The 266,124-nt window shown below is 49.2% G+C and overlaps 3 protein-coding genes, 1 long non-coding RNA gene, 1 other non-coding gene and 1 pseudogene across 13 annotated transcripts; 4 read left to right on the top strand and 2 right to left on the bottom strand.

Annotated features, from left to right (window-relative positions):
* The first annotated feature begins 24,866 nt into the window (after positions 1 to 24,866).
* On the top strand, positions 24,867 to 52,288 carry MKI67 (marker of proliferation Ki-67). 5 transcript variants are annotated; one of them, XM_032608671.1, is made up of 16 exons: positions 24,906 to 25,001; positions 25,395 to 25,584; positions 28,571 to 28,649; positions 28,741 to 28,856; positions 31,953 to 32,019; positions 33,918 to 33,963; positions 34,407 to 35,477; positions 36,762 to 36,937; positions 39,702 to 39,822; positions 39,969 to 40,178; positions 40,268 to 40,389; positions 40,497 to 40,668; positions 42,517 to 42,672; positions 43,679 to 48,264; positions 49,151 to 49,594; positions 50,863 to 52,287. In XM_032608671.1, the coding sequence occupies exons 2-16, from the start codon at positions 25,493 to 25,495 to the stop codon at positions 50,926 to 50,928; spliced, it is 7,524 nt and encodes a 2,507-aa protein (XP_032464562.1). In that variant the 5' UTR covers positions 24,906 to 25,001; positions 25,395 to 25,492; the 3' UTR covers positions 50,929 to 52,287. The 5 variants fall into 5 exon arrangements, with proteins under 5 accessions (XP_032464564.1, XP_032464562.1, XP_032464566.1 ...); XM_032608672.1 differs by lacking the exon at positions 24,906 to 25,001 and adding an exon at positions 25,177 to 25,255 and having other exon boundaries at positions 50,863 to 52,288; XM_032608673.1 differs by lacking the exon at positions 39,702 to 39,822 and having other exon boundaries at positions 24,867 to 25,001; positions 39,857 to 40,178; positions 50,863 to 52,288.
* An 875-nt stretch (positions 52,289 to 53,163) lies between these two features.
* On the bottom strand, positions 53,164 to 53,270 carry LOC116742083. The gene has a single exon (XR_004346354.1). It is a non-coding gene; the product is annotated as a U6 spliceosomal RNA (small nuclear RNA).
* A 3,055-nt stretch (positions 53,271 to 56,325) lies between these two features.
* On the bottom strand, positions 56,326 to 222,134 carry PTPRE (protein tyrosine phosphatase receptor type E). 5 transcript variants are annotated; one of them, XM_032607776.1, is made up of 20 exons: positions 221,946 to 222,134; positions 154,447 to 154,469; positions 100,399 to 100,517; positions 94,936 to 95,041; positions 94,559 to 94,632; positions 92,789 to 92,925; positions 87,423 to 87,513; positions 82,933 to 83,009; positions 82,200 to 82,236; positions 80,291 to 80,388; positions 75,907 to 76,026; positions 74,477 to 74,640; positions 70,745 to 70,880; positions 70,319 to 70,468; positions 69,901 to 69,994; positions 68,831 to 68,907; positions 67,522 to 67,656; positions 64,296 to 64,421; positions 63,255 to 63,421; positions 56,326 to 61,845 (listed from the first exon to the last, which is right to left on the bottom strand). In XM_032607776.1, the coding sequence occupies exons 3-20, from the start codon at positions 100,508 to 100,510 to the stop codon at positions 61,425 to 61,427; spliced, it is 2,322 nt and encodes a 773-aa protein (XP_032463667.1). In that variant the 5' UTR covers positions 100,511 to 100,517; positions 154,447 to 154,469; positions 221,946 to 222,134; the 3' UTR covers positions 56,326 to 61,424. The 5 variants fall into 5 exon arrangements, with proteins under 5 accessions (XP_032463667.1, XP_032463666.1, XP_032463669.1 ...); XM_032607777.1 differs by lacking the exons at positions 154,447 to 154,469; positions 221,946 to 222,134 and having other exon boundaries at positions 59,558 to 59,865; positions 61,710 to 61,845; XM_032607775.1 differs by lacking the exons at positions 154,447 to 154,469; positions 221,946 to 222,134 and having other exon boundaries at positions 74,477 to 74,637.
* On the top strand, positions 209,666 to 210,604 carry LOC116741392 (annotated as a pseudogene).
* A 12,173-nt stretch (positions 222,135 to 234,307) lies between the features above and the next one.
* Positions 234,308 to 247,670, top strand: CLRN3 (clarin 3). The gene is made up of 3 exons (XM_032607304.1): positions 234,308 to 234,660; positions 241,039 to 241,218; positions 247,046 to 247,670. The coding sequence occupies exons 1-3, from the start codon at positions 234,432 to 234,434 to the stop codon at positions 247,324 to 247,326; spliced, it is 690 nt and encodes a 229-aa protein (XP_032463195.1). The 5' UTR covers positions 234,308 to 234,431; the 3' UTR covers positions 247,327 to 247,670.
* A 409-nt stretch (positions 247,671 to 248,079) lies between these two features.
* LOC116741185 lies at positions 248,080 to 249,074 on the top strand. Its single transcript, XR_004346070.1, has 2 exons — positions 248,080 to 248,383; positions 248,423 to 249,074. It is a non-coding gene; the product is annotated as an uncharacterized LOC116741185 (long non-coding RNA).
* The last annotated feature ends 17,050 nt before the right edge of the window (positions 249,075 to 266,124 follow it).

The following is a 266,124-nucleotide window of genomic DNA, read 5'->3' as shown; positions in this document are numbered from 1 at the left end:
TCCCCTCACAGAAAACCCAGATCCTGCCTTAACTGTTGGCAGCCAGAAGTTCCCTGAGTCATGGAGCTCCCTACAGCCCAAGCTGCACAGGGAGATCCTCATTAGCTTTAATTCCTGCTTTTCCCTTGGACTTTCTTGCTCTACCTTCTCTCTCCCTGAGGCCGGCCCTCCGCATCCAGGCTCAGAGCCTGGGAATTTGTGGGTCCCAGAGAACAGTACAGGGGGGATTCCAGGCAGAGACCCAGAGGGAGCTTTGCTTTAAGTGGCAGAAAGTGAAACCATCGTGGACTGTAAGGTCCACCTAAGTTGACTAATTTCACTCTCACAGCTTCCCTGAGAAGCAGGCTTTATTTACTCTTTCACAGGTGAGGAAAACGAGGTTCAGAGAGCTTCAGCAGTTCACAAGAGGCCACACAGCTCACGGCAGAGCCAGAACTGCAAACTGGTCAGGCTCATTCCAAAGCCCGTTCCTTTCCAATGAGCAGGTGTATATACCCACATCCCTTACATCATATTCTAATCTATATAGGGCAGACCAAGAATCACTGAGATATACTTTGAGATTTTTAATGAATTATGATTAAATACCTGTCAGCTCATTTAATCACCACAATTCTGCCATTATTCTAAGGGATTTTCTTTCTTTCTTTCTATCTTTCCTTCCTTCCTTCCTTCTTCCTTCCTTTCTTTCTTTCCTTCCTTCCTTCTCCCTCCCTCCCTCCCTCCCTCCCTCTCTCTCTCTCTCTCTTTCTTTCTTCCTTCCTTCCTTCCTTCTCTCTACCTCTGGTAGAAGGAGTGAGTGGCGGGGTGGGACGTCTCTGTCCTCCAGCAGGGGGGTGGGGCTGGGAGAGCCGGCCAGAGACAAGGGAGGAGCGGAAATTCCATCTCGTCTCCTTTCCGTTTTTACACGTGTATCTTTCTTTCTTCCTCTGTTTCCTTTCTCCTCACGGTTTGCAAGGGAACCCGCAAGCCAGCCCGGCGCAGGTGAGGGTGGCGGCCGAGCACCCTAAGAGACAAAACTGGGAAGATCGCTGGTAACCAGAGTTGGCTCAGCCCGAGATGCCGTGCAGAGAAGAGAGGCTTTATCTCCCGGTTACCCGGGGCGCAGTGCGGCATTTAGACTTTCTGTGGAGGAAAGTGACGGGCAAAAGTTGCGCTTTAAAAGGCTTAGCCTGGCAGTTCTGTTCATGCCTATGCAGTGGAAGAAAGACAAGGGGTTGGAAGGAGAGAAAACAGAGGGGTTGGAAAGAGGCCTGCGGCACCGTCCAGACCCTCAGCTGTGAGGGCGGGTGACAGCTGGCGGGGTGACAGCGGGATGAGAGGGAGAGACTGGAAATGCAGAGAGGCCCCTCCCAAGGGCCCCTCTGTGAATCACAGAAGGCTGGGCCTGGAGAGACGGCACCCGGGTGAGTGCGGCCCCTCAAATGAACACAGGGAGTCCGAGGAAGCAGCTGGCCTGAGGCTGAACTCGTGAGCCAGGTTGTGGACGGAAAGCCATAGGAGGCCAGTGAGTGCAGACCCGCCAAGGATCTTAGGAGCCACCTAGACCAGCGGCTTGTGCACGTGCTCCCAGGACCCCCGGGGGTCTCCGCGGTGGAACAGGGCTCCAGGGCTGGGCTCTGCTTCCTGTCCCCTCACTCACCTCACCCCCCTCAAAACACACCCCTGTTTTGATTGGTTTGAATAAAGGGCTTTATAGATAAAGCAAAAAAAATTTTAACCACATCAAGGTTTGAAGATGGGAAACTGGGGTCCAGAGAGAACAAAAACCGCCGTCCCCTCGAAGACAGCTGGTGTGGAAGAGTTCTAGAACACCCCGCAGGAGAGGCCAAGGTCGTCCAGAGATTCGGACATCCATGTCCTTGCTCATTTCTTTAACCATCATGGTTTGTGGACCTACCAGGTACCCATCTGTGCTCAGGGCTAACAGGAAAGCGGTACGCTGTGCAAACCCCGAAAGGGCAAATCACCAGTACAAACCAAGGACTGCAGAAGGTGAGGAAGACCACGAAGGAGCAAAGAAACCTGTGAATTAGGAGTAGGTTCTGCAAGAGGATAAAGGAGAAAGCGGGGGGGGGGGGGGGAATGGGGGGAATGAGAATGGTTTTAACTAACTTGTTCTAGCCTCATTTCCCTTTTCTATGTTTCTTCTGTTTTCTATTTTTCTATCTGTGAATTTGCAGGACGTGAAGGGGGAATAGTGTCCATAAGCCTGATGGCTCCAATCGAAGAAGCCCACTCAGTGGTCCTCCTACTTTACCTGGAGATGCAACAGGTGCACACACGGCAGGAGGGTGCTCACCCGGCAGGCCCACCCCAGTGGTCCCCACTGTAAGGTCAGCTGTGTTTCTCCTGGACCCAGGAGACAGAGACCTTCCTTCAGGGAGCCAGCAAGGGTTTCACACTGATTTACTGCTTGGCGTTGAAACTAATAACTTTTGTTTTTAATAATGACGTTTGCCGAGCTCTGAAAAACCCCGGCTGTGATTTAGCTGCTGTAAAAATGCAGAAGGTAAAGAGCCCCCAAACGCTCAGTTGCCTGAGAGCAAATTATAAAATCACTGTCTTAGGACTTCCCTGGTGGCACAGTGGTTAAGAACCCACCTGCCGATGCAGGGGACACGGGCTCAAGCCCTGGTCCAGGAAGATCCCACATGCCGTGGAGCAACTAAGCCCGTGCGCCACAACTACTGAGCCTGCGCTCTAGAGCCCGCGAGCCACAACTACTGAGCCCACGTGCCACAACTACTGAAGCCCGAGTGCCTAGAGCCCGTGCTCCGCAACAAGAGAAGCCACTGCAATGAGAAGCCCGCGCACCGCAACGAAGAGTAGCCCCCACTCGCCACAACTAGAGAAAGCCTGGGCACAGCTACGAAGACCCAACGCAGCCAAAAATAAAATTAATTATTTTAAAATGTCACTGTCTGTGTTTACAGAGGAGATGGCCTCTGTAGAAGTGGCATAATGATGAAGAGATAACTGCTGAAGTCATTCAACCTCAGCTGCACCTCACCTGAGGTTTCCTGTGGCAAAACAAAGGGGTTTCTACTCTGGTAGGGGAGACACTGCTCCCTTGGTCACACAGCCCTCACCCAGACAGGCAACCATTCAGGTAATGGCCTTGTCCTTCGTCATCTCCCGCTTTGGTATTACACCCATCACCCAAGCAACGAGGAGCAAGTCGGAGCCAATCACAGAAATGTAAACTTTTATGAACAAGGAGGAGGCCGCAGGGCTTCTGAAATGGAAGGTCATTTCCATAACAAATGATGATTCTGCCTGCCTCTGGACCCAGGGGTGATTTGTAGGATGAACTTCTGACCTGTGAAATCCAGAGTCAGGCCAAAGTGGGACCTTGAATGGGCCAGAATCTGGGACAGGGACAAGGAAGTGGGCCTGGCAGAGAGATAGCTGACAGCAGCACCCCAGGGTTATTTGCCCTCATCTGGTTTTGAAGAAAAGGGAAAGGCCATGATGGGATAGCAAGACAAGAGACAGACTTGTGGGGAATAAAGAAAACGACACAAAGTCTGGCTCTGGAGGAAGTTCAAAGTCAAGCTTTTGCACATTTTAAGGCTCAAAAACAAAACCAAAATTCTAGGTGTTAAAATAAGATCCTTGGGCTTCCCTGGTGGCACAGTGGTTGAGAGTCCACCTGCCGATGCAGGGGACACGGGTTCGTGCCCCGGTCCGGGATGATCCCACATGCCAGGGAGCAAATAAGCCTGTGTGCCACAACTACTGAGCCGGCACTCTAGAGCCTGTGAGCCACAACTACTGAGCACACGTGCCACAGCTACTGAGGTCAGTCCACCTAGAGCCCGTGCTCCGCAACAAGAGAAGCCACAGCAATGAGAAGCCCACGCACCGCAATGAAGAGTAGCCCCCGCTCGCAGCAACTAGAGAAAGCCCGCGCGCATCAACGAAGATCCAACGCAGCCAAAAAATAAATAAATAAAATAAAAATCTTAAAAAAAAAAAAAAAACAGTGAGATGCCATATATACCTAATGGATGGCTGAAATCCCAAACACTGACAACTGCAAGTACTGACAAGAATATGAAACTACAGGAGCAAACTCTCATTCATTGCTGGTGGGAATGCAAAGCCGTTGAGCTACTTTTAGAAGACAATTTAGCAGCTTCTTAAAAACTAAACATACTCTTATCATCTGATCCAGCAACCACGCTCCTTGGTATTTCCTCAAATGAGTTGAAAACTTACGTCCACACAAAAACCTGCACATGAAAGTTTATAGCAGCTTTGTTTATAATTGCCAGTACGTGGAAGCAATCAAGATGTCCTTCCATAGGTGAATGGATAAACAAACTGTGACATCCATGCAATGGAATATTGGTGACAAAAAGACACAAGCCATCAAGCCATGAAAAGACATGGAGGAAACTTCAAATGCATGTTGCTAAGAGAAAAGAATCTGTATGAATCCAACTACATGACATTCTGGAAAAGGAAAAACTAGGAAGACAGTAAAAAGACAATGGTTTCCAGTGATTCAGGAGTTTGAGGGAAGGATGAATGGATGGAGCACACGGGAATTTTAGGGCAGTGAAATTATCCTATATGATACTGATGGCTACACCTTGTCAAAACACATAACATGTACAACACGAAGAGTGAACCTTAAGGTAAACTGTAAACTTCAGTTAATAATAATGTATCAAGATTTGCTATCAGTTGTATCAAAGGTATTGCATAAATGCAAGACATTTATAATAGGGGATACTGGGCTGGGGGGAGGGGTGTTGAGGGGGAATATGGGAAACTATACTTTCCACTCAGTTTTTACTGTAGACCCCAAAATATTCATAAAATATAAAATCTATTTTTTTTTTTTTTTTGCAGTACGCGGGCCTCTCACTGCTGTGGCCTCTCCCGTGGCGGAGCACAGGCTCCGAACGCGCAGGCTCAGCGGCCACGGCTCACGGGCCCAGCCGCTCCGCGGCATGTGGGATCTTCCCGGACCGGGGCACGAACCCATGTCCCCTGCATCGGCGGGCGGACTCTCAACCACTGCGCCACCAGGGAAGCCCTATTAATATTTTAAAGAGGCTAGATGTGAGAACAAAATTGGAATTCAAAGTATGGAGATGTGAACTTGAATTTTTTTTTCACTCTAAGCTTGTCATAATGGAAGGGGCAAGTGGTACTAAGGAAAGTCAAAATCCACCAGGAGGCACCGGTGTTAAAAATTCAGAGGGGTCTACAGGGACACAAAATTAGAAAAGTTTACTGGGTTTGTTAACAAGGAAGGAGAGCCATCTCTGAGAATGGGTTTCTGTTAGTGAAAGGCTGACATGGGGGCTGAAGGGTTCAAAAAGGAATGACTGGGCAGTGAGTGAAGTGTGTGCGCAGACCTTCAAAAAACTTTCCAACTAACTCAACACTATTGAGAAGACTAATGAAAAATGAAGGGAGATTCCAAGATTCTGGACTGAAGACTGAAAACTGCTAAGATGTCAGTCTTCTCAAAATTATTATAAACTCAATATATGCAGAATAACCAAGACAGCCTTGAAGAAGAATAAACCTGGAGGACATACATTACCAGAAATAAAGAGATCCAAAACAAAAGCAAAACAAGCAAATATCTATATATATAGGGCAAAGTGATGCGTCAATGCAGAGGAGAAAGGACAGTGCTAGGTCAATTGGATGTCCACTGGGGAAAAATGGGAAAATATATTTATTAATATATATTATTTATATATATTATTTATATTATATATTTATATTAATACATATTATATTCTATAATATTTATGTTATATCTTTATATAAATATTATATATATATATAGTACACACACATACTCCTATCTCAAACCGTTCACAAAAACCAATGCTAGATGGATTGCAGACAAAGGTAAAGTAAAACTTTTAGGGGAAAACTTAGGAGAACATTTTTGCCAACTTACAGGAGGCAAGGATTTCTTAAACAAGACCCCCAAAATACTACCAAGAAAAATCATTAAACAGGACTGTGTTACAATTAGAATTAAAATGAGAAACGCCATTAAGAGAATGAAAAGCCAACCCACAGAGTGGACGATTACACGTGTGTATATACATATATGTGTATACATGTATGTCTGTCTTTATCTATATCACAAGTACTGACATTCTGAATATATTTTTAAACACAAATTCATCAGAAAAAGACAATCCAACGGAAAATTGGGCTAAAAACTTGAACAGGGACTTCACAAACGAGAACAGCCAAAGGCCTTCAAAACTATGACAGTGTGCTGAATGTCGTCATTCGACAGGGAAATATGTTGAAAACACAGTGAGGTCATGGTGACACCCGTCAGAAGGGCTCAAATAGGGTATGGGGTCATCCAGGTGCTGCTGGTGGCTGTGAAAACTGGACGAACGCTTTGGAAAATGTTGTGTCAGCCAGCGTCTGCTGAAGGAAGCATAGATTTTTATGCCTGCTAGAAACTGCCCTCTTAAATACATACCCAACAGAAACAAGGACATGTGCCCCAAAAGGTATGCACAAGAATGTTCGCAGCCTGCGACAAGCTCGCCGTAGCCACCATCAGAAATGACCCACTGTCATCAACAAGGGGATTAACAAAGACAATGTGAGCTCATCACACAAAGGAACATCACTCTGCAACGAGAATTAAAGATCTACAGCTGCAGATGGAGAGAGAGGGGGTTCGTCTTACACGAAGGCAAAAGTTAAAAGATAAAAGCCTCTCACACAAGTGTAAAGAAAAGGAAAGACGACTGCAAGAACATTCGGGAAAAGCTGGAGGCAGGTGGACAGGTGGTAACTGACTGAGCAGGCCCTGAAAGATGAACTTGGGCCGAGAAGGCCAAAAGCTACCCTGGTTTACCCAGAGAACCCAAGAGGTTGGGGCACTGGTGGCACAAGGGCCTCTGGGAGCAGAGGGAGGGGTTTCAAGGGTGGGAGTGGTACTGAACGCAGGTCACAAGGCAGCGAGAGTCCCTGTCCCACTCTGCTTACCAGGACACTGTACCTCCCCCTCCAGGGAAGGCCAGAGGTCCATAACAGAGGTCCCTGGGCCAGTGGTCACTGGACCCAGGTGAGGACAGGAGTTCCTGTAGGAACAGAGGGGTTAAGTGCACATAGCCCACGGATGCCGAGATGCCAGCCTTTCTCCCACTGGGCAGCAAGGCCTGTCCCCTCCAGGCAGGGGACACAGGGAATATCCTCTGGGGAATCCGAATGTAACCGAAAGTGGCGTCCAGCTCCTCGCCGCTCAAAAACCAATAAAGAGGCCAGGTTGGTGGAAAGGAAAGTTTGCTTTATTTTGGAGGCCAGCAACCACGGGGGAGGGCTGAGTCGACGCCACTGACAATCCGGGCAAGAGCTCTTATAGCCTGAGGAAGGGGGGCTCCATGCAGAAACAGCACAGGCAGCTCAGAAATTGGCCATCAGTTTCATCCTGATCAGTGTCATCTTTATTGTTTTAAGTATCAATGTAATTAATCTTCAGTTCCAGGGTCAGTTTGTTCCCATTCCCTTGAGGCCAGTTCTCGGAACTGTGGCAGCTTATGTCGTGGCTACAGCCTGGTCATCATGTAGTTCACTTCTCCACCTGGTGGAGGCTTCAGTATCTATAAGACAGCTCACACGATGTGGCTCAGAATATGATCTACAGCCCCTGAGGAGGAAGTAAAGGTCCTCGACTTTGCTTAATGACTAAACTATTATTATTCTGTCCTGTCTGACTGATTTTCCTTGCTTCTGCATTTTCTCACTTCTCTGATTAAACTTTTTCTTCGGCTGAAGTTTCTCCACGGACAAAAGGCAGGCGGAGGACATGGGGGGCAAGGACCACAGGGTCCTGCTCTGTTTCACGACCACCCGTGAGGAAAGACCTACAGACCTTGACATGGGGTGGGAGCTACAACCCACCACCCGGGTGACCCAGCCCACTGCCCAGCTCCCAGCCCACAGCCCCAGGAACTCAGAGATGCCATGGGCATTATGTCATTTGTGTATAAAGGTGAGCAGACAGGAACCAGTAGAGGAAAGCAGACCACCCAGTAAAGAGTGACCAAAGCAAATGCACAGAAAGAAGCCTGTTGAGGGAGACTGAGACTGTGTGTGAAGAAGGGAAAAGCTTTCCTTAATACGCCCGGAGAGAGGAGACCAGAGCTCACAACCGTATAACATAGACAGAGATCTTGAAAAGGAACGTTTGGAGAGCAGAAGAGAGTTATTGGCAACTCAGAATATTATAAGAAAGATGGAAAAAAGTCAACGAAAAGATTGGGGCGCAAAATCAAAGAAATCTCACAGAGCAAAAAATAATTGGTTAACAGGAGAGAAAGAAAAAGAAAATTAAAGAATCATCCCAGGAGGGCAAATATCCAAATAATGGGAGTTTCCAGACAGAAAGAACTGTGAAGGCTTAGGGGAAGAAATTAGCTAACATATCATTCTAGAAAATGTCCCAGATCACAAACTTCTGGATGAAAGGGGCTTACGAGAAGCCCAATACAACTGATGAAGCTGGACCCATAGGAACATACATTATGGTGAAAATTCAGAGCTCTGAGGACAAACAAAGGATCCTTCGAACTTCCAGAGAGGAAGAGGCAAAAGGAAAAAGAGGCCCGTCTAAGGATCCAGAACCTTAGCAACAAACCAGGCAACAAACCAGGAGCCAAAGACGGTGGACAGAAGCCACCAAAGTTCTCAAGGGAAATTATGTCCATATTTTTCAGACCCAGGCTTCCCATGAGCCTTTCTTAGGAGATGACCAGCAGGTGTGCTTGAGAGTCAGAAAGAGAAAAAAAGCGTTTCTGGAACACAGGTGTCAGGAGCAAACAGTGCAGACTGGATGGCCCAGGACAGGAGCTCTGGGAGAGGTTTTCCTCAAGAAGGAAACCTGAGAGTAGGGAAGGCACCCAGAGGTCTTGAGGGTTAACACAAATGACCTCGTGATGAATGCACCACACTGAGCGATTGGGAGAGAAAATTAAAGAAAATTGACTCCTGGAAAAACAAAACAAAAAAATGTGCAATCAACAGTGACCATAATTTACTACGTGGCTGAGCTGCGAACAGCATTTATGTAGTTGTGATGGCGGACACGGCTCTAATCGGGATTGCAGGGTAAGTATAGGAAGTGGACGGGTGGACATAAGGGTATGAGTGTGTAGGGTAGGCGTAGAGGTAGGGACAGGGGTACATTCTCATCTTCACAGAGAAAAGACCATGCTTAAAACTGAGACGCCCAGGAGGAGTCGTGCCAGCACGGAATACATCGGTACAATGCAAAAGGGATGACCTCGGGGGGAGGTGTCATGGGAGGGAGGTGACATAGACAGGGGAGCTCTGAGTTGGGGATGTGTGCCTTTCAACAAACCTTGTAAAACTATTTTGTTTTTTTAAATCAGGTGCGTGTACAACATTGTTTTTTGTTTAATTTAAATTGTTGTTTCATGAGCTGTGTAACCACTGCAATGTAGTATACTTATGATTATGACCCTCTACAAAAGAACCTTCCTCATGGAGTTTTTGTAAAGATAAAATGAGATGATCCCAGTAAAGACCTTAGCAGATGCCTGACCCAGATTTCGCACTCAATAAATGCCAATCTTTTCTTTCTTTCTTTTTTCTTAACTTCCAGGAGGACAGGGTGCTAGCCAGGCCAGCTCCAGGGCTAGTCCAAGGACTGCTGGGGAAAGGGTGAAGGAGCCTCAGCACATGAAAAACACCCCCTGGCCCCCTTAAGTTGAGCCAAGGCCACCAATCATAGGTTCTCCAGTGTTTCAGCAACCAAAGACCCAGAGACTTCTCCCTATGCGGCCACAGCTATACGGGCAGTGAGTGCTAGCAGGAATATGAATTGCCTCTAAAGTAAAAGAATGAAAAGCTGGAGAGTATGAGGTAGTTACCGGTTTTCCCTAATTTAAAAAAAAAATGTGTAGATTAATTAAAACATATACAACGTAATTAGCATCAAACAACACACGTCTGTGAGCACAGTTTTCTGACAGTGATATCTGAACAGATCTACGGTCCATTTAGAAGGGAAACTACAGTCAAGCCTTGCTGAATTCCAAGTCAACTTAGACAATGTTGGAGCAGGAGAGTTGTGAAGCTGTGCCTGTAGGGTTTCCCCACCATAAACAGGAAGACATCATCGGGTCATGGTGATCCAAAATTCAACTAGGAAACAAACTCCTCAAACAAACAATGGGTTACCCTGCTTTATGTAAATCAGATCATCTTGGTTTGTGAACCTTGTGATATTTTATGAAATAAATGTATGTGATGGCTCCATAACACCTGGAGCCAATGATACGTTCTTGCATCTATAAGAAACACATATTGCCCAAGTTATAAATAAGGTCATGAATAGGTATTGAGAAAATACCTGCAAACCAGGGTTAAAAAGCTATTTGGAAAATTCTCCATCAAGTTTCAAGTTTCATCAACTGAAGCGAATCTTCGGATTCCTTAGATGACTGCAATCATTATTTCACAAGTGGCTCTCAGTCGCACATGTGATTGCCAAGTGTCCAGTTACTCACCACAGGCTTGCCCCTGCAACAAGGAGTCGCAGACCCACAAGAAAGGCCTCTGCTCTCCTGTCGGTGGGCTCCTGGGGACCACAGACGTAGCCCCCTCCCTGATGAATCCCATGTCCCCTCCCCAAGCCAGTTCACAGTGTTTCCCAAAGTCATCTGACCACGGGACCCTTTTTCAAACGCAGTCTTTTGGGACTCTGTGCCACAGAACACACTTTGAGAAACAGCATCCGGATTCACTCATGCTGTAAACCTGGAGTGTGTTAGACATTGCCAAAGCCAAAATGAGCATGGCACATTCCTGACCCCAAGAAAGTGAATTAAAAAAATCAGGTGCCTCCCCATGAAAAGACGTTCAACATCGCGAATTATTAGAGAAATGCAAATCAAACCTACAACAAGGTACCACATCACACGGGTCAGAATGGCCATCATTAAAAAGTCTACAAATAACAAATGCTGGAGAGGATGTAGAGAAAAGGGAACCCACCTACACTGTTGGTGGGAATGTAAATTGGTGCAGCCACTATGGAGAGCAGTATGGAGGTTCCTCAGAAAACTAAAAATAGAACTACCATATGATCCAGCAATCCCACTCCTGGGCATATGTCCAGACAATACTATAATTCAAAAAGATACATGCACCCCTATGCTCATAGCAGCACTATTCACAATAACCAAGACATGGAAACAACCTAAATGTCTATTGACAGATGAATGGATAAAGAAGATGTGATACACACACACACACACACACACACACACACACACACACACACACACACACTGGAATATTATTCAGCCATAAAAAAGAATGAAATAACGCCATCTGCAGCAACACGGATCCAACTACCGATTATCATACGAAGTGAAGTAAGTCAGAAAGAGAAACAGAATCACGAACATAGAGAACTGACTGGTGGTTGCCAAGGATTGGGTGGGGATTGGCGGAGGGATGGAGTGGGAAGTTGGGATTAGCAGATGTAAGCTTTTATATAGAGAATGGATAAACAGCAAGGTCCTACTGTATAGCGCAGAGAACTATATTCAATATCTTATGATAAACCATAAAGGAAAAGAATATTTTTTAAAAAGAATGTATATATATGTATAACTGAATCACTTTGCTGTAAGCAGAAATTAACACAACATTGTAAATCAACTATACTTCAATTAAAATATATTGACAAAAAAAAAACTATTGCTATTAAGGTGACCGTTATTAAAAAGTAATAATAATAATCAGGTGCCTCCCAAAAGAAAACAATAAAGAGGAAAAAGAAATCAGGACTTACTGGGGGCCTAATATACGCTAGGCCTGGGAGAGCGGGTGTGGGAGTCCGCTGGGCCTGCCATCATGAAGTACCGCAGATTGCGCAAACAACCGAAATGGATTTTCTTACGGTTCTGGAGGCTGGAAGGCCAAGAGCCAGGTGTTGTCAGGGCCGGCTTCCTCTGAAGTCTCTCTCCTCGGCTCGTTGATGGCATCTTCTCCCTGTGTCCTCACTTGGTCCTCCCTCTGTGTGTGTCTGTGTCCTAATCTCTTCCTATAAGGACACCAGTCATATTGGATTAGGACCCACCCTAGTAACCTCACTTTAACATAAATTATCTCTTTAAACACCTGATCTTCAAATACAATCACATTCTGTGGTACTGGGAGTTAGAACTCCATCAACGTATGAATCTTGGGGGACACAATTCAGCCCATAACAGCCATTTCACTCATCTTATCTCACGTCATTCTCAAAATAAACCCCCAAAGTCAGTATTATTATTGCTATCCCGTGAAAGTTGGCACCACGGTGATGAGGGGTGAGGAAAGATGGTAAACCCAGGTCCACATCTCTCCAAAGCAGCTGCTGCTCCTTGAAGATGCATTTTCATGCCAAAAGAAGACTTAACGGATATTATGCAGAATGTGAGAAAAAAACTGAATGTGTATCACTTTTGTAACATTTTAGAAGTGAACCTGGTCATTATTTCTCATTGGAATAAATATCCAATTACAAGCAGACATTGCTAATGAAAAAATAATATTTCCAAAATGTTAAGAATGAGGTTTTTTTTTTTTTTTTTTTTTTTTTTGCAGTACGCAGGGCTCTCACTGCTGTGGCCTCTCTCGTTGCGGAGCACAGGCTCTGGACGCGCAGGCCCAGCGGCCACGGCCCACGGGCCCAGCCGCTCCGCGGCATGCGGGATCCTCCCGGACCGGGGCACGAACCCGCGTCCCCTGCATCGGCAGGCGGACTCCCAACCACTGCGCCAGCAGGGAAGCCCAGTGAGGTTATTTTTAAAACAAGTACCAAGTGAGCTGTTCTGAGTTTCTAGGTGCCCACATCCTGTCAATGAAAGAGCAGGTTTCCCTGAGTCTGCTCGGAGGCAGGTGGACCCCAGGACAGAGAGCACAGCCCTGGTGCCAGAGGCTCTGCTTCTCCTTGGTCCTAATCTCACTCGCCGGCAGCATGGTTATCTCAGCACTCCCTTTGGGTCTTTCCACACCGTTCACCACTGAGTCCACACTCTTTGAATAGGCCTTAATGAAGCATCATCCACACCACAAAAAGAGATGAGGCAGCGGCCCCCTCCTTCACGTAGCAGTGTGTGAAGAGAGAGTCCTTTACACACAGAGAGGCTGCAGAGAGGGTGTCTGGAGCAGTGGAATCACACAAAGACCTGAGTGTCACCTGCTCTGACACAGACCACCTGTGTGCCATGGACCGAGTCACTTCACCCTCTGAGCCTCAGGTCCCCATCTGTCAAATAGGGGTGATTCTTTTCTTAAGTTCTTTTCCACTGTGGTTTATCACAGGATATTGAATATAGGCTGCTGTGCTACACGGTAGGACCTTGTTGTTTATCCATTCTCTATATAATAGTTATCACCTGCTAATCCCATGCTCCCAATCCATCTCACCCCCGACAACCAAAAGTCCGTTCTCTATGTCTGTGAGTCTATTTCCATTTCGTAGATAAGTTCATTTGTGTCATTTTATATTCCACATATAAGTGATATCCTATGGTATTTGTCTTTCTCTGCCTGACTTATTTCACTCAGTACAATAATCTCTGGGTCCATCCATGTTGCTGCAAATGGCATTATTTCATTCTTTTTTCTGGCTGACTAATATTCCATTGTATACATGTACCACATCTTCTTTATCCCAAACGAGGACGATTCTTCTCCCACGAGATTGTCACGAAGCCTAACGAGATAGCACAGGAAACGGGGGACTGTCCTGGCCAGCTCACAACAGATGGGAGACACTGCTATGACCTCTGACATGATCAGCATCAGTGTTTGTATTAAGTGACAATGCAAAATAGAGCTGCCGTCTGTGACAAGTGCCAAGAGGCACGTGTGGCCTCGGTGGGGTGGTGAGAGAAGAGTGAGGGCCGGTTCCCCACAGGACGGGCTTGCTGTACACAACCAGGCCCATCCATGGCAGCTGCAGAAGGCTTTGTAACCACGCAGGACCCTGTGAGGCCTTTCCAGAACAAACCCCCACTCCTGTCCTCCGCCTGCCTTTTGTCTGTAAAAAAAACCTTTAGTTAAAGAATAAATGTAATCAGAGAAGTGAGAAAATGCAGAAAGAAAGGAAAACAGTCAAGCAAGAAAAAATAATAGTACTTTAGCCATTAAACCAAGTCAAGGACCTGTAGTTCTTCCTCAAGGACTATAGATATTATTCTGAGCCACGTCCCTTGAGCTGTTTTGCAGATACTGAAGCCCCCTCCAGGCGGAAGAAGTTAACTGGATGCTGCCCACATGCACGCAGACCTCAGACTGGTTGGAACCAGAAGGTGGATGATGGTGACTCTCGATGACCTCACCACCAGCCAATCAGAAGAATGTGCCCGAGCTGATCACGCCCTGCTCCTTGAACACTATAAGACTCCTCACTGCCCCCCCTCCAGCGTGGGACACACAGTCTTAAAGGCATTAGCCCGCCGTGGCCCCCTTTGCCCGGCAAAGCAATAAAGCTACTTCCTTCTACTTCACCCAAAACTCTGTGTCTTGAGATTTAATCCGGCACTGGTGTACAGAGGCCAAATTTCAGCAACATCTTCACCTGCCAGGTTGTACGCTCAGCCTTAATGCGGCCATTTGCCTATGGCACCTAAGTCCCAATCCACCGTTCCCATCCAAGCAGGGACTCACAGCTCAGGCCCCCGAGGCTCCCCGCTGAGGTGAACCCCAGAGCCCTTCTCCACCGCTTTGTAACCAAGTAAAGCTGCTAACAGTGGAGATATCTTTTTAAAAAATGGCCAGGGATTCCTAGAGCCACAGGAAGAAACTACATAACCTAGGTGTTAAGTGTAAGGACGCCAGAGTCACACAAAGCCATAGGATTCATGTTCCACCTCAGAAACTTCCAAGCTGTGTGATCGTAGAAGAATTATCAACCTCTGTTTCCTCATTCAGAAAATGGGAACCAGGGCCAGATGAGAGAGGTACACATGTGGCTGCAGGGGGCCAGGGGGGGCACTGAATTCAAGGAGAGGCTCTCAGGGTCATGCAAGTGGAGGGTCAGCCTCTGAGAGCAAGTGCCGTGGGGACGAACGACTCTGACTCCATGTTGGATCTGTTCCTTTTACTTTAAACTTTGTGCTCTGTTGCCTGTGTTTAGCCATGCTGGCTCTGCACCTTTTGTACAAGAATGCTGTCTATTGCCTGAAATATACAGGATAACCTATTCTCAGGGCTCTGACCTTTAAGAGTCCATTCATACAGAGATAAAAAGTTGCAGAACAGAGGATAGCATTTGCCTTGTTGCAGGTTTACAGGAACATCGTGACCTGACCTCCCTGAACAGCTGTTAAGAACAAAGGATTCGGACACCAAGAAATCTGCAACAACCAACCACACCCCCTCCCTCCCTCACCTTGCCTTTAAAAGTGCTTTGCTGAAACCCTTCAAGGATCTTGGGGCTTTGGGGGCACGAGCCACCTGTGTCCTTGCATTGCCCTGCAATAAACCTTTCTCTGCTCCAAACCCCGATGTTTCGGTTTGTTTGGCCTCACTGGGCATCGGGCACAGGAACTTGCGTTGGGTAACACAAGCACTTCCTTAAATTTTGCACCCCAGGACCTCATACGGTCCTGCCGCTGGAGGGAAGAACCAGAGTATCTAGGGCAGAGGAGAAACCTGCAGTGCTTAGCAGAGCACCTGACATAGGGCGGACCCTCGATAAAAATTATAATCATGTTAACTAACTCAACAGTCCACTAAGTAAGCTCAGGAAGATAGATTCTAACCTCCCGCACACCTCTCTCACTTCAGTCTCTCTCCAAAGTTTACCTGAAGAACATTCCCAACAGCACAGAAGTGGAACTTAACCAGCATGGGGTTCATTCCTATCCATACCCCAAGGTGACATCTTTGGGGTGGTTACTGCTAAGTCTGACTACTGAGATCTTCCTCTAGATGGCGCAGTATTCTAACCCTATAAATAATACTCAGGATCCGCTAGAGCAAGTGTCACGCCCATCACACCCTATCAGCAGGTCTCTCGGGTATTTTTCCCCTGCAGGCTGGGTGCCTATTGACAACATGGAATGTCATATTCATCCTTTTAACACACTGCCTGACATTCAGTGGACACAATAAATGCCTAAGATATATAATGGCTAGTTGGGCCAATATGTCTGAAGTTTCCAAGTTAGTAAATTTATACAAAAAGGTTAAAGTTTTCAGACAGTAAGTTATTATTACAGCAGTAGTAAATGATTCGAAAGAATTAGCTCCATGTTGCAATAATGATCCAAAGGCTTCATGAGACAGTTAGAGCCGTTTCTCCCATCGTATTTTGGAACAAACTTGCACTTAACTGAATTCAGAGCTTTTCAGTTGATAACGGTTTATATCCCCATCAGTCCTATTCCGGCAGCACTCAGTTTGGGTTTGTTTTGAGAAGGATCCGTGATTCCAGGAAACCGAGCAGACTGAACCCTCTGGGTCTCCGGGGCCCACCCTGCCGGGCAATACAGCGCAACGCACGCGTTGCCACAGGCTGCGGGGTCTACATCCCCCTGGGTCAGCACAACTCTGAGAAGTGCATTTACCTCAGCACAAACCCTAGACGGAAGCATGGAACTGTCTTCCCTCCAAAGCCTCGTAACAGCGGCCTTACCGGTGGTTAGCGCCAGTCACAGCGTCGCCGTTCTGCACCTGCGCTGACCTCGCCGCGCTCCCGCACCGGAGCCTGCGTTTCTACCCGAAGGGCGCAGTGGGCCCGCTGCGTCGCCAGATGGCGCTGCGGCCCCAGCCTTCGCGCTCCGGGGGCCGCGTGGGCTCGGGCCGGCGGGTCCCCTCCGCTTCCGGGTGGGACAAACAGAAGCGCCTCGGACCAGTGGCGCTCCGGCCACTCGGCTCCAGCAGATGGCGGAAGGCGACTGGGCCTGATGCGGGTGGACTGCTTTTGTTTGTTTTTTTTTTTTTGCTTTCAAGAAAAGCCCAAAAGCTGGATTTTTGTTTGAAATGCTAGCAATTACTGTACTTTAAACATTTTAACAGAAACTTCTTTAAGGGATGGGCGCGGGGTGGGGCTACGCGGGAGGCCCGCTGGGGACGCAGCAGGACTGAGGCTGCGAGGCCCCAGGAGGCAAGTCCAGGCCCCGGCCTCACATACGGAGAGGCAGTAAGAGTAACTTAAGGAACACCCTGTACCTATCACCCAGCTTCAACAATTGTTGTATGTGGCCATCTGGTGTCATCCATATACCCCCAGGACATTTCCACCTCCCACCTCCACTGATTGATTTTGAAGTAAATCCCAGATATCCTATTTCTTCCTCCATAAATAGGTCAGGACTCTTCTAACTTAACAATACCTCTGTCACAGTAATAATACTATCATCACACCAAAAATATCTCCTTAATATCATCAAATACTCGTTCAAAGCCCCAGTTTCTCCACTGCCTCATGGATGTGTCCTTAACAGTGGATTTTTCCAAATCAATTCCAAAAAGGCCCATAAATTGCTTTCCTTTGATTTTAAAATGCTTTTTGAATTCCGGTGAAATTTTTCACATACCAAAAAACCGTACAGATCTCAAGTGTATAGTTCTCAGAGTTTGGTCAAATATAAACACTTGCGTGATCAACATATCAATCCAAATGTAAAAGCTTTCCATCACCCCTGAAAGTCCCCTCCTGCCCCCTCGCAATCCAACCTGCTACCACGCAGCCCACCAGAAACCACTGATTGTACTTCTGTTATCATAGAGGAGTTTTGCCGTTCTAGAAAATCACATAAGTGGGCAGGCAACATGTACCCATCTGTGTCTAACTTCTTTCACCCAATGTAATATGATCTTCGAGGTTCAGTCACAATGTCCTATGTACCAAGACTTAATTCTTTTTATTCCTTTGCCATGTTTCACCGTGTAAATATAACACAGCTTATACTGTAACATAGCCTCTTAGGACATACCCTGTTGATGTATTTGGATTGTTCCCAGGTTTGGGATATAGCTGCTCACACAAGTCCTTTTGTGGCAATATGCTTTCATTTCTCCTTGGCAAATGCCTTGGAGTGGAATTGCTGGATCCTGGGAAAGATGTATATTTGACTTTATAAGTATCTGTCTGAGACTTTCCAACCTGGTCACACCACTTACATACCCACAGCAATGTCTGAGAACCCCACGTGCTCGGCAGCCTCCCCTGCATTTGCTGTTTTCTGTCTTTTTAATTTTAACCCTTCTGGTGGGTGTGTAACGGTATCTCCGTGTAGTTTTAAATCGCACTTCCTGGTGTTTTGGGAATGAGTTCTAGTTCTCTAGGTTCCTACTTATCTGAAAATGTCTTTATTTCACCCTTTTTTAAAACAGGGTATTTTCCTTGGATATAGAAATCTAGGTGGACAGATTTTTTTTTCCATTGACTGCCAGGCCTTGCAGAGTCTTGCCCTGGACTTGGGAAGTCCAGCCCCTGGCTAAGGACCCTCAGCCGAGGTGTTTGCGTGCCTGCCCTTCTGCACACAGTCCCTCCTCTTGCAGTATCACGCCTGCCAAACCCGTCTTTCTCAGCGGCCCAATCTCCAGTCTCTGCTCCCATGGCAAGGGGAGATGCCTCCTCTCCACTCGGTCTCACCTCCCTGCACCCGCACAGAAATCGGGGCCAGGAGGCACATGGCTCAAATTGCGTGGTTTCTTCTCTCACGGATGCCAGCCTGAGCTGGCTGTGGCCCAGTTCCCACAGAGAGTGCCTTACCTATTTCGTTGCATTTTACGATTGTTTGAAGTGGGAGGGTGAGTCTAAAACCAGTTTACTCCATCATGGTTGAAGTCCAAGACCTTCTCATCTGTTCCTTGAAATAGGTTCCTTTGCCCCCTTTTTGTTGTTGTTGTTTTGTTTTGTTTCTGTTGTTCCTTGCAGTATACTGAAGAAAGCAGTTCCTTGTCCTGCAGACTTGCCCACATCTGGATTCTACCTCCGCCTCTTACTTGCCCCTCTCCCTCGTGTTTCCCGGACACTGGTATTTCCATCTGGTGGCCAAATCCCATTCCAGCTGATTTCTTTGCAGACCACTCGGAGGTCCAGGTGTATACTGCTCTCTGCTTGCACTCAATGCTCGGTCTCTTTCTGTGATGTGAGTAGCCTTTGATGATCATTGCCTGGATTTATCTTTTCATGAAGGATTTGAAGAATGGTGACACTCTTTTTTCCCTTCTCCCGTCACTTACTGAATGCATCTATAAAGAGAAACTCTCCCTAATCAGCTGCGTGGTTGCACTGAGGCACAGTTCCTGGAAGAAAGGCAGATGAAAGCTTGACCTTCTCCCTTGCTTTGCCAGAGTGGACTGGTTTCCTTATACCTTTTGAAGGTGTCCAGTGAGTTTCTTTTTTTTCTTTTTATTCTGAAGGAATCATTGTGAACTTGAGGAATTTAAATATATTTTGTGCATTTCAAGTCCCTGTAGTTATTCAATATTTTTTTTAGCTGGAGATCAAAGTTTCCCCACTTGGGACATGGGAGGCCTCTTCACAGCGGCTCCTGGCTCCTTTAGGCCTCACCCCAGTAGTCTCTGAGAGGCATCCTTGCTTTTTACTTATTGATTTTATTTATTTATTTTGGGCTGTGTTGGGTCTTCATTGCTGCGCACGGGCTTTCTCTAGTTGCGGCGAGCGCGGGCTGCCCTTTGCCCTGGTGCGCGGGCTTCTCACTGCGGTGGCTTCTCTTGTTGTGGAGCACGGGCTCTAGGCACGCGGGCTTCAGTAGTTGTGGCTCGCGGGCTCTAGAGCGCAGGCTCAGTAGTTGTGGCGCACGGGCTTAGTTGCTGTGGGCACGTGGGATCCTCCCGGACCAGGGCTCGAACCCGTGTCCCCTGCATTGGCGGGCGGATTCTTAACCACTGCGCCACCAGGGAAGCCCCATCTCCTTCCTTGCTTTTTAGTGTGACAAGTCATTCCAGGCTTATCCTGCTCATTTCTTGCACCTGATACAGGATTTACCATTTCTATCGGGAAACTTGGTTTTCTTTTAGTGGGAAACTTAGTTTTCTTTTAGTAGGAAACAGTATTGAGAGACCACAATCTAGGAAGTAAGGACACTCATGACTATTGGGTAAGTTCCAGGTCTTTCTGGGAATATATCAGGAAATATGTCTTCTCGTTCACATTTTAAAAGAAATATATACCATGAATTCATACTGCCATTCCCAATTCAAAATCTACTTACTTACAAGGAATCCAACTCTGCTTTTTGACATTTGACTGCTGACAGCTTTTAAGCCTCATCCCTTGCCTTCCTTCCCTCCCCCGCCTCCCCTGCCTGACCCCACGTCTGAGTGAGCTGATAAGAAGGGCCAGATGCTCCCTGCTTCTAACCAGCAAGCCCTGCCACCAGCTTACCCTCATGCCGTCCCCGCCTCCTGACCACAGCAAAACCCCAGCCAGGTTCTTTTACTCACACTCGCAAGCCATTTCAGACCTGGTGAGAGGCCTGCCCTGCTCCCCCGGAGACCTCAGTTATCTGAGTCATGAGACTTTCATACCCTCTGGAGGACGGAGGCGGCACCATCAGGCCCTACACACAAATCAAACTTGAGGGGAGGGTCCCTTCTTTGCAGGGTATCCACAGAACACTTCACTGTTTGATTTCATATTTATAGCCTTTTTTCTTAGGCTGAAAAACTCTCTAGTGACACTCACGTAATTACCTATTTGCTTTCTCCCATTATAATAAGTTCAGAATAATGATATCAATATTACCACCAATGCAATTATTGAAAACTGCTTGATATTATTTTTCAGTTCATTTATATCCTTGGGGAATGGCTATCAAGGGATGCACCATTCAATTATTGTGTTTTAAATGACTTCAAAGTATTGCTCTTTGTGTGGCTCTGTTGCTGCCTGAATGTTAGTTTCACTTTAATTTCTACTTTAGGGTTTTCTATATCTTTGATTCAATTGGTTTTATATTTATATAAATATTAATATGATTCAAGAGTCAAATCTATCAAAGAAGGAAAGTTCAGGGAAATCTAGCTTTTCTCCCTGTGCTCCCTCCTCCATTTTTACATTATATGTATTTCACATTATATGTATATTATGTATATCCTAATATATATATTATATATGTATATATACATATGTAAACTATATGTATATTGTTTCATTTTAATAAGAGCAAATATGCATAGATATTCATAAGCCCATTTTTTAGATAAACGTAGCATGCTATATGCAACTTTTCCCACTTTATCTTTTGCACTTGATAATATTTGGAGGCAATTACTCCATAGCAGTTTACAGAAATATTAAAATCTTTTTGTTTGAATAGGCCACTTAAAGCTATTGAATCAATTGATGTATTTGATACCAATCTTGTTATATTTTAAAATATATGTTGATATAGCTATGTAGTCTTTCACTATGTTATCTGTATTCTCTGTCTCTCTTTTCTGTATGCTTAGATATTTCAGAGTATTTGTAGTTATGGTCTAATGGCTGCACTTACGCTGACAACTTTACATAATATCTTTGTCCCTTCTTTTTGAGCCCACTGGTGTCTTAATATGAGCCTTCTTGATAATTAGCTAAAATCCTTCTCTGACACAATATTTAATTTGAAGTAATATTCTTTTACTCCCAGTTCATACCTAGAAGGCAATCAGAGAGCTTATTTTCTTTCCCATATACCCTCACCTCTACCCCACCCCATTCGCTATTAGTTGTGTTACGTCTACATTGTCGGAGCTTATACCCTCTACAAAAGATATTCTTTTGCTTAAAACCATCACGTAGCCTTAGTTCTGGCCTTACGTTTATATTTAATATTCAACACTGAAACTTACTAAAGGTATCTTCAGTTTGGGGTTATCTGAAGCTTGATCACCCCAAGTAAGGAGGTTTAAGACAAGTTTTCTGTAGCCTCTATACTTGAAGGCCTCTTTGTAAACCTGTATCTTCCTGTCATGCTTCCCTTGTTCTCTAGGGAAATTATTCTCCTCACTGTTCTGTCTTTTGTTACGATAAATGTCTAGGACATTCCATTGCAATTCATTTCTTTATTACTTAGGTGACAGGGTTTTCCTACAGTATTAATATAGGAGGTTAGGACTCATAACTTTTTAGCTTCAAATTTCTAGGGGTCCCTATTCTATTCTTAGCAATAAGTGTTCCAAGTTGGCCTGTACTTTCTTCAGGTTGCTTGATGCACTGGTTTGTATATGGCTCCTCTCTCACCTTTGGACCTAGGGTCCCTGTCTTCCTCAATTTGGAGTCTATCACCCAGCGGGAACGGTTGAGTCTGGAAACTTGGCTGCTTGCCAGTGTACTGTATTTGTAAAGTAAATATTTCAGCCTTGCCAATCACGAACTCCTCAATACATTGCACAGCAAAACTTCCTTTATGAGTGGACATATGTAAAGGACACTTTTTTAAAACTGGCAAAAGAGAAAGAGAGTCGATCTCAAGGAAAATTACCTTTCCCTACCCAGAAATTTCCAATGTTTCAAAGGCAAAATTTTAGTTAAGGCTGTAATGAGGGCTTTCCCAATGATAGATATACACCTAGAATTCTATAATCTTCTAATAACTACATATAAATAATCATTGATCATCTCTAAAGATTTTATTACAGTAAAAAATAACACAATTACTATAGGATAGAAACTTGTCTGAGCTAATTATTAAAGTATTGAAATTCTGTTCTCAAGCAACTCAAATATCTAAACCTAAACTCATAGATCTTTTCCTTTCATTTTGCAAGAACCACATACTGAAAAGTGGTTCCAGGAGTTTCAATAATGACACACCCCCTCACCTCCAGGAAAGAGAGTCTGTGAGATTCTCTCCAGGGGCACCGTCTGGCCCTTGGAGTCCAAGCATTATGAAGACCACAGAATTGAAAGGTTCAAATTGTTAGTTACTCAAATCTTTGACAATGGAAGGAATAATCTTTTATAAGAGATTATCAATTACCTATCTAGTTCAACTACTCACATATCATACACCTAGAGGTCATAACCTTCTCCAATAAAATTGTTTCCTTCTATGTCAGTTCCCCTTTGAAGTAGTGACTTCACTCAGCATCTTTTGGGGATCTAGATATGCTGGCAGAGCCCTGCGCTGTCATCTGCCTGTGGATATGCCAGTGCTCCAACTTGAAGTGAAACCACTCCCGGACAGAGATCATGGAATCCAATGTCTTTTCAAGGAACCCAGGGATCAAGGACCCCACGTCCTTTCTAATCTTATTTTAGTTTTATTTTCCTATAGTGTAAAAGTGAGGAAATGAAACTAATCCCCCAGAAGGTTAATAGTATCCAGGCATCTACACTACCCAACTCACATCAGCTTTGTCACAGAGGATTAGGAGTTGGGAATTCTACACATTCACGTTGTTTTTCTAGGTGCTTTCCCACATTGCTGTAGGCAATCTATCTCTGCGTTGTATCTCAGGAATAGAAAGGCTCCAACTTTTTGGTCTCAGGGTCCCTTTGCGCTCTTAAAAATCACTGAGGACCACTAAGAGTTTTTGTTTATGTAGGTTATTAACTGAATATTTTTTAAAATTTCATTTATCAATTAATTTTAAAGCAATGACGAACCCATTTCATGTTTCACATAGAAACATCTTTTTTTAATGAAAAATACCTCTACTATCCAAAACAAATTAGTGAAACGAGCAGCATTATTTTATATTTTATATAAAATATATATTTTACTAAATCAAGTGTCACAGCAAATCTCTGTGACACCTGATTTAATAAAAGACAGCTGGATTCTCACAGCTGCTCTGCACAGGGGAAATGTCACCCTCCACACACGAGAAATGAGTGAAAAGGGCAAGGACTGTCTGTTATTACAAAGGTGGTTTTGACCTCATGGATCTCCTGCAAGGATCAAAGAGTCCCTCGGGTCCCCAGAACAGCAGCTCCCGATCAAGGAAAGCCAAGCTCCAAAGGTGTGGAGTGAGCTGGAGGGCGGCGGACATCCCCAGTTCACTTCGTACCAGGAGGACCTGCAGAAGCTCTCCCCTCCCCCTGTCCCATCACTCACGTGGAGGAATGCTGTGGCTAATTATTTTACATTTCATCCATTTTGTAGTGCAGCAGGTTTATTAATTAAAGAATTTTTTCTAAGAGGAAACCATTGCAAACCTATATGTATGGCAATAGCAGAGATTAAATAAATTATGGTTTCTAAAGCCGAATACTTTGCCGTCATCAAAAAGAAAGGAGTTTGTGAAGCAGAGAATACAAAGTACAGAACCATGTGTATATTATGATGGTCTTCGTGCGTTTTTATAAGAGAATAATGCATGTGTAACTGGGAAAAGACACAAGAAACTGCTTACAACAACTGGTTATTTTTAGGGAGATATAGGAATTTTTAAAAATTGTAAACCTTCCAGCAATGAGTAACATATTATGTACCACTGTTAACTGTACAATTGTGTTTGGTCCTTAGAGAGAAGAAGGCAAGAAGGGTTTCGCGGCGGAGGGACCCTGTTGCATTTCATACCCGTAGGTGCCGTGGAAGCTGAGGACCCTCAGGTGGCCGTCTTCCGCGGATGCACCGGAGCCAGCCCGGCCGAGCCCGTCCGCCCCGCCCCGCCCCGCAGAGCCCGTCCCAGCTTGCTCCGCCCTCTCCTTTCCCATTGGTCTGCCTCCTCTCCCCTGCGCCCAATCGCAGCGCTTAGCGCCAAATTTGAATCGGTGTTATCGTTTGAATCTGGAGGGCGCGGCGGCGGCTTTCCGCGCCAGAGCCGCTAACGCCGGGCACCTCCGGGACGCCTCTGGGCAGGGTCAGCGGGCCACCGGCGAGGGCGAGGGCGGGAGGAGCGGGGACTGGGGCCACGGCGGAGGTGGGGGCGGGCCAGAGGACTGAGGCCCGGTCCCTGCAGCGGAGGTGGGCGCGTCGCCGGCCCCTCCCGGTGCGGACTCGGGTTGCTCGCCGACGAGCGGCGGAACCACTGGTGTCGCCCCGGGAGACTCGTCCTGGGTGAGCCGCGGCCGGGGAGCTTCGGGGGCGGGGGCAGCCGGCGGGGCGGAGGCCGCGTGGACCACTCGGGGCTATGCGGACACCAGCGCCGGAGCGCGGCCTTGGCCTGGCTCGTCCTGGGCTCTGGCGTGGGGTCTCGGTGGGAACTCCCGGGAGCCAGGAGCCTGGCGGGCGGCGTCCTGGACGCAGGTCTCTGGAGGGCGCTGGGTGGTGGAGGCAGCCCCGGGCCTGGCTGGGGCTTCCACCGGGGTCAGGTAAGGCGTGGGTCGGGGCGGCAGGGGCAGCGGTGAATAGTACACGCGACCCCAGTTGGTCACTTACAAGTAACTTCTTAGCTCTTTGCTTTAGAATAACCCTCACCCCCTGTGTGTTTTATTTTTGTTGTTTTGTCAGTGGCGTGTAGTCAAAGGATTGCTTGTAAGTCTGCTTCAGCAAACCTTTGGATGCCTGACCTTCCGGTACGGATTATAGTCAAAATTCCTCTTTAGAGAATGGGTCCTACAAGACGCCTTGTTACCATTAAGAGGAGCGGGGTCGACGGCCCCCACTTTCCACTGAGCCTTCATACCTGCTTGTTTGGAAGGTGAGCCCTGCCCACCCGCGGACAATTTAGACAATTTAGCTTAAAAAAACCCCTCGATATTACTAACCAGAGATGAACAGACGAGATACACAGCTCTAGGAGTAGTCAGCCCTCGAGTCTGCTCAGGACTTCCTATGTATTGTCAGTGCTACCGGTTGTTTATTGTGAAATAGAATTCGAAGACAACGTTTACATAGTTGTGTTTTTTCAGTCAAAGAAAATTTTTTTAACTGATTTGATAAAAATATAACTGGAGAAAAATGTGAAGGATTCTCAAATCCTGCTTCACCGCAGACTGTCTTTAGAAAGCCGTCGTGTTCGTCGAAATCTCTCCAAACTGGGCATTCCTTGGCTGCTGGGCGATATTACTGAACAAGTGAAGGAAGGAATCTGTGCATGGCTTGTCGGTCTTTTTGGAAAAATGGAAACAGGAAGGAAAGTCCTTCTGGTTGCGTTTTGAGATCTTCTCTTTTGTTGCCTTGGTGTTGGTGGTGGCCGTAACTCTGGTCCCTGTGTAACAGGCACCATTAATCCCACCGCCTCTCCTTTTCTAACATGTGATGGATAAGTTACCCCCCCGCCGTGGAACCCTGTGTGGTGGAACCCTGACCCCCTTCTCCCCATACCCCATCCTCCTACCAGCCCCACTCCGGCCACGTTCCACCACACTTCAAGCTCTTTCTCCCCTTGGTGCTTTTAGCCAGTTCGAACTTTCACCTCTGGAATTTCTCTACCCTCCTACGTGACTGATGGCTTTACAACTTTCAGAGACAGGGTCCATGTTACCTGAGAAGAAGCCTGTACTGAGCCCTGCTCTTGTCTTTCCTAACCCCACACATGGTGATGAGGCTGTGGCTTGCCTGTTTCACGACGAAGCTCCCCAAGGACAGGGACTGGCTAGTTAATAATTCTGTACTCAGTGTCTGGTGTGGGGCCTGGCATATGAGAGGTGATCACTATTTAGCACCCTGGCAATTGTCCAGTCATCACATCAGCTGGGAAATTGAGTTTGGAATCAGTGTGCGGCAGTGGTTATCAACTGAGAGCCGTACTGCCCCCCCCCGGAGCTATTTGGCAAAGTCTGGAGACATTTTTTTCACGTCACAATGTGGGAGGCACACACCACTGGCGTCAGGGAGCAGAGGTCAGGGTTGCTGCCAAACACCCTACAATGCACAGGACAGCTCCCACTATAGAGAGCTAGCTGGCCCCAGATGTCAGCAGCACCAGGGTTAAGAACCATTGGTCTGTAGTGATTCCTGATGGCCGTCTCCTGCCAAACAGATTCTCAGTTCTAATGAGATCGTCTTTTTCTGTCTCTTGCTGGGATGTTCTGATACCTAAAAATCAAATTCTCTTCTTTGGCTTAAAGTAGCTGTTCACTTTCCATAGCTTCCACTCTCTTCAAAAGGGAAAAACCAAAAACATTTTGGTACCAAATAGCAGTAATTCTGTTATTATACTGTAGTGATTAAGTGTATTTTTATGCGAGATTTTATAATCCAGAAACCCACTCGTAAGTGTTTGGTCATGGTACAGGTAGGAAGGGATATTCTTAGACTCCAGAGGTTCGTATTGAGTACAGAGAGGAGGCATACGGTCTGTTCAAACGTGTAAAAGCACAGGATGGTAACAGGAACACCAGAGACCCAAAGAGCCTTGCTAAGGGCGTCTTTGAATAGTTTCTGTGTAGGTTTGAGAATTCTCCCTTCAGCTGCTTCCTGCTGATGTTAGTTTTCTGTAAAAAGACAGGTTGCGTCTAGATGATTTGTTGTTGCTTGTAGATTAGTGTCTGTAATGATAGGAGGCTTGTGACTCTGTCAGTTAATAGTGTCGTTTATTTATTTATTTTTGGCTGCATTGGGTCTTTGTTGCTGCGCACGGGCTTCCTCTAGTTGCAGCGAGCGGGGGCTACTCTTTGTTGCGGTGCGCAGGCTTCTCATTGCGGTGGCTTCTCTTGTTGCACAGCATGGGCTCTAGGCATGCGGGCTTCAGTAGTTGTGGCTCGCGGGCTCTAGAGCGCAGGCTCAGTAGTTGTGGCACATGGGCTTAGCTGCTCCGTGGCATGTGGGATCTTCCCGGACCAGGGCTCAAACCCATGTCCCCTGCATTGGCAGGCGGATTCTTAACCACTGCGCCACCAGGGAAGTCCCAGTAATATAGTTTTAAAACAATAAAAAGCTCACAAGTTATGAGCATTTACTGTGTGCCAAGCGAATGACAGACATGAGTAACATTTAATTTTCTGAAGAACACCATGATATGTTTGCCAATGGAGTCCTCTTTGTATATGAAGAAACTGAGACACGGAGAGGTCCTAGCATGAAATAACAGCACTTCAGGTGATGATTAAACCTTGAAACATACATAGCATTACCAATAAACATACATAAACCTTTTTTATAGGAAAAAAAAAAAGCACAGAGTACAAACAAGTATTCTCCAAACTGATGTAAAGTACTCCTTTAGTTGGATCTTATAAGCATAGATATTTTAGTGAAAGGCAATTCAATTTTGTATTCTAATATTTTCCATTATAATTATTTTTCAGTACTCTTAAGTTTTAATGATTTAAAATAGTTGCTTATACAATACTTATAAAAATTGGGGGCAAAATGAAAAGATCATTTACATTGCCCAGTTTGTTTTTCCTTTATGTCATTACATTTACAGATCAAACATAGTGTTAGGGGCTTCCCCGGTGGCGCAGTGATTCAGAGTCCATCTGCCGATGCAGGGGACACAGGTTCGTGCCCTGCTCTGGGAAGATCCCACATGCCGCGGAGTGGCTAGGCCCGTGGGCCATGGCTGCTGAGCCTGCGCGTCCGGAGACTGCTCCGCAACGGGAGAGGCCACAACAGTGATAGGCCCGCGTACCGCAAAAAAAACAAAAAAACATAGTGTCAGATGCTGTTTTATTTTGAATCACTGATGTAAGTTTTTTAAATTGCAGCAATCTAAAAAATCTTTATTCTTTTGAATTAAGGGGTATCGAGTGTGACATTCGTATTCAGCTTCCCGTAGTGTCCAAACAACACTGCAAAATTGAAATCAATGGACAGGAGGTGAGCGGGTTTTTGGAAGTCTGTTTTTTAAAACTTTTCGCTTTTTATCCATTTATTAGTTTACATGTTTTCCTCTCTTTTCTACTTGTAGGCAATATTGTTTAATTTCAGTTCCACAAATCCAACACAAGTAAATGGATCTACTTTTGATAAACCTGTACAGCTAAAACATGGAGATGTGATAACTGTTGTTGATCGGTCTTTCAGGTAGGTAAGAAATGGGCTAAAAAGAAATAGACCTTCTGATCCACCAAAAACCAGCCTCACAGTCCATCAGTGATCCTTCTGTGATGCGGGTGAATGTCAGCATGTTTGAGGTTGCCATTCTCAACACAGTCTTTATCCAAATTCATACGGATCTAGAAGGAATGGCAGGTGAGGTTTATTGTGTGCTCCAGCTCAAAGATTAGAGAGGCACGTAACTATGCCAAGGTGGCCAGGTCCTAAAGGAGGTTCGTTTGGTTACAAGTGTTGTGAAACTGCATTCATTTTACTTTTTTTATTTTAAAGTAAAATACACTCATAGAGAAAGTTACAAAACGAGATGTATGACCCAGCTTACCATGAAGTGACCAGCCTTGTGATAATCACCCGTCACGGACCGAACTGTGCTCTCCCTAAATTCCCAAGTTGAAGTCCTGACCCCCCAGCTCCCCAGAATGTGGCTATCTTTGGAAATAGGACCTTGAAAGAGATGATTAAGTTAAAATGAGGCCATTAGGCTGGGTCCTAAGTCAATCCGAGTGGTGTCCTTACAAGAAGAGGAGATTAGGACACAGAAGCCAGGGAAGGAGGTGTTCAGAGTGATGACCGTGCCAAGCGGCAGCAGAGGGCGGCCAGAGCCCAGGAGAGAGGCCCCAGGGAAGCCAACCCTGCCGACACCTTGATCCTGGACTTCCAGCCTCTGGAACTGTGAGAAAATAAATTTCTCTTGTTTAAGCCACCCAGGGTGTGACATTTTGTTATAGAACTAATACACCACCCAAGTCATAAACAGAGCATTTCCGGAAGTTTCTTTCATGCATCTTCTAATCATTACTTCTTCCCTGCACCAAGTAAACCACTAATGTGGCTTTTCTGAGAGCATGAAAGTCTTTAGAGTTCTACTACCTAAGCGTGCATCTCTAACTGCTATGGTTTTGTCTGCCTTTATTAAACTCCATAAAGTAGTAACTGAGTTCTGCTTTTACGGTTGTGGGATTCATAGCATGGATTGGGATGGATGGAATCATCCCAGTTTGTTCCTTCTCGCTGCTTAAGGATTTCACTGAAATAAGATCCACAGTTACATACACAATTATACACAATTTATTCATTCTGGATGGACATTTGAGTAATTTCCAGTTTCTGAAACGAGTCAGAGCTTGCTTTTTATGATCAGATATGGTTACATTTTTACTAATCTGTCCTGGGTGTTTGGAAAAAATGTGTGTTCCACAGCTGCTGCTTGGAGTGCTCTATCTGTGTAGGTCCATCAGATTCAAATTCCTGACTCTAGGATCCTAGTAAATTTTTCCCCTGATTCTTAGTTACCTGGACAGGTAAGCTGAAATCACGCATTGAAGATATTTTTTTCTTTTTGTTTTTTAACTTTGTCAGTTTTTTGCGTCCGATATTTTGAGGCCATACTGTGGGTTTAAATTAAGAAGTATCTCCTCTTGGTGTGGATGAAGCTGTATCATGTATCATTCTGAAATGTCCTGTACCTTTAGTAATGCTTTTTTTTTTTTGCGGTGCGCGGGCCTCTCACTTTTGTGGCCTCTCCCGTTGCGGAGCACAGGCTCCGGACGCGCAGGCTCAGCGGCCATGGCTCACGGGCCCAGCCGCTCCGTGGCATGTGGGGTCTTCCCGGACCGGGGCACGAACCCGCATCCCCTGCATCGGCAGGCGGACTCTCAACCACGGCGCCACCAGGGAAGCCCTTAGTAATGATTTTGATGAAAGATTTCATACTATAGTTTTTTTTTTTTTTTTTTAATCACATTGCTTTCAACTTTCATAATCCTTAAGGTTTAGATGATCTTTTGGAACCAGCTGTTAGGTGCACTTTTGTCTATAACTGGTTGATCTTGATGGATTGACCTTTTTATCATTATAAAATGTGCAGTGTCTCTGTGAATAATTTTTATCTTACATTCTATTTTGTTTGGTATTGGTACAGCCTCTCCACCTCTCTTCTGGTTACTGTTTGCATGGTATATCTTTTCCCATCATTATCCTTTCATCCTATTTGTGTCTTTGACTCTAAATTGTGTCTCTCGTAGGCAGATGTAGTTGGATCATTTTTGTCATCCATTCTGCCAAATGGAACTCCATCTTCATTACTGCCTTCATTTGTATTAAATAGATATTTTCTAATTTGAATATCCTGGTCGTTTCTTTTTCTGTGCTTTTTGTGAATTTGCCTTCATTTTTAAAGGGTATTTTTTTATTAGATAGAGAAATAAATATTATTTCTAGGCAGGAAATATTTGATGAGGAATGGAGAGCAGAAGTATGTCCCCCAAATGAGATGCTGCTCAAATTAAGATTAGTTGAGGTGACAAAATACCTCCAACAAAGACTAGGACATGGGTCATAGGAAGAAGGGCTTGATTCAGAACTCTGGTACCATGAGAAACAGTTCCAGACGATTGGCTGCTTCAGAGCTTACGTAGATGGTATCTAAATTCGAATCAGGCTGTCTCACCGAGGTACCCGAGTTCAGTATGTGTTATAAAAGTTTCTGTGAATGGATACCTGAGGTCTGTTAGAACAGCCACGTCTCTTGCTAAATATCTTTGCGTCTTCCTAAAATGTGCCTGTCTTTGTTCAGATACAGATGGAGTAAGTGGGAAGCTGAAAAGATCATAGTGATCTTAAAGTAGAGCTCTGTGATTACCCTGTGGTGAATGACGTCACAGAGTGATAAAGGTGTCAGATGCCACCCAGCTTCTTGGTTGACCTTCCAAGCCATCAGATGATTTCCACGAACAAAAACTAGCAGACACCGGGTTTTGCTCTCTTGTGCAGTTGGTTCCAACACAGGAGGTGCTCAGGGAAGTTGTTGAATCTTACAGACTAGTCAGGGTTCAGAAATTTAATCTGGTCCCAACCTCTGACCGTGGTGTTCCAGAAGAAACCAATTTACCTAAGTTTTTAGCATAAAAACACTTTCCTGATTTCTTTCCATGAATAAGGTAATATCTTGAGTAAAACCTGATCTTTGTTCCTTGCTCCTTAAACATTAGTCAGATGTGGAAGTTTTATCATTGGTTACAAATCTTTAATCTGAATATGTGCCTGTCATTCTGTGCACTTCAGGTATGAAAATGAAAGTCATCAGAATGGAAGCAAGTCACCTGAATTTCCAGGACAAAGATGGGCACAGGTGATGGGGGGATATTATGGAACTTTGGGCTCTGATTCTTTTGCATGATGATATGAAATCATTTATATGCACTTTGACACTGATTTCTCACAAGGGAGAACGACTTACCAGTTATAGTAGGAAAATGTCTCTAAGGTAGTAAAACAAGTTGAACTTAGATATATTAAGATAATTTAAACTATCCTTCCTCTTTTATTCAAAATGAGAGTACTAGGTGTTACACTTTGGGCCCAAAGTCTCCTGAAGTATCCCACAATATGATTTTGCAAACCTTTGGTTAGGGCAACCCTGACGCAGAACTCAGATTCCAGAACCACGTGATCTGGCGGCTCATTTTTTGTCCCATTCTACTCATTGGTCTTTATTCATCCAGAATAATCACATCAGAGTTGTAGGTACCAATGATGCTTCCCAGTTTTGACAGACAAATGACCCACGACACTGGAGGAGAGTTACTGCCCTGTGTCTATCAGTGGAGAAAACGTACTCCAAATGGCCCACCTTATTAAAATGCAGTCTGGGCCCATCCTGGGAGATTTAGTAGGACTTAGAAGGTTCTGGGTTAATCCTGAGACTTCCTATCCTTCTTACTTTTTATGAAGCTACTCAAGCTATTCTCTTCTGACCAGGTTGGAATTCCCTGGCTTAAGAGTCTTAGCACAGATACTCCTGAAATCAGCGGTGGGCTCTGCATTTGAAGTTCCCTGCTCCTGCCATGTGCCCTTGCTTCCCCAGAGGACTAACTTTAATGTCAACCCTGCTCATCAGCTTTGGGGGAAAGCTAGCTTTTGAGGTACCCCACCCACCAGCCAACGCCGCTTCCAACTTGTTAGTAGGTATAAGGCAACCAACCAAAAAGCTGGACTATGGGTTAGATAAGAGGTCCCCGTGGTCTATGACCTGTTCATTATCTGGACTGTGATAATGCAAATACTGAAGTTGAATACTTAGAACATGTTATTTGACGGTAATTTTTATGGCTATTGGATATTATAGTACAAAAAATATGGGCTTGTATTTTGCACACAGTTTTAAATTTTAATTCATTTTTATTGTTTAGTCATATGATTCCTTTTGTCAACCTCAGATTGGAAGTTAGAAACCGAGCCCTCACATGGGAAGTTTGAGAAGCAGCATATTCAATACCAAGATATCGGAAATTGATTAAAGAAAGAAGTTAAAGTATTTGCCTTTGGATATATTTTGTGATTTCCACCCCTAATAATTCAATATTATTGAATTATTGGACTTTTATATTATATTGGACTTTTATATCTTACACCTGTGTTATTCTGTAGTTGTTCCTTACCCTCTAAAAAACTGCCTGGGAAGGAATGTGAAGGTGGCCCAGCAGGAGGGCTGCATCCCAGCCCCGTGCTCTGAGGGTACAGGGCCTCTGGGTGCATTGCTTTTGCTTTTGCCTTAACTTCTGGGCTTTCAGATAAACCCTTAGTACCTGCCAGCAATGAGCATACACGCTAAGTGGAGCCCCACTACACCCACGGGTCCTTTAGCCAACTTCTGATAAAACAGTGTAAAGTCAATAATTCTGTGCCCTTGGTTCCCAGATACTGAGTGTGGATGATGTTTACTTTTAGCTTTGATTCTTCTTTCATAGAAGTTCAAGGAAGTTATAAAAAGTCACTGCCGTTCAATTTAAGCAATTTTAATCTTCAAGTTTGTTTCTTATTCTATTACTATATTTTTAAAAAATCAACTGAGAAATGCTTGTGTTATGAGTACCAGCCCAATGTCTTGGGCTCGTTTCTCAAAGTCACCGAAAGTTCTCTAAGAACAGTTGGGTAGAGAAGGTCATCAAAGGAAGAACATTTTAGTAAATGTGACTGTCGGTATTTGAAAAGGCATCTAAATTGCTGTTCTTATCTGCCAATTCACAGGAGCCTTCGCGTCGGGTCTCAAGATCTAGCTTCCCTTCCAACCTTGGTTAGTAGATTTTTGGTTTTGTCTGGGATCCTGTAAGATCTGTTCTCTGTGTAGCTTTGTGGCAAGGAAGGGACAGACATAGGCAGACACCTGAGTTAACTTTTCTCACAAGTGATGTATGGGTGCCATATGCTTGTTGGAGGGTCCATGTAGAGATGAATTGTCATGCTCAGTTGTTCCCCCTAATTCTGAGCAGATTGATAAGCATTGAATGTCTCCTGTTGGTTATAGAAGGTATAGGAGGCTAAAGTGATTTATTTTCATCATGGAACTAGTACCAGAACACCATTAGAATACATTTTGGACATTAAGAAATTTGTAGGCTAAGTGGAAAGCTAGGTTTTTAAGACAATTTGAAATAATTTTAAAATGTGAATATTGCCCATGTTAATCATTGAGAAAATCTCGAATTTCTGCTTCCTATTTCATAACTCATTGTCAAGATGGAAAAGTTCAAGATTCCAGTGCCCGTTCAAAATTCACGGAAGACGCTGCTTCCGGAAGGCCTGTGGTGCATGGGAAGAATGTCACGGGAGCTGGTATTGTCTCAGGTGACTCAGAAGATCCTGTTGCTGGGAAGACACCTAACAGCGTTCATTCCTCGGAATGTCCTGGAGATAACGGCAGAAATGCAACAGCTCCCACTGCTGGGGATTCTCAGGAAGCTTCCAGTGTAACGTTCGGGATCGGTAATGGAGAACTGAAGGCTTTTTCCTCTAGAAAGTGTCTTAAGGAGAGTGACCAAAATGAGTCTCCCTTTAGGAAGCTTTATGAGTCAATGAAGGTGGAGTTAGATGTGAAATCAGGAAAAGTCAATGTTCTTCAGAATCGCAGAAAATCAGGATCACAGAGTCATTGCACACCAGAAAAAGAAAGCACTGGTGGTTTACAGAGCGAGACTCTGGTCTCACTTAAATCCAGACCCAAATCGGGCCAAAGCCCCCAAATTAAGGCAGACCCTGCTTCAGGAGAACAAGGAAGTAGCCAGACTGAGGGCAAGAGGAGTGATGAGCCATTTCAGACGCCCAAGGAGACCAGGAGTCCCAGCAGCCTCTGCACAGAGATAGAGACGCTGCAAACCACGACCCCTGAAAGATATTCACAACAAAGTCCCTCACGGAGTGGGCGGAGTGAAGACCCGAGTGTTGTCAGTGGTGGTGCATCCCTGAACCTAGATCAAAGTGAAGACTCCAGGGCAGATATTAAAACGTTTCCTCCTCGGAAGTTCTTACCTAGTATTCAAACGCCCGTTAAAGTTGAGAGTTTTGGAAATACACCAGAAAAACTTTGCCCCAGAAAGAGGAAGAGGAATCCTACAAATGTTGACGATCTGACAACAGAAACAGAGATTCTGCATCAGACAATTTCAGCTCCATTGGTCCCTCAAGTTGAAAGGAAGATTCAAAGCGATTTTCTCAACAAGCCTGAGAAGCTGGGCATGGCAGCTGATCCGGTGTGCCCTGGGTTACCCGGTCTTAGGTCGGCTGATGGCAGCAGCTTCGGCGATTCCACGAGTAAGTTTATTTAACTGTAAATTTATTCCCCCCTCCCCCAAGTTTACTCCTACCTTATGTCTAGGTATGAATTAGTGGGACCTTCCTTCCTTCACGAATGATTAGCTGTGAGGCACATAAAGGCACATATTCATCCTCTACTCATAGATTTGCGTGAAGACCCAGATAACCAACCAACCAGAAGAAGTGCTGGTTATTCGGGAAGAATTAGCAGGGGGCCTAAGGAGATAAGGTGGTCCAAAAGCATATTTGATTCTTCCGTCTACCACAAAACAAAGGAGAATAGCATAAGCATAATTGCTTTTCACAGGAGTTTAATTCTGAACTAAAAGCTTTTTTATCCTATGAGTTTGATCCTCTAGAATAAGTCAGTGGAAATCCCTTGGAAATCTTTTCATGTGGGGTGGCTCTTAGAACACACCTGCCCCATCCCCATGGGTTTACGTGCCAGGTGTTCTTTTACGTGCCTTTCAGACACTCATTTCCCATCCTCTGTTCTGGCAGCAGGAGGACCCATGGGACAGGAGTTTTGTTATCTTCCTTTTGCAAATGGGGAAACCAGTAACCTAATGGCACCCCATGGGTGGCAGAGATGTGACCCGTGGAGCAGGCGTGGTAGCTCCAGGGCCTCCCACGCTCCTCGGGGGGCCCCCAGGTGTTCTGATGCTGTGCCCTGCTGTCAGCTCTGCTTCTGCAGGGAGCCCCCAGGGCAGGGGTGTGCGGCTCTGAAAGCAGACCCACGCACTTCAGTCACGGAGTCCCCACAAGTCTTACGAATGGGGCGCCTCACTCAGGCAAGGGTTTATGTTGACAAGTGGTTCACAAAGATGGATAGTGGGGCTTGGGACTCGTGAATTGCCCATCTGTCAATACCACCAGGAGAGGTTTCCAGCTCGAATTCTACTCACTGGCTAGGTCTGAGTGAGACCCAAGGGTGAGTCTCTTGGAAAAGCTTTCTCAGGCCACTGCTGAAGCCTCATCCCCTTCATGCCACTGCTCCAGGCCACTCCCTTTATTAAGCTGTGTCCGCACAGGACTTGTCAATGTTTAAAGAAAGTCCTTGTCCTGTCAGGTTGGGACTTGGCATTTAGTGGTTTGTCCTGGATCTTTCCTGAGCTCTTGAAGCAGCATCACCTTCGTCAACATCACGAGAGAGTAAAGGTGTGTGAGGTGCCAGGTTTCAGTGAATTTACAGTAAGTTTGTCTTCAATGGTAAATGGAAACAAGTCACACCTATGGTACTGTTCTCCTTTGCCTTCTCCACGTCTGTACCCATTCCTCTAGATAAGATGGATGAGGTGTCCCTGAAGAGGAGGCGGGTCTCCTTTGGTGGTCGCCTGAGACCTGAATTATTCGATGAAAACTTACCTCCCAATACACCTCTCAAAAGAGGAGAGACACCAAAGCAAAGACGGTCTCTGGTCACCCACACGCCAACCGTCCTGAAGAAAATCATCAAGGTGAGTTTACCCACTGGTCCCCCCTTCGGGTCTGATGATAGCATACATCCTCGGTCCATATTCTTCCCAACCCCTCACACTAGTAGAATGACAATGAACACCTTTTTCCTTCTAATAACAAAGTAAAAATATAAAAGTCTCTGTGAGAGCTCATTCATGTGGGCATTGGGAAATGAGCACCTGGGTTCCTAACCACGGCCCGAGGGTGACTGAGCACATGTGGGTCCTCAGGACTTTCCTTCTCTGCAGAGGCCTCCTGCTGACCACACTTGCAGGGCCAGGTGGTCATGCTAGGGTTATAGTAAGTACATTTGGAAAGAATCTGGAGGATCACGACACAGAACTGTAAGGTTTTGGTGTTTTTCCCTTTTAGAATTACAAGGTGAAAAGAAAAATCTTGGGTGGCAGCACACCCATGATTTTCATCATCAGCTCTTTACAATTTTTCATCACCTACCCTAGGCTGTGACCTTAGATCTCTAGAAAGGTGGTGGCCCACAGCTCGCCTTCATCAGAGGGCCTGGGAAGTCTTTATTTTCCTTTCACACTAACGGGCGTGTGAGGTATGTCTCCTTTCCTTCCCTTTTATATGGGCTCCCGGAAGTGAGTGGCTGTCTTTCCATGCAGATCAAAGGTGGTTAAATTCCCACGGATGGTGTTTCCTTAGACTTAGATAAGAGCCTCACTCATGAGGAAGTTCCTTTCATCTTTCCACCTGAAATACCCCAATTAAGATTTAAGATTTGTTCGGTGCTTTCTTTCCCCCCCGCCACTTTTTTTTTTTTTTTTTAAGTGAGAGACGTAGACTCCCATCTCTACCATATACTTGACAGACACTGGTTGAAACGTTTGGTGCTTCCAGATTTAAACAGTTTGGGATTGACATGTACACATGGCTATATTTAAAATAGATAACCAACAAGGACCTGCTGTATAGCACAGGGAACTCTGCTCAATATTCTGTCATAACCTAAATGGGAAAAGAATTTGAAAAAGAATAGATACATGTATATGTATAACTGCATCACTTTGCTGTACACCTGACACTAATACAACATTGTTAATCACCTATACTCCAATATAAAATAAATAGAAAGCCTGGTGGTGCTGGATTCTCTTAGCTTTTGCTTGTCTTTAAAGCTTTTGATTTCTCTGTCGAATCCGGATGAGCTCCTTGCCAAGTAGAGTGATCTTGGTTGTAGGTTCTTCCCTTTCATCACTTTAAGTATATCAAGCCACTCCCTTCTGGCTTGTAGAGTTTCTGCTGAGAAATCAGCTGTTAACCTTAAGGGAGTTCCCTTGTATGTTATTTGTCATTTTTCCCTTGTTGCTTTCAGTAATTTTTCTTTGTCTTTAATTTTTGCCAGTTTGATTACTATGTGTCTCTGCGTGTTTCTCCTTGGGTTTATCCTGTACGGGACTCTCTGTGCTTCCTGGACTTGGGTGGCTATTTCCTTTCCCATGTTAGGGAAGTTTTCGACTATAATCTCTTCAAATATTTTCTCTGGTCCTTTCTCTCTCTCTTCTCCTTCTGGGACCCCTATAGTGCGAATGTTGTAGCGTTTAATGTTGTCCCAGAGGTCTCTTAGGCTGTCTTCATTTGTTTTCATTCTTTTTTCTTTATTCTGTTCCGTGGCAGTGAATTACACCATTCTGTCTTCCAGGTCACTTATCCGTTCTTCTGCCTCAGTTATTCTGCTATTGCTTCCTTCAAGTGTAGTTTTCACTCCTGTTATTGTATTGTTCATCTCTGTTTGTTCTTTCATTCTTCTAGGTCTTTGTTAAACATTTCTTGCATCTTCTCAATCTTTGCCTCCATTCTTTTTCCGAGGTCCTGGATCATCTTCACTGTCATTATTCTGAATTCCTTTTCTGGAAGGTTGCCTATCTCTGCTTAATTTAGTTGTTTTTCTGGGGTTCTACCTTGTTCCTTCATCTGGTACGTAGCCCTCTGCCTTTTCATCTTGTCTCTCTTTCTGTGAATGTGGTTTTAGTTCCACAGGCTGCAGGATGGTAGTTCTTCTTGCTTCTGCTGTCTGCCCTCTGGTGGATGAGGCTATCCAAGAGGCTTGTGCAAGCTTCCTGATGGAAGGGACTGGTGGTGGGTAGATCTGACTGTTGCTCTGGTGGGCAGAGCTCAGTAAAACTTTAATCCGATTGTCTGCTGATGGGTGGGGCTGGGTTCCCTCCCTGCTGGTTGTTTGGCCTGAGGCGACCCAACACTGGAGCCTACCCAGGCTCTTTGGTGCGGCTAATAGGGGACTCTGGGAGGGCTCACACCAAGGAGTACTTCGCAGAACTTCTGCTCCCAGTGTCCTTGTCCCTTGGTGAACCACAGCCACCCCCCCACCCTCCTCTGCAGGAGACCCTCCAACACCAGCAGGTAGGTCTGGTTCAGTCTCCTATGGGGTCACTGCTCCTTCCCCGGGTCCCGATGCACACAGTACTTTGTGTGTGCCCTCTAAGAGTGGAGTCTCTGTTTCCCCCAGTCCTGTCGAAGTCCTGCAATCAACTCCTGCTAGCCTTCAAAGTCTGACTCTCTAGAAATTCCTCCTCCTGTTGCCAGACCCCCAGGTTGGGAAGCCTGACGTGGGGCTCAGAACCTTCACTCCAGTGGGTGGACTTCTGTGGTATAAGTGTTCTCCAGTCTGTGAGTCACCCACCCAGCGGTTATGGGATTTGATGTTATTGTGATTGCGTCCCTCCTACCGTCTCACTGTGGCTTCCCCTTTGTCTTTTGATGTGGGGCATCTTTTTTGGTCAGTTCCAGGGTCTTCCTGTCGATGACTGTTCAGCAGTTAGTTGTGATTCCGGTGCTCGCGCAAGAGGGATTGAGCACATGTCCTACTCCGTCATCTTGAACCTACAGAGAAGTTATGTTTGTGGTAAGGTTTCTTACGCACATTTAAATCTTGTCAGGAGCAGCCTCAGCCATCAGGGGAAGAAGGTTCTCCAGAAGCCTGTCTGGAGGCGACTGTGCAGGATGCGTTTGTGAGGCCTCCAGCTCCTAATGCTGCTGCCGCTTCTCCAGATGCGCCCGACCGCTGCCGTAGCTTATCCAAGGCGTCTTCCATCTCCAGCGACAGCAAATCTCCACATCAGACAGATATTCCCAAGAGAGGACGGAGAAAAAGTAGCCACCAGCCCTCCAAGAGAGCTTCCGTGGATCGAAGCCAGCATGGCATCTTACAGATGATTTATTCCAAGAGAAGGAGTGGCGCTTCTGAGGCCAATTTAGTTGGTTAGTGTTGTATCAGCAGATAGGTTTCAAGGTTGATTTTCTCGTTAGTGCCGGTTTTGAAAAGTCTCAACATCTTTTCCCTGTGACAGTGGCAAAATCGTGGGCAGACGTGGTAAAACTTGGTACCAAGCAGACCCAGACCAAAGCTGTTAAACGTGGACCTCCAAGACCCCTGAGCAAAAGGCAAAGAAGAACCAATAATACTCCGAAGGTAGGTGTTCCAATGTGAATTGCTCTTTGATACATAATATGATTAAGGGATACATTGAGTGTGGATTGAGGCTTTGACGCTTTATTGACTTCCTGATTGTCTTCCAGAAGCTGACTGGGATCGTTCACAATCAATTCAGCACAGGCCACGCCAACTCTCCCTGCACCATAATAATAGGGAAAGCTCACATCGAGAAGGTGAGCGGGCCAGCTCGGCCTCACAGGATGCTGAACAACTTCGTGGTCAACAAACCAATGGACTTTAGTGAAGATCTTTCAGGTAAAAGCATAGCCATGGCTCTTAGGAACCAGAACGCTTTCATCCTCCTGTGTGGGTCCACATGGGTGGGTATCACGTTTGTTTATCTGCTGTGCGTGGGACAGGAGGATAAACCATCTAGTCAACTCGGGGGGTCATGGTATTCAAGGAACAGGGTGCTGGACTGGAGAACAAGGCCAGGTCCCTGACGATTTGGAGTCACGTGGCCTGTAGGAAGCAGGTATGGCAGGAAATGCACATCTTTACCTGGGAGAGCAGCGCGGGTATACGACGTTGGCAGCGGCTTTATGGTGAAAAAGCAGCCTTGCTCTTATAATTGCCAGAGTCGGAGCAATTGGTTTGAGTGATGTTTTGCTTCAAGATTTCTTTTCCTTCCGTGTAGCTTAGCCGGTTCATGAAACAAAGGCTTCTCTGAGCCATTCATAGTTGAGCCAGTATTGCTATTTTCAGTAAAAGTGTGATGTGAACTGCTGACACTTGTACTGGATTAGAACCACGGCAGGACCCTGGGTTTGGGATTTTCTGCTACGTCGTTTGACCAGTGGTTTCCATTCTGAGCACCTATGGAGGGAGGTGACACTTGAATCCATTAAGGTGGAACCTAGTTTTTATTTCCTGGCGGATTTTATTTCCTGGCGGATTTTAAGATGAATTGTTGCACCACTTATAAAACCTATGCAAAATACCCTCCAATCAGAATCCCATTTGGATCAACATATTTATTAGCTTTTTAAAAGCAAACTATAAAAATGTAGAACAGTGATAGCCAGAGTTCTGATAGCACGCTCCATGAGTAAAAAACCATTTGAGCTTATACACAGATACACAGATATCTGTGTGTGCTTGTAAATTATGCACACGTGTGAGTGTACACTGTATATGTCACGAAGCATTGAAGACAAACCCTCAAAGATATTTATAAGATAAGTAGAAGTTTAAATAGTACCTGGGATGGTCAATTTTTTCAGCCTTCCTTCAAAACATTTTTCTAGACACTCAACAAAGGCCACCCCTCGGTGTGAGTACTTTTATGACAAAACATTAATATGTGATGAAATATTAAATCTTGGATATTTTAAGTAAGGCCTGAACAGTGGCAGAGGAATGAGCTTTTTAAGTGAGTTGCCTGGCTTGGGTGCCTTCAGAACAGGCTTCCCAAACACAGTTTGCAGACGGCTGCCAGACCGAGAGAGTCGGCTGCTGGTCTGTTTTGGTCCATTGATGTCAGAATGAGAAAAGTAAGGAGAACAGGAGGAGAATGAGAGTTTGAGAAACTTAAATCTTCCCTTTAGAGAACTGGATGGGTTTGCTTGTTTGTTTTCTGAGATTATGTTAGTACTACCTTTTGGCGTTAAAATGAAAAGATGGTGATATTAGTACTTGACAATACTAAAAATGGGCAGTCCTATCTCACTTTTAACATTTGGACATTTTATTTGTACATAAACTCTTGTAGTGCATAACCTAGGACTTATCGAAGGAGCCTGAGGGTCCTGGATTTGGGGATGCATGGAGAGGGACCCTGCAGGGCAGCCTCTGTCCTCTGGCCAATACTCACAGCAGGAGTTCACTCTAGAAGAAGGTGGACATCAACTTCCTTCATTACATTCTTTCCAAGAGGAAGGCCAGAGAAGAGGCCATATATGAGTCTAACTCGCCACTGCCCTCTTCAAAATATGGGTTCACAGCTGATGCATCAACCTCTCCTGTGAGACCCTGTCTCCCAGAAGTTCTAGGGAGTGATCTGTTGTTTGCCTTCCGACATTTCCTCTGTTGTACGTGAGGACAGGCATGCTGATTTGCAGGTATGAGCAGTCTGTTAACTGTTCCACTATTTTCATGTAACAGGGCTGCCTGAAATGTTCAAGACTCCAGTGAAAGAGAAACCACAAAGGATGAGCCTGTGTCCCTCCATTTTTTCAAATTCAGAGGATTTGCTTGGAGAAGAGCTTCCAGTACCTCATTCAGGAGGAAAACCTCTGCTGTGTGCTTCAGAAAATTCTGGTGGGTTTCCTTTTTTTCCCCTGGCACTTTGATCTTTTCAGTGGAAACTGTAGATGGTCTTCTTTTTTCACAACAGCTACTGTATTATTTCGCTACGACAGATATTCCTGATAAAGTACCATGTCCAGCTTCCCTGTCCCATTGTTCTTAGGGGAGGTTTCTATCAGCAGCTGAAGTAGCACTGGCTTTCAGAGACTTGCATGGAAAGGCATATGCCTGTTTACTAACCGTAAACTACGGGTGTACACGTGGCCTTCATCTAGCATAAGTAAAGCATATGCCTGTTTACTAACCGTAAACTACGGGTGTATACGTGGCCTTCATCTAGCATAAGTAAAGAGGCTGACAAGCAGGAAAGTGTAATGATCTCTCATCATACTTATATGTAAATTACTCAGATGTGAGAGTGCTGTCAATTACCAAAGAGAAAGGCAGCAGGTGTGCACCACGCAGGTACTCCCGTTAATCTCTGGTTGGGCACCTGCCACAGGGTGAGAGTGAGATGTGAGTCTGTTTCTCTCTCATTTACACTGGTCACCGAGTTTCTGTCATAGAGAGGACAGTGTGCTACACTCAAGATGCTTCCTGTTGCTAAAGAATTGATGTTTCCTGTGTAACATGGACCCTTAGCGCACTAAGTATAATCCATATTATTGCATTGGTGGTCCAGCAGATGAAACAGCTGTTTCTCACGTTTGATGAAAAAAATGCGTGTGTTCAGCTCACTGAGACCTGGCTGGCAGCCTAAGGAATGTTTTTCTTTTATCCGATCCCCATAGACCCTTACCACTGCCTATGCATGACCCCACTCTGTGTCACCCAAAAACATTGTTCTTAATTGTGTGTGGTTCATGTCAGGCAGATTTATGGCCATGTAGGCAGCCTCCTATCCTGAGATGGATGGGAGGCTGGTTTATTGGCTCTTAAATACCTCGTGAGGCTAAAACACCACGTTGGCACACGGTGCACAGAATATACTCATCGTGCATGTCTTAATTTCTTATAGGACAGAATGTGTCCGCCGGGACTCAAGATGCACCAAAAGAGCTGTCTGATCAAAGTTCTGCAAGCCCTGCCTTAAGACGCCAGAGTATGAAAATTAAAATAAATGAAAGTATTACGAAAACTCCCAGGAACGTGTATAAAACAGCAGGTGCTGAGATGGAAACTCCGGTGTCTGAGGCAATGACACCAAAGACAACATCAAGTGCAAAGAAGTTGAGAAGGTCCATGGAGCTCAGAAGCTCACAGGCACCAGGTGTAGAGTGTAAAAACGAAGGCCCAAAACCTGATGCTCTTGAGAACGTCTTGGGAAGATGTCTGAGGAAAGCACCACAGCCAGAGCATAAGCTGGAGGGAGACGCGAAGGAGAGCGAAGCGCGGACAGAGCACATGGGGTCAAAAGGGAATTCCAAACACACGATAGCCGTGAGGGGACCAAGGAGAGCCTCAGAGCTGAGGTGTGAGCTAGCAGCAGACCTGACCGCCCTCGAGAGCTTGCAGGAGACACAGCCTGAGGAAGACCAGCTGGACATCCCAAGTCCCCTACAGACCCCAGCTCATGCCAAGGAAGCAGTGGATGCAGAGAACAAAGCCACAAAAATGCTCTGTAAATCTCCCAGATCAGGAACAGTCGGCACGCCCACCAGGACAAACACACAGCTCAAGACACCTTCCTGGAAGACGGATGTAGAAGATGCCTCAGCCCTCGGAAAACTCACACAGACACCTGGGAAAACTATGCCCATGCACAGAGAATCAGGTGGTGATAAAAGCATCAAATTGTTTAAGGAAACCCCAAAGCAGACACTGGACCCTGCAGAAAATGTAGCTGGAAGTAAGAGGCGGCCAAGGACACCCAAGGGAAAGGCCCCACCCCTGGAAGACCTGGCTGGCTTCAAAGAGCTCTTCCAAACCCCACATCATGCCAAAGAACCCATGATTGATGACAAAACCCCCAAAATGCTCTGCCAATCTCCACAACTAGAACCAGTCAACACACCAAGTAGAAAGGGACGTCTCAAGACACCTTCCCAGAAAGTGGATGTACAGGGAGATGTCTCAGCTCTCAGGAAGCCTCAACAAAAGCCAGGGGAAACCACACACTCACACAGAGAACCAGAGGGTGCTGCCAGAGGCATTGCAGTGTCTCGGGAAGCTCCAGAAGAAAAACTGGACCCTGCAGAAAATGTAGCTGGAAGCAAGAGGCAGCCAAGGACACCCAAGGAAAAGGCCCCACCCCTGGAAGACCTGGCTGGCCTCAAAGAGCTCTTCCAAACCCCACATCATGCCAAGGAACCAATGACTGAGGACAGAACCCCCAAAATGCTCTGCCGATCTCCACCACCAGAACCAGTTGTTACATCAACCAGCATGACCAGACGTCTCAAGACACCTTCCCAGAAAGTGGCTGTGCAGGAAGACCTCTCAGCACTCAGGAAGTCCACACACTCACACAGAGAACCAGACGGTGGTGACAGAGGCATTGCAGTGTCTCAGGAAGCTCCAGGAGAAAAGCTGGACCCTGCAGAAAATGTAACTGGAAGCAAGGGGAGGCCAAGGACACCCAAGGAAAAGGCCCCACCCCTGGAAGACCTGGCTGGCTTCCAAGAGCTCTTCCAAACCCCAGATCATGCAGAGGAACAAATGACTAATGAGAAAACCACCACAATACCCTGTAAATCTCCAGCAGTAGAACCAGTCACCAGGCGAACAGGTAGAAAGAGACGGTTTGAGTCACCACCAGGGAAAGTGGATGCAGAAGAGCCCTCAGCGCCCAGGAAGCCCACACAGACACCAGGGGGAGCCAGGCATTCAGACAGAGAACGAGCAGATCGTGATAAAAGCATCAAATTATCTAAGGAAACTCCAAAGCAGAAACTAGACTCAGCAGAAAATATAAATGGAAGCAAGAGGCCGCCAAGGACACCCAAGGAAAAGGTCCAACGTCTAGAAGACCTGGCAGGTTTCAAAGAGCTCTTCCAAACCCCAGATCGTGCCAAGGAACTAAGGGCTGTTGTCAAAACTCCCAAAACGCTCCACATGTCCTCCCAACCACAGCTAATTGTCACACCAACCAATAGGAAGAGATGGCTCAAGACACCTCTGGGGAAAGCAGATGTAGAGACAGAGCTCTCAGCATGCAGAATGACACAGACACCAGGGGAAACTAGGCACTCAGTGGGAGAACCAGTAGGTGATGATAAAAGCATCAAATTGTTTCAGGAAACTCCACATCAGAAACTGGACTCATCAGAAAATGTAGCTGGAAGTAAGAGGCGGCCAAGGACACCCAAGAAAAAGGCCCCACCCCTGGAAGACCTGGCTGGCCTCAAAGAGCTCTTCCAAACCCCAGATCGTGCCAAGGAACCAACGACTGATGACAGACCCACCAACATACCTCGTCAATCTCCACAACCAGAACCAGCCAACACACCAAGTAGAAAGGGACGTCTCAAGACACCTTCCCAGAAAGTGGCTGTGCAGGAAGATGTCTCAGCCCTCAGGAAGCCTCAACAAAAGCCAGGGGAAACCACACACTCACACAGAGAACCAGAGGGTGCTGCCAGAGGCATTGCAGTGTCTCGGGAAGCTCCAGAAGAAAAACTGGACCCTGCAGAAAATGTAGCTGGAAGCAAGAGGCAGCCAAGGACACCCAAGGAAAAGGCCCCACCCCTGGAAGACCTGGCTGGCCTCAAAGAGCTCTTCCAAACCCCACATCATGCCAAGGAACCAATGACTGAGGACAGAACCCCCAAAATGCTCTGCCGATCTCCACCACCAGAACCAGTTGTTACATCAACCAGCATGACCAGACGTCTCAAGACACCTTCCCAGAAAGTGGCTGTGCAGGAAGACCTCTCAGCACTCAGGAAGTCCACACACTCACACAGAGAACCAGACGGTGGTGACAGAGGCATTGCAGTGTCTCAGGAAGCTCCAGGAGAAAAGCTGGACCCTGCAGAAAATGTAACTGGAAGCAAGGGGAGGCCAAGGACACCCAAGGAAAAGGCCCCACCCCTGGAAGACCTGGCTGGCTTCCAAGAGCTCTTCCAAACCCCAGATCATGCAGAGGAACAAATGACTAATGAGAAAACCACCACAATACCCTGTAAATCTCCAGCAGTAGAACCAGTCACCAGGCGAACAGGTAGAAAGAGACGGTTTGAGTCACCACCAGGGAAAGTGGATGCAGAAGAGCCCTCAGCGCCCAGGAAGCCCACACAGACACCAGGGGATAGGCAGAGAGAGCCTGTATGTGATGGAAAAGACAGCAAAGCGATTAAGGAAAATTCAAGGCAGAAATTGGTCCTGGCAGAAAATGTAATTGGCATCAAGACTCGGCTAAGAACATTGAAGGAAAAGGCTCAACCTGTGGAAGCCTCGTGCAGTTTCAACGAGCCCTTCCAAAAGGCAGGTCAGGCCAAAGAACCGGTGAGCGATGGTAAAATCGCTCCAGCGCCCTGCCGATCTCCGCCAGCCGGACCAGTCACCAGGCCAGCAAGTAGAAAGAGGCGAGTCAAGTCACCGCCAGAGAAAGTGGGTGTAGAAGAGCCCTCAGCTCCCAAGAAGCCCACACAGATAACAGGGGATACGCAGAGAGAGCCTGTATGTGATGAAAAAGACAGCAAAGTGATTAAGGAAACTTCAAGGCTGAGACTCAACCCTGCAGAAAATGTAATTGGCATCAAGAGTCGGCTAAGAACATTTAAGGAAAAGACCCAACCCGTGGAAGACTCATGCAGTTTCAAAGAGCTCTTCCAAAAGCCAGGTCAGGCCAAAGAACCGGTGAGTGATGTTAAAATCACTGCAGTGCCCTGCCAGTCTCCACCAGCCGGACCAGTCACCAGGCCAGCAAGTAGAAGGAGGCGGCTCAAGTCACCACTGGGAAAGGTAGACCTAGAAGAGCTCTCAGTACTCAGAGAGCCCATCCAAACAGCAGGGGAAACCATGCACAGAGAACCAGTAGGTGATGAGAACAATATCAAAGTGTTTAAGGAAACTTCAAGGCAGAACCTGGACTCAGCAGAAGATGTAATTTGTGTCAAGAGTCGGCGAAGAACATTTAAGGAAAAATCCCAACCCCTGGAAGATCCGGCCGGTTTCAAAGAGCTCTTCCAAAAGCCAGGTCAGGCCAGTGAACTGGGAAACGATGCTTCTGGAGTTAAGAGAGCCCCAAAGCAAACAGCAGACAGAAGAAGACCTGTAGAAATATCCCGAAGAGTCCTCAGGGCCCCTAAAGTAAGGTTCATGGGAGACCTTGTGGGCAGCAGAGACCCTGTAAAATCACCAGGTGAAAGCTGCATCTCCCCATCCCCCAAGAGGAAACTGGGAGAAGATGCAAGGGTTGTGGGCAGGAAGAGGCTATGCCCCACGTTGGCTGCACAGGACCCTGAGGAAGAGAAGCCCCTCCAGAAGAAGCAGAGGACAGCCCCCAGGGAGAGACGGGAGCCCCCCAAACCCTCGGGAGTGAAGAAGAGAAGTCTAAGGATTTTGGCACAAAGGACTAAACCTGTGGGAAACCTGCCCAACAACGACATGAAAACTAAACCTACGGATCCACAAGGAGAAGACGCGCACGCTCCAAATAAGGTGATGGGTGGTGTGATGTAATCGTGTGACGTAATCGTACCATGTCATCTTGGGTGGATGCTCTCCATTCTGGTATAACGTTTGCTGTAAGTTGTACATAACCCGAATGTATGTGTGGGTACCCTTTCCCCGTGGGGTCTGCGTTCAACACAGTGAGTAACTGCAGACCTTTGTAAAGCATCCTTTGGGGATTTCTAGAGAGAATAGGCTAATTTGGGAAAATAACTGGTCAAAATTATTATTACACATTTTGCCAAGAACTTCTCGGGAAGTGACTGAGTTGTGTTCATCTTCAAAGGTGTGGAACTTTGTGCCGAGAAAAAGTGGGCAATTCAGTCCTGCCTTGTTTCAGACGCCGAGACCTGGAGCGCTGGGTAGAAGTAGTATCTGCATCAGTATTGAAACAATTAGAACAATTTTCACGGGGCGTGTGTCTTGGGAGACCTTAACTGTCAGGGTTGTCAGATAGGGAAGCTCGTAAATTCGATTCCAGAAATTGAGATTTTCCTGTCCTGCTCTATCAATGATTGTTAAAGGATTAGGAATCCATTTACTACCTGAATAATGGGGCATTCTCCTGGAATACCCTTTTAACGCTTGTTGTAATCAGACTGACGTATATGACATTCAGACGTTGTGATTGGAATTTATACTGAATTCCTTACTTATGGTTTATCAGTAGAAATGGTGATTCCTCCATTGGAACAAAGTGACAGGCACTCCCTTGACTCGATTAGATTACTGGCATCTTAGAAAATGAACCAATGGAAAATTTTCCAATTAATCCCCCTTTGAGTTCACTTTCGAATGATTTTCTCCATGTGGAGTTTTAAAATTTGTGTTCCTCATTCTTGACGTTTTGTGGATGTCTTTTGAATTTTTTTAGGGAATGTCCCTGCGTACCAGGCGCCCCACTAAAACGAATATAGAGGAGCAAAGACCTGGGTCTCTTATATCAGCAGGAAAGATAAAAATAAAGAGAAGTGAAAAGAAGTCCACGGAGACCTCCCAAGAGATGAAGCTACAAAGCCCAGAAGAAGCAGCTGAGAATCCTACCGCTGGGGGCAAAGTTCAAGACAGAAGGAGGCCCTTGAGATCTGGGAAGCAGAATCAGAAGCCTTTGCCTGATGCAACAGAGGAGACAGCAAGGCGGGAAAGAGTGGAAATCCCCTTGAAGAAGCAGGAAGAGAAAGAAGCAACGGAATATTCAGACTTCAAGGGTTTGAGATCCAGGAAGATTTCTCTCCACCCTCGAGGAAACCCTTCGGAGAGTGAATCCGAGCAGAGAGTAACCCGGGGTGCCAGGAGATGTGCCAACAGCCTCCAAAAGGCAAGTAATTTCCTGTTTCTCTTTTTTTAAGTGCATAGAATGTTTCAATATGATTTTTGCCCCATGTTGCTAGAGCAGACACAACACATGATATGTAATAACATGCCACCAGCTCGCGGTTAGACTAATGTAAGAGGCATGAATCTAAGCCACATCTTGTGTCTCTATATTCAAGTGTATCTGGCTTGGGAATTCCACTTTGAATAGTAAATTCACATTATAAAGTCATCATTCAGGAAAAACAAGGGATGGGACTTCCCTGGCGGTCCAGGGGTTAAGACTCCGAGCTTCCACTGCTGGGGGCTTGGGTTCAATCGCTGGTCAGGGAACTAAGATCCTGCTTGCCGTGGCCAAAAATTTTTAAAAAAAGGAAGGAAAAGGGATTTATCCAGTTAGTATTTTCTGACTGCTCATTGCATACCCTGTAGTAAGATTCCAGGCAGCTGTCTTCAGTCCCTGGTTAGAGATTGAATGAAACTTCCAGAGGGGTAACGCCTGATTTCGAAGGCGTCTCTTTGGAAAGCTGGGATGAAGAGCAGGTGGAGGTGTGTTTAGGTGGGTAGCACTGTTCAGAGCTCCCACCCGGGAGGCAGTCTGGTGTCCTTTGTCCCGTCCCAAATGTGCTCTCCGCTGACACTCACGTAGCATTGAGGGGTGGTCCCCTTCAAACACCTCAGTTGTTTAGAAGACCCAAAAGATTTTGGTCTGAGAAAAAAACCAGGCCGAAACCTTTTGGGTCTTCTGGTTTTTAATCTGTTTCACATCTGGTCAAGTTGAGATTTTTAAGAACCTCATTTTTTATTTGTAATAAAAGTTTACAGCTTGATTTTTTTCAAAACAGTCAACCAACTGCAAGCACCTGTTAATAAAGGTCTTAAATAATTGTCTTTGTGTATAAAAGAAAAAAAATATTTCAGCCTGATTATACCTTTGAATTCACTTTTTCTGAATGGTATTTATGAAAATTAGTGAAAATGTATGTATTTGTGTGGAAATTTTCTTTCTCCTTTTATGATGTATGAACTTAAAAATAGCTTACAAACCTTTCTATCAAAGGACACAGTATTTAACTTTAAAAAATTAAATAGTAAAAACAGTTTAAGGCAACTTTCACAGGCTCTATCTTAAAGTTTATTTCCAACCTCAAGATTAATTTTCTAGAACTAAAGGCCTGCATCACACCTAGAAAGGATCGGGGTTTTTGCAGAGTCGGTTACAAAAATTGTTCTTTTAAATTACTTAAGAGTTATACTTTTGTTCCCAAACAGGAAAATGACAATGTGGGTGTCAAGAAAATAAGAACCAGAAGTCATCGAGACAGTGAAGATAAGTAGCCAAGAAGCTTAAAAGGGAAAAACATGTAATGAATTTAGTTTAGCGATAAGTTGTAGTACAATATTTGCCGTACATTTTATAGTGAATTCTGTAAATAGTGCTATCTGGAGGGGAGGGCAGGCTTAAGGGAAGAAAGCTTGGAATTTTCTGACTCTGAATAGTTTATTCAAAACCTCCATGTGGAGGTTATGAAGGAGACTGCTGGGTCTCCTAAACTGAAAAAAATTTAAAGCTTGGGTGGGTGGGGGGCAGGGGCGGGGGAGGGTTTGCCAAGGTGTGGCCTTCAACTTGGCGAGATGAAGCCCTGGAGTTTGTGACTTCCACGGTCAGCCCCCATTGGCCGTGGGCTCAGGCACTTGCCATGCTGTGTTGTAAATGTTTCCGTGTGTGTCTGTGTCCTTCATGTACATACCTCCTCCATCCAAATGTGAACGGCGGGGCTTCTGTCCTGCACCCCCAACACCAGGCAGGCATTCTGGAAATATGAATGAGTGGGTACAGGAAGAGAAAAATGAAAGTTACAAGGTGTACCTTTACACTGGGGAGACCTCGGGTCCAGGCACTAGGGCTGTGGGTCATCTGCACAGGACTGTCCTCTCCTTGGTGTCCTGACCACTTAAGGGAGTAAATGTGTGACGTGGAGGACAGTTTGCGATGCCATTTTCAGGGTAACGAGACTTTGAGGAATGACGGGTAGCTTGTCTTTTCCACGTTGAGCATCTTTGTCTAAACTAGGACTGCTTTCATCTGAGAAGTCATCGCCCCACTCAATCTTAGGGCCATCGGCCAGGGTGCCCCTCAATTCCAAACTGTAGCACCCCTCTGAGCTTTCATGTCATCTGCATATTCTGAGCTTTCTGCAAATCTGCTCTCACCTGTTTTCTCTGACCACACCTGTTGGCCTTAGTCCCCAGCAGGTCACCTTGGACGGAGCAACACAAACCCGAAAGTTTCCCCCAAGAGAGCGGCCATTTGACAGCCACAGAGCATGAGGCTCTTCCCCCACCATTTCTGAGTCACTTAACGTGGGAGCCCATGGCTCCTACAACTCGTTTCAAGCCTGGACTTCCGTCTTTCTTCAGTTTCAGAGCCTCCGTCACACTGCTGCTCTGCTTTGTCCTCCTGTCCCTTTGTGTTCCCTAAATCAGAAATGAGCACACCTTCCCTCCAGTCACCCGTATGGAGTCCTCCCCATTCACCTACCTTGCCAGGTGGAGGTAAGGATGGAAGATAAGAAAAGGTCGCTGTCCCCTAGAGTGTGAACTGGAACACTGGTGCCCCTGTCTGTCTACTCTTGTAACCCCCGTGTCTGGCGTGGAGCCAGGTCCACATAACAATAAATGTTTGCTGAACGAATACATGAATGCAGGCGTGTCTGCTGAGTCAGCGGTATTTGCTTTTGCTATTTTGGCTGCTATAATACAGTTTTAGACAGTGTTGTCTGAAATCTTATGGGAGGGTGAGTGACAGATGGAGGTAGGAGGGTTGAGGATGAAGCAGGGAGGGGACATTCAGAGAGCTGGGCCAGGAAGAGGGGTGGGATTCTGGCGAGCAGAAGGGAGAGTATTTTAGGAAGCGCAGCCTTCATTAGAAGAGGCACTCTGTTTGAAGGTGTGAGTCACACGTGTCATTTAGGTAGGCAAGATTCAAGAAATTGTAAAACAGGAATTTTCTACGATTAAGTTGTTCTGCCAGTACTTCACATTTAGTAATAATTATGAACCTTACATATAGAAAAATTTCAATTAGCTGTATGCCTGGGGAATGGGATAAAAATTAATTAGAAAGCTCTTAGGGTTCAATTCTAACCAAAAATCTCACTGAAATATATCAGCATATTTTCTCGCCTTCGTAAGTACAGTATTTCAAGAGCATAAGAGTGGTTTTATTTTATAGGGTTGTAGGTGCTGGATTAGAAAAGGTCATTCAAACAAGTGTTTAAAAAAGCACACGTCCACAGGACACATCCTTTATCTCGCATTCTTGAGGGTGAAGGGTCAGAAATATTAACCACTAATATTTACCCAGGCTAATTGTGTGTTTGAGAATGGGGTGCAAGAGATAAATACCTACTCGCTGTGTGGTTTGGTACCTTCTCTGAGCCTCAGATTCCAAGTGAGTAACATCCCTCTGATGGAAAGTTCTCAGTAAATGGAAGCTATTCTTTTTTTTTTTTAACATCTTTATTGGAGTATAAATTGCTTTACAATGTTGTTAGTTTCTGCCGTATAACAAAAAATATGGAACGCTTCACGAATTTGCGTGTCATCCTTGCGCAGGGGCCGTGCTCATCTTCTCTGTATTGTTCCAGTTTTTGTATATGTGCTGCCGAAGCGAGCACAATGGAAGCTATTTTTACTTTTTCATCTCCAAGCTTTTCCGTGATATGGCTGCCACAATCTCTCCTTGACTTTTTTGCTCCAGTTCTGTACCAGCCAACTATTGTCTTTCTTAGTTAAACCCCTCCACCCCCCCTCACACATACATAGACCTGCACACATATACACACGCATATAAATAAACATACATGGGTCCACACCCATTCCTACACACATACACATGCCTATACATAAACATATACATAGGTCCACACCCCTTCCTACACGTGTATACACATGCATACACATTCATGCGTTTATACGCACAGACACACACACACACACGCCCTGCTCTCTCCTCTGCCTCGGACTTTCCCCACCTCCTGCTTCACAAGATGGTCCCCTTCAGCCCCGAGCTTGGCTCCAGTGAGACTCCCTCAGAGAAGCCTCGTTCAACCCCATCCCCATTTCCCAGGCTGGGTTAGTCTCCCGTTTTGTATCCTGGGGTCTTTGGTGTGCATCCTCGTGGGACATAGTGCAGTGAAAACTAGACGCCCCCCTCTAGGACAAAGCTTTGTCCATCCAGGAGGGCAGACCATGGATGGACAAGTCTCGATACCCTGGTGACCCTGTGCAGGAGGTGTCTGGGATGAAATGATCTTAAAACCCATGGTATTTTTTTATTAAGGGGAGGGAAGGGAAAGAAAACCAAACCAAAGCAAGACAGTGAGTGGCAGACGGGGTGGGTTGGCGTGGGCTCTTTGGCCTGTCTGCATTTCCCCAGCTCTGACGTGGCCGGACAGTTGCTTCCCCTCCTGGCCAGCAGGCCCACTTCGGCCCTTGTGTTCGGGGAAGGGGACTCCCACAACCCTGGCTCTGTCCTATTCGTCTGGACAGAAGTGGGGAGTCCAAGGACAGGGATTTGGTCAGGGCCGCAGGGTCAGCAAACGAAGATGAGTGTTGCCCCCAGGTTGGCCGTCCTAACGTGAGTAGATCCTGGGAGTGAACTTGCGGGCAAGTCAGGGGGTGGGAGCCCGTGGTGGGTCGGTTTGTTCCCAGGAAGAAGTCTTGTCAGGGGCAGAGAAAGGCTTTTGGGTGTCCAGGCGTCAAGTTCATTACTACCTGGAGGGGCTGAGGCAGGAAGGAAGGGCCATCCTGAGTCCTAAACACAGTCAAGATGGAGGAATTCAGGCCTCGGCAGATGGGCGCGCTGCGTGGAGGTGTCCGGGTTGTCGTGGAAAGTACATTGTAAACGTCAACTCCATAGTCACGTCCAGCTACTGAACTGAAAACGACGTTAAGACACTGTGGCTGGGATCTGCCCATCTGCTGGGCTTTCTAGACGATTCCTCTAGAAGAGCTGGTGGGATCATCTTTCCAGACACAGATGCGATGCTCCAGCCACAGCCCGAGGGACCCTGATTCCGGTGCCGTGCAGACCCCCAGGCCTCGGGCCGTCTCCTGGACATGGCTGCAGTCTCCCCTCTCCTGGTACAGAGCGCCGTGCTGACACATGGATGTCATCAACATTGCTCTTCACAGAGGAACAAAAAGTGCCCAGGACTTGTTCACATGAAGCCCCTCCTGGCGTCTACACGATGATTGCACAGGCATGAATGTTTGGTTTGATGCGTTTATTGGGTGCCGCCATGCAAGGGCCACAGAGGGCCCGGCTGCCAGGCGGAATCACCCACACACCCAGCAACCCTGTCGACAGGCTGGTAAGTCCCAAAGTTTCCTGGACAAGGGACGTTAGATAGCCATCAAGGACGGTCTTTTATAAAGCATCGAAGGGAAATACTTATAACATGAATAAGAAAGGGTTAGTCTCCACGTTTTACGTCCATCAGAGTAGCTCTAGGCCAGGAATGCCAAGCAGCCTTTAGACAGGATGAGGAAGCTGTGTATATGCTGACAGGGCCCGATCCTAAGGCGGGACAAGGGGCAATTTACACAACCGGCCGCAGGTAGTGCATTTTGTCGTTTCTAAGAGACAAGGTTTTTACATACTAACCTCTCGAACATCCAGGATGCATCTCAAAACTGACGGTGTCTTGCAAGAAATATTTAGCAGTGTGTTTGCTTTCTCAGCAAAACAAAGTGGGTTTGGCAATTCTCTCATCCTGGATTTGATGATATACCGGGAGTTCGGCTCTGTTGTTTTTATAAACAAACAATCAAGCAAGAGTCCGTGTGTTTACGTAACTGTACAGGTTTAAATCTGCAGATAGCTGTCTGGAAGGATGTACCCCCAAGTTACCAATGGACTGAGGTGGAGAAGAGGAACCGAGTGAACACTCTTTCTGTTTGCTTTGAACTTGTACAGCAAACGCATCTCCCTGTGTCGCCAGGGTGGCACCGTCCTTTGAGACCAGGGGCTGGCACCACTGGAGAAAACCTCCAACTTGGGCCGGGGGTAGTGGCGGGGCAAGGCTCCAGGGTCCCGTCCTTTGGGAGGGCGATTCGGGGAGGCCCTCGGGCATCACTGCAGAGTTGAGTCCCCGGGGGTGGGGGGTGGGGTCTTTGTGCTGCCCCTCCCGCCCTGTTCCCTCACTCGTGCGTGCTGGGGTCTCCTCCCCATTAGCTACCTGCACCCACGTACTTGATTCAGGGCTTCTTTCGGGGACATCCAACAACAGAAACTTTGGCTGTAGGGGTCAGAGCGGGGGCAGGGTGTTGGTCTGCTAAGGCCGTCCTAACAAAGTGCCACAAACCAGGTGGTTCAAACAACCCAATCCTATTGTCTCCAGTCCTGCAGGCACGAAGGCCAAGTCAAGGTTGCTTCCTTCCGAGGCTGTGAAAGAGAAGCCACTCCCTGGTCTCCGGCAGCCTCCGGGCTTCCTAGTTTGCAGAAGCATCACTCCAACGCCTGCCTTCTTTTCACATGTTCTTCTCCTTGTGCATGTGTCTCTGGGTCCAAGTTCCCTCTTCTCATAAAGGCACCCTCACACTGGAGTAGAATGGACCCACCCTAATGGCCCACCCGACTCCTAGGCCCTCATCCTAATTAATCACATCTGTAACAAATATAACAAGGCTTATAAAATCTATTAAATAAATACAACCAAGAATAAAAAGCAGATGTTTAGATTTCCACATTAGGCCCAGAATATCTAAAAGAGGAAGCTGGGGTGTGAGCTGGGGAAGGGCGGGGAAGCTGAAAAAGAGAGCTGGGATCACCAGAGACACAAGGTGTGTAAAGGGAGGCCTAACAGGTGTTTAGGTTTTAGGAGGAGAAGCGACATTAGAAGGGCTCTCTGACCCCACGTGGCTGTGGACCTTGAGCATGTGATCACCTTCCTCGTAGATGCTGGGAAACCACTGCTCAGAGCTCGGAGCCCTGTTTGGACTGGAGGAGGGACGTGAGCCCTCTGCAGGGCCGCTTGTGACTAGTGGCCCACACACCCTCAGGACTTCTGAAGACTGGCCCACTGGCCATCATGCCCACTCCTGCCCGGGGGGCTGTTTCTCTACCATGTCTGAGCTCGATTTTACAAGTCCTAAAATTGTCTGCGTAAATCAATGCTTCCCTCCTAATGAATGTCTTGTCTAAAAGGATTTAAGGCAGAGGAACGAGATAAGGAGATTTCAGTGAAGAAAGAGACGCAGGCTGGAGTCAAAGTAAAGATTTATCCTCGCATCAGAATGTTTTGGATGTTGCAATTTGCATATACACGGAATTCAGCAGCATTCACTGGCGTCATAATCAGTGCAAGATCAAGTGATAAATGGAATAAAAGAAAAAATGAGACTTGAAACCGGAATACATACATATCTTATCAAGATTGCACATAAATTAACACAAACACAACAGAAGTATCAGTAATCACACATTTTAAAAAATAACATGGGCGTGACTCCAAATGCTGAAACAGAGGTGTCAGGCTCGTTTTAAAAAGTTTTAAAAAACACATAAAAATACCTTTTAAAACACTGGTATGCATTCTTCATTCGTAGAGCACATGGAGAGAAACGGTAAAGTGAGTCACACAGTGACTGATAAAAGCAAGGAGATCAGAATGGTCGTCTTCTAATCGCTATTTGGCGTTTGAATGTAGCCGCATGCAACGGAGAAAACTGGCAAAGAAAAATGACCTTACCAGCCTGGCGCTGTTTTGTTATGTACAATGGACTTTCTTTCACCGAAGGGGAGGAAGAGTCAAACTATCCCAGCGACACAGAGAGGACAGGAGTGCCGGAGCGCCCACCAAGGCTGTCTGAACCGGGACCGGGGCCGAGGCTAGGAGGCTGCAGCTACTGGGAGGCAAGAACCGCCCCAAAGGCGGAGGGGGTCCTGCAACCCAGGGACAGTAGCTTCCGCTCTGTTCTCAGAACCAAGAGGGCGGAACCGCAGCAGACAAGGGGGATGCGTCAAGGGGGCAGAAGAACACGCAAACGGGGGGCTTCCCCGAGAAGGTCTACCTTAATCTCTAGACAAGAGATGCCAGTAAGACCGTTGAAGGGCCTGAAGGATTCTCACTGAAGGCTCCTAAATTTGGACCCCAATCCAGGCGTCTCGACTCTATGACCCCTATATGTCGCCTTCACCACAAACACCGGCTCTGTTTCTAGGCTTTGGAGTTCAGGTTTCTCTCTTCCCCTTTAGTCAAGAAGGGCTTCGGGCTTGGGACTTTAACAATGAAAACAAACAGGGCCACCAGGTGCATCTTGCAAAGCTCCCTCCATTTTCTCTTCGACCCAAATGCATAATCGTTGTACCCAGAAGGGTGAGGGACGCATTCAGCTGTGTGTGGAGCTCAGGGCTGCAGGCTGGTGGCCATGGCAGCGTTCACAAAGTTGTGCTTTTGTCCGTCCAGCTGGGCACCTCATCTGACCCTTGGGTGGGGCTCGGAGGAGTGGCAGAAGCTTGATTACCCGTGGGCTTGTTATTAGGACGTAACTTACCCTGGGTTACCTTTGTGCAATCAGTTACCAGTGGAAATATCAAATAAAGGCCTTCACATTCACATCTCTTTTAAAAAGCAAAAAGTGTACCCAAAAATGCACATGTTAAATGTTTTCAGATGTCTTTTTTTTTTCATATTGTGCTCATCGGCTAGGTACCTAACAGCCACAGACAGACAGATCACTGCCATTAAATCAAACCTTTTTACATTCATCCCTTCGCTTTTTTTTTGCCCCATAAGCCAATCCTGTCTGGCAGTGAGATCATTATTATCCAGTGTCAGAGGTCTCACTAGTAACCATTCAAAAATAAATTACCCTTTAGATTAAGGATTTCTCTTTTTCTTTTATTAAATATCGAGGAGTGGGACTTAAAAAAAACTGTATAAATCTAGATTTTAAGATTTCTTTTCTTACAAACAGCCTTAGCATTTACAAGAGATTTTTAAATACCAAAATGCTTCTCAGAAAGTTTAAAGCATAATTGCTTGTGGCTGCCCAACTGTTTCTACCAGGCGGGAGCTCCTTGCTTCCATGCGTGTCAGATGCTCTATCTGACCTTTTGGAATGGAAGTGGTTTTTTGTCATGCCTTGAGGCACAGCTCACGACAAGCAGGGCAGAATGGCGGGGGCCGGGGGGCGGTGGGGAGTGAGAAGTGCAGTGGGTGTGATTCTCAGACAGACGGACAGCAAGCAGCGCCCAGCGCCGTGGGACTGAAACTCTGATAACTGGTTTTGCCAGACCCAAGGCCCGTGCGAACTGGACCACCGGCCTTTACATCTTTCTCATCTGGCCAAGATGGCACGACACAGCCTTGAATAAATGCATTTTTAAGTATTACTATATAGTCACTGACTACTCCAGTGTGTTTTAGACTTGGACTCAGGTTGTAAAATCTTCTTTGATCTTTAAAATGTAAAGATAAACCACGTGGGTTGAGACTGAGGACTACAGAATTCCCTATTTACGCTGTATCTTCACAAACAGTTTGCTTTCAAAAAACTGCCACTGGGGGGCTTCCCTGGTGGTGCAGTGGTTGAGAGTCCGCCTGCCGATGCAGGGGACATGGGTTCGTGCCTTGGTCCGGGAAGATCCCACATGACGCGGAGCGGCCGGAGCCTGTGCTCCGCGGCGGGAGAGGCCGCGGCAGTGAGAGGCCCGCGTACCGCAAAAAAACCCCAAAAAACAAAAAAAAAAAACTGCCACTGCTCAGGGCTGTAAAATCAGTGACAGGAATATGTATTTTCCACCGATTTCTGAGTCCTCGACTGTTTTCTAAGGAAGTTGTGGTTAGTATCTTGCATAAATAAACACACTTGTCATATTAAGATTTTTAACATTTAGAGATGCTGACTGTGTGAAATGAAATGATATGAATCTAATGAAAAATTAAAATATTTTTACTGATATTAGCAGAAATATATATTTTATGGAATATTATTTGACCTTAATACATTATTCCAGTTTTTAAAAGGGGTATTTAAGATTTAATAACTTTACAGCAGGTGGCCTTTAAGCATAACAAAATATATACAAAGAAATTAGGAGGATATTAATGTCAACTATGAAATAAATTAACATGATTTTTACAAAATATACTGACCATTAAATTAAAAAATATTTTAAGGCAGGAATTTTCATTTGAAATTAGCATAATCAGAAAATATATCAATAAAATCTTGTACCACTTTGTAGCAGAATTCATACTGTTCCTGAAAAAGAAGAACAAGAACACATTAAAATAATATGAAAAAAAATTTGCCTAATTTAATTAGGAGAAACTTTAAAGAGAAGACATAAAAAAGTCTGACCAGTTATTGAAATACTGTATACCCTACTGCATATCAGCTCCTGTTATATAATTTAGTTTCTAGGCACATGGACATTTCCAAATAAAGCTGTTTTTCTACATAGAAAATGTCAATGTTCAGTTTCAAGTTTAGCTTAGTGTATTTTGGACAGTCTGAGTGAGAGATCTTTAGTTTTCATATTTAAACTTAAAAACAACCACTTCTGAACTGAAAAAAAATGGGCATACTTAACATCAAACTTCAGAGTGTAATGAAAATAATCTATAGAAGTTAAATAAGACAGAAATATAGATTATTTTTAAGCCTAAATTTACACTATAAAAGGGCATTGCTTTATATCAATTTTACTAGAATTTAAAAGAAAAATGTGTTGCATATGTATGAGGCTGTTAACTTATTGGAACACTTGGACATCATCTGACTCCAGACCTCCCAGTGGCTCTTTGAGGTGGTGAGACTAGAGCCAGATGGTGGGTTAACAGGGGACCAGAAAGCGGGTTGTGTGACACGGCCCATAACGGGCACTCAAAAGAGGAAATAAAAGAGCTGGGGAAAATGGCCACGGCAGGGCTTTCTTAGTGAGCCTACTGTGTGCCTCGGAAAACCACACGTGCACAATGGTCAGCAGGCAGGTTCAAGTAACAACAGCTACCCTAAAAGGGTCTGGCTCCTTGCAGACCCTGGTCATTTGCTGGCCCAGTGAACATGAGAGCTTGGGGAAGCAGGGGGACCAAGGGCGGTTCCTCATCCCCCTCCCTCTTCTTTCCCAACACCTTGGGTTCAGCCTCTTCTCTAAATTCCCATTGAACAAAAATCTACAGGCTTTTGGGTTGGAAGAGGCCAAACATAAGCCTGTCTGGCCGTTCTGGAGTCTCAGTCCAGCCATCATGGGAAGGAGCTGGGCTTTCCAGGGGAAGAAAAGATGAGGCAGAAAACTGCTGTCCTGAGTTTGCAGGAAAGTTGTCAGGAGAGCCAAGAATGGACGGTAGGGATCCTCCCTTCCAGCTACTAAGATTCCCACCCGATCACCCAGCGGACGGGAAAGGAAAGGAAAGTGCCTGAGTCGGGATCCAGTTAGCACAGAGAATGAGTGGGCCGGGCCCGGAGGGCAAGTGCTAAAATAAGGAGCCTTGGGGAAAACGACAGGTTATAACAGCCTTTAAAACTGCCCTTGCTGTTGCAGAATAATCACCAAATTTGGTGAAGAGGCATCTCTTCTGAAAACCAGAAAGTGTGTGTTTTCACCACGAAATGAAAGAGAATGTGAGAGGGAACTGTGCATCGCATGGACTCCTTAAGAAGCCCCCTCGGCAGTGTCTGGAGGCTGAGTGAGATCCAGCCAAGGAGAAGAGTCCACACGAACAGTGGAGGATAGATGACAAGAATCAGGGCTGTAAACGTCAGTGCTATTTTTGAACTTGGTACATATTTAAATGCACATTGGAATCTGGAGGAACAGTTCACTCTGACATAACGGTTGCTATCATCTGTGCCTCTGTCCAAGGGGTCTTATCATCTGAAGTCATGGGTGTGCCCCTCCTCACGTGTCCTGCCCGGGGGACAGACCCCAGCCAGACGCAAGGGAAGAAGGGGGTCTGTAGAGCTTTACTGTGAGCTGACTGGAACCTTGAGCTCTTTTTCTTGGAAACTTTACCTCCTTCCCCGTGGACTTGAACTCCTTCAATGAAGCATACATCAAATTCAACATGAGACCATTCTCGATCCCTCTGGAAACGGTTTCTTACCAGGGTTTGCACCATATGTGGCCTCTGAAGTCGTAAGCTCTTCACAGCTTGGAATACGTCTAAAAGTCCCTCAGCTTTGACCCGTTCCAGAATGTTGCTGAGTGCTATGAAAGTCCCTGTGCGCCCAGCTCCAGCACTGCAGAGAAAACGTGCTGGATGAGATACTCAAACTCACCCACGGGCATGAGAAGCCCACAGCCTCCGCCAAGCCCTACACGTCAGTACTGGAATGACTGGAGCTTGGACACGTCAGTACCGGAATGACTGGAGCTTGGATTTTTAATGATTATTTATAGGTAGCTTAGCTTTGGACTACGAGTCAGCAAACATAAAATTCCTAAAACACTTGCCTAATTACAACATGAGTTAAATCAGGACCGGTTACAAGTTTTTAAGCTGGTGGAACCATTTCCCTTCTTCCTTGCGTAGACCAGACCTAATGGAGGCGGGCTTGGCTGGCCTCTTCCAGGGAGCCCTCTGGGGATGCATGGCTGCCCTCTGGGCCCTGGAATCCCACCTGTGGGCTGACTCTACGGCTGCTCTCCCTGCGTCTGCCTTCCCACAGGTGGGATGACCTTGTGAGTCTCCTTCACCTTTGCATCCCTGGTGTCCAACACGTGTTAAGCTCAGTCTGGGTTTGCAGAGGTGGAACAAAAAGAAACTCAAAACGACATCTACAAAGGCACCAGGGACTGGAAACCGAGGCGTGTGCTCTCCCTGCTGGCCAGGCCGGAAGTGCGCCAGGCGGGTCCCAGACAAGGAAAGAGGCCCAAACCCTCCACGCTGGGTGTTATTAGCTACAAGGCGAAGTGGGTCGGTGCCAATGCCAGTCGCAAAAAAATGGGAGCCACACGTGTAGACAAAGGAACAGAAGTGCAGCTTTGGAGGCAAATCAGCACCCCCAAGGTTAAACTCCCCAAATGCGAGGAAGAACTCTGCGAGGGTGGTCAAGGTCCCTGCCAGCAGGGGGGCCTGGCCCAGCAAAAAGGTGAGCTGGCAGGTGTCTAGGTTCAGCCGGATTCACCCTCTACCCTCGTAATGCTGTCTTTCAAAGTCTTTGCTGGGGGCGCCCAGCTGTGTCCAGGGGTCCCCCCAGTGTGTCCCTCTGCCCTTGGGCCTAACTCGGGAGCCGGGCTGAGAGGGAGGGCGTGGAGCGGTGGGCCCTCCGTTATGGACCCCGGCCTGGACGTCCCTGAGAAGCTCACGAAGAGCTTCCTGCTGTGCTGGGTGGGCGCACCAGCCAGAGTCAGACAGCCTTTCAAAACGAAGACGACTCAAGTTCAGGGCTTGTCGGAGCAGTGCTTGGTAATTTTTTCTTTTTTTTGACAACTTAAAAAGCACAAAGAAGTGTGTGTTTGAGGCATTTCTTGACTCCTTCTGCCCAAACGCTTCTGTGTGTTATGGTAAGATGACACCTACGCATTTGTGTAAGGGAAGGGCAAGGATACGGTCCAGGTAAATGATGCTGCTGGGAGCAGTGAACTGGGCGTGGGGTCTGTGTCCGCCCCACCAGCAGGGCTGCCTGGGCCCCCAGGGGCCGCTCACCTGCAGTGCACGGTGATGGGGTGATCGCCCGTCTGCTGCTGCTGCTTCTGCACGGCCGCGATGAGGTCGATCATGCCTTTGCCCTCGGCGGGGATCCCGATCTCCGGCCAGCCGTGGAAGTGGAACTGTCGCACGACCCGGGTCTGCTCCTCCTGGCGGGCCAGGGGCTGCCGGGCGGGAAGGGCGCCTCAGTGCTGCCCCACCGCAGGCTCCCCTGCCCTCCCGGGGACTCGGGCCACGGTGTCGTGGCCAGCAGAGTTCCCATGTGGCTGGCCCCCCGGTCAGGGTGCTTGTAGGCCGTGGCCACCCTAAAGCAGAAGGCCAGCAGTGCCTCCTTCTGGGTGGGGATAGGACACTCAGAGGATACGCCCCCGAGTCCCCAGGGCCCACCAGACCCCTCTATGGGATCCTTGGCAGTTTTGCTTGAGCTAACAGGAATCACCCCTTTTTTTAAGAGGCCAGGACCCTACACGCCCCTTCAAGGCTGGAGATGAGGAGTTTCTGAGTCAAGCGGCCCTGGGTCGTTCTGCGACCCGCGTGGAGGAGAACAAGTCTTTGGGCAAAGCTGGGTTTCACTGTTCTGACCGCCTTGAGCTCAGAATCAAATCCCATAGGTGGGTCATCTTACCCACAGTTGACACACAGGGTCCCCATTCTTGCCAGGGAGCAGTGCCCAAGACCCGGTGGGGAGGGGAGATGGCAGAGAGCCCCAGAGAGGCCTCTGCAGATTCATCCACTCATTCTTCCTGCTCTCGGCCACGGTCTTTGCTCCTGGGGAGCGGGTGGCGGTGGGACGCCTCTCGGAATTGGCCACTTTGCCCCACCATCCCCGTGCTCCAGCAAGGAGGCAGGGGACCATGAGGTCAAACCTTATGGGAGATCGGCCACTTGATAACACAGCTTCATACTGTCCTCACTGACCGTCGATACTAATCTAACTTGGGGCTCCGGAAAAGCCTGAAGGAGCGGGACATTCTGGCACAATGACAAGCAGACCCCGAGTGATGTCCACAAGAGATTAAAGGGCTTTGGCAACGATACCTGATTGAAAGTGACCAGGAAGTCTCGTATACTGATGGCTTCAGAAAGGGTATCGCTCTTTATTTCGATCGTTATTTCTCCATGAGTCACTGAGCCCTCTGTTGGCCAATACTGGCAGCATTTATCCTTGGGGGATAACATAAAAAGAATTTGCTGCTAGCAGTTTTGACGATCTGGTGCAGAATTGCTCTCAAAGCATTTAACGTATTTCGTCTGACCAAGAAAATAACATATGAACACGAATGTGAATGCTACCAGTGCCTGTTGACCGAGGGAACAGAGCAGAGTCCAGAAACAGACATGCGTGTATTTGCAACTTTGATACAGAACAGAAGTGACATGACACAGAGGAGAGACTAGTCAGTAAATGGAGCTGGGAAATCAGTTCTCCATATGGGAAAAGGGAACTGGATCCCTGACTCACACCCTACCTGGGCTGATATGAATGCCCCAGCCCCTCCTGGAGTTGGGCAGCGTAGAACTTGCCCTACCATATATGGTAGCCTTGAACCTTAATAAAAACAAACCAAGACAGGGTCAGACTTAACGTCAAAAACAAGACTGTGAAAGCCTTAGAAGAAGAAAATACCTTTTCATTTTGGGGTACAGATTTAACAAACAAGAGCCCCAAAGAGCAAACCAACCATGATACAGCAGATTGCAACGTCAGATTATAATAAAATTAACTCTGCATCATCCAAAAATATCAAGAGAATGAAAAGACAGACCATCAACGGGGATGAAATGTTTGCAATACGTAAAACCAACAAGGGATCAGTGCCAAGAACACGTAAAGGAATCCTATAAATCCGTAAGAAAAGGGCAAACAACCCACTACAAAAATGAGTGAAAGGCATGAACAGGCACCTTGCACAAGACGAAACATGTCCTCTATACATATGCACAGCGATTCCTGACCTCACAGGGATCAGAGAGGTGCAAATCAAGGACACAAAGAGATGATGTTTATACCTATTTAATTAACAAAGATGAGGACATCAGACAACCCTAGGGATGTCTACGAATGATATTCACCCACGGACCACTTTGGAAACCACAACCACTTTGGAAAGCCATTAGGAAATGTCTCGCAAATTCAAACTTCCACACACACTCTCCAATGCAGCATTTTGTCTCTTTGGAACCTACTATTCCTCATACATCATGAGACACGTACAAGAAAGTACCCGCAGCACAGTTTGTAAAACAACAGAATGGAATCAACCCAAATGCCCATGACAGGAGAAGGGGCAAAGTCAACGGATGCAGGATGTACAGTCTGTGTTGTGGAGTATAAGGAAATAATGATGAATGAGCCATAGTTATAGGCAGCAACATAGGAGAATATCAAATGCGTAATTTTGAGTGGAAAAACCAACTCAACTTTTTTTTTTTTTTTTTTTTTTTTTTTTGCGGTATGCAGGCCTCTCACTGTCGTGGCCTCTCCCGTTGCGGAGCACAGGCTCCGGACGCGCAGGCTCAGCGGCCATGGCTCACGGGCCCAGCCGCTCCACGGCATGTGGGATCTTCCCAGACCGGGGCACGAACCCGTGTCCCCTGCATCGGCAGGCGGACTCTCAACCACTGCGCCACCAGGGAAGCCCCCAACTCAACTTTTGAATAAAGTTCAAAAGCAGACAAAACTAAACAGTTTCTTTAGGAATACACACACGTGATATAAAAAGATTTTTTAAAAAGCTAAGAACACATCTCCTAGGGTGGCTTTAATTGAAAAGATAATGATAAGTGTTGACGAGGATGGCGAGAAAATGGAACCCTTGTGCATTGTTGGTGGGAATGCAAAACGGGGCAGCTGCTCGGAAAGCAGTCTGGCAGTTCCTCCAAATGTTAAGTGATATGAGTTTGCAATACAGTCATGATATGGCCCAGCAATTCCACCCCTAGGTATCTACCTAAGAGAAATTAAAAGTTAACATTCATGTAAAAACCTGTCCATGAGCGTTCAAAACATTATTCATAATAGCCCGAGTGAAAACACCGCAAATATCCATCAACTAATGAATGAATAAACGAAGTGTGGTCTATTTATACAATAAAGAGTAAAAAAGAGCGAGGAACTGATTCACGGATGACGTGAATTTACGCTAAGTGACGACATTTACGCTAAGTGAAAGAGCTCAACCACAAAAGACATGTATGATTCCACGTATAAGAAATGTCCAGAAGAGGCAAATCCATGGAGTCAGAAAGTAGATTTGTCGTTGCAGGGACTGCGGGGAGGAAGTGGGTAAGTGATTTTTTTGTGGGTATGGGGTTTCTTTTTGGGGTGATGAAAATGATCTGGAATTAGTGATGCTGTGCAACTCTGAATACACTAGAAACCACGGAACTGTACCCTTTAGAAAGATGGATTGTATGGTATGTGAATTACACCCCAACAAAACTGGTTTTAAAAAGCAAAGAAATCAAAACACACAAATTCAGGACAGTGGTTACCTCTCAGGAGAATCTGGATAAATGTACATTATCGGCAAAAGTTTGGTTTTTCAGCTGGATGGTGGGTTTGTGACTGTTTATTAAGGTATTAAATAAAAACAAGAAGGCTGGGGCTACCCTGGTGGCGCAGTGGTTGAGAGTCCGCCTGCCGACGCGGGGGACGCGGGTTCGTGCCCCGGTCCGGGAAGATCCCACGTGCCGCGGAGCGGCTGGGCCCGTGAGCCATGGCCGCTGAGCCTGCGCGTCCGGAGCCTGTGCTCCGCAACGGGAGAGGCCGCAACAGTGAGAGGCCCTCATACCGGGAAAAAAAAAAAAAAACCACACACACAAAACAAGAAGGCCATGCATGGATCTTTGGGAAAAAAGGAATGTTTAACTCATTCAGTTTTACCAGAACTATATTAATTAGGTACATATATCAATACCTATGTCTTTCTGTTCCAAAAAAAAGTGAATAAATGTCTTTTTCTTCAACAGGTTGTGACCAAATTTGTATTTGTGGCAAACACAAGATGGCAGAATTTCAAGGCAGGTTAAAGAAAATGTAGGCTAAGAATAAAGCCAGTGGGTAGTTACGATTAACTCATGGTGGGCGTGGTGATGAAATAAAACCTTTTTCATTTCCAGCCTCTCCCCCTCCTCAGTAGTTGTGGCCTGGCCTCACAGATGACAGCAGGTGAGACATTCACAAGGGACAGGTAGTCACATCAGGTGGGCTGCACCTGGTGTGTGTTAACGGCCCCAGAGGTGGGCTGGGCGGCGCCCTGACCTGCTCTCTCTCCTGGACCTCGGTCAGCATCACGATCGTATGGCACTTCCACTCCCAGACCATCCTCCAGAAGTCCTCCACTGTGTGCGCCAGGGGCCCCTGGGTGGCGATGAAGTAGTCCTTCTGCCGGTAGCCCTTTAAATGGGAGAGAGGTTGAAGTCCGACTTCCTTCCAACCCATTTCCACCGGGGGACATGTGAGTGTAGGACAGCCCAGGGCCGGATGAGGGACAGTATTCTCCAGGCTTCCAGGGCCTGAGCCAAGCTCCAGAAGGCACCCGCTCAGAAAACAGGTCAAGATGCCCAAGCTAGACAGCCCCCCCTCAGCCCCAGGTCACCTCAGAATGGGTATAATGAACCCCTTGCTTGGGCTGGCTTTGATTCTAACATGTCTGCATGTGTCACAGCTAAGTTAGCATCGCAGTGGGGCAGCGAGCCTGGGCACGGAGTTAGAGGAAGTGGGTTCAAGTCCCAGGTCCTCCCCTCGGGGGCACAGCACTGTCATCTGCAAACAAAAATCCTTGCACAGACTTGGCTGCTACGCTCTCTCCTGCCCGTTCACCAGCTAACTCTGCTGTGCGCTAAACAGCCTAAGACTGGGCCTGAACGCAATCGCGCTGTCCACGCACAGCACATGCGAGAGAAAGCGTGTGCAAGCACTGATAGAGGGTGGTGTGCAACAGAGAGGGAAAAGGGAAGTCACTATGTATTAAAAGCAGAATGGAGGGCTTCCCCGGTGGCGCAGTGGTTAAGAATCCGCCTGCCAATGCAGGGGATACGGGCTCGAGCCCTGGGCCGGGAAGATCCCACATGCCGCGGAGCAACTAAGCCCGTGCGCCACAACTACTGAGCCTGCACTCTAGAGCCCGCAAGCCACAAATACCAAGCCCGCGAGCCACAACTACTGAAGCCCACGCACTTAGAGCCCGTGCTCCGCAACAAGAGAAGCCACCGCGATGAGAAGCCCGCGCACCGCAATGAAGAGTAGCCCCCGCTCACCGCAACTAGAGAAAGCCCGCGTGCAGCAATGAAGACCCAATGCAGCCAAAACGAAATACATTAATTTAAGAAAAAGAAGCAGAATGGAAAAATAGCAAACTATTTAGCAGCGCACCTACATCCTCTATTTCCAAAGTTCCTTATTCATTTTCTTTAAGCAAGTGTCTGCTAATGAAATGGTTTGGATTTCTGTGGGCGTGTCCATCCTTTCTGATTGTGAAAGCAAGTTGATCAAGAGTCTCTGTGATTACAGATGAAGAGAGCATGCGTCCTCTCCAGGCACGCAAGCAGGGCCGGGCCGCTGCACTTACGTCTATAAAGGACGCGTTGATGTAATCCGTGTACTCCTGGCCCCTTTTCATGGAAAGGATGACGCGGTTGAAGTCATCTGCAAAGCAGTGTGTCCCTTGGGTCAGAACCAACCCCATCCTGCCTTGCAAACTTGAACATGCTGCTAGGAGCTTCCGAGACATAAAACTTATGGATAAAATCACTAAAAACAAGTCAACTCAAAGGAAGGTTTACTCTCTAAAATAGCTTAATTCAAGTGGCCCAGGAAGTTGTGTTTTACCAGGGAAGTTTTAAAGTAATCCACTTATCGTTCTCATTTGTCATAATTGAGGTAATTCCTACCAAAACGTAAGCATTAAAGTAAATTTAAAGAGTAAAAGGAGTGTGGCCAGGCAGGCAACCCAGGGTAGCCGGCCCGGGACATCACAGCCGCAAAGACCCTATAGGGTCTGAGGCTGAAGAGGACTTTCTCAGCCCACACACTGCCTGCCTGGGCAGGTCCACGTGAGACCCGCTCCTGCCTGAGCTTGAGCCCGGGCGGGGAGGTGGAGGGGACGTCTGGATGAGGCATCCTCTTCCCCTCAAGGCGGGTGCCCTCCCCTTCCCCCCAGGGTTCCTCTGATGCTCCTGCAGGCCCCCAGACCCCGGGCAGCCCAGTGCCCGATGCCACCCTGCCCATGGATCGCCCGTCCCCAGGCCCCTTCCTGGAAAGTCTCAGCTGAGTTTGGTCCTGCTACACATCCTGGGCCAGGACCCCTGCTCTGTGTACGGGGGGCTCCATGCCTCTGCCCAGGCTTGGGGTAGAACTGGATGACATGCAGAAGCAGGAGGCAGAGTCAGGCCAGAATCTCACCGCTTCCCTCTCCTGCCTCCAAGTCCAGGTCACAAGCTGCCCGCCTGACACCCACAGGACTGTCTGGGTCACTCGTGCCTTCCCCACACTTGACAGAGCTCCCAGAGGGCGTCCTGCCCTTGACCCCTGGTTTACAGGGGTGGGTGGGCAACGACTTCTTAGCAACCGAAGCCAGAGGGTACCAGCCCGATCACGCCTGCCTCAAGGGTTTCCCCTCCGCGGCCCGGGCTGCCTTACACGGGATGATCTGGATGACCCTAGCCTTCTTCATGTTGGCCGGTAGGTTGCCTGTCCTCATGTTCTCCTTCATGATCCGGACATTTGTCAGCTTCTGCGGCCAAGAGGACACAGCCATGCAGTTAAAACCAGGACATTCCCGAGAGATCCCTCAGCCTTCTAACAGCTCTACCGTCAAGGGCACCTGCTCAATGGAAATACCCGTCTGCTTCTCCAGACGCTTCCTGAGTCTTGGGAAATAAAAGTGTATGCACGACACGCCCCCTGCACAGGTGGTTGCTAAGCTCTGAAAGTCCCCAGTACTCTTCCCTCGGAAGTCACGGGCAGGACGGCTCCCCTGCGTTTTCTGGGGTCAATCGGGGGTGGAGGCAACTGAAAGCAGCTTCGCGTAAAAGGTGGCCCTTAAGTCGGCACCTACCCGGAACTCCTCCTCCAGCCCCGCCTGGTCGAAGTGGGTGGTGGCGCCGTGCAGCGTCTGAAGGTGCTTCTCCAGGGAGGCCACGTCCAGCTCGGTGTCCCCGTAGAGGTAGTACTCCAGTAAGGCTTGGTAGATGAACGTGTACTGCATCTGCGGGGAGACGCAGGTGGGCTCCAAGGGGGCCCTTCTCTTCTCTTTGTGTAAAGGGAAGGGGGTTTGGGGGCAGAGCCAGAGTAATGGCCATTTATAACGAGCATCTATGGCCTCGACCGTGTGACGGCGGGCATCGCTGAGGACGTTCTCCCTGCCGGGCACCACTCTGCGTGCACCGTCTCGGGGAGAGGGCACACATCCTGGGGCGTCTGGGTTTGCCGTGCGAAGCTCACACCAGGACGGGCAGCTGGGCCCGAGGAGGGTGTTACTCACGTCCGTCTGAACCATCTGAGGCCGCTGATTGCGGATTCGGGACACGAAATCAAAGATGTCCACCTTCTGCTCGGCGTGGATCATGTCCATCATGGCATCGATCACTATGAAGGTGCCCGTCCGGCCCACGCCCGCGCTTGGGGAGAAAGAAAGACGCCAAGTCGTGAGTCACATTTCCCCGAAATGAATGACGGGGCCTCGGAACACGCCTGCAGCCTGGACCAGAGGACACCCCGCCCTCCACAGAGACATCCACTTCATCCCTGAACGCAAACGTTCCTCGGTTAATAAAGAGCAAATCCACGCGAGGCCACCAGAGGGCACCACAGTCTTAGTGAAAAGACCTCAAATCTCTCCCTCTACCTGGAAATTGTGTCCTAAGCCTCGGGTGAGTTGTACAGGTAATTTTTCCTCTGTTACCAAATGCCATCTTCTCCTTATCACTTGTGTAACTGGATTTTTTATTGTCATGCTTGATATGGTTTTTCCAGGCTCTTCATAAGAGTGGAGAACCCCAGGCCAGGTCTGCTGGCCCTGGAGCCAAGGTCATGCAAATGGGGGCTCAGTCTGGGATCCTAGCCCTCACCTCCGGGCTGCCTGGGGCCAGCTGGCCCTTAGGGGCTCCACGGAGAGGTCTCCCGCCTCAGGAAGCTGCCCGATTCCATTCCCGGGTTCGGGTTTCCTTCCCTCCCAGCGCTGTCCCCGCAGCAATCTCTGGACATCTTCCCCACCGCCACCCCACCTGTCTCATCTAGACGCCCACCAGCCAGTGCAGGCCGTCCATATGTGTCTCCCCAACACCCAGGGCTCAGGGGGCACACAAATGGACTCAGCCAACATCCGCTGGACGAATAAACCCCTAATGGCCCAGACTCATAGGTGCGGCGTCGACCAGAACTGCACATGGCGGCCCAGGTGTCTGTCGGGTTAGTTGGCTGAACGGGGCTTTCCCCCTCTGGCCCCTGCAGTCAAAGTGATCTTTTAAACGAAAAGGCTCACAACTTAATGAATGAAGTCCCCTACCCTGTTCCTCTTTTTGCGGGGAGGGTGGTACCGCTCTTTCCAGACCATTAGTCTCCAGAATGGTGCTAGGACAGACAGTGAAGCCCCTCGCCCTTGGAAGGACTCCCGCTCATAACACTGAGGGGAGGGGAAGCAGGCGAGACAGGAGAGGCCCCTTCGGGAGCCTTGGTTCTTTACAAACGCAAAGTAAGAGAAAGTCATCAGGTGCAGAGCCAGTTAAAGGCGCCCCACCCAACAGGGCAGTGGTAAGGACCAGGAAATAGAGGACTCGAGGCTGCCAGAGCCCGGGAGGCCCAGGTGCACGCGGGGCAGAGGGTAGGGGAGCATCTGGGAGCGGGGAAAGGGACGGTTCCAAGAGGAAAGGCCCCGGGCCCGGCGCTCTTTCCCTCCTGGGCCCTGGATGCTGGTGCAGAGCTCACAGCCCTAGCTAGAGACCCTCCCTGCTGTTTGTACAGGGACCGCAGGCAGGCAGTGGGTTCTTTTTAAGGGATTAAGGGGGAGACGTTGAGGGTGAGTGTGGGAGAGAGAAGGAAATCGAGAAACCTCCCACCCCCAGGCGATGCACATTCTGGAGCCGCAGGAGACCCCGTGAGAAGATGAATGTGGAGGAATGAGGAGGTCTGGTCCGCTCCCCCCGAGACCGGAGGCTGCCAGCCCACGGAAGCCTCTTCCTTGTTCCAGGGGGGGCTCTGGCTGGCCTGAACTCCTGGTGGGAACTGCTGTCACCACGTGACCCCCTGTAGGCAGTGCCCAGACCACCCAACTGCCTGCAGGGGAACTCAGCTCTGCGGGGAAGCAGACCCCGAGAGAAGGGCTTCCCTTCCACACACAAAAACGCGGGGGCAGAGCAGAGCACAGAGCAGCAGGGAGGGCCAGGACCTGCACTGGCGGCACGGAAATAAAGCATTACCCCGAGAGACTACTTCTGTGTTCAATGGCAAAGGCTGAGATTCACAGCCACAGGGGAACCAAGGATGGAAACCAAGATGAAGGGCAAATGCACCTGCCCGGGGCACCTGGGGTGAGGGAGAGGGGAGCAGGGGAGGGCCGCATACTGAGTTTTCGCACGCACGGTGGATCCAGAGGCAGCAGAAGAGAACAGCCCTGAACAGCTGCCCGCAGCTGCCCCTGATGCCACACAGAGGCTGCTGCTTCATCCCCTGCCCTCCAGAGCACAGCCGGTGGCCTCCTGCAGCTGACGGGAACTGAGCACATAGCTCCCTGCCAGCCGCTTCTCCAGCGGAGGGCCCTTCAAACTCTCCGCCCGATGACAAGCTGCCGGCGTCGACCCCCCACTGACTCGGCTATGCGGGCCCGCATCTCTGCGGGGTTTCTCAGAAATCCCCGTGCAGGAACCCAGGCCTGTGGCCCGGCTGTCCAGGCTTGAGGAGGAAGGGGCCTGCTCCCTGGGTGTCACGCTGACTGGACACTGGGTTTCCAGCTGTTAAAGACAGGGTCGTTCTGAGCATCACAGCCCTGCCAGGGGCAAAAGGCACCCGCACCTAGTGACACAGGTGCTCCGAACCTGCCACACGGTGTTCAGCAGAAATGGCATGCAGACCCTGGCTTCCAGGGCGTCTGAGACACAGGGGCTGCCGCCTCGAGGGGGCCAAGCGGGGCTCGACCATGTCCCACCCCCTCCAGTGCAGCTGCTGGGAGGAGCGTGCAGGGCCAGGTAACGGGACTCTTACAGGTGTCACCTCACCTGATGTGTAGTTGCGCAGATCCAGGATTCCATCCCCGGCCAGGACGCCAGGCGCTCCCCTCCGCCCCAGCGACCCCCAAACCTCCCAGCCTAGGCAATGAGGGGCACAGCAGAAGCCCCTGGGCTGGGGCAGAGAAAGGATCTGGCCAGCACCTTCGGGTTCTGACCGTGCATCCACCGAAGAGTGAGAAGCATGGCTGGGGAACGTTCTCATCTTTGTGCCTTTGTCTTAAAAAACAACACACGCACACGCCAGCCGGCCCCCCAGGAGTCCAAGGCCTTCTCATGACCGTGATTTTCGTGTTCGAAGCCGAACTGCATTTAGTCATGAGCTACGGAGGGGGTGGATTTGAGCCCTGACGCTATGGCTTGGGGAGCTCAGAGCAAATAAGAGCTCAGCGTGAGAACAACCAGAGGACGTCCCGGTATGCAGAGGCAGAGGGGAACATGCTCTGGGAGAAGCAATCACTTCATAACCTGCTCTTCCATCACCTTTGCTGCGGCTGTAACCACAGCCGCAGCAACTTACACGGAAACGGTGCTCAGCGGCACGCGAAGCCCACTCCCAGAGGTGAGTCCCAGCCCCTCCGAGGCTGTCCTCCCCGTTCCAGACGCGGAGACCTCTGCTGAGAGAGGTCAGGCGGACCCCCTACAGAAGTGCGGTTTCCATCTCCATTCCTGGAGGTGACCTGAGGGTCCCTGGGGGGTGAATGGCAGAGTTCCATCCCCACCATCAACCTGGGCCTCCCGGCTCGGTGTGGTTCCGACATTAGGCTTTCCCCCCCGGTGGCACTGAGGAAAGGGCTCTGCCGCCCCGGATGGGGAATATCCCTCCGGCTCTTGCCCTGAGGGATTCTCCGAGCTGCACCCGGTATCCGGGAGGTGCCTTCACATTGCCCCTGCTGACCCTCTGCCCACCCGGCTCTCCGTCCCCTGGTGATTTTCCCACGAGGGCCTGAGTCCTCCCTGGAGGGCCCGCCCTGTGGCCCCTGCTCCGCACGTACCTACAGTGGACCACAATGGGCCCGGCGTGCGTGGGGTTGAGTGTCCTCACTTTTTTCAGGAACTTGAGCATCCCGATGGGGGTGAAAGGCACTCCGAAGTCGGGCCAGCTGGTGAAGTGCAGCTGGCAGACGAGCCGAGGGGCTTTGCAGCCGTCGGGGAGCTGCTGCAGGGATGCACGGAGGTGTGAGCAGGTGGGGCGGCCCCTACGCCTCCCCAGCGTCACGCTCTGAGAATGCTTGCTTGGGGTCCCCCTCTGCCATCCAGGTGTGGGCAGCCATGGGTACGGGTGCAGGGAGGGGCCCGTCAGTGAAGGCTGGACACCAGAGTGAAAGACCCTGATTCTTACTGCCGGCTCTGGACACAGCACCGTGGCAGCAGGGGCAGCAGAGCGGGACCCACGGTCACCTGTCCCAGGACCAGGCCAGGCCAGGCCCCAGACAGCCAGATACATCCCTACAGATGGCCCTAGGGCTCACGGACCCCGCTGGGAAGCAGGGTGGCTGCATCCCGGTGGGCTTAGCTTTTATGCCTGTGTAACTACCAACGGCAGAAGCTTTCACGCTCATAAGCGTCTTAATTTTCGGGGACAAGACGTGGTTGGCCCTCGGGAGACCCCCCACCCCATGCCCCAAAGCCGCTCTCAGAGTTTATTACCCAGAACCCAGGTTTGGTTCTCTGCCCAAAGCCACAGAAAGTTATACGGTGTATTGGGAAGTGTGTGTGTGTGTGTGTGTGTGTGTGTGTGTGTGTGTGTGTGTGTGTGTGTGTGTGTTTTGAGGAGGCAAGCAGGCCGGGGATAGTAAGAACGATGAAGCTCATCCTCTTTCCTTCTTTGCTGTGGTTTCTCGGGACCTCAGACTCTTATTTTGTAATCTAACTACACCCCTCACTCTATCTTTGATTCCTGATGACACGACCTTCTGTCTTTTCTGGGTTTTTTAAATCTCTTAAACCTCTACTTCATCTGCCTTGCATACAGGTATCTTTATTGAAGACTGCCTTAAATCCTTTCTGGGAAGGAAGGATTAGCAGGAAATCAGTGGGAAAACTAATGAGGTGTTTCAGATATCATTTTGAAACTGCTAAAAAAACCTCACCTCACCATTCCAGCATGTGAAATGACACTGTGTCACTGAGTGGGGACCCCCATGGCCCTCCCACTGACTCGACTTCCTCCACCCAGAAAGGTCCCTGGGAGCCGGGAACATCCGGCACTGACTCAAGGCCCACGTGCACCTGTCTGCCATCTGCCCTGTAGACTCACCGCCTGGGCCCACTAACGACCGTCCCACATCCCCGCCCGGCACTTCCTCCCGCCTCATCCTCCACTCGTGAGAGCCGCGGGCAAAGCGCTTCCTATTATAAACGTAGACGGGTATTTACTCCCTACCCTGCTTCTCCAGAAAAGTCCAGGATGTAACGTGCTTACGGACTGAATGCAGAACTTCCGGATGGTGTAATCCACCAGGACCACGCAATCCTCCACACACACCCGGATGCTTCCGTAGGTCCAGCAGCCCTGGTCCGGCCAGTACTGATAGCACTTCTCCTGCGTGGAACAAATGAACAGAAACAATAGGTCTGTGGGGACCTATGAGCACCTCGTTGCCCCCTCCTTGGCCATGGCCACAAGGCCTCACACACACCAGCTTCCTGTGAAACAGTCCTCAGCTGGGGAAGTGTGTTTCCATCTTATCAATGGGGAAACTGAGGCCACACAGCTGATGAATGGGCAGGGCTGAGACCAGGATCGGACCATTTCCAGTTCATGTCTCATTCACTCATCCACTCGCTAACCCCACACATCAACCGAAGAGCTGGGGACCAGAGCAGAAGTGGCCTCACCTGGGAGGGGCCGCCCTAAGCCCCGGAGGATCACGTGCTCCCCAAACACTTCCCGTCGCATTCAGCGGGGCGTTTTTCCTGCCCAGCACTAAGGACAAACTAAATTTGCATCCCGCCCGTCCTCTGTGGGAGAGTCATGAGCCTGTGGTCAGCTGAACGTTCCTAACTTTTCTCCAGCCGGGAGGAGCCCGATGTGGGAATTTGCGGAGCGGGCACGTGGTCACAGAGAGGCCCTTCCTTTGCCTTCCCTCCCCCGGAACTACCAAAGGGCCACACGAGAGGGTGGGGATGGGGCCTCCGGCCCCCGATCCCAGGTTGTCCTCCTACAAGGAGGACCTGAAGGCATGAGGCCCGCCTAAGGGGGAGACACCGGCTCCACAGCCACGGGAGAGGCCCTGGGGTCAGCAAGCCGTTTACCCTGGAAACTGCCCACAGGGCACAGCTGTCGAGTCACTGATAATCTTATAAAACAAGAGTCAGCTGGTATTCACCAGCGCCCAGAGCTTGTGTGATGACACCCACCAGACAACTTCCCCTCTTCGGCCCGGGCCCGGGTGACTCGGAAGGGGCCCCGAGGAGAAACCAAGCCCTGAAGGTCCTGGTTCAGGACAGTCTTGGCCTCCTAGGGACCCTCCAGAGATTCTCACCTTGACAAACTCTCACTCGGGGACCCGAGGGCTATTTCTCAGGCCGCCAGAGGGCTCAGTGTGTGCACTGTTTCCACGCCCTCGGCCTCGCGTCTACAAGGCTCCCGTCTACATGGCGGGTGCCGTCCCCTCCCTCCCATCAGCTCATGAGACGCCAGAGCAGCTACATTTCGCAACATCAAGTCAGGACGTTGAAGCCAGGGAGACCACAACAGAAGTGTGAGCGATTAAGAAAAAGGGAACCCTACTGAGAAACGATTTCATCTGAAACGGGGAAAATCAAGACACAGAAGCAGGCCAGCTCTGAGTCACAGAGACAGAAAAACGCAGTAGGATCTTTCTGTAGAGAAAGATGGAGGGAAAATGTCAAGTAACGTAGCAACAGGATCACTGATGGGGGAGCTGGGGGCGTCTTCTGAGTCCCACCGCCTCTGCACTGGTCTCGTTGTGTCTCATGTTTATAAACGAGCCCCCAGAAGCCTGGTCCCAGGGGACAGCTGGTCCCAGGGGACACGGGGCTCCAGGTCAGCCTCCTCTTCTAGGGCCAGGTCCTGCCACAGCACCTGCCCAGAGCGTGGGGACACCTCCTGTGCAGCCCCCCTCCCCCCCGCCCCGGGGCTGTGTCCCTGCCCCGGAACCCCCTGCTTCCTCCCCTTTCTGGCCAGAGAGGAAGACCAGGGCAGGATTCACACAGAGAAGGCTGGCCCTCTCCAGCCCCGTCCCAGCTCCCTGGAAAACAAAAGAAAACCCCTCTCCTGTCCCCGACCCAAAAGTGTGTGTGGAGCCTCTTCCAGTGCTTTCTTTTTTTTTTTTTCATCTTTATTGGAGTATAATTGCTTTACAATGGTGTGTTAGTTTCTGCTTTATAACAAAGTGAATCAGTTATACATATACATATGTTCCCATATCTCTTCCCTCTTACGTCTCCCTCCCTCCCACCCTCCCTATCCCACCCCTCTAGGTGGTCACAGAGCACAGAGCTGATCTCCCTGTGCTATGCGGCTGCTTCCCACTAGCTATCTACCTTACGTTTGGTAGTGTATATACCGTCCATGCCTCTCTCGCGCTTTGTCACAGCTCACCCTTCCCCCTCCCCATATCCTCAAGTCCATTCTCTAGTAGGTCTGTGTCTTTATTCCTGTTTTACCCCTAGGTTCTTCATGACATTTTTTCCCCTTAAATTCCATATATGTGCGTTAGCATACGGTATTTGTCTTTCTCTTTCTGACTTACTTCACTCTGTATGACAGACTCTAGGTCTATCCACCTCATTACAAATAGCTCAATTTCGTTTCTTTTATGGCTGAGTAATATTCCATTGTATGCACAACCTGCCAAGCCTGAATCAGGAAGAAATAGAAAATATGAACAGGCCAATCACAAGCACTGAAATTGAAACTGATTAAAAATCTTCCAACAAACAAAAGCCCAGGACCAGATGGCTTCACAGGCCAATTCTAACAAACATTTAGAGAAGAGCGAACACCCATCCTCCTCAAACTCTTGCAAAATATAGCAGAGGGAGGAGCACTCCCAAACACTTTCTACGAGGCCACCATCACCCTGATACCAGAACTAGACAAAGATGTCACAAAGAAAGAAAACTACAGGCCGGTATCACTGATGAACATAGATGCAAAAATCCGGTGCTTTTTTGGGCGGAACAAATTAGTGATGGTGGTGGCCGCTAGGGCTGCCCCGCCTGCCGCCTGGCCTCCCCACCCCTGCCCCAGCTGAGCTCCCCACGGCCTGTCACTTCCATCTCAACCGGCAGCCCCACCCTCCAGCCCGGGCCCCAGCCAAGCTGCCTGGGCTTCGCTGGGGACAGGCCAGCCAGCCCCAGGCCAGCGCGTGATGATGGAGCACAGGGCGCGGGGTCGGGGGAATCAGTGCCTCTGGGCCCGTGCCTGGCCGAGTGCCGGGACGCGCAGACCCTGGGAAGAGGCCAGCAGGACGGACGTCTCTCGCCAGACCGGGTCTTCCTCTTGGCCTGCTTGCGCCCACCCTCGTGCTGGCCCTCACGCTGCAATCTGCGAGAAGAACAGTCTCCCTGCCGCCAGCGTCCGTGCCTCCAGCTCCCAGTTCTTTCCTTCTGGAGAGCGAGCGAGAGCTCACTTCCTAAAGCACAGGCCCCTGCTTACTGCTGAGAAACCCGCCGAGGCCCTCCACTGCCCACCCGTCTCAGCCCGACGTTCAAGCCCCAAGCCCCGGTTCCCTGGTGCATTTGTAGCCGCTCTCTCCCCCGTGTGGGCGTCCTGGTTCTGGGTCCAGCACATTGCTCCCGGCCTCGCGAACACACCTCCCCGCCCCAGTGCCTCTCTCCAGCTGCGTCCGATGCAGGCCCTCCCCGCACCAGCCCAGTCTTTGAGCAGCGACACCATCACCCCCTAAATGAGCCCTCCTGCCCCGGTCCTAGCCCAGCACCCACGGGGCCCGCCCCTCCTCTCCTCCACACCTCCAGAGCCACAATCATGCTGTGTTCCGGTTTATCCTACAGGGGTCTGCGTCCCTTTGGCTAAAAAGTGAGTGACTCCCAGACACGAGAATGCCCCGGCGTCTCTGCACCCTCAGCCTGGCCTTGCCTTCCCGGTGGCCCATCCCTCCCGGGCCACCGCTGTCCCCGTTATTCTCCTCTATATTTTCTGTCACCTCCTGACATAATCTACATTCACGTGCTCTCCGTTTGGCGCCAGCCCCCGTCCGTGGAATAGAAATTGCGTGAGGGGTCTGTCGGGCGGCTGACTACATGCACCCCACCTGGGGCAGCCCTGTCCAGGAGACAGAGGCCAACGTGTACCTGTCCCCGTAGGAAATGAACCAGCTTAACCTAGAGATTTCAAGTTCTTATAATGTACATGCATTACATAATTAGCATAATTAGAAACAGCTCATTAAACACACTGACACGACAAATCAGTATTACTTCAATACGCCTTGTTTTTTCAAATGCATTTCTCTGGTCTGAGTAATACGCAGGAAATCATTTTTTTTATGGTCTGAGGCTCCACACATCATGTGTCCAACATACTAAAGATCTCTATATTAAAATCCATCGCTCCCACCATGGAGTAGCCCACCAGGGATGACCCTTAGCTGAAAGAAGAAGATTCTGCATCATTTTCACATCAGTCTAAGACAGTGAGATCCTTGGAACACAGAGAATTTATTTCAAAATAAAAATGCTGTGAGCCACTGGGTGTTTTTTCTCTTCTGCAGTGATAAGCGGCGGGGGGGCGGGAGAGAAAGGAACAGGAAGTGGTAAGCATACCCCCAGCGAAGCAGCTGAGAAGAAGGCGCCGGTGACTCAGAGGCTGGGCTTACCTCTTTCCTTTCTTTCAGGTTCGTCAACATGACGATGGTTGCAGACTTCTGCTCCCAGATCATCCTCCAGAAGTCATTCACTGTCTCCTGCTTAGGGCCTGTGAGCAGACGATGGTCCCAAAGTCAGACCGAGAGGTCGCTGCGAGCCCTAGGCCTGTGGCCCTGGCCCTCAGGCCCCGGGAACGGCTTCCCCACCCGCCCTGAGGAAGGGGGTGATGGGCCTGCTGGTCCATTTCACACCCTACAGAGTCCCAGAACCGGAGTAGGCGGCAGCCTCCCCATTCCCCATTCTGTCCTACCACTCCCCCCCGCCGATGTCCCGCTGGGGCTGGGAAATCCTCGGGAGCTAAGTAAGACCCGGTTGGGTGATGATCTCCCTGGGCCATAAGGCTATTCAAATGGGAGCTGGGGTTCAAGCTGCCTGTCAAAGCGGTTTGTGGCCACTGGGGTGCTTGTCAAAGCCTGAGAATATGACCCTCCATCCAGAACTGCTGAAGCAGAGTGTGTGTGTGTGTGTGTGTGTGTGTGTGTGTGTGTGTGTGTGTGTGTGACAGAGAGAGAGAGAGAGACTGCAGGCTGACTGACCCACGTGCCATGTCTAACCCCCATTCCTCTGAAAACATCTCATCTTCTGGCTGCCCTGACAGCCAGTAACGCTGTCCAGTGAGATGTGGGTTGAAGTCCCTGCGGAGGGGATCTGAACAAAAGATAAAGTGTCCTTGGAAGAAAGTCCTCTGACCATTGCCCTCTTTCCTGCCTGATTAGGGACACAGTGCCTCGAGGTGCAGAAGGCCATGTTGTGACCCTGAGGATGAGACCACGGAGGGTGGAGAGGTATAAAAGAGGCCCCTCTCCCCTGAGCTGCCGCCCCAGCCCTGCGCTGCTTCCCCTGGATGTCTGCTTATAAGAACGAAAAAGACATTTCAATTGGTGTCAGCTAGTGTTTGTCAGGTTTTCTGACATTTAAAGCTGGGCCTATTCCTGATGGACGGTGGGCGTATGTGTATCTCCCTATTTTTCAGGGAATGTGCATTTAAGATGTTGATCTACACTGAATTTTGGGACCCGCAGCTCTAAAGACTTGCTGAGGAGTCAGGACGTCCAGGAAACCTAGTTTTAGCTCCAATGACACCCAACCTCACCAGTACTGGCTCCTGGGGATGCAAGCCCTGGGCAGATGGGAGATGCTGGATTGAAAGTAATCCCCAAACCCGACAACTTGGAAGCCACATAGAGCTTAGCCAGCCGAGGGAGATTCAAGGTTTTCTAACGCAAGTATCGACATGCTGAAGTGGCAACCCAGACCACTGGGTGTCTGGGTTTAAATCATGCAGGTGTGGAAACAGATCGTGTGTCTTTCTGCACATACGCATCGTCTGGCTGCACATCTAACACGCCTGTTGTATGACAGACGCCCGCAAATGCTCCATGTCTGTCTGCCCTGACCACAGACGGGGGGCGTATGCTCTCAGAGGTTCTAACTCTTCTGCTCCTTTGAAACCCTGCTCCTAGGAGGAGTTTCATCACCTCACAGTGTAATGCTTCTCAAACTCTACTGAGCAGAATGACCTGGGAACGCTGGCCAAAATGCAAATTCAGGGACAGCAGCAGGCTGGGGGTGGGGCCTGAGCTGCTGCATTTCTGACCAGCTCGCAGGGGATGGGACACTCCTGGCCAGTGAAGCAGACACAGTGAGTGGCAGTGCTGTGTGAGATTCATGACAGCTTTGAACTCTGTGCTTCGGGAAAGGCTAGACGGACTCTGATCAGCTACGTAAATGGAGCAGCACACACACGTACAAAAAGCCGACATAAACCCTCAGGATGGTTGGTACCGGATAAAGAAGCAATCACCTTCCATGTCATTTTACCAAAATCATGTTCAGAAAGTAACTTAACAAAGAGCTTACCTTGAGCTGCGATGAATTTATTCTTCTCTTTATAACCCTAGAAAAATAAAATCAGATTTATAATTTTTCAAAATTATCGTTGTGGAAGGATTTTGTTGTTGTTACGAAAATAACACGTATCCGTCGTGAAGAATTTGGAAAACACAGAAAAGTACGAAGAAAACTCGCCAGGAATTCCAGAAATAACATGCTATTTTTGTATATCCCTCTCCAGTATTTTTTCTGTGAATACTTTCCCAGACACACACACAAGCAGAAACACAGACACACACGTATATATGTATATATATATATATATATATATATATATATATATATATTTAAATTGGTTAATATGTACGCATTCTCTTATACTGAGTTTTTATGATAATTTAAAATTTCTATTAAATGATCTTTTAAGGTTCAACTAACATGGATTCTTAATAATCCATTGTGTATGATTTTACCACAATTTATTTAACTGGTTTGGTCAGTGATATAAATAATGCTGTAATGGACATCCTCAGGGCTTATCTGCATCTTAAGAACAAACCCCCGACACAGGTGTTAATTCAAAAGGCCCAGCACTTCCATGCTCTGTGCTGTAACCAGTGTGGCCACTGCTCTCAGGAAAGTTGTGACAATTTGCATCTGTGGCCCCAGAGAAGAAAGTGTCCAACGGTCATGATTCACACTCAACCCCCAATGGTCCAGGCATGAGTGTCATGCTGGGTGGGGGGCTGGGCGTACTTACATCTATGTATGAAGCATTGATGTAGTCTGAACATGGGGTTCCGTCCACCTGGCTTAAAATTACCCTGGAATGGTCATCTGCAAAAAAACCCAACACAAAAACCATGACATTAGGACAAGGGAATGACAGGCACAGTATTAAACACTACAAAGGACATAACCATGGTGATCACGGGACAGAAGGGACATTCTTCTTAAACATTCCCACGAGATCCTCAGTGCCCTGAGGTCGGGGATGCACCTGTTATACCTCAGCACTGAGGACAAGCCAGGCCTCAAACAGGAGCTCAATACAACCTGTGGGATGATGACAGGTAAGAATTTCAGGGTCCAGGAGTCGGTCTGCTGAACCATCACGTAGACACAGCAGAACGTGCGGGACCCCTACAGTGTGATGGCAATATCCTCTGAACCCCAAACCAGGCCCCAGTACTGACCAGTGAGGGTACCCTCAGGACCACTTCCGGGGTCCAGTCTCCCAGGCTTTCCAGGAGGAGCACAACTCTGCCTCTGGACACACGGACACAAGGCTCTGGGGTTTGGGACTCCAGACCCCAGTCCTCATGTTCAGGTCTGCCCCAGAGCAGAAAGGTAAGCCACACTCACACGGACTGCCTGGGCAGGATGGGCCACTGTCTGGAGGATTCTGGTCTGTGGTACAAGTGGTTTTCCAGTGTGGGAGGGCCGAACAGGGAGGGCTGTGTGTGTGTGTGTGTGTGTGTGTGGTGTGTACTTGTGGGGTGTATAGTGGTGTGTCTTGTATACAGTGTGTGTAATGTGTGTTGTATTTATGTGAGTGTGGTGTATATATGTGTTTGTGGTGTGTATGAGTATGCTTGTGGTATGTTTTTGTGTGTACACACATGTTGAAGAGTTTTCAACCAGGGCCCTATGTGACCTACGTGGGTCCAGGTCACTTCTGCCTTCATGGGCCCCTTTCTCCAAAAGAAAAAAATTACACATTTTACTTGACAACTGTATTAGCAGTTGGTATAAAGATGAGTGTGAGGGGCTTCCCTGGTGGCACAGTGGTTAAGAATCCGCCTGCCAAGGCAGGGGACACGGGTTTGAGCCCTGGTCCAGGAAGATCCCACATGCCGCGGAGGAACTAAGCCCGTGCTCCACAACTACTGAGCCTGCGCTCTAGAGCCCGCGAGCCACAACTACTGAAGCCCGCGCGCCTAGAGACCGTGCTCCACAACAAGAGAAGCCACCGCAATGAGAAGCCCGCGCACCGCAACGAAGAGTAGCCCCCGCTCGCCGCAACTAGAGAAAACCCGCGCGCAGCAACAAACACCCAACGCAGCCAAAAATAAATAAAATAAATAAATATATTTATTTAAAAAAAAAAACAAACGTGAGTGTGAACCAGGCTGGATTAGGTATATATTTTCTTCTGATTCACACAGAAATTAGATGGTTTTATGGGTCCCTACAGGTGGTGTGGCCCCAGCCCTGGGTCTCCCCACTGGTGTGTAAGCGGCCGGCCACTCCCAGGAGTAGAAATATGAAGGATGCCCAGACTCGGCCCAGGGCCCGGGGATCAAGCTGCTTCCGCGTTTATCATGCCGCGCTGGGCACAGCACATGGTGGGTACTTTGTATGTATTTACTCATTAATTATTGAATAGTTCCACGTCCTGGCCCCTGCTTTGTCCCCTCCTAGTCACAGGCTGTACGTCTCCCATTTACATGGAAGGAAGCTGGGTTGACTGCGAGCTGTCTGGACACTGTACCACTGCTGCTAGCGAGCACAGCCAGTGCAGCTCTCAGGGTCAGTCACGGCCCACACGGGGCTGTCAGGGTGCCCAGCCTCAAACTCACAGCCCACAAAGGCTCGGCCGTGAGACCCTTCTGCTCAGGGGCTGACAGCCCTGAGGCAGAAATAGCTCTGGCTGAACACGTATAAAGCTAGTTGAACATAATTTGGACCCATTTACCCTTTTGAGGACAGCTATAGAAAGCAGGGGGTAAAAAATAGCGTTCTGGTTAGATTTAGCGTCTTGCAGTTCTAAGAGCTTCCTGTCTTTTTACTCTAAAAAGTCGCACTACTCTTTCAAAACGCTATTTCCTAACATTACCAGGTGTTGGCGTTTTTTTTCCAGAAAAGAGGATGCTCTCTTGCTACCGGCCGTGGAGCCCTTGGAACATGCAGCCTCTCGGCACGCCTGGCACCTTGACCTCTGTCCTCAGGGCTCCCTAGAGCCACATCCAGGACTGGGCTCCTGCCCCAGGGGCACCTCATAAATCTGATACAGTTACAGCCAATCTCTGCTTGGGGAAGAGGGCGAGGCGCAGGGAAGGTGTACCGGACTGAGGGCCTTGGGCCCCCGCCCCTCTCCCTGCCCGTTGACCCTGACCTCAACCTGAGTAAGAGAAGCGTCTCCCAGCCTTGGGGTGGGGAGAGCAGGCCTGGGAGCCCCCTGCACGATATCCCCGTGATCCAGCTGCCCCAGGGCATCTCTGGCCAACTGCTCAGTTTAATCAGATATGCTTCTCCTATGTCTGGCTGATGCCAAACGCCAGATGCCACCCAGCTGGCCGTCTCCAGGGCCCACCCCGAGTATCTCCAGGCCACTGCTCCGTAAACGCATCCTCCCACCAACGTGAAACACTCACATTCTGGCAGAGGTCCCGTGGGCCCTTGGGGATGGCCAGCGCCCTCAGTTACCTCTGACGTGGCACTCCTGGGCCAGGAGGGGCTGAGGCAGGACCCACATTTTCCTACCTGCAGGAAAGGCCAACTCACTTCCACAGTACAAGCTGGAGGACACGGCTTAGAGATGCTGTGCCGGACCAGGTCCTGCTGGTCCCCGCTGGTGATCCTCTGGGGGGGGCGGTGCCCACTCCCCCAGCCATCACATCTGGGAGCAGTGGTGGGTGCAGGTAATTCCTACACCTGGCTGCTAATTCCGCCCGGTTGAGCTCCCACCCAAACTACTCTTAATCAGCAAAGTAATCGTTAGCTTTAAAAGATACAGTGTTCAGTGAGTGATAAGGACAGGAATGCAGGTGAGGAACCTGGGAAAGGGCTTTGGCGCTGAGTGGGTCCTCCACGTGGACGTTCTGCAGTCAACGCATCAAGTAATTAATTCAACTAATACTAGATGCTAACTTCCAAATATCCCGATTTTTATTCGACCAACAACATTCCAAAGACCCCCAACCTCCTGCACGGTTTTCCTTTCCCTTGAGCTATTCAAGCCGCGAAACTTGCCTCCGATGAACCTCACCCAATCTAACAGCAAGTCCTCTCAACGTGATCATTGCAGTGTGTGCCGAACCTGACCCTGGTCCAAGCCACCCTCTCAGCTCGGCTGTGTGACCACAGTGGCCTCCTGACCCGTCTCCCTGGTGCCCCCTTGGCTGCCTCTACAAATATGTGTTGGATGGCAGACTACTTAGTTAATTTCTCTGGCTTTAGTTGAGCCAGGCTCATGGTGGGCTCTACAGAAAACACCCACAAAAAAAACCCAAACAAAACCACAAATTAATCCTACGCACGTAAGATGGGAAAGAATTGTTTCTATCAAGTGCCAATAATCCAGACACCACACAGATGAGGCGGACCACAGCTTCTCCTACCTACAGAGCAGCCGGACTCAATTCTAACCCTAAAAATGCAACCAGGAGCCGACACGCCGAGGCCCAGCACAGACCAGCTTGCTCCACCCCACGGAAGCACCGCCTCAGAAGGGAGGTGTTCCCTGGGATGCCAGGAGGCCTTGGTTTGGGGTTCAAACGTGAACTCCCTGGAGTTTTTTGAGGCTGCCCTTCTGTTAGCCCGATGGCAAAGCCAACAGGTGGGTCCAGGTTGGAGGAAGGATGTCGCAAACCTCCCGGGCCAGCTTCCACAAAGGCAGCTTGGAACTCTGGGTGTCTGTCTTGGCACCGAGGCCAAGGCGCAGCCCATCCAGCAACGCCCCTGGACAGGTGTGTCTGCTCCCCGGCCCCCCACCCCCTGGAGGCCGCCCTCCCCAGCCCATGGCCACCTTTAGCTGTGGTGGTAAAGATCCAGTTACTTCTAAGCCTTCCCACCAAGCTGCCAATGTCAGACAGCTCTCTTATTCTGCCACTTCTGTCCTTGGTACAGGAGGCTTGTTGCTGGTGGCAGAAGCACTGCGTCCAAGACGGGAGATGCCCAGGGCCACCAGCTGCCCGAGACCCAGGCACAATGTGGGTCCATAGGAGGAGCCCTGCCAGCCGGTGCAGGGGGCACCCCTCTTGGGCAAATAGACCAGGCAGTGCAGGTCTCAACAGCGAGCACAGGCTTGGCAGCCAGACCCAGAGCAACGCAGGCTACCCAAGTCCTGGGCGGGAGACAGACACCTAGACTCCCAGCTGCGAAGGCTGAGCCGCTGCACTGACCCAGGCCCTGACCTCCAAGCCCCCGCGCATCTGCTGTCAGGACAGGCAGGGTCACCAGTAGCTGCAAGGCAAGGCTGGGTTTAGTCAAAATGCCACCCATCGCGCAAAAAAAGTAAAAGCTTACTGGGAAGGATGTTGGGATATCTGTTCTTCTCTCTGTTTTCTTCTTTATTGGCCAGCTCAAAAGTTCCCGGTACGTGTCCAGACGGCAGTGACTAGAAGAAAGCACAGGGTCAGCACTAAACGTGAGAAATCCAACACCGGGTTTACGTCACCTCCCGACTGAGCACAGGAATCCAGAAATCTGGACTCTGAGCACCTCCAGTGCTGGGTCCATCTCTCTGCTCCTGCCTGTGGAAGTTTCTGCCTCAGGCGCTGGGCCGGCACCGGGCAGAGATGTGATGGAGACACAGGCCCGCCTCCCCTTGGGCCCGCTGTCTAGTGGGGCCAGCGGAGGTGCAGATAACCTGATGACCCATAGCTGGACCCCGAAGTGCATTAAGGCAGGGGCTGGCCCGTGCATTGCCACCAAACCCCCAGGACTCACAGTCCTGGTCCAGAGCAGGCCCTGCACAAGTACGTAGGAACTGGCCACAGCAGAGCTCTGATCCGGGAGCAAGGACCCAGATGCTGGGCTGAAGGACGAGTAGAGTGATGGCGAAGGACCGTCCTCAAGCCCTCACCTGCTGAGGACTTGGTGTGCTCTGAGGACCAGTGGGACAGGCACAGCTGGGGGGCTCCTTGAAAATGCAGATCTCAGGCCACCCCGGGCCCGCACAGCAGCTACCCACTTCCCCAGGGGACCTGCATGCACCGCCCTAACCCTCCCTTTGTCTTAGAGGAGGAAAATGAGTATAGGGGCTCAGCTAGGCCCCTAAAGCTGACGTGTGGCACAGCAGGTGTCAGCCCAGCATCCTGACTTCTAGTTCTTTCCACAACTCAGAGGCCCTCATCTCTTGTTAGCACCAACTGTCTTCCTGTTTGCTCGCTGCTGGGGGGGCTCCATGCTCAGGGGGGCTCCTCGAAGTACACAGTGGGAGAGAGCCCTCTGAACCCCCAAATCGCATCCTTCAACATTCAGCCTGACCGTCAGAGGAACCAGGGGTCACTGGTGTTAAAATCTATCGAGTGTTTACGATGTGCCAGGCACTGAGGGAGGAGCTGGGTCACCTGCCTTCACAACTTACCTATTATCAGGTGACACCAGGATCACTCCTGTTTTGCAGATGAGGAAAGAGAACCCCAGGGTGGCTGCAGAATTGTCCAGAGTCGCCTGCCTAGCACGTAGCAGGCAGTGGGAGGGCACGTGGAGCTGGCACCTGGACCACGAGAAGGGCACTCGCTTCCTTAAGTGTAGGGACAAGCGAGGGCTTCCCTGCGTCCGGCTATAAGTGCCCAGGAGACTGAGGCACAGCCTGGGATCAAAGCCAAGGCCCCGAGTCGGGTGTGCAGCCCACGGGGGCCCAGAGCCCCCTTCTCCCGGGTCGGGGGTTTCTCCATCACAGACCCAGCCCCGGCCAGCCCATGGCCTCTTTCCCCACCACACCCAGTGGCCACAGGCAGAGGCTCTGCCAGGGCCAGTGTGGAGGCCCGCCCGGCGGGCACCTGGGCAAGGCTGGTGGGCAGTTCTCCGCCAGACCAGCACCTCCTCCACCGGGAGCTCTGCATCGAGCTGTCTTAACACTGAGTTTCTTGACCAAACCTCAACGTGAAATTTGTAGCAACATTCTAGAGCCTTCTCTTTTTCACCCCGAAGCTTTTTTGACCCCAGCACTGAAAACAAAAATGAGGCCTGAGACCATCGCGGGGGACGCATGACGCTGTGCGTTCGTCAAAACCCACAGAACGTGCGGCGCTGGACCCCTGACCCGGACTTTAGTTTGTAACAACGAGTCAACGTTGGCTCATCAGTTGTGACAAGTGTAACACACTCAGACGAGACGTTAATCGTTGGGGAAACTGTGCAGGGAAAGATGCGGTATATGGGAACTTGGTACTTTCTGCACAATTTTTCTGTAAACCGAAATCTGCTCTAAAACATACTCTATTAAAATTAATAAATTAACAGAACAAAACAAAACCAAGAAGCCTCCCTCTTCCTCTGGAGGTTGGAGTGGCTGGAGGGGTCTGAGCGGTAAGGATGGACCCGGCTCTGCCACCCACAGCCGTGTGGCCCCGGCAGTGATCGGAGAGCAGAACACGGAGATGTGATCCTGACTCTGTGGGCGGCAGCACAGAAGTTCACAGTGGAGGCAAAGCACTCTGCTCCCCGAACTTCTACTCCATTTCCAAGCACACAGAATGACCGCCCACACAGTGCAGGCCAGCACTTTCTCCTGCCGTCAGTCATGTGTGAGCTGCTCCAAAGGCACAGGGCTAATAAGAGAGCTCTGGGGCGGGTCGGGTGCGGTCTGCCATAGCTGGGTAACCCCTGCAGCGCCCCGAGTGAGCCGTGCAGCTAGCAGTTGGCTGATAACTACCTTGTGATGGATTGTCCGGTTACGTAAATTGGCTAAAGAGGGTTTGCTGGTTTGTTTGAGGTGACATTTTTAGGCACTGGGCTTAAAATAACCTGCTGGGACAGAGGCTCGTGGAAGAAGCTGTCTGGAGGGGGCCTTTTCCTCACCTGCAGGGACTTAACCGGGGGCCTGGAACAGACTCTGCTAGGTCAGTGTTCTACCATTGCGGGTGGAGACGGCAGACCAGACATTCAGAGAAGTCGTCCTGAGAAGGGCGGCAGCTCAGACTCCCCTCATGCGGGAGCCAGGCTGAGCTGGGAACACACCTTAACTCTTACACGTGTTAAGACACTCCCATGGGGGCTGGGAGGGCCTCATTTCATACACGAGGCCACTGAGGCAGAGGTTAAGGATGTCGCCCGAGCCCTCCAGGCTGGTAAGAAGCAAATCTGGGGCAGGCGCCCAGGCAGCCCGTCTCCAGCATCCACGCCTTGATCACCCCACTGAACGGATCCCAGTGCCAGGCCCTCTTTTACTTCGTCAAGTTCACGGCAGCTTCCACTGGCCATACACCCAAGTCCCAACTCATTCGGATCGACTACTTTGAGGCTCATCCGTCTCCCTGCACAGTTCCTGGGAGAGGAGCTCAGGACAGAGGGTGAGCAAAGAAGAGGACGAGCGTCGAGGGCCCAGCTCAAGCGTGTCCACCAGTGGAGGCAAGAGCGGGCTGGTCACGGCAGCTGTGATGCTCTCAGTAGAGCCTGCCCTTCACTTGAGAGAGGAGCAAACTGGGGTCCAGAGGGGGACGTGCAGCTGCCCTGGGTCCCCTGGAGCCAGGACCAGGCTCCATGCTGCTGGACTCGACCCCTCGACCCTCTCTCCCGGCCCTTCCCTGAGTGGAGGCCGTGGGCAGGAGGGCAGCTGGGAAGGCTGCTCAGTGGCAGGGGTGGGGAGAGCAGAGCAAGTCACTTGCTTTGGTTGGTACCCCAAAACCCAGGAATCAAGAAAAATCCCACTCAAATGCAACATCTAAAAAAATCTAAACGCAAGGGCTTCCCTGGTGGCCCAGTGGTTGAGAGTCCGCCTGCCGATGCAGGGGACGCGGGTTCGGGCCCCGGTCCGGGAAGATCCCACATGCCGTGGAGCGGCTGGGCCCGTGAGCCATGGCCGCTGAGCCCGCGCGTCCGGAGCCTGTGCTCCGCAACGGGAGAGGCCACAGCAGTGACAGGCCCGCGTACCGCAAAAAAAAAAAATAAAAAAGAAATAGAAAATCTAAACGCAAAAAAAAAAAAAAAAATCCATGATAACCAAAATATCAAACTTTTAAATACCGTCAGGATCAGCAACAGCGTGGTGATAAGCCACGTCAGAGCCTGGGGCAACAGGAAACACCAGAGTGACCCTGTCTTTATTTCCAGTTGCGCTGTTCTGTTCATCATGGATTGCTTGCATTAATTTTGATGATTTTTAAAAGCCGCGTGAAAATAGAATTTATCCAGATGACAGAGTGTTTTGGTGCCCCCTTAAATTTTGCACCTGGGACAAGTGCCTTACCTGCCCGGCCCTCGTCCCGGGCCCTCGCTTTTGAGATGGTGGCACAGGCAGCGAGTTCTGACGCAGCCCTCCCTCGGCAAGGGCAGTCACCAGCCTCCACGTGGAGAAATACAAGTACAGGAGGAAACAGGACAAGAATGGACGTGGGGGAAATGGTCCTGTATCTGCCAGCTTGGATAGTCATTTTGAAAATGGAGAATTAACTTCTCTCGTCAGGCTGAGAGACTGCAAAACAATACTGCTTGGAGCTGTCTTTCACTATGACCTACTATCTCAGAAAAGGGGATACATTTGGAAACAATTAAAAGGAAGCAAGATAAAGGCAGGTGAGGCTTGTGTTAAAAAATAAACAAAAGCACGGGTCTAAATGCGCCATCACCCTGCCGTGCCCTCATGGGTTGCTTCTGGGTAAAAAGTCACTTGTCTGCAGCAGGAGTCATGCTGTCTTTAGGTGTCACAATGGTACGACTCTTTGCTGTTTACCAAGTCAGAGCCTCATATTTGACCTGTGAGGTCATTAAGGCATCCTCCCACCCCTGCCCCTTCACAGATGACCGAAGCTGTGGCTTCCAGGACAATAACTGATGGGCCGGGCGGGGCTGCGGTGCCACAGGCAGGGCCAGGACCAGGTGGCCCCCCTGCTGGAAACCCGTCCTCTTTCAAGCTCAACACCAGCGCACGGCTATGTACGATATGAGGAAGATGCATAAAAGAAAACTCAAAACACGATCAGGGATAAACACTGGACAGCCAAATCCGAGACCACACTTCCCAGCGCGTCTTGTCTGCCTGCCTGTGCATCCCAGCATCTGTAACTATCTGTCTGTCTATCTATCTAGCAGATTCACAATTCATGGAACATTAAATTAAAAAATTAGCAACACAAGGGGAGGTGTCATTAATGTACATTTGCATTTTTGTTGATAGTAGGATCGGTTTGCTACCATCCGGCCGGACCAGTTCGTCAAAGTCATCTTAGCTGTTGCCATCATTAAGTTCACCCAGAACAGCGGTAGCAGGATGAACACGCTGACTTGGGCAGAATCAAAGGGCCGTCCAGGCAGAGCTAGTGTCCCCTCAAGGCAGCCCCTCGACTGTTTAATCGATGTTGTGCAGGACGGTTTGGGGGCTCCTTTGCTCTCAGCGTGAAATTGTTATCCTGTGGTCCACTCAGGCCCCAGTCTTGCACATTATCGAGATAACGGTGTTTCCGTCACACTCGACTTTAGAACACGGCACCCAGGGTGTCTGAGCTGCAAGGAGGCTCTGAACCTCTTTCTCAACCATCTCGTAAATGGGAATGAGGGTTAGCGGAGGGTCATCACGGCAGAAACCAGGTTTCCCTGGAACCCCATTTTTGGGACAGTGTCTCGATGGATGCCAGCATTCTGAGCCTTTGGGCTAATTTATCCTGAAACACGACATCCCACGTCCCAGCGCCCTTCCGCGTGACAAGAAAGAGGGGCCCCAAACTCACATTGAACTCCTCCCGAAACCTCTTGCAGTCATCCGCCGACCGGACCCGGATCTCCTCCTCCAGGTGCCCCACGGGGATGGGGAAGTACTTCTTGGGCCCCGAGGGGGACCTGCTGAGAAGCATCACCCTTTGCTGCTCTGTGGGGTCAACAGAAATACGGGGCTTATTAAGCCATGTTCCCAGATGGGTGACATTAGCCAGACAGACGGACAACGCTCCTGGGGAAATGGCACAGCTGGAGGGGGACAGTCGCCCAGACCATGAGCAGCTGAACGCAAGGTCTGTCTCTTTTAACACACCCTGATCACTCATAGTGACAGACGGACGCCCCTCTGGCTGGCGTCCCCTGCTCTTACCAACCAGACACGCCTCATCTTCCCAGCTCACTCGCCCACCAGCCACCTCTCCTTCCTCAAGGGATTCAGGTGGCTCCACACTCCAGCTCAACTGTCCAGGTTTGAAATGGAGCAGAATAACAATAGGTTTCTGGGCGCAAACTGGTAACAGGCTGGGAATCAGTTCCGGTATGAGTCTCCCGCAGCCTTGTCTTCTTTGTAACAACTAGTCCTGGTTACTCAAGCCCCATAAGCTCCAAGAGAAATAAGAGAAACCATTGCTGTTTTTTTCTTTTTTGGCGGAGGGGAGGGGCTGGCGGCACTGAAAAGGAGAAGGGCCAGATTTCAAGGGTGTCCCCGGACAAGCTGCTTTCACAAATTCAGAGTGAGACCGCAAGTGACACCCTGGCATGTGCTTCTCTTCCTAGGGAACCGAGCTGCTGTTCTCAACAAGGTCAACTCTACTTTGCTGTCACTTGCAAAAGGGCCTGTCCCCACCTGCAGAGCTGTTCTGAAGGCCAGCCAAGAACTCCCTCCAGGGCTCATTCCTCCTGAGACAGTCACTCTAGGATGAGCAGCCCGCCTAACCGGCCCCAACTTCCTCCTCCCATCCGGGCTGTTGGGACGTGCAGGGCAGGGAGAAGGGGGCAGGAAGGTGGCGCCCGGAGGCCACGTGTCATCGTGAAACCAGGGTCACGGGTCTCCCAGCACGACAGAACTGGCTGAGGTCCTTTGCTGCCGATACTCTTGGTCGTGTGCCGGGTCGGTTTTGTAATTCATCTGAAGTCTGACGGCACCTCTGCTCCCCCAAACCACGGGACAACCAGGCAGCAAGCTGACTGAGGAAGTTGTAGTCACTGGTGTGAACAATATTTTTAAAAGCCTCTGCCTCACATACCTTTCTTGGACATCTCAACGCGTGGGAAGAAAACCAATGTGCCTTTGTAAGCAGAATTTACAAGTTAGTAGCTGAATTTGGAACCTCAAAGAAAGGCAGGAAATTCCCCCTGAGCTACTCTGAGCCTCCCTGCTAAGCACGTTGGTACATCAATTCCCTTCTTTTAGCTGATCGGAAAACTGCGGATTCCAGGGTGGCCCTTTCGAGAACTGTAAATTATGAGCCCACCTGTCTCAGCTTAGGACGATCTAAGACTTACTGATAAATTTTATATGTTGAAATCCTGGAAAAACGACAGGATATGAACAGTGTCTCCCCCAAAGCCACAAACTGAAATGCCTCAAACGTCTGTTTCACACCGGACAGAAAATGACAGTAGTTTTGAAACAGGGAAACTCTGGTTATAAAGGACGGCATGATACCAGATAAAGCCAGATGAGAGTCGCAAAGCCGGAGGAGTCCATCATTTAAGTGTTAAGGTGTTAGAGAGGCACGGCCCCCCCCCCCCCCCAGGCCCGGCCCGGCCCGGCCCCCTACCTTGCTCTTCTAGGATTCCGTTAGGCATCTTCTTGTCGTTGGAGCTGACCACTGCCTTCCTCTGCTTCCTGAACCTTAGAGACACAGACGCGTGAGGTGTCAGCACAGGGAGCTTGCTGAGAGTCCAGAGCCCCGGGGATAGCCACCAGGTGAGCCCCGGGGATAGCCACCAGGTGAACTCCGGGGATACCCACCAGGTGAGCCGAGAGAAGCTGTTCCTGCTGTTCATGGCTGAGCCACTGCCCTGGCCCCTTGGCCCCGCCCCTGCTCTGCCCTCTGCCACCCGGCCAGCCCCCGCCTGCTCGTCTGCAGTCACGGCCTCTCGCATCATTTCCTCCCTAGCAGGTGTGGGTGAGCCAGTGCCCGGACACTCCTACCTGAAGAAGTAGCCTGCAAGGAACAGGAACAGCAGCAAGGGGAGCAGCAGCCAGGCCAGCAGGGGCTGGGGCGCACCGGGGGCCGGAGGGCCGGGGGCCGGAGCGCCTGGGGGCAGAAGCAGGTCCCCGTCAGGACCCGAGGCACAAGGGGAAGCGGGCTCTGGGCGAGGAAAGGTTCCCAATACCAGACCTCGCAGTTTGCAAAGTGGCCCTCCCACCAGCCCCCCTTCCCTGATGCCAGACCCCACTTTAGAGGTCACCAATTCGTCCCCCCCATCCCAGCGGCCCAGGACACCAGAACCCTCCTTTACAGTTTACAAACTCCCTTCGTCAACAGTCCTTCTTCCTGGACACCAAAACCTCACTTCACAGTTTGCAAAGTAGTCACTCCCTCTCAACCCTTCTTCCCTGACACGAGAACCCCACTTTACAGTTTGCAAACTCCCTCCTTCATCTGCCCTTCTTCCCGGACCCCACTTTACAGTTTGCAACTCAGTTCACCATCCTGGTCCATTGGGTCCACAAAGGCCCCTCTACTTAGATGAGCAGCGTTGACACCAAGAAGAAGCTGAGCTGAGGATGTGATGACCTGACGTGTCCAAGGCCCCCTGCTGCTGGGTAGTGAAGGTCCAGACCCCCGTGTGACCTGTTTCCCCAGGTCCCAGGGCACCTGTCCCTCCCCCTAACGGGAGGTGGAGGAGGGTGGGAGTGTAGATGCCCTGCTGCTCTGTCCCAGGACGGTGGCCCGTGGTCGCATGGTGACCCGGCCTCCCGGAGCCGTGAGCTGCCGACCTCACCCGCCCAGAGGAAAGCTGCTGACCAGGCACCACCCGCGCTCCCCTTTCATCTGTCTTTCCTGGACCAGAAGGTGCCACGTCCCTGGACCCAACGTGGCTGCCCAGGGTCTGGCCCGCAAGCCCGAATTCCAGGGGGCTCTGGTGGCCCGGCTGCCACCCTCAGAGCCCACCCCTCGCCCAGTGTTCTGACTCAGCTCCTGTCCCCTCAGACTGCCCTGCGGCGTCCTCCTCTCCAAAGCATCCTCGCTCGCCAAGGAGCACCTCAAAGCCCCCTCGTCCACGAAGCCCACGCAGCTCCCCTCCGGTGGATCCCAGAGGGGCTCTGTGTGCCTTTAGCACATAGCCTATTCTCCTGGGGGGAACAGGCCCGGGGGGCCCGCCTTCACCCCTGTTTCAGTGGAAGCCCCTAGAAGGCATGACTGGACCGTCATCGCTCTGAGTCACAGAAGCACCAACAGGGCCCCTGAGCCCAGTGGGGGCTCCACAGCCCCGCAGTCCCCCATCTCGCACCCCTCCCCACGTATCCCAAAGGTGTAATGGGTATCTCACCCCTGGGCCGGGAGCTCTGCCGCTGGGGCCCTGCGCTGACGCCGGCACCCTGTGGGTGGTCAGTGCTATACTCCTAATAATCGAAGGACTCTTAACAGACCTGAGTGACTGCTAGACGTGGAAGTATTAAAACCTGAGGACAGCGGTGAGGAGGTGACCTCAGCCACCGTAAACCTGGCCAACCTACGACACGCCCCCGCTCCAGGCTGCCCCACGCCTCTGCCACCTGAGCTAGTGATGTTCAGGGACCAGCGCAGCTGTGCTGGGAGGCTGGGGATGCCAGGCTGAGCTCTCTGCTCAGTCCCTCCCTGGGAGCCCCTCCGCTACAGAGGCTCCTCCCTGACCCTAGGAGCCGACCTGCCTGTGGCCTCCCTGCCTGCAGCTCCTTGGAGCACCCCCGAACGCTGCCAGGGCCTTGGAGCAACTCAAGCCCAGACTGATGGGGGAGATGCCTGCTACCAAGGGGCAGAGCTGGGCCCAGCCCCAGAGAGGCCACTCAGCTCCATCCCTGCCCGTCCAGATGCAGCTGCAGAGCCTGACAGGTGCCCTTCTGCTCTCCCGGGGCGTCCCTTCTGTCGAACTCCCCACTTCTGCATTTGCTCAGCTTAACCATGGCAGTGACTGACGGGCCAGCTCGTAGGCCCGAGGGCTGGATGGGCCTAGCTGAGCGTGCAGGCCTGCCGGGAGCTTCAGGTGGGCACCGGGATCACAGACAGCCCACCCCTGGGGCCGTCAGGGGCTCCAGGGTCCAGCCTCCGCTTTCATGCTGCCCGGAGTCAAGGCTGCAGTTACAGACGTGGGCAATTCCACGGCACACCCTCAAGGAGCGAGGCGGAATGACCCAAGGCCCCCAGAAAGGGGCCGTGTACCCGGACAGAAGCGATGGGCCACAGGGACAAATGGGTTCCCCTGCTCGGGGTCTCTGTCAGTTGTCAGCAGCCGCCTCTGTTATGGAAGATGGAGGTCAGGCGGGAACAGTCAAGGACGAGCAGGCCCCGTGGGGCTCCGGGAACTGGCGGGGTGTCCATGCCCTGTCGGCGGGGCTGGCCGCGTCTTAGCCCCAACTCACGGGGGCCGAGGAGAGGTGCACGTGACATGCTCAGTTCTTCCAATTTACCGAAGGAAGAAATCTATATTTTTACGTAAAAAATATCTGATTTTTAAATATTGGTAAGCAATTCAACCCAAATACAATTTTGAAAACCAATGTGGGTCAGAAAAACCCTCCGCAGGCTGGGCTGTGTTCCCGGGCACCAATGGGCTCCCGACGGGAAGTCAGGGCGATGACTAAGAGGAAATTCAAGTCTCTTTCTGTTTTCATTTCACGGTGATGTGACTCAGACTGGGTGGGGCTGAGGGTCACGGTTGGGGAGCAGAGCGGGGCTCTCCTGGAGGTAAGTACCCCGGTGGTCCACTCGGAGCAGCCTTCTCCCCAAATCTCCTCCAACTCTACGCAGCCAATGCTCCAAGTCAGGTGTGCATGGATGTTCGTGCAAATTTATGCCCAGGCACGCCTGAGAAGTGTGCACCCGTGTGTGTCGGCTTACATGGAATCTGGTCCTGGAATTTGAAAGTCGGGGGCTGCCGTGTGAGTCCTGACCTCAGTCACGCACCTGCACGCTTAAACTTGTGCGGCTCGCCCGCTGTGCTGGACGGCCCTGTGAGGTGAGGGTGGGCAGCAGGGGGTGGGGAGGCCCCTTGGTTCCCCCCTCAGCCCTAAAGAGTTCTGTGTAAGGCCTTGACGAAGGGACCCCCCCCTTCTGGGGTCCCCTCTTGTAGTAAGGGGGGTACTGGATGATGTTCCTCCAACGCGGATCTGCCCTGCCTTGGGGGTCCCTGGGGGAGGGAAGAGTTGGGGCAGGGGTGGGAGAGAAGAGGAGGGAGGGGAAGAAGGTGGCAGAGCAGCTGTGTTCTGGTTGGGGGCGGGAGGTGGGGTGGGGTGGGCAAGGTCCCTGCAGGACCCGCTGTTTACCAGCAGAGGGCGCTTTAAAAGTCTGCTCCCACCCTGTACCTCGTGCGTTTTGCTGGGTTCTGGTCGATAGGAGCAACACAGGGATCCAGGCCTGCTGCAAAACGTTCAGACCAAACACAGAACAGTCACGGGCAAGAGCCATCCCTTCTTGTTCCCAGAGTTACACGCTGTTAAACCCATGGGGTGTATCTGCCCTGACATTTTCCCTACACGTTTACATTCATAAACCTACAGGTTCGCTGATAACTGGAGTCCTAACGACTCTCTCATTACATCTAAGACTCCACGGATCGTAAGATGTGCTATTACTTTATGAACCACTAAGAAAGGAAAAAAGATATTAAGGCACACTTCAGGATACAGTGATATGAAATGTGGGGAAAAAGAAAAACAGATGAAATACGGTATCTGGCAGCTCTGCGACTTGCCTTTCTTGGGTCGTCTGTCTTGGAGAGTTTCAGTGTCAGCACACAGGAGCCTCTTCATTTTGTTTAACTGCCCTTTGAATTTCCACTTTTTGGGTAAACCAAGATTGGGATGGACACTTAGGTTGTTTCCAACTTTTTGGCTATTACCTACAATTCTGCAGCTCTTGTCGATACCTTTGTGTATCTCACAAGGGTTTCTGTAGGCGAGCTCCTGGAAGTGGACCCTTTGTATTCTGTCCACACACGTTAAACTGTAATCGAAACTGCAAGTTGCCAATGTTTCCACCCTCTACACTCACCTGGAGTGTACGATGGAGCCTATTTCTCCCAGATATTAGTAATTCGTTTAATTTCTGTCAATCTGATAAGTAAAATAATACCAGTTAAATTTGCATTTCCCTAATTTCTAGACGGTTAGGTGCCTTTTCATGATTCACAAACATACTTACTTAGATATTCATATTTTGCCTGGTCAAATTTTTAACCGTTTTCCTACTGTCTTTTTTTGTCTCTTGTTAATGTTTAGGAATCCTTCATATAATCCGGACAATAACATTTTGCTATACAATTTATAGGTATTTACCTTCAACTACTTGTGTAAAATAATGTCTCCTATGATTATTTAATACATTTTGTTCAGTGAGCAAATGAAATGATTTCCGGTTATTTTGGAACACACTGGCAAAGCGCTGTGATCATCCCAAATGATGCTTCATCCTTCTTTTGGGGAACAGATGAAGTTTCAAAGGGCACCTCACAGGGTCGGTCAGGTGTCCTCCGGAATTCTAGGCCACAGGAGCCCATCTACTCACATAACAGGGGCCCTGAGCCAGATGAATTTCCCTCTTGGAAGTGACCAGAAGCCACTGCCAAGCCTGCAGAGGCTGCAACAGGTGACTTCCACATTCGTTCTGGTGGGCACCAGGTCACACAACCGTCCCGCTTCCTGTAAGGACTCCTGACAGCCACAGCCGATTATCAGCCAAGCATTTTATTTTTAGGTGAACCCAGGAGGGGGGAGCCCGTCTGGTCACCTCGCGTGTTTCTGAGATCCACCCATATTGTCTCATGTATCAGGCATTCCTTTTCTCCTTTTTAACTTTCAAAGTATAAAAATAGTGAGAGACTAGAGTAATGAACCCCCGCGTATCTGCCCCCTGACATTCTTGGATCAACTGTGTGCGTCTGTGGCCGGCCCCGCTACGTATTCTTTTCCAAGTCACTCCTAGATATCTTGTCGTTTCAGCTGTCAACATTCAAGTATGCGTCTCTAAAAGGTACGGACTCATTTTTTAAAATAAACCTGACTGCTATACCAATATCTCGCCCCACAGTATGAATTTCTTAATGAACGGCATCAACTATCACAGCAGCGTTTAAATATCCCCCACTGACTCATCCATGTTTGTTCAGGGCTGGTTTGAGTTGGGTTCAGCACAACGGAGGCCATCCTGCCCTCCGTCCCACCAAGCTGACACGGACTCTCAGCCCAGGGCAGGGGTGGGAGCTTATGTCCGCTGCCTCCCGAGTGCTCAGCTTTGCTCCAGTCAAATACGGAGCAACTGCTCTCCTAGCCAGCCTGCCCTACAGACGTGCAGGGTCAGAAGCACACTTCCCACTCACCTGCCCATCACCCCACAAGGCCATCAGGAGGCGGGGCAGTGGGCAGTGCGGGCAGGAGGGCAGGGAGGAAGAGGCGGGGGGGGGGGGCCCTTACCTGCGGTCGTGGAGGTCCAGTTGCTCTGCGCGGTGGTGGTCTCGTTGCCCTTGAAAGCCTTGGCGAGGGGCAGGCTAACACCGGCCAGCAGGAGCGGACAGAAGGGCTCCATGGCAACCCTGGAAGAGGCAGAACGGGCTCAGAGGGCTCGCCCACCACCCACCTGGGGATGGCCAGCCTCCACCGAGGCGGGAAACTCAGGGAAGACACAGAGGACTCGGGAAGAAAAACAGTGGGCCGGGCATCGGGGTGACCGTGGGGACCCTTTGGGAGCGTGGCTTTGTCAGTCTGCGGTAGGGGGGGAGGTCTTGTACTGGCACGATTTCTACCTGCACTTGGGAAGTAGCCCCACCTTAGAACAAGCCAGGTTAGTAGCGCCATAACTACCCACAGGTTATAAAAGCTCCTGCTGTTCAGGTTACTTTCCTTTTTTGTTTGTTTGTCTGTTTCGGGAGGGAGAGAAGAGGCCAAGGACGTGGAGGTGCCGGGGAGAATAAACTCTTAAAACATCACGAGGTCTGGGATTCTGAGAGGCAGCTTCACAGACCCTGCAAGAGGCCCGGTCACCTGGGCTTGAGGATTGCCAACGACAGTAACTTGTTGAACGTGTAGGAACATTTCGCTGTGCCCGTGCTGACACGGTGGAGTACTTCCGTGTTGCATCACAGCAGCCCAGAGATGCATCAGCGCCCTCGGTTACGTAGCCTGTGGTCACAGGGCTGGGGGGCTGGAAGGGGGGTCCAGCCACCTGCACAGGGTCCCCCTTTGCTGTCCCTCAGCCACAACCACAACTACACCCCGGCCCTTATTCCGGGTGCCGGCCTGGAGTACCTCCTACCAGAGCTACAGGAAAAGGTCCCCGAAAAACTCCAGTCCCTGGCCGTCCACCTGTCCCACACTCCGGAGCCTGATTAACCGTCGTGAAGCTCAGCTCAGTCCCCTGCCTCGTGAGGTGTGAACAGTGACTTGGGGATGAAGAGCTGGCGTCATGTCTCTGCTCCTCTGAGCCAGGCACTTTGCCGGCAGCTTTCCTAGATCATCCCCTGTAATCTTCACGACTCCGGGCTGATATCAGGCCTTGCATCTGGACTCTGCTCCGGTCTGAGCTCTCAGGGGAAGCAGAGGCAAGCCCCCTCCTGGAGGAGGGGTCATGGTCAGCTCATCTCTGACAGACCCACTTGGGCACCTCGGGGATGGGGGCAAGTATTTATTGGGTGGATGGGCAGACGTGCTGGGCAAACCCAGACTGCAACGCGGCTCGACAGAGAAAAAGGCTCTTTCGCCCAGGAGACCTGTAGGCGGTCACCTGGGACCTCCTACTCAGCGCTCCGTTTTGGCAAAGACACCATAAATCCTTGGGAATCATGATAGTGATTGGTGGTACAGAAACCCATCCCGAGGGCTCCCTGCAGCTGAAGGTGGGCAGTGGCACCTGCCGGGTGGGATCTGGTGCTAATGATGCAGGCGTGTCCTCCCTCCTGGACGCCCTCCTCCGTTTCCATCCACGAGCCCTGTCCACGGTCAGCCCGGGCGCCCGGCCCTACAGATGGCACTTTCCTGCAAGAAGCCTCCCTCGGGAATACGAATGGACCAAAGCCAAGAAACACTTGTAATTAGAGAAGGCGCTGAGTGAACGCAAAAAAACCCAATCATTTTCTAGCAATCGCCACTATTAAAATGAAACCATTCTGAGCACATTATGACAGTTATCCCAGAACAACCACCACAGTCACGATCAACACTTTTAGTTCCTTCTTCTTTCTTGTTTCCAAAATATATTTTAGATTTACTAAGTGAGCCATACATGCAAAATAGCTCTCGCTCCGTGAGCACCTACTGTGTGCTACACCCTTTCTATGGGTATCACCCTCACAGAAATCCCTCCAGGACGGAGCAACTGAGGCCCCACGGGGGAGCTGGTCCATATCCAGTCCGGAGGAAACTCAGGAGCCGCTATCCCAATCCTGGGCCGCTGGAGACAAAAGCCCTCAACCCCTGACAGGCACTCTGCATACACTGCATTAGAAAGTTGTTGTTGAGCACTGTTTTGACGCTCTTAATATATGGATAAAGATGCAGTACACATACAACGGAATATTACTCCTTCCTAGAACGAAATGATGCCATTTGCAGAAACATGGATGGATCTAGAGATGATCACATTAAGTGAAGTGAGTCAGACAGAGAAAGACAGATATCACATGATGTCACTTATATGTGGAATCTAACAAAATGATCCAAACGAACTTATTACAAAAGAGAAACAGACTCGCAGACATAAAAAAACAAACTTGTGGTTACCAAAGGGGATAGTGGAGGTGGGGAGGGATAAATTAGGAGTTTGGGATTAGCGGGTACACACTACTATATGTAAAATAGGTAAACAACAAGGACCTACTGTAGAGCACAGGGAACTCTACCCAATATCTTGTAATATCCTACAATGGAAAAGGATCTGAAAAAAGTGTATGTAAAATATATAAATATAAAAATATACATAAAACTGAATCTCATATATATAAGAATATATATATATAACTGAATCACTTTGCTGTACTTTGCTGTACACTTGAAACTAACACAATACTGGAAATTAACTATACTTCAATAAAAAATGAGAAAAGAAAATGAGATCACTAAAAAAATATATTTGAGTAAATTGTAGTGTAATTGATTAGAAGGTATTAATTGGTTTAATACAACCCAGAGAGGCAGAATTCCTAGGTGGAACATTTTTCTCTTCCATGCATTAATTTAAAAACCCTCCTTTCCAAATGTTCAACGATCTAAAGAGAGGCCAGACAAGACCAGCTTATCAGGAATCAGACACCATGAGTTCTGCAAGGGCCTCCTGGAGCAGCAGGTGATTTGCCTGGTGTGACCAGCAGAGGGCACTAAACGTTGCAGAATTCAAACCCAGCCCACCACCTAGAGTCCCTTAATCATAGCCCTTAAGAGGCCAAAGACAGCTTGCCAGTCCCTGGCCATTCACCCTCAAAGGGTTTGCACAAGCTACCCGATAAACACAGACACGAATCAGTACAAAAATAATGCTTCAAACAGTAATTAAATCTATACTGACTTTGAGTGATTTGTATTTAATCAGTGCTTGTGTGCTCACCAAATGTGAAGTACTGTGGGGCATAAAGCACATTGCTCTCCAAAACTGAGATTATCAAAACAGATGATTTCCAACAAAGCAGACTTTATTTTTACACCCTTCAAAACTCAGCCAGCTACACATTTGATTAAAATTGTCTTTTTCTAAACCCCATTTGATGCCTTTTCAATACTATTCTTTAGGAAATGGCTCTGGGGCAGGCAGCCCACTTGGTCCTGGAGATGCAAAGATGAATACAGACCTGTCCCTGCCCTAAAGCAGCCCTCCTGAGCTGGAAGGACGAGTGGGAAACAGCTACCCCTGAGACACCCACTCTCACGCTCTGGAGACATGAGGCCACAGCACCAAGGAAGGAAGATGGGGGCGGTGATTCACCTGGGAGGTCACCAAGGCTCCCCAGGGGTGGAGGGCTAAGCGGTCCCTCCAGGACACAGAGGGGACGGACAGGGGCTTGAGGGAGACGACAGCACGACCTACTGTCCAGACAGTGGACGGTTTGTTCCGCTGGACTTCTGGTACGTGAAGGTATAGCAGGGATGAGCGAGGCAGAAAGATGGGACTGCGTTGAGAAGGCCCTTGAGTGCCACGGTAAAGCGTTTGGTTTGGTATTAAAGGCTCATTTTCCATCAACAACCTAGACTATCAGAGCCCCCTCACAGTACAGTGTTTAGGACTCGGTGCTTTCAATGTTGGGGCCCAGGTTCAGTCCGTGGTTGGGGAACTAAGATCCCACAAGCCTGGAGGTACAGCCAAAAATAAATAAATAAAACCCCCCAAAACCAAAACAACCCCCGCCGAAAACCTACATTATTAGAACCACTGGGGGCATTAAACAAAGATGCCAATTCCTGGGCCTAACTCCAGATTCCAGATGTTGGAAATCCAAACATATGGGCAGTGATGGGTTTTACACAGACTGAAGCCGAAAACCTTGGCTCTGAGCAATGAACCGCCATGGAAGTTTCGAGTGACTGGAAGCCATCAGGAGCCACTGTTAAGATGGGGAGGGAAGCGGGGGGTGATGTAGCCTTTGCTGCCCCAGGATGGTCCTGGAGCATGGGCTTCACCTGGGAGCTGGTTAGGAATGCAGGATCCCAGGTCCCACCCAGACCTCTCACCCTCTCGGAAGGTCCCTAGGTGGTTCCTATGTGCGTTACAATTTGAGATGTGCTGGTCTAGGCAATAGATGGAGTAGGTCTGGGCTAAAGCAGGACCATGGGAGTGGAAGGGAGGCAGCATGTGAGGGGGGTCAAGGGTGGAATCCATGTGGATGGTAATCAGCTAGACGTGGTGAAGAGTCGGGTGTCAGAGGCGCTGGGATTTCCATATTGGGGGGTGGATGGGAGGGGACATCAGCTGAGACGGGGGGAGTGGGTCCCCGCTTTGGGGGGCTCCTATGACGTGTGACAGGCTAGCTGAGCTTCTGAGATAAAGTTCCTCCCCCACCCTCACCGAAATCCCACGGGAAATGTCCTGCTGTCCTTGCAGCGGGATGACAAGTTGTATTTCAGGGGGCTGTGGGCCATTCTAGTGGAGACCACCAAGAGGAGGGGGGTCTGGGGATTGGCTGGGAGAGGTGGGCTTGAGTTCACTCCAAGGGTAAGTGGGAGACAGGTGAGGATTGGGGTGCTTGGCTTAGGGACGGGAAGGGGAACTGGGCGGGAGACCGGGCAGCGGCAGCTGGGGGACAGAAGGAGGACAGAAGCAGATGGAGGTGGAACCAGAGCAGGAGAGGGCTTCTCCCGCCCCCTGCCCACTCCCCCCAGCCCTGGCTCACAAGCTTCCCCATCTCTCCTTTCCCTTGACTTGTCCCATCAGCTTCTGAGGTCCAGCAAGTCTGAGACCGACGCTTGCTCCCTGGGGTCCTACCACCCGGTGTGAGTTACAGTCATTTGGGTGTTGGGTGACCCAAGCAGACCGGGTACTGTCCCAGCCACCCCAGACGATTGGGATCTTCAGCGCTTTGAGGGCTGGCGCCTTCCCTGAGCCGGTGTCTTTGAGGAGGGGCTGCCTGGCTGACCCCTCCTGCCCAGCGGGGCCTGGAAGTGCCCTTTCCAAGTAGCCCTGGGTGTCCTGGCAGACTGAACCAGACTGCCCCCTGCGTCCCCAAGAGGGTAGTGTTTTCCTTCTGCAGCTCCAGCCCTTCCCAGGTGGTTCTTCTGTTCTCGATTACATTGATAAAACAGACGAGGCTCCTTCACAAAGGAGCAGATGAGGATTTGGGAGCCATCATGCTCGAGATTTACAGCCATTGCACTTAGAGCCCCCAGAATGGGCGCCGTATACTTTCTCATCCAAATCAGGACCCCTTTGAGAGTGAAGGAGGGGCTAAAACAACTAAAGCTATATGCTTTCTAAAATAATTATTGAAGAGCATTTTGGTCTTATTAAAATGGGAAACTATTAAGGAGTTCTGTTCAAAAACTATTTTTAAAACTTAAGAAAAAATTCTAGATGACAAAATTAACGTATCAATGCACATTACAGCAATATTTGGGGGGGGAAAGCCTTTTTATATTGTCTTTATGGAAATAAAATAAGAACATGAACGGAATATTTATTCTCAGTACATGTTCACCTGCTCCAATAAGTTTCTTAGCCTTGTCTGTTCTTAGTATGTTTCACTTTTAAAATATTCTTCAATATCCTTAATATTTACATTTCTTCATGAAATTGCCTGTAATTTTTTTCAAAATAGCATCTTGTGAGCTCTCATCACTGAATTTGTTTATCCCTTCCTTGCTTTTGTAGGAATTTTAATGTCTTCCTGTTCATAAACTATGTTTTTAATACTTGTAACTCTATAGAAGTCTCAAAGCTGAGAGTTTTTGTTTTGTTCTGTGGTTGTGTTTTTTGGTGTTCTGTTTGTTGATGGCTACTATTAAATATTTCCAACTAATTTATAACAGAATGAAGCCAACATTTAGGGCCTCATTCAGAGAAAAGTTCACCACCTTTGGACACTCAGATTGATTTACAAAGTAATTCTTTGACGGCCTAAACGTTTCTGAAATATGACGCTGAATAGAGAAGGAAGAATGCATGCTATAAGCCGAAGTATACATCGGCTTCATTACCATACATTTTTAGTTCAATTACTCTTGTAGTTTTCACCATTTATAAAGTCTGACATCTACAGCTTCTATTTTAACGGACAGAACATCCCGTTGGTTTGGACACAATTATGAATTACTTGTACACCACAATCAATTCTGAGGGTGATACACTTACCACAAACATTTATATTATCCTATAAAACAAATAACTGTATCATAGATGTTGGATTCTTTCATCAAATTTGCAGTGACGTCAGCAATCACGTCAGGTGCTTATCTTTGACGGAGCAAACTTTCAAGTTGTGGTTGGATTCCGTGAAATGGAAAAACCACTGAACTAAGATTGGAATTAACTGATTTTCTGTTTGAAAATCACTATTTGACAATGACTCTGATCTCACACTGGCCTCGTTTGACGGTTTGTGAGGATCGTCTGCTCGGGGAGCATTAACACCTATCACTTCACCTTCGGTAAGTGCACAACGACACTTGGAGCTGAAAACAGGCAAAATCAACGAAGAAGAGCCGTTCGATCTAAATGAAAAGTCATGTTTGCGGAGCACTACGTCCTGCATCTTCCATCCACCATCCTCAGGCACAGAGCTCCTAAAACAGCTGCAAAGTAGAGGCTGATGCAGCAGTGCCTTGGGACTCAGGGAAAGGCTCGTGATAAATGGGTCTCCACTGACCCTCCACCCAGCAGTGTAGATGACAGAGGAGAAGGTGGCCAACTCCAAGGGCCGGGTGACCCCCGCTGGGTGAACCTCAGACCACGCTGCTTCCACCCACCTGGGATGAGACGTGGAGATGCCTACAGACAGGGATGGGTGGACTAAACCTCGGTGGCTAGGTTTACACACACGTCTGATTTCAAAGGCATGAGTTTACTGGCTCTTGTGTGAACCCTGTAAACCTGCAACGGTCTGTTGGGCTGATTATTTGTTCATTCGTTCTTTCCTCTTTCAGTGATATTTACCGAGTCGACTGTTTGCCAAAGTCTGGAGAGACAACGGGACAAATTGAGCACCGCCTTTTCCTCCCTCAGAGCTCATGTTTCAGCAGGAGACAGGAAATAACTAAATAATGACAATGCAACTCTGACGTGCCAGGAGGGGGCCACACACGGTGAGGTGGCACCTGGCGGGGACATCTACCCTGTGCAGGGAGGTCTGAAAAGCCGCCTGAGGAGAGGGGTGTCTTCTCAATGAGGAGTCAACCGGTCCACGGTGGGAAGTGGGAGGAGGAAGCAGGGGGGTCCCCCCATGCAGAGAACGTGGTCCTTAGGAAGCCCCAGGACCTGCCCAGGATAAGGAAGCCCGAGGGTCTCTCCTGACAACGCTGAGGAGGGTTACCTTAAAGACATCCAGGAAAAGCTTTCCAGCAGGACTGTAGTAAAGCTCACTCCACTGGGCAGAATGACTCCTACCCCGGGGCTTCCTGAGGGCGGAGCTGCTCTCATGCGTGCGCCCATCTGGCACAGGGGAAGTGCTCAGGGAACGTGGTGGAAGGAAATAAACCCCTTAGGCAAAGCAGAGCAGGTTCCTGTCCATCTTCTACTGGGGCTGAAGGCCCAGCTGCGTTTAGTGTCTCTCTGTCTCTGTATCTCTGTTGCTCTCACCCTCTCTCTCTCTCCTCTCCCGCCCCCACCGGATGAAGGTCTTTGCCAGGCCACGTCACCTCTCTGACCTCCCTTCCCAATTAGTAAAACAAGAGGATCCAATGAGATAATAACTGTGAGTGAATCTTGTTAACTCATCGGCCTGGGCTGGTTATTAGAACTACTGGGGCACCACGGGTGCTGCAGGGAGACTTTAAACTCAGCCAAGTGAATGCTACTATTTCCCGAGAAGACCTCCGCCCCATCACTCCCCCTGGAAGCAGCCAGGGCAGTGGGCACAGCCTGGGGCGGAGAAAGCAGCTGCTATTTCCACGTCAAAGCCCGCTGGCCCGGAGCCTGGATCCTCACTCACTCTGTGGTCAAGAACGTCTGTGGAGGTCGTGCCCTCCTGGGATGATCTTTGTCAAGGGAGATAAGCTCCCTGTTGTCCCACAAAAGAACCATTTCTCTGCAAACAAGGTTCAGAAACAGCTTGGACAGATCCGGCTGTTGCCACACTGATGCCCAGGAACCACCAATGCACGTAGGTGGGGCAAGGCGCCGGCAGTCCCTGAGCCCAAGTGCGTGCGCCCAGCCCGGCTGTGCAGGGGCCTTAGCCAGCCCATAATCAGAGCCCAAAGTCGGCCCCAACCCGGACACATGGCCTTTCTCGCTTGTCCCCCTGGGCTTTAGTGACGGGTCCCTCAGCTGTGCTGGGAGCTGCGGGCCAGGAGCAGAAGCAGTGCGAGCCTCCTCCAGCTAGGCACAGCCCATGCCTCTTGTCACCTGCCCAGGCGGGACAGAGCCAGGGCCAAGGGCACTGTGTCCACTGCTCCCCAGTCTTTCCTGGGGAACGCCGGTCACAGTGACCTTCAGAGGCAGCTGGAGAAAGGAGAAGGTGGGAGAGCTCAGGGTGGGCGACTCCACCTGCTCAGGCGGGGGGCTCAGGTCCCAGGGGGGCTGCGTGTGTCCTCCCGGGGCGAGGCCTCCAGGCTCCACAGAGACACACCCCCCCCACCCAACCCTGGCCCGGAGGCAGGCAGAGCCGTGCAGATCCTTCACCTAACTGCAGACAGAAACGGCTCCTCACCTCCCCCGAGCACCGTGGCTTAGAACGTCTGCCACCCGCCCTCCCTGGAAGGTTCTGAGGATAATGGATGAGACAGGCTGGGGAAGCTCAGTGCTCTCTAGGAACCCAACCCATGCTCCTCTGGTCTCCAGAGCAGAGGCAAGCTGCCAGGGCCCTGGCCAAAGTCGGACGGAACCACCCGATGGCCTCCCTCTGTCTGCCCGGCTCTCCCTGCGGGAGGCTCGGGGTACACACGCCCTTTGCCCCCAGGCCCCTCGGCAGCCTCCCGCTGCTGTCACCCCCTGCCATCTCAGCCGGCCAGGTCTGCCCGACTGGAGGGGGCAGCTCTGGCGCAGGCGAGGGGCTCTCTCTGCAGCTGCTTATCCAGGCCCTCAGTGGAGGGCAAGCGGAAAGAGAAAGGCCAGCCATCGGCCCCTCTCAGGTGACCCCAAACCGCTTTACATACCCTTCAAGGCCACGTGTGCACAAAGCCTGGCGGGTTGTACGCGCGGATGGAGAGTTTCACACGCTCCCAGGCCTGCAATTATGCACACGCTGCCCGCACCCTTCCGGGCGAGGGAGCAAAGCGAAGGCCAGGAGGACGAGCCTTCTGCCTGCTGACGAATCCCGAGGGCAGAAAGGCAGCTTCGACCAGGATGATCACACATGGTGCCTCAATGATCCCAGAAAGCCAACAAGCACTGCTGTTCACCTACAGTCGGGGTTACCGCTCGACACCCGTGGGGTGCGGGTCGGTGAGAGATGAACCTGGGGCTCCGGGCATCCCTCCATCCCTCAGGCCCCTGAGAAAGGACTGTGCTTGGAAAACCACCGCCAGGAGCACAGACAGACAGCGGGTTTCCTCAGCGGCTCGCCTAGGAAACAGACAGGACAGGGCAGCACCAGTTTTCTGAAATGACCCCTAATAAGACAAGTCAAGCCCTTTCTGCCTGCCGGGCACAGAGCTGAGCCCCTCCCAGCCTCCTGATAAACCCTTGAGAAAGCAGGGACCGCTACGAGCCTTGGGGCCTTGATTACCTAGGTATCTGGTACCTGATCCCACCACGCCTGTCTTCTAGAAAATCAGGACAATATTACCCACGGGGCAAAATTATTACTTTTCTATGCATTGGGGAAGAATAAAAAGAAGAAGAAAGCTGTATTTTCACGGTAAAGGAAAAACAAGCCCAGACCTTTCCCAAGCTTCAGGGGTGAATATACTTACACACGAGAGATTGCAATAACAATTGTAAGACCCCCTGAAGCAGGAAAGTGTGCAGACTCAGCAAGGTCCCCCTGTATCCACAGCCATCCCGCCTTTTCAGAGAAGGCTTTGCTTGTTAAAAAGGAAAAGATGCAAAAGGGTGCTTTTCATCATAGCCGGTGGAGGTTGGGACTTAATTGCCTTTGGACAAAGGTAACTGCACAGGTCTAAATGTCAAACCGCTGAAACATCATGAAAAGGAGACCAGCCAGGAAGCCCATGTGTTAGGAGAGAAAAAGGGGGAAGACAGCCAGGAGGAAATGGAGGAGGCAAGCCTGGGCAGCTCGGCCAGGCAGGGCCTGAGTCGCCCGTCGCGTCCCCCAGGGTCCCCTCGTCTGAGCCTCCCCTGACAGCCGCCCAGAGAGGCGGGCGCCACCTCTGCCTCGGACAGACAAGGACAAGGGAGGTCAGAGGGTGAGTTGCTGGCCACCACCCAGGCTGTCAGGGCAGAGAGCACTGGGGGAATGAGGGTGCCCTGTCCGCAGCCTGAGGCACGTCCTGGGCTCAGCGAATCCCCGAGACAAGAGAACTAGAGAACTCAGCTCAAGGAGAGGCTGGGTCCTGAGTGAGAGGACGCAGCGTGGGGAGACGGGTGTGAGGAAAGCAGACATCACGGCCACCGTTAGGTGACGTTACTTGGCCTCGGAATAATGGATACCACAGTCTTTTACCAAATTTGAGGCCACGAGTTCTCAATCCATTGGGAAAAATGGCCCTTCCGCAGAGCTAACTAAATTCTCTCCCTTTTAACTGGGGGAAATATTGATACAATAAAATCAGCTGATGTAACAGCATCTGAAAATGTGTCTTGCCGTTTGATGACCAAGTGATATGTTTAGGAAACAGAGTGCTGCCTGCTTTTAGGAGCAGAAGGGGCCTCTCTGCTCTCCACTATCTAAGGTTTGCGTCAAGCTCACCGAGGTCCACGGGCCTCACAAAGAAAAGTAGATCCTGAAAACGGCGAGCAATGAGCACGTCGACCTATCGTCCAAACCCTCTGCGTGGTTACTTTTCATCACGATTCTCAGAGGAATGACTTGGAGGGACTTTGAGAGTTCTCACCTCAAGAGAGAAGATGGGCCATGTGTTTAATTCAAGGACAAGTGAGTCCTCGAAATGGAGCCCGGATGGACGGGTGTGGGTCAGCCCTCAGACACGGCCCCATCAGCCCCGGGCTTGGGCCACGCGTGCTGTCTCTGAGGTTCTCTGGGGCTCTCTGCTGTCTGGCAGGAAGGTCTCTGAGCAGAGCCATCCTGGACCAGTGGGGGTGAGGAGTGAGGGCAGCTCGAGTCTGTGCAGCCTCCCACCTCCCAGGGCCTCGGCGGCCAGCCTGGAGGGCAGCTTACAGCGTCCCAACCAGGCCGGTTCTAACCACAAACGGCAGAGACGTGAAGACACTTGGTGTGTGGGAAACGGTGGGGCCAGAGCCGGAAAGGAAGTTGCCCTCCCCTGTGAACACCATGGGGACAGGCCCAGGGGACAGGCCCAGGCTGGCCATCCCAGCTCCCGGAGGCCCTCAGTCCCCACGCCCGGCGCGGGACTCTGGCACTCGCCCGCTCCCGCGGGGCGCACACGCTCGTGTACTGCACGGCACGTGGGGCTCGGCTTTCCCCCCGCAGGCCTCTTCCTCCCCACTTCTCTGCACTCCCGAAGGGCAGCTTCCAAAGTGTAAAGATGCGCCATGAGGCCGCGGGCAGCACGGGCAGGTGAGAGGTTTGTCGCAGGTGCAGGGAGGTGGCGCTGGGGATGCTGAGTTGCAAAAGGAGTGTGCAGAGCTGCGGGCACCCTGCTGCATGGGGTGTTCCCTATCACTAAGGCTAGAGCAAAGCAGTCTGCCGACCTTTCCACCCTTGGGAGTTTTGGGGGCTTTCCTTGCCGGGGCCCCTCGATTCCCACCCCTGTCTGTAAACACACACCCACCTGCAGCCCATTCATGCCCAACCCAGAGTTCACGATTTACCACCACTGGGGAAGCCCAGAGAACTCACGGCCACAGGGCAGGTGAGAGGCACCCCCTGCAGGCCGGCACACTCCAAATCCAGGCAAAGGGCACATGTTGCCGTGAGTGGGACATGCCACAGCAGAGGGACAGCAGGCCGGCCGCAACGCAGCAACGTACTTTTACATATTTTATCTGCGAGGCCCTTTGGCTAAATGATGGGTCCGGTACGACGAGTAATTCAGGGCCGCTGGGACTGCTCGTCATGAGCGGGCAGTGACACAGCCACGCTGGGTGGTTTGCAGGTTTAAAAGCCTTGCACACGGGAGAGGATAGGGTCCTGATGTCTCGGTGGAGCTCGGTGTGTCTGGAAGACAGCAGCATCCGTGCAAGGAATGGGAAGGATCGGAAATGCGTGCCCAGAAAGACTGGAGAAATACTTGGGAAGTAGGGCTGCCAGATAAAACACGGAGCACCCAGGTATCAGTGCGTCCCAAATATTTCACGGGGATACTTATACTGAGAGTCATCTGCTGTTTACTGGGAACTCACATTTCGCTGGGCTTCCTTTGGCTGGTTTTAATTTGCTATATCTGGTTCCCCTATCAGAGGGTGTCAGGGTCGTGGTCTGTAACTCGCTGGAAGGAGGGGCGTATAGCCCAGAGAACAGAGAGGAGTTCTATGGAGAAAGTGACCTCGGGGAGGAGCTGGCTTGGAGGAGGGGCGGGACAGTGCCTTCAGGGTCAAGTTTGCAGCCCTGTGGACCACCCGGCAGGTCACGTCCATCAGGCAGGTGTGCCGCTCCGAGGGGGTTCTGGCTGGAGGTGGAGCTTGGGAGCTGCCAGCAGGCAGGTGACCTTGGCAATGGCTGAAGGACCTGAGAAAAGCAAAAGTGAAAGAAGAAATGGGGCACGGGGTGAACACTGGGACCACTGACGCCTAGAGGCTCCCGGAGAAAAGAAAGTCAAACAGACTAGGAAGGAAGAGTCAGACAGATCTGGGAGAACCAGGGGACAGGCAAAGGAAGGGCTGATCGCTGCGAGGCCGTGGGAACTGGCAGGGCTGGCCCCTGGGCCCCAAGACCTGCCCGCCAGGGTGCGCAAGTCCTTCCTCCGTGGTAGCTGTGACCCTGCAGTGCAGGGCTGTTGACGTCCTTTCTCCTCCAGTGGTCATGGCAATGGAGATTTCCACGTGTCCAGTTTGGGAGTTAGTCTGCCGTGACACTGACTTTCACTCTCCTGTAGAAAACTAGAGCACAAGCTCAGACCATTCACCTAACGGGGCAGATTTTCCAGATTCTGGGTCTCACTGAAGTCCTGGCAATTCAGACCCTTCCAGACATGGGGCCGGAAACTGCACTACACCAGCGCTAGGGATGAACATGGTCGCGAGTAAGTGGATCTCTGGCCAGTCCTTGGTCCTGAGCTCCCCTGGCCCAGCCCAGGCAGAGGCAGACAAGGGCAGCCCCAGACCCTCAGCTGAGACTCCCTGGGAATGTGGGAGTTTTCCCAGCAGAACTGGGAGTTTTGTTACAAACATCACAGGCTTGGTTTGAGGACTGTCTAAAGTAAAAGTCTCAACATGAAATCCTTTCTGTTTAGTAAAGTCAGTAGAATTTAACATGGTGATTGGACTTGGATCTTTCACCACTCAACTTTTTCCTAAAAAGTAGGTAATTTGTCCTCCATGGCAGGGCAGAGGGTACACGACATTTACTTTAATCTCTCTCTTGTCCTCATGTCACGTTCTTCTCTCGTGTTCATGAGACTGGGGGCTCAAAGGAGACCAGGTGTGCAGGAGCTGCCTGTAAATGGGCACTGATTGCTCAGGTACACAGGGCGAGGCTGCGTGGACAGGCTCAGGTCTACAGGGAACGTGCAGGCACAGGGCGCACAGGACCCGGCTTCCACGCCCAAGTTGGCTCCTGTAAACTGAACTTTACATGATTCGAGAACAAGATTTGATTTGTTGGATGAACGGGTACATTCTGGAAGAGGAGGGTGTACAGTGTGGGGGAATACGAGCCCTGGAAGTTCAACCTCTGCCCAAATGTGACTGGTCTCTTGGAAACTTTCAGTTATTAGATTCAGGGGGAGAAAGCAGGTGGCTGTGGATGGATGTCTCAGTTTACTTGTCTGGAAAGTGGGGCAATAAACCGACTGTTACTCCATCCTCAGCTGGCCACGTGCTGAGCTTACCTCCTTAGTGTGAGGCTTAGAGCCTGGAGAAGGCATTTCCCTGAGCAAAGCAGGGGCCCGTCAAAGGAACGGACAGAGGATCCCAAGCAAAGTGTCCGCACTGGGAATTCCACCAAATCTACTACTGCTGATGCTGACACAGCAACCGAGAGTGGCAGCTGCTCTTCAAAGAATTCAGGAAGTCCATTACGTCTAAGAGTAAAAGGTCCTTTATAACTCATCTCTGTGCTTTACTTTATACGCATTCCTGAAGACCTGTGTGCACACTTGTGGACTATAGGCTGAAACGGATTTCATCAAAGAATTCTGAAAAATCACAAGGACGACGTAAAGCCCCTGTGTATCTGAACCTCCCATGTACTGGTCCACGCTGAATTCCCTGCCTGCCCAACTGAATAGGGCCTGATACTTGGGGCAGATCAGCCCAGCGAGGGGCCGAGGACATGGCAGCACTCTTCCCTGGCCACTAGGAAGGACCCGTAAGAACACAGGCGTGTCTGTAAGTCTGTTAGGGGATAATTTCAATTTCCTACAGAAGTTGCAAGTTCCAATTATGCAACGTGCCCTCTGTGAAGAAAAAGTGAAGAGCTTCTTCCGTAAGAATTAAGTTTTTCTCCATTACAATAGGGACAACAGATTGACAGGTGACTGAAGATCCAAGGAAGCTTCTCCAAAGCACATTTTCACCGACCCCAAAGCTGTACTTGAATGTGTTTAAACACCAACGAGCCCACCGACCAGTCACCTACTAGGGAACATGAAACTGACCATGTTTCCACAGTTGGGGCCAAATAAGACAGGAATGAAGTACAACTAGACTTTTATTGCAGAAGTTTTTTTTCCCTATTGAAAAGAAAACCATCCTTCTTATTATCAAAAAAGAACAAAGGAAGAAACCCCTGAAAACCTCTAAGTGTGACTCTCCATCCTGAGTGGCAGTTACGTAAAACCAGAGATGACAAAGGTTCTGCAGCCTCACCTGAAATACTGTGAACAATGTCTCACCATCAATTGTTCGTGAGCTTCACGAATTACCAATAATTAATCTTTCCTACACTTGCAGTAGCTGATTGTCATTTCACAGAAGATATAACATCACTGAATCCTTTCTTCAATAAAGATTACGACCTCAGCAGTGACAAGACGGTTCTGTTGGGATCGTCTTTAGATCTTACCAAAACCAACCAAGTTCTTATTGCAGAATAACTGTTTATGAGCCAGAGAAAAAGGCCCAGAAGACAGAAAGTTAACCTCTACAGATATAAGCAAACAACAATTAAGACACCAAGGATCCTGCCCCAATGCCTTCTCAGTTCTTGTTACTGTTTCAATCCGAAATCACCATGGCCCTAGGGGAGGGTGCTATCAATTTATGTGTAGCAAATACGAATGGTGATCTTTACTCCCTGGGAAAGGTACTAGGATTCTTTTTTGTTCTCATCATATTGTACCTTAATATTCACGGCGATGTCCTGGTGCTACAGCCCAAAGCACTACAATCTCACTGAGGGTGACTCTTCAGCGATGGTGGTTTCTTTCCACCTGAGCCATCATTTCGGGCCTGTCCACGCGGCTCTCCTGGGCGGACGCCACCCATGCCTTCGTGCACTTGGGCAGCACACCGACCTCCAGGGCCCTGCCCCTGCCCTGGGAAGCTCTGCTCTCTCCACCCTAGCCCAGCGCCCTGGCGGTCTCTGCTGGTGCCTACAGCGGGTGGGTTTTGATCCATGTGGCTTCCCGTCTGCTCCCTCTTCTGAACTTGAATGTGATCTCCTGGGAGTCATGCCATCTTGGGGTCTTGCATTTCCTGAGGGCGGGGAGCATGGCGGGGAGGTACTACACAGGGGGAGGGCAGAGTTTGCAAAGCATCCAGTAACATTGTAGGGACGTTGCCAGAAGGAGGCCAAGGGAAGGCCTGGGCCTCTGCCGGGGGGACGGCTTGGGGTCGGGGAAGGACAGGCCCTCACCACTCTGAAGCTGCCATGCCTCCTTTTCTGGACCCGAATTTCACTAACAGCTGGAAAGAACACCCATCAGGGCCATGTGGATCCACCTGCCGATGCAGGAAGATTCTCAGAGGCACAGACACCATTTTCAAAGAGTCTGGGGAGCCCTGGCCTGCCCTGCTTTCTCATTCGGCCCTCATCTAGGGTCCTGCCTGACAAGCGCACCTGCAAGGAGTAGGTGTGCTGGGTGCCCCTGGGGAGCCCAGGTGCTGCTGAGGGAGGAGGGGCTTGTGCTTTAAGTGAGGCATGTGAAGAGTTCTCTGGGGCTTCAGAATATGGTCAGGACACCTCCGAGGGGATGATCAGGTAAGACCACTTCCTCTACCTTGTGCCTTCCACTCAGCTTTCACCTGGGCTGTGTCAGTAAATCAATTTGTGACGTCCTTCAAACAGGGTCCGTAAATAAGCCGACACTTCCATCCCTACCTCCAGGGACTGTAAGCCGACACCCTCCATCTAATTGCTTAGATATCCTTGCTGCAGCCTTGGGTTAATTTAACTCAGCAAATATGCCGATCGCCTGGGCACAGAGCTCGGCCAGTGATCAATAACTAAATGCACATTCTACAATCGTTCCTGAAAACTGAGGTTGATTACACTGGAAATCAAAGCCTTTGGGAAAAAGACGTAGGATCGACAAAAACGTCAAATAAAGATGGTGACCCTTCACCTAAAAGCAGCCTCAGGAGAAGCAAAAGGGGAAAGATCCAGTAAGAAACTTGGAACTCCAGCATCATTTTTTTCCTTCTTTGCTTCCCCCCAAGAGCATTTTTAAAGGTGTCTTTGGACCTTTCTCTTCCCCTCTGTAGCAGGCAACCTAGGTCCTGTAATGGGTGGTGGCCAGACTCCTGGGCACAGTGCAAGCAAGCAGAAGAGATCGCTGTGTGACCCTGGGTCCCGGCAGGAGCGCTGAATGACAGACTCTCGGCTTTGGAGGGTGCTGCAGCTTGACTTTCTTCCAAGTGCTCTGCTTGGGCTAATTCTGGAAACAGCGTGCGTTCCGGAGCGCCCACTCCCTGGGGAAGGGCGGAGGTGGCCCCGGGAGAAGGGCTGCAGAAGCCGCTCTGAGGCTGCAGGTGTCTGTGGAACAAGGTGCCAGCCGATCACTGCACTTTAGCTTCCATTAAATCCAGCCTCTGCCTCCATTCTGTGAGCAGCTCCCAAACCCGCAGGGCTTTCGCTCTGGCTGCCGAGGCTCACAGGGTGAGGATCCTGGCCCCGCCGAGGAGGCCACAGTCTCCTCCACGCCAGCACAGCACATGGAAGATGGACGCCACCTGCACCCGAGACGTTGGGTCTCAGCGCCTGGGTCCTCTAACCTCCTGCGCACAAATGCCCTCTCCTTGGGTTGAGCAGGCTGAGATACGGTTTAACCACGCCTCTCAACTCACATGGCTCCCAGTAAAGTCCATCCCTCCCGGTGGCCCCAGGCTGGACCAGGAGCCTCAGCGCTGTGAGCTTGTCCAGGGCTGTGCTCTTGGTAGTTCGATCCACACGAAACCGGAGGGAAAGGCACCAGCGGGTCGGAGTCCCGGAGGACAGTGGAGGCAGGGCTTCCCAGGGGGCGGGCCAGCTGGCCAGGGGATCCGCAGAAGCCACTGACCATTTTGTCATTCCAAAGCCCAGTGTGTCGTTTTGTTATCTAATATAAACTGAGGCGAGGTTAGATCCAGAGTTATCTAGTTATCCAGGCTCTAAAACCCAAATACCGACCCACGGTCAGACCAAGGCAGTTGCTTTTGTACACTGAACTGTCCTTAAGTAGGTTTCTGTTGCTGGCAACCAAACAGCAGAAATTCAGTGGAGAAAAAACTGCTTATATTTGTGGTCCGATGATATTATATCTGGATCTGGGGTCAAGAGATCAATCAGCAAAATCAAGTAAAAACTGGCTTTGCATCAGTGCAAGATGTCACCCTTGAGCCAAGAGCAAAGTCGGGATTTTCTGAGGCACAGCTGTGCACCTTGTCGCATCTAAAGCACATCACTGGGTTGCTTAAATTCTGACACCTCAGTAAGAAGGCCCGCCGTCAATTACCAGCGATCAGTTTTCCTGGCTTTGGGCATAATTTCTCTGCCTTTCATTCCCACAGTAGCCCCTTGCAAAGCACACACACACACACACACACACACACACACACACACACACACACGCAGCTTCCACCTCCCAGCAAAGCCTTTTGGGAGCCAAGGGAGAGAATCCTGATCTCCCTGGAGAGGCTCCTGGTGCTTCCTTGTAACAAGGGTCCCTGCACGGGGACCATCACTGAGTTTGGGCAAAGCCAGACTGTCCATCCTCACAGCTCATATGCAGCAGGGCAGGGGTCCTTGAGGGGCACAATGGGTGCTGTCACCCTGCACCTCCCACGGGACCCTGCCCTAGCAACCCTTCCCACCTCCTCTCCATTCACCAACTTGTCTTTGGTCTGAAACCCCGGTCCAAGGGGAGCCTTGGGGACAATCCCAGGGCATATGGTGGGTACTCATTTGTTGAGCAATGACCAGATGAGTGAATGAGCAGATGGGCCGGGCTTGGCCGGGCTTAAGCAGGGCACACTATCAAAGCGTCACAGAGTGGCAGAGCCGTGCTCCAGGCTGACGCTCTGGCTATGAAGGCAAATCCTACAGAAGACCCTAGACGTGCAGCATTTAGAGAAGCAAGAACACCACAGAGCAGAGCCTGGCCTGAGGGCTCGCTCCCCAGCACTTGGGGCCTATTGAAGGCCCAGGACGAGCCTGGCGGGGAGAGGTGGAAACACCGCAATTACAGCAGTCTTCTGGGCAGCTCACCAGTCCCACCCTATCCCACTAAACTTCTGGGAAAGGAAGAAATATGTGCATCGCCAAGGCCGCACGAGTATAGATTTTGGCTGCGTGAACAAGACCTGTTTTGACTGGACCACGACACGGGAGATTCAAGAGGCAGGATGGCAGGGAGCTGGCAGAGGAAGGCACCGTGTCTGACTTGGAGCCAGAAGCCGCTGGGCAGCCTGATGGCTCTGTTTGCTGTTTGAAAGGCACCTGAAGACGTGCGTGGGACCAGGAGCCCAGGAAGCAGCATCGGGGAGCGAACTGAGCTTCCCATCCAGTCAAGGACTGTGATTCAGATTTTTGGACAGGACGCACAGATCTAAGAAGTCCCTCTCATGCTGCCCACTCCAAAGCTCCCATCGCCTCCAGAATCCACCTCCATCAGTCATTTGCTCTCTGAAAATGTCCAGAATGTACTCTCAGTCTGGGGGCCGCGTGTGGCGGGCAGCAGCCGGTCTGCGGGTGTGTCGCGGGGATGAGAAGCCCACCGAATTTGGGGCCAGATCTGTGTGCGGTCCCTGTGGGTCCCGCAGGGAAGGCAGGAAGCGGCCCCTCTGAAGCCGGCCTTCGAGGCTGCCAAGGTCGCGATTTTCATCAAATGAAAATCCTGTCACATCCTACTCTTCAGTAGCTTCCACTGCCCTCAGGGTTGAGGCCAGACGGCCGGGTGGGTTTGGGTGGTGGCCCCATCTCCTCTTCCAGCCCCCCCCTCCCCCCACCCAGCAAACACGCCAGCCTCCTTGCTCCCCGTAGATTACTGGCTCCTGCTGTTTAGATCCCCCTCTGCACTTGCTCTGCCAGCCGAACTCCTCTTGACCCTCAGCTCTCTGACCCCAGCCAAGCTCTCCAGCAATCCGTGCCCCGGGAGACCCAGGTACCTGCTTCCAGGCCACCCGCTCCCCACTGTGCACCTTGAGCAACTGCCTTGTCCATCTCCCCCGTGTCTGAGCCCCCCAGCTCCTTGGCTCTGCGGTCCCACAGCAGATGCTCCATGCGTGCGTCTGCCTCCTTTTCTCTTGGATGGGCACCCTCCTCGCCCACACTCCCTACACCCTCGCAGAGGAAAGGAGGAACAGGACGGACTCCACTAGCCGCCTGGCTGACTGATCCAGGGCAAAGGTGGGCTTTATGCCCTCTGTCCCTATTCTCCCAAGACCCCAGCCGGCACAGGTCCCCCGACCAGGAAGACAGGAAGGCTGACAGGTCACTGTCACTTGCTCTGAACGAGGTGAACATGTTCCTCTAAACTGCGTTTGAAGGAAAGTCAAAATCCTAGCAATAAATTCGAAATGGTGCCATTGCATGGGCTGGGCAGCAATCTGGAGAGGGGGACCCTCCTGCCCATCCCGCCCGCCCCTATCACATCACATCCCGCCTGCTGGTGAGGGATGTGCTTCTCCACCTGGATGCTTCGAGGGGTAAAAATTCACTGAAGCACGGAAGTCACAAACCCAAGCCTGCTGACGCAGTGTGATCCACGGACAGTCTAGGTTTGATGTGCGTTGGGTTTTGAAAGTTTTTCTTTTATTTTTAAAGATACAATTTTAAAGATATGATTCCATGCAGTCAAATGCAGACCTTTAGCCTATGGTTTGATGAGTTTTGACAAATGCATACCCCCATGCAGTCAACATGAAGAGCACTGGCCACTTTTCCAGAAACTTCCTTCTTGTCCACTCTTCCCGCACCCCAAGAAGCATGCACTATTCTGGTTTCTATCTACAGAGATGGTTAGCTCTGCCTGTTCTTGAACCTCCTGTAAATGGAAACACAATACTCTTTTGTGTTCAGCTTCTTAAATTCAACAGGTTTCCAAGGCTCATCCTTGTCGCCATGGGCGTCAGAGGTCCACCCCTGCTCACTGCTGAAGAGTTTTCCACTGCACGACTACCACATGTTGCTTACCCGTTCTTCTCTTGATACACACTTGGGCTGTTTCCCAGTTTTTTGCTATTATGAGCAAAGCTGTTATGAACTTGGGTGCAAGTCTTTTTTGTGGGCAAGTGTTTTTCATTCACTTGAAGTGAATGCCTATAAGTGGAACCGCTGGGTTCTAGGAGTAGGTGTATGCTGATGACTTAAAAGGATTTAAATTAGTTTGAAATACTTAAAAAGGGGGAGAGTCTACATAAAGCCTGGAGATCTGGCTTCTCTTGGGAAGAGCAGGTCTGCCCGAATTCCTGCTGGGCTGCGCGAGCTGGCCCCTTACCAGGAGCCTGGATGGGCAGCGTGCCACACGGCTCCCACTCTACCTCCTTCATCACACAGCCTGTGACTGCCACTCCACCAGGGGACACCTGGGCCCGGTGTCCGGATTCAAAGTGCCTCTCCATCCCCAGCACTCTCGCGCAGAACGCCAACAGGTGGTTCTGAAATCGGGGTTGGGGGAGCCTGAATTTTCTCCTGACTCAAAGCAAGAAGTTGTAGTAATTCCAAGTGAAACACTTCCTTTTCAGACCACGACTACCCACAGCTGTGGGAGGATTTTAATTTGCTTCGATCTTCTTCAATATGCGGCAGATGCAGAGTTTTTAATCTTCTTTTATTAAAAGTAAATCCACCCTCCTCGCCCAGGTCTCTCGTGTAACTGCCTAATTAGGGCAGAAGCTTGGCCCAGCTCAACAGGGTGGGTCGCTGTCCCTTAAGAAGGAAAGACTTCAAAGAACTGCCGGCATCTCCTGAAAAATGATAATTGGGAAACAATGTGCATGAATTATTTATAACCGCACCTCTGGTTATTTGGAAGAAAATTTTGCCTGCAAATTGCAACTAAGAAAAGAACTCGCCATATTTCGGAACTCAAGGAAGCTGCTTTGGAACCTCCCTGGACACCTCAACCATGGTGGATGCACACACTATTCGTGTCTGGAGAGGAGGTAGGGGCCAGGGTCCCTTCTGAAGGCCTGGCCCACTTCACGCCTGAAGCAAGGGCGCTTGGGTCTAATCTCAGTAAGTCAACTGTTGCTTCATCTATTCAATCATTCAGCTACTTACTGGCACCTACCGTACAACGGTGAACGATATAAACAAGTCCTCCGTCACGGACCTTTCTTTAGTTATTTATCTTTTAATTTTTGTAAAAGATTTATTTATTTATTTTTGGCTGTGTTGGGTCTTCGTTGCTGTGCGCGGGCTTTCTCTAGTTGCGGCGAGCGGGTGTCACTCTTCACTGCAGTGCGCGGGCTTCTCATTGCGGTGGCTTCTCTTGTTGCAGAGCACGGGTTCTAGGCAGGTGGGCTTCAGTAGTTGTGTCACGCGGGCTCAGTAGTTGTGGCACACAGGCTTAGTTGCTCCGCGGCATGTGGGACCTTCCCGGACCAGGGCTCGAACCCGTGTCCCCTGCATTGGCAGGCAGGTTCTTAACCACTGCGTCACCAGGGACCGCTCTTTAAACACCTTCTCTTAATAATGTGGGACTGTTTGATTACAGGATTGTTTCTCTCAACAGGCTCTACCCCTGAATGTTGACTTCTATCAAGATATTTTCTACCACCGGCCCCCAGTGCCACTCAGGATTCAGACTCTCCCTCCATGTCTAAATCATCCCGACAGGTTTTCTAATAGACAGCCTACCTGCTATTTGTTTAGATCACACGGATTCAGATATGTAGGACAATTCTGTGTTTCCCCTCCTTACAGTTTTGGGGGGGTCTATCCTCTCTGCCACCCTCCACTCAGCTAACTGACTAGTTTCCATCTGGTAAGGCGAAACACTTTAAGTAAAATAGTTCCAGGGTTACAGTTTTCGTTATCGATGCTCTGCCAGTAAACTACCATCAACACCATATAATTATGGAAAATTGTAACAGCGGCACAGCGGTAAACCAAAAAAGGTACCCTTTGGGAATATTAATCAATTGATACTCTTTTCTTTAATAGAAAATTCATGCTTATTTCATAAAATGGTTTGCTCTCACTCTGGGAAACATTATGGCACTCATGAATTTTTAAAGAAGTGCTGATTTGAGTACAACCAGGAGCCAGTAATAGGGATTTGTTTACGTGTTTATTCACTCAACAAATATTTACTGAGTGTCTTCTGGACACAGAGCATAGGAGGTGGCCTTGTTAATCAACAAGATTAGACAGAGACGTTGCCTTCGGGGGATTTCTACTCTGGCCGGGGGCCAGCCCTCTCCTGAAAAGAACTTCGGTGGGTCAGGGTGGGGCTGTGGGGAGTGACCACACCAGACCACCTGAAGGTCTACTCTGCTTTTGCCTTCGATATAGACATCCTGGGTACTGTGGATGCCTCAGGGACCAACGCCCCATTCCTGACTTTGGCAATTTCCTGTGGGCAGGAAACCATGCCTCTACCTTGCCGAGCGCGTAGTACGTGCATCATCACGACCCCTGAATTGAGCAGAAATCCAGGCAGTCAGCGGCATGGCTGTCGGGAGAAGCTGATGGGTGGGCTCCTTCCTGAGGCTGGAGTCTCCCCCTGTTCCTACCTTGGTCAGGAGCTCCACCTGGGGCTTAGGCAAAGCAAGAGAGGAAGGTAGCAGCGGATACTTCAGCTGTTGGGTCCTGGGGATGCTGCGTCTGTCCTCGAGAGCAGAGAGCAAGGAGAAGTTGGGCGTATTGGCCAGGAAGCTGCTGGGCTTCTCAGTGACCAGGATGGCAACTCTCCTCGGGGCATTTAATTGTCCCAAAATTGCCTTTGTGACTCACTGGGAGGCTCCAGAAGGCGGCCAGTCTAGTGCAAAGAGCCCTGACACCTGTTTCGTCTACCTGTCACCCCGGGCCAAGTCTCTTGCCCCCCTCCTCTGTGGTCTGGGGGCACAGGGCCTGCCTGTTAAGACCCATAGGGGACGCAAGTGAACTCTCCGCCCAGGTTCTGCTCTGAGCAGGTGGGAGGGAGCAGCTACAGACACAACCCCCGCGTTCAGGGTGCCGCCCCTGCGCCGGCACGTTCGAGGCACCCACAGCTGCGTGGTACGCTCCGGGGGTGCAAGGTGCCCCTAAGATGCTCACAGTCTAATGGGACAGACAGACACACAAAAATGAGCGTGGAGTTAGAAAGCGGAATATCCAAGAGGGACAGGAGTGTCCAAGAAGGAGCTTTCAAGTGATTCAAGTGTTATAATTCTATAATTTGTTTTACTGGCTCAACTTGCACCCGAATTTGGAAGCATCAAGAATGCTGGCGGGGGCGGGACCCTGCCTCCACGCATGCGCAGTCGCTGCAAACCCGGACGCGATGGCAGAGATGACCCGCAGGTGGCGCAGGCGGGGAGGCCAGGGAACAGCCCATCCGCACCTGTCCGGGGCTCCCGGACTCCAACCCACAATGTTCCCACCTCCTGTAAGGTCAGGCTCTCACCCTCCCAGCATCCTTCCAGGGTCACTCCAGAAACGGGGTTCCTGGTACCTGCACAGCGCCGCACAGCAACCCCACAAGCGCCAGGACCATTATTTGTTCTCTAATAATCCTTCTCTCCATGCATTATAGTGAAGGGATTAGTAACTAGCATGGTGAGGTGCCTCTGAATTCTCCTGAATGGCCACCCTCACACCTGTTTCCCAGCCTGGAATTCTATTTCATAATCTGTGGACACTCTACCTCTCCCTCAGTTAAGAAATTTAACACTTGAACGGACTTCCTCGCCTGAAGTGAGAGAGACTATAAATCAGACAGCATGCCACGTTCAGGAAACTGGCTTTGTTCCCACCGTAGCGATTCTTCCATACACCTTAAAGTTAATTATACTGGAAACTATAACTCAAATTATGTACAAATAAAGTGGTGGCCGAGGGCAGAGGTAGCAGTTAATCAAGACGGAAGACTTCCAGGACGTGCTGGCCTATCACTTGCTTCCATGTGGTGGATCAGTTATCAGTTATTTAATAAACTGACTGACGACAACTGCTTTGATATTTATGTTTGGGGGAGAAGCGATGGAGAGAGCAAAAGAGGCCGGGAGGGCAGGGAGGAAAGGAGAGGGGGCAATGTGAGGGGGGAGGCCAGGAGCTGGACAGGGTGGGGCCTGCCTGTCCCTGGTGTAGTGACGGTACCTGTGCCCCAAGGAGCAGCTTCGTACTCCTCAGTCCAAGGAAAAATGCCAGTTCCCGAACCAAGCTGTGCTCTGCTCTCTCTTGCCGCCCGGGCTGGCCTCGGGAGCCCCCGGCCCTGCCACTTTGTCTGAGAGCCTGCCTGTCAAGTGGGGTGTCATCTCCACGTGAGGCTCAGACAAGGCCGTGAGTGAACAACATGTGCAGACGTGCTCCAAACCCACCAGGTTTCCAATATGGGATGTGGGTCTGGTTCACGACCAGCAGAGGGCCTGGCGCCCAGGGGCTGCCCAGGAGGATTTGCAGAGTGAATGACCCTTGTTACTGTGAGCAGAGGGACCATACGCCCTGCTTGCCTTGGATGGTCTCAGTTATGCCCGTCGCCGGCCTAATTTTCCATAGTGTCCTCTTTCTCTCTCAAAGCATCAGGGCTCCACAGATCCACTGTGTGTCCACCTGACTAGGAGAGACGGATGGAGGTGAGGTCACCAGGCTGGCATGAGACAGGTCTTCGTATGAGACCTGACCCAACAGAAATGGCCTAAAATCCCCCTCAATCTAATTAATGGCATTTAAACAATTAGGGAATTCCAAGTTTTAAAATCCCCAATTATTTCATTCCTTTCAGCATCCTTTAAACCACAGCTGCCCTTCCAGCAGCATGGAAAGCACTGGAAAGAGCCTGGGCCACCAGTTCAGGGCAACCTGAGCTCTGGTTCTCTAGCTGTGTGGCCTTGGGCCAGCTCTTTCCCTCTCTGAGTGTGTAAAATGAGCAAAACAATGACCTCACGAGACTTGGGGGAGAGTCCGTAAGATAAGAAGAGAGCCTTTCACACCCTTTCTGGAATGCGAATAAACACTTTAAAATATGTTCAGCTCAAAGGCAACCAGACAAGAAGCAACAGAATCCATTTTATTTCTCTTATTACAGACTGGTGTTCTGAGTTGGGGAAGGAAACCTAAGAGAGGCCTCAGTTTTCGGTCCCAGAGACATAAACCCCCAGAAGGGCCCGGCAGTTCCGGGACAGTGAGATGTCTGAGATTCACCCACCCACCACAGTATCTACCAAGCATGGCTCTGCCCAGGCCCTCAAGGATGCCCGAGACCCGCCCGGACAGCACGCCTCTTGGATGCCACAAGCCTCCATGCATCGTCCCTGCTGTGCAGTGTTCCCACGGCAGGTGCTCATGGCACAGAGCCCGCTGTGCTGTCCCTTGGGTGGAGGCGAGGGCAGACTTCTTTCCTGGGGGGAGCTGCCTGCTACCCCCAGTGCGAGCCCTGTGTGCGGCGGGGAGACACCAAGCTTTGAGTTCCACCCCAAGTCAGCACCGGGAGTAGGAAGATCAGCCACGTAGCACTTGGGTACCGAGACAGAACTTGTGCCCTTATTTCAGAGACAACCATTTCCAGGAGCACAGTGAGCCGTGCAGGTGAGGGTCAAGTTAAGGATGCTGAGGCTGATCGTGACGGTGACATCACAGGGCACTTGCTCCGGCCCAAGACATGGGTCCACGCACTTTACACATAAACACACTTGACCCTCATGGCAGCTCTCTGAGACAGTATAGACACTCATCATGCCTGTCTTATGGCAGAGGACTTTTGAGGGACCAGAGAGGTTAAGTAACCTGCCCAAGGCCACACAGCCATAAAATGGCAGAGCCTGAATTCAAGCCCAGGAAGTCTGAAACAACCAGACTTTAGAAAACCATGTCTCCAAGGTCAAAGTGAGCTCACCAGACCTGGGAAGTATTCTGAAACACTGTAATGTTTTATCAGGACAGGCACAGGGAGTGCAGGGCTCCATCTAAACTAAAAAGCATTTCCTTCCAAGACAAATGGACACACATTCTGTAAATTCCAAAAATTCACTGAAAATATTTACTTTAACTCCGCACCACCCCCCCCAGAGGGGGTCATGGAACTCCATGAATTGTTTTGGCACTAGCTGATGTTAGCATATTGTGGGTTTGGGATTCCAAACCGGTCTACTCAGAAACTTCATTTTATCTATTATACCTGGGAAATGGCCCTGCATCATAAAATAAGTGCTTAATAAATATTTGTTCATTGAGGGAATGAAATGGCCAAAAGGTTTACCAAAAAAAAAAAATCCTGAGTTGAGCTTTATTTTCCCCAACTGCTATCTCTATAAACACCAGCTGCATCTCCTCAAATATTTATCAATATAGAATCGCAGAACTTTATGTCCTTTGAGAGAGATTCCTTGTTCTGTTACCCCAAAAAAGGAAGAAAAGAAACCTCAAAGGAAATGGATGTCCCAATCTGCTAGGAAGTCAGGTAACAGGAAAATAGGAAACAGGCCCTGAGAATTCGAGTTTATTCAAGTGTGTTTAGAAACGCTGAGGCCAAGCAGAGTCTGGCTGCTTTAAGCACAGCGACACTGGACCTGGCGGTGTCAGAGGGGAGTCTCTTTTGAGCAAAGAGCATCCTTTTATTTGAACGCCTAAGACGAGAAGGAGGAGAATGCTTTAGGGCAGAGCCACCCAGAAGGCTTTTTTCTGGTGAAGGAGCCTTTCACAGGGCTTTGGCACAGTCATGGGGGCCCCGGGGGGGGGGCGGGCCTTTCAATTCCCCGGGGGAGGCTTCCTTCTTTTTTTTAATCCACCCAAAGGCCTGCTGATCGCCTTCCTGCTGTATCCCAGGTCTGGCAAAGTCACCCAGATGGAAAGAAAGGACAAGGGTACTGATCAGGTGTCTTCCGACTCCATGCAGGAAAGTTTTCAATAAAGACGCAACTCTGTATCGACAGAGCATCAATACTGCTCCATTGCCGGTTTGCATCTAGAAGCTGTGTAACAATGCAGCAAGCTTGAAAGACTATACTTCCCGACTTCTCTGTGGCTCAGACAGGAGGAAACAGACGTAAAATTAAGCAGTGATTTTCAAGTCACAGTTAGTTAAGTACCTAAGGGGCTCCTAGAAGTGTGTAAAATTCTTGTGCCCAGATTTACCTTTGCCTGTGAGAGTCTGCTTTCTCCTTGGTCTGTGAAATCATGCCCAGGGACCCCGAGGGTGCTGACCCCAACTGAGCTCTAGAGAGAAGGTCCAGGGACTCCCTTTGGTCTTAGGAAGCCCAATGATATCATTACCACTCCCAAGATCTGCAGTGGAAAAGGACAAGCAGCCAACCTCCAGCAGATGCCATAGTGCGCTGAACTGTGCTCCCCGCAAATTCCTGTCCACCTGGAACCTCAGAACGTGACCTGTTTGGAAACAGCGTCTTTGCAGATGTAATTCGTTAAGATGAGGTCATAATGGATTAGGGTGGGCCCTAAATCTAATGAGTGGTGTCCTTATTAGAAGAGGAGAGACACACACAGAGAAGGACGTGTGACACTGTGATTTATAACATGAAATACACATCTGATCTTCCTCCTGGTTCCTGGCACAGGGCTCCTAAAATGCTTTTAATGGCTTGGGTGATGGGAATGTCTTTTGCGCTAATGAGGCAACTCTGGGGGAGCTCCTGGATGGGGGCTGGTCACCAGAAAGACCAAGTCATGATGAGAGGCTTGACCTTTTCAGCCCTGCCCACGCCCCCACTCCCCGCCCCATTCTCTTGAGAAGCGAGAGGGGCTGGAAACGGAGTTAATGATTGCTTGTGCCTGCTGAAGAGTCCATACAAATCACAAGAGTACAGGGTTCGGAGAGCTTCCAGGTGGGTGAACACATCCACGTACAGGGAGGGTGACGCACCCCAGCTCCACGGGGACAGAGGCTCCTGCACTCAGGAGCCTCCCAGACCTTGTCCTGTGTATCTCTTCATCAGGCTGTTCATCTGTGTCCTTTATCGCATCCTTTGATAAACTGGGAGATGTGTTTCCCTGAGTTCTGTGAGCTGCCCTAGCAAATTAACTGAACCCGAGGAAGGGATTGTGGGAACCTTCAGTCTAGAGCCGCTCGGTCAGAAGCACAGGTGACAACCTGGACTTGTGATTGGCATTTGAAGGGGCAGCAGTCTCGTGGGAGGGATCCCTTCACCTGTGGGATCTGATGCTCTTTCCAGATGATGTTAGAATCCAGTCAAATTGTAGGATGCCCAGCTGGTGTCACGGAGAATTGCTTGGTGGGGGAAAACCTCCACATGTTTTGTGACCAGAAGTGTCAGTAGTGAAGCGTTCTGTGTAGACGTGAAGGAGACACATAGGAGGAAAGAAAGGCTGGTTTTTTTTTCTTCCTGAAACACGATGTGAAGCCGGAAGCAGAGATTGAAGTGATGCAGCCACAAGTCAAAGCTCGCCAAGGATCACCAGGAACCATAAAAGCTGGAAGAGGCAAGCAAGGAACCTCCCCTGGAGCCTTCAAAGGAAACAGGGCCCTCCTGACACCTTGATTTCAGAGTTCCAGCCTCCAAACCTGTGGGAGAATCGTATCCACTGTTCAAGTGACTGAGTTCGTGTTCATTTCCTACAGCAACCGTAGGAAATGGATACAGACGCTGAGCTAAGGAAGTTGTGAAGAGGTTTCTAAAATGCGTCTAGTTCCCTGTCTGCCCGACTTCCCCCTTCACTGGCTGTGGGATCCTTCCAGATCCTTCCAGACCTCCTTCCTGCTCATCCCCTACATCCATCAGTCCCCAACCTTCCACATTCTTCTCACAGTCGACTTGCCCACTTTTTGCTTGCTCTGTCTCTTCAACCTGAAGGTCAAGACCTTCTTCACCACACCGGGCAGTCATCAGGATTAAGTGAGGAAACAGAAAGAGCGGGGCCGGGTACACCCCCCAGGACACCCCGGGGAGGCCGTGGTGGCAGCCAGGTGGCCCTCCCATGCCCGCTAAGCCTGGTACCTGCGGTCCACCCTGCACTCCATCCCCAGATGGGTGGTCCCACCCACCCCTCCTCTGTGCCCAGGGACCTTCAGGCAGTTCCCACGCATCTGTATCCTCTCATCACCATCACAAGCTTTGTCTCATCATTCACTCATTTTCCTAAAAGAACCAAATACATGTATTTAAAAGGAAACGCTTTGTTTTAAATTTTTAACATCTTTATTGGAGTATAATTGCTTTACAATGGTGTGTTAGTTTCTGCTGTATAACAAAGTGAATCAGCTACACACATACGTATATCCCCATATCTCCTCCCTCTTGAGCCTCCCTCCCACCCCTCTAGGTGGACACAAAGCACGGAGCTGATCTCCCTGTGCTATGCGGCTGCTTTAAAAGGAAACGCTTTGTCATTAGCGTAAATGGGAAAACCAGCATCGCTAGCCATATATAGTGATGATCTTGACAATCAGCTCAGTGGAGAAGGGGAAGCAATTCTTGCTAAAAACTGGCCCCGTGGAAGGCTCTTGGGCCAAAGCCTGTTCTCTTTCTGTTAAAAATATGTGTGAAGGTGTTGAAGACACAGGAGCGTCAAACTGAGCCTCTCCCCGCTTTGAGCACGAGAAAGGCTGGAAGGGGACGAAGAAGGGAAGAATTTCTCTCATGATTCAGAATTGTTCACTGCTATGTTCTGTTTCCACCTAAAACCATCTCAGGACTTTTGTGCATCACAGGGTACTAGCAAGAAAGTGAAAAGACACCTTCCAGAATGGTAAAAAGTATTTGCAAATTATGTTTCTGATAAGGATCTAGTATCCAGAATATATGAAGGGCCCTTACCACTCAAGGACAGAAAGACAAATAACCCAATTAAAAAACAAAGGACTTAAATAGACATTTCTCCAAAGAAGATACACAAATGACCAACAAGCACATGAAAAGATGCTCGACATCACTAATCGTCAGGGAAACGTGAACAGAAACAAAACCACAATAACATACCACTCATGCCCACTAAGATGACCAGACTTTAAAAAAAAATAGAAAATAACAAGTGTTGGCGAGGATGGGGGAAGGAACAGGAACCTCATACTCCGCTGGTGGGAACGCAAAACGGCGCGGCTGCTGTGGAAAACAGTCTGGGGGATCCCTCCAACAATTCAACACAGAACTACGCTATCCCCAGCAATTCCACTTCTAGGTATATATCCAAAAAACTTAAAACAGGAGTTCGATAACTCGTACACCACTTTTCATAGCAACATGCTTCACAATAGTCAAAAGACAACCCAAACGTCCATCAACTGATGAATGGACAAACTAAATGGAACTGTGGCATGTCCATACGATGGGATATTAGGGCAGCCATGAAAAGGAAGGAAGCACTGACACCTGCTACAGCCTGGGTGACCCTCAAAAACATAATGGTAAGCGAAAGAGACCAGACAAAAAGCTCACATAATGTCTGGTCTCCTTTTTCTATGAAATACCGGAATACATCAAACAATAGAGACAGAAAGCAGATTCGTGATCCCAAGGGACTTGGGCGAGGGGGAAATGGGGATTGTCTGCTTAAGGGGTACAGAGGGTTCCTTCTGGGGTGATGATAATGTGTTGAACTAGGTAGGCAATAGCTACACAACACTGTGAATGTACTAAATGCCACTGATTTTACTCTTTAAAATGGCTAGTTCTAGGTGATGTGAATTTTACCTCAATAAAGACAGAGCATCCCAGGACCACCCCATACTGTACTTTGGGATAAAAGCCACCCTCCCCAGCCTGGCATCCAAGATCCTCATGAACGATGACAGTCACAAAAGCGAGAGTCGGCGAGACACTGGTTGAGTGCCGCATACCCAGGGCTTTCCATTGTCCACTCATTTAATCTCCTCGGCAACAGTAAGAGATTGGGACCACTGTTGTCCCCACTTCACAGATGGGGAAACTGAGGCGCAGAAACACTGAGTAACTTGCCAGAGTCACACAGCTCAGTAGCTGACGCAGCTTCCTCTGGGGTGGGGCCGGAAGGGGTGTTGGAAATGGTGCTACAGGAGGAACATCCCAGTGGGCACGCACGGCTTCTATACAGGATTCCAATCTCCAAACTGCATCCCTTTCTGCGTTAATCATTTCTCTTGATTAAATACTAGTCCTACATTCCGTGGGTCCCATTGTGCTAAATCACATGGTGAGCATGCATTGCAAATTACACTCATTATTAGAAGTCACACGGCAACATTTATACTAATTAAGTTGGGTCCCATTTCTTTTGCTCTAATTTTGAAACCCTGGCAGAACCCCAGCACCTTATGTCTGCGTGTGAACAGCCATAAACGGATGGAGTAAAAATGCACTTTTAACTTCCAGCTATTTAAGATTATTTTAGACTTAAAAACTGCCTCAGTATTGTGCTGCTTTTAAAATCGGCAGTGCAAATATTTTCTTTAACACATTAGAAAACATTTTTGAAAGTTTGTTTCCCCCGAGCGTGGCTGACTTTTTTTTTTTTTTTTTTGCGGTACGCGGGCCTCTCACTGCTGCGGCCTCTCCCATTGCGGAGCACAGGCTCCGGACGCGCAGGCTCAGCGGCCATGGCTCACGGGCCCAGCGGCTCCGCGGCATGTGGGATCTTCCCGGACCGGGGCACGAACCCGTGTCCCCTGCATCGGCGGGCGGACTCTCAACCACTGCGCCACCAGGGAAGCCCGTGGCTGACTTTTTAAATGTGTTTCCCAAAGAAATACAAATGACTGCCACCCAGTGCAATTAGGAGAATATGAAGGAAGAAATAATAACAATAATAGTGATGCTCTACAGAGGCTGCTCGGGGCCAGGCAGTTTGCTGAGCACTTTACAAGAATCATCTCATCTCAGTCCCTCAGCCACTGAAGAGGAAGGTACTGCCTTCCAGAGCTCAAGTCACTCCCCAAGTCTCAAAGCAAGGAAGTGACAGGGCAGGATTTCAACCCAGCCTCTGATCCAAAGGCTCCAACGCTTTTCCATACTTCAAACTACGTAGCTACGCATGCCTGTTTGTAGGGAGGCAAAACACATCACACATAAGACGTATCACCCCCAAATACTGCAAAACCAACTGAGGTTGCTTCGTTCACCAGCTCATGTTCGTCTATGTAGAAGCAACTGCGTGAACACCTGCTATGCTCCAGGCAGGATGCCGGGAGCAGGGACGACGACGGTGAGCAGAGAAGCAGCAGCCCTACCTTCCTGGGTTCTGAGGTCTCCACTTTCTCCACTCTTCCGGCCAACGCGCCCACTGCTGCGTCTTCCCTCCTCGGACCCCCCCTTGCAATCGCTGGGGCCCTCAAGCAGAGTGATCCCCACTCCTGCTTCCTCCTGAAGAGTACTCTCTCTCTGCCCTGGTACCTCTGGAGCCCTCCTGCACGGGGGGTGGGTGGGTGGGGCACCTTTACACAGACTTCCTGCAAACAGGAAGCTTCATCACCTGTTCCCGGGACGGGCTCCCTCCCGCTACAGCTCAGCTGTCCGCTGAGCAGACACACGGCTCTGGATTAGGGAGGGGGCGAGGGCTGGAGTGTGCCTGCCCAGGGGTCACAGACTGTAACTGAAGTCCCGAGGCAGTGGCCAGCCCTCCGGACATCAGACAGGAGGGGCGCTCTTCCTGCAACATGAATGAGGGAGTTTATTTAGGGGGGCCAGGGGGACGGGAAACCTGGTGAGACCATAAGCCCTTCAGCCCTTAGACCCCTTATTACAGAGTAACATCAAGCTGCCGCATGGTGGCCCTACTCAGCAGGGACTGACTTTCACAGACTCCGTGTGTTCCTGGTTCTGAGAACTTCCCCATACGTTATCTCCCTCAGCCCCCCTGGGAGGTCCCCAGGGGCAGGAAACGGAAGGCGCAGTCCTTAGTCTGCCTGTGTTATGGAGCGGGGCCCTGAGCCCGCCCAGCGTCCGGGGGACAGAGTGGGAGCTACCCCAGGCCACCTCACAGCCCCCAAAGCCATACTGGGTGTAGGTGGATTTAAATCGCATCAAAAGGCAGAAAAATCGTGCAAAATTCACCCTGTGCATGATTGGGATAAGGTACCGTGGGCACAATAGCTCAGGCTTTCCTTACCGTGAGCCCTTTTCCAGGACGCCAAAAGCACGCCACTCAGTGTGAAAGAACAGGAATTTATGACTGGATGCTCTTAGCTTCCAACTCCCAGAGAAGTGGTCCCTTGCTCTTTTCTGTGTGCTGCCCCATACACAGCGCACGCGCGCGCGCGCGCGCACACACACACACACACACACTTCTCTTTAGTGACGAACAGCCAGACGGCACCTAAGTTGGCTGGAAGGTAAGGGACGCACTTTCACATAAGAGGCAAAGTGCTATGAAGTTTTTCATTCATGATGTTTCTGGAGGCCCACATGCACAGGGGTGCCCTTCTAACGGGGCTCCCGGGGAGAAGGCCGGCCCTGGCACGGCAGTTTCCAGCCACCGGGCACAGGCGCCTCCAGAGGCGTGGTCCCGAGTGAGCGAGCAGGTGCAGTCCTTACGGCAACACTGGGATGAACGGCCATCCCTCCAGGAGTGTACAAGAGCCTGGAAGGGTTCCCTCTACTTTGCCGGGAAAGACTGACATCCCAGGATAAACTGACTAAATGAACCACCTTGTAAGAAGCAACCTAATGTTTTTTTTCTCAGCAGGAAGCCTGTTCTCACCATATGTATCCAAAGTAGTTCAAAGGGAGTTGTGTCTGAGTTACCCACAGAGCAGCATTAGCAACTGAAAGTAATCTGAACATCTATCAAACATACAGTCACTGTGAGAACAGGTGCAATTACAAAATGATACCGCCTTAACTGTAGCAGTAGGAGAAAAAAGAGAGAAAGAAGGCAGGAAGAAAAAGAAAGAGACAGAGAAAAAGAAGGAAGGAGGGAAGGAAGGAAGGAGGGAAAGAAGGTGACAGAGAAAGAGAGAGAGAGAGAGAAAGAAAGAAAGAAAGAAAAGAAAGAAAGAAAGAAAGAAATTGAAAGAGAGAAATTGAAAGAGAGAAATTGAAAGAAAGGAAGGGAGGGAGAGAGCGAGGGAAGGAAAGAAAGAGGGAGGGAGGGAGGAAGGAAGAAAAGAAAGAAAACAGCTAGAAAAAAATCTCTTCCTCCCATTTTTTAATTGGTTAGTTGGCTTTCATGTCAAATATTTCCTAAAATGTCTTTATAATTTCCACGTTAGCTGAAAGATGCATGTCCAAAATCTTAAGCACGTTCTCTTTGCTTAAAGAACATTTAGATTTTATATTTTAAGTGAAAGAGAATACTTATATGTTAAATAGCAATTTAACGCATAGGAAGATATAAAATCTGCACAAATCGTTTGTAAAAACTGCTCACCCACCACCTGCACGGATGTTACATTTTACAAGCTGGTAGCCTAAGCTCACACACAAACTTGACCAAGAATAGAATCGCTGTGACATTCTTAAATTAACAGTGAGAGGCAACATTAGATATTACATTTTAAAAGCTGTTGGAAAATGCATTTTTCTCCCAACCAAAACCAGCGACATAAAGAACATTCCAGAAATCCCTTTTCCCGTCTGTGTTGTGCATCCCCGGATACTTACAGAGCACGGCTTTCTGAACAGCCCCTAGGCGATCCACTCATTCAAACCCATGTCCACAGCACTGGAGTCTCGCCAGTTGACAATTTGAACATCTCCTACTGATGCAAAAGGCAATACATAATTTACGCGGGTATTCCCTCTGTAATTCTTCTGAGGCTAGTGGCTGCGGTACCCAGACTATGTCACCAGAAATCAGAGCCCAAAATCCAGCAGGGGAAAAAGTGTCAGGAGAGATGGCTCATCGCTAGTTGAAATCAACACTTGCAAATAAATGTATAATTTGCAGTGGTGGAGTGCCCTTTTTCCTTTTTTTTTTTTTTTTTTTTTTTTTTTGTTTAAAATAAATCAGGAAAAAGGTGGCAGAGAAGCAGTCTGGCTGCTGGAAGCAAGGCAACCCGGCTGCTGGCTGCTGCAGTCGGCGGTCCCAGTTGGGTCATCAAAACCCTCCGGTGCACTGCACTTGAAAAGGCAGAGGAAGGGAAAACACCCAGCGCCCAGGACAAGCGGGGTTCACAGCCCGCAGACAGCAAGCACAGACATGGCAAGATCCATCACGAGTCCGGCATGCTTCAGATTCAGTTTCCAAATAAAAATTACCACTCATGTTATCCTTTCCCCCGAATTCTTTCAAGGCAAAACTAAACCGAAAGACAACTGAAAGTGAAGAAAACGTGCAGGAAAACTCTTCCACACACGTATGATGCGAGCCCTTCCCCCAAATAGGCTTTAAAGGTAAAAGTCTTTTACTCTAGAGTTTTCCACTTAGCTTAGAGAAAATTCTATTCCAGTCATGATGCTGCTTTGAAGAGAGAACTTCTTATAGCAGAAAGATCTCTGTTTTCTCTCTAGAGCGCTTCCTAAAATAAAAAGGGAAACGGACTCCCAAGTGTTATTCTCAAGTCTGTTATCTGAAAAACTGAAGCTGCCAAGCCTGCCTGTTCTCACCAAGTTCTCCTTCTCTTGCGTTAAAGTGGAAGTTTTTTTTCTTTTTTTACAGAGCTTCTTTATCTCACATTCTGTGGGTCAAGCTGTATCCCTGGAAATGTGGCCCCTTCATAAAGAAAGTGCCTTTCCCATGGACATGGTTAGCAGTGCACGAGGCAAAAGGCTGTGCAGACAAGCCCGAGCAGTTGCACATCTTCAGGAAGGAGCACCGACATAACCGCACCGAAGCAGCACCCAACGTCTAGAGGATGGTTTGCTGCGTCTCACCTCTGCTGCTGTTGTTGTTGTCAATACTATCAATATTACAATTCCTCCGACCAGCCCCAGGCACTTGCATTTCGTCCTGAGAATTTGATGTGAAGTACTATTTACAAACTGCTTCCTATGTACCAAGGACTGTGCTAGGTAGTCATATTCTCTTTCATTGAATTCCCAATTATTTCTGCCTCCAATAAAGCAAAAAATCCAGACCGAAGTGGAAAGCCTATAAAAGAAGCACAGGTCGACAACAGTCCTACAGACGTGTTCTGTGTGGCAGGGCCAGTGACCAGGCTTCCAGCAGCTACTGGAATAGCGGCGCGCACGGAATAGATCGCCACCCTGCCTTCCTGGGTGCCTGAGATGATCACATTAGTTGCCTGTAAATCCATTCATTTTCGGAAAACGCCACTTCTCGTTCATTTTCTGTTGATAAGGAATTTCTGAAACGATCATCAGAAACCATCTCTACGGCAGACAGCCAATGCTACTCGCCTGCAACAGGATTTGAGATCTCTTTTATTCCCGAAGGGGGCCATTATTTCCACCGGTTGCCATGGTGATGCTGCAGTATCGCTGCTGGGGTTCCACTGCTTCCCGACGCAGTCACGCCACACACTTAAATCAAACCATTTGTATCACCCTGCATGGGTTTTTTCGGAAAACGAACGCCTGGCTGCGTAAAACTTAGTTAATTGAACTCATCTTCATCTCACAGCGGTGATGAATGGGGACGGCCGAAAGTGTCTGTGTGTGCCAGCACCCACGTACGCAGCAAGATCTCAAACAACAAGAGGAAACATCCAAAAATGTCTTATTTTTTTCCCTTCATTAATTTAAGGAGAGATTTCTTACTATTTCCAATGACTTGAGAACTGCTTTTCAAAAAGCAAAAGGAAGGAGTTTGGGATGAGCAGATCACACTACTGTATATAAAATAAACAACAAGGATCTACTGTACAGCACAGGGAACTATGTTCACCACCTTGTAATAATCCATAATGGAAAAGAATCTGAAAAAGAATTATATATATAAAACTTAATCACTTTGCTGTACACCTGAAACTAACACAACATTGTAAATCAACTTTACTTCAATAAAAATAAAAAATAAATTTTATAAAATGGGGGAAAAAAAGATGCAAAGCAATTAGTTGCCTGAATCTACTTACATTGGTACTCAACAAATGTTTCTTGAATGCAAAAAAAAAAGGCAAAAGTAATACGACTAGAAATGAGGAAGTGTACATTTTTGTTGTTGGGAGTTTATGTTAACTGAACTTCTGCCATATTCATTTTTAAAGTCTCCTATCTTACTTTTACTTGTAACTAGTAGTCACACAACTGCACACTAATACATGTCCATGTACTTATTATTAATTCCTGAGGTCTCTAACCTGTGAAGCTTAAATAAATGAAACTACTGATTTGACTTTTCAGTCTTTAAGCCCTGGTTTCCTGAGCGTGAACCGTTCAAGTGCGGAACTCACTTTGAACTCAAAGATGCTGGTTCTCTGAGGCTCTAGCCCTGACTCCAGATTGTGGGAGGGGTGTCCACCGCGTGACAGCCCCAAAGCAGAGGAGGGAAATGGGAGATCGCCAGGAAAATGGCAGGTGGGAGCCTTCCTCTGGAGCACACGGACTTCACCACGTTTCCTTCTGAGCAAACACAAAATTTATCTGGACACTCAGGGTGAGCAGTTGGCTGTCCTTACCTCCTACTGCAAATGGTCTTGAGAGCCGGCTTGGACTCCTGACACCACAGTGTTCATCGAAAGGGGAGAAATCAAATCACCGGGATTGGATTTCAGAGGTCCCTTTTTGGAAAAGGCAGGTAGGTCATTTACCAAAGCCAAACTTCAAGGAAAATGCCAAATCTAAGTTTGGCCCCAATTCATTAAGTTAACCTGAGTTGAACTCATGTTACCTGTGCACTCTGATCTTTTTTTCTTCCGACACTATTTGTTTGGTGTTTGTTTTCTTTTGCCTTTTTCCACTTCTGTTTTTGCCATGACACTAAGATTGGCCAGGCTCAAAGCTGAGAAGCTTGTTGTTTTAGGGACAGAAAGAGAACTATCTCTACGTAGGAAAGGAATGCCGTTGGGGACCTAAGAAACCGAGGCTGCAGCGATGAATAGACACACTTCTCACAACTCCCACTTCATAAAGAAATGAGGGGGAGGAGGTGGGGGAGGGATGGCGTGGGAGTTTGGGATTAACAGATGCAAACTATTATATATAAAATGGATAGGGACTTCCCTGGTGGCGCAGTGGTTAAGAATCCTCCTGCCAATCCGGGAACATCCCACATGCTGCGGAGCAACTAAGCCCGCGAGCCACAACTACTGAGCCTGCTCTCTTAGAGCCCGTGCTCCGCAACAAGAGAAGCCACCGCAGTGAGAAGCCCGCGCACCGCAGCAAACAGTAGCCCCTGCTCACTGCAACTAGAGAAAGCCCGCGCGCAGCAACGAAGACTCAATGCAGCCCTAAATAAATAAATAAATAAAATAAAATGGATAAACAGCAAGGTCCTACTGTACAGCACAGGGAACTATATTCAATATACTATGATGAGCCATAATGGAAAAGAATATTTAAAAAGAATGTATATATATGTAGACACTACCAAATGTAAAACAGATAGCTAGTAGGAAGCAGCTGCATAGCACAGGGAGATCAGCTCGGTGCTTTGTGACCGCCTGGAGGGGTGGGATAGGGAGGGTGGGAGGGAAACGCAAGAGGGAGGGGATATGGGGATATATGTATACGTATAGCTGATTCACTTTGTTATACAGCAGAAACTAACACAACACTGTAAAGCAATTATACTCCAATAAAGATGTTTAAAAAATAAGAATGTATATATACGTATAACTAAATCACTTTGTACAGCAGAACTTAACACACTGTAAATCAACTAAACTTCAATAAAAAATTAATTTAAAAAATAGCAAAAAAACACCACCAGGGCAAGTCGAGAGAGGCTGTGGAAGAAAGGAACAAGCTTTATATTTTAAGACCCTTAGCGTTTTTTTTCTGCTTTGTGTGCCTTTTCACTGTGCACTGGGAAAGAAAGAAAGGAGGGGAGGGAGGAAGGAAGGGAGGGAGGAAGGAAGAAAGGAGGGAGGGAGGGAGGGACGGAGGAAGAAAGGAAGAAAGGAGGGCTGTAACATTCAGAGTGATCCCCGGCAGCCAGGGCGCATCAGCCTGGGTTTGTGAGTACACAGCCTGAGTGTGTGTGGTCTGAGCCATCTCTGCACCTCTCTGACTCCTCCTTCAGGGGAAAGAAGGGTCTTCCTGAGCTCAGCTTGGACACGAAATGAGGCGGAGGGTGGCCGCTGAGAGCTGGGAGGTGCGCTGAATGGAGGGGGACCCACTGACTTGGCTTCCGTATTGAGGAACCACAGTTATAAAACCTGGGGAAGCCTCTAGTGCTGACGTTCTGGAAAAAAAAAAAATCCTTAAGCTGGAGTTTGTATGGTTAGAATCCTGAGCAATTTGAATAGACTTTATCTAAAGTTAGTATATGCAGGAGAAATGGGGGAACCACTATCTCCCTCCACATGCCGCCCGCTGGTGTGCAACATGCAGCCTGCCCCCACCCCCAATCTTCTCCTAGGGGTTTTTTCTACGGTGGAAGCAATGTTTTTATCAGGGCAGGTTGAAGATATTCCCCTCTCTCTACTATCATATGCATGAGAGTCTTCAGCCCAATTAACTGCCTTTGGTGAAACAGAAGTTAAGTTATAATGTTGTGGAGCGACGGAAGCTTCCGACACTGCATGCTTCTTAAGGAGGAGCTTCTTGGAGGAGCTCTCTCCCTTCCAAACAATTAGACATCATTCACTGCTCCGCATCCACGCTGGGAATAACATGTGAGACTTTACATCATCTTGAAATGAAAAGTGAATGGTGCGCTTCCTGGCAACAAGATGTCCATGACATGAATTTTCCCAGAGAAACCTGGCACTCTAGTACCCAAGGTTGGCAGCTAAGACAGAAGCAGGTGGAGTAGATTGCTTGCTGAACCCTCAGAGAAAGCTCCTTCTTTCATGCTAACACACATTTTAGAAATAGAGGTCAAAACCATTTCTTTCAAGGTGGTCTGGGATTTTTTTTTTTTTCCAGTGTGTGTGCGTGTGTAGCCTGAGTGTAAACCCGGACAGAATGCCAAATGAGACAAGTTAAAAATGATTAGGCTCCTGACCTGACAATTTTCCTCTCAGCCTCAGCAAATCCACCACAACTCCAAGCACTGCTTGCTCCAGTCACCCTGTGACGTCATCCAGAAGCGTGAATCAAATGTTGCAGCATCGTCGAAAACCAGGGGCTTTCATAGGTGTTTATAACAATCTATTGCATGGAGCTATCTATGAAACTACAGAAGCCTTGGGTACCGTCCGGTTCCAAACCCTGCCTGCAGGCTCTGGGCCATCAGCTGAGTACCAGTAGTTCTGTGGTGCTATTCCGGATCCACAGACCCCGAGAATTTAGGGGCCTCTGGGACCTAAGTCCTTAACATGGAGGCCCTACAAAGCACAGGACTCACTGGTTGTCAGGCAGCCCCTGGTGATTGAACTTGGCCTCCAGGCTGCGACACCCTGAACTCGGCCTCCTGGCTGCGACACCCACATTCTGGCAAGCCCCCGGGCTGCACCCTCTCCTCCTGGAGGGGGGCCACCATGAGCTAACCTCCTCTGCTTCAGAGGGAGAAAAATAGCTCCATCCAGTTCTGACGTATTTCAAGATTCAAGGGCTATGCCCACCAAGCAAAGCCGCCTACCGGCCTTGAAATCCCGTGCCTTGAAAAGGGATATGTTTAAATCAGTCAATTGACGATGCAGTCTGAGATGAGAACCTGTTATCAACCATACGTTTTATACACCAGGAAGAATCACTGTGCCCTCAGCACCAATCCCGTGGTGCCACCTTCCATCAGAGCAGAGAACTCTCCACAGCCCTACCCCAGGAGCCAGGATGACCCCAGTATTCAACCCCCAGCCACACAGATCTGAAGTCATCCTTCTCAGAGAGGAGAACCCCAAGCGTGGCTCCTGGCTTAAGGTGCTCTGAGTTCTGAGGATAAGGAGATTTTGAGAGGCACCAAGTCTACTCATGAGATATACCAACCCACTCGGCTATAGGCAGTTCCCTTGTTTTTGCTTTCCTGGATTTTGCTCCATCCATTTCCCTGGAGAGATGGTGTGCTTTGCCTCTTACTCAACGTGTCTGAAGCCCAGGCAGCAAAGAAAAAGGCCTCTGCAGCCAGGAGCTTCCGGGATGTCACAGAGCCGAGTCCGAGGTCCAGGCTGCAGGGCTCATGAGGGCTGTGGGTGGTGGAGGGGATGGCGCTCTCACTCTCTAAAAATACAGCAATGTGGTGAGACTCGGCTTCTGAATGTAACTCCTTCTATGACAGTGGGCTGCAAAAGTGCTAAAAGCTTACCTGCCTGAAATTCAGGGGGTTTTGACCAACCCCCCTGAGGGACAACACAAAACACACTGTTTTTTTTTGTCTTGTTTTTTTATTTTATTTTTTTTACCTCTTTATTGGAGTATAATTGCTTTACCATGGTGTGTCAGTTTCTGCTTTATAACAAAGTGAATCAGTTATACATACACATATGTTCCCATATCTCTTCCCTCTTGTGTCACCCTCCCTCCCACCCTCCCTATCCCACCCCTCTAGGTGGTCACAAAGCACTGAGCTGATCTCCCTGTGCTATGCAGCTGCTTCCCACTAGCTATCTATTTTACGTTTGGTACTGTATATATGTCCATGCTACTCTCTCGCTTTGTCACAGCTTACCCTTCCCCCTCCCCATATCCTCAAGTCCATTCTCTAGTAGGTCTGTGTCTTTATTCCTGTCTTACCCTAGGTTCTTCATGATATTTTTTCTTAAATTCCATATATCTGTGTTAGCATACGGTATTTGTCTTTCTCTTTCTGACTTTCTTCACTCTGTATGACAGACTCTAGGTCCATCCACCTCATTACAAATAACTGTTAATTCCGAGATCCTATCCTACTCCACACCGCAGGGGCAGTTCAGGCTAGCATGACTTATTTTGCACATTCAGGTCTTTTTCACCTAATTTCCTTGTATTTTCTTCAGTTACCCATGTCACCTATTCCCCCAGGACTGGTGGGAGGGTAAGGCTGCGACCAGCAGCTTGGTGTAGGAAGGTGATAATTAGGGGTCCCAGGCAGTGAGAGCTCTCCGAATCCAGGTGCGTAGCCCCGCCCGCCTCTCCCCCTGGGTCCTGGGGCTGCTCTGAGAGCTGGGTCCAGCTGTCACTCCCCACTGCTCAGCCCTGTGCTGTGCCAGCTCCTTTACCTGCTGATGTGCTGGGCTTGAACCTCGGTCATTCTTCTTGGTGTATAAAACCTTTGGTGGATAACAGGTCCTCATGTTAGACTACACCTTTAATTGATTGACCTAAAACATATCCCTTTCAAGACAAGGAATTTCAAGGCGTGTAGGTGGCTTTGATTGGAAAGCATACCCCTTAGCTCTTAGGAATCTGCCTAAAATGAGTGCAGGGGTTGGTAAGAGAACTGCCATTAAAAACCCAAATGGAGGGCTTCCCTGGTGGCGCAGTGGTTGAGAGTCCACCTGTCGATGCAGGGGACGCGGGTTCGTGCTCCGGTCCAGGAAGATCTCACATGCCGCGGAGCGGCTGTGCCCGTGAGCCATGGCCGCTGGGCCTGCGCGTCCGGGGCCTGCGCGTCCGGAGCCTCTGCTCCGCAACGGGAGAGGCCACAGCAGTGAGAGGCCCGCGTACCGCAAAAAAAAAAAAAAAAAAAAAAAAAAAAAACCCAAATGGAGCTGAAACATGTAGTTCTGGCCTGGTTTGGGGACCAGTGCACACCTGGAACACTGCTCTCCCCCGAGTTCAGGCAAAAAGTGGGCCAGAAGTACCAGCATGCCCATTTGACACCTGCCATGCGGGCACAAGAGAAAACAATACCAGCTCAGCCTCACCTGTGAAAGAAATCACTGAAGCCAGTCTGGTGTTAGACAGAAGAAATCCTGGGGGATTTACTGGAAATCTTGGGGGTGTTAATTGCCTTCATTTATTTATTTATATCCCTCTTGCTCCAAAATGCAGCTAAAGCAGTGTCAGGAGTATTAAAGCATATTCATTCATTCACGTGCCAGCACCTGTGTGCAGGGACAGAGGGACAAGATCCCTGTCCTCACAGGGCCTACGTTCTAGAAGGGGAGAGAGTGGGTGAATACGGCCGTTCCAAAGAGTAGTGAGCGTTTCCACAACAATATAAAGAAATCGAAACAGGGTGGCAGAAAGTCACCCGGGATTGGGGGTCGGATACGGAGGGCTGGCAGCGCTGGCGGTGGCGGAGGTGGGGGGGAGACCTTTCCAGAAACTAATGATGGAAGCAGAGAGAAGTAAAGTTCTAGCTGGAAATAGATCATGTTCCCAGGGAGGGGGGGCGTGAAATCCCTTATCGCAAAATGCCCCGGGGGAACATTCCAGTGCTCTGACCACCATTTCTCACACCAGAGCCGGCTTCGGGGTCTGAGACCAGAGACTCAGAAGGGGCTCAGGGCCTGGGGCTTAATGCTGCAGCCACTTTTTTGAACTTGGAAGAATTTTATCTCTGAATTTGTGTTTGGCAAGTGAAGTCTGACGGAACAATTCTGCATCCTGCCAGGGGCTTGGGGCCTCGACTCACACCTTCTGCCCCCTTCCCAGGGCTGGTTCCTAAAGGTCCATTTTTGGCCCCTGATATGCAAATGCCACCTGCCAAGTTCCAGGGCAGGTGCCAGGCATCTCTGAGGGTCTCTACTGCCTGAGAGAATCCCCGTACCCCCAGGGAGCATGACATTAAGTGCAAGGTATAAAACACTCTGGCAGGTCCAGAGAGAGACCACAGAAGAAAGGAAAAAGCTTTTTTCCTGCTTTTTGAACAAGCAATCTGGCATCTTCTCTAGGTGGCCCTGGTCTTGCTAAGTGCCGCCCCAGGCGCTGCGGAGAAGGCAAAGTGCAGTTTTCTGTCTGCCAACTGCCTCGCTCCCCACTCTCCCTCAGTCCATTCATTCATTTACTCATTCATCTACTGTACGCAGAGGTCTGCTAGGTGCCAGGCCACCCCTGGGGATTTGAATTAGGACATTTGCTGTCCTCCAGGAGCTGACACGCCCCTACATGTCACAGGCAGCCATGAGGGCCAAATCTATTGTTCTCTGTCCCTCTGCAAGGATCCAATCAAGCATTAGTTTCACGTTAAGTGTCACACATGACATAAATCATGGGAAAAAGTAGAAAACAGAAGTTTTATTTTTTTAAATATGCATTTTCTAAAGCTGAACAGGCAGTCCTATGCCATCAGACCATTCTCTGAATTTGACTTTCATTCCTCAAGATTAGTATTTAATTCTCCTTTAACCGTACCCTTGAAGGAAACCCTTTCCTGTGGATTTCTGGAGAGCACTGCCAGGATTTCTCAGATACCACTGATATGGTTCTCTGACTTTCCCAGAATCTGGTGTAGAAATTTCAAGGAACGTTTCCTCGATCATCTGTTCACCCTCAGTCAAGCCCACTGGGTTCTGTGATTAGGGGCAATTTCAACTTATTTTTCAGATTTGCCAGGGACACTGTGATATATACAACAGACACATTTTTTTTTATAAGGAGTGTTATAGCCCAGCTGAAATAAAAGTTAAAAATTTTAATCTCTAAAATGAATTTCAGAAAGGGTTCACCATGGTCTGGTGAAAATGAAGACTCCCATTTGTACCATTATTACAAAGGCCCAGATACAGTTCTTGATTTTCTGACCAGGTACTTGGGTTTCCCACACAATATTTGGATTTCCGACATGCTGTGTGGATTTTTGGCGCGGTACCTGGATGTCTGGAGCGGTACCTGGATGTCTGGAGTGGTACCTGGATGTCTGGAACGGTACCTGGATGTCGGGTGTGGTACCTGGATGTCTGGAGTGGTACCTGGATGTCTGGAGTGGTACCTGGATGTCTGGTGTGGTACCTGGATGTCTGGTGTGGTAGCTGAAGGTCTGACAGTGGTGCATCTACACACGGATGGAGCCTCGGAGGTTCCTGCTCCAGGCCTGCAGTTTGGCTCTCAGCGAAGCTGGTTTTCCTGAGCTTTACCAGGCCCGGGAGCAGCCACCCTGATGAAGGGGTGTCTCTTTTGCAGGGAAACAGCTCGGGGAAGCCCTGAGCCTGAACCTAGGACGTTGGTTAAAGGCAGATCGTCCCTAAAGAAAAGCAACCCCCCAGCCATGGCCTCTTGCACTTTGCAGTGTCCTCACCCAGAACACAGATGACTTTTTGTGCTATTCATGGTGTACTAGAATTTTGCTATCTCCTGGGATCCCATCTTGGATGGAAAGAATGCCGGAGCCTTCCAGAGGGGGGCGATTAAGGAGACAGTGCTCTTAGGAGGTGGGCGACTTGATTAAAGCCACCCAGCCAGTCGGGAGAGACGGCGAGCCTCCTGACCCCTAGGCCGGCCCCTCCTCTGCTCCTTTCCTGGTCATGCTGTTTGGTTGGACTGACTCCACGGAGCTGCCCACCTGCCCTCCCACCGCATCCTCGTCTTCCTTTGTTATTCTTCTCTTATCTGTACCGTCTCCTGCTGCCTCCAGACCTTTCTGGTCCCTGCATTTGCCGTTCTGGTGCTCACCCATCTTGTCAGGCAGCACTGTGGAGATCTGACGCTGGAAGCCCTGGGCGCAGGGCAGGCGCCTGGACTGCTTGTCTGGAGGATCCCTGGTCTGTGCTCGGGCCAGGAGGGAGTGCCTCATGGTAAAGACAGATGATCTTCACTCCTCGTGCATCTCAAGGAGCAGGGTTGAGATGCCGCCGAGTGGAAACAGTCTGGCAAGGACTGAGCCTGAGACGGGAGCAGAACAGCTCTGCTGTCCAGAGCTACTGTCACTTAAGGTGATGGACACAGGGGGGTTACTAGAACCCAGCCGGGCAGACAGAGGCCACTCGGGGGGGAAAAGCGTGGACCTGCATGGAAACTAATTCTGTTACTAGGCTTTCTGTTAGGGAATCCTACCTACCATGTGGCGTTCCAAGTGGAATGGATTTGTTGCAACGTGAAAAAAATGTTTAAAAAGGTCACACAACTTACAAAAGCATTTTTATAGAGAGAGATGTTTTTGGCTGTTTGATAAGACGCAGTCCCCTCTGGGGGAGAACATCCCAGTCACAGGGTGACACCATCACTGCCATTTTGTAAGAGCCCGGGGAAGCTAGGCGCCTTGTCTTAGTGATACTACTGTGTCCCTTAGTCTCAAAACCTCTGAGTGCCACATGGCTCCGATTCTATCAAAAATAATTTTTAAAAGGAAACATGACTTAATCCTCAGCTGCACAGGAGGGAAACATACAGCCATGGGTAGTGAATCACTCATGAAAAATTCAATAAATCCACCCACAGCGGGAAACAGCACAACAGAATGTCGGGTTGGCTTCACGTTGGAAGGAAGCCAAAAATAGATCCTGGAAAGAGTGATGCCTCTGAATCTGATCACGCTCACGTTGTGTGCTTTCGGGACCTCCAACTTCATCTCAGCAACACACACTTTGCAGCCGGGATTGTTTTTGGAGGACTCTCACAAGAGGGGAGCAGAGTGGTACTGGGGTTTCCATGGTATCTGATGAGATTAAGCAACTCACCTTCCCTGTCCATCAGTTCTTCAGGTAAAATACACCATAGCAGGCTCCCAGAACCCTCTGCCACGATGGATTGCAAAACAGTGGAGAAACTAATGTTTCTGCTTAAGTTTTAAAATCAAAACCCACGGATTCCCAGCTTTTACTTCCCGCATATATTTAAGCAACATCACAGAAAGAAGAAGATTGTTTTTCCAATATTGTTTTCCAGGAATAAAACCGTCTTTTACAGGTTCCTGCTTCTTTTGGAGGGCAGCAGGAGAGCAAATACAAATAAGAGAGAGAAGGGACGAGAAAGCACCCACACAGTGGCTTCCTTTTCAAAGCAAAGATCATAAAACCTTTACATCACAACGTACAAATTTCATCCCAGAAGGGAAGGCAATGAAGGTGACAGCCACCAAACACGGAGGATACGCAGCAGTGGTTACTTGAGGGGCATTTCTGCCGTTAACTCAAAATCCAGAGAAGCACTGCCCTCGATCACAGAACTTTATTTCATGAAGGGACTTTTAAAAAAATCCTTACAGGGCTCTTTGTGTTTTAAACAAAGAAGGTGTGACTCAGGGCATGAAGGGACACGTCCAAGTCATTCAGCTTTCTACAACTAAACCTGATTTCTGACCAATCCTCTTCTAGGCTACTGTGCAGAACACACAGTCAGAACTGCTAAAGAAAGGACTCAAATATCCACCCTGCAGGCAATATCTCCTGATGTCAGAACTATAGGATCTGCTGCTGCACTTTTCAAGACCTGGTGGCACAGTCAGAAGCCTGCAGGAGACACCTGATAAATGCTGGGCGAGTGAATGGACAGACTACTGGCCACGCCGAAAGGAAGCCTGGCAAGCGTGTGGGAAGAGATTAGAAAACTGGATTCGGTCAGCAGATAACACGAGGAAATAGTTGGGAACCCTGGCCAAGATCGACTTAGGCAATCATAAAAGTGTTCCCAAATATAATTATTTACCAGAAAACTGTTTGCAGAATCCACAGGATATGTTCTTAGTTAGTAATGAGCTCTGTTACTTTCATAACAGAAAAATCACATTTTCCATAATGGAAAATGTGTTGTTTTGTTTTTTTTTTTGGCAGGTCTGCACCTTACCTTTGGAGGTGGTCATGAGACCTGACTGGTTTTGAGGTTTGAGAGGAACCTGGGCTCAGTGCAGGGAACACGGGGACCTGTGAGCCCCTTCCCACTGTACTCTCACCCCTCCATGCCTGCCCAAGTCTCTGTCTTCCCATCTTTATGGCGGAGGTGAGAACGCACACCTAGACTGCGCCCAGGTGTCAGTGAGGCCCAAAGAGGACGATGAACTGCGCGTGAGTTATCAGCAACGCCATTTAGGTTTTCAGCAACGCCATTTAGGTTTTCAGCATAAGGCGGCATTTACAACGTTATCCTGCCAAACAGGAAATAGATCAAGTCCTGCTTTTGCAAATCATAATTTCCAGCAACGTGACGTTTTTAAAAAGAATTAACTTCTCAGCAGCAACACGGTAGCTTTAAACATATTTACATATAGGTAAGACCTGAACAGAAAATCTGTACCATTTCTGAGAGCAGATCAATCTTGGGAGAGTTGTCTGAAATCAGTTGAATACCGCCAACATATTTTTTAAAAGTTGTTAGAATTCCATCAGCCCCCATCATGAAATAACACAAATCCAAGTTCTGGTTTTAGATTATGTTCATTTCGATTCAAAAAAAGGAGAGAAGCTACTCAGAGAAACCATTATGTGACACATTTTTGTTCAGCAATTCCACAGGGACCTTTCCTTTCCCAACATTTTAAATAGTTTATAGCAAACTCTGCATCGCAATAAGCAGTCTTTAAAAAGTCACTCCCAATTGGCAATTTTGAAACAGAATGCACCGAGTCTCCTGCTGGCTGAATGTCCCGATTCACAAAGGGACGTCCCCCATGGATGGGACTGCAGCTGGGGGCGAGGTCCCGTATCCAGTGGGGACTGGTCCATGACCCTTCCCTGCGGTAGCAGGACTCCTTCCTGACTCTGTGGCCCAATGGGTCTGAGAACGTTCTCTGTAAGTCACACACCCAACGGGTTTATAAATCTTGTCTTCTTTCCCCAGTGTGAACGCTGCCTTTAGCCAGGCAGTCGGCACAGATCTGCAGCTGACGGTGCCATCTGTCCCTACGACGTCAGCTACACAGACGGGACAACCTTGGCCCCAGACTCCTGGCCCCGCCCTCGTGAACCCAGACACCAGCTCCTGGAAAACCAGCTTGCTGCCCGGCCACCTAGGTACCTCCCACTTTCTCAGTGAGTCACTTTTAACTAAAATGCCACTTCACAAATCTAGTTGCTAAGGAAAATTAAGAGGGCGGTTTTGATTATAAAAATAGAAAATGTCCAACTTAAAATGGGTGGGATTTTGATGTGTCATCCAGGTAACCCAGGGCCCCAACAATAGTTGGGGATTGTTTTCCTAAAAAGTGAGCCTCACTTGGTTTCCTAGCAGCCCCAAAGCAGACCGTTCCTCTGTACCATCCCCAGGCACCACTTGGCCGAGCCGTGGTGCATTAAACAGTTTCCTGAAGCATGAGTACCAGATTTCCTGCCCAGGGCTGCACGAAGTTAACCAAAGTGCTTGCCGATGTTGCATTTAACGGAGGCGTCCGGATAATATTCTTTAACCCAATTTTTAAATATCTTAGGAATTACATTACATAAAAATAAACCATGACATAAATCCCAAGGGACAAGAAAGGCTCCCCTTTCAGTTTCCCTTTACCTCTTGTCCTACGGGGACGATGCTGGGGAACCATCCTGGCCTGCGAGAATCCATGTTTTCCTGTCAGCAGGAACAGGATTTCAAGAAGAACAATTCCAGCTCTGAACTGGGTCTGCTGGGAGCTCAGAGATGAGACACGCGTTTATATAGGAGAGCTATGTTCCTATTTCCTCTAAATGGAAACTCTGACAGCTCAACATCCATGCCTTTGCTATATGACAAACAATTACTTACTGGACGCTTTTAGGAGGCACTTCTTGGAAGAATGTTGAAACTTTCCTGGGGGAAAATGGAAATGGAACTAAATGAGGGATTGAGCTGTTTGTCACCATCAGATCCAAAGGCATTCTTCCAACTGGCTGTCAGTTTCTACTCTCAGTTTGCGGGAGAATAACTGCTTTGTTGTTGGGAGAAACACATTTTGCTTGGATAGGAAACCCGCGCAGTCCATACATGCTAATAAAACCCTGAGAACGTGGTAAAGGAAGGAAACGGGAATTGAATCTCTTAGAAAGTTTTCAAATCTCCTGTGCCCTGCCCATCATGCTTCTCTGTTCTTCCTACAGATTCAGAGACCAGGACAGGACACAGAACACCTGTTCTGCCAACAGAAATGCAACCCCAGCTGAGACGGGCAGAAAGGATGCTTGGAGTATTCACCCCACCCTGGGAGAACAAGGCCCGTGCAGTTGATTTAAAAACCTTCAGGTTCTTTATTTTTTGCCTCTCTACCATGGTGACTGTTCAGACCAACACCAAAGAAGAAAAATGACTTGGAAGAGGAAAATCACATGCATTGAAACTGACAGAGTTGGAATCATAGATCCTTACAGAGGACAAGGCTAGTGAATGAATATTCTAAGTTACTGTTAAAATTAAATTCACTGTTATTTAACATTAGCACTTCAATTTGGTTTTCTTTTACTCCTTGGGTATTTCCATGAACCAAAGTGAGATCGCCAAACTACAGTGTCATCTAATTTTACTTTACTGGTGGATACGCTTTGGTACAACGTAAGACCTCAACGAGCCTGGAGAAAATACTTAAACCTTAATCATGTGTCTTCCGTATAGTCTTAATTCTGAAATTCCACTGCATTTTTTGAATGCTATGCAACCGAGACCCACAGAGTTGCAGGCACTCCCCAGCTGAGGGAACTCTGGTCGTATCTGATGATCGATATGAACTACAGTGTTACTTCCCAAATCTATTTTTAGATACTGAAAAAAAGAAGAAGAGAAGTATGAGAATGGGTGGTTGTACTAAAAAGACTCCTCTTCCTCCAGTTTAAAATTGACTTTTTTTTTAGAAAGTCAAATATCGGGCTTCCCTGGTGGCGCAGGGGATAAGAAACTGCCTGCCAATGCAGGGGACACGGGTTCGAGCCCTGGTCCGGGAGGATCCCACATGCCGCGGAGCAACTAAGCCCGTGTGCCACAACTACTGAGCCTGCGTGCCACAACTACCGAAGCCCACGTGCCTAGAGCCTGTGCTCTACAACAAGAGAAGCCACCACAATGAGAAGCCCGCGCACCGCAACGAAGAGTAGCCCCCGCTCGCCACAGCTAGAGAAAGCCCGCGCGCAGCAATGAAGGCCCAATGCAACCAAAAATAAATTTAAAAAGAAAAGTCAAATATTAACACAGAGTGTCGTTTGTTAAATGAAAAATCAGGGATTATTTCTAGACAAGGAAATGCCTTTAAATATCCATTATAATACAGCGAATACATCACTACCCAGTTAAATTCCTTCTTTGAACAGCGGAAACAATTTTCATCATTTTCTGATGACGTAGACAATAACCATTTTACTAAACGCTTAGACTTCGGGTTATTTCACTTAAATGTCACAAGAATCCTAGGACGAGCTGACACCTGAGACGCTGGCATGTTCACTCCTCTGGAGCCACCGCACCGAGTGTGGACGATGGCCTGGGGTGGCCAGCCTCAGGGCATTTACTCTCTCCCCATCTGCCCAAGGTGACCTAGTTATTTAGTTCTAACTGACTCAAAAGCAAGTTTCCAACCTCACCAATTAAAAATAAATTCCTTTCTATTAGCTGAAACTCTGACGCTCTGGAAGGATTCTGAGATGTTTGGCAATGAACGTGCCATAGGCTAAAAGACCTACAATTCCAAACACAGGCAGCGCCTAAGGTAGCCACGGTTGGGGAGTTCATGCTTCCAACACATCTTCCTCACGTGGAAGAGAAAGACTCTGGAAATCAGAAACGCTCTTAGTCTAAGGACTCACAGCTCCCTAAGCAAAACTCGACTTTCCTATTGCAAAGGAGGCAAAGGATGGGACCAGGTGGAAGAGAGGCTGCCTGAAGCTGGTGGCTACCAAGCACCTGTGATAGAACCAGAGGTCAGAAGTCGCCTCCTGGACACAGGCTCAGCTGCCTTTGGACGGGGCATGCACTTCTGAACGTGGGGCTGGTTTGAGACACTGGAGGCTAGGGGCCCCTGGAAGCACAGGTCATGGGCTTAGCTGAGAGTAAGGCTGACCCAGGCATGGCCAGGAAATCCTAGAGCAGGTGGATGGCACCTGGGTGTGGAGGGGCCAGTGCTGAGTCGAGAGCTGAGGGAAGCAAGGGTCAGACACTTCTAACGCATCATAACCTGCACCTTGTATTTTGGAAGGAGACGAGTCTGCGGGGCCTGCCCTCAAATGTTTAATTTCAGTGTGGTCAGGATCCACTGCTTTTGATGGCAGCAGGTTTAACATCCATCCCAACCCACACAAGCGAGCAAGACCTCTCACTTGGGCTTCTGAGGCAAAGGCATTGCTGACTTCCTCTAAGTAAGCCTCCATCCTAGTAATATTATTCCAGTAATGACCCTTCTCTTTGATCCCACCATGACCATTTGCCCAAGCAAAGTGTGCCATTCGGAATCATCAACATCCAATAATTATAGGGTAAAGAACATGGACAACAAAATTAGTTGAGTAGGTAGGAAATGGAAGTTTTCCTCTTCTCTGTCTTGATAAATCTTTGACTATATTTAGCATTTTTTGAGATAAGGAGAAACAGTCTGTACAACCAAAATGCCCTTCATCACACCAGGAATCACCATACAAGCACTGATGCCCAAATGAAAGGCACACCCCCGAAAAGAGGGGCCAGCCGGGGCCAAAGAATCCCCCCATCAGCCTTAGACTAATTCTGAACAGAGTCAAGGTATTTCAAATAAGGTGATTCATTTGAGAAATGCAACATCCCAGCGGCCCACATCCTGGTTCACTCACAAGAGGTGTGCACCTACCAGGGCAGACCACGTGTTACCTGCCCACAGGCTGCAGCCACTTCAAAAGCTCTTAGATGGTCTTCGCTCAATTTCCTTAGGAAACTTGACAGCATTAAGTGGATTAAGTGAACACAAAAAAGGCGATGGTGTTTCTTTTACTAAGTACTAGGACCTGGAGGCCATGGAATATTGCCTCAAAAGGTAAAAAATTATGGAATGCCAACACTGTTGGTTTTCTATTTTTTTCACTAAAAGTGCAATCTGGAAAAACTCCTTTTCAGCAGTTTTCCCCACAGCAGGTCAATTTAAGAAGCAATTACCATCAATGCAATTATGTGCCACTGTGCCGCCAACAGTCCCCGAATGCGTGCCACCACGATAAGGCGAGGCCCTTTCAAAAGTAAGGACAAGTCAGTGAGGGGCAGGCGTGTGGAAATTGTGTTCTCAACAATACATTTCAGGATTCTGAGCAGCTGAGCCAGATTCTAAACGTGAAAAAAAAAAAAAAATGATGTAACCAAAAGTGTGATATGAGCCTGTTCAAGCCAGTTAAGGCATAAAACTCAAATATAACACGCTGACCATATGGCCTTCTTTCTCTAGAAGATAATACTTCTCAAACATTGAAAGCCCAAACATTTTTTTTTCGCTAGTTAACTACACATCAGAGAAATTTTTTTTAAAGTTTTGTACTTACCAAGGGAAAACGAAGGCTATAGTCTGAAAAAGAAAGAAAAAAAGAGAGGGTCAGTTTTCCGGTTTAAAAAAAAAAAAAAAAGCTCGTTCTAGCCACTGCTTTTGCTACAGCACTAGTTGAATATGCTCGTTTTTGCCTCAGGATTTGGGGTCTTCTTGAGGCCTTTTAATCTCTGTAATAATAACTTCTTTTTGCTGCCATCATCAGCTTTCAAAAGTGTCCTGCCCCGAATGCTCCTGTAGTCTCTGGTTCACGGCGGCTGCCCTGGATCTGAAGTGTTAGCCTCTGGCCCCTAAGGCGCTCCATCTGTTAGCGGCTCCTTCTGTGACCTACAATATCCCCTCCCCCCCCCAGCCATCCGTTCAGCCCAGCTCCCCACAGACAGCCTCTTAAAACCCACACAGGACACCCCCCTTCACCCCAGTTTTCCAGCTCAGTCAGTATCCAGCTTGCTCCTTCCCCATTCATTTAGCTTTCATGCTCTTCTGGCTTTCAACAGCTTTACTGAGATATAATTTACATCCCATAAAGTCCACCTGCTTAAAGTATACAATTCAATGGTATTTAGCGCCGTCACAGGGTTTTGCCACCATTCTCACCATCTAATTGTAGCACATTTTCATCATCCCAAAGGAAACCCCCTGCCCTTTAGCTCATGACTCCCCCAGACCACCCTCTCCCCACCCACTGGCCCCTGCAACCATTCATCTATTTTCCGATATGGATTTGCTGATTCTGGAAATTTCATATAAATGGGATTGTATAGTATGTGGCCTTTAGTGACTAGCTGCTTTCACTTAGTATGTTTTTGTTTGTTTGTTTGTTTTGCGGTACACGGGCCTCTCACTGTTGTGACCTCTCCCGTTGCGGAGCACAGGCTCCGGACACGCAGGCTCAGCGGCCATGGCTCACGGGCCCAGCCGCTCCGCGGCATGTGGGATCTTCCCGGACCGGGGCACGATCCCGCATCCCCTGCATCGGCAGGCGGACTCTCAACCACTGCGCCACCAGGGAAGCCCAATGCTGAGTCATTTTAATGTAAAACAAAACCCAGCGATAGGCAGAAGCAGGGCTGCAGCCTTGAGTCAAACCCAACTAAAAACCGCAAGGCAACAAAACCAGTCAACGGGTGGTTAAATAAATGAGTAAAAGTACCGTGGACTAAATCCCAAACGAGCCCGATTAATAATTTTGAATTAAACTTTGAAGTGATTTTTAAAGCAAAGCAAAAATACATGAAACAGTGGGCTCTACAACCAGATCACAGATTATATTGGCTTGGGGCTCACACATGTTCACATGAAACCACAGCCATCAGCTCCTCTAAAGTGCAGAAATAGAGCAAAAATCAAGCAACCAGAATATCCTCTGAAGTCAGCCTTTATCACGTGAACACGTCCCTTAGCCCACGGCCCTCCTGCAGATGGCTACTGTAATGTTGAGCAAATAGCTAAATGGTGAAATAAGCACATTAAAAAGCGGGGGGTGGCGGAAGCTGGTTCCATGGACAGACCCACGTCCCTCTGGAGGGGGGTGTCTCTGAGGACTTGCACGGGGCAGTGCCACAGCTGGAAAGGCTCCTGGTCTTACTAGAACAGCACCATCCTCTAAAAAAGGAAACGAGAGAAGCTACTGATTCATTGGGCCAGTCGAGCGCGTTGGTGGCTCCTGTGGCATCTCACCCACAGTCCACAGCCAATCCTAGGAGGCAAGATGAGACCCATTTTAAGGATGAGAAGACTGAGGCTCTGTGAGCTCCTTGACCTGTGCCACACAGAACAAGGAAGCAGGGATGCTTACCCAGGGATGCTGGGACCAGCCTACAATGTGGTTTCCTCTGGTTTGCTTGTTTTTTCTTTTCTTGTCTCCACCCCATCCCCCCCGACCCCCGCCCAGCCCAGCGAAGCTGTAATTCCTCCAGGGACCATCTTCCTTTTCTTTACATTCCTAGTGTGTGTGGCACTGCCTGCCAGGAGGAGGGCCCACAAAACGACCTTCTGTTCAGGGCGACACGCATGCTGCAGAATTTTGTAAAGTCCCTTCTAACCTAGAAGGAGCTCCACTGCGGTCTATGGGCCGGAAAGATCTAGAAAGGTCCAGGCTGGCCACATACTTCCTGTGGGGAGAAACAGCCCTATGGGAGCAGCTGGGTTCACAGGAGCCCTGGGCCTCCTGACCACGGAAGTGTGGAGGTCTGGCCCTGGGGCCTACAGGGGCAGCCGCTCTGCTTCCAGGGAGCAGAGGCAGGAGGATGCCCAGCTAGACCCTGGGAAAGAGGCCAAGCAAGGCCATGGAGCAGGGGAAATCCACCCTGGGGGCGGGGAGGGCAGGCAAGGTCATGGGGGCAGGCGCCCCCACAGGAAGTGGCTGCGCTGCAGGGTTGGTCCTGATGGCTCACAAGATATGGAAAGACCCAGCAATGTTATTGTGTATCCGGACCTTGCTAAGGCCAAGCAGAGGACAAAACTGCACCATTTAGAATCAGTCCATCGGACCTGATCTATTTAAGGAAAAAAGTAAAATTATTCCGACTGCTCAAGCTCTGAGATGGACAGAACTTGGTAATCGTTCCAAGCTCAGACAAAAGTAAGATGCCTTTTGTACACAACCTGGGCCTGAAGCATTGTAAACATTCGAGGCGGGGGACTGCATGCTGCCGAGGGTGCATCTACAGGCTTCTCTTTTAAACGGGCAGCAGCATTTTAAAAGTTTTGGGATACTCATCTGCATTTTACTTTTTTTTTATATATATAAATGTATTTATTTTGGTCTGCATTGGGTCTTCATTGCTCTAGTCGTGGCGAGCAGGTCGTTGTGGTGTGCGGGCTTCTCCCTGCGGTGGCTTCTCTTGTTGCGGAGCACGGGCTCTAGGCGCACGGGCTTCAGTAGTTGTGGCTCGTGGGCTCAGTAGCTGTGGCGCGCGGGCTTAGCTGCTCTGCGGCATGTGTGATCTTCCCGGACCAGGGCTTGAACCCGTGTCCCCTGAATTGGCAGGCGGATTCTTGACCACTGTGCCACCAGGGAAGCCCCTGCATTTTACTTTTAAATGTTTATATATGTATTTCTACATGTACAGGGCACCTAAAATGTGAACTTTTAACGATGGGTTAAAATCTTAAAAAGCAAGGCCACACAAATAAAAATCTAACACACATAATTAGACACTATGGACCCTAGACTTGAAGTAATCTTTCTGGGATAATCAGACCCCAGAGTGAGGCTCCTCCATCGTGGCGGCACTCTCCTGGGCTCCCGTGTTCCCCAAGACCGGCTTCTCCTGATCCACTGGTCAGAGCCCTTGGAATAGCAGGAGTGTCATTCACTCTCAGTCATGGTGACACTCAAGCACAATGACTAGGACGACTGGGGGTCCAACGAGCAGGAAAATCACTACACGTGGGAAAGCAACTGAAACCCCATCACATCCACCAAAGGCAGTGGAAATGGATGAAACCATCGCTGCTTCAGCATTGTGTCCAAGCAGGACCAAGTTCACCCCGCTTCCTGCTGCTGATTCAAAGGACAGGGAGAATGCAAAACGCCTCTGAATCATCCCTTCAGGTCCTCACGGATCTCATACTCTGCCAAGTCTCACAGTTTCCTTGTTTACCTTCCAGGCATCAGCAAAGCTGTTAATTTCTGTATTTTCGAACGCATGAAAGAAAGGCTGAAAGGAAACCTTTCTGAATGATGAGCAGTTTGGGAGAATCTTTTGCCCATCCTGGAAAAGGGGGAGGGTCCTTAAAATGATGTTGCGAGGCTGAATAGAAGTCCATTTCCCTAGGCACCCATTCTGTGAATCTGTGACGAACAAGCTGGACTTCTAAATATTTGGCAACTTTTAAAAATTAGTCATGGGCAGCTGCTCGGAAGATCCATGCACATCGCTGCCTGCTTCTCAAGAGTGTTTTCTGAAGCACAATCCCTAGCCCCCAAAGTGCACATAAGGGCACCTCTCTACCCCACAGTTGGGGGTCCCCTCTTTGGACTAGGAAGCTATGCAAATTAGCACGCCAAGGACTCCGTTTTTGCAAGTACAAACGACCGCTCGTTTCCACTTTTCCATGCCTGTCTATGCCATGATCACTGCCATGGAATTTAGGAACACAGGACATGGATTCTCTGTGCTCCCTTCGGAAGCCCCAGAGGGGAGGGTGGTCTATCCTGGCTCCCGTCTCACGGGCCATCTGTGCAGGTTGCAGGTGTGGGTCAAGCGCATGCCCCGCCCCCTGCCCGGTGCCAGGGCTCCCTGGGCTCGTCCTCCTGCCCCCAGCTCGGGCGTTATTAATTCACATGCCCACCTCTCTCATTCGGCACAAACGCTTCTTACATAGTGGCAGTTAGTCACTGTCACCTTTCAAAAAGTGTTTTCGCCAAGAGTAGCTTCTTCGTGGGGTTCCAGTGCTTGAGGGCAGGGATGGGTGTGAACATCTCTGGAGAAAGTATCAACCCTGAGGACAGGTATCCTGCCAGGTGCTCACTTAGCCAGACATCCTGCTAAGTGCTCACTGAATCCTCTCAATACTCTGATGAAGAGTCTGGTTTAGATCCACTTTGCAGATGGGAAGACTGAGACCCAGAGATAAAGTAACTTGCCATAAGGATCCCTCTCCAGGGCCTGGGCACAGGCTTCCTTGCCTCCTGGAGTCCTTGGGAAACGGAACCAGCTGCACTAAGTACTTAAAAGGCACAAGGGCTCTTTGCCTGGGCTGTGGGGTTTTCTGGGCTGTGGGGTCTGTGCATGTCCCTAGGTGGGCCTATTGCTGTGAGGCCCACCCGGGGCTCTGAGCAGGGCCTGGTACCCACAGGACACTCAGCTCAGCCTCCGCTGGGGGAGGTTATCAGGCCCAGAGGGCAAGAGGAAGGCAGGTCTATGAGATCCACAGCTCGCCCCTCTGGCCCCTCCCCTCCCCTCTCTAACTCATCACACAGCCAGGCTCAGTGACAGGTTTACTGTCACGTCCTCCTGTGTACACGCGTCCACCTGCTACTTTAGTGATGCTCTTTCTCTGTCACTGTGCAGAGCTGGGCTCAGAGCCCTGCAGGAGATTCTGAGCATCGAGAAGCAGGTGAGGAAATTCAGAGGATGGGAAACAGGAGTCCTGAAATGCACCTGTTCCCACAGGTAAGGCACGTGCTCTCCCACTCCACCCAGCCCACCTTGAGGAACCCAAAAGGACTAAAGCGGGCCTAGTCCCACCGAGATGCAGCCCCTGGGCCCTTGACTCCCCCTGGATGGTCACTCCCGCCCACATGTAAAATCCAGTCCCAATACCAGGGGTCCAGCTTCCCCCTCTGCTTTGTTATCTTTGCCTTGGAAACTGCCCAGGGCCCTTAAGTCTCCTAATGTTGGGGTAGGGGTGCAGATTTCACACTTTCCCTCAAAAGCTTCCAAGAAGGGTGCAGCCACTATGGAGAACAGTATGGAGGTTCCTTAAAAAACTAAAAATAGAGCTACCATGTGATCCAGCCATCCCACTACTGGTCATATATCTGGAGAAAACTCTCATTTGAAAAGGTACATGCACCCCAATGTTCACAGAAGCACTATTTATAATAGCCAAGACATGGAAGCAACCTGAGTGTCCATCTACAGAGGAATGGATAAAGAAGATGTGGTACATATATACGATGGAATATTACTCAGCCATAAAAAAGAACCAAAAAATGCCATTTGCAGCAACATGGATGGACCTAGAGATTCTCATACTAAGTGAAGTAAGTCAGACCAAGACGAATATCACATGATATTGCTTATATGTGGAATCTAAAAAAATTGACACAAATGGACTTATTTACAAAACAGAAATAGAGTCACAGATGTAGAAAACAAACTTATGGTTACCAGCCGGGAAAATGGAGAGATAAACTGGGAGACTGGAATTGACATATACACACTACTAGATATAAAATAAATAACTAGTAAGGACCTACTGTATAGCACAGGGAACTCTACTCAATACTCCGTAAAGACCTATATGGGAAAAGAATCTAAAAAAGAGTGGATGTATGTACATGTATAACTGATTCACTTTGCTCTACAGAAGAAACTAACACAACATTGTAAATCAACTAGATTCCAATTAAAAATGAAAACAAACTTCCAAGAGGAAAAAAAGTGGCTATTATTGGAAACATACGAGTACTGGCAATCCTGCCTCATAAAGGATGGTTCTATCTCTTCTGCAGTAGTGGACAAACGGACATTTCTCACCGACAGATGAAACCCAGGAGCCCTTCGGTTTGTCAGCAGGTGACGTTTCTTCAATCCGGTCACCTCCTTGGAGGTCCGCCCCTTCCTTATGGGTCACGTGTGAGCCAGCTCCCCCTTCACCCCCGTTTTTAGTTACACGCCTGTGACCAAGCCTGCTTCACTTTGTACACTCTTCTTATGAAGCAGGGTCCCACCCTAAACCCTGGCCCCAGCCCTCTTGCTTCCTGGGTGCTGGCTCTTGTACCCCCATCCCATCCCACTGGACCGTAGTAAACTAAGTCATGCTCAGCCAGGTCCCAAGACAATGCTGGCACATTCTTTCCCCTGCGCCCGTGGACCTCAGGATCCTGGTCTGTAGGATGGGCACCCAGGCTCCTCAGGTTGGGTCACAGCTTTCTACTAAAAACATCAAATGTCAGCATCACTTTCCAGTTTACAGAGCAATAAGATCAGTAGATTAATTTGATCGCTTTACCCTTTCTCCACGACCAATCACTCATCTGCCGGTCAGTTCTACCTGGAATAAAAGGACTGAAATACAAATTAACCCTTAATGGCCCACCCCTCGTTAGTTGAGTTGCTCCTGGGGTCCCCAGAAATTCTGGCTGGGCCACATGCAGGCCAGATATCCTCTGTGACCAGAGATGTCCCTCGGGCAGAAAGAGACACAAAGCAGCCCCCTTCCAACAGGACTGTCTGCAGGGGACTTCTGGGTGGCCTGGGGGCTCCGAGCACAGCTGTTTGCTCCACCCTCAGAGCTGCTCTAAATCAACAATGCAGATTTGGGGAAGAAAGGCGACTTTGGAAAGTCCAAGTATGAGAGCATTACCTTCAGAGCATCACTCACAAAATACTCCCTGAATCCCCGTTATGGACCAAAGTTCTCCAGGTACGCACAGCGCTGTCCCACACACTGTAGAAAAACCCACAGACAGAATTTACAGCAGGTGTGGTTCTTCCTAAGGACCAAAGAGCAGGAGGAAAATGGGAGAGCTCATCCACCAGAGGCCAGGACACCTCACCCTAGTTTCCTAACACATTCAACTCACAGCCTTCCTTTTATACCTGAAAATACTCCAGACTCCCTCCAAGCCTTTAGGATCAGCAGAGGATGGGGCCTGAGACAGAGAAGAGAACTGTAGCCATGGGCTACAACCTTTAAAAGGCTCTTAAAGGGGACTGAATGACAGGTGCTGGAACACTATGATCTCCTTGTTAAATGAGACTTTATCTTTCAAAACGCATACCACGACCCTCATACACGGCTGGTGGGATTGTAAAGTAATAGAGCCACTTTGGAGAACAGTATGAGAAAGGTTAAGCGCAGAGTTACCACAGGATCCAGCCATTCCACTCCTAAGTAGAAACCCAAGAGAATGGAAAACACACATCCACACACAAACTTTCATATTTATAACAGCCAAAAAGTGGAACCCACCCAAATGTCTATCAACAAATGAATAAATAAATAAAATACGGTTTATCCATACAATGGACTATTACTTGGTTAAGAAAAAGGAACGAACTTCTGATGCACTCTGTAACATGGCTGAACCTGGAAAACATTGTGCTAAGTAAAAGAAGCCAATCACGAAAGGCCAGATTCCGTTTGTATGAAATGTTCAGAGAAGGCAAATGTACATTGTCAAAAAGTAGAGTAGTGGCTGCCTAAGGCTGGGGGGAGGGGTGGAGGGAAGGAAGAGTGACTGATTAAGGATACAGGGTTTCTTTTGGGGGTGGTGCAAATGTCCTTAAATTGATTGTGGTGATGGATACACAACTCGAAAAACATACTAAAAAGCATTACATTGTACACTTTTAAAAGGTGAAGTGTGTGGTATGTGATGAATATCTCAATCAAGCTGTTATTAAAAAACAAACCAAAAAATCCCCAAATTAACCATGAGTATAAAAATCAGAAACCACAGTCGGTTTCTCAGCCTGTTTTTGGTAGACTCACTTGCTTGGAGACGTGATTTTGTGATATATACACAGGGCCATGAGTTTTCCTAGTAACACGAGCGAGAAATATCCCACATGCTGAGAACAGCGCTGGCCCAAGAGGCATCCACAGACCTTGCATGAATTTCATGAGCTCTGAAGGAGTACCAAAAATCCTGTGATTCTAAAGCTTTCTGCTGCCCCCAAATGTCAGAGGACCGTTCTTACCTTCCAGGTGATTCTCTAAAATCGAGTTACCCTCCAGGTTGGCGCTAGGGGCCAGGTGCGTATAACGTGGAGACAGTAGAGTATGAAGGGGTCCCAGTGACCACCCCTGAACACACCTCAATGTCTCCAACCGGGTGAGGCAGGGGAGAAGGTGGGCTAGACAGCCAGCTGAGGGTGGGAGTGAGACCTGACCAGAGAACAGCCTACTGTGCATGCCCTGTGCCTCCCTGCTCGCCTGTGCCAGAGCCTTGATCACACTTTACCTGACATCCTGCCCTTCTGCAGGATGGGGCTGCAGAGGGGCTTTCCTTGAGAGCAAGGCCTGTTTCGCTCCTCCCACTGGGATCAGACTGTGAAAGGTACTCAGGACGGGCTCGGCTGGTGATGGTCCTTACACTCTGCTGTGAACAGCAGCAAAAGCCACAGAGGCCAAGGGCAAAGCCACGTTCCCCAAGGCAGTGCAAGGGATGAGCCACGGCATTAAGTAATTATTCAGGGGGATCATTATTCCCGTGGACCCAGAATGAAAGGAAACTTATAATGGGCTTAGTTTTAAAATATCAATTGTTGCTGTTAATTAAAATGCCAGTTACCAACGATCATATACAAATGGCAAAGGGACAAGTTAAATGTGACCCTTTGCTAGTATTAAGAGATGCAATATTATTATGACATAATGATAACTGTTGCCACTGAATAAAGACAACAGCATTTCTGCTTATCAGATTGGCATTGATGAGAAAAGTCGAGTGTGTTGGTAAGCGATCCCCTGGATTGCTCGACAGAGCCTGGAAGTTCCCGGGGAAGAGTCTCAGGATGTGGACAGGCCACAGGTGAGCAGCACGTAGTACCCAGACACCCTCCAACTTGGGGGTCCCCTTCCTACCTCTAACGCCAAGCTCCCCCCTTTCAGCAGCCCCTCCGAAAGCCACAGCGTGCTTCTGGCAAGATTGTGCAGGGCGGAACCTTCCAGAGGCTCCTCACCCACGGAAACTGTGTTTTACTGTCCTCCAGACACATCAAGGTCTTCCCCACATCGTCACCTTCCTCATGCTGCTCCCTGACCCAGAAAGCTCCCCGTCTCCCCCAAACCCATCCCCCCCGCAGCTGCCCAGGTGCCGCTCAAGCCCCGCCCTCTTGTCCCAACCACCAGGCTACCCTGGTCTTATCCCTCCTGCTCTCCAGCAGCACAAAGCTATTCTCTGCTGCACCTTCTGTGTCATCTTTTTCCAGCCCCACCTTCATAACAACAGGACATAGAGGATGGTGGATTGAGATCAGGCCACCTTTGCCACCGTCTCGGCTGCCCTATGATGTGGGCAGGCACAATCCACATTTTGCAGATGACAAAAGCAAGGTGCGCTCACCCCCATATCCACAATCTGTGGCTACTTTGCTGCTTTCTGAACAGAAATCCTACTATCTCTAACTTGAACTTCTTTATTATATACAAAGTTCTGTGCACTTACCAGAAACTCAGAAAATACTAGCTGGAAGAATGAGTAAGTGCTTTAAATCAGACGTTCCTGTTCATTGAGTGTCTACTGTTCACTGAGCGTCTACTTATGTGCTAGTGTCATGCCAAGTGCTGAGAATTTAAGAGATTAAAAAAGTACGTGGACGGAAGCTCTGGGTCTTTACTCTAACAGAGTCCAATGACAGGCTTATCAACAAGTCACTGAAAGGCAGGGGTGAGTGTTCTGATCGCGGTAGCCCAGGGGCTGTGAGAGATGGCAGCGGCAGCCCCTAACCCGTGTGGGCCGAGGTCAGGGCATCTTTCTCAAGAATAAGATCCCCAGGCAGGTGACAAAAAGACGAGGAAGCTGGGGAGCTCGTGGGACATTCTAAAAATGGCAGATGATCTGAATCCTGGCTTTGACCTTGGAACAAGTCACTTAACCTTTTTGAGCCTCCGTTTCCTCCCCTGCAAAATAAGGATAAGAACCCCTACTGTGCTGGGTTAACAGATGAGGTAAACCCACATACAGGATCCAGCACTGAACTCCGTAGATACCCAGCGAGTCACTAATACGGATCTGGAACGTGAGACGGGCAGGGCCCGGGAAGCCGCCAAGGCATTTGGATTGGGGTTGTAGCCATGAGGGGGATGCAGAAGTCTGGCAGCCTGGACGTCGCTTTCTGCTCTCTGCAAGGAAGGTCACTGTGCTGGCTGCAGAGAGGTCAAAGGCTGGGGTGAGCTGAGCCTGGCCAGTGGATCCCACGGGGAGGTGCCCCTGAGGGCACGGGCAGTAGGGATGGAGCCGGGGGAGGCGGCTATTTACAGATCAAGGGGGGAAGAGCCCACCAGCCTTGGGGAATGGATGTGAAGAGGAAAGAAAGGGAAGGAAGAAATCAAGGTAACCTTGGACCTGAGTTGGGCACCCAGGTAGAAGGTTTGCCATTCCTGGAGGTGGGGTCCTAGTCTCAAGAGTCGCCAGGAAGTGATGTGTATGGGAATCCCTCACAGGCACCCAGAGGATGTCACTGAGAGACTGAGGACATACGTAAGCATCATAACAAAAGGAGAAAACCTTTTTGAAAATGGCGCAGTTCCTTTTCAGGAACATGGCCTCCAGAGCAGAGCAGTTTGTTAGTAATAACGAACTTGGAAATAAAGTCTTCCGAGAAAGACTTTGAAACCCAGTAAGCCAGAAAACTAAGAGATCTACTCATCAACAAGTTATTTTGCCCAGAACCCCTCAGACGTTTTATGATTTTTTTCCCCCACCTTAACTGGCTGATCTGAACCATCTAAACTGGTTCATTATTAAGAATCCGTGGAAAATGCTCAGAGAAGAGGCTGGTTTTAAAACAACGAGGGGAAAGAGAACATCTTGAGCATTAAATATGTTGCCCTAAAGAGGAAAAGCGAAATGTCGTCATTTGACAGAGAGCTCACGATGGAAAGTGAGCTTTCGGGGAACTCATACATCACTGAGCTATTAACAAAAATGTCTCCAGGCTTGATATATGCGTTGTTGCTGAGGACGGGCGCCCATTTTCCCCCTGCCCCGCCACAGGAAAAGTCCTGTGAGCTTGTAAGGAATCCCTCCTCCACACGTAAGAAAACTGCAGTATTCATCTGAAAACAAAAACAGCATTATAACACAAATATGCCGCGCTGCACTCGGGGACAACAGACTGCAACACGAGGGTCGTGTTTCACTGGCATTCTCCTTTGTCGACCTAGAAAGGTCAGCCCTCCTCTCCCACTGGCAGGCAGCGTACCCATCATTCTCAAAGAAAATGGTTTTCTTCCTTTACCACTCAAGGAGTCATCTGAAAATGAAGGGATTTGAGCTGCTTCCACAAACAATCTGTACAGTCCCAGGCACTGGGGTAAACGTGGAGACGTCAGAGGCTGGAAGTGGAGCAGGGACCCCAGGGTCCTCCCCGGCCTCGCGTATGGCCGGTGGTCTGCCCTGTGACCCAAGTCTGAGGGAGGGAGGGAGAAGCAGCGCGTCTGCTCCCCAAGCCAGGCCCCAGCACTGCTGCCGTGGAAGGCGGCTGACCTTTCTACCTAGGTGACCTTGGGCAGGTCCCACGTCCTCTCTGTACTTCAATGGCCTCTACACATGAGGTCACAGACGGCTTCAGAGGAAGATCCAAGCACACAGCGTTGCGTGAGTGAGCTTGGGAGCTGTGAAGGTGAGAGCGGAAGGTCCAGGTAAGGGGCGGCTCAGGACAGAGAGGCCACTGCTTGCCCCCTGGGGGTGGCAGTGGGCTGGGGCCACGTGCACAGGGGTCAGAGGGGCACTGATGACCTGTCAGGCTCAAGGCTGGACACCCCCAGTACAGGGGCCTCTCTAACCCACACGACGACCTGGACGCCAGTTGCACGTGGTCAGAAAGAGGTCAGGCCTGAAGCAATATCCCCTGGGCATCGCCCCTGGGCAATGATACCCCCAACTCTGGAAATCCTGATGCTTTGATGCCCGGGCCGGGAATCACTTCCTGGGAGACAAGCTGCATGTGAGGAGCAGTGCCCAGGGCCACGGCCGAGGAAGCAGTCGTGACCCAGCCGGCCAGGGGGAGGACACTCCAGAGATGCCTCCCCAGACACAACACCCTCGTTTCCTTAAACAGCCACCGTTTATGGGATGTGTTGCAGCCAAGGACACCAAAGAACCATCTTCCCACCTAAGCCCAAACTCAGATCAGTGACTCATGAGCAAATTCAAAGAACGTTCAGCTCATTTAAAACAGAGCAGGGTCTCTGAAAAGGTAAAAGCTCTGGAAGTTGAATTTGGGAAAACTGCCCAGAGCTCAAGAGCAGGCCTGAGCTTGGCAGGACCTAAGGGCACCGAACAGACCCTGCCTCGGCCCGCTGGCCACCCCAGCAGGTGTCCCCGACTGGCCCGAGCGAGCCGCCTGCCCCCCGGCCCGTATCTTTGTCCAGCGGAGAGCTGGGAGTCTCACTCCAGAGCAGCGAAGTTTCTAAAGAACCCCCTTCCACTTTAACTGAACCGGAAACCACAGGCTCTTTGGACCCCCTCCCAGAACCACCTCGTGAGGGAGAAGAACTCAGGGCAGTGCTGGATGGCACCCACCTTACCCATTTGGTCATTCTATCTGAGAACTGAAATCACCGTGACCGTGAGGACAGCAAGGCCAGGCTGCCATGCACGGGCTCGTGTACCCCGCGGCCGCGCTGCGTGTCAAGCCCCGGGCAGGCACCTCCTCCCCGAAGCCTCCCCTTAGAGCGAAGGGCCAAGGACGACCCTCCCCACGACCGAGGAGGAAACAGAAGCTCTGAGACGTGGGTGACATCCCTCAGTGAGGACAAACCTCATCCTCCCCCTGAGCCTGTTAGTCTAACAGCCGTGTTCCCAACATTTCCCTGACCCTTCGCCCGGGGCCGGAGCCCCTGTGCCCAGCGGGGCCCTTCTGTGCAGTGGACTCAGAGGGCCCTGAGCGTTTGGGTGACCCTCTGTGCAAATGTGCCGGCCTCAGTGACCGCCACGTCCAACCGTGTGTAACCCTCGCGATGAACGAAGCTCACACCGCAGGTCATGTCGGGGAGTTTGGGACTGACACGTACACACGGCTGTATTTAAAACAGATAACCCACAAGGACCTACTGTAGAGCACAGGGAGCTCCGCTCAATATTCTGTTAATAACCTAAATGGGAAAAGAATTCAAGAAAGAATAGATACATGTATATGAATAACCGAATCACCTTGCTGTACACCTGACACGAACACAACATTGTTAATCACCTATACTTCAATATAAAATAAAAATTTAAAAAATACACGTAACACAAAATGCATCATTTCAATCACTTTCAAGTGTACAGTTCAGGAGAGTTTAGTATATTCACATTGTTGGGCAATATGCAAGATGAGCTTTTTCATTTTGCAAAACAAACTCTGTACCCATTAAACGACAACAGCAAAAAGACCTTCCCTAACATTTCCGTTCCGTGTGACATACGGCCAGGCCCTCTGCGTGGGCCAAAGGACACAGCGGCCTTTGCTGCCGTGTGTTAGACAGGCAGCCCTCCGGTTCCGTCACAGATATGGGTCGGGATAATGACCCAGTTGACTTGGCTGTGTCAACTAATTTGAATGGCATAGAAGCCTTTCTGTCCGACCACTAGTCCCAGATAAATTTCACCTGGGGGGATGGGTTATTTTTAAAATGCCTAATCGTTCATAATTAAAACAAAATGGGCTCTCTTCCATAAATGGTTCTTATGACTTGAGTAGGAATATTAGCCACCTAAAATCTTCAACATGGGAGACATCAGGTTATCTCGTTCATGAACGCAGCTGTAATGAAAGCTTTAGAGTCCGTTAGTAAACTTAGACTGCTGTAGGGTTAATGAAAGAATCGTCAAAATTTTCAAGCTCCAGAGTTTAGAATAATAATTTTATAAAGTATTTTTAGGAGGTTGTAGGATCGTTCCACCTGTGGCTATAACATGTCATCAGTTGATCAGCAGATATTTCTCGAATGCCTACCATGTTTGAAGCATCTGATGAGATGCTTTGGGCTACACAAAAAACTACAACAGATGAGTTGTCAACAGTGGTGAAGGAAGGGTCCCCTCCCCCCCCCCCCCCCCCCCCCCCCCCCCCGGGACAGGCAACAAGGGAGGAGAGATGGGCTGCCTCTAAGGACAGGAATCTGGACTCTGGTCCTGGGCGGGAGTAGGGCGCTCCAGGTCTGTAGCTCTGATTCCAGCTAATTCTGCAGATGCAGACCTTTCACCTGCAAAGCTGTGCTTACGGTGATAAGGCCCCTCACTGCCCTTCCCTGGCTTGGTCAGCTCCGAGGTCTAAGGCACTCTTGCTGTCACGTAGCAGCTCTGCTCTCGAAGGCCCTGGGAGGACAGGGTCCCCAAGAACCTCACTGTGCAGTGGCCCCCACCTTTCCCAGCCCCCTCACCTCTGCCTCTCTTGGTCCAGAGTCTGCATGTGTGTGTGGTGGGCTCCCAGGCCACTGCAGGCCAGGGAAACACCTTGGTTACACACTATTCTGTGTGTGTGTGTGTGTGTTTGTGTGTGTGTGTGTGTGTGTTTAAGTTCCTCTAGGAGAAAAACAAAGAACTGCAATGTTTCGGGCAAAGGAATCCAAATTCTTGAGCTGCCGGGCAGGGGAGGGAGACACCCACGCTTCCCTCTGCAAGGCTCCTTGCCCCCTGGACCCGGTGCCCGTGAGCCCGGGGAGCAGAGCCCACCACAGGCACCAGCACGTCCACAAATGCTGAGGACGGTGGCGGCCGCTCACTCCGGTCTCGACTAACTAGCTTACACTTGCTATGATTCTACAGACCCCTAGTGCGATTGGCTCCTGTACAGATGCCGACGCCAAGAGACCACCGGGCGCGGGTACGGATGTCACCTCCTTCACCCGCACGGTGACCCTGGAAGGCTCCAGAGCACTGGGTGAACCCAGGGTCCCCTCTAGTCCCTCCAGACTTTACGCTCTTTTGCTTTATGTTATTATCATAAGATTCCACGAAAAAGCGATGGTGAAAGAAATGGAGAAACAGAACTTACTTAATCCTATGCCAAGGTATTAGCTTTCCATACTTAATTTAGTACTATACCCTCAGATCAGTATTTCTTAAATTAAGGGATTAATACATGCTGTGGAGATAGAACGGGGATTTCTCCATCTTCTGGAGAAAAAAAAAAATCATTGCTGCAAACACCATCAACTGAATGACTCTGGCTTTCAAAATAAAGCTGTCTTAGAATCTAGCACCAGGAAAGTGTTGATGCTTCCTGGAAAAGTGGGAACATTCTTTTAATCAGACTAGAACAATACGAGCCATTGTGTTTCCGTTTTTGCCATGTCAGCCAGGAAGCTTAGGACCGAATTTAAGGTACAACTGCAATCACAACTTCTCTCCAGGGAAAGGGAGCTGGCATCTGTGGAATGCCTACTTGTGCAGGGTGCTTCCACCAAATATTTTTAACTGAATTCTCGCGACGGCCTGGTTATTATTCCAGCTTCACAGGGTAGAAATGCAGAGTTAGAGATGCAGGCTCAGGAGCTCAAGGCGAAGGCAGCACGCAGACCCAAACCCGCCCGAATTACCACCATCCTGACACAGTGCAGCCTCCCTCCCCTAAGTTGCCCCAAACCCTTCTTGGGGGTAAAGAGCACAGATTACCAAGATGGCACACCGGTAACGCCCGTGCCCAGGATGGAATCGATGGGCATTTCCTGCCCCAGGCTCTGACCCACAGCTCTCTGGTTGTCAGAGACAACCCCTGTGGGTGGCCAGGGTGGGCGAACGTTTTGCTGGGTAGAGCCGGGGCTGGCCGGGGACCGTCTGTCGAGATGGCTGTGCCTTCACTGGACATCAGGTCTGTGGTAGCTGCCCTGTAAGATGACGTCTGAAGGCCCCTCCCCTCCCTCCTCCACCCCCCAAGCGGCTGCCACTCTTCCTCGTGCCAGCTTGCCTGCTGCAGCCCAGAGCGCAGGCGACTGCCACATCCCGAAACCTTCCCAGGCGCACAGCGCCCGAGGTGCTGTGCCGAATTCACAGTTACGCCGAATGCTAAACCATCGATTCACGTGGTGGCGACGCCTTCCTGAACACACACAGTCCGTGAGCTGGTCATCGGTGAGCACGGCCTTTGAGGACTGGCCGCTAAGACGACTCTGTGACCTACACAGGGACACACGTGTCCACAAGGGCCAACTGGGCTGCCGTCGAAGCCAAGTCACGGGGACTCACTGAGAAACTGCGCAGTGCCTTTTGTTCATCGTAGGTTTTCACAAAACATGGAAAAAAAGGTGTTACATACTCTATGATTCTATTTACATAAAGTTCAAAAGCGAGTCAAACGAATGGAAGGCTTAGAAGTGGGGAGAGTGTTTGCCCCGGAAGGAGGAGAGGAAGCGGGGATAGAGCAGGGAGGCTGGTGTGGCAGCTGGTCCCGTGGTGTCCCCCGGCCCTGCTGGCTACTCAGCGGCTCACTTTGTGAGTACACCCGCATCGGGAGGGATGCTCCATAGGAGTCATCTGAGCTACTGTTTTAGATCATGGCTGGTACTGCTTTTGACCCTGTATAAATAAGCAAACAAATTAACTAATGTGCCTTTAGATGAATGGATAAAGATGCGGCACGTATATACAATGGAATGTTACTCAGCCATAAAAAGAAACGAAATTGAGTTATTTGTAGTGAGGTGGAGGGACCCAGAGTCTGTCCTACAGAGTGAAGTAAGTCAGAAAGAGAAAAACAAATACCGTATGCTAACACACATATACGGAATCTAAAAAAAAAAAAATTGTTCCGATAAACCTAGGGGCGGGACAGGAATAAAGCCACTGACATAGAGAATGGACTTGAGGACACGCGGAGGGGGAAGGGTAAGCTGGGACGAAGTGAGAGAGTGGCATGGACGTATATACACTACCAAATGTAAAATAGATAGCTAGTGGGAAGCAGCCGCATAGCACAGGGAGATCAGCTCCGTGCTTTGTGACCACCTAGAGGGGTGGGATAGGGAGGGTGGGAAGGAGATGTAAGACGGAGGGGATATGGGGATATATGTATACATATAGCTGATTCACTTTGTTATACAGCAGAAACTAACACAACACTGTAAAGCAATTATACTCCAATAAAGACGTTACCGAAAAAAAAAAAAAAAGCAATTTGCAAATATGGTCAACTAAGAAACATCCTCGCTTTACCTGCTCCTCGCCCAACAGGGTGACAGATGACCATTAGCATCAAGAGACTTAAGGGGTCGAAGGGCACAGTGCCCCTGGCCTGACTGTGCCCTTGGCGTGTTTGCTTGTTCGCCATCAGAAGCCTGATTTCTTATGGAACAAGCTTGTTTACCTTTAGGCACGAACTTTATTTGAAATGACTTTCTGACTTTTATTTGTTTTCAAAAGGACAGGGATCTTCAATCTGCACGTAAATCTTTTCATGATGTTGACCCTACGGATGACCTTGACCCTTCAGTGGTGGGAGGGAATTGCCTTTCAGGGGCTGATCAGGTGCTGTGGTCAAAGCACATGGATTCGGATCTGTCCTTCTGCCAGGGGAGAAAGGCTCCCCGTTCTGAGCTGTGGGGTTTCCATTTACAAAATGAGGGAAGTCCCCCTTTTCCCTGGGAAAGTCGGAAATGTGGTGACCAACTAGCCCAGCTTTGCCCCAGACCTTCTTGTTCTACACTGAAAATCCCACGGGCCGGTGAACCCCTCACTCCCTGGAAAACTGAGTGGCTGGCCACCTTGTAAAGATGTGGGATGTGCCAGGTAACATTCATAATGGAACTTCTACGATGTCTGGCTCAGGCCACAGGCTTAATAAATACTGACTTTTTATCATAACCAGGACCACAACCTTCTCCCAAAAGTTTCCCTCTGTGTGTATTTCGACTGCAATATCTGTTGACGTATTATACCTGGGACACCTCCCCTAGTCCTACCTTTCCTTCAGCTTCCTGACACACTTTAAAACATAAATGATGGGTAACCTTCGAGCAGTTCCTATCAGAACATGGACATCCAGCCAGAGACAGCGAACCCTGCCGACCCAAGATGCAGCGCCTGGACCGCTGAGTTCCACTCCTTGTGTTAAAATGAGGATGAAATGCCCGTCCACTTGTTCAGGTGTCTGGATGCGTAGTGAAGACCCGGCGCACCTGCTCATTGCCCTGTTCAGTGGGTGTGGGAGCTGGCACTGCACTCAGCTGGGGCCACCGGTGGACCAGCGACCATGCAGAGGCATCCAGGGGCCGGGCGGTGCAGGCAAAGGGGCCAGTGAGGAAAGACAGGAGACCTCAGTGTCCAGGAGTGTGGTTCACAGCCAATGAACAAGGTGAGAGACGGGCCCAACCCCAAGCTGGCCGTGCTCTAAATGCTCCACGGTGGGTACCAGACAGAGACAAGGTTTCTGGGCTCAGACCCTCACTGTACCCAACGAGGGGGTCCCCCTGCTCAGCTCAAATTAAGCCAGTTTTCTCATCTAATGTCTGGCCACTAAAACACTATATTTATGTTTTCATATAAACTGTAAGAGGAATACAAAATGAAATTGGTTACGTACTTGTACTTATGTTTTAGTATAAACAGTGGAAGAAATACAAAGGGAAATCATGACTTCTTCCTAATTAAAGGAAATGTAAACATTTCCGGTTAGGATCTAGCTCTTACCTTCTACTGCAAATACCTGGGGAAGAATGAAAAGAACATGGTTTGTAACAGAAAAACTCCCTAACTCCCAGCGGAGTGGACGAACTCAATCCATGCTTTTTGCACATCTCCACAAGGATATAAATCAATTTAAGTACTTAAAATAGCCACAGAAAGGGTAAAAAAAAAAAAGATCAACCTCTATTAGTTACCATGGGAATTACTCATTGAAGCACTTCTTTTGTCTTTTCAACATCCTTGCCATTCCAGTGACATTTAGAATGATAAAAGTAAGGGAGCTGGCATCTACTTCCTTCCATTTGGTGATTATAAAAATATCGTTATGGAAGTTCAAATTAAAGAAGCTTCTTCAGAAGTAAAACTCACTTATTGTTGTAGGGACGTGCTTATTAAGGAAATCCATCTTGGACCGAATGTCACATGTAGAGTGCAGGATCTTCATAGGTTTATGAGATTTGGGAAAAGAGACTTATTTAAAACCCAAATGCTTCCAGGACATTTCGGTGGGAGAAGACATGAAAGGCTGTGGCTGGCTGGACCCTGTCGCTCACCCACACCGCAGTTTCCTGCAATCCAGAGAACTCGCCAACCTCCCAGCAAGAGGCCGACATCTACAAGACTGCTGCTGAGCCCGTGTTCTGAAAATTGGACATCTGACCGCAAGTGCTTATTGGAAATGAAACTCTTCATGGCATTCACTGGTGCAGAGTGCTCTTTAGGTTTGCTTGTTAAATCATTACTTGCACAGAATTTGCATTCCCCAAAGCATTCAATAATATTCCCGAATGTTACCAACCTGTGTCTTTGCAGGAAGGATTGCCACGTAATGCAAGCGCCCTTGCAATATGAAAAGGGTTGCTGTGGCCCTTAGGTTTATGAATAAAGAAGTAAATCTTTCCCTTAAAATTGAGAATTGTCTACTGTTAGCCACGGGAATGAGGTATTTCATTAATTCTTATAGATGGCTAGAAGTATCACCTATAAAAATAAATCCCTAAACGTTTAAATTTAATAAAGGAAAAGGATACCCTGCCCACCAGGAGGAGGTAATGGACGGCAATTACACTGGGTTCAACTTCAAATGCAATTAGCTTTGCAAGGAGTGGCCTCGACAGGAAAGAGGCTAGACAACACCGGGAGGAAGATTTTAAAACCTGGGGGCCAGCACTAACCCTGATTCTTGCTTTATGAAAATAAGCCTGAACCCCTGGACCAAAGGATGAACAGTAAGAGAGGTGGAAGGTATGGGGCCTGCTTTCTCCTCCAGGAGGGAGAAACCATCTTTCCATCTCGGCACAGAGGGCAAGGCAGCTGGGGCACAGGGGTTGGAGACCCTTGGCCGGAGCAGACTCTGCTTCTTCTCTCTCACAGAGGACCTGGTATCCAGGGCCCCCGGGCTTTCCCAGAAGGTGAGCATGTGCTGTGGCCTCAGACTGCTGGAGAACACCCCCGGCCCAGTGGCTTCTGCACGCACACACGCACACACACACACGCACACACGCTGCCCCTCTAGGTGAGGCAGGGGTTGGGGGAGACCTCTCCAGGATTGGAAGTGCTCCCTCTGACCACTTTGGATTTGTCAACTCGATTTTGCCATACAAGTGATGCAAAGAAGACTCTTTCTCAGTTATCAGGGACAAAGTGCGCTCATTTATGAAACATTTTCTGAGTGCCTACTATGTGCTGGGCTCTGAAGATATCACAAGGGGCCAACTCAGAAGCCCCTCTGGCTCTCAGGCAGCTTACAGGGCAGCGGGGGCAGACAGATGGGAATCACGTGTTTACATTAACAAACAGTTCTTTGAGAGGATGCAACCTGAGCCAGACTAGTAGTCAGGGAGGCCTTCCTGTAGGAAGCGACCTTGGCTGAGAGCTAAAGGAGGTGAGGGAGTTAATTAGATGCAAGGGTGGTGGGAGAGAGCATTCCAGACATCGCATCCAGCCAGCGCATGGAGAAAGGGCCCACACCACAGGCCTTCGGCTGAGTCTGCTTGCCCCAGCCCCTCAGGGGCAGGTGAAGGACCCTCGGTATCTCGGTGTCTGGACTTTCACGTGCCTCGGTGGGGGCAGTGCCTAGCTGCCACCTCAGTGGCTGTCCCCCATGGACCCCCTTCCTCCAGCCTCAGCCAAGGTTTCTCAGCCGAGGCCTCCCCAGCCAAGGTCTCTGTATGCACATTTCCACTTCCATATAAGAATCTGAAAATACCCTGACTAGGCAATACAGAGACCCCAACCTAGCTCCTCTCCCAGGCCGTGGTTTCTGCAGAGGGTAAGATCCCTTCCTACCAACCTAGACATTACCTTAGCCCAGAGGTTCTCTGCTCTGGCAAGATGACATTTTGGACCAGGTAACCCTTCGTCATAGGGTCTGTCCTAGGCATCATAGGATGTTTAGCAGCATCCCTGCCTCTACCCACTAAACGCCAGTAACACCCTCCCCCCACCTTTCCAGTCATGACAATCAAACATGTCTCCAGCAAATGCCCTGGGGTGGGGGGCGAGAGAGAACCACTGCTGCACTCCTAACCCACACAGGGCATCCTCGACTTCATCCACCGCCTGTGAGGCTGCTGAGAGCTACCTGTTCTCCACCACCTCTGGTCTCAGTTCAGCTCTGGCTGCTTTTGTCTGGATTTAGTCAGAGGCATCACCATTTCCAATTCATCCTCCCAGCGCTCAACACAAGCCTGGGTACGTAATTCATGTTTAACACACGTCTGTTTGTGTGATGAACAGACTCCTGCAATAGTGTCCCAAATAGTCTCCAAGCCTCTTCTCCTCTTGGCCAGTTGCTATCTTTTAAGGTGCAGATCTGACCTTGCCATGACCTTGCTCTAAAACATGCTATGGCTCCCCACACGGACGTCTCAAATTACCAGGCTGGCACACTTCTTTTCCAAACCACCTCTGCCTCATCCCCATGTTTATCCCGAACTGATCTTAAGCCAGATGAAGCACTGCTTTTTCACAAACACACCTTTTCTTTCTCCCAGTGGTAAATGCTTGAGATCCCAGAGAGCTCAGGAGGTAGCCTGGAACATACTGATGGAGGGGATGGATGGGAGAATGGGAGAGTGTCTGGGAACTCCCTAGGATAAAGCTTTGAGGTCCTTTTGAGGCCAGGAAGATAATCCTTAATCTGTGGGACTGACCCCAGTGAAGAAAGCTTCACCCATCCTAACCAGCCACGTTAAGGGAAACACTTGCCGAGAACACTCTCTCTGCCTGGACCTATTAAGTGGTCCAGCTTAGGCTCTCACGGAGGCTTGGCCCCAGAGATCAGACTGTAGGAAAAAAATCAACCTTCTTGATAACGAGCATCATTAGTCTTTCAAGGACATTGATGTGAGCAGTCGGGGGGCTTCTCGGGACAGGGCTTTGTTCCTTCTTCCCCTACAGAATGTGAGGAGCCCTAACCCTGAGCGCACACCCCCCTGGGCGCTGGCGTGGGCAGGGATCCCAGAGACGGAGCCTCCCATGTCTGCCCCGGAGCACCCACTGCTGCGCCTTGAACAGGGCATTTGTTCTATGAACACTGAAAGTTGTTTGACTGCAGCTGATTAAAAATGCACGGGTCTCGTTCTGACAGTGAGCTGACAGTGCAGGGGACGTGGAAGTGCTGGTGAGAACTGGAGGGATGCCTGCGGGCTTGGCCAGTCCCCAGCCCCGCAGACTGCGCATCAGGGCACAACCCCTCCCCTCCAGATGCCGGTGGCCTCTGTTCACGGGCACGGGTCTGTGCCTGGCAAAGTAGAGCAGCTGCAGGCAGAGGATGTAGCATTGGACCTGGGCTCACTGTCTGGGGAGCAGAGACAAGTCACCTGACCCTTTGGCCTGGGCTCCCTGACCGGTCTCTCTGCCGGCCTCCCTTTCTCTCTGAGAAGGACACACGACCAGGCACGGGGCCTGTGCTCCGCTGGTGTCAGCCTTTCTGCAGGTTTAGGGGCAGGAAGCCTCTCCTGCTGGGGGCCAGAGCCATGTGCCCTGGGTGGCCAGACTTCCCTTGACCCCTGGGCCCTGGCGAGGAGGACTGACTGGATGTTTACTGTGCTTCCCTGTCACTACCTAAAACTTAAAGAAAAGAGAGATAATGAAGGTTTATTGTTCAATGAAATTAAAACCACCCAGTAATCCATGAAGGAAAGTGCGAGTCTCTCTCCCATCCACCAGAGCGAGCATCTCCTGGGTGGTCATTACATGCCAGGCATCGTCCAAGGTGTATTTCATGTCTTCTTTCATCTGTTCATTCAGTCATTCATGCATTCATCCCACAAGCACCTGCCAAGTACCCGCACTCATGCCAGGACCTGCCCCACCTGGGGACAGCATGTACAAGAGGGTCCTAGCCCTGCTCAGCGCTGCCCGCAGTCTGGTGGCGTTGCGGGTGGAGGACAGGAATGAGAACATTAACACACACAGACACACACGACTACCAAGTGCAGGAAGGGACAGATGCCGGTGGAGAGGGTCACACAGCTGTAAAGGGCAGCCACCCGATGAAGGGGTGCCCGCCTTAGTCAAGATGCCTCTACCCTGTGTGCCCACCTCGTTCGTTCTCAGGTGCCAGGCCACCCCACAGCCTCCTGGGAGAGCCCCCCCCCTCAATCACTGTCATGCTCCACTGTCCCCAGTCCTGGGCAGGAAGAGGGGCATCTTCCCAGAGGGAAATGCCAAGGCTGCTGTTGGCCTGTATCAAGCTCCCCCTGCTTCCAAACACACCCTCGCCCCACCCAGCCCCAAAGAGAGGCCTCTAAGGAAGCATTTTCGATTCTCCACGCCGGGTGCCCTACAAACAGCTCCCCAACAAGCCAACACTGTTCTCACTCCCCTCCCAGCATCCCAGCTCCAAAAAGGGGAGGCTGTCACCGATAATGATATGAAATAATTAGACTGCAGCTGGGATATTTTGCTGAATGTCTAATCGTTTTCATTTGTGGGAGCTGAAAAAAGCACTTATATGCCCCGGAGACACGCTGGGGAGGAGGAAAGGCCCCTCTTAAACCCAAGGCTCTGCCTTGACCAGCCGAGTCGCTGGCACCATCTGAATGTGTGCTCACAGCCAAGAGGAGGGGCCGGTGGGAACCACCTGTTCCCGTAGAAGAAAAAGCCTCACATTGGGGGCTAATGGAACTATGGGCTCATAAATTCCAGCAAGGTCTGGGTGATGGTAAATTCACACACTGAGTTAGGGGTCCAAACATGACTTGGACCCATTCCAGGCTGCAGGGACACGAAGCTACAGTTTTGAAAAGATGTGTGTGTGTGTGTGTGTGTGTGTGCGCGCGCACGCGTCTGTGTCCCTAGGAGCTCCGGGTCACAGGGGACCAGGTGAAGTCACAAGTGAGACCCGACCCCAAGGAGACTGGAGCTGGATGCAGATGAACAAGAATGAATCCTGCGAGGCCTAGGTTACAGCAGGGAAATCGTCCAAGGGCCCAGGGCCAGGAGAAGTTAGTAAAGGAGCTTTTAAATGTGCAGATAGGAAATCATGGCTCTTAGCAAACAGAGGAGGCTTTCCCCTCTGTGCTTTTTCTTAACCTGTTCTCTCTCTGTGAAATCCAACTCAGTGCCCACATACCATGTGCCTGCTCCATGCAGAGCACCGTGTAGATGCTGTGGGCTGCAGGGGGGTACGGTCCGCTCTCCCATGCACATCCCACCTTGCCCTCCAAAGGCCACTTCAGATGCCACCATCTGACCATCCAGCGCCAGGCACCCTGAGTCCACCAGGTACTACGCACACCAGCAAGCCTCGACCACACCGGGGGAGGGGGTCTCCTTTCTGACCAGCTTCTGCCATGCATTCACTTCCCCTCATCTCTGATCACTTTCCATCTTCTATAGTAATAATCTTCACTCTGCCCTAGCTTCCCAAGCAACTGTATTCTCTGTGAGGACAGGAATTTTCATCCCCTGCAACACCGAGGAGAATCTCAATACAGCTCCCCTCAATACAGCTTCCCTCACTTTAATAAGTACAAGAGTGGGCTTCCTTGGTGGTGCAGTGGTTGAGAGTCCGCCTGCCAATACAGGGGACACGGGTTCGTGCCCTGGTCCGGGAAGATCCCACATTCCGCGGAGCGTCTGGGCCCGTGAGCCATGGCCTCATGAGCCTGCGCGTCCGGAGCCTGTGCTCTGCAACGGGAGAGGCCACAACAGTGAGAGGCCCACGTACCGCAAAAAAAAAAAGATAAGTACAAGAGCTACCACTGGCAGCCTGCCAAGCCTTGAGCAGAAGCTCTGTAGCATTATTCCATCTATCCTCACAAGCGACCTGCAGGGTTGGTATTATTACCTGCATTTTACAAGTGAGAGAAGAGAGGATTAAAGAGGTAAGGAGACTATCCTAGGTCTCCCTCCTGGCAAGTGGCTGAATCAGGGTCACTCCAAGTGGGTCTGACTCTAGCGATGTCCTAAACCCCTACGGAGAACGTGCTGAACTCCATTTGCACAGCGTGTGGTTTAAACACAAACATCTTCCCAGCAATGGACTTGCACTTCTGTCTTGCCTGGCAATCACTTTGTTTGCAAATTCAGGAAGACGGCCTTTTATCGAGCTAATTTCAACGGTTATTACAAAGTATAGACTAATTAAATCTAAATTATTGAAGATGTGCAGTTACACTTTAGAAACAAAAAACGGTAAGGAATTCAAGAAAAGCAGAGAAAGACCTAAGAAATGCATAGGCGGTCATCTTGACGCAGGGCTTGTTCCTATTAAACAGGTTCAGTAGGTGGCTGTTCAATGAATGAATGTGAAAATGAATGATGAATGAGTATGCATGAAGTGGGCGGGCTTTTAGGATGAACATGCACTACTTGACTCCCCTCAAGCCCTGACCTGTAATTAACCTGCATTTCTCTAAAATAAAGGAACAGACCAGTTGAACAGGACTGTATCTATTAAAGGAACTGAAACAATAATTTATAACCTCCCAAAGCGGAAAGCACCAGGCACAGATGGGTCATTGGTATATTCTACCAAACATTTAATAAATTGTACCAACTCTTTACAATGTCTTCCAGAAGACTGAAGCAGAAGAAATACTTCCTAACTCGTTCTGTGAGGCCAGCATTACCCTAATACGAAAGTCAGACAAAGACTTTACAAGAAAACCACAGACCCATATCCCTTATGAACATAGATACAAAAATCCTCAATGACATATCAGCAAATGGAATCTAACACTGTATAAAAAGAATTATATACATGACTAAGTAGGATTTATCCTAGGTATGTAAGGCTAAGTATGTTCAACATTTGAAAATCAATGTATGTAATCCATCATATAAACCGGCTAAAGAGGAAACATCCCATGATATCAACTGAAAGAGAAAAACCATCTGACAAAACACAACACCCATAAATGACAAAAACTCTCAGCAAACTAATAGAGGGGAACTCCCTTAACTTGATAAAGAACATCTACTAAAAAATCTACAGCTAACAATACTTAATGGTGAGAAACTAGAAGCATTCCCACTGAGATCAGGAACGAGGCAAAGATGTCCCCTCTCATCACTCTTTTTCAACATCATAGTGGAAGTCCTAGCTAATGCAATAAGACAAGAAAAGGAAATAAAAGGTATACTGAGAGGGAATAAGAAGTAAAACTGTTTTTGTTCACAGATAATAGTAATTACTTATGTAGAAAATCCGAAAGAATTGACAGCGGGGAAAAAAAAGAATTCCTGGAACTAATGAGCAACTGTAGCAAAGGTGCAATACGCAAAGTTAATATAAAAAGAGTCATTGCTCTTCTATATACCAGCAATGAACAAATGAAATTTGAAATTACAAACACAATACCATTTATACCAGCACCCCCCAAAATGGAATAGGTATAAATCAAACAAAATAAATTTCAAAATCTCTATGAGGACAACTACAAAACTATGATGAATGAACTCAAAGAAGAGCTAAATAAATAGGTATTCCATGTTCATGGATAGGAAAACTCAATATTGTCAAGATTCTAGTTCTTCCCAACTTGATCTATTGATTCAATGCAGTTCCAATTGAAATACAAGCAAATTGTTTGTGGATATTGACAAACTGATGCTACTTTTATAGAGAGAAGCAGAAGACTGACAAGAGCCAGCACAATACTAAAAGAGAAGAAAAGTTGGAAGACTGACATTACCTGGACTTCAAGATTTACTGTAAAACTATGGTAATCCAGACAATGTGGTACTGGCAAAAGAACAGACAAATGGATTAATGGAACATATCAGAGAGCCCACAAAGAGACCCACGTCAATATAGTCAACTGATTTTTGACAGAGGAACAAAGGCAATACAATAGAGCAAAGACAGTCTTTTCAACAAATGGTGCTTGAACAACTGGACATCCACAAGCAAAGAAATGAATGTAGGCACAGATCTTACACCCTTCACAAAAATTAACTCCAAATAGATCACAGTCTTAAATGTAAAACTGAAAACTATAAAACTCCTAGAAGATAACATAGGAGAAAATCTAGATGACTTTGGGTATGGTGATGACTTCTTAGATGCAACACTGGAGGCATGATCCATTAAAGAAGTAACTGATAATCTGGATTTCATTAAAATTAAAAATTTCTGCTTTGTGAAAGACAGTGTCAAGAGAATGAGAAGACAAGCCACACACTGGGGGAAACTATTTGCAAAAGGCATACCTGATAAAGGACTGTTATCAATAATAGACAAAGAATTCTCGAAACTCAACAATAAGAAAATAAACAGCCTGATTAAAAACTGGGCAAAAGAGCCAAAAAGATACCTCAGGGAAGAAATATACAGATGACAAGCATATGAAAAAAATGTTCTACATACATGCCACCCTCCCCCACATCATTCCCTTGAGCTCCAGGAACACTGAACTTTGGTGATCCACCGCCAACCATGTTTTCCCCATCCCGGTTACAGGGTAAGGCCGTTTTAGTGTGTATACCAAATTTTAAAAGTCAGGGACTTTTCCTGAGTGTATGTGATCCAGTACAGATACGTGATAACCTGCACACCTTTGTCCTTGCCCACAGTTAGAGTCAGACAAGTGCTCACAGGTGCAGGCTTTGGGGAGAGGACAACACGTTGGTGTATCTTGTTCTCCTCATTTATGAAGCGTCGCAGACACCCCACCCTGTCAGCCCCTAGAGGTCCAACACACGCCTCTGAAGGGCAGCATTTTGGTCCATGATGCAGAAGTGGAAACAATCTTTTATCGACCTTTCCCTATTGATGGGCCTTTACATTTTTTCTTTAATTTTATTTTTTGCCACAGTAAACATCTTTGTGCATGTGCTCTTACTCGCTGGCCCTGAAGTGAGGGCAGAGAGTCTGATTTTTCACTTCTTCCTCCTACAGCCTTGAGCAGGTTTGGCCACTTAGGAGGTGATCAGTCCCCATCAAACAAGACAGGCACAGATGGCCATTCACCCGCCATGAATTTTGACATGTTTTTTTCTTTGTGTTTAGGCCCTGTGGCAGAGTCTCCAATCAAATAAATAAATTATTTAATTTGATAATGAAATTAAATTGATACGTACATTTATTTTTAATCACTTGAGGATTTCAATGCATTCTATGTATCTATCTTTTAACATAAATATGGAATCTTTTAGAGGAGAACCATCATTTCATTCACACCACTACAATTTGTCCCAGGGACAATTTTCCCAACATACAGCACCAACTATGTTACCGCATCTTTGGGACAGGATATTGAGAAAATTGAAATTACTTTGAAGCAAGATAAGGGAAGTTCAAAAAATATAAGTGTTATGGTGTGGGTTTTCTCAGAATGAGCTGAGCTTGTGGAATCTTTCCTCTTTTTAACTTTTTATACTGGAGTATAGTTGACTTACAATGTTGTGTTAGCTTTAGGTATAGAGCAAAGTGATTCAGTTATATACATACAGATAGATAGATAGATAGATAGATAGATAGATCCTTTTTCGGATTCTTTTCCCCCATAGCTTATTACACAGTACTGAGTAGAGTTCCCTATGCTATACAGTAGGTCCTTGTCGATTATCTATTTTATACATAGTAGTTTGTATCTTCTCATCCCAAACTCCTAATTTATCCCTCCCCCCACTCCTTTCCCCTCTGGTAACCCTAAATTTGTTTTCTGCCTCTGTGAGCCGTGTTTCTGTTCTGTAAATAAGTTCATTTGTATCTTGTTTTAGATTTCACATGTAAGTGGTATCGGATGGCACTTGTCCTTCTCTGTCTGACTAGTAAGTCAGTATCATTTAGCACGATCATCTCTAGGTCCATCCATGTGGTTGCAGATGGCATTATTTCGTTCCCTTTTATGGCTGAGCAGCGTTGCATTGTGTATTTGTCCCACACCTTCTTTATCCACTCCTCTGTCGATGGGCACTTAGCTTGCTTCCGTGTCCTGGCTCATCTTTCTAACTGGACCTTGACAAGAGAAGCCCACCAGGCGCAGCTCAACTACTTCGTTTGGAAGGTCAGCTGGGGACCCTGGAAGTCGTCTCTGACTGTCTCAGAAGTGCTGAGGGAAGCAAACCTATCCCTGGAATAACGATGAGAAACAAGGAGCTCCTTCTTTCTTCTGTCACAGCAATGAATCATCAGCGTAAGTCAGGCTGTTGGAGAAGCCCCACCTCCGACCCTAGAGGGAAGACGCCTCGCCTGGCCTGTCAGACCTCATGAGCCTCCGCACAGGATCTGACGTCCTTCTCCAGCCTGCTCCCTGCCCTATCCCAGCCAGCCGGGGCCGCCCTCGCCTCCAGGAGAAGCCGCCGCAGAGCAGGCCTCTCTCAGAAGCCCGAGGAGACACCCCAGGTCAGCACATGGCCCCCAGAGGTGACCCACCGCACTCTCTTCTTCAACTCCAGCGTCAGGCCAGGGGAAATCGCAGGGGTCAGGAGGGAAAATGGATGAACCAGACAATGCATTTCTGTCAGGAGGGGGTGATGAATCTTGGGCAGGAAGTGCCTCACCGACAGGAAAACAACATGGCCGCGGCCTCCACCCTCGGAGCTCTGAGGGAAAGCCTGGCTCAGCCCAAACATCTCACCCTCGATGGCCTCTGTGGCTGCCCTGGGCACGCAGGACCTACTTCCCTGAGGATGTGTCAGAACAGCGAGTCTTTGGTTAACTGCCCAGCCCTGCTCTTGCGGAGGGAGACGGCACACGCTCTGTCCACAGTAGCTTCCCCCGCCTTCAGTGTTGGCGACACTTGTCATGAGCGAGGGGCCTCCTCACGCAAGTGCCCAGAGCGGGGAAGCGAGGTGGGGGCCTCCGGGCGAGGACTCGAGAGTCTGGCTGGCACACGGCCCGGGCTTGAGGCACGCGGCCAGACAGGGCCACTTGGTCCTGGAGGCTTCTCCGTGTTGACCTACCAGCTCCTCAAGTGACCACGCTCTGCCCCGCGGACGTGTCACAGGAGTGGCAGAGGTCAGAGGGTAGGAAGGCTTTTAGAGGTGCTCTGATCCCAGCTCCACATTCACTAGGGAGCCCACCTGCAAATGCCCTGAGCTAGGCTCTGGGGATGCGGGGCCTGCCGTCAGGGTCCTGGAGAGGAGGTGGCCGCCAGCAGATCAAGGCCACCAAGTCCGCAGCGCTGTGACCGTCACCATAATCCCTCCTCTCCCCAAACCAGACCCTCCCCCTTTCCTGCTGCCCCCGTGGAAGGTGCTGCTGTCCCCCCAGCTGTCTAATCAACTGGGGGTCATCCTGGTGTCTCCCGCTCTTACCCCAAACATCTAAGGCACTGTTATCTGAGAATCGTGCTTCCTGAAATTTGTGGAATTGGCCCACTTTCTCCATCCCGTTGTCACTGACCTAACTGCAGGTCACTATTATCTCTCACTGCATCAACCTTCCAAGTGGTCTTTGCTTCCATCAGCCTCTTATCCACATGCAGCCAGCAGCACTTTTCATATACACAGATCTCCCGCTTACACTCTGTAAATGGCTTTCAGACTATCCTCGAGCTCCTTATAAGGCCTTCAGGATCTGAGCTTTGCCTACTTTTCTAGCTTCATCAACCTACGCATCCAGGGGTAATTCACTCACCTACCTATCCATCTACCCATCCAATCAACGTCTTACCTCCCAGGGCTGCTCATCTGGCCCTGACCTCATGGTGACCACACTGTCATTATGACACAGCAGCTAAGGTTTTACTCTTAATCCTAAGTCCTGCTTTATCCCCCAGTGTGGTTCCTGAATCCCCACCAGGCCCTCTGCCCACCTGGACCTCAGCCTTCCCACAGGAGGGCCCTGGTCTGCTGCCACCCTCCACCCCGTCCACTGGCTGATGTGTTTCCCTGATGGGAACACCTTCACCTGCTCTCGAGTTCCACAGCGCTGAGCTCGCCAGCTTGCGGGGACAGCCCCAGTGCTTCCTATGAGACTCTGCAGCCCCGGTGCCCACGCGGACCCCTTCTCCTTCCGCAGAGTCTACAGCCAGAGCAGCACTTCCCCTCCATGTGCGCACGGCCCCCCAGCCCCACTGCCCACGCCAGCAGGCAGGCCCAGCTCCGGCATGGTCAGTGCCAGTCCAGTCCGCCTGTCCGGCTGCTGAAGAGCAGAGGCCTCCCCAGCTCTCCTCTGGCAGATGTGAGGGCTGGGAACGCCCAGAATTAGGAGACATGGGAGGACAGACAAAACCCCTGTGGGAAGTGCTGGCCAACTGCAGAATAAAGTGGTACAAGTCTCTCCAACCCCATCTGCCTGAGAAAATGATAGCGGGTGCAGCTCTCCCGCCGCCGCCGCCAGGGAGGCCTCCAGAGCACTCCAGGCGGTGAGACTCCGGATGCCTGGGGCCTCGGTGGGGGGGTGGGAGCGGGGGTCCCCGCGTGCCTGCAGCCTGGCCCCATGTGGGAGGGGCCTGCCCTGTGCTTCCTCCGAGCGGGGACCCTGAGATGGGCTGTCCCCAATCCCTGCCCTTCCTTCCGTGTGGGAGAAGACAAGGCAGGGAACTTCAGGAATTGACGGAACCGCAACCAGAACCGGAGGGATCCCCAGGCCTTTGGGCCTAATGGGAGAGAGCGGCTAAGAAGGGACCAGAAAGGCGTTATTCCTCAATACAGATGTCCCAGAGGAGACGAGACCGGACAGGAGAAAGAACTGAAAGCATCTTGATATGGTCTCGAGTTTTAGAGATGAACACATACCACTGCAGTATTCAGAAAAAATACATTTCTCAAAAGTTGATAGAGACATGACCAAATTTTTGGAATGGCACACGTAGGGAAGGTTTCCTTAAAAGACCTCTTTCTAGTTTAAAGAACCTGATCGTTTTCATTAGGACAGGATGTGGTGATACCTGGCAGAGTAACAAGAGAAGGATAAAACTGAGAAAAAAAAAAAAATCATTGAGGTTTCTGTTAGACCGAAGAGGGATGAAGAAAATCACTCAAGAATCCCGGGCTGTGTGATAAAAACGACTTCCAAGTCTCAGAGACGTCTTGGCCTTGTGATCACAGACGCCACCCTCAGGTGCCTGCTCTTGCAGGATTCTTTTCAAAATTGTGGTAACATATACTTAACATAAAATTTACCATTTTAACCCCTTTTGAGTGTACAGTTCAGTGGCATTAAGTCCGTTCACAGGGCAACCTTCACCACTAGCATCTCTAGAATTTTTCCCAAAGTGAAACTCCACACGCATTAAACAGCTCCCATTCCCCTCCCCCAGCCCCTGGGAACCTCTATTCTACTTTCCGTCTCTGTGAATCTATTCTAGGGGCCTCGCTTGAATGGCACCACACAGTATTTGTTCTGTGGCTTTATCTCACTGAGCACAGGGCCCTCAAGGTTCATCCCCGCTGTAGCTGGGTCAGAACGTCCTTCCTTTTCAAGGCTGAATAATACTCCACTGTATGGATGGACTTTGTTTTGTTTATCTATTCATCCATCCATTGATGGACACTTTGTATGCACTGGCTTTCAGGTCTAAAGACAAAGGGTCAAACTGAATCCGATCAAGTTGACCTATCAAAGGCATGGGCTTGTTAGTTAATTCAATTTTTAAAATCAAAGCTATCATATAATTTAAAGAAAAATGTTTATTTTATACAATTTCACTTTAGACAGGCAGATACACAGCACCCAATCCCCAGACTTCCTCATTTCCGCAATTCTCTTCCATCCCTAGTGGTTTTTACAGCCTCTGAGCTGCTAGAGAGCAGACGGAGTGAGATTCCTTGGTTCCCTTTCCTTAAAATGCCTTCCTGGAATGTAAGGCTCTCTTTTCATTTCCACTCATTCTCATTACTTCTGGCATGGTGACCCCCGGCATGTCAAGTGGAGCATCTACACACTCTTGATTGGACTGCAGGAGAAGTGGCCTGCATTGGGGGATGCTGACCTACTTTCTCCCTGTGAGATATTATAAAAAGACACTCAGCTTTGCAGATACGTGTCAACATTTTGCCCATTTCCTTTGCCTTTTCTCCCACTGGTGACACAGTGCACAGTCTCGCCGTGGCTCTGCACTTGGCCCGGGGGAGGACTGGGCTGCCTTACCACCTTACCTGTTCCTCGCTCTGCAAATCACCTGTCTATAGGTAAGGGCCCCCGGGCCTGTGTCCATGAACCAAAGGAGCCTGGATATAAAGACAGAGTCTTCAAGGATGCCCACGGGGACTTGGCTCGAGTGGTTTTAGCAAGACGGAGGAGGCGGAGTTAGATTGTGGAAAGGGCAGAGGAATGGATTTCCGGAGGTAAAGAAATGAACGAAGAATTCATCAGTTGGGGGGGAAAGCTGACTGCCCAGAGACCAAATGCAGGCAAGAAAGCCTGTTTAGCTCACTTGGTGTAAAAGAATATTTTATTCAGTTGTCCACATTTTTATTTTATTTATTTAAATTTATTTTATTTATTTATTTTTGGCTGCATTGGGTCTTCGTTGCTGCGCACGGGCTTTCTCTAGTCGCGGTGCGTGGGGTCTACTCTTCGTTGCGGTGCGCAGGCTTCTCACTGCGGTGCCTTCTCTTGTTTTGGAGCACAGGCTCTAGGCACACGGGCTTCAGTAGTTGTGGCACGTGGGCTCAGTAGTTGTGGCGCACGGGCTTCAGCAGTTGTGGCACATGGGCTTCAGTAGTTGTGGCTCGAGGATTCTAGAGCGCAGGCTCAGTAGTTGTGGCGCATGGGCTTAGTTGCTCCACGGCATGTGGAATCTTCCCTGACCAGGGCTCGAATGCATGTCCCCTGCGTTGGCAGGCGGATTCTTAACCACTGCGCCACCTCGGAAGCCCTGTCCACGTTTTTAAATTGTAGCGTTTCGAACAAAAAAGATGTCCAGCATCTCTTGAAAACTCAGACATATCCACCCAGGCTGCACTGGGTTGAACCTGAGTGGGGCAGGTGCTGCTCCGCCCAGCCTGGCTCTGCCGGTCCCTGGACCACACCTGCCTGGCCTGTGCCCTGTGATCCTCCTGCAGCTACGGGGCCAGGCACACAACAGAATGGGCACACAGGAAATCTGTGCTGTTCCCGCTGAATGGTGGCTGTCCAGGAATCCAGGGATGGAGAAGAAGGAGATTCCAGTTGGAAAGAAAGTTTAATCTGAAGTTCTTGACTTTAACATTTGGAGACATTCAGAATCAGTGCACCCTCCACAGCCTGGTGCAAGCCCAGCCTTTTCAGTGGTCCTGACCTTGATCTTGACCTCTCAAACAACGCAGGACCTCCTGTTTACACCAACCCTCCTGCTCTTTCCCATCTTGGCCAGCCTTGTTCCAGGAGCGCCAACGGACAGATGTCTGCCTTGGCCAGCTCAGTGCCTCCTTCCGGCCGATGTTCTGCTCTGCATGGGCTTATGTGGGAAGCCCTTCATCTGTCCATTCCCAAGCCCACGCTGGGCCCCTTCTGAGTACCGAAGCGCGCCCGGGGACGGCGAGATGGGAGGTGTCCCAGGTCAGCAGGGGCCTGGTAGGGAACTTGTCCCTCGGACTAAGCAGATGGGATTCTTGCATGAAGATGACCAGGAGTCTCCAGGGTGTTTAATCAAGGAAGCGCCAAGGTCAGGGCAGAGTTTTCAGAGAGATGTTCTGGAGATGGGTGTACGGGGTAGACCAGAAGCCTGGGCGGGCTGCAGCGCCAGCCATCCCAGTGGCTTGCCACCAGCTGCCTCCCCACTGGGGTCCATCTCTTCTCCCTGCCCTCCAGGTGCTGCCCCCTCCCTGGCTGAGTGGAACACGTCTCCATGGTTGTTCTTCCCACTTCCCGTGTACCTGAACTGCCTTCCCACCTGGACTGGAATCCCAGTGAGAGCCGGGCCATGCTTCCCCTCCCCTCGTATCCCCTACGTGGAGATATAGTGACCTGTGCTCAACTGAACCTTCAAACTGTGCGTTGCGATCGCCAGTGATCACAAACAATTCTGCTCTTGGACCTCTTCTTGTTTTTTTCTTTTTTCTGGAATAACTAGACCTAAAATGTAAGATTCCTTGTTTGGAAAATCACACGCTACAGTCATCTTCCAAAGATAAAGTTTAACATGTCCTGGGTGTTTTTGCTACAGGAGGCTAGGATGTTTGAAAAATAAAGAAAGATGAAAGAATTTTAAAAAAAAAGATCCCAAGAAGAATTCTATAATTGATGGAATGGGTCCCTTTTGTTCATAGGAGTGAAAAGTTCTAAAGTCATATTTTACTGAAAAAGCTACAATGTGAAGCACAAGCAAGTGATCTCAGTTGCCGAAATATCTGGAAAAGCATTTTACTGGAATGTTATTCTGCTATTTAAAGATAATGAACGACGGGGATTAGTTCATAGCCTTTGTTCAGAAAGGCAGGCACACAATTTTGTTCCAAGAGAGGGAAGCATCCCTCCGCGGTAGCAGGCTTTTTGCATGCCGGGTTCCTCGGGTTCTTCACGGAAGGTTTGATAACATGACATCCTAACTCATGTCAACATGGAGCGCCCTGGGATGTGCAGGTCCAGGCAAGGTCAGAGAGCACATATTTGGGGCTTGAGGATGGACATAATGCCTTGACAAAGGTGACTGGCTCTGTTTCTGTTTTTCCAATTCCAAATGCAGAAGCAATGATACTAATTTTTATCCGTTTACATACTTCCCACCAGTAGCAAAAAAGAATATTAAGAGGTAATATCATGTGAAATGTATCATAAAGCTGTGGGAAAAAAAATTTAAAAAGTAATATCTATCCAGCAACCCCAGTTCTGGGTAAATATCCAAAAGGAGTGAAATCATTACCTCAAAGAAACATCTGCCCCTCCATGTTCACTGCAGCATTATGACAAGATACGGAAACAAACCAAGTGCCAACTGATGGACAAACGGATAAAGAAAATGTGAGACACACACATGCAAATATATTTTATATATATACATATATATATATATAGATAGATAGATAGATAGATAGAAAGAGAGAGAGAGAGAGAGAGAGAGAGGGAGAGAGAGAGAGAGCGAGAGATGATGGAATACTACTCAGCCCCAAAAAAGACAGAAACCTTCCCGTCTGCAAAAACATGGGTGAAACTGGAGGGCAGTACGCTGAGTGAAATAAGTCAGACACAGAAAAACAAATACTGTATGATCTCACTTATATGTGGAATCTAAAAAGTGTCAAATTCATAGAAGCAAAGAGTAGACTGGTGGTTGCCAAGGACTGTGGGTGGGGAAATGGGGAGACGTCGTTTCATAGAAACTTTCAGTTATAAGATAAATAAGATCTAGGGATCTAATGCACAGCATGGTGACTATAGTTAATAACACTGTATCGTATACTTAAAATTTGCTAAGAGAGTAGATCTTAAGTGTTCTCACCACACAAAAGGTAATTACTGGAGGTGAGGTGTATGTTAATTAGCTGGATGGTGGTAATCATTTCATAACGTATATGTATCAAATCGTGTTCTACACCTTAAACATATACAACAAAAAAGTAATATCAATTCTAAAAATGTTCTGAATTGAAGAAAGTATAAGATTACTTTAAAAATGTCCATTTAACCAACAATTAGTCATGACTGAGCTGTGCTCCATGATTAGAACTTAGAGGATTCCAGCTGAATGGCACACCCCCCCTAATTAAGGGGCTGCCATGCTGGCTTGTTCACAACTATTATTTCATTGAGAGATTTTGTTTGTCAATTCCCTTCACAGTGAAGAAACTGAGTCCCAACACAAAAGCAATTTTGCACACAATAGTCATGGCGGGACTTGGCGAGTACAGCAGGGCTCCTGACTTTTAACCAGCTTTGCACCCTACAAGGCTGCTACTCGGAGACATAGGGGAATGAAAGCTTTTTAAAAAGAGTATGAGATAGTATCATCTCCTTGAATATTAGACATACATCTTTATTAATATCTATAAGTTAGAGCCATGGAGTTTACACACACATATGTATACACACAAACTTACAAGAAGCTTATTTTTAAAAGGCATACACCAAACTATTATATATAGAATGGATAAACAAGGACCTACTGTATAGCACAAGAAACTATATTCAATATCTTGTAATAAACCACAATGGAAAATAATATGAAAAAATATATATATATGTATTATATATATATACATATATATATATATGTATAACTGAATCACTGAATCACAGAAACTAACACGACATTGTAAATCAACTAATACTTCAATTTTTTAAAAAAAGGCATACTCATGGAATTCCCCCTTTTTTCCCAACTGAGATATTGATTCTACCTAGGTGAGAAACGACCCCGGGACCTCTGTTTCCTCATCAGTGAAATGCCATCCCTGGTTGGGCAACCTGCTAGAACCTCCTTTCAGCTCAGAAAGTCCAGGATTCTAATTACAAATTACACTCGTGGTTTAATCTGGGCAAGTGCAGAGTTGCCAATCACCCGATTTTCACCAATTCCGATATGAGTGAACTGTACAGGGCGCTAGAGAGGAATTTTAGCCAAATGATTCATGACAAAGTGCCTTTGATTTCTTCCCGAGGTGGGGAAAAATGCAGATATTTTTTCAAAAGGCATCGTCATCTGAATAAATACAGTGTAAATCACATACTTAAAACCTGCATCCCATTAATAACAATTTTGCAGCCAGATCACTGGAATCGGCACCTTTACTTTTGCATTGTGTTTGTTGGCCAAGTCTCTTCAGGAATAAAAATATCAGAGTTCTGTCTCCAGGAGAACAGAATACGGAAGGCGGAGGATGTAGATATGGGCTTACGAGTCTCAGCTCTCAACACCCCTGTCACTTCCTACACAGGCCGCCTTCACTGTTTCAAGAATCATTATTCATGCCTTTTACAGGATGACAGCAACAAACCCTTGGTCATCTTTAAGCTGAACTGGAATTAGAAATTCTCAGCTAATTGCAACTAGATCAGCCAGGGAATGAATCTGCACAGTCGGCAGTTTGAGTAAGGGGTTCGGGGGTTACAACACCCACCCGCCTGGGTGTCAGAATCAGTTGTCTCTTCAATAGGGTTAATGGTCCAGGCAAACTCAGACATGTGTGTGTGTGTGTGTGTGTGTGTGTGTGTGTGTGTGTGTGTACGTATATACACACTGGCCGCTATTAATTAAATACCACAAATATTGAATAAACAGCTCAAATAATGTCGTTTCAAACTACATTTTTTAAAAAGATAAACCCCAAATCTGTACCCATTTATGAAACAGTCTTGACGTGAACTTCACTATGGGATCATCTCTACCGTGCTGTGATTGGTGAGGTTTGTAAAACTGATTTTAAGTATCACGGAGGATACAGTACTGTCACCATTTAAAAGATGACATCAGACACTCCTGGGTTACCTTACAGAGAGTAATTTTCAAATTTAAGTAAGAAATAAGAGGTGGGTTGTGTTCAGTGAAACGTGAAGGGCTGGGCTGCAGTCTGGGGAGCTGAGGAAAGAGCGTCCCTTCACACACACACACACACACACACACTGCTCTGTCACACCAGGACAGGGTGCCCCAGGGGCCGCATACCTGGGGCTCGGAGGCCTCTGCCACCTGCACGTCAAGGACGAAGGTTACTGACTTAGTAGGAAATCACGCAGTTTCAAAGCTTAGTTTAATGACCGACACCAGGTGCCCCTTCCAGGAGCTGCTACCTTGGTGAGGCCCTTGCAGGAAGTCTCTGTGACCCTCTGGACTCTTAGGATACCCCGTCTTGGGCACTGGAGGGAGACCACAGCCCCCGAAAGCCTCCAGCCTGAAGCTGCCAGGGAGCTAGACCCATCTCCAAGCCAGGGTGCCCTGCAAAACGGGTCAGAGAAGGTGCCCTTGGGAGGAGACGGGGTGGGTCCTGTGGGAGAAGGGGGATCCCCAGGGACAGAACTGGGAGCAAAGAATAGAGCGGCAGGTTTTAGACACCAGCTTGGGGGTAAGGGCCTGTGTCATAAAGCTTTGTATGGGGCCAGGGGAGTCGGAGGGGAGCCTCACCCCGCCACAGCACCCAGAGGGCTGCTCCAGGGGGAGGGCGGCACCGTCAGTCACGTGTCCCTACTGCCGGCCTCTCCATGGAAACCGGAGGAGAGAAGGGCAGATGAAGATGGGGGCACCCGCTAATAAGAGGGTTTGCATGAGGTACATGGGGGCCGGGGCGGGGCCAGGGAGGGCAGCGGGGGGAGGGGGGCAGGGCTGGCAGGAAATTCCCTCTCGGGAAGGATGCTCATCGCGGGACCCCAAATACCAGCCCCACGCTCAGCGCTGCCAGTGAAGGACAGAGCAGTCCCCTCCTCACAGGTCTAAAGAAGGAGGCCTCCAGCGGGTGCTGCCCTGGGCCACAGCCTCAGGGACACTCGGCTCCCTCCCAAGCCTGGGTCTCTAGAGAACAAGGTGTCTCCTTCCCCATGAAAGCAAACATGGGACGGAGGCGTCTTCCTCATGCTGCGTGGTGTCAGCTCCTGAGTTTCCTAAACCAAGGCTGAACTAGGGAGGTGAGGAAGGGCCAGCACGCTTCCTACAGATGTGCTTATCCCTGGGAAAAGATGCGGCATTCCGGGAAACTCAAACCATCCCCAGGCTAGCCACGGAGTAGATTAGGGTTCCCAGTTTGGAGAGATAGCCAAGCTCAGTTTGCAGACAGTATCTTATTTCTTGAGGATGGATTTCAAAGACATGTCCCAAAAGGCAAATGTGTGTGACTCTCTCTCCAAAGCAAATAAAATTCTAACACATTAAAGGACAGGAATATCCTCTTAACATAAGAGCTTCACACTTGGGCTCTCAACAGGGAAGCAATGACATGGAGACCAGGCAGCTGAGGACGGACCTGGTACCCTTCCCCTCAATGAACCCACTCTAGTGCTGAGAAAAAGGGAAAGTGAACCCCAGCGTTTTTCTTTTTGATTCCAAGATTATCCCCTGCAAAGAGCCTTCATTTGAGAAAGCCCACCTCCTCTATACTGGTTCCAGAATTTGTCAGAACAAGTGTGAGAAAGAAAGTTGAGTGACTTTCAATCACTTGCGTTCTCTCTCTCTTTGGTTGCTTAACTAGTAGGTGTCTAATCACAAATTCTTTTTTTTTTTTTTTTTTTTTTGGGTACGCGGGCCTCTCACTGCTGTGGCCTCTCCGGTTGCAGAGCACAGGTTCCGGACGCGCAGGCTCAGTGGCCATGGCTCACGGGCCCAGCCGCTCCGCGGCATGTGGGATCTTCCCGGACCGGGGCACGAACCCATGTCCCCTGCATCGGCAGGCGGACTCTCCACCACTGCGCCACCAGGGAAGCCCCACAGATTATTTTCTTAGACGTCACTTCATTAAAGTCTGGTCAGGATTATTATTCCCAGATGGTTAACACTGAGGCTTGAGAACACAGAACTTGCCCCAAATAGCCCAGCCAGGAGGGGTGGGGGAAGAAAACAGAATCCAAATTCTCTGACCCCAGCCCCTGTCCTCCACCACATGGGATGGATCTGTCTTTCCCAGGTGATAGAGGTTGTCCTGGGCAACCCCATGGAGGAGAACAATGTGTGCTTAGCTTTACTTTCTCTGTTAAATGCCAGGGGACCTCAGATACATATTAGGATACTAGATGATATTCTAATTAAATAGCTTTGTAATATTAATTTGCGATTATATTTGAAAGGATATTCCTAGGAAACCTAAAATATGCCACACATTTGAGCACATTTCCATCTATCCTACTTCAGAATTCTCCCGGAGTTTAATTTGGCCCGTGATGTAAACAATCCCTCATTTTCATCCAGAATGTGTGGCATGTTGCTATGTTTTCAGGAAATAGACAAATCATCTTAATTTATGTAAAGAGTATTCCTAAAGATATGATAATGGAATCTGCGAGGCTGCGAGGCGTAAACACCGAATGTGTAAATATCACAGAATTCTCTCTGCACATATTGTCTCCGAAGGGGAACCGAATCCCTTTGCTGCAAACAGTCCCTCAGGAGAACCTGACATTTTGTTATTTTGATGTTAATGTGCAGGGGGCTGGGAGGCAGAATTCTAAAAATATCCCCCAGATTCCAACCCATCAAACACTAGTTTAGGTGCTGCCCGGAAGCGACTTGGCAGGGATGGACCTAGAGTCTGTCATACAGAGTGAAGGAAGTCAGAAAGAGAAAAACAAATACCGTATGCTGACACATATATATGGAATCTAAGGAAAAAAAAAAAAAGGTCATGAAGAACCTAGGAGTAAGATGGGAATAAAGACACAGACCTACTAGAGAACGGACTTGAGGATATGGGGAGGGGGAAGGGTGAGCTGGGACAAAGTGAGAGGGTGGCATGGACATACATACACTACCAAACGTCAAATAGATAGCTAGTGGGAAGCAGCCGCACAGCACAGGGAGATCAGCTCGGTGCTTTGTGACCACCTAGAGGGGTGGGGTAGGGAGGGTGGGAGGGAGGGAAACGCAAGAGGGAAGAGATATGGGAACATATGTATATGTATAGCACATTCACTTTGTTATAAAGCAGAAACTAACACACCATTGTAAAGCAATTATACTCCAATAAAGGTGTTTAAATATATATATATATACCCCAGATTCCAACCCGTCAAACACTAGTCTAGCTGCTGCTCGGAAGGGACTTGGCAAGGGGGTTACGGTTCCCAACCAGCCGACTTTACAATAGGGAGTGCATCCGGGATTATCCGGGTGGGTCCAGTGCTGTCACGCGAGCCCTTAAAGGCAGGAAAGGAGCAGAGGGTGGGCACAGATGGTGGGAGCAGGGGAGGGACGCCCCCCACCCTTCTGGCTCTGAAGATGGGGGAAGGGGGCCAGGAGCCAAGGAGCCTCTAGAACCTGAGGTCCACCCTCCACCTTCAGCCATCATGGAAACGGGACCTCGTCTAAATGACCTTGGAAGAGGACACATCCCAGAGTCTCCAGCAAGGAGCACAGCCCTGCCGACACACTGATCTCATCCTGTGAGACTCCAAGCAGTAAACCAGCCAAAGAGAAGCTGCGTTCTGGGCTCCTGACCCATGGAAACTGTGGGATCAGAAGTGGGTATTGCTTTAAGCTGCTAAATTGGCAGGAACTTATCACATCGGCAACAGGAAACTGATAAGCACGAGTGGGAGAGTGGCCGTGGGCACACACGTGTGCATATGAGCAAAAGGGCCTTTTCCCACCCTCCTTTCTCTAAGGGAAAAACAGAGAAGTGACACTAAAAACTACAGTGATGCGCCCATGTGAGAGTCACAGAGTTGACTCTTCCTATAACTGTCCTTGTCACTTTACCTGTGTAGCTCTTCACTTTCCCAGAGGGATTGTGCACAGCTGGAAGGTCAGAATGTATTTTCATGTCTCTGATTTCCCAAACGATAAGCACTTAACATATATATATTTGCATATGCTAAGTGTGCCAAATATAAAATGTAGGCCATCTATTTATTACTAAAACTCACTCTAAAGCAATAACTAACACATGGCAGAGCTCTTCACCATGGCACGATTTTTTGCGTGTTGCCAAATTTTCAGCACACACAGTGCATTTACTTTTCTTTTCCAATTTTTTTTTTTCCTTCCAATGGGGAAGAAGAGAATCCTACGTAAGGCCTTTCATTGAATTAAAATGTTATGGCACAAATTTCTGTACCTTGTATGTTCCTTGTATTCCTTACTAGGAGAACCACAAAACGGATATATTGATCATAAATAAGCATATGGTTCCTAAAAACGTTAGCCACTGAAAATGATATTGACCCCATAGATTCAGATACGACTGAGTCAGTATTTAGCTGCTCACTTAAAGAGTCCACAGAGGCTTTAAAAAAATAGCCACTAGATAAAAAAACATTTTTGCTGGGAGATGAGTTCTGTTGTGATCAAAAAGACAGAGATCGAGGCAGAAAAATACGTCAGTCCACGGTGCTGCGGAGATAATCACAGGCAGTGATGAAACACACACACTTGTGTCCTGCCTTAAGAAAGAGCTCTTAACTTAAAAGGTGGAATAGGACCATTCTCCTGGAATATGTTGGTTCCCATTTTTCCTGCAATTTAGGATTCCTTCCTTTTGGGTAAAGAATCAAGGACGGCTAAGGAATTTCATTAATAAAAACAGAAGAAATGCTTTACAGTTCACCAAAGAGGAGGGAGGCATAGGGGATCCCGCCCACAGTTGAGAGCGATTTTGTGAAATCCTATTTAATGTACTCAGAACAGAAAGAAAGAATGATGGCATGGCAGTGTATTCTATTGTGGGCAAGCTACTACCTTGGAAACGGTGTGGCAGTCAGTCTTTAAGCAAGGTAGCTCTACCACAATAAAATGCAAAAATGTAAATAATAAAGATATTTGAAAGCTAGTGTGTCTCCCAAGGGTTCTTAATCTTTTTGCTGACATGGATCCCTTTGGCCATCTAGTGAAGCTTATTCTCAGAATAATGTTTTTAATTGCATAAAATGAAATATATAGGACTAACAACCCAGTGTTTTTAATGGGCGAAATATTTGAACAGACACTACCAAAGAAGATGTACAGTTTGGCAAATAAGCACAGGAGAAGTTGCCCAAAACCACTGGTCATTAGGGAAATGAAAAATAAAACTGCAATGAGCTACTACTACTCACCTATAAGAATGGCAAAATTAGAAAAGTAAACAACAGACAACAGTAAATGTTGGCAAGGATGCAGAGCAACTGGAATGCTCACACACTGCTGATGGAAAAGCAAATAGTACAACACTGTGGAAAACAATTTGAAAGTTTCTTATAAAGTTAAACATACATGTGATTCAGCAACCCCATCCTACTTACTTATCCAAGTGAAACGGAACTAGATTCACACAGAAACTTATACGCACATGTTATAGCCATTTTATTCATAAGTGTCCCCAATGGAAACAACCCAAATTCCCCCCATCTGGAGAATGGTTAACCACAAGTGAGTACTTCCATACATGGAATACTACTTAGCAATATTGATACACACCACAGCAAGAATGATTCTTAAACCCATATGCTAAGTGAAAGAAGCCAGACTCAAAAGGCTACATATTGTATGATTCTATTTATAGAACATTCTAGAAAAGGCAAACACTCTAGGAATGGAGAACAGATCAGTCGCTGCCAGGAGTTAGGGGTGGGGTTGGAGGGTCTGACTGTAAAGGAACAGCATAAGAGTAGTTTTAGTTGGGGAGGCAAAGACTGTGTCTTGATTGTGCTGGTGGTCACGCATCTCTATGCCCTTGTCAAAACTCATGGAGCTGTACCCCGAAAAGAGTGACTTTTAAATCCTGAAAAAAAATTTTTTTAATTGTTCGTAAGTGAAGTAAGCCAGGCAGAGAAAGACAAATATCATATGATATCACTTATATGTGGAATCTAAAACAAAAGATACAAATGAACTTATATACAAAATAGAAAGAGACCCACAGACATAAATTTATGGTTACCAAACAGGAAAGGTGGGGCGAGGGATAAATTAGGAGTTTTAGATTAACATATATATCACAGTACTATATATAAAATAGATAACCAACAAGGACCTACTGTACAGCACAGGGAACTCTATTCAATATTGTGTAAACAACCTATAAGGGAAAAGAATCTGAAAAACAATAATTATACATGTATAGCTGAATCACTGTGCTGTACACCTGAAACTAATACAACATTGTAAATCAACTAGACTTCAATAAAAAAATAAGTAAAAACTAACCATAAAGTAAATATATATATATATATAGTTCCCACCATAAAAAAGTGTTTTAAGGGATGAGGAATATAGGATGACAAAGGAAGCCAGTTATATGAAAATGAAGTGTAAATTTGTTCCCCATCTAAATTTCCAGACCCTCTGAATTCTATCCATAGACTCCCACGAAATCCCAGGTTAAGAATCCCCGAGAGCAGACCAACACGATCAGCGATGTTATGAGGAGAAGAGTCTCTGTGGCCAAAACAGTTTGGAAATGCTGGCGTCCTCACACCTTCTCCAGTGGCACCTGAGGTAGCTATAGCTCTCAGCGCACCTGACCACACATGGCACTTGAGGAGGGGATACGTGTCCCAGAGAACCCTTTGGAAATACCATGTTAGATTAGCAGATTCTTGAGGGTGGTGCCCACGGTTTCCTGACCTTTGGGTCCCCAGCACCTGACCCAGGTAGAGACTCAATAAACACCTGTATTTGTTAAAACAAAATATCCATCTTTTTTTTTTACTTCTAAAAAAAAAAAAATCGGGGCTTCCCTGGTGGCGCAGTGGTTGAGAATCTGCCTGCCAATGCAGGGGACACGGGTTCGAGCCCTGCTCTGGGAAGATCCCACATGCCGCGGAGCAACTGGGCCCGTGAGCCACAACTACTGAGCCTGCGCGTCTGGAGCCTATGCTCCGCAACAAGAGAGGCCGCGACAGTGAGAGAGGCCTGTGCACCGCGATGAAGCGTGGCCCCCCCTCGCCGCAACTAGAGAAAGCCCACACACAGAAACGAAGACCCAACACAGCCAAACATAAAAATAAAATAAAATAAATAAAAAATCAATTTTACCTATTTACCATACAACTCAAACTTCCAAGAAATTTACTTAAAATACTTTGTTGCTTTAATACTAAGGATTTATATAATAATTTTAACATGAATCGGGATTGATAACTTTATTATGTACACAGCACACATCGTGGAAGAAATTAACCTGAAAAATTACAGTTGACAGAATCTAATTACATAAGCCACCATGAATGCAAAGCACCTCTTAATTTTATTTTACAATGCATATTAAACTCCTTCCCCCCAAATACAATGGCTTAATGTTGTAACCTGAAATGTATGCCAATCCAAGGTTTAATTTTGCTTTTAAGATTAAGTAGCACATGTGTAATTTAAAAGTCATTTGAAACAGCAAACAATGTCATTGGGCTTACAATTAATACACTTTTGACAACTGCAAACAAATTGAATGTGTAAATCTATTCACAACAATCTCTGTATTTAACAGACATGTCACTTTGCATGACTATACAGTTAATTTTCATTCTCCAGCGTGAAAGCTGATTTATGGCGACCGTGACCTCCAACACTGCTCTCAGCATTTTGTTCAGCTATAAAAGTTGGGCTGGACAAAAAACACTATGAAACCAAACGCTACGATTTTCTTTTCTTTTCTTTTTTCAAATTTTTTTTTGCCGCACCACACAGCATGTGGGATCTTAGCTCCCCGACCAGGGATCGAACCCGCGCCCTCTGCATTGGAAGCACGGAGTCTTAACCACTGGACTGCCGGGGAAGTTCCATTATTTTTTTTTCTGATGTGACATCGGTGAAGTCCTTATCTACCTAACACTGTGCTTTCCAAAATGTTATTTCAAAGACAGATACACATTTCCAGTGTACACCTCCAAGTCTGTACTGAGGGTAGGATGTTTCCTATTCACTCAGCCTTGTAGGTGGATTCAGCATCAGACGAGCACGCTGTCTAACCCAGCACAGCAACTCCGTCACACACCCAGAACAAATGGTTCTAAGCGCATAGAGAAAAACCAGGAAAGAAGTAAAACGGGAATGGATTGGCACTGGAAAACTTCCAAAAGGAGGCCAGATAGAATCAGTACAAACGGATGGTAACACGTGCATTTAAAAACAGAGAATTGCTGTATCTGCACCGAAGTTTTCTACTATTTCCTTCCCGCTCAGAAATTCCAAGCTCTAAGGAAACAGACAGGCTTGTCAATAACAAACACTATTTACTGAAAGGGGGAGCAGGTCAGGAAGCCAGCACACGATGACAACTGGATAAACAAAACAAGAGCAACAACTCAGAGAATCGTTTCTCTGTTAAATGAAAGGATTTTTAAAGTCTGTTCAGATATTGCATGAGAATGGTTGGAAAATGAGTGAAAAACAGCCAATATCCCAAATAACTCTTCTTTAACGTTTTGTTTTAACTATAAATCTGAAGGCTACCATTAATGCAATTTACGAATCTTGAGAAAAAAGGTAATTCAGGGTTACCGTATCTAGGAAATCAATATTCCCTCTGATAGTTTTCACAGAGTGCATTAATTTTCCTGGCCAAAAAATGATGGTTCTTTTTGTATTTTATACTGAAATACAATATAAAATATGGAAAAATCCATTTAAATAATAATAGTAATATAATAATCATAATAAATAACACATTAAAATGCACCAGATAAATGGATATCACTATTCACTCTTAAAAGTAAAATTAAAGGGCTTCCCTGGTGGCGCAGTGGTTGAGAGTCCGCCTGCCGATGCAGGGGACACGGGTTCGTGCCCCGGTCCGGGAGGATCCCACATGCCGCTGAGCGGCTAGGCCCGTGAGCCATGGCCGCTGAGCCTGCGCGTCCGGAGCCTGTGCTCCGCAACGGAAGAGGCCACAACATTGAGAGGCCCGCGTAACGCAAAAAAAAAAAAAAAAAAAAAGTAAAATTAAATCAGGAAAGTAATTCACTATGTCCCACCACGGAATCAGAATCACCTGTATTCTGATATAAAGGACCAAAATAACCCACTCACAAATGTTACTTATTGTATTTTCTTTAGCCACATATTTTATTCAAAGATGTGGCCATCTCAGAATCATGGTCTGGAATTGCAGAAAGAGGCTCAAAACAAGCTGCCCGCATTTCCAGGCCCATCCCCTCCAAGCTGTTCTGCTCCTTACAACCCAGTGTGCAGGTCTGGTGACAGGCCCTGCTTAGAAAGTGGACAGATCCGGGTTGGAAGCCCAGCTCTGCCACCTTCTAGGGAAATGGCCCTGAACAACTCATGTCACTTGTCCACGCCTCAGTTTTGCTAACCATAAGATGGCCTGACATCTTACACATATTCAACTTAAGAAAATTCAGCCACACGAAGTGAATCCACTGTGTCCCCCGGTGCCGTCTCAGGGGGGGCATCTTGTCACAATGAGTATAATTCCAGTAGCTAAAGGAATGCATGTTTTAATAACACGGCCTCTGAAAATAGGTCAGTACTTCCTTAAGTGTCAACCAATGACACCTACGGGTTCCAACGCTGGAGGAAAAGGTAGCTGAATTAGTCTTACTGACATAGTAACACACCTGCCGCCCTCCTGCAGGTGTGTGACCTGCCCTGGGGCGGAGGCCACTCCAGTAAACCCGCCTGTTCCTGTAACTCCGTGAGGAAAGAGACAAGAGCTACGCACACGCCTGACACGTGGAGGCCCCTGAATGGCAGCTGTTACTAGCCCCTCTGTCTCTCTCTGTCTCTGCCTCTCTGTGTCTCTCTCTCATCTCTGTCTCTCTGTCTCTGTCTCTCTAGCTCTCTGTCTCTTTCTCTGTCTCTGTCCCTCGGTCTCTGTCTCTGTCTCTCTCGTCTCCCCTACTAGATCACGACAGCCGCTTCCCGACTGCTTCCCATTCCCCGTCTGCTGGTTCTCCCTGCCCCTGTACTACTCTGCACACACGGAACCTGTCACCAGTCCACAAGGAGCAGGGCCCACGTCTCTGTCTTGCTCCCCACGTCCCTGCCGTCCAGGCTCCTGCACTCAGTTAACCAGGAAACGTGAAAGCAGCTCTAGGAAATGGAACCAAATATTCCTGCTGGGATGTGAAAGCTTCCCACAGAAGAAAATAAAACTAATATTAAAGGTGAATTTTCCAAATCTGACTTCCCAGACAGAACAACTATAAACGCTTGTTTCTTTACTCATTAGTGGCTAAACATGCTCACATTAAAACAGCCTCAGGGGTGAGAACAAAATAAAAACAAGCCCTTTAAAAATTTTAATAGCCTGTACTTCCTTCCAGAAGACAATCAGTTACAGCAGAGAAGGAGAAAATGAAAAAAACAAAAACCTCAGTGTTTTTTTTTTTTCACACAGCAGGAGACATTGCAGACAGTTATCTATAAAGCTGTAACGTTTCCTCACTAGGAGCAGAGGAGGAAACCTAAAAGGTGGAAATTCTGCCTTGAGAAAACACAATAAAAAAAAAAAAGAAAACACAATATATAGAGTCTTGACCTTAAAAAAAATTGTTAAGAAGTGATTATTTGTTCCCTAAAAGGATTAGCTGCTTTACAAAAGGATTAGCTGCTTTACAAAAGGATTATCTACAGACTTCTAGAAGGTATTAAGCTTAGCCAGTGTATATAAAACCACGATTCAAATTAACATAACTTTTCAGGAATATATTAATATGTAACCACTGGGTTTACTTGGAGACAAAAATAGCCCTTGAGTTCAGTACAAACCAGGCAGCATGAATGCCTGTGTTTGGGGGCTGCCCTTAGCAGCCTCAGCTCTCATCCTACTTCCTGGCATCCCTCTTACGTGCACTGTCGGTGGTTCAGAGCGCTCCACCCAGTGCAGGATCCTACCTGTGGTCCCACCTCCACTCACCAGCAGCCAAACTCTGGCAGGGAGGTGATGCAGGCTTCAACAATCCATCCTGCCCAGGACTGACTCTTGCGGGCGAGTTGAAATGTTACCTCTGGATGGCGAGCATCCAGGGATGCTCTGGAGCTGCTGGTAGAGGCCACAGCTGCGAGGGCCCAGTGGCAGCAACGTCCAGCAGACCCAACAGCCACGGACCACAGGCCACATCCTCATCAAAACCTCCTGTGGCCTGGCCTGGACTGTGGCTCAGGCTGTGAGCCCCTGGGGTTCCTGCCCCTTTTCTGAAACCGGTTCTCCAGTCTTCCATTTGATTCTAAGGACTACTCAGTAACCTTCTGTCCAGCTGCTTTTCTCAATTCTGTGGCGTACAGCTAAAAGCCACAACTCATACACCCAGGATAATAAACGAAGCAAGGTTCCTCACCAGCACCTACCCTGGGGAAAGGGCTGGTCAGCCTTCCCTGCGTAAGTAGGGCTAACCTGAGTGGCCAGCAGAACACTGCAGAAGAGACCTTGTGACTTCTGAGGCTAAGATGCTGCAACTTCTGCCTTGCTTTCTCTGGGACCACTCTCTCTGGGGGAAGCCAGCTGCCGGTCATAAGGATGCTCACGTTGTCCTATGGATATGTGTCCACGTGGGGAGGCACTGAGGCCTCCTGCCCACAGGCGACATCAGCTTGGCAGCCATGGAATTGGATCAGCCAAGCCTCAGACGTACCGGCTTCAGAAGGTGAGCTGAGACCAAACTGCCGAAGGCCGCCTGTGCTTAGTCCGCAGGACCACCTCTTCGGTGCCTGGGAATGTGCATTTCAAATGCCTCTGCTTAAAGTAGAAATGGTACTGATGGCTGAGGTTTTCTCACTTGGCTCGTTCATTAAAGCAGCTACTTTCCAGCGAGCTCAGCTACAGCTGTACTCGATAACTTGTAGATTTAAAAATTATATATTATCAATAGTTTTTAGGAAAGATGAAAGCACTAAGATATGGGGGTCCGTGCCAATGTTTCCATGTTCTGTAACCAAATGGGACCCTACTGAACACTTCACCCACGTTGCGCTGGTTAATCTTGCAGTTTTTATTGCTTGGGTCATTAAATACCCCCCCGAACACAGGAAGGGACGTTGGGCAGAGAGGAACATACCGACCGTAGGCCAATGGTGAAATCCTGCTGACAAACATACCTCTGGCCAATCACGCATCTTGAAAACATTCCCTTGTCCTTCCTGATGAAGAAGCAGGCCTGTGGCCCTATAACTCCACCCCATTTCCAGCTCAAACTCCTTCTGGATAAAAACGCTTCAGAGTTAGTTCTCACGTGCTCCTCTAATTTGTTCAGTTTCTCAGAGACACGGTCCACCTCACACCGTGGTTAATTGTATTTTTTATGCATTTTGACACAGCATTTAAACCTCCACCCAAATACTCCTTGTACTCGTCATGGATGTTTTCTAGCTTAAGCCTCCTGCCGGGAAACCGTTCCCTGCCAGCCAGGCCAGACAGTGCAGCGATCGCACGCATTTCATCGAGATCCGCGCTGCTCTTTTAAGGGGCTGAGCTCCCACCGACCAGAAATCAGGCCGCGGGAGATGAGTGCAAGGGAGTGGGCACCCCACCTGAAGGTCAGCTCCAAGCCGGGGTTCATCCAGATCCCACCAGAGGTAACAAGAAGTAACGTATGTGTGGTCTGGACATTGCATTAAAGAATGACTGTGACTCCAATGCTAGGGTATCTTGATAGAATTTTTCCCAAAGTAGAAACTCTCCATGGAGCCCTTAAAACGAACCCAAAATGATTTTCGCATCAGGAGCAGCTGGGCAAAATCATTCTGTTATTTGGTTCTGCCGGGCTTGCAGCACTTAGCCCTGGGCATCTGTGGTTCCTCAGGCCTGAGTCAGGGTCTCTCCTGCAGCCCCTGGGGTGGCCCCTGTTCCCGGAAGCCTGTCCCCCTGGCCTCCTCATGTGATGAGGCCGTTGGATCTTTTCATTTTTTGGAGACTGGGCAATGGGAGGGAGGAAACAATGGGCATTTCTTGAACTAGCTTTGCTACTGCTCGTTTCAAAAGAACGGCACACCGGCCACTCTGAAGGTGAAGTGTCAGCTCTCGGGGCCACCGGTCTGGGCAGGCGTGCAGCGGGCGGGAGAGCTGCCAGATGCACGAGGCCACTGCCACTGACATGGCCACTGCCACTGCGGGGCAGGCGTCTGGGGTCAGGGCCCTCACTCCACAGCGCGAGTGGCCCCACCGCGAGAGGGTGAGCTCAGCGGGGTCTGGGGTTCTGGAAGAAGAAGCCCCAGGGGTGGAGCTGAGACTGGGGAAACACAAGAGAGCAGAGTGGGGAAGCGGGGAGCAGAAGGGGAGCCTGGGGGGGACAAGCCTGGCCACAGCCAATGGGTGGCCCTGCCGCCCACTTTGGCCTTAGAGTCCGACCTCCTTTGAATGTTAAGGTTAGAAAGAGAGTCGCAGGAATCTGTATTCACTACAAGATAGACGGGCTCTTTAAAGAGAGGCTGGCAAAATTTCAGTCCCAGGCGGCAGCCACTCAGCCATCAACACCCACGTGGAAATGGGGCCCCTAATGAACACACACTGCTCCGGATCCATGGGGAAGGGAAGTGGGCACAGTCCCTGGCACAGGAGAGCCTCTCAGTCCCACGTGGATGACACCAGGACCTCGGGGCGGCCCCCTCGCCACACACGGTCCCCAGAGCAAGGCTGAGCTGGGCACCACCAGCCTCTTAGGGGAATCCTGAGGGCAGACAGACAGACAGACATGGAAGCCCAGGCGCCAGGTAGAGGATGCAAGGGCAGGACCCGTGGATTCTGTTCAGCCCTGGAGCCCCAGCACAGAGTAGGTCTCCCGTTCATATGTGCTGAACGGATGACTGAATGGACATATGTACATGACTACAAGTCTCCTGGGGCTTCAGGGCTGCGGGCAGGAGCCTCCACCAGCACCAGCATAATGCTGGGAATCCCACCCTCCACTGTTTATTCCGTTTAGGCCTCGTCTTTCCCAAGCTGTCGTCTTATAAAAAGCAACACTTGAAACTGGCCCCCACTGAGTCCCTAACACCTCGGTCATGGGTTAGTCTATCCAAGAGCTCTCATTTAGGACAGAAGCGGCCCGACTGAAAGGGGAGCAGAGCATGGACGAAGGGGATTCACCGAGGATACAAGTCTCCCTCGGTGCAGGCACTCATGACTGGCCCCCTCCCAACGATGGTTGCATCTCAGTCCTGAGAGCCACGGGTACCAGGTACCATCTCAATCCTGCTGTTGGCCCTGCGAGGAATCGGTGCCTCTTCTCCACCTGCCCAGGCAGCCACGGGGCCGCCTATACCTCCGGGGCCACCCTCTGCCCTCTGTCACTGTGGAGAGTCCTGACCTCGCTCCTGGGACCCTGCAAAAAGCCCCTGACGTCTTCCACCTGGCCACACCTCGGGATTCCCTGGGGAGCTCTGTGAAAAATGCAGCTGCCGACCTCACGGCATGCAGGATGCTCTGGGACCTGCCCTCTGGGACCTCCCTGATGCACGGCCCACTGGAGGAGACCACTGAGAGCCCCCCGGGCCCCCAGCCCACCCCTCATCAGCCACCTCCCCTTCCTCAGAAACCCCCTTCACCTCCCCCAGCCCAAGACGGAGCCCAAGTCCCTCCTCTGATTCCAAGACCCTTCCCAGGAGGCCGAGGGGTCCTCACATCTGCTCCCTGAGTGGTCCAGCCTCTTCCCCTCCCCTGAAGGCCCCAGCCACCCCACCCCAAGGTGATCTGGAGGGAGCTGCTCCACCCCCGACCCCTGGCAGGACACGGGGCCCAAGCCTGGACAGTCAGAATAGGGTGAGCCCTGGCCACGGTGCAAGCTTTGGGGACGGCAAGTGGCCGAGGCCTGGCTCATCAGAGCCAAGGAGACCCACCTGGGAGCCTACGGCTGCACCTGCTGGAAAGGCTCTCTCCTGGGGGGATGAGAGGCTGCTGGGGAAAGAGCCTGTCCAGGCGAAGGGGAAAGGACGGCAGACCCTGACGGCAACGCTGAGCCACTGGATCCCGCTCTTCCTGAACCTTCAGTTATGTAAGTCAAGGAGGCCTCTTGTGAACCCGAGTGGAGTGAACCGTGTCTCCACGTCTGACACCCTCAGATCCCTGACAATACACAGCCCGCCTCTTCCAGTCTGCAGGGCGACATCACACCTTCCTCTGCACTGGGGCCCCAGGGAAGGCCAGGGGAGTCGTGGAGGAAGGGTCAGCCCACACCCAGGTACAGACTCTCCAGCAGACCCTCCCACAGACGGGCCTGGGAGGCTACAGCCACGTCAGTAATGGGAGCTGCTTCTTCTGTCCCGCCACCGGGACCCCCACCAACTAGCACCGGTGATCGGAGGGGAGTGTGGTGACCTCAGGGCAGCTGCACACCCACCAGCTCCCTGGGGATACATACCCTGGCTGGGGGTGGGGAACAGAGTGGACCCTCAACCAGACTCAGAGTGGAGGCAGCAAGGGGCTCCTCCCAGAAGGCAGGCCCCCCTCAGGCTCCAGGGGGGCCAAGGGACTCTCCTCATGGGCGCCTAACCGATGTCTCGTATCATTGGCAACAGAGGTCGAGCCCCAGGGTACCAGATACCAATCACGCCACACGTTTCAATGCATATAGTCACCATCAATCAAGCCCATTACATCCACACAGCCAAGCAATTCCCGCCCAACATCGCTCAGGCCATCGGCTCGGAAGTCACTCTGGGAAGCACGGCCATGCTCCCTGCCTGCCGGCTCTGAAAATGGACACAGCACATGGAGCCTGGCTGCTCCAACCTCCAAGCCGGTCACTAAAGAAAGCATAATCTCTGTAAAGCACTTACAGATCACTGCTATACTGACACAAAACAAGACAAGAAAATCCATTACAAAGTAAAATAACGAGGATTGATGTCCTTGATTTCTGCCCGGCACTGCCTGCCCATTCAGGATGTGCATTTTACTATAAAAAACAATAAATCATTTGCTAAACAAAAGCATGCCACGTGCAAGAAACACACGTGACTGCCTTCTAAAATACCGGCTGGACGCAGCTGGCCAGGCCGAAACCACACCCAGAGGAACAGGCTGGCGAGAGTCAGGCCAAGCAGACACAGGATGGAGGCCCAGCAGTGAGCCCACAGCCCCTCACATCCAGACTCTGCTAGAGGCTGGAACGTTCAACTCCTGTCAAAACAGACAGATAAGCTAGGCTTTCGTGTGGGGCCTCCACACGAGGGGCCCCTATTTCCCGAAGCCCCAAAACTGAACAGGGGGGTCAGACACAGGAGGGAGGATAAAGGGGTCAGCCCACCAGGGTGGTGAGAACAGGAAAAGGATGCTCGGTTGGACTTGTTCTCAACTTGTCTGTTTTTCTTTTTGCAGACGCCGCCCTGCTCTCATCAGTCCCTGGCCCACCATCTCCTTGAGTCCTAACACCATGCCTTCAATTAAGTTGCAGAGTTCTGATGGATAGATATTTGAAGTTGATGTTGAAATTGTGAAACAATCTGTGACCATTAAGACCACGTTGGGGCTTCCCTGGTGGCGCAGTGGTTGAGAGTCTGCCTGCCAATGCAGGGGACGCGGTGGGTTCGAGCCCTGGTCTGGGAAGATCCCACATGCCGCGGAGCACCTAGGCCCGTGAGCCACAGCTACTGAGCCTGCGCATCCGGAGCCCATGCTCCGCAACGGGAGAGGCCACAACAGTGAGAGGTCCGCGTACCGCAATGAAGAGTGCCCCCCGTTTGCCGCAACTAGAGAAAGCCCTCGCACAGAAATGAAGACCCAACACAGCCAAATTAATTAATTAATTAATTAATTAATTAAATTTTTTAAAAAAGACCATGTTGGAAGATTTCGGAATGGATGATGAAGGAGAAGATGATCCAGTCCCCTTGCCAAATGTTAAGGCAGCAACATTAAAAAAGGTCATTCAGTGGTGCACCCCCGACAGGGATGGTCCTCCTCTCCTAAGGATGATGAGAACAAAGAAAAGCGAACAGATGACATCCCTGTTCGGGATCAAGAATTCCTGCAAGTTGACCAAGGAACACTTTTTGAGCTTATACTGGCAGCAAACTACTTAGACATCAAAGGTTTGCCTGATGTTACCTGCAAGACTGTGGCTAATATGATCAAGGGAGAAACTCCTGAGGAGATTCGAAAGACATTCAATATCAAAAATGATTTTACTGAAGAAGAGGAAGCCCAGGTACACACAGAGAACCAGTGGTGTGAGGAGAAGTGAAATTTTGTGTCTGATGCTGTAACACTGTAAGGATTGTTCCAAATACTAGTTGCACTGCTTTGTTTATAATTGTTAATATTAGAAAAACGGTCCACAAATGCAGCAGCAAATCAGTTGTATTTTAGCAGAATGTCGTCCTCATTGCATATGTAGTTTCAGTACAGATTCCAAACTTATGGCTCAGTTTCTTCTAGTATGATCAAAAGTTATTTTTTCTTTGCTCTGAATAAAACTGAACTGTGGGTTCTCTATATAAAGTGGCATTTTGGGCTTTCCCTCTTTTTGTAAAGCAATTTCTGCCTAGTTTATTGTCCAGTTAATTTCAGTTTAGTGACTTTTAAAAGTTGGCATTGTAAATAAAACAACTTGCAAAAAATTTTCCGAAATAGAATTAACAACATATTGTCTTTATTCATGACTTGGCAACTGGAAAAAGGCTACTTGAGGTAAATGTTATCAGAGTGGGGTTATCAGAATGTCTTCCAGCTTCCTGGAGTCCACTGGTATCGATTAGCCTGTATGTAGCAGGGCTCCCTTAATTAGATCTGAGGACGTGTTTTTGCATTTTTAATCCTCTCAGCTTTGAATATGCTGGCTAGAGGCTCAGTTACTACTCAGTTTGTGGTTTGAGAGGAAATAGAATTAGACAGTTTGCTGGCTTTTCAATTAAAAAAGACACTTGACCCATGTGGTGTGTCATCTTTTTATAAACAGTAATCCTATGTGGGGAAAACCATAAATACTACTTGTGTGTAAAAAATAATTTAACCTTTAATGTTAACATGTGTGGCGTAACGCAGAAAGCATCAGTCACAAATGCAAGATACTTTCAATAAAAAGTAAGTTACATTAAAAAAAAAAAAAAAGGATGCTCAGTCCTGGTCAGGACATGGTACCAGGAACAGGCATTGTGACCCCGGCAAGTCTCAGGCTGCTCACCTAGGGCAGGCATTGTCCTCAGACTCTAAACAGGGAGCTCACACAGTTCCCCAAACTTCTCAAAGAGAAAATGTCTAAAGCAAAAAGGTAGACTTGGCTTTGGTATTTATTCATTTATTTTCTTTTCCATTACAGTTTATCCCAGGAGATATATATATATATATATATATATATTTATATATATATATATTTTTTTTTTTTTTTTTTTTTTTTAAAGAAGATGTTGGGGGTAGGAGTTTATTAATTAATTTATTTATTTTTGCTGTGTTGGGTCTTCATTTCTGTGCGAGGGCTTTCTCTAGTTGTGGCAAGCGGGGGCCACTCTTCATCGCAGTGCGTGGGCCTCTCACTATCGTGGCCTCTCCTGTTGCGGAGCACAGGCTCCAGACGCGCAGGCTCAGTAGTTGTGGCGCACGGGCCCAGTTGCTCCGTGGCATGTGGGATCCTCCCAGACCAGGGCTCAAACCCACGTCCCCCGCATCAGCAGGCTGACTCTCAACCACTGTGCCACCAGGGAAGCAGATATCTCAGGATATTGAATATGGTTCCCTGTGCTATACAGTAGGACCTTGTTGTTTATCCATTCTATATATAATAGTTTGCATCTGTTAATCCCAAACTCCCAATCCATCCCTCCCACACACCCCCTCACCCTTGGCAACCAGTCTGTTCTCTATGTCTGTGAGTCTGTTTCTGTTTCGTGCATAAGTTCATTTGTGTCATATTTTAGATGCCACACATAAGTGATATCAGATGATATTTGTCTTTCTCTTTCTGACTTACTTCGCTTAGTATGATAATCTCTAGGTCCATCCATGTAGCTGCAAATGACATTATTTCACAGAATTGGCTTTGGTTTTTGGTAAACTGAAGGACTTATACGGAAAATGTATTTCTAGTTACTTAAAAACAAACGAGGGGGCTTCCCTGGTGGCGCAGTGGTTGAGAGTCCACCTGCCGATGCAGGGGACACGGGTTCGTGCCCCGGTCTGGGAGGATCCCACATGCCGCGGAGCAGCTGGGCCCGTGAGCCATGGCCACTGAGCCTGCGCATCCGGAGCCTGTGCTCCGCAACGGGAGAGGCCACAACAGTGAAAGGCCCGTGTACCGCAAAAAAAAACAAATGAGGAAGGTTATTGAGAAAATAACTAGAAATGAGTAAAAGTGTTTTCTTTTTTATTTGATGAAAATCAGTGGGAAGGGTGCCTCTTTAGTGTGCAGTGAATTCAGTTTCCTGAGCACAAAACCGTGGTTTCATTGAGCCAGGTCGTATGTCCATCCTGGGCACTGTTCTGCACACAAAGGTACCTGGACCTGGCTCCATTTGTAAAATGAAGGGAGAAAATGAATTTTTTTTTTTTTTGGCCGCATGGCATGCGGATTTTAGTTCCCCGACCAGGGATCGAACACGCACCCCCTGCAGTGGAAGCGCGGAGTCTTAACCGCTGGACCGCCAGGGAAGTCCTGAGAAAATGAATTTTTAATGCAATGCAATTGTGGGCCTCACCATCATTCCTGACCTCCATGACTTTGAAGGGTGTTTTACAGCCCAGGGAGCCCTCAGGAAAGCTCCCCTTCCCTGGCATGGAAGACAGAACTTGAGTTTCCCAGTTGGGCCAGTTCGTGGAAATCTACAGGGAAGGTTCTTACTCCGGCTGGCTAAGAAATCGGCAAAGGCACTCAACCTCTGTCAGAAGCTCCTCCTCGGGGGCAGCCAGCCTTCTTCGCTCTTTTAAGTGTGGGTCTTTCCTCTCTTTCTGCCAGAGGGACAACTGCCAGGATGCTGACCAGCTGGGGCAGGCCAGCTGCATTAAGCATCCCTCAGATTTGGTTTGCGTAAGTGACCATGATTCTCTGAGCCTCTCCCCCAGCTGCTGTGCTCCACTCCTTTAATAAACGTCATTGCTTCAAATCTGGCTTTTCTCCACTTAAAAAGGAAACTTAAAATGTGATACAGCAAGCTAGACTGAGGTCTGCAAGGCAAGAGTCCTGGGTGCAGGAGAGAGTGGGGTGACTCCCAGTCTATACCTGTCAGAGGCGAACGGTGGCCACATGCAGGTTCATGAGCCCTTCCTACCACAATTCCTCTGAGCCGGCATCTCTGATGACAACAGCCACCATTAAATGACCTATTTCATGTTATTTTATTAGGAATACTGTCCAATCCCCCGTGTACAATGTACACTGTAACCAAATTTCTCATAAAAAGAAAGATAAACAGTTAGCAGGGTGATGCACAAACATTGTCGTTACCAGTTTCAAGATGAAAAACTGTCCTCAAGCCTCGCTGGGCAGACTCCGTAGTAGAATCACCTGCCTCCAGTCACCAAATTCCTTGGCTCCCCGCCAAAGGCACCTCCAACTCAGCCTACAATCTGGTCTTATCATCATCCCTTAATCTTGCATCTGGCCCAGGTGCAAAGCAGTCTTCCTAGCCAAAAATGTCAGGGCCTTGGTCAGGCAAGACTCATGAAACTGTAAAAACAAACTGTAGACACATGCATTTTTCTGCAGGATGAGTCTATAGTCTTCCTCAGAATCTCAAAGGAGGACATAAGCTTAAACAGGTTAAGAACTGCTGGGCCATCACACAGAACTCAGACTCTTAGAAGTGTCTGGAGAATCCCAAGCTTTTCCATCTGTCTTGTCCCAGTCTCATCATCCCTGGGCTTTAGCTGCACTCAGATACCCACTGTTCCTCAGATAGGTCACGCTACTTTTCATCGCTGGGCAAGCACACGGAGGCCCCTCTGTCTGGACTGTTCTAGCCCTGTTGGCTGCCAAGAAAACATCCTTGAAAATGAAGCCTGCTCTATTTGGTGAAGCCCTTCCAGGAGCCCGCTTCAAAAGCCCGTCTTGACAGCTCTGTTCCACCTCTGCATCCACCTTTACTTATATATGCCCTGGAAATGATGGATTTTGCCCGCCTATGGGTGTGGGGCACCCACAGGACAGGCACTGTGACTTTTCTGTAACACCAGTGTTAAGCCCAGTGCAAGTACATCGTAGATACTCAATAAATGCTTAAATCCCCATTTGTCCCTTCTATGCGACCTTACAGACTCTTTTAAATACTACCCACGTTTGATGAAAACCAAGAAATATCCTTTGAAAGAATGTCACTGGCTGGCTAAGAATAGGCCTAGCTTGGCCCAATTCTGTGGAAAATTATTAAATTTCTGGCTCTTGCATTTTTATATTATGTTGGGCCAAAATCAGGACTTTGCTCAAAGGAATTTAAATGAGCAGACTGATACCATCTCCAGTAGATGACTGAACTTTAGCTGATGTTCGCAACACTGGCGGAAAGTAATTTATTGAATTACCGATGCACTTAATGAGGTGCTGCCAGAAGCAGCTCAGACAGTGCTGAGCCAACTGTATTTGAACCTGAAGGACGGGTGACTGCTTCAAAGCGTTTCGGTGTCCGGGACTTAAATGCTCGGCCGCTTATAAAACTAAGGCCACTTTCAGAGCCAGAAAAACCACCTACTGAAGAAAAGCGTTCATTACAAGGAATACCTTTACTAGTAACCAGGCAGGTTTTGAGCTGGCTTGAAATAACGCCGTTGCAAAGGAGAGTTTCTTTTGATTAGCCAAGGTCACAGTGCAACTAAGATGGGTTTATTTTTTACATGTTTAAGAAGCTAAAGTGTTTTAATCTCTTTGAAAGAGCGTTTATGTGTTTTCTAGTCATTAAAGCAAGTGCCCTAAGGCAACATTTTGTGAGCCCAGACTGAGTCACTGTAAATCCCTGAATGTCATAAAAGGATACACATACCCTGACTTTTTGTTAACTCAGACTGACTCCCTACCCCTGTTCCCCTGGAATTGTTGAGAGAGCTTCTGCTTCTGAGATGCAGTGTGTTTGGAGGTGACAGGTCACCCCCTTGCTCTCTGAAATCGTCTCAGGCTATGCCTTGGTTCTTAACTCTTGCCTACAGGTACTAGGATCCAGGGCTCCCATTCTGGAACGAAAAATCTGGAGGCCTCCTCAGAGGACAGTCATGAGAAGATAAAAAGCTTAGTATCTCAGGCTTCCCTGGTGGCGCAGTGGTTGAGAGTCCGCCTGCCGATGCAGGGGACACGGGTTCGTGCCCCGGTCCGGGAGAAACCCACATGCCGCGGAGCGGCTGGGCCCGTGAGCCATGGCCGCTGAGCCTGCGCGTCCAGAGCCTGTGCTCCGCAACGACGGGAGAGGCCACAACAGTGAGAGGCCCGCATGCCGGGGGTGGGGGGGGAGCTTAACATCTTGAGAGTCTCCCTGTTTTGTAACAAGTGGATTAGTTTAAAATGGCTAAGAGCAGGCCAGCCCTGGGAAAAATTGCGACGTAAGAAAAACTGACCACTGGTGTCCTCAAAGCCCTCAAAGCCCCTCCTGAGCCATATTTCAAACGACCAGAGAAAAGCTTTATCCTGTGACAAGAATCCAGCCAGACTGGTGAGGGAGGGGAGGCCCCAGGGCTGTGACATCAAATCATGTAAGTGGGTGTCCCCCTTTGAGGGCAGCCTTTTGAACAAGAGAGGAAGAAAGGGAGGCCGGAGCTCCCACGGTTTAATGGGGTACCTGCTGGGACAGGAGCTGGCACTGGCTGGGCTCTGCCCCAGCAGGCTCCCACCCCCGGCACTCGTGCATATTGACAAAGGAGTCAAGGCCAAGTCTGCTGAACTCAGCCAAGCAGACCCACGGAAGCCCCGTCCCTGGGACACAGCCTGTAAACGCCAAGTCCTTTTGGGGTCAGAAACAAAATAACAAGGCTGAGTACAAAGGTCACTCAGAATAACACATGGTAACCAAGGAGCTGGGCGACAGGACATTCAAAAATCTTAGCTGAGAAGAAAAATGGAAGTAATTTGCTCCCTAGTACAAAAATCCTTGACTAATGTTCAGCTGGAAACGACCAAATAGATTTAAAGGACATTAATAACCAAAAACGCCTGTGTTTACAGAATGGAAATGGAGTGACTTGCTTTGAGGACAAAGCAAGTGTAGCTGAGCAGAAATCAGAGCTCAGATCGTCTCGAGCCTTTGATGCCAGTCCCATCGCCCCTGGACTCCTGGACACGATAGCAGTACCAGTGACCGTCTGGTAAGCAGGAGGCCATGCTCTCTATACGTGACCTCAATCCATCCACATAACAACCCTGTTTGGAAAGTGTCATTGTCCCCATCAGAAAGAGGAGGGATCACACTGGGAGATAGTAAGTCACTTGCCCAGAGCCTCAGTGTCAAGAGCCCCAGCCTGACCCCATCCCTCTGCTCCAAAGCCTGTGCTCTGAGTCCTGGGCTGGGCACCTGCCAGTGAAAAGCAAAGCCCAGGGCTTAGATCCACTGCTGGTTCTCAGACAGAGTAAAATCACTGCTGGGGGAGCCCAGCATACAGCCTCCTCCACTGCCCGGGACGGCTCACACTCGGGTCTGTCACTTCCTCCCCTCCCTCCACTGCTCCACTTTCCACTTCTCTTGGAAGCCTGGATGCCCTGTGAGCTCCAGGCACCTGGCGAGCAACCCAGCATCCCTGGAGAGGATGACGCAGCCAGTGCACCTGTCGGGGAGCATGGCTGAACGCTGAACACTCATTCCGGCATGAGCCTTTCTGCCAGATCATATTTAGCGTTGCTGGAACCCAGGCTTGGGGTGCAGACAAGTTTTCCTATCAATTCTTCATTCCCCACCCAATAAACAGAAGAGCGAAACACCTGCCCAAAACGCTTCAGGTTTTCAGCACATAACCAAGGATCATTTTTTTCCTTCAAACTCTCCTCTGTCCCCTGCTGGAGTTTGTATTTGTTTCAGGGAGAAAGAAAACGTTGTCACCTTTTTGGATCTCTCATCCAATATACTCTTGATTATATCTGAAACCTATTTAAAAGCACACATTAAAAATATATATATTTACTTACTTCTTATTTCGCTGGGAATCAATATAAAAGGGTATGTTTGTTTTTCTGAAAGATATTGCTAAAATTTTTTTATTTCGTAAGCTTTGACAACTCCTTTGAAGTATTTGCACAGCTGAAAGAAAGACATCAGGCTCACATTTCTGGCTCTGGGCCGGGAGCCGTGTGAGTTCAAAGAGGCTGCGAACCACATCAAAACTCCCCAGCTAGAACACCTGGGGCGGCCCTTGATGGACAAGGTTTGGAGAACAGCAGCCAGACTGAGAGAAGAAAAGAAAGCCAGTTTCGTAATCCCCAGACTAGGGGTCTCCCAGCCTGAATCCGGCAGACGCTCCCCCAGCCCCACAACTGTACACCTGCATATCTGTCGGAGGATTTAGTAAAACTCAAGGAAACCCGTTTTCCTCCGGTGCAGCTGATCTAAAACTCCAACCATCTAGAGTGTTATCCAGCACTCTGCTTTTGGAGAAAAACCCAAGTGACGCAACAGTGAGAAGTGAACTCTCCAAAAAAAGCCTTTCGGTATGTCTGGGGTCAGCATGTAAAACTAACACCATGCTGAACATACCCATGAGCCTAATCCTACTCTGGGTAGATCTGGTACCCAGCGCTGAGAGGATGTGGCCCCTGAGATGAACCGGGAACGGGAGGCCGCCCAGCTGTGGATGCAGCCGGGCGTGCGGTCGGCGGCAGCACCGCCCGGACCAGCGTGGATGGGTGAAATCGATCAGCACACTGGGGTTAGGAGGGGCTCAGAGATGGCCCGGTGCCACACGTCTCTCTTTGGAGGTAAGAAAAGTGAAGTTCTGAGGGTTTGGGGGGCAGTTTTCTAGTCTAGAAGCCATTCTCTTGACCCTGGGGCGACGCTGGTTCTAGACACACCACTTCTCGATGCCGGGTTTGGCTCACTTGCGTCTGGCACACAGCCTGGTTTAATCCAGCCCGTGCACCCAGGCTAATGCACATAAAACACTGCACCTCCGCCTACCAGATCATTCGCACAATGAAGAGTCAAGGGCGTGTGTTAAAGAATAGATTTGTTCATGGAGCACAGATTAAAATACTTAATCATGCAAATTTTACATCATCTTTCAAATTATCACGCAAAAAAATAAAGTTAACTGGCATGTCCCACCGTATTGATTTGATCTAGCACTGTGGAAGGCACACAAAAGGTATCTACCTACTCATGTGGACTCTGAGTTTGTTCATTTATTCATTCAAACATCACTGTTTCTTACTGCATGCAATACACAGCCTCGGGTATTGGAGGGGACTAATAACCACAGTTTACGGAGTGCCAGCCATGTGCCTGGTTCTTTATATGCATCAACTGTCACTCTCAGAACAGTCCTGTGAAGTAGAGATTATCACTCCCATTCTAGAGGAGAGAACACTGAGGCATGAATCTTGAATAACTCAGCCAAGGTCATACCAGGACCAGGATTTGAATCCATACCTGAACCCAAAGTCCAGGCTCTCAGAGACATACCTTCCACCCTGAAAACACAAATGACCTGGTAGAGGAGATAAACAAGTCAACTGGAAATCAAAACAGATTCTCATAGCTGCTTCAGGACAGGTAACCTTCTACAGAACTAAAAGGAAGAGAGATATCTCTTATGGAGAGAGGTTAGGAAGGCTTTGTGGAGACAGGCATCCGTGGGCCTTGAGGTATGAGTAGGAGACCCGAAGATGGAGATAAAGGGGAAGGAGATTCAGAGTAGGGGACTGAGCAGGCTCCATCTCTGAGAATCTGGCAAGCATAGCAGTGCCTTCAGGGAACACACAGCCATTGGTTCACTAGGAGATGGCACGCCAAGAGAAGTGCTGAAGGCGATCTTGGAACACGCAGTCTCTTCCTAGTGATAATCAAATATTAAGAAGGCCAGTCTTTATCCTAATGGATATATTTGTTCTTGTTTTGACAGCAGAACCTCTGTAAGTGTAACTCAAACATTATAAACGAAAAAGACATGTCAAATAAAGGAACGGAGGACGGCATCCATGGGGCTCCTGACTGATCTCCAACCCGCCTCCTTGGGAGGTCATCTGGGGTCACTCTGGTCCAGGTCAGACAGTCATTTTAGCAAGTATGTCGGGCATCTCCAGAAACACTGTCAATGTGGTCCCTAGACAGACCTCTCTTATCTCTCCAGGATCCAGTTCAATCACATTAAAAAAAAAAAAAAAAAAAAAGAGTGGTTGCCTATCAACCACAACAGACATCCCCTAAAAAGACACAAACTCCCCACATCCGCAGATGCGCCCCTAAAACGTTTCAATCGTCCAGTGATGGTTTTCAGAGCTTCCTGTCAGGTACCTGCCTGGCTGGGCACGGAGGACACAGTATGGTCCTCAGGGAAATGACAATCCAGCATGTTCTTCCACAGCAGGGTGGAGGCTGGTGTGATTAGACGGATAAAGAAAACATTAGGAAAGTGTTGGGCTGGGTCAGGGGAGTTCACACGTTTGATTTGGGACATGTTGAGTTGGGGGCGTTTGACATCCCAGAGGAAAGGGAGAGTGGGCACCTGAGCCTGGGAATCGCAGAGGACTGGTCTGGGCTAGGATGTGCCTCTGACCTGGAAGGAGGGAGTTTTGCTAAAAGAGGGATGGCTTGGACTGGGATGACGGCAGCAAAAGGAGAGACAAGTGGACCAATGGGGGCACAGTTCAAAGGAGACCCACCTTCACATTCCAGCTTCATTGCTAACCAACCATCAACTGCTGTCAACTCCTCACACATCCACCTTCAATACGCCCCCTCTGCGGACCCCGGACCCCCATCCTACGGCTGCTGCAGCCACTCTCAGGGGTTGATGATTTGCTCACACACACGTCCCTGGACGGGAAGGGGTAAAGCACGAGGACACAGAGCTCCGGGAGGCTTCTGCAGGCTTCCTTGGAGGCACTGTCCCTGGCCATCTCGGGGCCAGGTGTCCCTCCACAGAAGTGAGAAGTGGCCCCCGTGCAGGGATTGTGGACCTGACCACAATGCTTCACATTCCCTCTGTGCCTCCACAGGGGTCCCGGGAGGCATCACAGTGACAGTAACATGAACTTCCTCAACCACTGCCCACAACTCACTTGGCTGGGGGCGCTAAGTAGGTATGGCTTTAAATCTAAAACCATCTGGATTCATCTGGCCTTCTACAGGGACAAATCTAGCTCTTAAGTCTCGTTGACACATGGAAAGTCTGGGGATTCTGTGGGGAGGGGAGGGGCAGTTGCTGGTTCACAGGCATCACTAACACCAATGAACAAAGACCTCAGCCCCTGAGATCATGGTCAGAGGCAGTGTCACATTGGGGAAGGGCCTGTTTCATGTCACCACCTGGCCCTTTGCTCCCCGAAGGCTTAGAGCCTGTGCTCAGAAAGCCCAGACCTCAGTCCTATTCGCACACAGAGCTCTGCCCCATACCACGAAGGATGAGTGACCATGGCAGTCAGGAGGCAGCCTGGGCCACCGGCACCCACCCTTTCACACCCTCCTTTGGCTGAGAGCTCTGGTTCTGAAAAGGCACGGCCCTCCCTTTACCCCCTCCCTGCCACAGTTTATATGGGCATGAGTCTGTTTTGCAGAGGCAGGAATTCACTGACCTTTCCAGACACAAAGACCTCCAGGGACCCTGGGTCAAGAGGCACCGGGGGTCAGAAGCTGGCTGGACATGGGCCCAGGGACTTCTGAAACACGTGACCAGCCTTTGCCGGTTTTGATCCAGTTCTACCACCTCTCACTCTAGAATACAAGCACACACAGAGCCGGATTCCGCTTTCCTTGAGTTTCCTAGGTTGAAACTCTGGTAGAGAGGTCCTCTTCCGCGACAGATCGATATCACAATTCTGCCAGTATAATTGTTTCACCTTTCTAGAAAGGTTTGCCATGCCAGGAAGGAATTTAGGTCAAGTCCAGCACAATCACTCAGGGCTTGGCTATGCCTCTCCATCCTAGGGGTTGTCCGGCCTTTCCCAGATGGTCCCGGGAAGCCCGCGGGCTTGGCGTTGCACTGCCCTCCGGCCCAGGAACTCTGACAGGTCACCCCGCTGACGCCGCGGGCCGGCCTGGGCCAGCGGGGCCTGCCCACTTCCCCCACACTCCCTGCCGCATCTCTGAGCCCCCAGCGGCATCCCACTCCGTTCCCCTCCCTGGGAAGGCAAGGGGCGCCTGGACAGCAGCGCACGCCCCTCCGGAGTTGGTGCAACTCGGAGACGCTTCCTCCAAAGGCGCCCGTCTCGTCTCGACCCCTGCGTGCGGCAGCCCACAACACACCCGCTTGGCACCCCCTCTCGGTCTCCCCTGCTTTCACACGCGTCCTCACTGTCGCCGTCCTCCCAGCGCCGTCGCCACCCGCAGACACACACGCTCCTCTGGTCCGTTTACCCAGAGGGAACGCGAGAGCTGCCAACCTGGTCGCCAAGTTGGGCTGGGGGGTCCGGGGCCCGAGGGCCGGGGTCGCGCGGTCCCTTGACGCTGGCACCGGACGCGCCGCGGGCCGGCAGGGACCGGGCTCGGGGACCCGGCACCCCGGCGCGGCCGCTCCCGCGGCGGCGGCCGAGGCGGCGTTCCCCGGCCTGCTCCGGCCGCCCCGGGCGCGCGGCCCCCGGCCCGCACCCCACGCACGCTCACCTCGGGGGGGCCGGTCCGGTCGCGCCGCTCCCGCCGCCGCGGCGGCTCCTCATCTCCCGGGCGCCCGCCCGCCGCCCTCCGGGGCGCCCCGCCGTCCCCGCCGGGCGCGCAGGAGGGTCGTGGGGACGCGCGGAGGCCGCGGGGTCCGGGCGCCGCCGCCCGCCGCCGCACCCGCGCCGCCCGCAGCCGAGCAGGAAATTTGTCCGGCCGCTGCCCGCTGCTCCTGCGCGCCGCTCGGCTCGGGCTCCGCGGCGGGGGCGGGGGCCCGGCGCCGCGAGGAGCGGGGGCGACGCCTGGTGTCCGGCGCGGGGAGCGCACCCGGCGCCCGCCCCACCTGAGGCCGCGGCTCCGCCCCGCAGGGATGGCCGGCGCCCGGCAGGGACCCGGCCATCCTGGACGTTATAGCCCAGGCTGGTGCCCCACGCGGAGACCCTGGCCGGGGCCCCAGTGCCCGGACCCAGGCATCATGTAGGGGGTCAGGGTGTGACAGCCACTTTTACGAGCGGGAAAGGCCCTTCCTACCCAGCCTTGGCCCTGGACACCAGGAAGTGGCGTAGCTGGGCGCCAGCTCTGGACCATGCAATCGGTCCAGGAGAGCAGAGGGCAGGCACCCTGTACTGCCTCTGGTTCGGAGAAGTAGGGAGAGCCGGGAAATCTCCTGAGCTGGTATCTTCCTCTGTAAAGCGGGAATAAGGGTGGCCACTTGGTGGATGTTGAAAAGGGCTTACTTGTCGTTAAGGCGATATCCAGCACACGCAGGAGGGACAGCGACTGCCAGAGGGGTCTGGACCGGCTCTTCTGGGGGACCGCTTTCCAGGTGACCTCTTGCAAGCTATTTAGGGACGTTTCAGAGTAAAGGAGAGTCCATGGGGAAGATGTTTTCTCATCTTGGCTCTGAGCCTTCCTGCTGTGCCCTCCACATTGGTCCAAGGGCCCCGCCCTCATGAAGGATAGTGCATCCCTGTTGCAGGGACCTCACTCATTCTGGCTTCTGAATGAAGGAGCCAATGGTGAGAAGGTGCTATTCAGGGTGTGTTGCCCCACCTTGTATCAGTAGCCAGCAGACCACCTTCTGAGACACTTGGGACCTGTTCTGGACAGAGCTGTAGACCCCAAAGACTGAGCAGGATGGCCACCTATTGGCTGAGACCATCCACAATGCAACTTCCTTTCCACAGGGTGTAAAGAGGGGTCAAAGAGTGGAGAACTTGAACTCAACTTTCTTGCCTTGCCCTGTCCATGCTGTCCCTGGGGGATCTTGTCCAGCGCCAGGACTTTAAAACACCATGTCTATGCAGGGAGCTCCAGAAAGCACAGCCCGTCTGGTGGTCTCCTCCAGGCTCTGGTCCTCCTGGCTGTCTACCATGGCAGACCCAACTCTTGCTCTGACTCTGTTTCTCGGCAGGCATCCTGTCTCCGCCTCCCCTCCCACCTCTAATCCATCCCTACGTCTACTTCCTGTCTAGCTCCAAAACGCCTCTTGAATGTGCCTCTCCTCCCCACTCCACTGCGTTCACTGATGACTGCAGTGGTCCGCCAACTTCTGACTCACTGTTGTTTAGGCAATCCATTCTAAGCACACCATCCAGGGGGACCCCTATGAATGGAACCCGGTCCTGCCAGTCCTCTGCTTAAAAGCCTTCGTTCCGAATAAAATCCAAACGCGTGGGAAGCTCTGCCTGACGTCTCAGCGGCTCCTGAGCCCCTCACCCCGTTCCCTGGGCTCCAGCCCCCAGGTCCATCACTCAGGGTCAGAGCCTAGCTCTTCCCCACCTGAGACTCCCCTCCTTGGTACCTGGCCTGTGCCTTCTTCCTGACTGCCTCTGGAAAATCACCCTGCACCTCTCCCCTCGGGTCCTCTCTCACAAGGTGTATTCACTTGTAGGGCGTCAGTCATGGCCCCCTCCTTCCCCCTCTCTCAGGGCTGTGAGCTCCAAGAGCATCCACGCTGTGCCTCTCCCCATCACCTCTCCATCTCCAGCTCCTGATGCAACAGGATAGCCAGGAGGTGCCCAATAAAAGCCTGTGGGCTGACAGAACAGAGGAGGGGCGCCAGCCCCAGCGCCAGGCAGCCTGGTCACCCTGGAGACCAGCAGGTGGGTGGCTTCCTCCTGAGCGCGCCCTGGGGGAACAGCCCAGGTCAGGTGGGGCTAGGTAGCCCGGTGACTCCACCCAGCTGTCAATGTCCCTGCCGTGGTGGCCTCCAGAGCCAGCCTTCTGTACAGGAGGCGATCACTTCAAACTCTGATGGGCACAGTTTTGCTTGTTAACCCTGCAGGGCTGCAGAGGCAGAGACTGTGATGCAAGAAGGGAGAAACAAGTTGCCTTTGTCAGACATCTGCTGTTGGAAAGTCAGCAGCTGGGGGAGCATGATGAGGGGCAGATGGTGCCTCTCTCCAGGGGAGATCCTCTCTGCTGGACCGCAGCGATTCTTCCCGGAATTAAGCAATATCCCTCCACCTCTGAAGTCTAAAGACATTCATCACTGTCGTACAAGAGTGTGTCGTCAGAGACATCGATCCGGGGTTGTGTTGATTCCCATTCGGAAGCCCCTTGACCCTCCATATCCATCTTCCTTCCACCTCTCATGGGCTCAAGGCCCCTCCTGACATCAGAATCAATTCCCTTTTTCCCCTCCTAGGCTCTGAGGACCACCCCCAGCCTCTTGCCATCCTGAACACCTACGTACTCTCATCTTTCACGACCCCAGGACATGGCCCTTCTTACCTCCACAGCTTCCTCTTTAGCCCCTGACGCACTTCCTGTTTAAACCACCATCGGTTTCACATACGCCGTCCTCCCACCTGTCTCTCACCTCCTCCCCTTCACCAAGCCATGCAGCTCCTTTCCTTTAAAACACAGCTGGAGGCAGTTTTCCTGTGTCTGGTAATGTTAACTGTAGTTATGTGTCTCATTTTCCATTTTACTGGAGGACCCTACCCGGCCTTTGGATTTCTCTGCAGTAACCCAGATAATGCCCGTCATGCTTTAAGGGCTCAACAGATGCCAGTCAAAGTTAAAATGCTGAGGCCAGAAATGGTCTCTAGAAGAATAAGCAAAAAAGGCAAAATTGGTATGTAGACAGAAATCAGAGTTTGCTTTAAACATTGTCCAGAAACATTAACATAAAATTGCTCAAATTTGGGAGATAAAATCAGGAGGTCTTGGTGACTGTTGGCTACAGAACAGGGCAAGGAAGGAAGGCTGATTTGTTTTTCTTTAATTTTTATTTATTTATTTACTTATTTATTTACTTAATTTTGGCTGCATTGGGTCTTCGTTGCTGCGCGAGGGCTTCCTCTAGTGGCGGAGAGCAGGGGCTACTCTTCCTTGCGGTGCGTGGGCTTCTCATTGCGGTGGCTTCTCTTGTTGCGGAGCGCAGGCTCTAGGCGCGAGGGCTTCAGTAGTTGCGGCTCACGGGCTCTAGAGCGCAGGCTCCATAGTTGTGGCGCACGGGCTTAGTTGCTCCACGGCATGTGGGATCTTCCCAGACCAGGGATCGAAACTGTGTCCCCTGCATTGGCAGGCAGATTCTTATCCACTGCGCCACCAGGGAAGCCCAGGAGGACTGATTTCAGGACCTGTCCCCACATAGAGAAAACTCAGGATGGATGGCTATTCCAATCTCTAGAATGTGCCAGAATGAGTAACTCTAGTGGATCCAGAACTTTCCATTTTTACATTACCCATCTATCCTACTCCCTCCTCTTTTCCCAAGTTATGCCCAAGTATTAACATTTACTAACCAGTGAAATCATGAGGACAGGCCCTTTGCTGGAATTTTCCTTTACCCTTTTTTTCTTGGATTACTTTTCATTGTTGAATAATATATCATGTATTATAGAGATCCTAAATGTACAGTTTAATAAATAAAGACAAATGCATCTAGCAAGATATTGAACATTTACATCACCCCAAAAAGTTCTCTCATGCCTCTTCCCAGAAAATCTCCCACTCCTGCTAAAGACAGCACCTGTTTTGATGTCTATTACCATAGATAGTTTAACCTGATCTAGATCTTCATGTAAATGGAATCGTACAGAATATACTTTTTTATTTCTAGTTTCTTTCACACAGCAAAACCTCTATGAGTTTCATGCTTTATTACCTATATCAGTAATTTAGGTAATGTATCTTTTTTCTCTCTTTGCTTCAAAGATTTTCTCATTTGTTTTTTTAAAAATTTGATTAAAATATGTCTTAGTGCAGTTTTCTTTGTCTCTATCACACTTGGGATTAGTTGTACTTCTTGGTCATAAGGTATGTAATATAGTTTATAATACCTAGTTTATAGTTTTCATCAAATTTGGGAATTTTTCAGCCATTATTTCTTCAAAAATGTTTTCTGCCTGCCCTCGTTTCTGGGACTTCATTTATATGTACAGGGTATAGCCTAATATTGTCCCATAAGTCACTGAAGCTCTTTAAACTTTTAAGCCATTTTTTTCCTCTGTATTTCAGTTTGCCTAGTTTTTATTGCTATATATTTAAGCTTGCTAATCTTTTCTTTTACAGAGCTTAATCTTCTCTTAAGTCCACCCAGTGAAATTTTCATTCAGATATTGTATTTTTAGGTCATAGAATTTTTATTTGGTTATTTTAAAACTAATTTTTATTTCTCTGCCAAGTTTCTTCATATGTTTGTTTATTGTATTCAGCTTTTCCATTAAATCTTTGAATATATTCATTATAGCACTTATAAGTTCTTGGCTAATTTTAACACCTATGTCATCTTTGAATGTGCATCTATTGAGTTTTTTGGTCCTGATTATTTTCCTGCTCCTTTACAGGTCTTTTTTTTTTTTTTTTAATCGTTTGCAGGATGCAACATTCCTGAGAGTTTAGATTGCTTGAGCTCTTGTTAGAATAAGTCTGTAGAAACCCTTTTAGGTGAGAGTAGCCCCAGTTTTATGACAGACTTCACTGAAGTCTCATCCTGATAATGTACAAGTTAGTATTCTATGGAAGACTTCAGGAACTCTTATGCAGACCTCTAGAACTTCTTTTCTGCACAGATTTATTCTGCTTTGGCACCCTGTCTCACACATTCCAGCCTCCCCAGTAGCCACAAACTTTGATTTCTGTTCCTCTACTCAGACACAAAGCTGCTCTCTCTTTGGGCTTTACTTCTCTGCACTGCAGTTTAGAAAACTCCCCAGTCAGAATGCTGGGGTTAATGTTGTAATCATTTCATATGTTTCCTTTCTTTCAAGGATCACTTTCAAGGATCAGCCTTCCACTGATCAAAACAAAGACAAAAAAACTTTACCATGTGTGTTTTTCCAGTTTTATACACTTTTATATGGCGGGAAGATAAGTTTGATATCCTTACTTTGTCATGGCTAACACAGGATTTCCTACATTTATTTTAAATATTTATTGCATTGTTTTGTAATTATCTATATGGGGCCCTTCCCCCAAGGCTTGGTCTAAGTCATTTTTGCATCTTTAGCCCCTATCAAGCACCTTAAATGGTGCAGAGTGAATGATTTTTGAATGAATGAACTAATATATATGTGTATATATATATATGTGTGTGTGTGTGTGTGTGTGTGTCTGTGTGTGTGTCAATTCAAGTTTTATGTTATGTGCTGTTTAGAATTGTAATAGTTTAGTAAAGTTATGTGGTTATGTTATTTAAATAGCAGTTAACTTTAGACTTTAAAAAAATAGGGAACACATATACATGGCTCAAAATGAAAAAGGTTCAAAAAGTGAAATAATGAAAAACATGTCTCCTTGCTTCCTTGTTCCCCAGACAACCAGTTCGCCTTTTTTTGAGACAAAGTTAGTTACCAGTTTCTTGTCTAATCTTCCAGAGGAATATTAGGCATTTGCAAACATATGTATATATATGAATTTTCTGTTAACTAAAGTGCAAGATATGGGTATTTTTCCACAGTAGTACTTATAGACCTACTTCATTCATTTTAGCCACTGGTTCATTTCGGCCATTTTAGCCACATTTTACTCAATATGTGGTTGCTCCAGAATGTATTTAACTCTGCTTCTGCTGTAGACCACATAGGTTATTCCCAGTCATTTTCTAATACAAAAACAGCTATGTGGAATATCCTTGTTATATGTCATTCATATGTCATTTCAAGTATATGAGTATATGTGTGAATATAGAATCTTGGTCACTGGATCCAGGTTGTTTTTTTAAATGGATTAGCAATACGTGTGTGTGTGTGTGAGTGTGTGCGTGTGATTCTTTGGAAATAAGTTTTCACTATGTGAGTATGAGTATAGTTACCATTCCACCTGTAATGACAAATAGCATTAATTACTTCTCTTCTTATATGATTAAGAAAGTTTGATTCAGTCGCTTAAGTAGACTGACATATAGAAACTGGAGTAAATACCATTGGAAGGACAGATAATAAAACAATTCAGCACCTTCCATGATCTGCTTCAAGGGATGCATGGAATTCCCTCCTATTCCCCACTCAAAAAATCATAAATGTTTATGCTTTGGCAAAAGCATATTTTTTCTCAACTTCTTTGAAAAACTTGAAGACCTTCAATGGATTTCTGGCAGAATGAAATGACAATTTCTTTATTTTTCACCACGAAATTAGTGTCTATAATCCACAGAACATTATTACTTGTGGAATGATTTAGTATCCACCTAGGTTTTGCCTTGTGTATACTTTTGATTTGCTTCAGGAATTGAGGAAAAATGTTGGTAATAGAATGTAATACAGCACTGAGATACCAAGGAAAGTCTCTTGGTAAATAGGAGACAGACAGCTACTTCTTATCAGCTATTAAAGCAGGATAGAAATTTAGTTCTTACATGTTTAATTTCCAGAAGTATTGCAATGTTAAGAAAGGCTTTTATGTATTAAAAGATTGCCTATTTGAAAGATAAATACCGTATGATATCACTTACATATGGAACCTAAAATACCACACAATGAACTTATCTACAAAACAGAAACAGACTCATAAACATAGAGAACAGACTTGTGGTTGCCAATGGGGAGGGGGTGGGGGAAGGGTGGAGTGGGAGTTGGGATTAGCAGATGTAAACTATTATATATAGGGTGGATAAACAACAGGGTCCTACTGTATAGCACAGGGAACTATATTCAATATCCTGTAATAAACCATAATGGAAAAGAATATGAAAAAGAATATATATGTATATAACTGAGTCACTTTGCTGTACAGTAGAAATTAACACAACATTGTAAATCAACTATACTTTTATAAAAAATAAAGAAATTAATAATGAAAAAACTTTTTAATTGCCTCTTTAATGGAAAATTATGAGTATGTCTAGGCAGTTTCTCTATTAAAATGATCCCAAAGTACACACAGTCTACATACATTTTATAACAAAAGTGAAATGTACATGAATTAATTAAAAATAGTAAAATAAATCCTGTTATATTCTTTAGAGTTCTAGGTGCTGTAAGATGTATACTTGCGATTTAAAAAAAAATGTTAACCTTTAATAACCCACATGACAAACAAAAGAAGAAATCAGCAGCCTTAAATTGTAGAAATAAACAAGAAAGCTAACGGCTTGTCCCAGTGCTTTATCAGCTAGACTAGCCCTTTCCAAAGCAAGAATCCTTTAGTAACGATATGTTGTGGAGGAAGGTAGAGATGATTGTATACGGTAGACAGTGCAAAACGGCCATTTTTAAACTTCAGATATGAGTTGCATATTTATTTTCATGTATTTACTTTCATATTGGTACGTCATCTGAGCTTTTATGACAAGTAGGCTAATGGAGATAATATCATAGCCAATTAATTTGTAAAAATATGAATATAGAAAAAATATTAAGGAATTAGAGGTGGGAATTCACATCTGTCAAAAATGGCACCAGTAGAGCTGGAATGATGGAATTGTGGGAAGTCTGGAGCCAGGGCCACTGCCCAGGCACTGACATGACCTTCACCCCAGATTTTGGTCTTGTTCTCCAGTCTATGAAGTCTTTGTGTTCCGGACTGTGCTCTATTTGCAGCAGCCTCTATACCACAGGCTCTGACATCACTTTTCTTTTGTCCGCCACACCCACCTCTGTCTGTCTCAGTCCATACTTCATGCAAGTCCTGCCCCTGGAGGAGTCCCCGGACATCTTTCACTCTTAACAGAGTGGGAGACGGTCCCCAGTGTCAAGCCCTCTGAGATTCCCAAACCTAGTTGGAGAAGGTTCTTGACTTGAAGCAAGGTCACAGATTCTGCCTCCCCGAAACTCAAATGAATCAAAACCAAGACCACCTCCCCCCAACTCTAAGAGGTATGTGTGTGGCAGCTTTAGAGCTAATAAAATGCCGAGAGATTTCTGGGGTAGAGGCATATAATTATTTTTTGCAATAACTTAAAGCTGAGAGGATAAAAGTCCTGGACAAGGATGAAAGTCCCTGAACTCAGGAGCAGATCCAAAAGAAACATAACCAGGAGAGAGAACAAGACAGGTGACCTCGTTTGAGGCCCTGTACCAGGTTATGCATGGGACTTCCCTTACCTGAAACGTATGTGAGCTTAAGTCAACTTGATTTAGGTATTTTGTCAAAGCTCTGTACATTCTTTCCTCCTGGATGCATTTGGCGGAAAAAGTGAAAGAAAGTCATCCAGCCAAAAACTGAAGCTTGGTGAAGATAAGACAAAGTGAGCCCAGAGAAGGTAAGAAGAATATCAGTGGAAATCACTCACAGTGTATTAGAGCAAAGCAATGGTTGGACAGAACTGCCCAGGTTAAGCATAAGCAAGGTAAAAAGAAATGCCAAGGGGACTATGTAAACATACAGCCAAAGGAAAGAAAGACGGAGTGAACCCTCTGGGGTTGGGAAAACAAAATCCAATGAACAGTTTCCTCTGCATGTATTATGCTATGTAAAGACTTATGATAAGAAGAATTTATTAAAATAAGAAATGAATAATGAGATAATAAAACAATAGAAACGAACTGAAACTCCAAACCACACAATTTCAGGTTAAATACATAAGCTAGAAAAAGACTAGCTATTCCCACAGAGGAGAGTGTTGCTGAGTGCAGAGGAAGAAGGTGAAGAGACCAAAGCAATTAGAGAGAGATGGTGGATGTGCAGGTCAAAGATAACCCCACCCAAGAATGACTGATGGGCCTCAAGGTAAGATTTCAGCAAATGGGGCTCACAATTCAGAGATACGATACAGAAAAAATGTATCTGCCATGAACTGAGGGAACAGATTGAAAAAATAACTTAAGAATGAGAAAAAAAGGGGCTTCCCTGGTGGCGCAGTGGTTGAGAGTCCGCCTGCCGATGCAGAGGACACGGGTTCGTGCCCCGGTCCGGGAAGATCCCACATGCCGCGGAGCGGCTGGGCCCGTGAGCCATGGCCGCTGAGCCTGAGCGTCCGGAGCCTGTGCTCCGCAACGGGAGAGGCCACAGCAGTGAGAGGCCCGCATACCGGAAAAAAAAAAAAGGAATGAGAAAAAAGATGATACAGGACAATCTATACAACATGTATTCAGGTCAAGCTACTGCATTTCATGAATAAAGGCTTTTATCACTATGCTATCAAAATAAGAAAGTCACAATCAGAGAGAAGAAATAAAGCTGACCTCAGACTCTTCCACAGCAACATTCAATGTCAAAAGACAACAGAGTAATATGCACAAAATTTTGAGGGGAAGAAAATGTAGCAGCCATGCTGTCATTCAAGAATAAAAGCTGACTGCTTCTTCTGACCCTGATGGAGGAACAGGGACCAGATTGGCCCTCCAGTAATAAAACAGAAAATTATATATATTAAAAAAAGGATTTCTAGACACTGGACATTAGGCAGAATAGGGCTTTAATTCCTGAAAGAAAAGAAAAAAATGAGGTTTTACTGACCACTGCACCAGGGAGTTTTCAAGGAGGAATTCACAGGCAATGGTGCAAGAGAAGAAACCAGGGAGAGCCAAGAATCATCTGGAGTTGAAGAGAAAGAGATCAGAGTTTGGGGAAGCAAAAGTGGCTAAAATTGGTGGTGTAGAGTCCTGGAGAGAGATGGCTGCCCAGGCAAGCTCTAGAGATCTGCAGGGAGATCCCTCCAATCTTTGGTTGCGTGCTGGTCCATAAGGGTGAGAGGAAGCCATCTGAGGTCACAGGAAAAGAGCCACTGGAAAGCAGTGTGACAAACAGTTCCTGGAGTTGACACAGAGCTGGGAAGAAAGACTTTGTAATAGAGAATCCAGAAAGAGACCCACACAATGTGGCCATCTGATTTTCAACAAAGATGCCAGATGCCAAGACAATCTATCAGGGAAAGGGTAATCTTTTCAAGAAGTCAAGCTTAAACAATCGCATACCCACATGTGTAAGAATGAATCTCAGCCATTACTTCATACTATATTAAGAAAAAAACCTCAAAATAGGCAAATAGCCATAAAGGTGAGAATTTAAATGATAAAACTTCTAGAAGAGAGCATAGGAGAAAAATACCTTTGCAATCTTGGGTTAGGCAAAGATTTCTTAAATATGACATTTAAAGCACAATCCACAAAATGAAAACAATTGGTACTTAGACTTCATCCAAATTAGAAAATTTTTCTCTTCAAAAGATACTACAAAGAATATGAAAAGATAAGCCAGAGACTGGGAGAAAATAGTCACAAAACATATATCTAGTAAAGGACTTACACGCAGAATGTACCATATAAAAAACTCTTAAAACTAAAATGTCCACGACAAGGATATGTATAAATAAATTCTGATTACTTCATACAATGGTAAACCCGATGTATTGGCATGAAAGGGAGTCCTATGACAAACTGTTGAGATTTTTAACAGAAGATTATGAAATAGGACATGGAGTAGAACTTGATTTTAATATAAACGTGTATGGGCATAAGGATATGGGTCTAAAAGTTATTGCCCAAGTATGAACACAATTTTTTCTTTTAGGATGAATTTTTAAATTATATTTGCTTTCTTCCTTTTTTCTGTGAGTTCCATTTGATATTTTTTCTAATGAGCATATATAATGCTTGTATCATGATATAAAATTATTTTCAGACTGGAAGAAGGGCTAGAAGGACAGAACTACGGAAATTCTGTCCTATCCCTAAAAATGTAGTTAAAATGAATAGACTTAAATAGAAAAAACTAGTTTTCCCCATAATATACAACGTTGTGAAGATAAAGAGGCACATTCGCTGTGTTAAGGGTGTGTGGTTAACTTGGTACAACTTTTTCTGACGAGCAACTTAGCAATGCCTAGCAACAGCTTCAGAAAACGTTTACGTGCTTTGACTCCCATCTAGAAATCTAAGCAAGGAAATATTCAGAGATATGGATGCAGGTTTATCTAGAAGGGTGTTAATGCGTTGTTCTTTTTCAATTATAATTTAAAGTTTGGAGCAACATAAATGTCCACCATAGTGGAGTATTTGTACATATATCCCCGATAACTCACTCAACAAATATTTGCTGAGTGTCTGCTGTGCCAGGCTCTTTGGCAGACCCTAGGTCTAGTGGTGACCCAAACAAACGTGTCCACCTCCTAGTCCATAGTCTAGTTATTCCAGTGGGAAAGACAGACATTATCAACTCATTCCACTAATAAGTTAGGTGCTATCCAAGAAAAGTACAGGATGAAAATGTGCATATACAATATTACTTTATAGCCAGATAAAGAATATAATAAAAAGAAGTGTACATAATGTGCTGTGAACATCTATTTATTATCTCGAGAAATGATCTTCTTGCCAAACGGGGGACTTTCTCTGAGGGCCAGAAATGATCATTTACAAACTATTCGCCACTCAACAGGGAGAATGGAGTCACAAAGACTTAAAGCAGAAATGTTCAGAACAACTTCCATCCGAGAACTAAAGAGAAAGAGAGATGAAACCTCTCAAGCTATAATTTAAATAATGTGCAGGTGTGATCCAATTTGAAAGAGGAAATTTGAAAGGAGCACTTCTTTATCAAGGTCTGAAAATAAGGTGTCAACTTTTCTCTTTCCACTCTCCAGTATCTCTAGCAAGAGCTTCATCTCCTTAGGGTTTCCTTTTGGAACAGTTGTTAAGGTCAAGTCATTAACCTTGGTAGGTGGGACTCTATGTTGTCGGCTGCTAGAATCAGCAACATTTGGGGGGTACGGATCCTTTGCTCCCTCATTATTTAGGAATTCTAGTTCTCTCCTGACGTGATAGGCTGAACTTTCTTCCAAGGCACTTGAAAAAGAGTTATAAATTAATTGCGTGATTGAGGAAGTCTTGGAAAGACCATGCCGACTCCCTTGTTCCTGCTGGTTGGCTGTAACCATAGCAACCTCTTACTCCAGACCAAAGTTCAGCTACTGTAAATCTTTATGACCATGTTCATAGTCCAATGTTCATTAGTATGACCCTTCCTCATGGAGAGAGAGGTTTTATATTTTACAAGCAAGTGTTAGACTCCATTTCTACATTCTGGACTCCAAATGAGAAGGTCCAGAAATATCATAAAAAGATCTTTGTTCTTTTACCCTAGGATCCTTATTTTCCTGAGAAGATGCCTACGGCAACGAAAAGATGGATGTTCTTAACCAGCTTTGTCACAAGCTTGGGGGCTTTAATCGTAATTTGTTCTATTCTTACAACTCAAGAATGGATCCGCAGTACAGTTGCCATTAGTGACACTTCTTCGAATGGTAGTGTAATTATCACCTACGGACTCTTTCGCGGGAAGAGTATTCAAGAATTGAATCATGGACTTGCAGAATCAGACAAAAATTTTGAAGGTAAATCATAACTCATTTGAATGGATAGAGTGAGATTGAATTAACTGGGTGAGAGTCATACCATCCTGTATTTCGGCCAAATAGCCCTTCAAAAATAATTTCCTTGTGCACTTAGCTGGGCTGTAGATATGAACGCATATTTTTAATTTTGAAAATTCACTGAATCATTATTTCGGCTTCCTCGGTTCTGGTTGTGTCTATTAGCAAAACAGTCTAAATCATTCTAGCAGAGGCTATGCTTAAACAATACTACAGAGTGTATTGATAGGTAAATAGTTAAGTAAAAATATGGAGCACCAACATGGTGTTCTACAGCCAGTAGCGACAGCATTTTTAACTGTATTGACTGTGGATTTTTAGTTGGAGCAAAAACCTCTGTCCAGAACTTAATTACTGGCATCTACGCAAGGAAAAAATAAAGTGGAAGATATGGACAATTTCTTATCCTTATTATCTCAAGTTCATTTCTTTCACTGATTTGAATTTGCAGTCTTACCTCCAAAATATCTCATTGCTGTTGGAATTGATATTAAATTTCCATTAAGTCTATTAATCGAATATTTTACGGGAATTCCTAAATTTTTTTTCTGATTTCATACACACTAATGTCCTACTCTCAATGGGAGGAAAACAAAAATCCCTTGAGAATGATAAGTTGAATTTAGCTATGTGTTTGGCATTTGAAGTTTGAATATATACCGTTATGTTTTCTAAATTTAAAACCAAATTTGTAACTTGTTTACCACCTTAAATGGACTTTGTTTCGAAGGGTGTTGCGTGCAGCTCACTACACAGGGTTTATCAGGTATTATGCAGTCATTACCTCTTTCCTTATAAACATACGTCATTTTCTGCCTTATACAAATGTAATGTTTAGCCCTCATTCCGTGCATAATGGTGGGACGTTAGCTTTTGACATTAGCTCCAAGTTCTAGCTCTGATTTGTGACTTTATTAATGAAATGATTTCCTTAAATCCAGAGCAACATACTTATATTTCCAAATTACAAATTTGCCTTTTAGACTTTAGCAAAAGCAACATCTCGCCCAGTATTTTAGCAGCGTTACACATCTCCTCCGGTACCAGCCTCAGGTCCTCAGGAAAATGAGGAATATTTTCTTTGTGGCGACTAGAAAAGAAGACTTTCGAAGATTCACTACCATTTTCAGTTCTGTGAATAGCATTTGCGAAACCAAAACTTGTTCTACTTCCTGAATTTCCAGACACTAGTAAAAATTTTAAAATACGAGAAAACAGCCTGTGAATTTTTTGATTTTCATACAGTGTCTGTTTGGAACCAGTTGGCTCCAATTTGAGATAACTGGCTTCAACGAGATCCCTGACTCCCTACATCCAGAGAAGCACCGAGGAGGCCCGGGTGGGTCAGCGCCTGGTTCTAGAACCCCATGGGAGTGACGTGAGCACAGTGGCTTTGGGAGGGCAGGGGCAGCTGTGGTCAAGGATAGCTCTGAAGGCGGCAGGCAGCCCTGTGGGCCCACAGAGGAGGTGGAATATTTGCATTTCCTTTGCCTGGCTCTCTATTTTTACTCTTTCTTTTCTTTTCTTTTTCGTTTTTCCTACGTTTCCTCTTTTCCCCAGAGAACCACATTCCAACTTCAAGTCACTGCCTCCAGTCACCCCCGGGGCTGTAGAAGATAAACGACCTCCCAGGCACTGAGATGCTGCACAGTTGCCGGGCATTCAAATCTGCTAGGGACACCTCAGAGCCCAGGGGGTCTTCAGTGTTGATGGTTTTAGCAGTCATTGAACTGGGAACACCTGCAAACAGTCCTCTCGGAGAGGGAAAAGCCACATAACCCAAATGTAGATGGCGGTTCAGCTGGTGCAGGTGTGTGGACATGGTCCCCCGGGAGCAGATCTGCAAACGCGCAGTGAGACAGGTTCTTTAGGACCACACGGGCTTATTGCCAATCAGAAACCAACCGTTGGCAGTACAATAAAATCATCGTATAAGTGCCACTTTCCTGCCCTGCTGTGGTGGATTGCCTTTTCCTATGAGAAGTTAACCATGTCAGTTTCTTAGCTAGGATGAGTTCACACTGAAGTCTCCAAAGAGCAGTGAATATTGCAAAGCTCTGCTATATTTCTCCATAGGATTTATCACATGGTGCTGATTTGGGGCTGTAGATTTTGAAATGAAGTGATGATGGCTGAGTTCAACTTGCCAAAATAATTCAGCCTACAATACGCCAATTGGTGAGGAAAAGAATCAGTCCAACCTGGGGAGGAAACTCTCCGTGGTGTAGCTAGATTGTTAGGGCAGCTCAGGCTCACCAGAAGCTCTATAGCCTCATCCAGAGGCATCCCAGCTGGTCCAACACCCAGACGAAAAATGCCAGGTGTCCACCCGTGATCACGTTGCCTTGCTACTCCAAAGAGTCTGAATATTTAATTTTGGTTCAAAGAAACCTTCCTGAGCAGCTACTATGTGAGTGAGGGGCTTGGATCCCAAGCGGAACTGCACAGAGCTGGGTGGACTCACCACCTAGTCTTTCTAGAGAAAGGCCCCGACCCCATCAGTTAAATCCATCAGCCCACACTACTTGTAGGACAAAGGTGTGTGCAGGTCACTATGAGAACAAGGGGCAGTTTCACCCCAAATGTGCCTCCCCCTGCCCACCAGTCTCTTTTCACTACCTACCCCTTTTGTTCCAGGGGAACTCAAAGCTGTACTATTGGCTCAAGCTAAAAATAACGAGGCAAGTGAGTCTGCTGCAAAAATCAATGAACTGCAAGAAGGACTGAACTGAAGAAATGAGGTTTATATCTCCAGAATTTACAAAAATCTCCTTCTTACTTCTCCTATCTGTCCACCCCACCCCATACACATCCCATACTTTCCCTCGGGGTGGGAGCGACATATCATTTACCCCCAGAGACATGACCGCACTGGGCAGTGTAGCATAAAGGGGCAGAAAAAGCTTTCCCCCAACCTTCTTTCTGAGACACCCCTTGTCAATTTCTTAGAGGCTGAAGCCATCAGCTGGGATGTCCTGGGAGAGCTTCTAGGCCACACTCTGGGATCCATGGAGTTAATGAGCCCTTCCAGGGATACACTGTGGTCCAGGGACTGAGAAGCTCCACTGGGTCAGGCCCCCTGGAGACCAGGTGCTTGAGGAGGGGCTGGAGACCATTCCTCCGCACAAGAAAGCCACCGGCTCTCCCTCATTTTCCGAGGACTTCCTGAAAACCAGAGCTAGGAGGGCCAGATGGCCAGTGGGGCTTGAGCATAAATGTCCAGGCACAGGAAGTCCGGATGTCCGGATGACCCCCATTTGTGCACTGCCCACCACCCAGTACATTTCGGCCTCCCAGCTGCGGGAGCCGTGGCCTCTTTCCCCGGGGCTGCCAGAATCCGAGTGATTAGTTTCAGTTGTGAGGTGGCTTTCTCGATTCTGTCGCTTGACCCCTCAAAGGAAGGAAAAAGGACAGAATATATTTGCTAATTTTGTAGGCAGAGAGCAGCTGTCATGCTGTGGAGGTTGATTGTGATTTCATTCTTGCCAACTTTCACTGAATTCCCAGCTTTCATTGTCTGAGTTCTGAGCCAGGAAGGGGAGGGGAGATACAGCTGTCATACCTGTGTGGCGGGGAATTCAGAAGGCCGAAATAGAATTTGGAAATATGGCAGGTAAAATTAAGATAAATTGTCACATGAATTCATAGAAAAGTGTGAGTCAGTAGGCTCCAAGTGGACTCCCTTTTGAGAATTGATGTCTAATAGATGTTACCAACAGTCAAAAAGAAAGCCAAGGGCTTCCCTGGTGGTGCAGTGGTTGAGAGTCTGCCTGCTGATGCAGGGGACACGGGTTTGTGCCCCGGTCTGGGAAGATCCCACATGCCGCGGAGCGGCTGGGCCCGTGAGCCATGGCCGCTGAGCCTGCGCGTCCGGAGCCTGTGCTCCGCAATGGGAGAGGCCGCAACAGTGAGAGGCCCGCGTACAGAGAAAAAAAAAAAAAAAAGAAAGCCAAACCTGACTGTCACTTTCTAATTTACTCTGAAAAGGTGGAATGTTCACCATTTGCAAATGAACATCCATTTACAGCTTTTAATAAGAAAATTTCTCCAGGGCAACTTGGTGCCTTGGCCACAGGACATTTTTCCCACGCTGAAATTTTTATTCTCTAGTTAAGTATCCAAATTTTGTCTTATTGGCCAAGGACAGAGGTCACTTAGTCCCCGGCAAACTTTGGATTCAGTGCTGGAGTTCCCTCTTTCATTGCTCAGGCAGAGGCTGTGGGATTGTGCAAAAAACGGGAGCGGCTCTTGCCCGTGGTGACTAACTTTGGAAACATCTGCAACATTTGACCCGGCACCTCTGAACAGGTGTGTCCTGCTTCTTGTTTTTCCTATTCTGGTGTCATCTTCCATGAGCTGCAAAATAGGTGTGTGCTACACCACAGCCAGGCCAAGCCCTCACCACTGCATCTCCGGGGTGAGCCAGGCAAAGGAGCTAGAGCCTCGGGCTTGAGGGCAGGGCCTTCGGAGCTGTCCCAGCCCAGACAGCTTCCGGGAGGGCAGGGGGCCCATCGGGCCCCACCCATCCCCATGCAGGCAACGGGGGGTAGCAGAGAGGACAGCATTCTCAGTTTAACCAATGCCTTTCAGAGTTCTTACCTGGAGTGCATAGCAAAGGAGACTGCGCTGAGAACTTAGCCCTTCCCGTGGGTTAATAACAGAAACAGTGACAAGGGCTGGGCACTGCTAGGGATGAGCTGACTGGACGTGTGTGCGCTGAACTTTGCACCCAGTCCCGTCTCACTGAGTGGTGAACTCATGGCCTCCGTGTTGCTGAACTGGTTTTTCCCTCTTCTGTCCTCTCTGGTCTCCCGTGGGGTTTGAAGGGCTGTAGCTGTGCTCACGGGAGACCATACCCACATTTCTTTTCTCCCGCCCCTTGTCTTCCCTGACTCCTTTCTTGTCCGCTGGCCACACCCTCCTGCCTGCCTCTATCCCCGCTCTGTGTGGAGGCACTTCCAGCCCTGGGCTTGGCCACGTGACATGGCCATCAGGATGAATTCTCTCACACACGAGGATCTTTACAGCCAGATTCCCAGCGTCCGGATGTCTGAAGGCAGATTTGCTGGCCTAAGCTCTTTCATGCCCACCCTCTGTCCGATGACAGGAAATTTACCTCCCTCGCAAAGTACCGCTGATTTAAAAAGAAAAACATCTGAACTAATAACATGTGGGTATTCAGAGGTGGAGAGAGGATGGACCCCGCACAAGTATTGTCACATCTTATTGGGAGAGTTGAGCCCGTCTGGCCAGCACGGGTAGGGAGGTAAAGTCAGACTAAATGTGTGCAGAGTCGGGGCCAGGCTGGCAGGAGCTTTGGAATCCCGTCTTACGAAGAACACACTGGGGTTTATATCCCTTTTCAAATACTGGGAAAGGCTCCAGGCAGGAGAGGAGGGAGTGGATTCTGCATCGCTCCAAAAGGAGCATTAGGATCCAGGGTAAATGTTGTAGAGACGCAGAATGAAAAACCTTTAAATGACTAAAGAGACGCAGTGATGGAAAAGGCCACCTTGCAAAGAGAGAGCTCCTTGCTGCCAGGACACGTTTCAGGAGGAGCCTCCAGACCTCCTCTGGCTCCCAGGGTCCCATTCCTGAGAATGTGCCACATCCACAGTGGAGCAAGAAGGCTTCCGTGGCCGTCCTGGTTTCCGTTCTTTAAAGCTGCTCTGGGGTGAAGATGTGAGAGGCACCTGCCCTCTCCCAGGGGACCTGAAAATCAGGAATGGAAAGAAGGAAGCTTTTCCTTTTCCTTTCCCACCCCCATCGTGGTTCTAACACCTTGTAATTCCCAGTGATGGTGTTAGTACATTACTAAAGACTCTGAAATCTTTTTCCCAATTTACTTTTTTCCTTCTGTCACTGTGACTTTCACAGAACCTCTAAACACTTTATTGAATGTGGTGGCAATCTCCTAAGGGCCACACTGGCTGCTCTTGGAGATGTTTACAAACGCATGGCTGGGTTTCCAGGTAAGTGTGGGGAGAGCGTGTCTCTGGTGTCTGCTCATTTTGTAAGCAAAGGAGGGAGCGGAGGAAACATGCCTGGGGAGGCTGGCGGGTGGTGGTTAGAGAGGGGAGAATGGCAAAAGCAGGAACTGGTGGCAAACGGCCCAGGGCACCTGCGTTTCCTTTTACGCAAGTGCATATCCACGTCTGGAGCTCCCCTGCACTTAAGAAATATGCAGATTTTATGAAAAGGCTGACAGTTTCTAACCCCAGTGCCTAAGAGGGTAGAATGGGGAAGGAGGCAGAATGGGGTGCGCGAGGGTGGACCTGCCCTCCGGTCCAGAGTTGGTCTTTGCATTTGGTGCTGCGTACTTACCAAACACTGCTTTAGTTTTAGGGACATTGAACAGTTCTTCCCCAAAGACTCTGCACTTGGTGGTCATCCTGTTCCTGGTCCTTAGTTTGTTCACTTCGCTGTTGAGCTCTGTGTTCACCTTCTACAACAGCTTCAGCAACCCCTATCAGACGTTCTTGGGACCGATGGGGGTGTACACCTGGAACGGACTCAGCGGTGAGTATCGGCGAGAGGACGTGCTCTCTGCCTCTGTCCCCCTGCTTCCCTCTCACACACGTGGACACGCACAGTCACGGTCGAGCCATGGGCGTTAAGAGGGCCCCCTGTGTGCTGAGTTGCGTGCTGGGGGCTGAGGTTTATTTTTGTAAACTTGCAGCATTTATTCAGTCTCTTTGGAAATAAAATTCTGTTTCAGGTGCCCAGGTAAGAGACCAGAGTGAGGTGAGGAAGGCGTGTTAGGTGTTAAAATATATGACATACCGAGGCTTTGCTTTGGAGTATCTGGTGTAAGGAGTTGAACAAAAAAACACACGAATCCACAAAGCATTCACTGGGCTCCCGCGGCGTGCTTTACTCCACATTAGGCCCCACGTGATGTGTGGAAGTCAATACGTGAACACACATGCACACACATGCACGTGTGTTATTTAGTCTCCTTCTTGCCCTCGTAGAACAGCAGTCAACTTGACAAAATCTAAACCTGATCGTGGCACAGAGAGCCACCAAGAATGTCATTTTGGAGAATCTGGGGCCAATGCCCTTCTTGTGGGCAACCTGGGAGTCCCAGATGTTGCTGGGCGGTGTTGCTAGGTTGTGTTACTTGTTTGCTGGGAAAGGTATTGGGGTGAGGGATGGGAAGTGGAGCCCAGCTTGAGTCACAGTGTTTTGGACTTTCTCTGGGTCTCATGGACTCTGTAGCCACTGTGTCTGCCCAGGGACGTGGTCACATGGGAGCCTCGTTGCCCATGCCGGGCAGCCGGGTTTCTCCTGCTCTTTCCCTCCCTCCACGAGAACCTGATCTCGAGATCGAGTCAGAAGCAGCCCATCCTACTAACCGGACGGCTCTGGAGGTGCTCGCGTGGTGGTGCATTTAAAAAAAAAGATAGGTTACTTTATTTATTTATTTATTTTTAAATTTTTTTTAAAATTTTATTTTTGGCTGCATTGGGTGTTCGTTGCTGCGCACGGGCTCTCTCTAGTTGCGGTGAGCAGGGGCTAGTCTTTGTTGTGGTGCGCGGGCTTCTCATTGCGGTGGCTTCTCTTGTTGCAGAGCATGGGCTCCAGGCGCATGGGCTTCAGTAATTATGGCTCGTGGGCTCAGTAGTTGTGGCTCACGGGCTCTAGAGCATAGGCTCAGTAGTTGTGGAATATGGGCTTAGTTGCTCTGCGGCATGTGGGATCTTCCTGGACCAGGGCTCGAACCCGTGTCCCCTGCAGTGGTGGATTCTTAACCACTGCGCCACTAAGGAAGCCCGGTGATGTATTTTTAACACAGACCAGGAACGTTCAGGGACAAAGAAAGGTGCCCTGGATATTAGGCTGTAAGGAAGCCTCAGAGGAGGGGCTCTGGGCAGCAGCTTTCTCCCGTCCTCCTGCTGAGAGGCCATCCTCACACTGGCCGCTGCAGGTGGCTAGAGGGGCCCCTGTGCTGTGGCTCCCAGCGGTGCTGTGCTGAGAACGAATACCCGGCTCTTGGGGGAGGGAAGCCCTGACTGCAGCCCTGGCTGGTGCGAGTGTGTAAACACTTCCACTGCGGCCTTTTTCAAGCTAATGGTTGAGGAGATGTGTGAGCCAGTCCCAGCCCAGCATGGATACAAGGGAGAGCCACGCAACTCACTGCTCAAGCAAGCGCAGTTCATAACTATCGTGCACCGCAATGGTGGAAACTTGAGCTGCCCTGGGCAAGCCTGCACCATGGCCACGTCGCACGCTCACCCCTCAGCTCTGAGCGTTTGGTGTCAGGCTGCTGTAGCCACATCCACACGTGACTAGCCCTTTCCTTTCTTTCTGTGATTTTATTACCCGGTGGTAAAAACAAATAAATGCCCCAATTTAAAGGGCATCTGCTGTGGGCCAGGCACGACAGTCCCTCGGAATGAGTATTCCTGCTTCCTGGCTCACAGTGGAGCTGAGGGAATTGGCTCTAAACTCAGAGATCCTCATCCAGATGCCAGGGATCCTTGCCCCAAGCTGTTTCTAGGACGCTCGTTCACCTCCGTCAACCAAAGCAAAGGAAGGACTCATTGGCACTCGTTGCCGGGGTAAAACATAGATTATTTTAATTTTTGCTCATATGCTTAAGAAGCTAAGGGACACTGTGGCTGCAGGTACAGCTGGATCCAGCGTCTCAGCCAGCACCATCAGAACTCTGTTCTCCTCCAGTGTTCCCTCTATCATTAAGCAGCTAGGCTGGTCCTCTTAAAGGCAAGAGGGCTGCCAGCCCTTCTTGGCCCATCACCGATGCAGCAACCCCAGGAGAAAAGACGACTTTTCCCCCCAAATCTGACTCTCACTGAAATTGCCCTTCTCCATTTCTGGAGCAAGCTCCATGGCCGGCAGGGTTGAATTCACTGACTGAGCCCCTTGGCAGAGGACTGGCCACCTGGGAGCTGGGGAGGATGGATCTGAGAGGAACATCGGGCTCTCGGACCAGACGGGAAAGTCCGATGTGGGCCCAGCGGGACAAAGCCGGCCCCCATTCCTCGGTCTACACCTGCAGGGCTCGGAGCGCATCCCTTCATCTCGGCAGGAGGGAGCCCCAGGCTTTTAGCCTCTTTCTCCATGGCCGAGTCTAAGCTGGCTTTGCACAGGGCACGTTTGTGGAGGAAAACATGGAAAATGGGGCCTGCAGCCTCCCTCACCGCCATCCCCACCTGCTTCTAACAACAAAGAATTGTTTGCCAGGCAGCAAACTCTGGCCACATTCCCTCCCAGGCTTGGGGCAAGTTCTGACACACAGAGAGGCTGTGAGCTGGGCAGAAACACACTCGGAGACTTTGCCTTTGCCTCTCTGTCCAGTCTTTGGCTTTGCCTCTGAAGGCCCTCACAGCCTCCGGCTTTGATAGGGCAGACTTGGGCCCTGAGCTTGGTCGGAGAACTTAGTGAAAACTCAGTTCATGGGAGGCTCAGCCTGCAGGGGGTTTTGGCCACAGAGATGCCATCACTGTGTCCTTGGCTTGGATCACCGTGGGGAGAGGGCAGGGGTCAGGCTGCCCTCAGGGGTCCTGGAGGCAGAGGGAAGGGCCACACACCCCTCTCCAGGCTGGGCTTGGACACCCTCTCCTTGGCTGCAGGGAAGAAGAGGGATTGGTTTGCTAGTTTGTTGCTAAAGGATCGGGAGGGGGTTCTGCTTTTATGAAAAATTTATTTATTTATTTTTGGCTGCGTTGGTCTTTGTTGCTGTGCGCAGGCTTTCTCTAGTTGTGGCGAGCAGGAGCTACTCTTCGTTGAGGTACACAGGCTTCTCATTGCGGTGGCTTCTCTTGTTGCAGAGCACGGGCTCTAGGCACATGGGCTTCAGTAGTTGTGGCGCATGGGCTTCAGTAGTTGTGGCGCACGGGCTCAGTAGTTGCGGCATGTGGGCTCTAGGAGCACAGGTTTCAGTAGTTGTGGCTCACGGGCTCTAGAGCGCAGGCTCAGTAGTTGTGGCGCACGGGCTTAGTTGCTCCACAGCATGTGGGATCTTCCCAGACCAGGACTCGAACCGTGTCCCCTGCATTGGCAGGTGGATTCTTAACCACTGCGCCACCAGGAAAGCCCTGGGATTCTGCTTTGAGGAGAAAAATACCAGCATCACCTCCCGGGCCACTGTGCCCTCTGACCCCAGCCTGGCATTGCGCAACCCTGACCCCAGGGGATAGAACTGTAGTCTGAGAGATGATGGAGCGGGAGAGAACCTTGCAGATGGTGTGTCCCAACACATTTGAACCTCAGTCCAGGAACCGAGAGCAGAGAGTAACCCAGCAGGTCACACGGCCCGATGGGGACAGGCTGGGGTGGGAAGCCAGTGTCCCGAGCCTTCAGGGCCTCCTCCTTCTACCAGGGGCTCCCTCCAGGTCCAATAACTCTTCTGTCCCAGAAGCTGGATGACAGGCTGTGAGAGGCGTGCCCTTTTTCAGGGGGCTCAGGTCAGCATCCGTGTCCATGGCGGCCCCTCCCAATTCAAATAAAACCATCTACTTCAGGAAAAAGTGTTTAACCCATTTCCATCCTACCCCTTTATGACCAAGCTTTCATTAGAAACTTCCCAAGAGCACGATGAAGGATAATTAAGGGGTGTGAGACGCATAGCGCAGAGAGGAGGGGGTTTGTATGTACTCACTCCTTTTATTATTAAGAAATAAAACCATTGCGTTGAGGATGAAAGACCGTCATCACGGAGAGTGAGAAGTCCTCACGCAGAAGCCCTCTCATTAGGGCCCCTGGAGGGCCGTTCCCCGGGTGTGGGTTACGATCAGGACAAGTTTGATGCCAAAATGTCCTTCTAGTTCTGGGTAAATGTCAGCACATGACGAGTCACGCAGCCTGTGCCCCAAAGGACCTCCGTCCTGGGGATTCCCGGACCCGGCATGCTCAGGCCCCGCCCCACTGGACGGTTCACTGGCAGCATCACTCGTCTGGAATGTCTGCGTCCTGACCTTCCTGCTCCCGCCTTTTTAAACAGCTTAATTGAGATATGACTCACATACCATACAGTTCACGCATTTAATCTGTGCCATTCAGTGGTTTTAGTATATTCACAGACCTGTGCAACCATCACCACAGTTGATTTTAGAATATTTTCATGGTCTCAAAAGGAAACTCCTCCCCCCAGGCCATCCCCAGTCCTAAGCAGCCATGAATCTACTTTGTGTCTCTAGCTCGCCCACTTTGGAAAATGAGGGATGAAGTTCAGAGAAGCTAAACTCATCTCCCAACGCCAGTAGCTGGAGCCCTAGAACTCTGCTCTCTCTGACTCCAGAACTATGTTCCTTAACTAGGCCAAAGGAGCTTTCCAAAGTCAAAATGGTGGAATGTGCTCTAGTGAAGGACATTGTGAAGAATAAAAAAGGGAAGCTAAAAATTTTAAATGCTCTTTTTTATATATATATATATATATATATATATATATGAATTCATTTAATTCTTACAACAACCCTTCCAGGTAGGTATTATTATTACTTTCTTAAACATCTTTATTGGAGTATAATTGCTTTACAATGGTGTGTTAGTTTTTGCTTTATAACAAAGTGAATCAGCTATACATATACATATGTTCCCATATCTCTTCCCTCTTGCATGTCCCTCCCTCCCCCCGTCCCTATCCCACCCCTCTAGGTGGTCACAAACCACCGAGCTGATCTCCCTGTGCTACGCGGCTGCTTCCCACTAGCTATCTATTTTACGTTTGGTAGTGTCATGGACATATATACACTACTAAAATGCTCTTCTAAAATGAGTTTAGTAAAGAGATCCTTCCTGGTTAAATGCTGTGCTCTGTTGTGTGTAGAATGAAATCCCAGCTCCGGAGCCGGCATTCAGGGCTCTCCAAGTGGGCTCGTTCTCTGTACCCTGTGCTCAGGACCCTCAGCACCCCTCCCCATCAGATGAGCTTGTGCCTCACACACCCGGATGCTCTGAGTTCATCAACCACCACGCGTCTCTGTTTGGGCCGCCTTTTCTATTTGTCCTTCCTCAGCCTTCCCATCCCGCTGGTCTCTAGATAGTTTCCCCGTTGACCTCCGTGTTCAAGCATTTATTCATCCCTCATTCAGTACACCTGCTAGGTTCATTGCCCAGGGAAGTGGGCAGAGCAGCTCCTTCTGAAAGGGCTTGAGCTGAATGTTTGTCCCTGTCCACAACTGCCCTGCACCGTCTTTAGCATTTGGAGCCTAGAATCTAGCTCGCGCCTTTCATTTCTTTTACATTCCCCCTAATGCTTAAAAGAGAGTAAGTCCCAGTGTAGATATTCAGTGAATACCCATAGAGTACGTGTGATAAAGGAAAACAGAGACATTAAAAAAGGTATCACCGTGTTATCTATGAAACTATTTCTTCCTTTCAGCATCCTTCATATTCATAAGCATGGTGCTCTTTGTGGGGAACACACAATCCAATCATCTCTCAGAAGAGCTGGCCCAGAGGCTCTACCCACTTTATCCAGCAGTCACTCACCAAGGAACCTCCCACAGTTACGGATACTCATTCTGGCTCACCCTGCTCGTCATTCTTCTAAACATAGTCACCGCGGTCATCATCACCATCTTCCAGAAGGCCAGAAAGCAGTGGAAGCAGGAGCAGAAAAAGCCCATGGAATATGCCCCAAGGGATGGAATTTTATTCTGAATTCTGTACCCGCATTTGGTGGTTAGGTCTACTCTGTTGTATGCCAGCTCCCCGAGCAGTAACTGGCTGGCTTGTCTGGGTGATTGGCAGGTAAAGTGCAGGCCTGTTTGACTGTCATTCTGTGACAGTTTTTGTATCTCATGACACTATGTTCTTCATAACTGATGTACCCTTGAAAAAGGATTCTTCCCATGAGGGTGGGGAAGATGAACAAGAAAGCTCTCCAGTCCTTGTAGTGTTCAAAGCAGTAGAATGATTGTGAGCCTATGGACCCTTCTGACCTGGTCTCAAGCTCTTAGGTAATAAAGGTTTGGGTTACGCACCTTCCCTTTGAGTTGCTCAAAGCACTTTGGTACCTATGATCTCATTCATCTCAGGAGAGACCATGCATTTTTATTCCACTCTATGAATGAAGACTTCCAGGCACAGAGAGATTCAGAACTTTTTTTTCCTAGACCAGGTGTTGGAAGCAAAAGGAGAGACCTAGGGGTGTATGACCTGGTCCTCTGGACCCTCAACCGCCCATATAACTTAAAGCCAATGGTGAGTAGAAATGCTGATAGTCATTTTTGAGTCTCCAAGATGGGTTTTGTTTTATTTTATTTATTTATATTTTTTTATATATATTTTTTGCGGTACGCGGGCCTCTCCCATTGCAGAGCACAGGCTCCGGACGTGCAGGCTCAGCGGCCATGGCTCACGGGCCCAGCCGCTCCGCGACATGTGGGATCTTCCCGGACCGGGGCACGAACCCACGTCCCCTGCATCGGCAGGCGGACTCTCAACCACTGTGCCACCAGGGAAGCCCCAAGATGGGTTTTTTGTAGGGAAAAGATTAGGAAGGAAGAATATCAAGGAAAGATTAAAATTATAGCCCTACAGCCTCATGCTAAGAAGGTTAAATATATTTTTGCTTTAAAAAGATTGTGGTGAATTCAGTCAAAAGAGGTGTAGATGGTCAGGTGGGAGTGTATCACCCATCAGCAGACTCCTGCCCAGCCAGAGGCTAAGAAGTGGGTTCCAGCTCTATGGCTTGCAGGCATACCCTGATGGTTAGGTGCACAGCACAGGTGATGGGTTGCGCACAGCAGGGCAGGTGCACAGCACAGGTGATGGGTTGCCTTCTAAGAACAGGTGGATGGAACGAGTTCATGGCCTCATGAGAGGACAGTGGGTGACCTGGAATATTTTAAAAGACGCCAGATGGATTCGACCTACTTCGCCAGTAGGATATTCTCCCGGAAAATCACTTTGAGAATCTTTGGGGCTTGACAGAGCACTGACAGAGTTCTGAAATAATCACCTTTCACGTCTTGATGGAACCAGAGCCAAAAGAAGCAGAATTCTCTTAGTGTAATTTACAAAGCAGCAGCTCTTTGGACAGGAGGATACATCCTTTATGAAACTAGCAGAGATTAACCATCTTCTTACCCATTACTTTTTAACAATCTGTCTTAGAAATAACATTTTTCATTCAAGAAACATGCACTAAATACCTGTGATGTGATTAATGCCTTGCTAAGCCAGGTACCTGCCCCCGCAGAGATCACAACTGAACAGTTAAGACAGACATTCAAAAAGCAGTCACTAATTCCGTGTGAAATCCATTCTTAGTCACAAAACTGTGTTCATTCTTTGAAAGGTCAGTTCTCCATAACCTCCCTCCGCCAAATCCTACTAAAGTCAAAATTACTCTAATAAATCAACTTAGTGTGAAACTGAACGTATTAAAAATATGATTACCCACAGCAGAACTGTTCTAAATTCTTTGAAGCTAAAAACATTTATGTTCTTTGGAAATTTGAATTTTATATCAGATTTTGATAATAGGGTTGAGTAACAGAGGAAACAGATGAGGGTAACAAATTTGCCCTCACATCCTGTATCAGTACAAAAGATTCTGTAGCTGGTGAAGACTGTGTTTACTCATCTCAGCATTGGAGCAGAGCTTGGTTTCTTTAGAGGACAAACTGTCTTAATCCTTATATCATAAATGGTCTTTGAGGAACCATTTAAGACATGGGAAAATCAGGTAAGTGGAACTACAGTTCACAGTCCGGGAGACGAAGAGCTTTGTTCTCTTACTACGTCTGAAGGTAGAAAGTAAAGAAGCTGCCTGTGTGTTCAGTGGAAATCTTCTTAAGGAAGGACAGGGCTTGCTGACTATTCACAACCACAGGCAATGTGGCACGACCCAACTCTGGCCTCCTGCCCTGGCCCCCCGAGATGGGCCTTTTAGCGAATGTCCGTGGGGCAGGGAGGCGGGCTGACTTTTTTTCAGGGAAAGAAGTGCCGTTGAATAGTAATTTGCTGTTCTAAACCTACTAATAAATGTGCATTCTCTTACTTTTCTTGTAACGGAACCACCTGAGACACTATTTCGAAGGGGTCCAAACTGGTCCATGAAATATGAACGTTTCAAGGGTCGTGATGTGACCCCTAATCGGTCCACGTGGTCCTGTTATGATGAGCTAGTTTACCGTATAAAATATCGTGCTCTTCAGTTTTATAAGAACATAGAGTCTGTGATAATAATTGTAGGGAAAGTCGTACTTTACACTAATGTCAAAGTGATGGGGCTCCTCTAGTGGGCTGATGCTTGCAGAGCACGGTGGCAGACAGGGGCCTCAGCCTCCAGTTAAGCTTCGCCTTCATCATTACAATTTGATTTGATCATCTCACCAACGCCTGTGGACCAGGCAGGGCAGGGGCAGTTGTCTCCTTGGGTATGCCACTTCTCTGGGTCTAATGAACTATCCGGCAGCCAGCCCCACCTGGCCGTACAGCATTGGTACCTGTGGCACGTAGCCATACAGATAGACAGATCAGCAGCCTCCCGCCTTCTGATTGGCCTCTTGGAAGCCCTAGGAGCCTGCAGTTCTGCAAAGCATAGGCCGGTGCCAAGTAAAGTTCCAGAACAGGTTCTCCCTCTGCCGGCCCATCGCCCACCCAGAGTGCATCCTTCTTTTTCACTGAAACCAGCCACTGAGTGCAGACTTGAAGCCAGGTTCTTAGTCGTCTAATCTGATGTCTTTCTAGAGCCTGGACCAGGACGCAGAGCAGGCGTGTGTGGGACCGGATGTCTAGGAGTCGGGAGGCTTTCTGATTCTGAAACTCCAGCTTGGAGAGAAGCCAGGCTCCTTGGTCCCTGAGCCCCACGGGGATCTCCTGACCCTGGGACCCAGATGCCCCCCGAGGGCCTTGCATACATAGGTTCCCACCCTCAGAGGCACGGAGGGCTGATGCCTCCGTAGCAGCTGGGGCTGCAGTCTGCTCTCTGGGCCTCATTGCCTGTCCTCACCACCAAACACCCCCCAACCCAGGACACAGGACCCAGTTGGAGGCTCCATTTGTACACTGCTCTGACATCTCATAGGAGCCGCAAGAAGCCAGCAGTCCCCCCCTTCTCTGAGCTTTTCTCATGATGAAAACATAAGTAATAAATAATAGAAATGACAACCAGTGTGGGATTGAGCAGGGAACGTCTGCAGTCAGGCTGCCTGGGATGGAGAAGTTAATCTCAGCAAAAGCTTCATTCTAATCATCTGTGAGGTGGGATCGCAGTACCAGGCTTCGCTCTCAGCAATGTGAGAATGAACTGTGATAAGGGATGTAAAGAACTTGGGGCCTTGATAACTGATGGCCGTGCCTCTCCTCACAGAACTGGGAGCCCGCAGAGCGTGGTGGTGGCAACTTTAAAAGCTAGAGGGTGTTGCCCCCTAGCTACCCACATTAATAATTCTTTTGTTCTGTAAATGAGCGACAAACAACTTCAACCCGGGGAGGCTAAGAAACTTGCCCAAGTGTCCACAACTGGCAAGTAGCAAAGCAGCATGAAAAACAGGTCTCTGGGCCCCTGTTCTTTTTTACTAACGTTTGATTCGGTTGCATAAACATTTGTCTGCATCCGGCTGAGGGTGGACAGAGGAGACAGAGGAGAAGGTCCCTGCCTGTGAGCTCTGCCCGAGAGGAGGCATGGCCTTCGCGGTACTGCCTGTGGGGCTACGCCGCACATTTCACCACATTTGTGTGTCTCACAGTGGATCTGGATCTGGTTCATTCAGAACACAAAGGAGCAGCTTGCTCAGGCAAAAGCGCCCAATTTGTTTCAAGTAAATCCTCAGCTGGGCTGGAGAGGGCGGGGTCCCCTGACGTGACTCTCCCACACACACTCAGATGAGGCAACGCCCCGTGACCTAAGGACTTTGTGCTTCTTAAAATAGAAAGCGAGGCCCAGGTTACTCGTTGTGACCTGGGTCACTGGATTACTAAAGCCGAGCCCAAGGAGGAACTGAGACCTGGGGAGCCTGTGGAATATTAAATGCCCTGAATGCGACTGCATGGAAGGTCAGCCCAGGCTGTTCTCCCTGCCCTTCCTGCTCTGTGATCTCACGCTGCCCACAGATTCTGAAAATCCTTAGAGCATCACTTAGAATTCCAGACAACGTCCTAGTTACAAAAAAAGAAAAGTGAATCTGTCTTTGTGACAGGCTTCAGACCATGAAGATTTCATTTTCAAAATGTTTAAATATTTAGTTAAAAAACAAAAATTTAGGTAGAAATACGTTGTATTTTATGACTATTCTTTTTAAATGAACTACTTTAAAAATGAACACCCCTCCTACCTCTGTCTCCCACTGCTCGCCAAGAGGCGTAGACTTAATAATTTTTAACCTTGACCCTTTGTAGAATTCTCTGCCCCTCTGGCTGTCCTGGAGCAGGACACGCCCACAAAACGGTCCCTTCCGGAAGCAGGAGTTTCTGCTTTTCTAATTCAGTGCACAGATGGTGGGTCTTCCAGAAAAGAGTGTGGTCACAGCAAACGTCACCATCTCTCAACGTGTGCTTCCCCTAAATGCTCTACAGGCGAGAATCCATTGAATCCTCCTGGCAAAAGCAGGTGCTGGTTTAGATGAGCTCATTTCACAGATGAGGACTGAGGCTTACACTGGTTAAATGGTGTGTCCACAATCCCACAGCAAGGGAGACATTGAGCAGAGATCCCAGCGCAGACTGTCTGCCATGTCTTGGGCGAGGCACGTGCCCTGGGGGCCGATAATCCTACGGTGGCCCCTTGTGTCTGCATCAAAGCGCTGTAAAATGCCCCACGTGCACATCCACGCACTAGACCTTGGCCTCCATCAGGTGTCCTCCTGGTAAGTCTGCTGGATTAACTAAGGTTGCTGGATTTCTGAAGTGCTGAATCATTCTCCTTTGGCTTAAAAGTTTAACTACCTTCAGCAGACACTACACACTGAGTGTTACTGAAGGCAGACTAACCTCTTCTTGATGGCTCCATCACTGTGCTAGGTAGAGGTTAAGTATTCTGTTGAAGGCAGGTGAGGCCGGGCAGAAAGCACATGCTTGTGTGCTGAGACTTAGGTTTTAGTGAATACGCAGTGAACAAATATTTATTGAGTGCTAAGTCCATTGAAGATGGGTGGCAGAAGGTGGGAACCCAGCTGGACAGACAGACCTTGAGTCCACCCTGACGAGGCTTTCCAGCAGAACCTCTTTGGGAGCATCTTGAAGGTGAACCTAGACTAACTGGGAAGGTTCCCCGAGAAAGACGTGGCCTTTGCTCCACCCCAAATTCTGTGACCTCAGAGAGGATCTAATCCAGCCCTCGGGTTACACGGAAAGCAAGGGAAGCTCAGATCTAGCAAGTCGAGGGTTTCTAATCTCTGCTTCCTCCTTTGAAAATAAGAAATAAGAGGGTAGAGGAAGATTTAGGATCCTTTAAGTTCTTGTTTTCTTCTTCTTAATTTCATTCAGTTTATTGCTTAAAGAAACATTTACATAAACACAAAATGTGAACAGGTCAAAGTTCCAAGTACGCAGGACACATGATAAGTGTTTCCCAGGGAACTTCCGTTCCTATAAAAATCTTGTTTTTGCGAATGCAGCTATTATATTCCACAAGGGGCATAAGAAGCCTGCTCTGCAGGGGTCTTACTTTGCTGTAGAGTGTTGTTGAAAATTTGCCTCACAAAAGTCAGATAACGCCGTCTGCAGCAACACGGGTGGACCTAGAGATAATCATACGGAGTGAAGTAAGTCAGACAAAGGAGGGCAAATTCCATAGATATCACTTATACGTGGATCTAAAATATGACACAAATGAACTTATCTATGAAGCAGAAACAGACTCACAGACATAGAGGACAGACTTGCGGTTGCCAAGGGGGAGGGGCTTGGGGGAGGGATGGATTGGGAGTTTGGGATTAGTAGATGCAAACTATTATGTATAGAATGGATAAACGACAAGGTCCTACTGTATTAGCACAGGGAACTATAGTCAATATCCTGGGATAAACCATATTGGAAAAGAATGTATATATATGTATAACTGAAACGCTTTGCTGTACAGGAGAAATTAACACAACATATTAAATTAACTATATTTCAATAAAATAATTTTTTTTTTTAAAAAGAAGCACACACAAGAACCTCAGGAAAAAAGGGCAATGAATGAATGATGATGACGATCAGGTACACTTGATAGGATAAGAAAAATTCTCTTCATATTCCAGAATGAGAAATCTTTGAAAAAATTTTCTCATTTCCAGACTCTTCCATTCATATTTACAAATGAGTGCCCAGGAGCTCGTGGTGTACAGTTGAGGAAACTCTGAGGTCATGTGTCTGGGAGCTGTGTGGCTTTTTACTGAGCGTACCGACCCACGCATGCTTCACACCCTGCTGTGAACGCAGTGCCTTTGGAAGGTGTTTTGGCTGTACTCTGACCCAAGTCAGTTAACGTCACTCCACCTGATAATGCCACCCCCAGTGTGGCTTAATGCAAATATCTAGCTTAATGCCTCCATGACAATTCGGCTGTCATGGACTCGTTCAATCAAATAAAACCTTGTAGAGAATTTTGATAGCAAGATAAATGATGCATCACTTTTTCAGAGGATCATAGAGATGGATGGCATTTAAGATGCCCATGGCTAAAGATCAGGAGTTCTTAAACTACTGAAGCCCACGCTCCTAGGGCCCGTGCTCTGCAACAAGAGAAGCCACTGCGATGAGAAGCCCACGCACCACAACGAAGAGTAGCCCCAGCTCCCTGCAACTAGAGAAAGCCTGCACGCAGCAACAAAAACCCAACACAGCCAAAAATAAAGAAAATATTAAAAAAAAAAGAAAATCAAGAGACACCAGAGCTCTCTGTCCCTCCGTGAGCACCAAGGAAAGGCCACATGAGGACGTGTGAGCAGGTTGCTGTCTGGAAACAAGGAAGTGAGTCCCCATCAGGAACTGAGTCTGCAGGAACCTTGATCTTGGACTTTCCAGCCTCCAGAACTGTGAGAAGTAAATGTTTGTTTTTTAAGCCCCCCAGAATGCGATATTTCACTATAGCAGCCTAAGCTGACTAAGACAGGCTTTTTAGACCCATTCATCTATGGGGGGGCATTGTCAACTTGAGCAGACGGGCCTCTCAAACGTAACTGTGTTTTGTGATAAGCCTCGCGGAGCACGGGACAAAGGAAAGCAATGAATTAGGAGCTGGCCCTCAAACAGGGTAAGAGGGGCCAGCAGGGAGCTAACTTTGGCCACTGCTCACGCTTGTATGTGGTGGGGGTGTGGGTGGTGGATGAGCCCATGATCAGGAGCTCGGTTCCAGCCTAGGACTTCCAACTGACCAGCTGTGTGACCTCGAGCTGCAGCTTTTCCTCTTTGGGCCTCGGTTTCCTCATTCACATGACGGAAGGCCTTCCGTGACCCTGGCTCACTCCTACATCTAAATGTTGCTTAGGTCCATTGGGGTCTTTCACGAGGGTTTGAAAAAGGCAACTCTGCAGATTTTTTGATCCTAGCCATGATGTTGCAGGTAGCCTTTGGGTGGGTAAGAGGGTGGGGAGACTGGGCTTAGTGTGGGGTCAGGCATGCTGACAACGAATGGGCAGATATGAGAGGAGGACAGATTTGTATCCTCCAGAGGACGGTGGATTCCAGCAAAGAGGAAGAAGCCCTATGCTGACAGGCGGTGGAAGGCCCATGCCCTGGATCCACAGGCTGGCAGGTGTTCGCCTCCGTCGCTTAGAGGACACCACGGAGCAGCTTGTCCCTCTCGAAAGACTCAGCGCAGGCTCGGGAGATGCGGAGCTTGAAGAGGCCTTTCACAGGGCACACATCTGAGCTGTGAGCACAAGGGCAGGGCAAAGCACAGGGCTGTCCCTGCCTGGGACCCAAGCTGTGAAGAGAAGAAATCTACTGGAAACTTCATGGGAGACTTCGTATCTTGTTCACCATCCGCTGAAGGTGAGAAAAGACAGCCATGATTTTTAAGGGAGCACCACAGCCAGGGTGATGGTGGAGGGAAGGGAGTCAACAGGGAGAGCCCGTGGGCCCCAGATGAGAGCGAGAGATTTTACTCGGTAAAATTTCACCCACACAGTGATGTTTTGATGCTTTCAACCAAAGAAAGCAAAGAGCCAGCGCTCAGGGGGCAGGTAGAATCATTAGCTCTCAGAGAAACGCAAATCAAACCACAATGAGGTACCTCTTTGCATCCACTAGCCTGGCTGGAATCAGAGGCAGAGAACAGTAAGCATGGTTGAGGGTGTGGACTCAGAACCGCGTGTACAGCTGGTGGGGATGTGCAGTGGAGCAGCCACTTTGGAAAGCAGTCTGGTAGTTGCTGAAACAAGTAAAGAGAGTTACATACGACCCAGCAATTCCAGTACTAGCTATACACCAGAGGGAATTAGAAGTGCATTTCCATATAAGATTTGTACATGAATGTTCATGGCAGCGTCATTCATAATAGCCAAAAAGTGGAAACCATCCAAATGCCCATCCACTGACGAACAGATAAACAAAATGTGGTGTAACCATGCAGTGGAATAGTAGTCAGCCACAGAGAGGAGCGAAGTACTGGAATATGCGACAACAGGAATGGGTCTTGAAAACGCCATGCTCAGCGAAGAATCCAGACACAAAAGTCCACATACTGCAGAATTCCGTTCATATGTGACATCCAGAATAGAGAGATCAGGAAAAACAGAAAGTAGATCAGTGTGCTTAGAGCTGGGAGGGGGGCAGGAGGGTCAAGGAGAGACCGATCAAGGCTTCAGGGTTTCGTTTTGAGACGGTGAAGATGTTCTAAAATCGTGGTGATCGTTTCACCTATCTGTGAATATACTAAAAACCATTGAATTGTACATTTTCAATGGGTGAGTTGCATGGTGTGTGAATTATATCTCCATAAAGCTATTTAAAGTCTGTTACATTCTCTTCTAATATTTTTACATGAAATAAACAAAAAATTGCTGAGACCGTGGAAGCCTCATTTCTACCCCATTCCCGGTTCTGTCCCCCTTCCTCCCTCACCAAGGTAGCCACGATCACAGATTATGTCCTTCTGTCCATGGTTTAGGTCACTCTTCCATAGCCTCTAAGCATCTTTTATTGTCACCACCACAAGAGCTCTGGGAGACTGAACCATCACTAACCCCATTTGACAGATGAGCAAACTGAGGTCCAAAAGGTCAAAATTGAGCTGCCCAAGGTCAAAAGTCCTAGCTGACTCCCACTGGATGCTATTGTCCCACCCTGTGTTAGCAACCTGCTTTTTCATTCCCTGTTATTCCAACCACCTTCTTTGGTAAAACCTCACAAATGATCCCATTAATCTGTTTCCATGAAGAGAACGTTATGAATAACATTATCAGTGAATGTGTTACACACAGAAATCTCAAAACATCTCTGGTATTTTCCAGGAAACATTTTTACAGTTCTAAGGTGATTTTATAAATCCTTCTATAAAAGGTGAAAATTGCTATTCTGAACAGCTCGAGCAGACGATCTAGGTTTCTTAAGTAGAACTCAACTAATTCTCACCCACTGGACCTGCAAATGTCACAAATCTTCCAAGAAGCCTTGAACATTTTATGGCTTTTGTCAGCAAACGAGGAGAAACAGAGAGAGGAGCTGAGAGCCTTTGCATTTCACACACTTCATCATGGAGAAGATGGACGCGCTGTGAGCCATGAAATTCCTGCCGAAAAAAGATGAATAAAACCGGCAAACTCTCCTAGAAGCCCGACACGGGCAGCCCCCGACCACTCCCACCCCAGCACCCCTCTGTGGCTCACCCTAAGAAACCAGCCACTGCACCTCCGACGAGCCACCCCGCCCACTGGCTTTTGTGGGGCCCCCCGGAGCTGCGAGGCATCGTGGGCAGACACGGAGATGGATAAGACGTGGCCCTTGCCTTCAGCGCAGTGTTACCTATTAACTGATGCTGACTTGCTTCTTATTAAAAGTTGGCCCATAAGAGTGAGAAAGAGCGGCTTTTTAAGGGACCCTTTCTATCCAGTAATTGGCTGGTGCATCTCAGGCCACGGTGTTCGCAGGTGAGCTGGAGCCCACGAAATCCCAGCTCCCCTCGGGCAATCCAGGCGAGAGCCCCACGGTTATGGGCTGAGTTGTCCCCCAGAAAGAGATGTTGGAAGTCCTCATCCCGGTGCCTGCGCATGTGACCTTATTCGGAAACAGGATTCTTGCAGATGTAATTAGCTGAGGGCACACTGGGTTAGGGTGGGCCCTTAATCCAATATGGCAGCCTTACAAGAAAAGGGAAATTTGGACAGAGATGCAGACACAGAGGAGAAGGCCAGACGAAGACAGACACAGGGACAAGACAGCCACGTGGAAACGAGGCAGAGATTGAAGAGATGCAGACACAGCCATGGAACGCCTGGGGCCACCGGGAGCTGGAAGAGGAAGGAAGGATCCCCCCCAGATCTCAGAGGGAACCTGACCCTTCCATCACCTTGATTTTGGAGTCGTGCCCTCCAGGACCAGGAGACAATAAGAGTCTGCTGCTTTAAGCCCGCCAGTGCGTGGCACTTTGCTGTGGCAGCCCTAGCAAACCAGTACACTCACTCTCTGAAATCCGGAGGTCCGCTGCCCTGGACCCTGTTCCTTCCCTTGGTTGAGCATGGGGTCCTGGACTTGGGTCTTTCCCACTCTCTGTTGTTCTAGTTGTTGACCCCGCTCCTGAGCCCTGGACCTTCTGCCTGTCCTTGATGAAGACAAGCCGGTCCTAGCCTGGCTTCATCCACCAGGACCCCTCATGGAGCTGCCGAGACATGCTGGTGGGTTTCAGGACCACAGACCTCTCTGAGAAGCTCTGTCAATGACAGGACACAGAGTTGAATCCCCTCAGCCTCCTGACTAATCACAGGGTCTCAATCCAGGGTCCAGACAAGTACCCCCAGGGCTGCAGACTCTGGTCTACTCTTTTCAGGAACCCAAGAGGAGCTTCATGGAAGGTGCCCTTCCCCCCTCCCCGAGGAGCCCCTGGATACCTCTGCCAGCGCCAGCCCCTACAGGACCATCTCCGTGTTTCCAGGTCTCCAGCAGCCTTCTCTTTCTAAGAATCTGGGTCCAGAGTTTGTCCGGGTCCCTGGGACCAGGAGGGTGAGAGGGACCAGGAAGCTGGGAGCTCCCGGCCTCCCGGCCCCTCTGGGAGGTGTGGTTCCTGCCTGTGATGGGCGCCCACCTGGCAGGAGGCCTCCCACTCCGGACCTGGGTCCTCGGTTGCCCAGTGGTGCATAGGCGGCATGTGTGGAGAGCTCCAGCAGGGCTGAGGGTCCCCGTGAGCAGGGCCAGGATCCGTGTGATGCCCCGTGGCCACTCCGGAGGGGATGCCCCTCGTCAGTGGAGCCACAGCCAGTGACGGCAAGGACAGCCACAGCTACAGCACTTCAGCCGGGACACGGGGCCCTGGGTCCCAAGGTGCCTCCCAAGCCCCTACGTGACAGTCCCCAGACCTCAAGAGCCCCTCCTGCCCCCCGGCCGGCTTGGCTGACCCTGGACTACCGCTGCCGCTGGCGCTGCAAAGGAGCCAGAGCCCAGAGCCCATTTCAGCCTCGGGTCTGCAGGCTCTTTGTTCCCTGCCCACCAGGAGGCTAGAAGAGAGACCGAGGGCTTAGCAACTTTTATAGACGTTCAACAATAAGAGTGAATTTATGCCTGTTGAATCTATTTTACAGGTCTTTTTATCTTATTTTCTAGGTTTCATGTTTATTGAATTTTACAGAAGTATCAGTCCAAGACGAACTGAGAAAAAGAAATAAACCTGTCCTTAACCATGGAGAGTTTGGGATGCACTGGTCTGTATCCTGGCCCAGAAGTGAGCAGATCCCAGGGGGCCGGGGACCCTGGTGGTCTTCTTGGCGGTCGGGGCAGCTACTCCCACCAGGTTCCACTCTGTGGTCAAGATGCTGAATGCCTGTCGCTGGACCCATCCTGGGGGCAGACAGCCGAGAGCAGGTGCCCTGGGGAGACACAGAGGCGAATCAGAAAGCCCCAGAGCTGCCCCGTGGGGCTGCTCTGGGAGCTGGGGCCGCCTACTGTCTCCCTGTGGGGCATTTCTGAGACGATGGCTGTGCCCTGGGGAGGCTGGGAGGGTGGCAGTGGGCAGGCATGGGGTCGGGGGTCACCAAAGGCTGAGTAAGTGAATGAATGAATGAAGGAGTGTTGGCGTGGGATGGAGGGAGACAGGAGGGCCCGGAGGTGTCAGAGCTGAACGGGGCTCGCTGCACCCTCCCATCCGCATCCCCCCCCTGCCCCCCACGCACAGCTCAGGGACAGCGTGATGGGAAAGTCGGTGCCGGGAGGGGGGGGCGGTGCGGCGGGGAGGATCAGGGAACTTGGCTTTGCTCCCACGGGGTCAGGATCTCACTTCCGCGCCTTGGCCACTCTCTGCCTCCTCCCCCCGCCCCTCCCAGGGACCCTCCCGCCGAGTTTCCTCGTCTGTAAGCTGCAGCTCTAGGCCAGGGGTCAGCAAAAGACTTCCCTTTCGTGGGCCAAGTCCAGCCAGGCCCCTGCTTTTGCGGACACAGTTTTACGGAAGCACAGCCGTGCACGGGTAGTTAGGTACCGCCCGCAGCTGCTGTGAGGCCCCCGCAGGGTGAGGGGTTGTGAGGACAGTCTATTGCCCTCAAAGTCCTTAACTATTTCGCGTCACGCCCCTGCTCGGCCTTTCTCAGTGGGAGCAACACTGCCTCCTAGCGGGCGATTTGGAAACTGTTTCTGGTGAGTCACTGAAACACGCTCATATAGCTTACTTTCAGTTCTTGCAGCTCCGCGTTCTATTAGAGTCAAGCCATTATGTTTATCTTTCTGAAAGGTGCAGCATAAGCAGGTGATAGTCTCTGTGGATTCACTGCGGAGGCATTAGAGACAGCGGGACGACGACAACCTTACAGCCCCCGGGCGGCCCAGGACCCCGCCTCAGCATCCCACGGCCCTTTCAAGGCGGCACCACTAGAGGGCAGTATAAGCCCGCGAGTGCGTGGGCCGCCGGCGCCACTGAAGAGCAAGTGCCCGGGTCTGGCAGGGGGTCCTGAGCTCGGGGAAGGGACCATTCTGGTACGTGAGCCATGGGGGAGCAGAAGCCCACCTGCCTCTACTTGGATGTCCCCCCCGCCCCAGTGACTTTGGAAATGCCTTGACCTCCAAGATGCTCCTTCAAAGAGGGCTCTGCTCGGCGCTCCCCTGCAGAGTCACATTTACACTCTGAAGTTTCCAGAGGTCAGAGGTCAGACGGTGAAGGAATCCGTCCCTTCAGCTAAACTGACACCCTCTCCAATTTATTTGCCATTAGGGTCTTTTGTGTGAGTGTGTGTGTGTGTAACACCCACACCATGAAGCGGACCTTGGTGGATGCTGACTGACCCTTTTTGGGAATGCTTGGCTTTTGGTTTGGTTTTGTCTTTAAAACTGGATTCTTGTTCATTTTCTAGCTGGCTTTGACAGTAACCCAGGGCTGGTTTCTCTGAGGGGGTGAGGAAGCTGCTCTGTGCTGGAAGGCAGGGTCCCATCCCCACAGGCCTGGAGGGAGCAGATCTTGTGTTTCTGGGGGAAGGAGTGCTTTGCCAAGAGGGTGAGCGGGGCTCATGGATTCTAAGTGCTCTCGGACCACATCCGCCATAACTGTGGGTCAGTTCACTTCTGATTTCTGTGTCTCCCCTTAGGCCCCCTCTTGTCTGGGAAAACGACGGGTGGCTGACAAAAGCAGCGGATAGCTAACAAGAGCAAGTTATGTAAGAAATGTGGAACGACCCCAAACCTCTAACATGGTCGCCCTGCTCTTCCACTCAGGGATGATGAGTCTGTGCATCTACTCCTTGGACCCCGGCTCCCGGGGTGGACAATGGGAGAGCCAGGAACGGTGTGGCCCTCCTCTCCGCCTCCCCTGGCCTGAGAACACAGGCCGGTGCCATGGGACGTGGTTGCTGGGTGATGTAGCCGGGAGGAAATGCAGATCCCTGCATCCTGAGACTGTTGGGGCTCACGTTGGCGACAGCCACTGAGCAGTTAGACTAACGTCACTCCTCTACGATGCGAAAGGTCAACTGCTGCAGCAGAAACCGGGAGATGAGTCCCCATCACCGTTAATGGGTGTCACCGTGCAGTCGATTTTTGCTGAAATCCTTTTAAAATCCCATGCCTGCTACATCCTTGTAGATTCCAAGTGTTGGAAAGCCCCCTCCTCCCCTCCTCCCCTCCTCCCCTTAACCTCACCCATTCTTCCACAATATGTTCAAGACCTTGAGAATATGCCACCTCCTCCAAGAAGCCCTCTGGGGCCGCCTGTGCAGTGCACCCTCAGCATTTTATTTGCATCTCTTGGGTGTCCACTGTGATGGGCTGCGAATCCTTCTTGCACAGAGTAAGCTGATTGGATTAAACATGAATCAATGAAATAATTTGCTTCCCCTGAAACTACGTCAGCTCTGAACAGGGACATATTCCTCATAGCTGCTCAAAAGCAGCTGGGATATTGGTCACTAACAAGAGAGTGTCGTTTAGAGCCAGTGAGAACGAGTGGGTCTAAACAGCACTCACTCAACGCTTTTTATATTTAAAAATGCATCAGGTCTTCGTTGTGGCTCGCAGGATCTTTCATTGTGGTGCGAGGGCTCCAGAGCACGCGGGCTCAGTAGCTGCCGCACACGAGGGATCAGTTGCCCCGTGGCATGTGGGATCTTAGTTCCCCGACCAGGGATCGAACCCACGTCCCCTGCATTGGAAGGCGGATTCTTAACCACTGGACCACCAGGGAAGCCACCCTATCAGGAATTGGCAGTGACGCTCTCCTTTCCGGGTTCTATCTCCTTCCCACTGGGCCAGCCCTCCCCTTGGGGGTCCCTCTCCCTCTGGGCTGGCAGCTCCCACTGCAGCCAGAGGGGCAGCCCCCCTTGGCTCTCCTCCCTGCACTCGGGCCACTCTGTCCTCTGCACGTGGTGTGTTCTGCCCTTTCCCGTTTGGGGATCCGCCTTCTCCCCGCGGAAAAGAGGCGAGAATGAGGGGTGAGGGGTCCTGCCTTCTTCTCTGGCCCATTGTGCTCCCTGCATCTTCTCAACATTCCCACCGAAGCAGAGCCTTATCACCTCTCGTGCCTCTGGGAAAACTCCCAACTCGAAGTGAAAATTACCAAAGGCTCTTTGGAAGTTCAGAGAAGTCTTCGCACCCCAGACGACCCTCGTCTTGCTGACCTGCCTCCTCTTTCCAAGACCCCTACGTCTCGGGCTTCCCTGGTGGCGCAGTGGTTGAGAGTCCGCCTGCCGATGAAGAGGACGTGGGTTCGTGCCCCGGTCCGGGAAGATCCCACATGCCACGGAGCGGCTGGGCCCATGAGCCATGGCCGCTGAGCCTGCCCGTCCGGAGCCTGTGCTCCGCAACGGGAGAGGCCACAACAGTGAGAGGCCCGCGTACCGCAAAAAAACCCAAAAACAAAACAAAACAAAACAACAAAACGCCTACTTCTCCCCATCTACTCTCCTGCCATCACCTTTGCGCATCCTCCAGGCTGTGTCTTCAAGGCAGGCATCTCGGAGGTGCGTCATACCCGCCCCTCTCCTACCCACCCCTCCTGGGGGGCCCCCGGCAGCAGTCCTGCCTTTACCCTGCCTGCACACTGCCCTGCTCCCACCCACGGCCCCAGGCCCCCTCATCACCCCATGCAGGGCCATCCCAGCCCCACCTCGCAGGACCTCAACCCCTGCTTCCTCCCGGCCATCTGGGTTCTACTGCCCTTGGATCCCCAGCATCGCCTCCCAGCCAGGGCGGCCCTCCAGTCCTGTGCGCCTGTTCCTCTAACCCCCTGAACTCCACTTCAGCCCACGGGATGCTCCTGGGGCTGGGGGGCGCTCTGGAGGCTGCGTCCGATCCGCCCTTGTCTTTCACGTGGACCGGTGGGGCCGGCCCACCACCCTGCCCCCCAGAGCTTTGGCAGTCACCCCCTGCCGACCAGCCCAGCCGAGGTGCATCGTCGGCCCGGCCAAGTCCCACGGTGCCTTGCAGACAGAAGGTGACAGGGCCCGGCCCCAGAGCAGCGGTCGGGGGTTTCTAGGCCACACTCAGAATTAACTCGGAAGCCGCGTGCTCGGAGCACTTGGCGTCCTGTGCACACTGGAGTGTTCACTTCGCCCACGTCAGGTGGTGACATTTATAAAAACTCCTTTCTTCTCTGCCTGCGGGATGGCGACCAGAGCTGGACCTTGACCATCTGCGCTGCCGTCAAGGGCAGTTGCTGTCAGCAGAGCCCCGGGAGTCCAGGGGGGGCAGCGGCCAGACCATGGCCTGTGCCCTGTGGCCCGTGGCTGTCTCCCTGCCTCCCTGCAGGGCTCACTTCTTTCTTTTTTTTTTTTTTTTTTTTGCGGTACGCGGGCCTCTCACTGTTGTGGCCTCTCCCGTTGCGGAGCACAGGCTCCGGACGCGCAGGCTCAGCGGCCATGGCTCACGGGCCCAGCAACTCCACAGCATGTGGGATCTTTCCGGACCGGGGCACGAACCCGCGTCCCCTGCATCGGCAGGCGGACTCTCAACCACTGCGCCACCAGGGAAGCCCAGGGCTCACTTCTTTCTAACAGAGGCTAGTGCGGCCCAGGGCGCCGCTTGGAGAAACCAGCTCTCTGGCAGGGGGAACTGAGATGTAAAAGTTAATTGTTTTATTGGGCTTTAAAGAACAGAACAGCCCCCCACAGCAAGTGCTTAGGAGTTGTTTTCTAATTTATTTTTATAACGAGTTTTCACTTGGTATTGATGTCAAGGGCTCTGGGGGGACCTGTGCCCTGGCCCCTCTTGAGGGCTGATGCAGTGAAGGCAACGTGTCTTTTGGTTTATAATTAATTTCTTTCTTTTAAGGAAAGCAATCAGGAAGACTCTCATGAAGCTGGGGATTTTCCCTGAGTGAAATATTCTCAGAGGCATTGCCGGTCTTTCTGGAACGGAGCAGAGCAGCTTCTGGGGGGTGAGTGGGAGCGTTGGGTTAGCGGGGGTCTTTCTAATCCTTCCTAGAGTGAAAACTTGTTTGCATTGTGAGCAAATGGCTTCCTTCCCAGACCCAGGGTGCGGCGGTCACACCAGCTCCCTCCCACCCTTTCCCGCTTTGATGGGATTACAGCTGCTTGAGGAGATTCATTTCACCTAATAGGTTCTGACTGATGGCCTTCGGCGGGGTTGAAACATCCCCTGGCCTGAGGGAAAAACTCGCATTTCTTCTTCTTGAAAAATTATTTCTCACAGACTCCATTTAAATTCTTTCTCAATAGAAACTTCCCATAAATTTATAGCTCTTAAAGATTACCATTCTCTCAAACAGAACCCTAGGAAGGAAGGCAGATTCTTTTTTTTTTTTTTTTTTGGTGTCTTTCCTTTTAGGTGTTAAATATCCATGTATGATTTATTTGAGTGAACACAGGTGGCTTAATTCTATAAACAAGGACCCCAGAGGAGTCGGTATCGCTGTAACGTAGAGAACCTTACCGTGACTTAGGCCATGGAACGGCAGTGACTTCCTGTGTTTTCCATGGGATTCAGGGGACATGTATGCATCGCATCCACCTGCTGTGGACACCAGAGGCTGCTGAGCAGGTCCTGGGAGGGACGTGAGGACAGACGGACCCTGCAGGGGCTGCGGCCGGCTCTTCCGTGTGCCGGTCACTCTTCCACGGGTCTGTCCTTCTCACCCCCCAGGCCTCTGAGCAGGTTCTGCATCCCCGCCCCCTCTCTGCCCGTTCCCCCCTGCATCCCATCCCCAGCACTTTATCTTCCGGTTTGTCTGATTCTCTGTCTCCACATTCCCGCTCTAAAACCTGTGCCCGAAATGGCCCCTGGACCACAGTCGTGCCCACAAGGGCTGCTGTCGAGTGAACGGAGGATGGAGAAGAACTGGGGTCTGGTTCAGGCCGCACCGCATTCGCTGTTTAGCTCTTGGGCAAGCTCTTTGGAGCCCGCAAGCATCAGTGCTCCCATCTGTGCTCTGCAGCTGGTGGGGACGGGTGGGTAAGGGGGCTCCGGAGCCCCCTTATATAACACACACACATACGCATATATGCTATACCAGGGTCACAGCTAACCTCTTAAATGCCTGATTTGTTGAAGATGTTTAATTTAAAACACAGTTATCCTGTGGGCTGCAGTGCTATTAACCCTGGTGAATTTTTTTTTTCTGAGACCTGATGATGGACTCCTTTACCCCAAATCTAAGAAACAACAGATTTGCTGTGTGTGAACCCCAACAGAGACGAACATAGTCTTGGATAGAATGTGTCTGCTACCCTTTAGGGAACAAAAATGCAGCATTTTCAGGGGGTGGGGTGGGATGGGATGGAGGAGCATATCAGAGAAGGCTTCCTGGAAGAGGTGATGTGAAAGCCAGTAGCGACTAGTCAGTCAGCTAGGGAAGAAGCAGGCAGAAGAAGCGGCAGGTACGAAGCCCCTGAGGTGAGGGACTGTGCTGGGTTCCGGGGGCTCCACGTAGGGGAGGGTGGC

Source organism: Phocoena sinus, chromosome 16 (assembly GCF_008692025.1).
Source record: "Phocoena sinus isolate mPhoSin1 chromosome 16, mPhoSin1.pri, whole genome shotgun sequence".
In the NCBI taxonomy this organism is placed as follows: domain Eukaryota; kingdom Metazoa; phylum Chordata; class Mammalia; order Artiodactyla; family Phocoenidae; genus Phocoena; species Phocoena sinus.
This window is presented reverse-complemented; position numbering and strand designations above follow the sequence as displayed.

What these genes read in the sequence shown, in the direction of transcription:
- MKI67 (XM_032608672.1), top strand. Translation starts at nt 25,493, where the DNA reads ATGGGTCCTACAAGACGCCTTGTTACCATTAAGAGGAGCGGGGTCGAC. An exon ending in CATACCTGCTTGTTTGGAAG is followed by an intron (nt 25,585 to 28,570) that starts GTGAGCCCTGCC and finishes TTTTGAATTAAG; the next exon opens with GGGTATCGAGTGTGACATTC. An exon ending in TTGAAATCAATGGACAGGAG is followed by an intron (nt 28,650 to 28,740) that starts GTGAGCGGGTTT and finishes TTCTACTTGTAG; the next exon opens with GCAATATTGTTTAATTTCAG.
- PTPRE (XM_032607776.1), bottom strand. Translation starts at nt 100,510, where the DNA reads ATGGAGCCCTTCTGTCCGCTCCTGCTGGCCGGTGTTAGCCTGCCCCTC. An exon ending in CGGAATCCTAGAAGAGCAAG is followed by an intron (nt 92,926 to 94,558) that starts GTAGGGGGCCGG and finishes TTGACCCCACAG; the next exon opens with AGCAGCAAAGGGTGATGCTT. An exon ending in TCCTGGTCACTTTCAATCAG is followed by an intron (nt 63,422 to 64,295) that starts GTATCGTTGCCA and finishes CCCGCCCGGCAG; the next exon opens with CCCCTGGCCCGCCAGGAGGA.
- CLRN3 (XM_032607304.1), top strand. Translation starts at nt 234,432, where the DNA reads ATGCCTACGGCAACGAAAAGATGGATGTTCTTAACCAGCTTTGTCACA. An exon ending in ATCAGACAAAAATTTTGAAG is followed by an intron (nt 234,661 to 241,038) that starts GTAAATCATAAC and finishes ACACTGCTTTAG; the next exon opens with TTTTAGGGACATTGAACAGT. An exon ending in CACCTGGAACGGACTCAGCG is followed by an intron (nt 241,219 to 247,045) that starts GTGAGTATCGGC and finishes TCTTCCTTTCAG; the next exon opens with CATCCTTCATATTCATAAGC.